Source organism: Dermacentor albipictus, chromosome 4, assembly GCF_038994185.2.
Source record: "Dermacentor albipictus isolate Rhodes 1998 colony chromosome 4, USDA_Dalb.pri_finalv2, whole genome shotgun sequence".
Lineage (NCBI taxonomy): Eukaryota > Metazoa > Arthropoda > Arachnida > Ixodida > Ixodidae > Dermacentor > Dermacentor albipictus.
The window spans coordinates 76031729-76319312 of record NC_091824.1 but is presented as its reverse complement, the minus strand read 5'-3'; the positions used below and the strand labels follow the sequence as shown (position 1 = coordinate 76319312).

Below are 287584 nucleotides of genomic sequence, written 5' to 3'. Positions count from 1 at the left end.
TACTGCTTTACAGATAGCCCCCAACACCTTAATTACGTTATCGAGCCTCAATTCCCCGAGAGTGCAGCAAACAACCAATTACGTTAACTTTCAATGTGGACATTTCAATATGCGCGCCAGGAGCAGCACAGCTTCGATAGTGAAAAAGGAAACTCAACGTGTCAACGAAACTGGTTGTGGTTGTCTCGTGGCACTAGAGAACACTGGTGTGTGTGTGTGTGCACACCCTATGCTCATGCGGCAGAAAGCATAGTCCATTCAGCGCTCAACGGCACAAGAAGGCAGAGCATGTCCCCCTGTGTTGTCAAGACAAGTGCACAACTGGAAGGGCTCATCTGACAGCTTTTGGCAAAGTGGTTCTTGTATGGCCTTCGAACACCACACTGGACTGGCTGGCAGGCTCTCAAGCTGTTTTCGATACTATGTGACCGCCACTTTGGCTTTAGGCAATGTGCCGAGTCTCCCCTTTTCACGTCCAAGGGCATGATGCGCTTGATGTGCATTCTCAATGAGTTATTTAAAAGGTGCAATTATGAAATATTTCAAGTGATCTCAGGAAATTGAGGCTTCGGGTCTGTTCGACTCGCCTGCACCACTAGGAACCAGTTCACGGCGGTTCACGAGAAGTTAAGAAATTGTGCAGCTCGATTCCTGAGGTGCAGGCCCAGTGCAGGCGTTATGTCGGAGTGTGTAAGCTTGAGAAGTCCTGAACTGCAAGCATGATCGGCTTCTGGCACGTAAATACACACCACACTTGCGCACACATCAGATGTGCATAAGAAGGGTTTAAACGGTGCGCGCGTCCATGTGCTGCGTCGTCTGCTGTGCCGCTGCTTCGCACCTGTACACCTGCACCAAGTCGGCACTGACAGTGGAGTGGGTGCAGCAAAATCGTGAACCAATGCTGCACTGCTGAAACGAATGGCAAGGTGCAGCACCACGTGAACTGGTTCAGGTGGCGAATCGAATGTACCCTTCGTAGTGTAATCATAGTTATCGACAACTACCTAAGAATGCGGAAGTAAAAAACAAAACTTTTTTGTCAGTACTCCTTTAACGATAACCTGAATGCTGCGAACAATAACATATGCTGGCACATTGTGTTACAGTTGCTGCACCAGTGGTTTCTCAACCCACATTCAACTTCATTCTCTCCACAAGCCAGTCACAACCTGCCAATTTATACAAGCGAGTGCTGTTTAACATCCCAAGCTAAGCATAAGCCATGAAAGATGAGATGGTTGGAAGCGGCTAATACTGCAGACCAGACCACCTGCCATGTCAGAAGCGATACATAAACCCAACGGGAAGGAAAAAAATGTTTAAGCTTGCATTAAATTTGCCTTAAAACTGCATCACATATTAACGTATGCCTACTATAGAGCTGCTTGAAATATGTTTCATGCAGCCAGTCAAATTGAAGCAAGCACAATAAGAGGGCTCTACCTGCACACACAGAACAAATACTGCTAGTATCCACAATGTAGATGAGCACCATTGTGCATCTTTTATTCCTCAAATAGTAGTCATAAATAATTGATTACACTTACTTAACTACCATTGAACTGCTTGGGAAGAACAATGAAACAGCCATAAAATGTCCTTTCAAATTCAGGCATATGGCAATGCTCTTTAAAGGAGAACTAACACAAAACAGTTATCTAAATTATTATTTTTTTCTCTGTTAGACAGCTGCTGACTTTGCAATCACGGTATGATGCCTCAATTCCCGCATGTGCAACAAATTTATTAAAGTTATAGGCACTATTCTGAGGTCCTACATACCAAAAACACTAATTATGAGGCGCACTTGAGGTTCTCTTTGGCACTACACCCCCCCCCCCCAGCTTGCATGGCGCGCTGCAAGACTCCACCACTGCATGCGACTCTGTTGGTGCGTGACATTATTGTGACATTATCTGGTTGGCTGCGCGTGCCCGCGCTGATCGGAGTTTCAACTCCTAAATATTCTCGCTCCGTGTTGACAAGTCATCTGTGGTGGTGTGTGTGCGCGCGGGGACGTGAGAGTTGATGCAGCAGTCCGACACACTGTTGTTGAGATCTTTATCCGACGAGCTAACAGGGAAGAGAAGGCAAGAAGGACACGAAGGGCACTGTACATTCTAACAGAAGCCCCAGCCATGGGTACAGGGGACAACAGCAGCAGCAGTAGGGGACTTTATTATTATCCCATGTGGAATGTAGAGAAGTGCAAAGTGAATAAGGCAAGAATGGGTTATGCAGCATGTGTCCAGCTTTTGGTGAGACATGACCATTGCGTGTCTTTCGACCACTGGACCAGGCTGACCAGTGCATGCATCAGCAGTTTGTGACCACTACTTTTTTCCCCGACAACCAGAAATAACCAGGCAGCAAAACCTAGGCCAAGAAGCTGCACTCAATTAGGTGCGTATTCTGGAATGGTATCTTAAAGGAAGGCATAATTCGCAATTTTCTGCCCATTAAAGAAATTCTGGCACATCACTGTAGATATGATGCCATAAGTTATTTGACAAAAAAAAAAAAAGTCTGCACTTTTTCAAGTAGAAATATCCTCTTTCCAAAACTTCATTTTTATTTAATTTTTTTTTTGTGTGTCACTCTTCCTCAGTATGCACAGATGAGATATTTTAGACCAGCCACATGCTACTGAAGGAAGCGTTACAAGTCTCTGAAGTGTGTTCTGGCTGCTCTGATTTGTCGATGTAAAAGCAGTTGCTGTAACAGAGCGAGCCGCTGTGTTGTGATGTCATGACTGTCCAATTGGTACTGAAACTGACTTGTAGATACAAATATTATAATACAAGATAAGTTAATCTAGATGCAAGATACAACATAATAAAAGTAACAATCTAGGGCACTCTGGTGCTTGCCAGGAAGGTTTAGAGCATTTGGACCTTCATCCCAGAATAGTCGAAAACATGTCGGTATTTCTTTGGACACACTAACGGTAAAGACAATCAACTTTCATAGGATAGTCTTTCAAAGCCCTGTTCTAGTTGTTTAAGTGACACTAGGTTGAACATTAGATGAGAATACGAAGGTCAAAGTTGTATTTCAATTTCCCACCGAAGCCCCCGCGCCGAGACACCGGTTCAAAACCGCGAATTTCGAAGCATTATCTTGAGTTCTGGCCATTATAGCCCAGCAAACCACCTCGAAACTTTTGCACACATAAGTGCACCGATCACCGGGGAAAAAAAAAAAAAAAAACACGGCGGGGCTACCGGGCAAGCCCCCGAAACTGCTACCGGCGTCTTATCCGAGCGTTCTTGTGTGCATCGTCAGACTACTGTGCGCAAGTCGAATGTTTTTGCCAGCTTACTCAGAGAAGTCTTTCCACTTGAGGAAATATTCCACGCGCCCGTTCCGGACCCTCTTGTCGAGAATCTTCTCCACAACGAACTCTTCCGAGCCGGAGGAGTTGCCCTCGGGGCTCTTGCGCTTCCCAGACATTTTCCTGCAAGGCCAGGAAAAACGCAGCGTGCCACACAAAAAAAATCAACGAAACAGATTAATCCACAACTGCTAACGAACGCACGCAGAAGTCAACTGCATGCCGCACTCACGGATACTGTATACATCCGCGCGCGCGCTCGTCTATTTAATGCGACTGTTTAAATTTCCAGGAAATGCAGGCAGACTGTTGAGGTGAGCTGGTGGTGCTATCGTTAGATTAGCTTCGTATGCAAAATGTAGAATTACCTCCGGGGAGTGAGAGAAATGTAGATAGGCTCCACGAATGTTGATAGAGAGCGCGCTAACCATGATGCTACGCGGAGACAAGCTTCACGCAGTGTTTTAAAAGCGCGCTATTTATTCGTTATCATAGCGCTCGAGCAACTCGGGTTTTCCGCCCGGTGAACACGAACCAACGGTTCACGTTTAGAGATGCCGTACAACGTTAGGCTTAGCATAACAGACGCACGCTCAAACCCAACTGCGAACCACAGCGAGCCAAAGAGAATAGCGCTGAAGCGGCTCAAACGACCTCGAATAATCGAGACTGAGCCGTGTCGAAGCGCACGTAACTAACAGTGAAAGCGAGAGCGGCGCACCACAAAACGAGATAACGTGAGCGCCATGTTAAACTTTGTTTAGCACAACCTGTCACCATCACCAATGAAACGGAGAAAACTTCACCAAACGATCGATGAGCTAATCATGTAGTTTCATAAACAAAATATGGATGAACAAGTTCGCGTCTAGAAATTTTCGTCACTCGCATTTACCTGGACACAAGGCGAATATCAACTCTATGGCTTAACAGATAACTACTACAGGCGGGAAAACGTTCGATTACATACAAACAACGCAAAGCATGGGATATAAGCACCGCGGTTAATGCGGCAAATAATCGGAGCATTTGCTTCAAAAAAGGCAATTTAAAAATATAAAGTTAATATACAAAATAATAAAATATTTTTCACCAATCAGTATCAATATTTTTTGTGAGCAAAATGTATTGTGCAGTTGCCAATAATTGTGATGACGTCTACTGAAGTGCGTGCATTCGTGGCATTCTGTGCAGGCGCTGGCGTTGAGCGGCAGCGTTTTTTCGTAGCTCCTAGAACTTGCAATCCATCGAGCGGAAATGGGTGCCCAAGATGTGAGTGCTAACAATTTTCGTGTCGTCCGTGTAGTAGTTAGTGCTGTTCGTTCGTAGTGTTAGCCGTAATAATGCATCCGTCGTATATTCAGTGGCAACTGAAATGCGTCGCACTTGGCTTTCATCCCCCCCCTTCCTCCATACCGGCTTATGTTCGGCATAGGGCGTAGTTACTCCCATGGATTTCGTATGGAATATCGCACTACTGCTTCTAAGTGCTTGTATCACGTAGGTGAAATGTCCGGCGTCGAATATTCAGCTTTGGTTTAATAATTGGTGCATTGACTCGTCGGGATTGAGCGCGCACGCCGGTCACCTAAGCCTAGTTCTATACCGTTCAACATGGCGGGTGTTCCATTTCCTTGGAAATAAACACGGCGTCGGATTTTTTTGAAATGTTTATTATAAATTAATGCGAGGGTTCTTCCAGGAAATTACGCAGTGCGTGACTAACAAAACGTTAGCGCGGTTCGACGTTTGAGTTACCAATTGTCACGTAAACGGAAGCTGCTTCCTTTGTTCGAGGTAGGCTTAGGATAACCGGCACCGTTCGCAGGCAGGTCCTGTAAGTTTTCCTCTGCCACTAGACAAGTGCGCCTCGTCAGCCATTCTTCGCGCTTTGTCACTAGTTTTTCCCGCCCACTTTGTCGCTTGCGCCGGGTGCTTCGGTAATTGTTAGTGAAGTTCATTCATGAAGGGAAAAAATCGGAACGTGCCGGGCCCGTTGATGTCTCGGGTAAAATTAACCAAGGCCTACGTTCTAATGTAATCAATCTTTGCGCGGTCTTCGTAGGTTTGTAAAGTTGGGCGTTGCTTCTTTTCCAGAATGAGAGTGAGCCTGAGCAGTTCAGGAAGCTGTTCATCGGCGGCTTGGACTACAAGACCACGGAGGAGAGCCTGAAAGGCCACTTCGAGCAATGGGGCGAAGTCGTGGACTGCGTCGTCATGCGAGATCCCAGCACCAAAAAGAGCCGTGGCTTCGGCTTTATCACCTTCCGTCGCGCGCACATGGTCGACGACGCGCAAGCGGCACGACCGCACAAGGTGCGCCATAATTTTCTCGCATCCTTTCCGTTGGCCGGTGAAATTTCCTGGCCTTCTGTTTCATACCCGTCATTAATTCGCAATTTTATTGCGCTAGCCGCCAGTTCGATAATTTTGATGCTGTGGTTAAATTCGTCATAGCGCTATGTCAGTGGTCGAAGCGGTGCTTCGCCTGCGTCATCAGCCGGTCGGGAGCAATAGATACGTGTTACAAGCTCGAGCGGAATGAACGGCTACATTAGGCAGGCGTTGTATTCTCGACAGCCACGTGCCGTTCCCATTACCGCGTAGCCCCTTAGTTTTTAGTTCGCGTTATAGCAGCCATAAGATAGCACTCGCTCCTCCCGAGATTGGCGCCTTTCTATCACCTAAGCAGACAGGCGCTCAATGGCATGTTAGAGCGGGCTGGACGCATCGTACGACTTCGCTGGATCCTGCGTCTGCGCAGGTCGATGGCCGTGAGGTGGAACCAAAGCGGGCCGTACCACGTGAGGAGGCTGGCAGACCCGAGGCGCAAGCCACTGTGAAGAAAGTCTTCGTTGGCGGTCTCAAAGACGACGTCGACGAGTCCGATCTCCGGGACTACTTCTCGCAGTTTGGAAACATCCTCTCCGTCAACTTGGTCACCGAGAAGGACACCGGCCGCAAGCGTGGCTTTGCCTTTGTCGAGTACGACGACTACGACCCAGTGGACAAGATTGTCCGTAAGCACCTCTGCTTGTATAAAATTGCAACCATTCTGATTAGAAAGGGATGCGCTTTGATTCGGTGTACAACCTTCGATCGTTGAAGTGCGAACTCGCCCGTCGTCTTTTTTCAGTGAAGCGCCACCACATGCTGAAGGGAAAAAGGACCGAAGTGAAGAAGGCCCTTTCTAAACAAGAAATGGAAAACCTCAAGAAGGACAAGCGGCCCGCATTCAGGGGTGGTCGCGGTGGCCGTGGCGACGGCTGGGAAGGCGGCTACGGCGGTGGTGGATATGGCGGTGGCGGCTACGGCGGAGGTGGTTACGGCTCCGGCGGAGGTGGCTACGGAAGTGGTGGCGGCGCCTACGGCGGTGGCGGCTGGAGCCAAGGCGGCGGAGGCGGCTACGGAGACAGCTTCAGCCAGGGCGGCTGGGGAGGTGGCGGCGGCGGAGACTTTGGCTCCGGCTACGGCAACAGCTATGGTGGTGGACCCATGCGCGGAGGCCCAGGTGGCTACTCCCAGCGTGGGTCCGGCCCATACGGTGAGTCTTCATATGGTGAGTCTTGACCTGCATTAACGTTCGTGTTTCTTATTGGGGTTTTGAAGTGGCTTGGGCGTGTTGTGTAGACTTCGCGGGCTTCACCAATGCTTTCTTCCGTTGCAGGCAACGGCAGTGCGGGAGGCGGCGGCTACCGGAGATAAACAAGTCGTCGTGGTTTTAACTGGGGGGTGAGTATTCATAACGGCCGGGAGTTGTGGGCCTGGGAGTGACTTGGTGTGTTTCCGACCCGCAGGGCGGCAGGAAAGCTTTGAGAGGGCAGAGCAGCCAGGGCTAGGCAGTGCAGCTTGGTCCGAGCTAGCTAGGCAACCGGCTAGCCCAGGTCTGGAGCTGTGCCAGCAGCAGCTCAGGCAGTGCGTGTCCTCCGAGGAAGAGCCAGCCGCAGCACATCACATACAACCCCGTCCTCATCACATATGCGCCTTTGTGTCTATACCATTTGTCTCTTCTTTCTCACGTGTCTGTGGTCCCCCAAATGCAAGAGCGCTCTCCCTAGCCAGAGAGGCACCCGTTGCTCCTGTAGATGTTGTCTTGTGGTTCACGTCTGGGTCAATAAAGACTAGTGTTGTAACACACAGCATCTAGTGTACAGAGAGAGTCTTGTTGTTTCTGTCTACCGTGAGCCTTAGTCGTCTATCCCGTAAAAAGGCAGAGCTAGGCATGGCTGCCGGAGCTGGCCAAGGACTGGAGCTCGCTTCGCTGTCTAGGTGGTAGACAGGCGTGGATAGCGTAGCTGAGAGGAAGTCAGCTGCAGGAAGGCCATTTTGTAGGTAAGCACAGGTTTCTTTTATCCTTGGGCTGCTGCATGCCAAGGGCAGGGTAACCCTTTCCGGTCGCAAACTGTCCACTGTCTGGCCAGCCCAGACTGCGCCCATATTTTAGGCCGCATGTCTATTCTGGTGCTGGTGGCTTTGGCCAAAGCAGTGTTGCTCAGTCTCCCATAATTATGCTTCATTCTCAGTTGTGCAGTATTGCAGTCGTGTGCATTAGTGTATGTGCAGTGCTTGTGTAGGCCTTGAAATCTGGTCCTGTTCAGTCTCAAGTGGACCGGAAATGGTTAAGGACTGGTGTCCACTGTTAAAGCTAGCCATTTGTTTGCCTTTGGCAAATGCAAGTTGGAAAGCAAAACGCAGCAGCTTTGGTGTGGGTAGCTCTCAATCTAAAAGGACTTTTGCTTTGCCTCCAGAGTTCGAACAGGCTGCTGGCCTTGCCATAAGGACGTGGCGTTCCAAGGAGCCAGGCAAAAGGTATGTGTGCTGGTGTTGTCTGGTTTGGCGTCTTCATTTAGCTCATGTTTGGTCTTGGAAACTGCATAGAGCTATTGCTTTGTTATACAGGCTTTCAGAATGCCCCTCCTGTAGAGATGTGCCCACAGGTGCAGTGAATGTTGTACATGTTAGCCTGATAGCCTAGGTAAAAGCACTTTGTATGCATTGCTGAACAAATTGTGTGTTCAGTTCTAATAACTTGCCTTCCTCTCCCATTCACAGGGACATTTTAAGATCTAAAGTCTGCAGGAGCTGGAACCTCCTGCAGCAGTCCTGCTGGCCCACTTGCTTGGTCCTGCACCAGGCATTGCCGTTGGCTCATCGAATGCACTGCGGCCCTGCCCTTGTACAATCTCGTGGACACATTGAAATAAAAAGTTTCACGGTTCTAATGGTTTTCCATAACTCGCAGTGAGAGGCCAATGGCAACCTCAAACGCCTACGGGCACTAGTATGTGCATAAGCGACGCACAGCTGCATTTATCCTGTTAGGTAGCAGTTTCAAAGTAGTTATTGAGAACTTGCTAGGAGGCTGTGTTAAAGCTTCCAGAAAGTGGTGCTTTTAAAAAGCAAGTGCAGCATTCACTGTATATGGGAACTGGTTTTTGAGGTTGGTAAAATTTTTGTGTGCAATTGACAGTAGGAATGCTGTACACAAGTTGAGCACAATTTCATTAGAATGGGCAGTACTCCATGCATCCTGCAATTCATGCCAGGCGTGGATGCACCTTGGCCAGGCCGAAAATGCAACTAGCTCGATGTGCTTTACACAACTACCACTCTACTACCAGATAGTGCTCGGGGAAATTGGGAGCTTTTCTGGCAAGTTTTGTGATCTCTCACCATCAATGGAGTTTTGTGAAAGGTTTGCAGCTTAACTGCTGCCTCTGACAAACAGTATGTTGGAGTAGCTAATAACAGTGGTATTGTGGCATGTGGTGAAAAAGTTTGTCTAGCTGAATAGAAATTTGCACATAGTCAAACTCCTTTATGTATTCAGTTGATTTTTTTCTTTGTCATCGTTGGATAGCTTTCAATCCCTCTGGTTGGAGAGTTGTCATTACACTGAGCAACTACTACACAAAGCTAATCCCATTCCTCTTTACCAGACTATATTCTACCTTGAAGCCTTGCAAAAGAGGCACATCTTGAGTTTACACACACCTGTGCTGTATGCCTACCTCCTCAAATGTGGAAAAAGTTCGAAATACCTTGTGGCCTGAGCATGCCATCTGCAACTTGTAGTTGCATTGTACTTGAAGGAAGGGCATGAATATGTGCACCTCTTCATTCCTGCACCTGCAATGTGTGAGGTGTTGTGGCTTATCCATAGCTTCTGCATTTCAGAAATGTACACCACAAGATCTTTCAACCTGCCTCATCCAGGCAATGTTGCATCCTATGCCATTTTCGAAATAGGACATGGCTCCGAGTTCCCATATGCTTCAGCATCAGCTGAAACCACTAAATGCCAGTTTTACTCAACCAAGCAATGTTGCATCCTATGCCGTTTTGGAACTAGAACACTGTTCTGAGTTGTTCCCACATGCTTCAGCGTTACTGATGTCGGTTTCACTCGATGCCAGTTCAGAAGTAGGACACAGCTCTGTACTGGCCCTGTCAGCAGCATCAGCCGAGATCAGTCCAAACGAAAGCAGCTCGGAGAGGGCCAGTGCATGCCAGCCCCGGTTGGCCTTGGGGCTGGCTGGGCTTGGGTGGGTCAGGCAGAGCACTCTAGGTGGTTTGAAGGAACCGTCGCTTGTGGCGAGGGCTGCCAGTGCCCTGTCCCTTGCATAGCATCCTATGCCAACGACAATCTCTGGCCTCAGTAGGTTCAGCACAGACAGCAAGGCTGCATCACAGATGGCCTGCAAAAGGCACCACAGGTAAAAATGTTTGTCCCCTTGATAAAAATTTAGACAACACTTAGCTGCAACTATATGAGCCAAAGTTGTAGTGTATCCTGTATTGCACACCCTGTGGTACAGGTATTTTTTATGGCCATGCAGAAGACTGACAAGAAGGACTACAATTAAATTTGGACTAACTAATGCGAGCATGCGGCGGAGCAGTGAGAATCAAAATAAAGCACAGAGCTAAATATACAAGGTTATGAGGCGCTCAAGAAGGCCAATTTCTTGTTAATACTACAGATTGTTCACTTATGCACACAACATGCTTTTTGATATGGAAGGTCTCAGTTATTTCGCATGTTGGCTTGTTTTTATGAGCAAACAAACTCTTAGTGTCGCAAAGGATGGGATCACAATGATAGCTTGTGCAGTGGTTGGCCAAGTGTGAGTGGTTATCTTTGTCAACTGATTGTCGATGCTCTTTTAGGCGGGTATTAGCACACCGGCCGGTCTGTCCCTATGTAAGAATGGCCACAAGTTAATGGCAACATGTACACAGCACCTATTTTACATCTTACGAACTTGGCGTCTTCTTTTAAAGCACAGATACACTTTTTCTTATTCGTTCTGCGAAACTCTTTGGCCACCACTTCGCACATTCGTTACAGCTTGTCATTAGTGCTGAAAACAAGGTCAATGGCAAACGGGATGGCAACCTTCTTTAATCCGTGGGAAAAACAATTAACACAGGGCACAACAGCAATGTGTTTACATTGTGTATCATCTCTGATTCTAGACTTCTCTGGTTCAACAAGCTGAACTATTTTGGCAATTGTTTCAGCCACTCTGCCAAGCGGTGGCCAATCAAAAAGTGTGCCAAAACGATGAATGTGCTTTAAAAGAAGACACAAAGTTTGTAAGATGTCAAATAGGGGTACCGTACATGTTGCCACTCGCCGTGGTTGCTTAGTGGCTATGGTGTTGGGCTGCTGAGCACGAGGTTGAGAGATTGAATGCTGGTCACGGTGCCTGCATTTCGATGAGTACCAAATGCGAAAAAACTCGTGTACTTACATTTAGGTGCTCATTACAAGAATCCCAGGGGGTCCAAATTGTTCTGGAGTGCCCCACTACAGCATACCTCATAATCAGTTTGTGGTTTTAGCACGTAATACCTCGTAATTTAATTTTTTTTACATGTTGCCAGTAACTTGCGGCCATGTTTACAACATGCCAAAGTGGGTGAATTAGGCTAAGAATGCTAGCTGCATTAAAAGGTAAGGAGCGATTTTTTATAATGAACAGCTATCAACTCTCCCAACTTTCAGTATTTTTACAATTTAGTCATTGCTTTGTTCATGGCACAAGTGATGTGATCCCATCGTAGACCATAACTAATATACAAACCAAGGTACTTAAACTGATCAACACGGAGAATTGCATTTCTGTTAACTTTATAAGTAAAATTTCTGGCAGAACCCATCTTGCGATTCTGATGCGATAAGCATTCAAGTAACGTTGCAACACACTGTATTGCTATAGACACACCAGTATTACAATCTGTGGGGTAAAAATGCTACTCGCATTAATACGACCATATACAACAGCGCCACCACAGATTACAGTGTCTACACGTTCGAACACCACAAAGGAAGCTTCACCAAGTCCTTTCAGTAAAAGGTATTGAACGACCATGAGCTCACTAAATGGGGGCCTCCCAACCGCAGCTTTTGTTCTACTGGCACTGAAGAATTGGGGTTCAGGTAGCTGACTTCGAATACACTAGAGCACGATTACACACGCACCTTATTTAAGCATAAACTTTATTTTCATTGTGAGCTAGAAGAGCATGCAATCTCAATTTTATCTGTTGGACATGCATTTTCCTTTCTTGTTTTGTGCACAAGCGAAACATTCCAAAGGCTATAATAGCTGACGGCAGCAGCATGACAAAGTAGGTGAATGAGGCTAGGAATGCTAACTGCATTAAAAGGTAGGGAGTGATTTTTATTTGTAATGGACATAATGGCACACTTTTTATGATTTATAGACATCTGCCATTTCTCACACCACTGTGCAAAGCTATCTACTTGTGCTTGCAGGTTTCATTTATCAGAGCGAGAAGTAATCACAGAACAGACAATGCAATTATTTCCATAGCATCTTGTGTTTACATTCAAATCAATAATGCTATTAATGTAGAGAAGAAACAGTAAGGGCCCTAGAATAGAGCCTTATTGTGGTGCTTCCAAAACCATAAGTAACATTTTAGGATGGTCTTTGTCCAACTTTTCCTGTACCTGACCCCCTTCAATTATACCAAACCCACCATGATGCTCTACTTTTATAAGCATTAGAATTTACTTTTTTCAATGATACAGATACATTTACATTTTAATTTATTTAAAATACATTAACGACAGCAGAGAAAGCTATGAAAATGCATGTTCTTTAACAAGGATTGATTTAGTCATGTATTTTAATAAGAATGTATTAGCTGTCTTGATAAAACCATATCTGCTTAACCCCAATTCCATAATTTTGGTGGAACAAATCACAATGCAATTTGGAGGCCATGTTTGGTGAAGTTTTCTATGTGGCGACCGAAGGTTTACATCGCCATTTGCCTTTCCGTTTCGCTGTCCCTCCTGTGGCCAAAACTAACATTACACTCGGCATAAAAAAAAATTATTTCAAGTGTGATATGCGTGCTCATATTACTTTTAAAGAAAATGGTGTTAAAAGGGTATGGGTACCTCTGTTTCGGCAAGGAGAATGAACATATAGTTGGAGCTTACATGACCTGAAAAAGGCTCAAGCCCCTTTGGGGGTCATGGCCTGCAGTTTCAGAGACATTGTTTTAAAAGGTGTGTTACCAAAGAGAACATGTTGCTGCCAGGAAATCAGGTAAAATTGAATCTGCTTACAAATCAGAATTTTCCAAAGTGTGTGACAGCTCTTGAAGTAATTTAAGATGAAAGATCGTGTCAAAAGACCTTCTAAAAAAAGAGTTCTTTGCAGATGTATGCCCACTTGACCAACTGATACATCGAAGACAGCGAAGCTGTATAAGTGAGTTCTAAGTACTAAAGGTCTGTTCGCTGGCTGTTTCCACTGCCGTAGTCCTACAAAAAATGCCACAGCCAGTGAGTTACCATGGTGGGCCAAAAAAGACTATGGAGGACAGCACCGCACAACATGCCTGAAGATGCTGCCGGGCTTCAAGTGGCAGCCGGTTGGGTGTCAGGTTGGCACCAGATGGGAGCAGGAATGAAAGGGGACAGTAGTTGTGCACGAACCAGGGACCTCGAAGCAGCTTCCCACCAGCAGTGAGCTCGCGAAGTAGGCCCCAGAAGCGATGGCCACTCACCTGCACAATGCATGCAAAACACACATGCAGCTGTCTTTAACATTACGCTGTTGCGTGGTTCTTCTTTAGCGTGTTACATTATTGCGCTAACCAAGACCAGCTCGTGCAATGCATCTACCAGTGTTTCTCAGTCAACACTACAGGGTCATATACAGAACATTTCTTCCAAAGGTATCATCTTATTCAAGCTGGGACTAGCTGCTTTCTGCTGTTTGTTTGTACATGAATTCACTAAATTAGAGTCTTTCATTTTACACACTCGAGCTTGTCTTAATCACATGAAAGCTCAATCCAGACAAGGTGTCTACACAACTACAGTCGGCCCATGCACGCACAAAGTAGCCTTTTGGAATTATAAAGAGCAACAATTCTCTTATTACACACAGATGAAGTCAGTACTTCAAAATGCTGCATAATGCCCAGCTGATGTCCAATTAACTTGCTTACCCTCAGTTTAACTTTATTTGAAATCATTTTTATGAACAGCATTTAGAGGAAATGTAACATGGACCAAGAAGGTCCAGAGCACTTCATGCCTCGCCATTATCTTTAAAAAAAAAGCTATTTCAGCAAGATAAAGAAAAGACAAACAGAATGGAGATGAATGTGCCCAGTCCAGTCAGCTGTTGCTCCTGCGATACAGAGGCCAAGCCAGGTAATCAAGCATCTCTTGTGGTCCTGTCCAGCTCTTGGAAGGACTGCAATGGAGGCACAAATACACCTGCCAACATGCCTGAATTCCCAGGCCATTACTGGCTACCTCTAGGAGTTCATCAAGGTGTGGACCTTCAAAACAGATATGGTACTAATCCTCTTCCCCATGTAGTCCCATGTGCCAGCTTTTGTAACAAAATTTTCACATCCTGAAAGCTATGCCTGCTTCTATCAGTCACCAAACAATCCCATTACAGTGAGCCATTTCTTGCAGTTCTGGCAGCTGAAATGCTTGGCCCAATTTCATAAATGGTCTCTGCATCGGCCCTGCTATGTTGGGAGGTATTTCAATGTCACTAGTTCTGAATAGGCTCTTTGTAAAAACACTCGAGTCAACTTCCTTTCTGTTGTTCCATACCCTGTAACACTCAACTGTGCTGCCAAGACATGACAACACTTATTCACACACAAGCAGTGCCACAGCGCTGCCATTTCTGATGGTGCCCTTAGTATAATAGTTGCTTACTTCTGTTAAAGAAAGATGAGCGGTTTTCTACATTCATTGAGGGAACCAGCTCTTAACATTCATTTGCTTTGCTTCTGTTTTCCCACGAGTAAAGGTCAAGCTGCTCTCGACTCTGCAAGCCCTTGTCCAAGTTTAGGTAGCTGCCACCCTCGCAGAACCTCATGCTCGAAAGGAACTGTTGCCTGCCTCACTCCTGGTACAGCCAAGGCCCAACACAGGCCTTCGAGGATGCTCGTGAGCTGGCTTTGTCACTTGGCCTTGGATCCCAAGCCAGCCAACAACGTGTGCTGTGTCTCCAAATGGCACCTGCAGGAAGAAACTGAATTTTTGATGTCTATTAATTGTATATGGCTGTTACCTAACCAACGCTCCTGTACTCTCATTTTTAAGAATGTTGCACCTCTTCGAGTGTTACTGCACAATAATAGTTACCATTATACTTGTGACCATTTCCATTCTGTTGTTTAAGTGATCTGTGCCCCTTTCCACCACTGATTCAGATTGTGACTCTAACAACCGGCAAGGCCTCAATAGATGTAATCGTACATGCCTGCATCCCACTGAGCTCAGTGTTGCTTTCAACTACCATTTGATATTCAAGTCCAGTGTATCAATATTATTCCACACAAGCAGCATTGTGGAGAATTTGGCTCGTGCAATATGTAGTGTTTAACAGCCTCAAAGTCTTCCTTAAAGTAATATTTAAACCTCCGTTTATGCATGCCATGAACTGCACAATATCCTTGAACTTCGGTGGGAGCACTTCCTTTAATTGCTGCAAGGATACCTTTGACTCAGTCTGGTTTTACAAATACGGTTTGTTAGCATATCCATTATGAGTGTTTTTTGTTTTTTTTTGCTGAATGTGTGTATGTGTAAGTTTCCTAACAATAAAATTAACATTTTGTTATGTTTTTCAGTCTATGCCATCAGGAGTAACACCTCAGGAATTTGGTTACGCTAACCTCTTTAGCTCTCAACAGTGTTGCTCCTTGTTTTCAGTGCGGTTGATGAGAATGTATTTTTGGTTGGGTGTTCTTGTGCAAAGTTGCATATATTATTGGCATATTATAAAAAGTGAAATTTTCATCTAAATGTGAAGCTTTGGATTTTATGTATGACTTACTGGTGAGATGTGTGTGAATTGTCACCAGTGGGCTGAAGGAAAATCTCTGCAAAACGTCCATTAAGAATGAAACTCCGAGTGCTTGCTTTAAATTAATTGTTTTTGCAATACAGCAAACTGAAATTATCATCAACATTATTAAATATCACATTTGCCATAACAAGTCTGCATAAAATACCACGTTAACCATAAAAAAGACATGCAAGAAAGCATGCCACATGATAACAATGACCCTAAACTCACCCCTTCGTATGGTGGCTGCATTAAATAATTTGCAAAGCAGAGCATTAGGCACCTGGTAATAGGAAAGTAGCACACAGGCATGATTGATAATCAAATGCTTATGCAGCTATCACAAACATGCACTCTGAACTCGTATCATGACATGAAATAAATGAACATGAGCTATACTGCAAAATGAAGAAACACAGCTTTCTGCTTTGGTCACATTTCAACCATTGGCAAGCATATGTACACAGCCAAACAGCTTCGTATTTATAGTGGTATATGCTGCCATGTTTATTAGTACTATGTCTTGGTGTAGGTGCAATCCTTGAATCTGTAAACCATCAAACTTAATTACCTTAATTACAGAAAGCGTTGGCTTGAGTGTCTAGCTTATTTACCACCAGTAGCAATGTGTACTGCTGCATGTCATCTGATACATCGGGGTATTCAACTTCCATCATGAGTTTTATTGGCTAGCAATTCAACAAAACTGCAGCTGCCAGTGGAGACAGGTCAGAAGTTGTTCTCTTTTAATGTGCAAATTTCTTATCTTGTGATGCGCACACTCAATTTTACCAGTTGAATGCCCACGACTGAACCAGCAAGCGAACAAAATGATAAGAACCACACATTTGCACCTCGCTTATCACAGTCCTCAGTAAAGTGGTGACAGATTCTTATGATTATTATATATGCCAGCTAGGGGTCACTAGGTATATGCCACTCTACAATGAACCTCTTTGGCACCAACTTGGATAACTGTATATATGCCACTGGGCCTCTCCATAATAATCATAATGAGAAACATATAATAAATCACACGCCCATCATAAAATAGATGGCTAATTGCATTAGCCTTGCCAATCACCTCCAAATCACCACTGCCGTCAATTTGTACAATTATATGATCTACAGCACATGCAGGCGAAATGCGACAGTGTATAAAGTCGGGCGGAAAAGACAATCCCTCTTATTTAAATAACTAATGCTAAATCTAACCCAGGGTTCACCAGATCCCTACACTCACTATGAAACAGGAAAAAATGCCGCTACGGTAGTTCTAAGTGCTTGTACACGCAAGCAGCTTGGGACACACACATGCAACGAAAGCTTAAAAATTTACTGTTCTGCCCAGTCTTCAACTACAGATAAATACTTCACTCATGAATTGCCCTCTCTCTTAAATTCTACTCCCTGAAAATTCTGACAGATAATAAGCCCGTATCAGGACCACTTCCCTTTCAGATATTCACTGTGCTTCTACTTTCAATACTTATTTTCTCTTCTATAGTCCCCACAGAAGATCAGTCTGATCTGCCGGATGTACTGGAATTCAACTACCAATATATGTCACCTACAGCAATAGTTGAAGGTGTCGCATGCCTGCTAGATAACCTCAAGCTAATCACATCCTGTGCCATCAACGACATTAATGTAATTCTCTAAAAGACTGTTATAGTGTCTAGTAAAATTCTGTCTCACATCTTCAGGCAATCATTAAAGGGTGGCATATGCTGCCCTCAGACTGGAAATAGCAAAGATTATATCCGTATTTAAGTCAAGTAGTAAATATGCACAAAAATACTACCATCCAATATCATTAACATCTCTGTGCTGCAAAACGTTACAACATGTACATATTTGCATCAAATTACAGCCACCTGGAAGCCAACAAATTTTTTTTAATAATCAAGACAGATTTTTGAGAAATTTCTCATGTCAAATGCAATTATTCAAATTAACAATTGATTTACATGCTAACATGGAAGAGGATCTACAATGTGATTGTGCTTTTCTAGACTTCTTGAAAGCGTTTGACCTCGTAGCACATTGCCATTTGATTTTGAAATGATCTTCTCTTACACTAACATGGATTTGAAATTTTCTATCTAATCGTCAGCAATTCACAACAGTTAATAATTTTTTCTCCTCTCTTTTACGCATTACTTCAAGTGTACTACAAGGAATGGACCGTTACTATTTCTAAGATACATTAATGACTTACAGAATAACATTTCCTCACACGCACACATTTTTGTGGGCGACTGCATTCTTTATCTTTCTATCAAGGGTGCCAACGATCATACAATCCTCCAAGAAGATGTAGAACTTATTTCTATTTGGTGTAACGCTTGATTAATGAAGCTAAGCATTTCTAAATGTAAAATTCTCTTTGAGCCAAAAGCATACTAACACTATGTTTTTTTATGACAGAAATTTAACATCACTATTTTGCACAATACCCAATATAAATATCTTGTTGTTAACCTAACTTCGACTCTTTCGTGATCAATGCACAAATATATGCACCAATTCTTTGAGATAATTAGGGTACATGCGCTGCAAGTTACATAATTCAAATAAAGCTATTCGTAAACTAGCTTACCTAACATTTGTTCAACCTCAACTTGAAATGCTGCATCCATCTGGTCTCCCCAGCAGAAATATTTGATCGAAAAACTCGAAGCCTGTTCAGAATAGGGCTGGGCGTTTTATTTCACATTGTTATGACTACAATGAAAGCATAACACAAATTTAACTCGACTTCCCACTCAGCTCTTGCATGATCGGCGTGATATAGCCCTGCTATCATTTCATAAATACATCCACAACACAGCGCCATCAGTTCTGCATCTTGAACCTCCTTATTACAGCTCACAATGGTTGTACCAATCGGTTCAATTTCATGCATATTTACAGTAAGACTAATTAATTTTTAACTGCTCCAATTTTCCCAGAGACATTCGCCTTTGGAACGACCTTGCTTACACCATAGCTACTGAGAGTGACCAAGAAAATTTTCGGCTTCTTCTAATAACGCATTTTTCAAAAAACTCTACATAACCCAACATTCTACATAGTGTTTTTGTTTCTTTCCCGTTATTGATGTGCAACTATGCGTCAAATACTGTTTTGTAATAGCCTAAATATGTCCTGCTCACTCTGCAATTCTATTGTTTATATTTTCCAGTGCGAAATTTTTTGTTGTTGAATGAGCTGTAGCGTTCAAAAGCGTTCGGTTTGTTTGTTGTACATTATGTGACACATATATTACTGCATATTAGAGCCTCTCTCGCCGAGTATTTTTTTTTTGTATGTGTATTCACATATGTATTCTGATTATGTCCATGTTATAATCTTTGATTGTACTTTCCCCCTTACACAATGCCGGGCCCTGTAAGGTATCTTTAAATAAATAAATAATATACAAACTGCACCCCGTTTTGAGCCATGCCGAAGGGGCCAGGGTTCATGCCAAGAAATAGCACTGCCTTCCTAGTCTTGCAGTATTTACGCACATAGCATTCGTGCGTTTCGCGGGCGTATTCCAGGGGATTGTAGATGTGGGAAACTTTGGAGCCGTACGGAATCCGGCAAAGCAGTTCGCTCTGCTTCCGTTCGATGGCAAGAAAAGCGTCCGCAATTTCACTGCCGGCGGCATCATTGCAAGTCATGCGCACCGCCAGCTCTTCACGCTCTCCTGACGTCTCGCGTCTCCCTTGTGAGCAGATGCGGAACTCGATAACTCGACAATTCGTAGCGTACCCCCGAACCACAGCTCAGCCACCACTGCAAAACAAAAACCGTAACAAAAACTATGCCGTAGCCACCGATAGTCAGACGAAGCAAGAAAAAAAGCCAATTAGAGCCTTCTGTCCCGGCGAAAAATTGATTTTAATGATTTTAATAGCGGTGCCACACACGGCCACTTTTGATCACGGAATTTTCGACCGCGATTGGCTCTCTTACGCTGATTGAGCAAAGAAACCAATCGCGGCCGAGAAATTCGATCCGGATCGGGTTCGATTGCGATCAAAAGAGCGCCGTGTGACCCCTGTAAAATCGAATTTTAAAATTTAATCGAAGCTGTACTGTTTTTAAGCCAGTTATAAGCACGTTCCAATAAAAACATTTGTTGGTCAAAATATTTTGTTCATTGAATGGCTGCCACTGCGTACCTTTGGCGCTGCCGACCACACCGAAACAAGCGGTTCAGCCGACTTTGTAATATTGGAGTCCCACCTTGCTGAGCCAGCAAGCAGGTAAACAAACATACGAAGTTGCGACGTGCTGCTAGTGGCCAGTGCTTCGCCTGCTGCTGTTTCCAAAACCGTTCGTCGGCCCGATTCTCACCGAGTCTCCTCGTAACGTCGCGGTCCGTATCAGCGCGGGATGGTGCTTGTGTGATGTGTCGCTCGTAGAATCGCCGCCGCCCGCACGTAAACCCGCGGGGCTGGGCGGGTGCCGTGTACTACGCATACACGATGATCGCCCCGCCCGCCTCATCGGCGGCTGCAGCCGCACGCTGAACAGCTGACCGCCCAGCGCGTAGCGGCAGCGACGAGATGGCAGCGAAGGACGTGGCCCGCTCGCCGTTCGAGTTCCTCAGCCTGGTGCCGCAGGGCCATGAGAAGGCGCTCAAGCTGGCCGTCTACAACACGGCCACGCTCGTGTTCGCCGCCTTCGTCAGCGCCGCCGGTGTGGCCGTGTATTTCATACTGCAGCCCTTCCTCGGGCCGCTCCTGTGGGCGCTCCTCTTCGGGTCGGTGCTGCACCCGTTCAAGCGGTCGCTCTGCGTGCTCCTGGGCGGCTGGCTGGACGCGCTGCGCGAGGCGGGCACGCCTCTCGCCGTGGGCGTCTTCTGCCTGCCCTTCCAGGTGGTGGACAGCGTGGCCGAGCGCGCCTGCAACACGGTGCTGCAGTACTTCAAGTGGTTCCTCGCCGCCTCCATACTCGTGCCCATCGTCTACTTCGCGCACCACTTCCTGCCCGTCACGGTCGCCTGGAAAGTGTTCGCCGTGCTGCGTGTATTCTACCACATCGTGTCGGCGACGTTGGAGATCTTCTCCTCGGGATGGATGGTAGGTGCACTGTGCCGTCCGCCTTCTTGTGGCCCAATGTTCGTCCGGCCAGCCTTCTATGAGAAGCGAGAGAGTGTCGCAGTGCATCAGCGGTAGCGTCGTTAGGGACGTCTGCTGGCTGTTCTTGCTGCGATCGCGGTCTCACGATAACACCGTGGCGATCTGAACCTACTTTTTTTTTTTTTTCGGGCGCATCGCAATGCTGCGATGTGGGAACAGCGAGCAAAATTAAGCATCATTGCAGCTCTGATTGCATCATGCACCTCTGACTAGCCTTCTTTGCGAAAACGCTCGCGATTTCCTCGTCACCCGTAGCCTTTCTTGAGCAAACGACAATATAGTTGGTTTCAGTTTGAATGAGCCGTGAAGGTTGTCCTCAAACAACTTCTCGCCCACCTACCTGGGTGGCTCTGTGGCTTCGGCATTCTGCTGTGCAGCAAGAAGCAACGGGTTCGAATCCCGGCCGCGGCTGCCGCACTCGTACGAGAGCAGAATACGAATATACAGAAAGCCTCGTATGCCGAGCCTTGAGCGCACGTCATAATTACTGCGAAGTACGCTAGCGCGGTTTCTCGTAGCCGCCCCGAGTTTCTTTGGGGCATTTAAGCCCATACATAAATCACTCAATCTTTCTACTATGGTGGAATGAAAAATGGTTTTGGCACGTACTAGTTAGATTGTGTCACATGCCCCTGTGTTGCGGATGCTATTTGATGTAGTTCCATGGGGAATGCGTTGACCCATGGCCAGTCAAGATGACGTCTTTCTGTTATTTTCGTTTAACTATTTTGCGCCTATGCACTGCGTTGTAAGCTAACCATCTCGGCACAAAGTCGAAGCAGGTGTTGTGTCACAAAACCTGATGCTCGATGGGGAAATGTTGTTTGTGTGCAAGAATGCTTAACCACTCTTGTTGGCTTCAGCTCAGTAGAGCAGAACAGAGATTTTCTTTTGGCCCTGCAGCAATCTGCGTCTGTCGCTCGCTCTGGTGCAGGACCCCATTAGAGACCTCTTGGGGATGAGACGCAAACACATTCAGCTTTGAACTTTGTTTGCTTCCTGTGCTCGTTGCCAGCTCTAATTTCTCATGGGGCGGTGTGGGGAGGGAGGGTGATCCTGCGGCTTTTTTTGAAGCCTGCTACTTTGCCTTGGGTTGAGACTTGGCTCCAACCCAGCTGCTTGCAAAACAACTGCCTCGGACGTTTGTGCTCAGTCAGAGATACATACAGTTGTTGGTGCCCTCGTGTGCCATGTATTGCTTGTGCGGTGACTGCTGGTACATCAAACGACTGTTTACTCCTGCACAGTGAACGGTGCCATTAGTTTGCCGACTGGGCTCGCAGTTGTCATGATGAGAGCGATAACACAAGCTGGTTCGGCTGTTCACCTTCTTGAAGTGGGCTGGTGCAATGTTTCGAAACAGCACACCGATTGAAGATACCATTGTTGTTGGGTGCGGAGAGCTGACAAGAAAGGGCTTATCCAGTGTTTCTACTCTGGGAGTTGGGGGATTGTTGCAAGCAGTTAGGTTGTCTCCTTTGTTTTTTCTTGTTTTCTAAAGTAGAAAGAGCTAGCCTTCACTGTTCGCTACTACATCTAATAGGTTCCAATATGTGATAAAATCAAATACCAGAATCATCCCTGGAAATTTTTCGGCAAATGAATACCTGCAGCACGCAGCTATAGTCTGTACTGAATTGTATTCATGCGGGGTAGGCTTCTATCAAGTCACTTTTTTTGCGGTGACAACTGACTTTCCAACTTGTTTTGTGTGTGCGGGCTAACTTGCACAACAACTGGATACTTTTGGTCATGAGGATAGCACTCTGACTAAAACAGCGGCGTCGAATCAGATCTGCTGCTTTTCATGCTTCTGACCATAACTGTTTGCGTCACTGGCAGGCTCCAATCATATAATCAGCAAGATAATCTCGAAGACTTGGACAATAGCCCGCAAAGTGGTGAAACCTTGCGGGATTCCGCAGAATGGATATGCCATAATTTAATGTCCCTCTGCCTTGAGGTGCAGACTAATATGGCCTCGCTCTGTGATCATCAAGCCTCTTCGTTAGCTCAGGTGGCCAAGTGACCGCCCAAGAAATCCCGGCTTTCAACTTTTCTTTTTCCAGAAAATTTTTATTCGTTTGTAAAGCCATCTTTCTGAGAAACCTGTTTCAGGTTTTCTTTGTAGCTACGTGCTACAGTAGGGAATATTACAATTTTCCTCTCTGAACATCATTCAGTTCATGATGTGCTTAGGCTGCCACCACAGTTCATCTGAAAGGTTCAACAAAATTTAACCTTTCCTGCTGTTCCAGAAGGCTGGGTAGAAAATCTAGGTTGGAGGAGTGTATAAATCGCTGCTGACAAGAGAAAGGCGCACCTTTGTTGCCAGCCCCCTCCTACCTCTTTATTTGTGTGTCTATAAATTTATTTTCAAGTGCTTCTACTGTTATGCAGTCTATTTGAGGAGCTGCTTGTAGATTTAATTTAGGGTGTCCCCCTCACAGTTGTGAACTTTGGGACACTCTATCGTGCAACCTAGTTTATAATTGCTCAAATGTGCAACATTACTGTAATGAAACATAAATCTGGAAGCCATTGCACAAAACATTAAGCTTAGCTATGCAACTGAAAGGACTTTTCAAAGACTTGTCCTATTATTGTCCCAACCTACCGCTTACTAGGTTCAGATATATAATAGGTACAATAAATAAATAAATAAATAAAAAGCCTGAACATTGCCAACAATTTGTGGCAGCTTTATTGAAAAGGTCAACAACAAAAATTTTATCACATCTAGCTTTTGCTTAAGAATATGGTATACTGTCAAGAAATGCAATTGTCAGTCTATAAATGAAACCCCATTTAGTGTGCTTTCACCTAGTAATAATGTTTTGTGTAAAAGATATGCCACTGCTGCAGAAGATATATATATTCCTATAAAAAAAGGTTAATTAACGGTGAGGCAGCAATTTACATTTATGCAAATGTGTACTTAATTCATGAACTGTTCATAAATTAGCTTATAAGTCACTCTGCATAGGTAATAATTATTGATAGATTCAGGGTCACAGCTTCGCAAAGTGAAAGCTATGCTCCAAGTCAGCTGGGAAACATGTTGGTATTAAACATTTTGTGAATTATATTTGCTAAAATTTGCAATCTTTTTTTTTTAATGCTAACATAAGCTTTACAATGTGAGGCCTCAAATTGCTATTTCTTTTATTATTTTTTTAAAGAATAAATTTCATAATGTTAGTTTTTTATTGTTTCTGGGGGCACAGTGTATATATAATGACAAGTGATAATGAAGTAGTTCCCACAATCGTCTGATGCGTGGTAAGTACAAGCTGTGACGAGTTTATTTTTATAAGGTGATTGTGACTTCCACGATAAGCACGCTTGGACATTAATCACCAAGACATGTAGACCTTATATGCAAGGTGCTGCTATGATGTGTTCATGTCTATCTTTTCGCTAGCATTCACTTGTGGGATGCTGCAGGAAAAGAAAACAGGTTGCTCAACAGCAGAAATTACTTTTTAAAAATTTTTCGAAAGCCTGCCTTTAGGCATAATCAATAAGTGGTTAAAGAATGCCTTAAAAAGTGATTCATTGTAATTGCCGTTTCGATGGCACCACCACTTGGCATGGATAGGGAGCTACCTACAGACAAAACACGTCCTGTCTATAGGATAGTCGTCAACGATGTGCAGTTGCAAGTGCGCATGCCACTAGTTGCAAGTGTGCATGCCACTTGATGCCACACTTGAGAGCTCAAAGTTTGGCATAATGAAGCACGTCGTGGAAAATCCAAGAGGCCTACAGCAGCTGTATGACTATGGCTTACATTTGACCATGCAAGAAGTAGGTTTATAGTTGCATGTGTGGCTGTCATGGTACATAACATTACATACCTGAATCATGGTCACTGGATGGATCAATAGGTAGCCGAGTTAACTAACTTAACTTTCAGTGCAATACTGAGGGAAAAGGTGGTGCATAATGAATGAGACTCTGGTGCATAGAATAAGAAAGGAAAATGCGACGCTATATGAGAAGTGAACTGGAACACTGTATTGGAAGTTATGACTCTTAGGCAAATAAGATGCAAGACCAACTCACTCTGTGGCTTGTTTGTGCGACTTAGTTCATCAGCCTGTGTTATATCACCGAAATTCGGAGCATAGCCTCATATTACATGTGCGAATCTTACAGTTCTGTGCAGTGCATGTTAAGCATAAAAGTAGAAACTGAGAAAATTGCAAGACACCACGAAAGACAATGTCCAGAGTCACTGTAGGACAAAAGGAAAGATAAAAAAGGCACATTGTAATAGCGCGTGGCTATCTCGTTGCCATTATTTATCGGCTGGGTATCGGGAACATTGTTCATGCTGCTCTAGACCTGTTGCTGTGCAACAAAAGAGGGAAGGACAGAAATATAAAGAAATGGCAGCTTTAGAGGAGCACTGTGAGACATTTTTAATGTGGCAGATAAAGCTGTCTAGCCACTAGATAATGCTGTCACATACACACGAGCAAATTATTCCTGTACACCTAATATGGGAGCATGCAATTTTGCTCAACAATGCCTGCTCATTCCTGTAATATAACTTTTTAGGCAAGCTATGAGATTTACTGAAAATTATTTTTCGGTGCTAGAAGAGACATACGAAGAGAAGGACATTCACACACAAAACGCCACACACTCTGGTGCTGTGTGTATGTCCTTCCCTTTGTATGTCTCAGCTAGCACCTGAAAAATAATGTTTAGTAAACCTTTCCTTCAAATTCCTGAAATCTCAACCACTTTTTCTGTTTGCTACACGATGTAGCAATAGATATAATGGCTATTGGCCAGATTTTTGTTTTATGTCTGGGAGAGGTGCGCTACATTCCCTCCCGATTCTCCCTCGGCTCTTGCAACACGGGAAAGAGAAAGGTATTCAACGCACAAAGAGGACATTCCTCCCGTGAAGGTAAAAAGGTATTAAAGAGGTGTAAAAGGTGATGCTTTCTCACGGGTGCCCTGACCTCGAATGTAACCAATGACTTAACAGATTCCTGCTGCAACCCATGAGTGGCCTTGTTGCCTGACTGTCACGTGCAATGAGGCAAGCTTATTTATTACCTATTAAAGAGTGGACTTTCCCTACGCAAGTGTTACTTATTGCTCACAGCAATAAACATTGTTAGAGCTGACACTGCTGGTTGCCATATTAGTTCAAACCCAATTTAGCTGCGATTACACGCACTACAAGTTGGGGAGTACTACAGAACGACTGTGTGTGGCTAGATCCAGAGCGAGCCTTCAGCCGCAACCCATAAGTGACCTTGTTGCCATCACATGCAGAGCATAGCCTCACGATGTAGAGAAGACGGGACAGGTGCTATGATAATGCTGTGCTAACATGTAAACTATAAATAACTAGCTCGGTAATAAGTCAATAAGTTTTAGTGAAGTTTCATGCAAGGTGCATTCTGGAAGATCTTAAAAGTTGTTGCAGGACCATTTTCGCTGCTGAAGAATTTAGTGAACACATTGTTGATTGATTGAACACACACTTCACTTGATTAAAGTGTGTGAGAAAAAACTTAATGTGTTGCACTTTGCAGCGTGGCTATGCTCGAACAAGGTTCACCTGTGGCAGCGTCTTACTGTGCTAATGTGTGCAGGTCTGGGGCATGTTGGTGGGCTACATAGGCGCGCTGGTGTTCTGGTGGACACCGCAGACGGAGGGGCCCCTACGTGCTATGTCGCCCGCTGTTTGGCTAGCTGTCATCTGCCATCTGGCCACTGTGGCAGGCATGTGGCGAGTGCCAATCCTGGCCGCGTTCCTGGCCCTGCTTGCCACAGGGTTCCTGGCTGAGCTGCGCGGTGCTACGGTTGAGTGTGGGGAGCATGGTGAGTCACACTGAACTGTTTGCACAAGCTTATGCACATTGTGGTCAAGAACAAAAGAAAACGCACGATCGATATTCAAGCAAGAACTTCTGTAAAAAGCATACGCTAGTACATTGTGTGCTGATACTTGTTATCTAGCCATCCTTTCGACACATCTGCCCCATTGTATCTTCCCCGGTTTCAAAGCTGAAGCAAATAAATTTACAGTCTTGAATGCAAGCCAGTTGTTCTCCTTCCTGTTGATCACGCCATTGATTTGATAGAAGCAGAGTCAGTGAACAGGCAGATTAGATAACAAATGTGTGTTGAGAATATTACGCCTTAGTAGGTGTGGAGTGCAGTAGGACACATGGTATGTGTATGACAGAAAACCCGTGGTCTAATACATCGACCAAACAGAGGCCAAGGGAAGGGAAACCTGCACTGGGCAGTGGATTATTACATGGAGTGCTGGTAATCTTACAGGCATGGTGTGGGTGTTACTGGTGCAGTACAGTGGTGATTGCAGACAGTTAATTTCAGGTCGCCTGTGCACTAACACTTCTTTCTTCAGTGTTACCTGAATGAAGAAAGATAATTTGTGATATAAAGCAGCGAGATTGATCTGTGGTGCTGTTCTGCACTGAATGAAATGGGAAAGAGAAAATGAGGAAGGGTACAGATGAGTGACAAAGAGGATTATAAGTGTATGCAAGTTCATGTCTGGAGGACTGAACATTGAGTTGCACAGTCACAATGCAGACTTTGTTGCTCTAAAATTCAAGTAGCACACATATGGCCCACCTATTTATGATAAATCTGATGTTTAAGCTAGCCGTGAGAACAATGAAGGATTGTACGCTTGTGAGTACAGAACCTATCTATTTTATCCCATGAGGAGGCAGAATACTATATGTACCGGACTGTCAGTTCATCTTTCTTATTTGCCTTTCTGTGGCGACAGTAGAGGCAGTTGTATTTTAGGTTTTTACAGCCGCTGTTCTTTTCTACTGATGTTTTTTCGTATTGCTTATTCCTATCTTGTATTCTCAATCCTTTCCATCTTGCAGTTGCATGCTGGCTTCGCCATTGTAACTTTTCGGACTCAAGCAACCCAAAAGCCATGCGACACAAATTAAGCATTTAAGCATTTAAGCAAAAGCATTTAAGCAAAAGCACACAAATTAAGCATTTTAGAAGATGGTTACAGAATGCAGTCTGCACTGCAAAAAGAAATTTCACCAGCATAGGTTTGGGCGCAGAAGAAAGCTTCAGTTTCCGTGTGTGCTGTATCGGCATAAAATGCAGCTCGAGTTACTTTTTTTTTTTCCCCTGCTGATAACAGTAGTCACCTGCATTATTACCAGTGGTTCTTCCTATAACTGTATGACTGTTAAAACCCAGACAATGGCGTGCCGACTGAGTGGTTTCTCTTGATGCAGGAGCAACAGAGCCCGGTTCACCTTGCGTGAGCACGCTGTACGCAGGTTGGGCTTGGATCACGGGATCACCTGTGGCAGGATCTACTCAGGTGAGACACGCCTGCCCAGCCTTTTGACATCCTACACCACTGGCCTGGTGGATCTGAATGTCAGGCAGCAGCAAAAGCATGCAATTCATTGCTGTTAACTCGTGCTGCAGAGGACAAGCAAAACAACTTTGACTCAAGCAAGTGTAATATCTTTAAACAGGTTTTGAATTGATGACTAAAACTGCACATCAACAATGCGACAGACTGAATGTTAAACACAAAGAACAGCTCTCATCTTATGCCTTAGCAAACTGCTTCGAATATGTGCTTTTTATTGTCTCTGCTCGCTTGCCTGCATTTTTTCATTCTGTGAGACAGGTATGCATTTGCACGTTTAACTTGTATACAACAAAGGGGAGAAAGTGGGTAATCAGGTGTGATCTAGTGAGTGCGCAAGGGCAAATGGATGGCGGGCAGAAAGCCATGTTGATAGTGGCAGAATGACTTCATTGGCTGTGGGTACCTTTAGAGTTCATACATTTTTGACTTGTGCCATTTGTGTTGATGGAGCAGACATGCACAAGAGAACAGTGTCTTGCTGAGCTCTACTCCATCTAACAAACTCTGTGCAGTGTGGTCAAAGTTGCAGGCCAAATCATCCAATCAGGAGATAGAAGCAAAAAAAAAGTTATGCATTGTCTGTTACTAATCTTCCTGCACTCAGTACATGGTTGGACAGCAGAATCACCAAAGAATTAGTCATGTATCCTGGGTAAATCTTTGTTCTGTCTTTGAGACTGCATGCAACCTCTTCCCATTCCTGATTGGCTGGCGTGATCTGAAGCTCTATCTGCACTGTGCAAAGCACTGCAGACATTGAAGTACTGGTATGTGAAAATATTTCTGTGTGTCATAATGTAGCTAGTCTGTAGCACTGGCACTGTACATTACAACTATGTTATGACACGTGGCCCCCTATCCCTGTTGTCACTGTGGGGTTTGGAGATGAGCCAAAGTGTTTGGACCTAGGACCACCTGGGCCCTCCGAAGCCGATCACCAAGAAGCGGGTGTCATTCAGCCTTGAGCCAGACACTGTGTTTCTGCCAGGCATGGCCCCACCAGAGTCTACACACAAGACCTCCCTGTCGTCTCAAGTCAGTGGGCACAGCTGTAAAAGTCTGAAAAGTCACTTGCCTGTTGCATTCCTCGCTAATTGGTGTGGTGTGCTGTGCCCCTGTCTGGTCCCTGCACGTATTCCTCGACTAGGTTTGTTTCCGATGAGTCACTCCTCCTGTACCTCACCTCACACTGGTGGTTGTAAAACTGTAAAACTGTAGTTTAGCAGGTTCGTGAATGTTAGACTGTTCATTCTGGCACTTTAGCCCATTTGCAGGAACGTGGAAGTGGTTGTGTGATGCTTATGGTCAGCGAATTTTGAAGGCTAGAATTAAGGACTCATACAATGTGGGAAATTGGGTGCAGATGTTAGCAGAACAGCATGATGAAGTGGATGAATTCTGGTGCTGTTAAGAATGTTTATAGCTCATCTGTATGGTATGCCCTCATCCATTTACGGCTCATGTATTTTGCATATGAATGTGAGGCATAGTTAGTAAGAATATGAGTTTCCAAATGCTACCATAAACTAAAACAGTCACATAAGAATAAGTAGGTGTAAACAAAAAATCTCTGCTTTCTTGTTTTGCATATTTAGTTCCTTGTTCTTTACTATGTGATGTCCTTCACTCTAGCGTGCACATTAGTGCAGTTCTATGCTGGTGCTAGGCATTCCATCAGCCTATTGTACTGTCGTAGGGTCATTTGTCATTGGCCTATCTTTTATCCAGTAGTAGATGGATACAACCAGTGTACACAGTATTTCATTTACCATGACTTGCTACGCAGTGGCTTCCCCACTGCTGGTACAGCCAAGGCTGCAGCTTCATTTATTTTCCAGGATTATTGTCGCAGATAATAGTGTCAGTGACATTTTCACTCGTAAAACGTCATCGCCATTTAGCTCATGACATTTCAGGAGGCATAAATGTACTTGTCATTTACTTGAATGCAGGTTATCACTCATGTTTGTGCCTTACTCTGCTTTCATTGTTTCTGTCTTGTAATAGTAGCTACTACTACCAGAATTCCAGCCACATAAGTGAATTTCCACTGTTGGGATTTCCAGTTTTCCGTGTTGAGAAATCTCGTGAAGAAAATATGTGGCTACTTCTTGTGGCCAGTGAGTTAAGATGTGGTGCTGTATTGATGGCAGCTGTAAACTTCCTGTAGGAATACACGGCATCCTAGATTTTTTGGTGGGCTGCTCGCTTATTGTACATAGTTTCTTAGCATTACTCCAGAACACTAACAAGTGCAAGTCATGCTTGTGCCTGCGCTGTGTTTTGAATTGTGTGCATGCTACAAGCAAAGTGTTTGAGGTAGTGTTTGGCCACAGTAAGAAAGTGCCGCAGTAAGGAGGAATGCTTATCAGTGGACCCCATTACATGTAGTATGTTGATGTGGGATGTTACGCTGGTGAGCATAGTCAGCACTTGACTGTCTGTGGTCACAGAGCTGGCGAAATTTAGTGGAATTAACTGCCTGTTGTGAGAGAGAGAAACAACTTCATGTAGTCGCCTGCAGAACGACACCATGACTAAATGGCGCCGTGACGCGGGCCTTGACGTCTTCTCAGCAGGTGATGCCTGTTGTGAGCGAATGTCCATATAGATGGACATGTGTAAAGAGGGGAACACGCAAGATGTGATCTTCTACGTTGCATTTCATACTTGGCAGGCAACGCTGCGGAAGCTACGTAAAGTGGTGCAGTCATTCATGGGTCACTGCGTGTTTTGCCATGCAGTTTTTGATGTGCTGATATGTAGTGCTTTTTACGAACTAGTACACATTTTAAAACAACTTATGTTCATACAGTTATGTCAAATCACACATTATGTGTGCAGCTTTGGGCTGCCAGTATACGACACATCATGCTTTTGTCGCGAGTGCAAGCAGTGCGCTGTGGCCACAGGTCACAGAAACATTACTCCACTTACTCAGAGGTACAGTAGACTTCCACTAATTGACTATAGTTAATTCGATCCCGACCGATAGTCCCAGCCTGTGCCCATATGTTTTTATGGGCCTAAATTCAAAATTGGCCTTCACCATATAATTTTAACTTTGCTAGTCAGCATGCATGCACCTGACTTCTCTGGTGACCCCTTTAGTGGTAGCGTCTGTCTGGGCAGAGCTTAGAGAACAGTGAAAGTGTTGCACACATGTAATCTCCCATCGAAAACTCCTGTTTTCGGCCTATGTTAGGAGGATTTTCAAGCAATAACCATAGATCACAATGTTTGATTATGGTTAGGAAGATTTTCAAGTGATAACTGTAGATCACAATGTCTGATTACGACTTACGCCATTCAAACGCGAATTTTTTTTTATTCCAAGAAAATTGGGCTGATATATTGCCTGCGCGGTGTAATCGAACTGAAAACCAAAACTGTCTTCGTAACGTTTGTATGCTTTACCGCATAACAGAGATGTATTGCGGCGAAGCTGACTTTAGAAAACCAGCGGTTAACGTGCAACGCTTATTGGGCCTTGCCCGTTTTACAGCGAAGCTGTCTATGGCTAGGATCTGGTGGATCGCATCCATGCGTATATCAACAATTTTTCATACGTGGGCCGATCCCGAAGATGATGCAATACTGGGATGACCCGCCGACGGAGGTGCAGTTCGCCATTAAGGGGCCCACATGCACAGCTCCGCTGGTCATCCATCTTCACTTGAGTTTTTTCTTGCTAAAAATCAGGTGTGCGTTAGATTTCTACTTTATTTAGGAGCTTTAATTTCATTGTTGCGTTTGTTTTTTACTTTGGACACATAGAAAGTGGGCACGGGATTGATCCAGGGGCATGTTAGAATAGGACCAATACTGCCAAAGGAATCGGCAGTGTGGTTTGACGTTTTTTTCTGCTTGTTGTTTAATTCGACTTACCGGATTACTTGATCAATTTCGACGGTCCCTTCAGGGTCTAATTAATGGAAGTCAACTGTAAATAGGTCCAGATCTGTGACACCTTATGTTTAATAATTATGTCACATTTTGTGACAAATGGATTAGTCTCAATGCACCATCAAATTACACGATGGATACTTATGCCTTTCGTTAATATGCGACAAACTATTTTTGGTTGCAAATACGAGCTGTGAGAGAAGTTTCTCTAGACTCCGTAGCGTTGTCCGCTTTGTGTGAAGCGGAATATAGTGCTTTGCTAAGTTGTTTCAGCAGTTAATGTGCTGGAACAGATGTTTTTTGAGCAATCATGCTACCTTCCTCAGTGGGTCAGTGGCTGCAATGTTCTCATGCCATGTGCATTTGGTTGGGGTAGAATGCAAAAAAATGCTGTTTAAAGTGCCTGACATGGTGTTTTAAGAGGTAAAAAGCTATATACATTGTATTTGCAACCAAATGACACTGGTATGTAAGGAGTCATGTACATGGGTTCTTCCATGTTATCTGGTGAAGTTCCAGTTTCACGAGTTTTCTTGCTGTATGGACTTTATGCTGTAACCATAGGATTTTGGGCTCTAGGAAGAGCAGATGTAGCCAATGAATGCAGCTGCGAGTAAGGCTGGAAGAGCACTTACTACTTCACACCTCAGTTTTCTTTCTTTTTTTTTTCATTACTTATTGCTACTTATTACTTGCTAAAAGCAGCTTGTTTCTTGTGCATTTCAGAAGCAACATAAATTAAGCTGAAGCACAATAAGATGCATCTTAACAAGGGGCCAGTCAATGAAAAGGTGGACTAAGTCAATGGTCTATTTAAGTACGTATCAAGGCCTCCAGAAAATGCTCGTCAACATGTATTTCAACAAGGTCTTCCACGCTAAAGAAACTCCTAAAAAAACATGTGCATGCTAATCCTGCAAGCAATGCCTTTTGTGTGGTATGCATGCCATATTGAGAAACAGACAGAACACTGCATGATAGCTGCTTGACGTTACCGGAAGCCATATTTTCACAAACTTCATTTTTGCGAGTTTTGATGCATAAATTTCACACATTGCCTTGGATAGCGGCACAGCTTGCTAGGTGCTAAAATACTTCAAGGAAACCGCCTGCTGAATATTATGTGAGAAAATTTGTTTATCACAATATTTATTTAAATAGTAAGAACCTGAAACATTCTTTTTACTGGTCCTATGTATCTACCGTGTCGATCACCATATGAAAGTTGGCGTAACAAATTGCCAGAATAATCAGTATTCCGACTCATTTATTCGAAAGTCAACATAGTCAAGACTGAAACCACCTTCCTACTGCAGTCATCTCCATTGCGGACCAAGAAGATCTTAAGTCCGAAATTTATGTTCATTTTTTTGTAAAAATTTTTTCTGTGTACGTCTGTTTCGCATTTGTATTTCATTTTCGCCGCCATTCTCTGTAAAGCCTAATGGCCATGAGAATAAACAAACAGTCAAACATACAAATATACACATAAAATGGGATTAGCAAAGGCATCCACATCTGTGGTGCAAAAGAAACGCAATGGTTACGGCTATGAAACTGTTTTTTTGTGTAGGATAAAGGCACCAGCCAAGAGGCCGACAGTGCCAGCACCATTGCAACATCGGACGAAGCGAAGATAGCACCCCTGCACCCTGTTCTGCACCGGCAACCCTCTCCTGCACCTGGATCGAGCGAGGGTGACATGGTGCTGCCAGCCATCACAGTGCAGGACAGTGACCAGGGAAGCAAAAGCAAAGAGGAAGACTCTGGTGAGTCACTAACCTGATTCCGTGCAGGTTGCAGCGGTGGAAGAGCGTATAGCAAAGCTGCGACTTGGGGTGGTATTCTTGAACAGTTGCTTGGAGGATAGAACCACTTTTGCGAGATTTTGCATGACTTGGCATCAAATGTGTAAGGATTTACAGCCGACAGCGTTCCTCTCACAATGCCCAGTGTGCTGTCAAGGCGCAGTGGCAAAAGTGCTGTCACCCATAGATGTGGATGCATCAGGTGCTAAGTCCCACGAGATCTTGTGAAAGTGGCTGTATCCCCAAAAGTGATCGCTCGGGAATACTGCCGTTGGGCTAAATGGCATAGATAGTATAGTGCAGTGGATTCTCCTTAAGTGGAACCTCAAGGGACCAGGGAAATTGGTTCTGTTTATCAGGAGTTCCATTCACTGAGAGACAAAGCTGAATGCAATTGCATGAATACAAAACCAGCCAGCCATGAGGATGGTGTTCTGTTTAAGAGGCAGTTCCATTTAAAAGTGATTTCCGTGTATTGAGATTCCACTGTAGTACATTTATGTAACTTGTCTCCCCAAGACATATTTGTTTTTCAACAATGCATTGCCAGCATCTTATATTCCTCTGTATTGTTAAGCCTTCTTTGGTAATCAACTCGACCTTGCAATATCTTGGCAAAACCATTTAATAAAGGTGGCCATAGATCACATAATTGTTGCACTCATATAATCTATAATATACTACCACATATTTCTCTGTTCATTCTATATTTTTCAATAATTTCTGTGCTTACTAGCTCACTTGCACATAATTTCACGCTGTGTGCCATGCTTGAAGTACTAAGCTGTGCATGGTGACATGCGCCAATAACGGAATAATTTCTTGGAGAACAAGCAATACTGTGCTAGACAGCAGAGTATGAGGGACAGCAAACACATGCAAGTATCACATGATACATATATGCATGACTGGCTACTACCAGTGGTGTTTGCGCCCCCCTTACCATTGTCATTAAGTAAGCTATTGCATTATTTAGTGGCATCTAAAACACCAAAAGAGAATACCAAATCAGCTTAGTCTGTCAAAGTATTCATTTAAAACAAAACTTCATTTACATTGCAGTTGACAGCAAAAGTATTATTATTACTGGAGAGAATGGACGCCAGACTTTGCTTTCTTGAATTTTGTACCAGTACACCAGAGTGACACTACGGATTTCGAAGTATTCTCTCATATTCAAGCCGTTTTGGCACAAGCCAATTTCTTCAAGCTTGCTTGGCTGTGTCTTTGGTTCTCTTAAAATGTCATAAAATTCTTTTTTTACTGATAAACCATTAAGTAAACCCGAGTAGACACTGTCAAAATCCGTGTAGTCACCGCAAGCTGCTGCGAGAACTTCTGGATGGTGTTGCCACCTGTCTTTTAGTTCGGCCTCCTTGCTGGCCCACAAAACTTGCTGTCAGGGTAAGAGTGACCGTTGAACCGCAATTTGGAAATGCAGCTTAACTTAATTATTCCTTTTTAGAGTTTGTTATTCTTAAAGTTGTTTTTTATTTTCTGCTGATGCTTTGAGCATTCCAGACAGTGACCGTCGTGATTTTATTATGTTCTTGGCAACGGCCTCACTTGTGACCAACTACTCTGCAGAGGCAAAAAGTGGCAAGGATGCTGGGAGGAGCAGACTTTACCTGTCCACGCTGGTCTGGGCTTGCCTGCTGGCTCAACTGTGGCGCTACATCTGGCTCCTGCACCTCACCTACGTGCCCCTGCTGTACACTGTCATCAAGCGAGTGGGCAAGTCACTTTGTGGAGGCTCTTATCTTTTGCATTGCACTTGCGGGGAGTCGAAATTAACTAGTTAACGCACCAAGTTTTACACTTTAAGATAAGCTGGCATTCTGATGGGTGCTGAGCACAAGATCACACGTTCAATTCCTGGCCAGGGCGAGGGTGGAATGCAAATAACGTTTGTGTGATCTGCCATGGGTGTACAATAAAGGAGTTCAAGTTTGCAGGGTAGCAAACCGGAGGCTTTAACTCTGGTTAACCTCCCTGCCTTTCTCTCCTTTGCATCTCTCTTTCTCTCTCTCACTCGAGTGGTCATAATTAATCCGAAGTTCTTCACTACGCTGTCCCACATAACCTACTTTAGTTTCAGGGCATAAAATTATAAAGCATCGTGGTGGGTCGTAGGACAGTCAAACCTCGATATAGCGAAGCTGTACTTGCAGCGCAAAACTTTGTTAAATGGCGAGTTTCATTAATTCGAAGTTTTAAAGTTGCAGCATTAAAAACAACTTCACAAATTTCGAGAGCATTCCAGGTGGCTAATATTTTCTTAGTAAGCGTTTATAAACAAACCGCAAGAAGTTCAGGCCATAATATTGCGGTGCAGACCGCACCGAGCGCAATGCATCGACATGGTCCACGGCGTCAGAGATTTGCGTGTGTTGCGTTGTGTGGCGCCGCAAATCTTGCATGCCATAGCTAACCTCGCTCAGTGCCCACAAATTAAAAACAAAAGTGTAAAAAGATACAGATATTGGTCCTGAGGGAAAAAAAAAAAGTCAGTTCTGCCAGAAAGGTGGTGATTAATAATGATAGCAAAGGCACTACATGAAGTAAGGTTCATAGTTTTATCGGTGTCATACGTGCTCAGGCAAACATTAACAGATCTTACTTGATGACCATGAGCAAGCACTTCATACCGCGTCTTGGAAATTTGAGATTACGCGGCTGTCAACACTAGAAGCGTGGGAACAACGAAATGCACGTGAAGGCACCATCCATTTCGGCTTGCTACGGAGAGATCACCTCCAAAATCGATACGGCGCTTAGCCCCCGCATGAACGTGCGTGTGGAGGAGAATGCAGATAGGCATGCGCTCGCTCCCTCCCCGACCCTTTTGCCGAAAAAAATTTGTTTATCAGAGTTTTTTGCTAGATTTACTAGCCATACAAGCTGCGACTACATGACTGAAATGGCCAAAAACTTCATTAAATCAAAACTGTGTCATGGTTATTTTTGTTAAATAAAAAAAAAATGATAGACATGGTTTTCACTCACACTAAGATAGGGAAATGAAAATGGTTCGTTATATTGCGAATTTCATTTAAACGAGGTTAGTTGTTATATCGAGGTTTGACTGTATGAGGACTAAAGAGTAGGTAAATTCCAACCGAAATTTTTATTTTGAAAAGCTGACGTTTCAGAGCCCGACCGGCTCCTTGTTCAGGGTAGAGATGGCCTGAGGCGTAGCAGTGCTTATATGTTTTTGGCGCTTTGACAGGCGCTTTGACACTTTTCCTAGACCTTGACTGTAAGCAGCGGAAAGTATTCCTGGCGAATGATTGGTGTTACCTAGCATCTTCTGGATGTGCCAGGAATCCAAAAGGAGCCGCCGCCAGTGGTTTTTAAATCTTTGTCCATCTGTCTTCAAGTGACCTTCTTAAAGCTAATTTGTCATTGCACACCATTTGTGTGACAATGATTAATTAGCCTTATTAGCCCTTGAATTTCACTGAACTAAACATTTTTCGAATTTTACCAGCAATACAAATTGCCCATGATATCAAAAATAATTGCCAGTGGTGAGCGTTGCCACCTAAATGTAACATTAATTACAGGCATACTTGCAAGTGTAGATTCATTGACGGTGCCAAAAATTATGTGATTATGTGAATTGGTTGAGAATGTAAAAATACTTACCTGCTCTGAAAAGTTGTTACGAGGTTTAACAGAATTTAGCCACATGCCAAATTGCATAAAAAGCCAATGTACTGTACTTCCAATGATTTCCACAGTGGTTGAATAACTGCAGTAAAAAGTTTCCCTCAAGCAACTTGTCATCAGCTGCTAATATTGTCTATCATTCTTAACAAACACATCATTGGCTATAGGTTGCATTTCCTCTATCTTTGTACAGTGCCATCTTCAGGACATGTTATTGGTCTGAAATGAAACACAAGTGCAGGGGTGAAATACAAACACACTGCATGTATTGTTTTACGAGTCTGCGATATGATGTTTATGGACAACTGGTCATTAGGCAAAAAATTTATGCCTACCAGTTGCTTACTTGGAAACTTTCAAAATGTGGAAATGTGTGCATTGCATCTCGCAAGAATGAGATGCTTGCATCTTTCTTTATGAGCAATAGCATCTTTGATTATATTATAGGAGTTTTCACTGACATCAAATCATTACAAGCAGGTTGGTACCTGGTTCAGCTCTAAATAAATTACAGCGGCGCATCAGCAGTTCTTTGCACTTTCGTTGTCAGTGGTTTGCTTCTTGTGAATTAATATATACCACTTTTAAATTCATGAATCTATGCAGGGCAGTTAAGTGAGAAAGAGCTGGATTCTGACATAATCTGTATTCATTAGGAAGCGAGATATAAACAGCACCATCTCTTGCGTGGCAAACAAACCTCTAAATGAGGCATTTTGAACAGTGCTATAGACTTGGAAACTGTCGCAGCAGAAACAATTCAAGTGAATAAAGCAAAAGGTTCACCTCTGTACTGGAGACATTTAAACAAGCTTCCATGAGCTGTGAGGCATTGCGCCATCTAAGTCGAAGAAAACAAGAATGTATTAAACAAATTTAGTTCACTTGGCGCATGTTGTTGCTCTTTCACAATAAGCCTGCACGTTTTGCACTGACTCAGCTGGTGCCTTGGAAGTATTTCTAAGTATGTACCACGATATGTGCAGTCTCTTTCAAGTGCAGCAAATTCGTTTCCTTGCTTAAGATTGATTCCGGTCATATAAGGGTAGTGCATACCTGCCAACTCTCCCAAGTTTTTCAGGAAGTTTATGAATTTGAAATCGTTTTACAATTTCACGGATGTTGCGTGACGTTTCACGAAAAATGATCTTCACAAAAAAGTTTAGTTCGTCGGTCTGCGAACTCCCTGTTAGAAGTTTTCTTACGGTGGTGAAAGCACGCAAAGGGGGCGCTTACTTTGTGCAGGTTGGTGCAGACAAGTTCCTGAAGCAGGTAAAATAGCAAAGTCACTGAAAAACTTACTGCGATATAAAAAAACAATGCGCTGTTTGACATTCTCGACTGTTTCAACCCTGCTTTTTTTTTCTTCTTCTTCTTGAGTGCTACATCCGAACCTAAATCAGCATTAATAAAGTGTATACGTATCCCACAAAAGGTGCATGCTCCAGGTAAGATTTAATTTAAAATGTGAACGCCGCCTCTCGCTAGCCTCATGTCTGAAGGCTTTTTACAATTTTAATTGTTTGCAGGTTGACAGGTATGGTAGTGCTTAACATGGTGGAGCTAGTTCAATTTCTGCGATTTGCTGAATTGTCAGCATGCTTCATGATGTAATCTTCAGCAAGTGTGAGGGCATTTTCAACACTGTGCGGCATGTGATCAATAATCTGTGTTGCAGGAAGCCACTTGAACCTGTGGAGCTGTCTTCGGGATCAGTCACGTACTGCGTGTTGGACGTTGCGTAACTGGTACGAAGAACGCAGCCAGGCGCTTTTCCCAGCCCCCGTTCACGGTCTGTGGCGACTGCTGCGGGAGGGAGACAAGCGTGTGCGTGCCGATTCTTTCTCTTTCCACCTTCAACACCTTCTTGACAGATTCTGTCGTCTGTATTTGCAACATATTTTTCTTTATTCATCATGTTTTTGGGGAAGTTTTGCATTGGGAGCTATCTAAACACGTGGTGACTAGGTAAGGGTGTTCAAATGCCACTAATTTCTAATCGAAGTGGATACACATATTAAAAAGAAACTGCATTCGAATATTGTGTCAACTATAAATTATTTTCCGGCGTCTTAGAGGAAAGGAACACCACTTTTAAATCAATTGCATCAAGTCGAAAGTGCCTCCCCCCTCCCCTCTTTGTGATAGGCTTTAGTACTTGCCCCACCCCCCGTGGTTGCTCAGTGGCTATGGTGTTGGGCTGCTGAGCACGAGGTCGCGGGATCGAATCCCGACCACGGCGGCCGCATTTCGATGGGGGCGAAATGCGAAAACACCCGTGTGCTTAGATTTAGGTGCACGTTAAAGAACCCCAGGTGGTCAAAATTTCCGGAGTCCTCCACTACGGCATGCCTCATAATCAGAAAGTGGTTTTGGCACGTAAAACCCCAAATATTATATTATTATTTAGTACTTGCCCTGTACAATAACAATAATGCCAGATCTACTTGGCTTTGACAGGGCTTGATGCTTTGATGTGAATCAGTGCGACTTCTAGACAATAGAGTGTGTCATACAAATATCACTAGGGAAATTTGCTGTGATGATTGCTCAAACAGTACAAATCCACAAATGCACTTGTGGATTTTACTCGACTCGGCTATGGGCTTTGTTGAGGATTCGCTTATGGCTGCAGTCATTACTTTGTTTTTTAGGCTCAGTTTTACTATTCTCTCTCTGCATTGCAATTGTTGTTTACTAGAAATTGAAACTAATTACATTTATCTTAAAATTCTCAGTGCATTAAATTAGAGAACTGCACGTATGTTGCTATCGCCAGGTGATGCTTATTTGAACAGCAGTGTACCCCCTAAGCCGGTTGTCTGGGGCATCTAAATCTGTGTCCACTGTGAACAGCAGAAGAAACAGTAAAATGGCCGCAGTTATAAACGCTACATTACACCAAACATTGAATATTGTAGTGATTACTTTGTATTAGAAGTAGACAGTGCTGCAGGCTTGGTGCTGTGATGTAAATTGTTGCAACTCTTAGTTCGTTTTTAAATGAATTTGCTTCTTTGACCTTGTTGAGTTGCACTGTTCCAGCTTACATTGAAGGTGATCTAATTAGCTCTCAGTGATGTGATGTTGGACAGCATTGGTACGCTCATAGTAACAACACACACCTGATGTCTGAAAAATATGTGTAATAAGTACAAGGCAGTTATGTTTGTGTGTGCCAACTTCTTAGCCCTGATTTAATTTCAGATGGTGTCTGTGCTGAAAACGTCCATAGACTCTCTCACCACCATTGGCATTCTGCTGCTAGTGTCTCTCCTGGCCACTGTGGGCACCATCTTCCTTGCTTTGCAGGTTTGTTTACATTGCGGCCTATGCTTTGTGTAACAAACTGTAATCTCATTACCCTGTTTGTAGTTTTGAGACAGGCAATGGGCGTTTCACGAGAATTGGAAAAACTTAGTTCTTTTTTCTGTTTTAGAGGAGCTTCAGTGCAGTCTAAAGCAACAATTGCTACTCTCCCGAACTAAGATTGAGCTTGTGTCACAGAGCGATGTGGATCAAATGGTGCCATTTTTCATCTAGTACTCATATGTTACTACTACTGTGACGAAGAAGATCGGCAGGCTGAAAAGCCTCATTGCCATCGCGTGGCTCGTGCCCTGTTCGCTCGCTGGCTGCGCCCTATCTGCTGTTGTCGCGTTGGTCGTTGCTTCTCTACGACCCGAATAAACCCCCTTTACAATTGGTGGAGCTGCGGGGTACAACGGGAATTCTGGAACTTCGCAACCGGACACTGCAGCCTGTCTTCATTATGCCGGAAGAAGGACCACCGCAACCACAACCCGCTGCCCCGGTGACTACCGTGGTCTGCCCCGGCCCCCTGCGTCAACGCGACCCACCCATCTTCAGCGGTACCAAAGACCATGACGTAGAAGACTGGCTCGCTGACTACGACCGGGCGAGCATCCCCAACCACTGGGGCGACACCAAAAAACTGAATTACGTATCGTTTTATTTGAGCGGTGTCGCCAGCGTGTGGCACCGCAACCATGAACGTGATCTCACGACGTCGCCAGCCTTCAAAACTAACGTGACGGAGGTATTCGGGTGCCCCGCCGTTCGCAAGCTTCGCGCCGAGCAACGTTTGCGCAGTCGTGCGCAACAGTGCGGGGAGACATTTACAAGTTATATAGAAGATGTTGTCGACCTCTGCAACCGCGTTGACGTCACAATGGCTGATGCCGAGAAGATCCGCCATATCTTAAAAGGCATTGAAGACGACGCCTTCCAGATGCTGTTGGCGAAAAATCCGGCGACAGTCTCTGAACTCGTCAGTCTCTGCCAAAGCTTCGACGAACTCCGCAAACAACGCCTAGCCACCCGCCAATCTTCTCCTCAGGCGACTTCAATGTCGAGCTTGGCTGTTTCCTCGGATAATACGTCGCTACTGCTACAGATCAAGGAGTTCGTCCGTGAAGAGGTGGCTCGTCAGCTTTCTCTGATTCCCCTCACACACGGCCAGTCGAATTCTCTGTTGGCGCCCGCTCTCCAATCTGTCATCAAGGAGCAGGTAGCCGACCACATTCCACCTTCTCTCCAGCAGGCTCCGGTTGCCGCTCCCCTGTCGTACGCCGAAGTCGCTTCGAGGCCTGCACCACAGACCTACGGTCCCCTACGCCCACCTTTACGCCCGCCCGTATCCGCTCCGGTCCGGCCACTGGTGCAGTATGCACGACCTCAAGATCATTGGCGCACGGAAGATAATCGGCCGATTTGTTTTTATTGTGGCCGTGCTGGACAGGTAGCACGTCACTGTCGCCTCCTTACCGCCAACGTCCCCAACAATGTGCGTCCATATGCGCCACGTTTCCACCAACGCCGCAACTATTCGGACACCTTTGACTCTCCTCCTGTTGTCGACACCGCATTCTCCGCTGCTCGCCGTTCACCTTCTCCTCGCCGCCGCTCGCTTTCACTCGTGCACCGGCGTCGGAGCCCATTGCGCCAGGAAAACTAAATATCGCAGTTCAGGAGGCGAGAACTGCGGTGCCAGCGAAACGTATAAGGCCTCACACTTCCCCGAAGAACGTTATTGAAGTCGCCATAGAAGGAACATTGACGCTAGCACTTGTCGACACCGGCGCTGCACTTTCAGCGATAGATGCCCGTATTTGCCGCAAGATCGGAAAAGTGACGACACCGCTTTCTGGACTGTCTCTTCGAACTGCCAACGCGCAGCACGTCGAGCCATCCGGCGCCTGCACTGCTCGTGTCGTCATTCAGGACGTCCTCTATATCATAGAATTCGTCGTGTTGCCATCATGTTCACACGACGTCATATTAGGTTGGGACTTTCTCTCCACACATCATGCGATCATTGACTGCGCCCGCGCCGAAATCGAGCTGTTTCAGTTTTCGACTGATATTATCACTGACCATGAGGACCATTGCCGCAAAATCTCTGTATTAGAAGACACCATTATACCGGCCTGGTCTTCCACCCTTGTCAGTATCTCTTGTGACTATGTATATGACGGCACAGTACTCTTCGCTCTGTCTGAACTCTTAGTTCGCCGCCGTTCACTACCACTGCCGTTCGCCGTCCTCGAGTTCAAAGCTGGCGCCTCTCTCATGTGCGTCTCCAACCCATTGGCTGAACCAATTACTTTACGCCGCCGTGAAAGCCTTGGCAGAGCAGAGCCACTGACTTCATCTTCAATATTTGACACGATGGACGACTCCGCTTATATTGCTGCTCTCGAGGAATCGCGTCCGCAGTCCCTACCGGGTTCTTTTATGCCAACTATTGCCAGTGACCTTACGACGACGCAGCGCAACGAACTTCTTCGCTTGCTCCAAGGCTTCTCTTCCTCCTTTGATTGCCAAGCAACATCACTCGGCCGCACAACGACTGTTTCGCACACTATCGACACTGGGAGCCACGCACCAATTCGACAGCGTCCCTACCGAGTATCGGCGACTGAAAGACAAGTTATCAATGACCAGGTGAACGATATGCTCAATCGCGGTGTCATCCAGCCTTCTAGTAGTCCTTGGGCATCCCCAGTCGTCCTAGTTAAAAAGAAAGACGGCTCTATACGATTTTGCGTCGACTATCGAAGGCTTAACAAGATTACCCGAAAGGATGTATACCCGTTGCCACGTATTGACGACGCACTTGACTGTTTGCAAGGAGCGGAGTTCTTTTTCTCCTTAGATCTCCGCTCTGGCTACTGGCAGGTGCCCATGGCGGACGCTGACTGTTCTAAAACCGCATTTGTAACACCAGATGGCTTGTATGAATTCACTGTGATGCCGTTCGGTCTGTGCAATGCACCCGCCACCTTCGAACGCATGATGGACGGCATCCTACGTGGCCTAAAGTGGCATACTTGCCTCTGCTACCTCGACGACGTTGTCGTCTTTTCCCCTGATTTTCCGACCCATCTTCGGCGTTTACATCAAGTTTTGACCTGCCTCCGGAATGCTGGTCTTCAGCTTAACTTAAGAAAGTGCCGATTTGCAGCTCGAAAACTGACTATATTAGGCCACGTTGTCTCCAAAGAAGGCATTCTTCCTGATCCTGATAAACTTCGCGTCGTATCCGAATTTCCGAAGCCCACTAATTTGAAAGCACTGCGCAGCTTCATTGGCCTATGCTCCTATTTTCGACGTTTCGTTCGCAATTTCGCTACAGTGATTGCACCACTTAACCAACTTCTTCAAGGCGACAATGAACTTTCTGGTTGGTCGGAAGCCTCTGATGATGCCTTTACGACTCTTCGTCACCTCCTCACGTCTCCGCCAGTCTTGCGCCATTTTGATCCGAGCGCACCTACAGAACTTCACACTGATGCCAGTGGTGTCGGCCTTGGTGCCGTGCTCGCACAACGCAAGAACACTAATGCCAAATACGTCGTCGCTTATGCTAGTCGTGCCCTCACGAAACCTGAGGCCAATTACTCAGTCACAGAAAAAGAGTGCCTAGCTATCGTATGGGCTCTTCAAAAATTTCGTCCATATCTCTACGGCCGACGCTTTGACGTGGTGACGGATCAGCACGCTCTTTGCTGGTTGTCCAACCTAAAAGACCCGTCGGGCCGCCTCGCTCGGTGGGCCCTCCGAATCCAGGAATACGATATCCGAGTCGTCTATCGTTCTGGATGCAAACACTCTGACGCCGATGCCCTCTCGCGCTCCCCAGTTACTTTAGACAGCAGCACTTCTACTTATAGACATGACATCTCACCATTTGACATCCTGGACATGGCATCGGAGCAACGAAAAGACCCATGGATCGTCATGATATTCGACTTTTTATCAAATCCTCCGGCAACTTCGGCACCTCGAGCGTTACGCCGACAGGCGCTGCATTTCACAATCCGCGACGGACTTTTATACCGCCGCAACTACCAAAATGACGGCCGCAAATGGCTCTTAGTAGTGCCTCGCCACCTACGACGAGATTTATGCTCCGCTTTTCATTCTGACCCGCAGTGTGGTCACGGCGGAGTGTCGAAAACTTACACCCGGCTTCGCCTACGATATTATTGGCGAGGGATGTACAGCTTCGTCCACAAATACGTGCGCTCCTGCATTGCCTGCCAGCGACGCAAATGTGTCCCGCATCTCTCCACCGCACCTCTCCAACCACTTCCCTGCCCAGCTCAACCATTCGACCGCGTTGGCATTGATATATACGGGCCTCTTTCATCTACTGGCGCTGGCAACCGATGGATTGTTGTGGACGTAGATAATCTGACACGGTATGCCGAAACCGCCGCCTTGCCTGCTGCATCAGCAAAAGACATCGCCTCGTTCATACTAAACAACTTCGTTCTCCGCCATGGCGCCCCTCGCGAACTGTTGAGCGATCGGGGCCGCATATTCCTCTCAGACGTCCTGCAGTCACTCCTATCTGAATGCCAAATTATTCACCGCACTACTACTGCTTATCATCCACAGACCAATGGCTTAACAGAACGATTCAACAGAACTCTTGGTGACATGCTATCAATGTATGTTGCATCTGACCACTCCAACTGGGATCTTGTACTTCCATTCGTCACTTACGCATATAACACTGCCTCTTAAGCCACTACTGGATTCTCGCCATTCTTCCTGCTTTACGGCCGCCATCCCTCCAGCACCATTGATACTGTTCTCCCGTACCGGCCGGACCCTGCAGAATGCTCCCCTGTTTCTGCGATTGCTCAGCACGCCGAGAAATGCCGACAACTGGCCCGTTCTTTGACGTCTGCTCAACAGTGCCGCCAAAAAGAGCGCCATGACCTCAATCCTCCCCCTCACCCCTTCCCCGTCGACTCACTCGTGTGGCTTTGGGTCCCACCTGTTGCTGCTCCTGGCCTTTCGTCCAAGCTCCTCCCGAAGTACCATGGGCCCTACCGCGTGGTTGCACAAACATCACCAGTGAACTACGTGGTCGAAGCCATATCGCCATCTCCCGATCTCCGTCGACGAGGGCGAGAGACTGTACACATTGATCGGCTGAAGCAGTACTACGATCCGCCCACCTCTTCCTAGGTCGCCAGGATGGCTACTCTTCAATCCCGGGGGTGATTGTGACGAAGAAGATCGGCAGGCTGAAAAGCCTCATTGCCATCGCGTGGCTCATGCCCTGTTCGCTCGCTGGCTGCGCCCTACCTGCTGTTGTCGCGTTGGTCGTTGCTTCTCTACGACCTGAATAAACCCCCTTTACACTACTAAGGCTATTCCAAGCATTGGATATGAGTTTTTCACAGATATAGAATGTGGCTGATTAATATTGATTAAACTTTCCTTTCTTTTGACATAGTTGCCAAGCATTTTCATGCGAATTTCCATGTTTGGTCCAGTTTTGCCAACCCCTCCAGAAAATTATCTAGCCATCAATTTTTGCCATCACACCACTAATTAAGAGTCAATTTGACTACATTGTCCGCTGAAGAATGCCTTCATTTCAAGGCTTTTCCTCATAAATGGGAACAGAGGAATCGGTATTATGAGATTGGGTAACTAAGGTAGATGTCTTGATAGTTGGAAGCCACAATTGTTGATTGCTTCCATGAAGCTGCCCTCTGTGGATAGGATCCATTGATCTGGAGGGAATAATGGCACCACACTCAAGCTTTTCAGCAACACTCTTCTGCAGTTGTTGGTTTTAACTTTTCCTGAAGGCTCGAGTAGTAAACAGCATTTATTGTCTGGCCTTTCTGGAGGTAGTCTGTGAGCAGAATTCCCTGGGCATCGCAGGAGATGGATGCTACGGCTTTTTATGGAGGTGTTTGCACTCATGTTTTTGGAGGTAGAGAGCTGATCTGTTTCCACTGTTTGAAGGGGTATTTGGTTTCTGTGTCAAAATGACACACCTCAGTGATCCACTTTATCACCATTGCATGATGTGGGGCAGCGTCTCGCAGTATTTTTCTAATGTCTCTTTGACAGTCACTAGGCTTTATATCTTTCAAGAGCAGGTAGTGATTCACAATTCAATCAGCGACCGTCATTGCTGGTTGCCATCTTGACAAACATTTATGACCAGCATTGGGGATAAGCACATCACTGCAGTAGACACTTCATGGAAAGTATGGAAGCAACTTGCTCTCCAATTTATGGTGATTTGTTCATGTATAGGTGCAAAACCTAACGCAGCCCTCGTACTTCTCCGTACTAGTATAACTCATCTGCATGCAGTGCTCTGGCATCTTAAGTACATATTGCCATTGTCCTGGGTCAAAGCAGTTCAAATAAGATGTTGATGAAAGTTCACATGAGCGTAGCTATTTAACAAATAATTTATGTTGCAGAGCCTTAGTCTTGTATGTTCATGCAAACATAGGCATCCATGAAGGGGGGCCAAGTGGGGCAGTAGCTCACTAAGCCTGCTGGAGGCCTCCTGTGGAATTCGCAGGAGACTATGAAACACAGGTGCTGGTGATGTTGAGCATTCAAGATAATGCAGCACAGAAGTGCTGTGTTTCTTTGTAAACGTAGTAAACACTGATAAATGTATCCTTTTGAAAATTGTGAGGTCTTCGCGGGTCTCACAGGAGTACCGACCACCGCGGGTTCGAGCTTAGCGAGCCACAGGGCCGCGTCAGCCGTCAGCCTCTAGCGCCGCTGCGCGCGAGCTCAGGCCACAAGGGGCTACCGAGCGATGCACGCAAAAACACAGTATTGCCCTACAATGAAGGAAACCATTTATTGTCTCCAACGGCACCCAACACTGCACAAACGCTCGGTCCCGGGACGGCGGGGAACCAAAGGGGTCCTGCACCAAGGGCGAAAAATACAGCTAGGGGCGCCTGTAGCACGTCGCTGCGAGAGCACAGGCTCAAGCTGGGACGCGCCGCTAGGAAAGGTCCCGGCGGCTATGCTGCTTGCTCTCGCGATAACCAATGGGCCAACTCGCGAGAGCTCGGGCAATCTCCTTCGGCTTGGGCCTCCGATGAGTGCGGCTCGGCGTGGTACGACCTTGCGCGAGCACTAGGCACCCGTTCTTCGGCTTAGCGTCGGGATAGGAAACAACACGAGGTACGCGCTCCCCGCACGGGCAAAGGCGCCGTGCGTGAGCTCAGTCCCAGTCACAAAGGTGTCGGCGGACGGGAGGAAGCATGTACATACCGGGCGCTGTCCCAAGGAGAAAGAGAGCCGGTACCGTCACGGCAGTAGCCACCAGGGGCCGCTGCGTGACGTCACTAGCTCCGCCCTCACTGCGAACCATGGCGAGTGGAGCGCCACCGCTAAAACTGGTTTGGAGCAAGAACGGCATGGATTTTTGGATTGCAGACATGGGTGAAATGTGCCCGCGCAATGGCTCGTCGAATTCCCCAAATGCACATGTAAATGTGCGAGTAAGAGTGCTATATTCCTATGCTTTCTAATAAAATCATTTTGGATGAATCCATTTGAGGCACATGGCTACCCAGCAGTTAACATGAGCTGGTAAAGATTCCAAAAGGCAAATGATTGCTGGCAAGGTGTTAGGCCTCCCCTATTGCCCTGTGCAAATGCTCCTCTTGTTTCTAATGGCAGCTGTGTGGCTTAACAAATATCCCAGCAGCTGAAACATTAGCCTTTTGAAACCACATACAAACAATATGTTGTGCTCTGAACTGTTTTGAAGTTGGTTACTGTAGTCTTAATACACATCCTCCTCTCTAATAGAGCTGGTTTACTTGGTGTTGGGTGTTGCATGCAACTGAGACCAATTCAGCTTTGTCGTAGTGCAGCCAGAGACTGCCAGGAGATATCACAAGGTGTGTGTGCATATGCCCAGGTATATGGCGAGAGCATGCACTTGGTGGAGGTGACAAGCAGCCTCATCAACCACACTGTTGTCAACAGCCCAGAGCTCCAGCAACTGCTGCCCGAATCACTGCGGAATGCCCAAGGGGCATTTGACTCAATGCTGGGAGATGCCTATCTCTATGGGCGTCAGTGGATCAGTGGCGCGGTGAGAAAACGCTGCTCTCTCTTCCTCTGAACTTGCGTGAACTTTATTTGTGTATCACTTTCTTTTATAGAACAATTTGGTGTCGTTATTGTTAAGATCCAGGTAGTTGAAGCGTTGTAAAGCTTTTTTGGCATGTAACTCCAGCTACTGTGTGTTCTCCTTCTGTTCCTCTTACCACTTGCTGAGAAGGTCAGTGCCCTCTATATGCTCTAAATGTGCAGGAGCCAATTTTAATGTCTTTGTAGAAATATCGCACAATGTGCCTGTTAACAAATCATGAGAAAGTTGTACACACTTGACAGCATTCATGGGTGTGCGGCACTTTCATAAACCCTGCACGAAAACTTGCTGCTTGCCATTCAACGGTAGGGCTACCTTGTCCTCAAGCAAATTGGTACAGTGTATTTTTGAATCTTGTGAAGCGGTGCCAATGCATCCAGAGTTTATGTGCAAATTACGCTGGAGGGTGGCTCTTTTCTTTAGGCGCAAAATTTAGGCCCAATATGAATGGTAATGACAAATTAAAGCTGGAGAGCTATAGCTGTGCGTTGCCCTCTTGGACTGTTTAACAGCACTACTTTCATTAAATTGGTTTTGAAATAAAAGCTATGCTGTCATTTTGAAACACAGGTGTTGCTACCATCTCCAGTTTCTGGCTGCAAATCTGTCATGTACGAGAGGTTTGAGCTATAATATTGGTGCAAAATGTCAGTTGATCTTCAACAGAGAGCAGGAAACAATTCACTTAAGAATATGAATTCCAGCTTTAGTGCGAGTACATGGGAGTAGGTGTAACAGGAGGTGAAACGTTTCGTTCCAGTTGAAAATATGAACTGCTGGGGTTAATCCAGCTCTCAATAGTATGATTGCAAATCTTCTCCTGTTCACGTATCGGCAGTATCAATAATGGCAATAAAAAGGCAAGTATAAGCATGTGTTCCAGCTAACCCTTCCCCTCCACTGCTTCTGGTGTATCATAGTACCAAACAATTTTCAAAGCAGGCACTTTGCTCATAATGTTCTCACTTGGTTTGCTCAATGTTACACATGGCACCGCAACCAGACGTGTTGTAGCCACTGACTAGCTGCTGGTAGTCCCATCCTGCCACAGTGACGCATGTGTTCGATTCCAGACCATGGTGGCTTCACCGAGATGGAGCTGGAAAACAATCTTTTATGGACACTAAAGACAAAAAAATTATTTCACTTGTATACTAGTAAATTACCCTTCCACAATGCCTAAAACACACTCTTGCCACTAGAAGACACATGGTAAGCCAAAAAAAAGTGCATTAACATTAGACGGGTGGGAATGCCACCTTGAAGTTCCCGCACCAACTTACCTCGTTGTCATGGATTTTGATGGCATCTGTTAGGTCCCAGTAAACTTTTTTAACGGTAGAAATGGACTACATTGTGTTCTAAAGGACCCAGGGGCTTAACATGGCAAATATTGGGAACATTTACTTGTGCCAATGGTATTCCAAATGCGCAAAAATACTTTGAAATCCGCAACGTCACATTGACGTACCAGCATTGAGGCTTTGGTGTGAAATTAAAAACATTGAACTTTGTCCCCCGTTTTCATTTATGATAACCAACACCTGTTATAGTGAAATTAATGACAATAAGTTTTCAAACAACACTTTATCAGTTTAGACTGATTTATTGTTTTGCCTTTAGTGTCCCTGTAAAGAACCCCAGGTAGTCAAAATTAATCGAGTACCCCCACTACAGTATCTCTCATAAAGAGAGAGGGATAAAACTTCAGTTTCTTAAGCCCCTTTTCCGGAGCTTGATTGCCTTGTGCTCTGCATGAGGCATTGGATGGGGCCGAATGAGAAGACTCGACGTCATCACCGTCTGCTGTTGCGTTGTCCTTGCTGTGCTCTGCTCCCTTGTCATCTTCTTCTGTGTGGCCAAAGGCTGTGGTCAGCCTGGCTAGCACAGCAATGCTGACTGGTGAGGGATCGGTCAACCGTTCCTCCAATGTCTGCGTTTTTTATGTTAGTGAGCTGAGTATTGGTGTTTGTATTTTGTGTGTCAGGGCAGACCCAGAGTGTGTGTGCTGTATTGGGGAAGCCCCTACACTTGCTTCACTGAGGTAGGGGCCCGTAATGTAGTACATGGGGAATGGGTCTCGGCCTAAGGCCATATGAGCGTTTTCCTCCTTCCCGCAGTTCGTGGAGGTACTGAGAATGGGGTGCATTGGTCACGCCAATTGTTGAGCTTTAGTTGTCATTCTAGTCTGTGCAGTTGTTATAGGTCTTTTGTTGTGGGTGGCTGTGTCTACATTGTGGGGCACCCTGGAATTCTGACTTGGGAGATAGTACGCGCCCTGTGTTGGTGCTTTGGGATGTTGAACCCCATAATTTCATTTGATTTCAGTCTTGGTGAGCGTCCGCTGAGTGTTTTCCCATTCTCGTGTGCAGGTGCGACGAGCCCTGGATGATGCAGACGAGTCGCACAAGTTGGAAGTTGAGCGGCAGACACTGGAGCTTTGGGATCGTGCCTACCACCTGTGGGTGGCGCGCAATGCCAGTGATGATCCCACCCTGCACCATGGGCCCTCTTGGGATGCTCTTACTGATTCCTTGCGCAACCTCGATTTTTCCCTCTTTACCAGCTTTGTCCGGGACAACATCGGCACTCTTATGTCGGTGGGTGCTGTACAGAAAATGTTCTTCCAGATTGTAACTTGTTGTTTGTCTGCCCAATGACTCTGCATTATACAGTGGCATGATTGTTGTGTTAGACTGATGCTTTCCTAAACGGTAACTTGCTTATTGTAAACAACATTCGTCTAACAGCAGATTATTACACATGGCCTGTTGAGTAGAAAGTATGTATGACATTTGAATTCTATGTGTTTGTGAGCTTCTGCAAAGGGTCAGGTACCTTAGTTTTTGTAGAAAGAAAGTAGACAGTGACATGGACAGTGCGCAGATATATACGGCAGAAGAAAAATTAAGGGAAAACTCGTAGAAGGTAATGATTTGGAATGAATTAATGGTGGCAATGAAAAGGCAGAAGCTGCTGAAATAAGAGACAAGGAAGGAAGCAGTGAAAAAAGGACTGCAGAAGTGAGGAAGCGAGTGGTATTAAGCGAGGTAATGAGAAGAAAATAGAAGTGAATTAAGAATTTTAATGTTATAAGCCCTTAAAGCAATCATTATGGTTCCATAAAAAAAAGGCCAGAAACAAGATACCAGATTTACGCAATCCTTAGTAAGCATAAACCAAAGATGGAAGCAGCTACTAAGTGGCACTTTACACCTGCGAGGTGCAAACTACACAGCAAGCACGAGCCTTTGCAGCTATATTCCGGTTTTCAGGCATGACTGTCTTCTCAGGAGCCATGACGAGGAAAGGCGCCCAATAAAGAACACGCCACCTTTTACACCCAGAGCATTATGTAACGTGCTGCAGTGCTCCAATGGCATGCTGTCAGATAAGCTCAGCCCACCAGCTGTGGCTTCATTCTCTGGCATGCTGCTCAGATCACTGCAGGCTCTAGCGTACTACCTCAGGTTAATTTGTAACTGCTGCCACATACGTCCTACTTACCTTAAAGTATTTTTGAAACTACCATGAGTGTCTAGAAGGCCTACCTTATCTACCTGCAATGTTTTGTGCACCTAGGTGCTGTGGTTTTTCTACAGTGACCGTTCGTACATTGTAGATGCGAGGTTGCAGTTTTGTGATTTATTGGTCTGTAGCAACTCGTAGGATTTACCCATAAAGCTTCTATGGTTCCTCTCAGTATCTACAGATACATTTCTCAACATCCTGCAATTTTCAACCAGATATCTTGTTTCGTTCTCTTCTAGTAATCACACATACATTTGGTGAGAGGTGCTCACATAAAATGTGGATAAAATGACCTGGAATGGAACTATACCTTCTTAACCACCCTAACGTAGTACTTAAGATAACGAGAAGCAAATCTGGCTGCTAACAAATGCCATACGCGGCTGGCTTGCCTGATCAAACGTTAGACCTGCAAAATTTCAAAAGCTGGAGCAAGCATGCACTTAAGCTCAATCAGCTTCTCACCCTTTGAGCCTTGTGGATACACGACACCCCCTATGTATCTAGCAACATTGCAAATGAAGACACAGTGCACTGCATTGAAGCATCTAGCAGGCTTTTGCCCATGTGCTCAACAGCTTATGGTATTTATGTGGCTCTTATCCTCAGGTATTTGAATCTATATGGAGCCTGCTAAAGGGCAACATCAGTGTCGTTCTCAGCCTGCTGACAACAACAATCTCAATCCTGTTTGGCGGTGGTACTGCGGTTCTCAACTTTGTGCTGAATTTTGTGAGTACAGAAGTTTTCTTTTCATTATGCTGTGTGTTCACGCCAGTCTTGTCAAACTCTATTAATGCAAAGCATGATTGACAAGTTTAACCCAGTTTTTTGTAACAGTACCCTGAAAAGCAAGAAGCCATGAACCACACCTCGAGCTTGGTGAACTAAGTGTTGTTGAAGCTTCTGCAGGACACCAAGCTCGATGAGCGGCTCTAGCAAGGCAACTGTCTCATATACATAAGCACTCACCACTTCTCTTATCATCATCATCTACCCCAGTACTTTCACTCCCCTTCCCTCTTCCCCAGTGCAGAGTAGCAGCCTACAGCGCACTAGCTCAGGTCAACCTTTCTGTCTTTCCTGTCACTAAGTTTTATTCTATTCTAATAACATAGTCCGCGGGTAGCACACGCTGCTGTGAACATCTCAGCCAAGTTTTGTTGTCGTGCGTGGAGCTCGCAAGCGGATTGCGAAGTAACCATTCTCTCAAACCCTCCTTCCAACAAAAGCCTGCCTCCTTACTCTCTTGTGGGTGCTTTGTTTCGTATTAAAGCGGATTCCCATGCGTGGCTAGTATTGGTAGCTGTGGTCGGCTACATGGCGTAGATATTATGGCCGCCGTGGGGTTTCGCCACGAGTCCACTGGCTAAGCGCACTGTGGCTCGCTGAAGACAACAACATTTGGCTTATGTTTAGCACGTTGTAGGCACCAAAATCGGAAGTCAAGGCGTCTACGTTATAATCAAAAATGAAAATTGCACTGCTCTCCACTGTGACATTTAGAAGGCAGAGCGTTGTGGGCATGCCCCATTCCGCCACAGCCTTCGCAGTGCAAGGCATTGAAGAAGAAACGGGAGCACAGCAGATGCCATGTTTGATTGCCAATAACTCCGCTTCTGCTGAATGCATTGAAGTACTTTTTACGGCAAAGTATTTCTGAAACAGCCTATTTTCACTATTTTCAAGTGGTGAACAGCCTATAAAAAGATATATTAGTGTAAGCCTACAGCCAAACGAAAGGTTTCATAAACCTATACATTACAACTAAATAAACCTAGCTTACATAAATATGGGGAGTCTGAGAGTACTAAATTTTGTTCATGTATGTATATTGAACTCCAGGGCATTCACTACTACTTACTTTAGATTAATACATTTTTTATACGACTGCATGCCTCTCCACAGTCAACTACATTGTAAACACTGGCTTTTTGTCCAGTTCCCTGTAGTGAGTGAACACAATAATTTGTGGAATAAGCGGGCAAGCAAAAATAAGATGGTGATCTTCACAGTGGGAGAAATGAGTTCACCAGAAATGAGTTCACCCCCCACAGAATTAAGTCTGCTGCCATATTTAAAGCACCTTGTAGTAGATATTTTGTTGTTAATACTGATTTTATCTAAAATTCGTGCATCTTAAACCATAGCGGGCCGGCTATGTAAAGGCTATGAAAGCCGTATGCATTCATTATTAATCTTGCACATTTGTAAAAGTATAAAGTTTTGCTTCTTACGTACAGACTAGCACTTGTCAGGAATAATTTAATGGGTACGCTTTGCTGCGCTGTGCATGAGTTTGAGCACAACTGCTTTTCACTGTCACATGAAATGGTCAGCTTGTCGCTTTCTCCACCAGATTCTTTCACGCTGCTGTTTCACTGTTTTTTTTTTCTTCTTACGAGCCCCTGCTTGTGTTTTGTTGTCTGCAGGTCGTGTTCTTGACTGCCCTCTTCTACCTTCTGCGTGCAAGCACAGACCGCTACAAGCCACTTGATCTCTTTGCCAGCATGTTGCCAGGCTCGGCTAGCCGCCTGGGCGAAGCTGTTGAGGAAGCTGTCGCAGGTGTCTTTGCAGCCTCTTTCAAGATGGCCGCCTTCTACGGTCTCTACACGTGGCTAATACACACGCTTTTCGATGTCAAGATGGTGTACATTCCCACTGGTGAGCATTGCAGTCGCCGCACTTGCTCCTTGAAGGCTGTGTATCTGCAGCTGTCAGCGTGCATGAAACTCGTCATAGGAGAGCAGTGCAAAGCTGCTCTTCTGTCACAAAATTCTGAAATTAGTAACTGAACAGCGACATTAGCAACTAAGATTTATAGTACAAGGAAAGTTTTTTTCAAATGTTTCAAATGTTTTTTTAAACAAATCGCACCGCCTTGCCCAAAGAAATTTCAGTTGGTTGGCAGCACTTGTGTCTGTATTTCTTTCATTTCATTGTATGCCATTGCTTTTTGTGCTGCTTTTTCAGTCATGAACATAAAATAACTTGCTTTTTTGATATTCTGGTTCAATACTCCCATGGAATATTGTCAATGCAAAGCTGTACTTGGAAAGCTTGCTGTTATGATAGATCTTTTTGTAGACAGGATCACTGCTTTGAACATGTCTAGTGGAATGCCCCTGGCGCTACACTTGTATGCTATTAACTTATGCACAAAGTGCAGTTGAAATGAGGAACTTAGTTGCTTTTGACATTGAATCTTTATTTAGTTTGTGGCAGGTGGCTTAAGTAAAGTTGCATCACAGTTTTGACGAATTATTATGCAAGGCCCGAGAATGTTTCCTTAACATAGCCACGTATGGAAAGACACACAAATTTACCAGTGCAAGTTTTCAGCAATTCACTGCAGTTAGTTGGAATGTTCTGCTGATTTGGCTTACAAAATTATTAGTTGAATGAGGGGCTAGCAATGAGGGGGGGGGGAGGAAAGGAAGGCCGATTGTGCTAACATAATTTTTTGGTCATGCATTGTGCAATCCACTCATATATATATATATATATATATATATATATATATATATATATTTGCAAAGCCAGAAAATTCAGTTCCATGATATCTTATTTTTTGTATCATCATTTACCCTAACACTGCCATTCAGCACTACCCATGCATTTGCCAAAGTTAAAAAGGACGTGAAATGACACAAGATGGCATGTCTCGTCTTCATTAATATTCTGCTTTTGTGTTTTTCAATCATAATCCACTTAACCAAGCAACATTTATGAATGAAAGTATTAAAGACATAAGTTTGTTTTTGAAGACAATTTCTTCATTGGTAAGTATTGGCGAGTTACCACCACTTTGTCTGTTTCTAACTTCTAGGCTCTTTATAGCTCGATCCTTGACATGGTGCAGTCTAAAAATGTGGGCAGATTCCGAAGGTAGTGCAAGTTCAAAGCCCTTCCTGCTGTCCCCGCACGAGTGATGATGTGATAGAGTGCCATGCACAGTGGCTCTGCCTTCAGTACGTGGAGAAGCGCTACATCGTGCTTGTACCAAAAAAATTTCTGTACATCGGGGTAGCGGCATGGAACTATACCAACGATCGCTACTCATCTTCGCATCGCCATTCCGCACCCAAAGAAATTACTGACCCAAGCAGAATTTAAAGGGCGGACAAAGAAATGCACAGAGGGTGCCAGATGTTGGCTATACATGCACTAAAAAAAATTGGAAAGTGATTCAACCTCTACTTGATGTCGGTCAAACGGGGTCATTCTCAGAGAGAGAGAGAGAAGAAATAATCTACTCAGAAAACAATAGTTTACTCTATAGACTATTCTAGATGGCACTGCAAGTCCGTAAGAGTGCCGAGAGTCTTGCAATCAGGTGCAGCACTTGTGGTTGGCTCGTGACCCACATTTATAGGCCGTGATAAAGAAAGTAACAGTTTTTGCACCTGCCTCAACACATACTTAACACATAAGCAATGTGGATGTAGTTTGGTCCAGTTCAGTTATCTGTAAAGTTGTATTCAAGTTGCTTTAAACTAACAGCCACAGTATACAATATGCTAACCTAAGCATTTTTTGGCAATAAACATATACATCAATGCATGCCCTAAAATATTCCAACACTTGCTCTCACTGTGTGGGATGTGCTGTTAGCCACTAAAACAGCTCATTTTCATTTGTTCATTAAAGAAATGTTCATCTGCCCCCCTTTTCCCCGAGATTGCATTAAGCCAAGTAGCCTTTCATGCTATCTTGTGTTTTATTTCTTACCTCTCAATGTCTCCTTATTCGCCACCCTTGACCCACCCTAAATCTTTCCTTTCCCCTCTTTCTAAGAGGCCTGAAGCATCGGCAAGACATCGCTTGTTAATTTATATTTTTAACAAGAACAATGTTACATGTTAACTGCAGTGGACAAAGTTGTCATGGTGGTTATAATTTGCAGTGTAGCTTTGTCTAAAGCACAAAGGAGGAGCAGTTGGCCAGTGGCAATGGCCTGCCATTTGCTACAAGCAGCTGTTACGATTTAGTGCAGCTCTACCTTTGGCTGTTTCATGCAACTTGTCGTGCTTCCTTTTTCCCACAGCACTGGCAGCCCTGTTTGGGGCGGTGCCTTTCATTGGTGCATACTGGGCCTGCCTACCAGCTGTGCTGGAGCTGTGGCTGGTGCAATCGCAGCGCCTCAAGGCGCTTCTCATGCTTATCTGCCAGCTGGCACCCGCCTACTTTGTTGACTGTGCCATCTATGCCGAGATTAAGGGGCAAGTATCTCTCTCGCATGCGATACCTGTTCTCAGATTGCTGGTGACACAGCAGTTCGCTAAACCAGATGACAAGAAAAACAAACCAGTCTACGAAACATGAAATATCAGGCAGGAAGAACGAAACAGGGCAGAGCTGTGCTAACGATCTAATGATTGTTTGTGATTAGTCATCAGTTTGAACTGATTTTGATTAACAGATTGTGCCTAGGCTTACAAACTGAGTATTAAACGATCTCGCAGCCTGATTGTTAAAGGCACACTGAAGTGTAACACTTATGCAATTCATACCCGTAAAGTATTCTTCCAGAATTTTATCTGCACTAGCCCATGTTGAATGTCACGCCCGAACTACAGCAATAGTGTGTCATTGTGATGCCACAGATTTCAATGCCTTGACTCCAGTTTGGGACCTTTCCATGCAGGAAAATTTCTCTGAACTTTTGGGGCCGAGTCAGATTCCTTCAGATTACAATGAAAGTTGAATTGGCTAAGTGCCAAGCACATACTGTCCCAAGTGCACACTGTCAAAACCTATGACATAAAGAATGCCTGGTGTAAAAACTTGCAAGGTGGCATCACCTCTCGTCTTGGCATTCTTGTGCATCTTCTCTGTCTTAGCAGGCCTCCGTTCTTGGTAAGCTAGACGGTAGCAGCACAGTTCTTCATATGTTTACCTGTATTTTGTTAATATGTTTCATCATTCCTTTCTATAGGCCTCTGTTGCATCTTGATTGAATCGGTTGTTCTCCTGAAATCTGATGAACACATTATTGCGTATATTGTACCCTAAACACTATGTGCCCCTGCCACATGACGGCTGCCTGAGCCTCCGTCAAGCTGTTTAATTGCAGCTGTTAACCTAGGCAGCCATCCAGACCATTTCTGGTGAAATAAAATGAATTTGAATTTGAATTTTTGGAGTCGGAGAAGTGATTCATCAATCAAGCTTAACTCAACTTTTTTCTTTAGTGTCTCTTTAAGATGCACTGTGACATACATAACTGTTGTAAATAAGGACATTTTCTGCTTGGTTGAAACCTACAGACTACGTTCAAAACCGGCGCTGCAGCTTTTCCGTGAACACACATGGCTGCCTTGTTCGCGGTGGTCATGCCAATCTCCTCGCTATGCAGGGGTGGTCATCCCTTCCTGACTGGGCTGGCGATAGCAGGCGGTGTGTTCTGCCTGGGCTTCCAGGGTGCACTGTTTGGGCCCATGCTCCTCTGTGTTCTCATTGTAGCCATGAAAGTGTACCGCTCTGTGATGCAATCCATGCCCGCTGGCACGGCGGGCCGACGCTTCAGCTTCAAGAGGTGAGGCCCCGATGCAGGGACGACTCCGCACCTTTGCCACTCGCAAAGCTCGGCTTCTGGAGCGTGACCCTTTCTTGGGGCACTTTTTCTACGCCTGTAGTTGACTGCGGTTACAGCTTTCAAGATGTTTGCTTGCTTGTTGCCCTAAACAAAATGTGATATAGGTGCACCAGTAGCCTAGACTACCATCAACATGGACTGTGTGAAGGTGAAATCCCCTGTAAGCTGAGCAGTCTGGAAGCCTTCTTTTACTTTACCATAGACTCAGTGTACTCCTGTTAAACCAAATTTTTCGTAAGATAGATTGCCAATGTCCTTTCATGTTCATGTTAAAGGAAGTCTGTATTATGTCTTATACGTGGCCTAGACTATAATGCACATAGTTTAGGCCAAAAACAAAGGGACCAAGCAGAGTCTAAACATTTATCTAACTAGGTTCATCAGAAAGCCTCAGAATAGACATGTGCTGGTGAGCAGCTCACTTTAGTTTTAATTATACGTTGGGTAGCTGCATTTTAATGCACTATGTACGTAAAAACATTGTTTTTAAAAATTTTTGGTTCCATTTACATAAGCGGCGGTTTTTTAACGAAACCAACGCATCAAGGAGTTAAAGAATGGGCCTCTTCCTGCTAAAATAAGTGGTGAATGAATTAGGATTAATGCAGATTAGAAAAGTATGCTGGCACCAAACTAGCAAAAGTGGTTTGATTGCATCACCGATCGGGTATCTTGGTTTGGTAAACATTCTGAATATCCATGTACATGGCTCTAGGGGAATTCTGCGGCATGTTTTGACACAGGCCTTTAGATACACACTTCACCATAGTGTAGGTTGCTGGCTCACTTTGTTAGGTTTTGTATTTTGCATACTTTACAGTCGCAGTCGAATTGGCCTGTGATATAGATAGTGGATAGTCTACAATTTGAGCACACTGTAAGAGATTGGCTGCTTTTGGTATTATCAAACTGTATACACGTCCAAGCTCTTCTGCTCATTGCGGCATGTGAGGGCACCAGATGTTGCAATGAAAGTGCCCTTTGACAGGACATTGCAGATTGCACTGATGGCAAATACCATTCCCCCCAAAATTTTCTATATACATGAGCAACGACTAAAACAAATCGCCATGCTATCTAATGTTGTACACCTTCTATTGAGACTCACACTTCATGTATGCACATCTTTTCTTGCTGATCTGTCTCTTTGCTCGAACCATAAAATGCAAGAGGGCTGCTTTGTAGACTGTTAAGACGCACGTTTGAACAAGATGTTTAGGATGAAGCTTTCTCTGGTGGCTGACTGTTCATTGCAAAGCAAATGAAGTTAATATTTTGAGTTGGACCTCTGCGTTGAATGCGTGTCATGGCAGCCTTAAGGTAGCACAGTGTTACCAAGCACATTTTCAAGATGTCTTCTATGCCACTGCCAAAACAAATAAAATTTGTACTTACATGCTCATTTACATATTGTTATGAAGAGGAAGCATAAGACAAATGAAATAATATGGAGTGGTGAGCTAAATGGTTCACATAAATCTTGATAAAATAATTCAGTGCGCTAGATGGATACCTTGAACAAGATGTAGCATCACATAATGGCACCCACAACTTTCCTCTTACATTATTTTCTTAATTAGGTTAACATGAGCAAAATCACAGCCATAACTTCTCAGGCTAACATTCATGAAAAGCAATCGGTACCGTAAAGTGTTATCAAAGGCTGGCTTACAAATTAATACTATGAAACACCTCAGCAGGTCCATGGGCATAGTGATGCCCTCTGCCTAATCAGTACAGCAGTACTATTCAACTCAAGTCTATATCGACACATTACAATGCACATGCAAATGATAAGATCACAAACTCCTCAACGACATGTTAGGCTACACATTTAGACAGACTGTCACTGCAAGCATGCCCAACAGCAGCAAGCAGAAAGCATGTCTTCAACATGTATGTTTGTGAGGTGTGGGTCTTGACAGCAAATGCACAGTATTAGGCAGCGCAGCGATGTGGCGCGATTTCCCTGATCTTTTGTTGCCAGTGAAATAATCCTGTGTGCATACAACAAAACAATAAACGGTTAACGTGCTTAACGGCCACCAAGATGTAATGCATAGTGCAAATTGTGGTGCGGGTTAACGCATTTGGCAAGAGGAATAACTGTGTTCTGCCCATTGTAGGTTTTATTTGCCACGGCGAAACCAGGCGGTCGGGCTCCTTACATCATCAGTCCTAATTTGAGAAATTGACATCAGCGGCAACATCAATGCTTGACCTCTTCACCCTCTGTGCAGGGGGCTTAAACTGCTTGCTTGATCGATCTGGTGCGTTTATTAGGGTGAAATAGTGTTGCTCTCTTTTATATTTTTGGCAGACAACTTGTCAGTAATTACATAGGCATCTAATGTTGGATTTTCATGTATACTTTATCTGGTGCAGAACGTACATCAGCCTCACTGAATTCTTAAGAAGACAAGCTCTTCATTTCTTCATATAGAGAATCAAATGCAATAATGTAACGTTTTGAAAACAGTGACAGCAGCTTCAAGGGGAGTATGGTAGCACGATGCAAAGACGGAACAAAAGACACAAAGGGACACACACAGCGCTACATAGCGCTGTGTGTGTCCCTTTGTGTCTTCTCTTGTCCCGTCTTTGAATCGCGCTACCATACTCCCCTTGAAGATGCATTACCAACAAGCCCACATTGCAACCCTAGTGACAGCAGCTCTCTGTTATAGCTGGATGATACCACTACTGTACAACTGCAGCAGACAATGCCAGTGCTTTATTGGTTGCTAGCAGCTGAACATAATACAGTCGATTAAGTTTACCTACAAAGAGGTTAGGTTAAAGTAGGTGCGCTGTGGCCATACCTCTATAAATTATATTTAACCTGTCAAAACTTATCCATGCTAACATTCTTAGTATGGGATTATTCAGAAAATCTTGTAAACAATCTTGAATTTCCTTTTTATTTGCAGTTATTCTGTGTACACCTCTTACAGGCATATGCATTCGTAAAGCTTTATGCTGAAGCGCTTTGCTTAGCCTGTGTCTTAGGTGAAATATCTGAGTTCAGGATTCTTGGTGAAATTCCATTTGCTGGGTCATTCACGAGTACACCTTCTTGAGGGAACATAAATTTCTCTGCCGCTTTAAAGTGAAGTCCAATGCTTAAACAAAAAGAAATACAGCAGTTCTGGTGCACTGATATCTGCATAATTCACTCTAGATGTGCTAGCTCTTGGTACAATGCTTGTACAGCATTTCCTGGAACTCAGAATATTCTGCATACAACTAATTAGACATCTACTCCTAATTCATTTCTCACTACACTAAAATTTTTTAGGATGCTCTCTTTATTGCAATTCAAAAGAGACACTACTACGTATATGCCAGAGGAGTATGCCGTTTCTAAAAAGCAGTGAAGCCAGGGCAAACAAAACATAATGAGGTATTGTTCAAGTACCATGGACACCATGTGCCATCTTATGTATGTTTCAGTGAATATATAGCATTTTTAATGAGAAACATGCCTTTGATTCAGGACAAGATGGACTCAGCATCAGGGAAAGAGCTGGGCTTGCTGTCTGTATAGAAAGTGTTAAAGGAGTACTGACATGACATTTTTTACTTGTATCAGTTTTCTTTTTTTGCAAATAAATGAAGGTCGCGGCACCCTCTAAAGTTCAGAAGAAAGTACTGGCTAGTGCCAGAGTGCCCCAGCTAATTTGCAATGCTATACACTCGTTTCTACAAACCAGTGCTGATTTCAGTACCAAGGAAGTACACTGTCACAATACACTGGCTTGCTCTGTGGCTGCCACATATGAGTGGAGTACTCTAGCTAATGTTTTTATAACTCGCACAACCATGCCTTGTCATATTGCTACATGATGTCAGCAGATTTTGCTATGTCACGATAGTGTCGATGATGCGAAGTTGGGCTTTTGAGACCAACTTTACTATCAAATTAAAATAATTCAGACCTCAATATAATGAATACGGATTTATAATTATTGGATATAACAAATTAAATATAAGATTTGGTAGGTCATGCTTCATTTCAACAGAGTATTTTGCACTAACGAAAGCAAAAACACTGGATGCATCATGAGATCTGTTATATCAAAGCAAATTTGTTTGCATGTGGCTATAAATATGTCAAAATCTAAAAATAGTTGGCTCAAAAATGTCAAATACAGTTGCCAATAACATTTTCAGATGCCTGATTGCTCGAACTCGCATGTTTCCTCGCACCTGTGGCACTACCATCGAAATTTCGGACGACACATGGTGTGCCACTAAATTTTTTAGATGTAATCGATTGGCGACTGTACTTAGCAAGCGCAGCTTCAAATGTGTGGAGGAATCCTCCATGGTGAAATGGCACATTCAGGACGTGTGTGCCTCTTTTGGCTAGCAGCTTGGCTTGGGCCACAACTGACAAGCCAACCTGGCGATTCTGTGTGATCACACTGAACGCATGGTTGTGTGGACAAACTAATTAATTTATTGTTGCTCTCGTGCAGCGTACTGGCACGACAAGCTGCCAACAAGCTGTCAAAATCCACAGGTGACTCCTTGCAGGCTTATTGGAAGCATCAGGCTTGCGTTTCTTTCACCTAGACATGATCACACATTTATTTTACATCAATATTAATGCGTACGCTCATAACAAATGTTGGATCCAACGAACAATTTGTGTTGCTGGATGCAACTTCATTAGTCTCGTTTCCCAACCTGCATATTTGCCCGGTGTGATCGTGTTGCGTGAGGAGCACATAGTAATTTCAACAACTTCAAAAATATTTGTCAGTACTCCTTTAACAACATTTCAACAAGCCATACTCGCATATTAGATGCTTCAGAATAAGTTGCTGTGCTTTCTGTTGGGAAAAATAGAGCTTGCGAAAGCCTGCAGTGGTGTGCGTACATGGTTTGGTGCTGGCCATTTAACTTTTATCACATGTGCAGTGAGGCTAGAACTTTTGCAGCAAGGAGGCTTTGGTCATGGCATTGCGCATCACTGTTCACCAAGAAAAGTGTACTGCACGCTGTAATCTTTTATTTTTGCTTCTTGCTGTTTACTTTTGGTTGTGGTGCCAATGGGTGTCGCTTCTGTTTAGGATGTTCACAATAGACTAGCGTGGCATGGTGCACATCACCCCTGTGGATCCAAGGTGAGAGGCTCATTAGCTTCGTGAAATTGGCCTGCTTTTTCTCTATTTTGCGAACCTTTTTTTTCAACACTACGTAAGCTAAGCTCCTGCTTTTCCCATTTTCCTGGCTGCCCTTGTCACTAATCGCATGTGTACTTGTATGGGTGACAGCTGGTGACACCTTTTAACTGTTTCCTTACTGTTGATTGACTAGTGAGGTCTCAACCTTTTTTTTTTTTATTTGACAAGTAGTATTGGTCTAGTCAATGACAGTAAAGAAGTAATCAGGCAAGATGTTTTACACAGTGGAAGTTGGCACTGAAAAAAAGAAAAGGATTGTTTTTTACTTTTATTGTACTGAATTGCAGTGTGATTAACAAGGATTAACGAAAATCTGAAGCATATGAAATTCACATGTAGTGAAGCGTCAATTAGAGCAGCTTCTTTCTGACAAGCTTGTCTAGCATTGGAGCTACCAGCTGAGGTATGCACATGCCTAATAAAACATGGCTGTTCATGTAGGTGAGAGGTGTATCACTACAGGCAGTCAACTTCACGCACACATTGTGCATAATTCCCTTTTGCTTATGCAGTTGAAGATTAATAGCGAAGCACTGGGAACACACCTGCAATGTGTTCTCAGTGCTAAGTATAGCATGGGAAAGTTGATGTCTGCTGACAAGGCATAGCAGTATGAGCTGGTAATCTGAAGGCCCAACACAGTCTACAAAGTCCTTGTTGCTGCTGTCATTTATATAACCTGCAACTGAAGGTCTGAAGAGCGTGGTTTGTGTGAGGAGGAAAAAAAAATGGAGAAGCACCAGGTGCATTGCAAAAAGTGTTGTAGAAGTTGTGGGACATTTTAGGCTTCATTGTCCACATCTATAGGGCAAATATAGCGAAAGTTGCCTAGCAAGTTGGCTACTCTCTGTGGCTGATTTCTTCTTGGTCAATGTTATGCAAAGAGTGAAAAACATACTTGAGTCGGAGATGGGAGAAGGCAAATAATAAGAGAAGGATATGCCTCATAAGTCGAAGGTGCCATTCTGGGGCGAGATCTTGTAACACTTCACTTTGTGATGGTTTAGAAAGCAAACTGCTTGGCTGCTCTAGCATGATCAGTCAGAATCGCTCTTTCATTAGCAAAGACCCCACTCTGACTAGCCACATGAGGACAAGTGAATGGTTCACCTTCTGAACTATTATAATATCGCACCCCAGGATGGCTTTGTGGAGAGTGGAGCGGCCCTCTCCCGAGTTTTTTTTTTTTTCTTCCTTCCTCCATGTTTGTGCCACTAGTTTCACAATGTGCTGTGCATGCTGGCAGCTATGTTTGACAATAGAGGGTTTCATCTTGTTGGTAAACATCTTTTCCTTTACTGGGTTACCAGAGCCATGAAAGGCAACAACAAAGCTGATAATAACACAAATTAAATTAAATAAAAAATTAAATTATCGGGTTTTACATGCCAAACCCACTAATCTGATTATGAAGCACGCCGTAGTGGGGGACTGTGGATTAATTTTGACCACCCGGGGTTCTTTACGTCCATCTAAATTTAAGTACATGGGTGTCTTTGCATTTCGCCCTCATCGACATGCAGCTGCTATGGCCAGTATTTGATCCCGCAGCCTCGTGCTTAGCGGCACAACACCAAAGCCCCTAAGCAACCATGGCAGATCAACATCTTGTGATGCTTTATCCAACTACGATGTGTTCTATACACTCTTATGTAGCTTGAATGTTCTCATAAAAAAAAAAAGTTATGACTGCACATTAATGATTGTGTCGGTACCAATGCTTTACACCAGAAGTTAAAGTGGAATATAGCAGGTCACGGCAGTTTTAGCTTTGGTGCGTTCTCTGGTTAAACTCTGCATCACAAGAAGTCGCTACCAGTATTGTTGCTGCCATACACCTCTGCGCTAACCCATCATTCTGCAAATGGCAATATGTTTATGAACAAGCTAAAAACTCTCTTATACCACTGGTCAAGGTTGCCCTTTTAAAGACTCCAAAAGCGAAAAAAAAAAAGAAGACAAATGCAAAACTGAATGTGCTGTCTTCAAACCACTTGGCACAAAGCATGTTTTGCTAAAAAATTCTGAAGTCATTCTTGAGCAGTTCTACAAGAAAGCCATTTGTCACTTTCTCGTGGTACAGTAAGGAAAGAGTTATGACTTGCTCTCCCAATGTTGTTTGTATGCAACTCAGTTTAGTACGGCACAAGGGCACTACTGCTATTTATGACCATATTTTCATGCATCAACGCAGGACCCATGCAAATTTTTGCTAGGATTTGTCTAAGCCCGCATGCATAGGCATGATAAGTGAGAGCTAAGTAAGCACACTGATATGTGTCATTTGCATGGGAACATCCAGGGACCACAGATATTTGTGCTAGTTATGAAAAATTTAAATTACGTTTAAATAAGATATGATCTAAAACAAAGCTGTTTTATTGTACAAATGGATGTAGTGCATACTTTGTTTCGTTTGAGCAGTTACATATGACCAGGACAGGGATACAAACACACATACTATCCAGTCGGGCTGAAGGTTACCAGGTCAATGTCACTATTTTATATTAGCACCCATCAATGTAAACAGGAGCCTGAATATCAAACATGGGCCATTTTAACTATACATGCCTTATGAGTGACCTCCGGTCTACTGTTCTTGGCTGAACCCTTCTGGCTCTGAAAAGCTAAAGCATTAATAAATATGCACTCAAAACGTGGAAAACCAAGCAAGGTTACATGTCTTTTAATGTTAACTGCAATTTTAAAGTATGTTTGAGTTCGAGTCAACACCTAGCTGTCAACGGTATATTGATATGCACATGCAACATCTTTGTCTGCCAAGTTGGTCACTTTAACCTGAAGTGAATTTGGGCCTGTTGTATCACCTAATTTTTGTTGTGGTGGTACTTAGACGAGCTTGTTAATGCTTTTCTTCTTCTAAATGTCCTATGTATTCTAAATTTTAATTTATACTCCTGGATTTTACCAGTCTTATGCCTGGTAGAATTTCAAATTGGTCTCGAATGGCACAAACTTAGATCCATAACTCTCGCTACACGTAATAGTAAACACTTAAAAAATACCTCCATGACTGCTTAGCAGAATTGCGATCAATGTTAGCATTCTTATGCCAATTCTTCATTTGTGTTTTTGAACAGCCTCATTCACATGTGGAAACTTAAGTAAGATATATGTATGATTAACATGAGCCAGGTTTCTGAGGTTGTCTGAGTGACACTCCACTTGTTTCAAGATATTTTTGGATAGGCATTGCCATTTATTTGGGCTTCTTTTGAGACAGCTGTCGGCTTATCTTCATCAGGACACCTTTCTGCCATTCACATTAAAGCATGAGAACTTTTTTTTTAAACTGTTGCAATATACTATGCTAATGCTCACAAATGGGTGCAAAATTCAGTGCAGAATACAGAAGCCGGAGAGTACTTGCTGGGATGTATAGGCCCTTGGTTGCTTAAATTTCCCATCCAAAAGCTCATGCTGGTAGTGGTGGGTCTCCTCGATTTGTTGTCCCGGACTGACCTGGACTGCACGAGATGCTGCATGTGCCTACATTCATCGGCTGAAAGCAGCACCTGAGACAGTGAAGGACAAGTCAGAGAGACCCAGTATCTTGGATCTTGCCAGTGTACATTCACAACAGTCAACATTCACTGCTGACATGTAGTCTGCAGATGCTATCACTAAAGCACAGGCTTTCACAAAGGCGTTGTTTCTACAAAGTGAACACTGTAAAGAAGGTGTAAGCTCTTACTCCCACTCTTCTAAAGCATGTGAAATGCAGAAATGCTCTTGTTGGGGAAACTGCTGAACCAACATAAATTTTGCACATAAAACGAAGTTAAACGCCACTAACTGCATTGTTGTTGTCGTGTGTAAATGCAGAAAATACTAATAGTTAACCGTGCATTATTTAAAAGATTTATTTATCCTCACTTTTTCTTTTATAATTGTAAAAGATGAGTAAATACTGCTTGCATGAATATAAAATGAACTTCAACATAATGCCAGTAACTTGAAATTTCTGGCAACTTGAACGACAGAGAGAAACAGGATTCTGTACATAATGCAAACTAAGAGGGCATAATATACGTAGCAACGGGTGCCACCACAGGTGTTTCATAAATGTGCTGCTAGCCCATCTTAGACCAGCTACACATGCGTCGGAGTATGTCTGGAGTGCATGACAGGAGATAATTAATCGTCATCGGCCAAAACCAAAAAGCTCTGGTAATTTGCTGCATTATTGAACATGTTAGTGTGTCTGAGCACTAACTTATTTTAATAGTTTGCTTACTTAAAATAATTGTCCACTTGAGTTTTACAATTCTTAACAAGTCATATTCTGTAGAATGACATGCAGTAAATACAGCGCCTGGCAGCTGCTGTTTACTGAATACTGGTATCTGTTTTTGTAGTGTTGCAGGCACAGCAATTCAGTATCTTCTATATTTTCCCATTTTTGTAGCTATGTAGCTAAATCACAGATACCTGCTCCCACCTGTCACGAGATTCGTTTCTTTCAAATTTAACAAATTTCATACAAATCGGTTCAGCGGTTGGCCACAGTTAAGATCACTTATGCATTTTTCATGTATTTGGAACAAATTGAGAAAAAGCTAAACCTAACATTAGTGTGAAGGGCACAGTTCCATGGAGCCCAGAGGCCTTCAGTCAATGCATGGGACCTGAAAGCATGTGCTCTTAGAGCAATTATAGTAAACCAGCATGTGCACCTTGCTTACATGTCCTTGTCCATAAAGCTGTACACCACCCATGCCCCACCTTTACTTTAATAATTTTTAAGCCCAATTAATTGCTTCATAACATAGACCTGTCACCTTACCTTTCTATTCTAGCTTGGCAACAATTCCCTAATGAACCAAACTAGTATGTATGACACAAAGCATAGCAAATAAGCATGCTATTTGCACAGGGAGCGCATGGCATATGCTTTTAAACTTTGCTATTTTGATGTGTGATAACGTCGATCAGCCTTTTTCTTTGTCTCTTTGTTAGCACGAGGCCCAGGCAGGTGCCCAGCCTATATATTTCTCTACAATTTTTCCAGAGCTAAGCTAAAAAAAAAAAAAAACGCTACTAGAAATCTTTATTTTGCACTTTTTTTTTACACTTGGTTAATTGTTCTTGGCAGTGTTCTTCCTGCGTATCTTTCCTGCGCGAGTCCATTTGATGTGACTCCTTGTTTGTCAAGAAAAGGAGAGGTGTATCTCACAGGCGGCGTACCATGAGATACACCTTATTTAATTTCTTTTTTGCGGGTTTACATGTCTTTATGGTGAATGGTGGGCATTATTCACAATTGTACTAGTAAAGGTACCCCCCTTTCCGGAAAAAATCCTGGGTACTTGCCTGACGAGGCCTATGCTGGCATCGTGGTGAACAAAGACTATGAAAAGCAATGCGTGTGCTCAAACTGGTGGAAAACAAAACACTTATTTGTTTGAGAATGTTATGTGCCATTTCACATCATTTTGCAGTGCTCGCCTTTACCAACTGTTGCTGTCTTAAAGTGCCAAAAACGACCACACCTCCTTGGACACATGTGTGCATGGAGAAAAGACATTACCATCGTGATGAATCCACATAGTATTGTTCTCTGCCACTTCTCATGAAGGGTGCCTTATTTCAATAGTTAAACATGCACTTTTGCTTTATCTGTCTTGTATGTGAAAACATTGTAGATGGAGAAGCGCACCAGTGTATTGAAACGAGTGTAAGCATCATGTCATTGTACAAACTTGTGAATTAGATAACGCAATGCACAATCAACCTTTCTTAAACATAAAAATTCTTTACAGAGCAAAACCAAATTCTGTACATGAATTTAACACATTTGAACGAATTTGATCGGAGTGGTGTGCAGAAATTCCACACATATTGAAACTTTTTCACACATTAAGTGACTCCATGCAAACGAAATTACTCTTTAACACTCTCCTGTAATACTCCTGAATGTGCACAGACTATATCTTTTGACAGCATCAGAACAAAGATGATTAAGTGCCAGTTTTGGACTATGCCTCTGCAGTCCAGTGAAGAATGTGGCAATGGCTATCAAGCTTTTTGTGAAAGGTTTATAGCGTTTGTGTGTGGACACACATAAAGTAATAAATTAAAGAGAAAGAACTCCGAGTTTTTTTATGCAAATGCAGCTTGTAACTTGCATCACAACTGCTAGAAGACTACTTAGTGCACTGAATGTGTTGTGGCCCTGCATTTGCTCAATGAGCCCCGCATTACATTCAACTAGTAGCGAGTACTATGACCATAATGCTGTCATTGTGCTCGCAACAGCGTTATGTCGAGACTGCACAAGTACTTATGAGTCGGCAAGTGTACTGCACAGCAGGGCAAATTACAGTGATCCCTTGCACGTTCACTTTCTCTTCCAGGTACAACAGCAGATGAAGCATCCTGGCGTCCACTGACAACCTGCCTTGTTACCAGCTGCTAGTCATTTTGTGCCTTGCTCAGCCGATTTCAGATTGCCAATGTATGCCTTCCATCTGCAGCGCACAACAGCCTCTGCAGCCTACATCCTTTGGCTTGTGCAAGCGCCTTCTTATGTTTACACAATGTTTCCTTATCATATGTATTCTATGCCAATTGGTGCAGCACAGCAGAATATAACACGTTGTTGTCGCTTCGTGTAAATGTTTTGAAAATATTTCGAAGCAATAATACTCGCAATGTCACAAATTCTCCTCGTGCTTGCATTTCTACATGGCCTAAGTACTACTAACACCAAAGAACATTTTGTACTTTTACTGGTCACATCATTTGTTGAAGCTTGCGTTGTGGTCATCGAAGCCACGTGACCAGGAATGGCAACTTTTTGTGTGCGAGTTGTATACGTCCAGAAAGTATTGTTATGGGCAAAACCTTGCATTTGACTTGCGCAGTTAGAAATTTTCACCAAGCACAATAATTTCAGTGATGGATCTGTCTCTGCTGGTTCCTCTAATACTGTGTGATTCAAGGACGAATGTTGAATAGATCAGTGGCAGGTAACTTGGTTCCTCAATATTGCCTCCTATCATGTTGCTTGTTGCCTAATCCTTGTTGGTACAGAAGCTGCTTGCTATTCAGACTATCGACAATATACATCAGATCTGGAGGATACAACTATTGATGTTATTTAAGCTATTGATGTTATTTACAAAATAAAGGTTGTGTTTAATGGAAATGTGTGTGTGTGTACAAATTTCTGAATTGAAGTGAATGGAAATTATTTGGAATTGTCTATTGCTGGGTATTTTCAACAAGTAGCAAATGAAAGATGGAGGGAAAAAACTACTTGTTAGCATATTTATGAACACACTTAGCTGAGGGCATACATTGAAATAATGGGTGGAGAGCAAACCCCCCAAAGGTCAGCAATGATTTTCAAAAGCAGTCTTGAGCTGATGTACTTTTCACAGAGATTACTCAAGCTGGCAGAAGTTTGCATGAAGAACATGAAAAACTTTGCAAAGGCCCTGCGCTGGCTGTTCCCTACTTTCCCTACTATTTTCCCTACTTTACTAACCTTTCTTGCAATTTTCATGAATGAATTTCACCACACACACTATGGTTTTTCTCACCAGTATATGCAAGGTCTTTCCAGAAAGTTCACCTTTATAAATTACTGTCCAGAAGATAATTTCAATGCAACTTGTACTGCCCTCTAGTGGCACATTTAGTATACCAGCTGGCAAAAGCAGCTTTGTTACACAATTCTGTGTGAACTGATGTTGACTGCTTTTGGATATTTTTCCTATGCACATTGAAATGGCCAAGTCAGGTGAGCAGCCATTTTTCATGATGTTCTGTGTAAAACTTCAGGTCAGATTTGGTGCTAAGGTGGGAACCATCACTTTTATGGATGCCGCCACGTCTGTTTACGCAGAGCTTAGGGGCAACACACCCCATATTTGAAAATTCGCATGTGAAACTGGAAAATCTTTTAAGGAGACATATGAGACGTGACAAACAGTTGTTGGGAATTCAACTTTAGGAAAGACTGTGGTGCACAAGTGGTGGAAACGCTTTAAAGAAGGCTGCACTTCTGTTGAAGATGACCATTCGGGAAGACCGGCTACTTCAAGTACTGATTCCACTGTGGAGGAAGTGAATTAAAACGTTCGTTCCAACCGTTGCCTGACAGTTCGGGAAGTAGCTGAAGAGGTTGGCATCTCAAAAACTGTGTGCCATGACATTCTGACTGACATGTTGGGAATGTGCCACCTTGCAGCAAAATTTTTTCACGGCTTTTGTCAGGTGAACAAAAACACACACAACTGAAAATGAGTGTAGAGCTTCCAGGAAAAATTTATAAGAAACATCATGACTGGGGAAGGGACATAGGTTTATGGTTACGATGTGGAAACTAAGATTCAGTCATCACAGTGGATGGGGCAATTTTTCACTGATACCCAAGGAAGTGCAACAAGTTCGGTCCAATCTGAAGGTCTTACTCTCAATATTTTTTGTATTCCAAAGGTGTCGTTAACCATTAATTTGCTCCATAAGGGAAAGCTGGCAATAAGGAATACTATCTAGAAGTTTTGAAATGTCCTTGTGAAGGAGGAAAAGACCAAATGCTAGCAAATAACAGTGCTGGATGGTCCATTACGATAATGCACCCGGCCACACATAACTGCTCATTACAGTGTTTTTGGCTAAGAACTTGATGCCACTTGTCTCCCAACCTCTGTATTCACCAGACTTCACTCAGTAGGTAAGCGCACACAATTTATTTTTACAAAGTTGCGGACAGACCTCGTACATATGACGTGTGCTATTCCTGGTAAGTGTGGCCTTAATATGTCTTCTCGTTTTAGCAATAAGCTGGATTTATAGATTTATAGCTTCAGGGGTTGCAAATGAATCGCTCTTAATGTGAGCAGAGGCTTGATATTCCAGGCGCACAACAATGAAAAAAAGAGGGCGACACCCACAAAGTCTTTTGCAAAGATCATGATAAGGAAATCTGGTGCTGCAGTCAATCAATCACTGCAGGAATTATGGGTATAGAACATGGATTTATTTACGATTTACATGGCTTCGCTGTGAATACATGTAGCCATTTTTCTTTTATGTCGTTTGAGATTAGGTTGTGTCGCAACGTTACTTCACAGCACTAGGTGTTTTGCATTCAAAGGTCATTCATTTTGTCATAGCAATATCAAGTGAATTAAAGAAACTGTGTCACTAAATATAGATACTTGTACAGCACTAGCAATGGGTGCATTTCTGGCATTTCAAAAGATTAGTTTTCTCTGCATACTGAAAACAGTTGCATTGTTCAAATTTTGATGCCACATTTACATGAGATATGGCTTATATGAGGCAACATTTCAAGTGCATGCCTGCCAGCCTGTCTGTAAAAATCCCCCCAAAATATGACATATCGAAAGGTGGTGAGCAGAGTGATAGTATAAAAGACTTAATAAGCTTGCACTGACCTTTCGTAGGATACATAAACTTTGATTAATGATTTATCTTTAGATGCAGCACTGAAAGAGTTGCAAACTTGGAACAGCAGATACCGACAAGCAACACACTGTCTTTAGATCAAAGTAACTTCCTTGGCAACATTACCATTGCTGATTTTGCCTGCGTATGGAGCTTGTCTGGATGAACTTGCCCGAAGCAAGTTCCTTTCACCATAAGAAGAGTTCCTAGGGTATATGGTTGGAGCCTAATTCTATTTGAGCCTTGCTTGAAGTACCAAATATCCCTTGGCATTCAGCATTACAGTGAGCAGTTGACAGGGTCTCCAGCATTACCATTAATTGTGGAACCTGGGCAATCCTTCCACACCTCAAATATTTCCTACTTGTGCCCACTGTATACATCACATTTTTGTTAAGCCCGAAGAAAATTCACAAGTTTGCAAGTGGTAATTGGTTGGAGTTCAGCCACCAAAGTTTCATAAACATGGAAACAATAGAAAAAATTGGAGGACGCTTAAGCTTCGCCTTCAAGAGTGGGACGCGACAGCGTTCCCGTCGACCCGCCAAGGGGTATAAGACAATGCGCTACGGCACAGCGATCACTTGCGATGCGCCCCGCATCGGACTTAGCGCCCACCTATCACGCGGTGAGCGTCGAGCAACGCAGCGTTCGGCGCTGCAACGAAACGTGCGCCTGAGCGAACGGAACGAACCAAAGAACTCGGTGTCTCGGAGGGGAAACGATCTACGCCAGCCAAACGTCGTGATTGGCACGGGCGGAGAGATAGATAGTTATCTAAACCGGGAGCACGGCGAAGCGTCGTCAGGGGAGAGGGAGTCCCGCGACGCGCCTGGCAGCGGTCCCAATGCGCGCGCGGCGCGCCTCCTGTCGGGGCAGCGCCGTACATTGAGAGGAGGGGGTCTTCTGCGTTTGCCGCAAGATGGCTCTGCGTGTGCGGAAAGCGCAGAAGAAATGCAGCGGAAACGCACTTCGCAACTCGTGTAATTGTGACTTCTGTACGTTACATGGTCATAATTACCGATATACACCGCAGTATAACTTTCCACGGCTCGTTTCGAAGGCAACACCGCATTCACTAGAGGCGCGTTTGCACCGCTTGGAAGCATCGAACTCGTGGCTGAGTGGTAGCGTCTCCGTCTCACACTCCGGAGACCCTGGGTCGATTCCCACCGGGCCAATCTTGGAAGTTGCTTTTTATTTATGAAGCGCCTGCCGTGATTTATCGCTCACGGTCAACGCCGCAAACGCCGACACCGACGCCGACGACACCGGCTTTTCTGCGACACGAGCTCCTTAACGCTATCGCGTTAAAATTGCAGAACCGGCCCAAATTCGTAAACTTTAAGAATTTCCCACTTCCCACGATTCTCCTCTGGCATGGTCAGAGACAAATTGCTGACTTTTGCACGTCTGGACTGTTGTACTCGAACACGCACATGGGGTGCACTCACAAACCCCGAGTGACTCGAAACATTTCCCATCTTTACCTTCAGGGCTTACTAAGCTGCATGCCATGTCGGCCAGGCGCCCACGGGCCCCAACCTAACAGTTTGGAGAGTTCGTTCTTTATTCTATGGAGCGATGCCGTAGCCATTCAGGAGTCTGGGCCCGGCAGAAGATGCGACTAAAACACGAAACCCTGGCTGACTCGCAAACGTTCTTTGGACCTAGATAAATTTTCATAATTCCGGCTGTTCATTTGCAAGTTCTGAATCGATAAAGCGAGTGGTGCGCACAATAATGCAAATATGGGACAAAATGACCACACTCTTCTTGCCTGGTTTTGGTCGTCATATATATAGAACATCGTATATGCTGGATTTAATAAAAAAGTTGCACACGTTGGCCTAGCGCTGCCATATACAGCCAACCGACACACGCATACGCATCATACCTTTCGCGAACACTAGAAACGCATTGCACAAATACACGCGTGCAGCCACGTCATGCACTTTCATTTCTCTTCTTGTTTTGTTCCTAGTTTACAGCAGGCCAAACAGGCTCGCAGTCACTTTGTACGTACGTTTCCGAGCGAGAAAGGCACACCGTTGTAGACGTAATAACCACCGTCCGAAGGGGAAAACGAAAAAGGACGGCATAGTTTCGAAATGGAGCTGTAACATAGCAACATATCGTCGTATTGCTCACACAGTAACAACACCTACGCTACTTACTCTTGCGGACTTGCTGGGTTTGAAGTGTCATTGTGGGCGCCGGTGCATACATGGCATTATTCCGGCGCTGCAGTGAACTTGAGCAAATACGAATAGTGCAAGCACCGATGCTGCGATGAGCTTCAGATTTCCTCCATTAAAAAACTTCCTATTGAGCTGGTTGTTGACGCGCCACGAAGCAATGTTATCCCGTAAGTTGTTTTTTGTACAGTTATTGCTGAGTAGAGGCCCTCGAGCAACAAAATAATAACGTAATACACCGACTGATACCATGCATCACTGCCACTCGCACACCGAGTCGTCTGCTTCTCGTGATGGCGATGGCGCAACGGGAGGGAAAGATGAAACGAACCAAACTTTCTATTTTGAATAATAGTAATAATGTAGCTTATTATAAATAGGTAACTAATTACTAAGATAGACCAGGCAAGTAAAGATTCCGCTTGGTGGTAGATGCGCATGTCAGAACGTAATGTTAAACTGCCACATCCGTCGTAACGCCGTAGCCTCTTCGAAAACGAAACCGAAACTGACAAATTTTTATGGCGCTTAAAGGTTACCATTTGTAACAGGGTTTAGAGGTCTACACTATATAGGTTTACGACCTCCCTTTAACGCAAGAAGTCTTTATCGTTTTGCCACCCTTCCGAGTTCAATTGTAAGCCAGGTATGTTCAAAAACAAAAACCAATGTATTCTGGCAGTCTTATTGCCATGTTTGTTACTATTAGCAGGTTGAAAAAAAAAGCTAACAATGCCACCATAACTAATTTTCTGACAAACCCACTAAATTATTTGAACTTCACCACTGTCAGACATGTCAGATGCCTCAAGGTGTTCAAATACCACGGACTCGCACCAAGTTGCGAAAACAGAACTGTGTGAACACTACTGTCTGGAGGCTCCAGCCTGAATTCACACAACACAGCCTAAACTGCCAGCATTACGTGACACCTGCACTTTGAGGCATCCGAACAACTCACAATGCATGATGTTCACTGCGCAACAGGTGACTGCGAAATACTCCCCTGGCCTCGACCATCAGGAAATGTATAGATTTTTCACTGAAGCACAACACTAAGAAAACAAATTGTGAATGAATTTCTCGCACTGCTGACGTAAAGTCATTGGTTTGTTTCAATTGAAATTCCTTTTTTTTTTCATTTCTTTCTTTTGACTGACCAATGATTTGGACATTGATGCTGCAGGCCCTTCAGCCTGAAAATTCGGATGGTAATTGCATAAATAAAGATTTTATTAGAAATCTGAAATGTGTGCAGTGTTAATAAAGATGAAACTTATTTGGAGGAACCTGTGAGCCAGTCACAGTTCATCTGGGTTCTTTATTACATGGCAGTATGCATGTGCTCTTAAGGTCAATTAAATTAGGCATAGTTGCTGTCTGGTGTCTGGATGTCATCAATTTTCAGGATCATCTTGACAAGCTGGGTAGCCAAGCTGATCTGTTGTTTCTTGCTCGTCAAGGTCTCAATCACATGCTGCTCCTTCATGTCTGTAAAGGAACAAAGTCGTGCATTGTCCAGCATGGCTCGATTTCAGCATTGCAGTGCAAAATACAGAATTCAGCAAATTAATGAATTAATTTAATGATATTTCATGACATTTGGCAACAAATTGTCTGGAAGAGCAGCACAAAAAAGAGAATAAAAATGAGCAAAGCAACACCTAAGTGCTGAGTCTCATTTTTTAAAATTGCTGGCCCTTGCAGACAAGTACAGCCAACTCTCCCAAGTGCGCACGTTAGACGATCTTGAATGCTACAAGGAATTTACACATAGACAAGGTACCTACACTGTAAAACTGCACAATGTTACACTTGTGAGAGAAAAGAACGAAGCAGTAAAGTGCACTTCAGACGATCTTGAATGCTACAAGGAATTTGCACACAGACAAGGTACCTACACCATAGAACAACACGTTACACTTGTAAGAGAAAAGAGCAAAGCAGTAGCACTGACCATTGGTGCCCTTGCTCAGGCAGTCAATGCCAAGGCAGGGGTTGTTCTCTTGGGCTTGGCGGGCCTTCACCTCAGTCAGAGTCTCAATGGGAGGGAAGCCAGAGTTCTCAGCCAGGGCCAGTGGCACACTCTCCAGGGCGTCCGCAAAGGCACGGAAGGGGTACTGCTCCAGTGTCGATATCTGAGTGGCATATGCACAGTTACCTTTCGCACCTGTGCAACCTCGAAAACTTCATGCAATAATCAAATAAAATTAAATTACAAGGTTTAATGCCTCAAAACTGTACAGTGGTTTATACAAGGAATGCTGCAATCTTAATCAAACTTAACATCTTAATCAAACTTGAGCTGCGCCACAAAAAGTGACTATCACGTGCGAGGACTGGAAGTGTGTTACAGAAGAGTGTAAATACAGCGAGTGGTTGCTGTTGGCAGCACTACATGATCATGTGGCAGCTCCTCTTTTGTCATTCTTGCTAGTGATAATTTATAATGTATCAGGCAATTTTGCCTATGTATTAAATGCATTTAAAACGTAATTTTAATTAGAAGCTTTATCACCTAGTTTTTTCTTTTATAGAGTCAACGACCGATAACTCCACGGGGAACGTGAAGTCCGAACTATCAGATGTCTGAAAAAATGTGTCCAAAAAAATATAATTTTATTTACGTTTTAAGGCCCCTGTGCAAGGAATAAGTGGTCAATCCGTTATTGCACGCAATTCCGCTTATGTGCAACCAAGTACGTCTGTATTTCAGCCAGCTTTTAGCTCCCGCTGTACACTGATACAAGGACTGCAAAGGTTCGAGTCGGATCCGCGCGTGACGGCTCCGGAGCACGTGGCACATCATCATCATCCGAGTTAGTTGCTGTTTGGCGGTGGGAGAATTTGCTCAATTATTTTGTCATCGTTCGGTTCAGCAGATGACAACACTGTGCTGTCGATGTCTGCGAAGTAATTTAGCAAGCTAGTTAAATATGTTGAAATGCAAGGAAGGGTTTCCTTTCATACAACACGAGCATTTGTGGGTCAGTGGCCAGTATCATTCAAAGGTGGCCAAGGCGTGGCTGCCCACTCAGAGGACCTGGATGGGCTTCCTTGCCTGGCGGCACACCTCCTAGAATGGATTAGGCTGTCATCATTCCACACCGCGAGGCCAGTTGTACGCTGCGGGGGTGAAAGAGCCATAACACTCATTTTGTCCGCCTGTGCTCCAACAGCCAGGGAACAAGAGATCTTGGCAGCCTCACCACCATAGACAATGCAGTTGTGACAGGAGCCAATTGAGAGTGGCATTTCATAATTTTTTTGCTGCATTTTTCTACTGTTACCGGTGGCTGGAGAGAAGCGCAGGCGCGCGTAAATTGAAGACGAAAAGCTGCTGTTTCAAGTGAGACCAACATGACCGCGAGCGGAGCTATAGCGTGGAAGCCGTGTGTAATTGAAATTGCACCGTTTTAAGTTCTACACCTACACAAATTGAGCTACCTTTAATGCAAAAAAAATGATATTGCGGGTGAAATAGATATGTCTCACATATGAAACTTTGCAGATTAGTAGAATAACGAACGTAGATTCCCAATATAACATTTTCCAAAATTCAATTTTTTTTCGTGATTTTTCAGTGCCAAAGACCCATGTCCCTCAAGTCCATGGGGCTGTTGGTGGTTTTACGAAGTTGACTGACACCATTTTTCACCATCAGAGCAGCGCAACGCGAGATGCCATAACATCAATCAGACAGCATCTTGTTGGTGACGGTCCAACATCGTTGGTAAATTAGGTTCATGTCAAGATAACATGAACATCATCATCACGTTTCGTCACGCTCCCTGAGCAACCAATAGTGACTGGCATTTCATCATTTCTTCGCGGCGTTTCTCTACTGTTACCAATGACTGAAGAGAAGTGCTGGCGCGTGAAAATTGAAGACAAAAAGCTGCCATTTCAAATGAGACCAATTGACTGCGAGCGGAGTTATAGTGCGGAAGCTGCGCGTAGTTGAAATTGCACCGTTTTCGGTTCTACATCTACACAAATTGAGCCACCTTTAATGCAAAAAAAGAAATGATATAGCGGTTGAAATAGATATGTTTCAGATATGAAACTTTGCAGATAAGTATAATAATGAACGTAGATTTTGAAGATAGCATTTTCCAAAATTCGATTTTTTCGAGATTTTTGCGTGCCTAGGACTCGTGTGCCCCCTTAAGTCTATGGGGCTGTTGGTGGTTCTATGAAGTTGACTGGATTATCTAGCATGTCCAGATTATCAGTGTCCAATTTATCGGTCTGTGACTGTATTGACTGCTGATGACTAAACATCTGCTCAATGTAACAAAGCAGCAATTTAGCAAGCTAGTTTCGCTAAATATTTTGAAATGCAAGGCAGAGTTTCCCTTCATAAAACACAAGCATTTGTGGGTCAGTGGCCAATATCATTCAAAGGTGGCCAAGGCGTGGCTGCCCAATCAGAGGACCTGGATGGGCTTCCTTGCCTGGCGGCATACCTCCTAGAATGGATTAGGCTGTCATCATTCCACATCACGAGGCCAGTTGTACGCTGTGGGAGTGAAAGCGCCATAACACTTACTTTGTCCGCCTGCGCCCCAACAGCCAGGGAGCAAGAGATCTCGGCAGCCCCACCACCATAGACAATGCGGTTGTCCTTCACGAGGTTCCGGATCACACACAGTGCATCATGCAGGCTCCGCTTGGCTTCCTCGACAATCTGTAAACAACACAAAAGCAAATTGCTCAAAACAAAAGCAGTTTCCCAAACAGGCACCATGCGAGTTTTTTTCCAACTACGTAGCCCTAAAACTCAGCTAAAATCTGTTGGGAAAACCTCCAATTCTCAGAAAGAGTACACGGCAATAAACAGTGCATGTGCATATCGTAACGACGCGAGATCGATGAGAATGAGGAGCAGCACCACCAAGAAATACGCTTTATCAGCCATCAAAGAAAAACCAATGTCTCCATCTCCATGCTTAACCTAAAAACCCGCACTACTTCAACCTCATCCCCACTGGCACATACCCACAGCAATATAGTTGCACTAATGCGTAAAACCTTTTTTTTCGCTTCCCTAAGCTCTTGTAGGTTCAAATCTGGATGATCAGCCATAGGTGTGAGAATGCAGCTTCAAATGAACTTTAACCAAATCACCAACCAATTACCTTCAAAGCTACAAAAAGCCTATATGTTTTTTCCAACTTCCATTGCTTGCGAGAACATTTCCAGCATTTCAGTGTGGTTCGTGAAAGCACTTGTGAGCAACTGCTGCCACAACTTTTCAACTTAACTGACTGACTTCTATGTTGTAGAGGTCATCTACCTCCAAGCAGTTCAAGGTGATCTAAAGAATGCAAATGATCCAACTGTTTGATGGGGACTGCGCTGACCAGTCTAGGCTTGAGAAAACTGCACAGTGCAACGTGATGGTGACAGCAACGCAGCTGCATCCTTTACACAGAGGCAGACAGAGCTAAGGCTCTTTTTTGGGAAGATTACAGAGCGTGTTCGGACAAAGGTGCTTTCATATTCCACCACCACTGAAATGCAGCTGCTATGGCTGGCAGTTGAACCCACGACCTTGTGCTTAGCCGTGGAGCACCATAGCCACTGAGAAACCATGCCAGCTACACCCACAAAGCTAGGATGCAGAGCAGCGCAATGCGAGATGCCATAACATCAGACAGCATCTTGTTGGCGACGGTCCAACATTGTTGGTAAATTAGGCTCATGCCAAGATAACATGAACAAACAGCTCACAAACACCTGTTCTACAGGTATTTGTGCATTTCTGCTTGGCTTGGAAAAGCACAGTCACATGCAGCATTTTCCCCCTCAGCTTTAAATTTGGCAAGTGGCACTACACTTAAGCAAGCACGTGTCCCATCCGCATCAGTGTGCACGGCTCAAAAGTGAAGCCGGACCATGGTTCGGGATGGAAGTTTATATTGCACCCATTGTGTATTGCGCAACAGTGTTATAGAAAAGCTGCTGTGCAGTCTCATAGGTGCGTCAGCCCAAAAGAACTCTGTGGCAAAAAGTACCACGCATTTTCCACTCTTTCCTCTTGGATCCCTTCTGCATTTTCTTTAAACGCAAAAATATGCATTTCACACGATGCAAGCAGAACAACGCACAGCGTTAAAGAGATGCAGAATTCTGACAGCTCTATGAAGCCTCAATGCACATTTATAAACCCACAGTGGGTTATGAGGGAGCTCGAATGGAGGGTTCCGGATTAATTTTGATCAACAGGGGCTCTTGCAGAGAACACACAGGTGTTTCTGCATTTCGTTTCTATCAGAATGCGGTCACTGCGGCCAAAAATGGAACACGAGTCCTTGTGCTTGGCAGCACAACGCCATAGCGACTGAGCCATTATGGTGGCTCTCCCCGAATTGACAAACTGCAACACTCTCCCATGGTTACCATCTTTTAGTATCTTTGCCTGCGATGCCTTTCCTACATGCACATTTTACAGGCTCATGACAACGATATCACAAGGGACATCGAAGTCACAAGAAGCCATCTTGCTATCAGGACTGCATCACTATCAGGACCATATGGCATGCCCAAATAAACACATGTGACTCAAGTAGCTCACCATCTTGTTGCCTCCTCGTATAAAGATTGTAACAGCCCGGGAGTTGGGGCACTCCTCAATGACCAGCATGCGGTCCTTTGTCGTACCAAAGGACAGCTCTCGGACCACTCCAGCAGATCCCAATTTGTCAGCAGTCAGTTCGCAGAAGCGTGGCACAATGCGACCACCTGTCGCAATGGCAATCAGCTAAAAAAAAAAAAAAAAGAGGAACAGAAAGAAGGAGAGAGAGAAAACCATCACAATTAGGTAATAGTAAAGGGCTCCACAATCTTTTCTACTATGTTTCGAGATTCAAGAGCATCCACTCATATTTCACAGCTTTGAACTGACCCCTTTGAGCATACCACTTCTTGTTTTTAGTGCTTGCTTTATTAATTGGGACTGGACCTCATAGAAGTAACGTTTGCACTTTGCGCAGTGCAACTGCTGGGCACATATATGGGATGCATAGTAGAATAGTTGCAATGTAAACAAAAACACATCACTGCAGAGTGAAAACAGCAGATCCTACGCTAAGCAAGACAAGTGTCCAAAGATGGAAGACAGCACCTGGTGACATCACGTGTTGCAGGCTGCGCTCTCCATTTTCCAACACAAAATTAAAAAGAAAGCAAAATTTTAAAATGAGAAGATTAGGAGAAACACCAAACCAGTTTTGCTTGATAAGTATTCCTTCACAAACCACAATCTTCGATAATCTTGTGGTGAGAGGTTGACAACTAGAAGAGAAAATGAAAGCGAAACTTCCATTTCCTAAATTTCATGCCACAACCCCAAAGTTGCTATGTCATTGTGACACCACAGTGTAATGTCGGTGAGCCATTGGGGCAAAGTAAATGTTCTCAAACCTTGTCATGTTCAGTCTTTCGCTCACTGAAGATACAATACAGTCCATCTTTACTGATAAAAAGTTATAGGCCAGAGCAGACTCAGTCAAAATCCACAACATCATGGCTAGTTGGTGCGGGAACTACAAGGAAGTGTCATGAATGTCTTACACCCTTCTTTAGATTGAAAAGACACCTCTCAAGGCAATAGCGGCTTTTTTGATATGCTAGAACTGATACACCTAAACTTATCTTTCTCTACACTGTCCATGAGAACCAACCTCAATCTCGGGCCCTCCGACCCAGCGCACAGCTGGCAGTTTCTTCTGCAGCAGCAGGTGGTTGGCCTCATCATCAAAGCCCCACTGGCAGATGACCAGGTTGGCGCCAGCAGCCTTCACCTGATCCACCATCTGCTCAAACTGTTGTCGCTCGTAGTTCCTCAGGGCCTCAAACTCCTCAGCTGAGGACACGTCCAACTTGTGCTTGGTCTTGGGCTTGGGTGGCTCAAACGGGCATGTCAGGATGGCCAGCTTAGCATTGCGTACTTCCTGCAGCATACCAATGCACGAACCGTCGACTTCCAGTCTATCCAACTTACATGGCACGTTACCAGCAAAGAATATGGCATAACACTGTGTAAGACACGATTATGCCTCATTATGTGCACATAGCACTGGCATAACGCTGCACAGTAAAAATGAAGCAGTGTGCCTAAAGACATAATAAATTAAGCACATTAATACTCTAGGTTAAGTGAATAGTAAGGACAAAAACGTATGTTTAGGCAAACACGCATTGGTCAACTACAGCAACAAATGCTGTACTATTCACATTAAAAGAGCCTCACTTTATATTACCATTCAACTTGTACAAAACAGCACTGAGACAGATGCAAAACAATATGAAGCACAAACAGAACGGCAAAGAGCGTCAGAATGGCGGAAGGAACACTTTTTTTCCTATCCTGTTCTTTATACTGTTTTGTGTCCTATTGCCATAACATGTTTATGAATAGAGCTGGGTGCATATGTAAATGTCTGCATGTGCAAGCCTGTGTATACGCTCCGATTCATCTGCCTCATTCTGTCACCGTCAAGGCATTGGCATTCATCAGGAGAGAGCATTTCCTCATCAGTTCCTTCTAAAAAAAAATGGGACACGGACATTTTCCAATTCTCTAGTCGCTCGTGTCCCATTTTTACAGAGAGGAAACTACATCTCTGGATGCCAATGCCGTGACATTGACGAGACGGTTGGTAGCCTATTTGTACTCTTGCTATTTTAAATCTATTATGTTGTTTTCTGTATGAGACGGCCAAGCCCATTCAGCTAGGCTGTTTATTCAGATATTTTCATGGCCTCCCACAATACCTTTTTACAGAACAGTAACGAAGGGAAGGAAATGCAGTACAGGATTAGATGGGACAATGAGTGCCGGAAGCTCACAAGAATGAGGAACTAGTTCGCACATGACAGAGGCGACACATGTCAGCAGAAGCTTTTGCTCAGCGGTGGACTAACGTAGCCAATGGCAAGACACTTACCTTGGGCATCTGGGGGTGGCTGAAGTCCTTGTCGACGAGTACACCTCGGACCAGCAGCGAGTCTTCCAGTTTGCCACCTTCCTTGCCTTCCACTTTTATCAGCTCGAAATTGACATCGCCGCGGTCGAGCTGGGCCACCGAGAGCACAGCGTCCACAGCAATCTCGGCAAACTGCCGGTGACACTTGTTCACAATCTTCGAGCCCAACGTGGTCATGGCAGTCTGAATCAGGAATTCCTTGTCAGCCCTCGAAACAGAAAAACTTTCGGCAACCTTGTCCAAGTGGGTGAGCGCGCAGCGGGCAGCCATCTCAAAGCCGTCCGCAATGCGGATTGGATGGATGCCTCGGTCCAGAAGCTGCTCTGCCTGTTCTAGCAAAGCTCCCGCCAGCACTGCAAGAGCCCAGACACAGGGAACCTCTTATTAGTTGATGGTTCAACACTTTCACACTACTTTTGCTGAGTGACAAGTGGGGGATGTAAGAATGCCACATTAGCCTTGATCATTTTTGCAAAAGCCAATAGCACTCTTATTCATTTCATTCATTCTTATTTCATTCACTTTCAATGAGAAAACAAAGTGGTCTCCCCCACAATGTGATAGACCCAAGATGCAGAAACAGGATGAACGAGAATGATGCAGCTATGAACACTTGTAAAGGCTTTCATTTTCTCAAGGCTAGGCCCCTCAGCCTTGGTGGTATAAACCCTTCAGGTGCCAATTCTGTCCATTGAAAATTCATTTCACCACACTTCTTGCATATTCAGAATCACGAAAAGCTTACAGCTGCACAACGCTTGAGCCATTTTCAATTCTTTAGCAAGTTTTTAAAGTTTATAAAATGTGGACTTTACGCGAAAACTCATTACTGGAAAACAAGATATCAGGACATCAACTATTTCAACCTCCCTCCACCTTCCGGGGTTTCTGCAGAACAGATTTGCCATATTCAATGTCCCTTTGCTTGAAGTTGTCAATTAATTTGACCTCGCTCTGCTAGCCTCCCAGTTAGCTCAGATGGTAGAGCATCCACCAAGGAAAAGTGTTGGTGATGGGTTCAATCCCCTTGACTGGGACGCATCTTTCTCAATCTGCAAAGCATTCTTCTAAACAACGTGCATGAGGTTTCCTCTGTAGCTTTGAGCTACAGTCAGGTGGATGACAATTTTCCGTTTCATATTTCATGTGTAGCGTGCTTCGAAAGAACCTCTACATCCGTCATCACTTAATATATCAGATATGAAACATTGCGAAGAACAATGAAAGAAGTGGACCCGCTACATGACAACATACTGACACCAAAAGCGCACACACAGACGTCTACAGGCCAACTTGCTTTACTAAAACTTGCAGCACAGGTCCAATTGGAAGTGTTTCAAGATGCATATGACACACTTTAAATATCATTAGTTTCATCATTGAATCTGCTTTTGGTGTACTATCTTGGTATGCACAAATGTGCAAGCAGTACCTCAAGGAGACAGGCAAACTTCCTTGCTGGTAAAATACTAAACACTGCCTCATGATTGCTCAAACACAGCTACCAGTGGTGAACAGCTGGAAAACTGTAGAGAGGCAGTAGCGATTGCGCCGAATCCCCTTGGCAGCTTGGGTTTGTACGTGCCTTGTACATACCGGTAAATGAGTATGAAAACATTCACCAGCACGGTTCTACACTTTGATTTCACACAAAGTACGCCTCTGACTGGCATTACAGAATACCAACATGGACAAACTTGTGTGACACGAATGCAGCAACACTAGGGTATCGCTGTTTGCACAATACTGTGGTGCACGAGGCCTGATTGATATGACCGTTATCTGTACCACAATGCTACTGAACAAGGGAAAAAAAAAGTACGCATGAGACAAGGCCGAGCAGGCAAAGGCCGGCCAGCAGCACATTTTGCTACAGTGCTAACAATTCATTAGCTAGGCTAAAATTAAACTGAATTATTTTAATACCCATACCCACAATACACACCCAATAATATTTTGTGCTGCAAAGTGCACTTTGTATTATAAAGGAACACTAAAGAGACACTAGATTAGTTTACACTGATAAAGTACTCTTTTAAAAGTATAACTCATCATTTACATAAAAGTTAAAGTTCCATTATTTTAATTTTCTTGCACTGAAACTAGAGTGGCAGTACGTCACAGTGACATCACAGATATCAAAGTACTTCTTATTTAAGCATTTGTGGCTCAGCGAAAGTACTTCTATGTTGCTAGCTCAGTTGTTTTTTTCCGGTATCGTAGAAGAATTTACTTGTGAAGCTCAAATTATACTTCTCTTTAGTGTCCTTGAAAGGCATACTTGCACGTGAGAAAAAAAGATTACTCAAGGTGACACATTTAGACAAAGTTGTCCGAGTACACAAGGACGCTCAATAGTGCTAAATTTTGAAATATTGGTGCTTGATGAAGCACACCTTGATCACACTGTTCACAAATGTACAGCAGTGAACTCCAGTGCCAATAAACTATTTCCCCTGATAGTAAGAAGCACCACTGTAGTGACAGGACGGGACAAATAAGAGCCGTCAGAATTTGCACTAAGAAAACATTGTCCACCCTGAAACACCGAACAGTGGCACGAAAATATTGTGAGCACTTGTCTGAAAGGAAGTGGATATCACTTACCAACAACACCAGTGGTGCCGTCACCGATCTCATCATCTTGGGATTGAGACAGCTGCACCAGCAGCTTGGCTATCTGGTGCTCTACATCCATCAACTTCAAAATGGTTGCGCCATCATTGGTCACAGTAACATCCCCATCTGATGAAACCATCATTTTGTCGAGCCCTGCAATTGAATAATAGGTTAGGGTCATGCCTTGCATTTAAGCGAAATAATAAGGAGGGGGGAGGGGGGATAACCAAGCTCGTCACCAGTCCTGGATAATTACCTTTTGGGCCCAATGATGTCTTGAGGATGTTGGCCACAGCCTTGGCGGCCAGGATGTGCGACTGGAAGACACAAGGCCCAAAGGAGACATTAATTGCTTGCCGTAGGGATGACAAACATTCCAGAATGAGTGGGCGGCAACTTCTAGCTTTGACATGTAATGCTGGAGTTGCACATTAAAACACTCTCAGCCTGGACACAGCAGTGACAACACACAACAAAGATATGAAGCACAGCTACTGAAGTGCCAGTGCAGTTTGCTGGGCAGAGTGGGTGGTTTTATGCTACCAAAAGGTTATGAACACGTACACCAGAGAGATGTCTTATGCTTTTAAGTCTAACATAACAGCAACAAACATTCAAAACAGATTAGGCAGCTTCAAAAGTTATTTTAGCCACTGGTGTACAACTTTAGTAACCTGAACTCTATAAACAATGACGTGTGTGGCAGCCTGAAATATTTCATGAGAACATCAGTTTCTTTTAAGTGTGAAAGGATGTGCAATAACAAGGCCTGCCTGCTGTCGCTGGCCTAAACAGCAAGAATGGCACATAGGGAAGGTTCTGACAGGTGTAGCAGAAGTCGTGGGGTGCAGTAGTGCTGAACACAGCGTAACAAGTTAGCGGCTCAGCATAATTACATTTCTTTACTCATACTTTTGACTAGTAACAACCTGTCATTATTTCGTGTTATTGGTAGCACCTCCAGGGCACCCAAGGGGTAGCGGGGAGATCAAAGCTGGAAGCAGGGTGGTTTGTGGGTTGGGGCCCAACCCACGGACCGCCCCGTTTCCAGCTTTGATCCCCCCGCTGCCCCATACGTGACCTAGAGATCCTGCACTGCCTACTTTAGTGTAACCTCAGGTGTTCTCCCGTGGCCTCCGTTTGACGGTTACACGTGCCCTCCTGGTGCAGTACTTGCAAAAAATATATCGTCGTCACGAAAAAGGCCCCCAGCAAAGAAAAATTGAGCCCCGCGACTTCTACAACACCAGTGAGAACTTTGCCTGCCATCTGACTACATTAGTGCTTCATATTAGCACGTGCTACAACAGCACAAAGCCAGACAGAATACAATGGCTTCAGCACCAAATGCAGCAAGCCAGGTGTGACTGGCGTTGCTTATGCACAGCTGTGTCACGATTTCAACTTTCTGAAATCCGTTGTATCCGAACTACAGCCCTATTTTGCTGCTACGTCTTTAATTCGAAAACGGTCCCTTACTTAAACGAAATTTTTGCACTATACTGTTGCGAACAATGTTTATTAAATCATTTTACAAAACGGCTCTTTCCTTCAGATGTTTTGAGCTACGTTATTATAGTAACGCCGGTTCTGACAATGCACGCTTTAAGTAGGCGTTCGTTTTTCCTTCGACCTCGGCAGACCGCGTTCGGCATTTTCTTTAAACGCTAACAGTGTGCTCACTGCAGGAACAAGCCACTGTGTAGGCGGCAGACCGGTGGCAACGCCTGCTCGTTGCCTTTTATGGGCAATTCTGATGTACAACGTGTGAATGGACAGCAAGAACAACATCGAAGACCACCGTACACACAAGTAGTGAAAGGTTAACAGGGAAATTTATTAATCATATACAATGGAGCCATGCTCGAGTTCGTTGCTCTCAAATTAGGAAGGCGTGGGCACGAGCCTTTGGACAATGAATGGCAGCCATTCAACAAACAGTGGTAATAAGATGCCAAACAGAGGACATGGGACAAGACAAGAAGCACAACATCACTTCAAGTTTACAGGCCCCGTTTTAAGCGAATTATCGAAGCAGAAATTAACGAATGCTTTTAAAACAGAATAATACTGAAAGCGCGAGAATGCCTACCTTGAGCGCATCGACACCGGTGAGTCGCTTCTTTTTATCTTGATCCTTAAGAATAATAAACGGTCTTCCAAACTCGTCGAATGTCAACGTCCCTAAAGAATTCATTGCGATTTCCTCAAGTAAGAAAATTCGCAACGATTACGCCGGATTACACCGGATTATACGCTTAACACAGGTTCATTCACAAGCAATGGCAGAAGCACCCACTGTATTTTTTCTCGATGCACCGGTCAGTGTTGCCAAGCTCCAATGCCAAATTGTCTCCAAACTCGAAGTAATACTTAAAATTCCTCAGTTTTCCCTAAATATCCCTAGTTTTGTTCTACAGCATGCATTAATAAAAGTACAACGATGTTACAGAACTTTGCTTGAACGAAAGTTACTTTATTTGCAGTGCCGTTACATGTCAGTCAACTCTCCGCCGAGACTTGCCGTGATGTCTTCGTGACGTCATATATTGCGCCAATTTTAACGCTCTCCGATTTGAGCGATTTGAGCGCATTGCCAGTACTAAATCAAATCAATGCTCTTGATGAGGCTTCGCAGAGGGGGCTAGTTTCGCGACGTCATCAAATAATTTAAACATAGCTTACAACTTGTTTAAGTCTTGGAGCAGGGACTACACATAACGCATGGCGGTGTATGCCGCACATCAACATAGCTTACAACTTGTTTAAGTCTTGGAGCAGGGACTACACATAACGCATGGTGGTATGGTATGGTATGCAGAACTTTATTTAGGTCCTGAGGGATCAGTCTGGGACTGATGCGGGCCACTCCCACGTCGGTACAGAGAGGCTTACTTTTCAGTTAATTTCGACATTCCGGAAGATGTGCGGCATACATGGTGGTGTATGCCGCACATCTTCCGGAATGTCGAAATTAACTGAAAAGTAAGCACGTGTGCCATCAGTGCAGATACACGCAACGCGTGCCTATCATACGTGGTTGTATGATGTAGATAGGCGCGTGATGTCATGCAAGAAACGCTCAGGTGGAACGACTTCATGACAGCGCTTCGAAATTATCAGGCTGACATATACATCACTGACGCATCCAACTCAAACTTGTTCAAGCTCCCTTTATTTAGGCCAGCTGCAGAGCCAACGTCACAAATGAAGTTTGTGGGAATCGAGGTGCCAGCGGTCTTTGTGAACCTTTGATGGCAAGCCGTGACCGTCGCACTGTAGGGCATCTCCACAAGTTTTGTAGATGGGAGCCGCAAGCTTTCGCTCCCATCTACAACAGGACGCGATGTCATCGCACTTGGCCTTTATGTGAACATCACGGCGACGGCGACGCCGACGATGATAGCGGCAAAAATTCGCCTGGGTTGCCGATATAATTGCTATCGCAATAAATTCAAGCTTTCAGCGTGTGTGCCGCGTCCGCACGGCACCTAATTTAGCCATTGTTGACTTGGGACAACAATTCGAATTTTAATCACCTTCAACATTTGGGTTTCGGATACCGAGCTTGACGGGAAGACAAGCCACCGACGACCGCTTCCGGTAGAAAGTCGCTCGCCACGGTTTTCTATTTGACATCTTTTAATTTGTCGTAGCTCAGGCATAACGACAGAAACAAGACAGAAACAACGCTTGGGGTGGATGGACGGATGGATGGATGGATGAATAACTTTATTGAAGTCCCTGGTGCGCGCGATTAGCGCGCAGCGGGCCCCTCTCACGTCGGGACAGAGAGGTCATGCCCCTGCGCCGCGTCGCGGGCTCGATGGACAGCCCAGAGCTGAGCTTCAAGGTCCGAGCTCCGAAGAGCTAGGTCCCACTCTTCCTTGGTGGTCCAGCCCCCGGCGTCAGGCGGCAACCCCAGAGCATGTGAGCAAGGCAAGGCTAGGAACGCTTGGTACAGCGAATTGCGGTAAAACATTGTTCGTATTCCGGTAACACGTATACAATACCGAGCTCGAGATGATGACAAGCTGCGGACGAGCCAGTTTTATGTCCGTATCGTTGCGCCTGAGCTACAACAAATTAGAACAAGCTCACATAGCCGCTCTCATCTTTTGACAGCCACACAATGGTGCAGAAAGAACCAAAAGGGTGCTTCTCCCCGTGATGTTACGTATCGTGAAAAAAAAAATTAAAAAAAAATAAAACAAGCTTCAAAACTGTTCAGTGGGAGGCACTACAAAGTCGGCTTCTCCCGATAGAGGCTGCTATTGCGGAGAATCCAGCTTTCGGGTAGATTTTCTTTTTTGCAAGTGACGCGCACACACGCAAGGACAGCAAGCAGGCAAGAACCATTGCCAGTAGCAGATATCAATAGTCGCCTGAAAAGCTGAAAAATGGAATCACGGCGATACAAAGCGTCGAGCTGACTCGGGCGGAGAAGAGGAAGAAGAAGCGCACAATGGCGGCTGCGCCCGGTCGCATCGACGAGGCGACCCTGCGCGACCTGATCGAGCCCGTGGGCGACCTGGACGAACTGGACCAGGCGTGCTTCCACAAGGGCGACGACCGCTGGAGGCCGGTGTCCGGCGACGAGAGCTGGGACCACGTGTTCGAGCGCACGCTGGTCTACCTGCGCACGCAGCTGGGCTACTTCTTCGACTTCAACATCGCCGAGGGCAGCTTCGGCCGCCTGGTGCGCATGTACGACCCCGAGAACCGCGCCGACGTCACCGTCTGGTTCAGCGCCGTCGTCAACGCACGTCGCGAGAACCTCTGGCGCACGCTCTCCCACCCGAACCTCATGGAGCTGCTGCGCAGGATCAGGCACGATTATACCGGCTCTTTGCAGCTCGTGGTTGAATTCCCGCTGCGGCCCTATTCGGATGACGCAGCGCGTTCGGATGTTGCGCGTCGGTTCCACCAATTGTTTGAGCAGGGCTTGGGGACAGTAAAGAAAATGATAGAGTAGTGTGTGGCAGTGGCAGAATAAGTCACCTATAGAAGGAGGAAGGTTAAGTTGCAGTAGAATCGACGCAATTGAGACTGGTGGCGAGGCCACCTTTCAGTTCCTGCTCAATGTCCCTCCTGACGTCGTAGAATGTGGCAACGTTCGGCCGAGGCTGCCCAGGTGTTCCTTAACTGCTTATTTGGAAAAGGTGGCAGTGCTTGTTGACTTTCCTTGCACATTATTTTAAAGCGAAAATGCAACGAAATCCGCGTTGCTGCGCTTTCGTCATGGGCGCTATAGTTTGGCGCGATATTCAAGACGTGGGCTTCGCGGCTCTCAAGCGCTAAGATTTTTTTTTTTTCGCCTAGTAAACGAGGGACAGTTCTGAAAGAGTAGGTCATTCCTTAGAGATTCCTTAGAGTAGGTCATTCCTTAGGTCATCCCATTTTCTTAGAGTGCGACTTTGAAGTCGTGCACCGCAATTCTATGTTCCTTCCAGTGAAATCTGTAGGTCATATATTATATATGCAGTTAGCGGAATCCGCTATTTTCGGCTGCAATAATAAAGCTTCGATGCAAAGACAAGGTCTACGTATACGTAGATGGTGGTTCAAATGATTCGGTGATTAAATGTTGATAAATATGTCTCTCTATTCTGTTTGTTTTCTATGTTCATTATTCACTCATTTCGTATCGTATTTCGCGCGCAATGACGTCACCCTTGTCTTGCTTAGCACGTCACTCTTGGCTTGCTTAGCCCTTTTTTTTCAGCATTTGACATTTTGGAATGCGTTCCTCGTCTGGGGTTTCTTGTTGCTCTTTCACGCTACCGTGAGGCATAGGGCCTATTAGCTTCGAGTGTTTACGACTCCAACAAAACACACGCCCAAGGCTCGGACAACGCACTCGTGGCGCCGACGGCTTTCTGCTCCCCCTGCTTCTCCGTCCCGCACTCGGGCACTTCTCGCCAGTTAATTTAGATGGAACTCGGCGGAGGCGAGGCAGAAGGTGACAGCGACACAGGCACTCACATGTCTCACCCTGTTTAAGGCTAATTAAACTAATTTTTGATTATATCATTAGTTGACTATTTCTACGTGTTCGTGGCATGTGGGGGAATCATTTGATACAATTTTCCTGTTCATACGGCATCTACAAGTCACCTAACCGACCATTCAATTTCAGGAAGCGGTTACAAGATAACGAGATCCCAGATACACCAATCCTGTGTGAAAGTCAGCTAATGAGACCCTGACTTCAAAACGTCGTACTTACGGACATGAAGACGGGAATTTGACACGCTCACAAAACACCGAACGCGCGTATTTTTGTACTTAAAGATCGGCAGCAATACCGTGTTCTGTTCACCAAGAGCACACAGACGTATTCCAGGATGGAGGCACATAAGCGCATCAGCGAAATTTTTCGTAGGGATTGACACCTCTGCATGTTCGCTTGGGCAGGGTGGACATCTGCACGCCGTACCTGCAGACGTGCGTGGCGTACGTGATGCCGGCCTTCCGGTGCACGCTACACCAGAAGGTCTCACTCAAGGCTTTTCTCTGCTCCGAGGGTTCCTACGCGACCGTCAAGTTCTGGCTCTCCCAGGTGAAGCCAGCGGCTTGCTAGTCCTAAAGTGACTCGACTAATATACTGTGCTGCTAAGAAGCACCCTATGCTCACAATATTCACAAAATTAAGAGGCGCCCGGCCGTAATCGCGGCGCCATCACATTTCAAAATGGTAAACTGGACCGGTAACATAAAAGATTGAGACTCCGACTCCATTTGAAATCTACGTAATGCGAAGCATGCTTGAGAATATTTATGAATCATGAGTGTTTTGCAGCGAGTGGTTACTACTCCTGCGACGTATGTATGTATGTATGTATGTATGTATGTATGTATGTATGTATGTATGTATGTATGTATGTATGTATGTATGTATGTATGTATGTATGTATGTATGTATGTATGTGTAAGGCCGTGCCACGGCCGGAACGTTAGTAGAGATGCCCCCCCCCCTTTTTTTCGTATGTGTGCCAATTATTTCCGTCTGCAATCCACAGTAATTTTCCCTTGGATTTTGTGTGTGTGTGTGTGTGTGCGCGTGCGTGCGTGCGTGTGCATGTGTTTAGAAATCCTCAAGTATCCAGGGCGGCGCGAGCAGAACGTATCAAGCAAAACGAAACCAATCGCGAGCGGACCCTCGCACAACTAAATGTGCGACCTCAAATGCAACGCAAAGAGAGCGTCTACCATTTGATGCGAAGCATCTTCTCAAGAGGCGCATTGATGTCATGGCTAATTATGCAGTACTACGCACTTTCTTTAGGGGCATAATGCTATTAACTTCAGTTGGGCAGAATACATTTATTGTCTAAACCGTGGTTCTTAAATTTCTACCGGCTGCTTCGTGAAAGAGGCCAGATAGTTGATGTACGACAAAAACTGGTTCGAGGGGGACAAGAATGGTTCACATTAAAACTGCATTATAGTTCACTAGAATTCTAACGTAACTGTTCAGAGACAGAAACAGGGCGATGTGGATCAGTGAGCAAACGGCCAACCTCTCTGTCGCTTAGCGTGCCCCGTTTCAGCTACACATCGCTTTACTAAAGTTTGTACTCTCCTTGGACGAGAAAGAACTTGGGTTCCATTTACCAAGAACATTTGGCAGTCCACCAGTGACTTGCGCGTTTAATGCGTATCGTTCACTTTTGCTGTGCACACAAAATGCATGATTCTTCAGATTTTAAATTTCACGAAATTTTCTCACTAAGAGGCAAATTATTACCCCGCATATAGTTCAATTGACAGCTCACAAACCTCAAATTATTTATTGTTTACACAGACAATACAGTTTCCACCGTTTCACTCGATGACACTGGAGAAAGCAGGCGGAGTGCATGGCAAGTAACTGCTGCCGTTCGTCCTCCCGTTGCTCTCTTTCCAACCAGGGACTAAACTCTCCGAAATTTGCACACGGCACGCACACTCTTGCAGTCACTCTCTTGAGGGACGAAAGCGCCCTTTTTAGGAGTAACTGCCTAGTTACTCCCGTTTACCCCGGCATAAGAGGAAGAAAATGGAGCGAGCTGGGCCGGCCATGTAATATGTAGGTCATATGACCGGTGGTCTGTTGGAGTTACGAAATGGTTGGCAAGAGATTGTAAGCGCATTGAGGATACCAGATAACTATGGCGGCGAGACAAAATCAGGAAATTTGTAGGCATAACATGGGGGTCAGCTGGCTGGCGCCAGACAGGGATCAGTACAGATCACTGCGTGGGAGAGGCATTCGTCCTGCAGTGGGCATACATGGGCTCATGATTTGACGCTGATGTCAGATGACTCTAAATGTATAACAGAAAAAGCGAAAGACAGGTGCACGCTGCAGGTGAACGGCGACGCCGCTCTGAAGTTTCTACACCAGCTTGGAGTGACGTCACCAATTCTACCAGCATGTGCTCAGCTTTACTTAATTATTTCTGGCTACAAGGCTGGATTGCTTTCTGAAGAGCTAGAGTATAGTAAATGCCCAAAGTAGGAAGTTTTCGAATGTTTTCTTGCAAGCCCAAAAACGAGATCGCAGTTTGAGATCAATTACACACTGACGTCACACTGACGTAGTCACACTGACATAGAAGCGCTGAGGTTTCGGCGGGAAATCAAAACGAGGGAATTTCGGCCGTCACTTGGCTCCAGTATTAGGCGACCTTTCTTTAAGTGAAAATGGTGTTCTGAAAGAATAATTCATCCGTCCAAACTGATTAATTGTCGATCCCTAAGTGTTCCTTTAACATTTCCATCCTGAGTATTTCCAGCGTCGGCGGCCCTTCTGTATAGCTTGTGAGCGACCCTAGTAAAGTATACCGGGCGCCGCGGATCTGTGTCTTCTAAAGAACATAATGTTACCCAATCTCGGCGAATCGTGGCCTAGAAAAACCGCGTTATCATTCTCTTACAGGTGGGCGACGCACTAGAGTACTTGCATCAGCGGGAGCTCTTCCACTTGGACGTCAGCCTCAGAAATGTCTTCATATTGGAGGTGCGGGTGTGTGCGCATACATATATCTAGCTTGATGTGGTTTTGGTCATGTATGTAACGGCGTTATATAAGAGGGAAGTCCCAGCGTCCAGCGAGACTTGGCGATAAAAGATAGCGCCCGAAAGAAAATAACAAATGCCTCACAGTAACAGCAACTGTTCCAAGAAAACTCTGTCCTTTCCCGTCGCATCCGCGCGTTCACCTCTTTCGAAGTCACGTGGCCCACGCGGGCACGCGACAGTACTATAGTCTCATGAATACTATATCAAATGCTCACAACGTCTTCGGTGTTTGTTGGCCTAAATGCGTCCGTTGTCAAAAAAACATTATCAATGGTCATCATCAATGCATCATTTACCGATCGGAAATATCAAGAGCCGAGCCCCCCTGGAACTTGTTGCGTGCAGGCGGACCGCGCGGTGCTGGGAGGTCTGGCGAGCCTGCAGCCCAGCCGACTGGTGTCGGCCGGCGACGTGCGGCTAGACAGCGTGTTCGCGCCGCCCGACGTGATCGCGGCACGCATTGGCCTCGCCGCCCCCGTGCCTGCGACGACGGGCGGCGACCTGCAGGCGGACCGCGTCGACGCTTGGGGCTTCTGCACGCTGGTCGCCGAGGCGCTCACCTGCCACTGGCGGTGGAAGGTGCGCGACATTGCTCGAACGAAGAAAGCGAGCTCGCGACAAAGTCGTGTTTTCCAACACGACTATATTCAAGGAAGGAGACAGAACGCTAGATAGTTCAAGCGTACGTCTTACATAAAGAAAGCGGGTGATGAGTGCGTTCGCTGTCCAGACCTCCTGTGGGGCTGCATAAGAGTTGTCGTTTCTCAGGAGGTGTATCTGTATGTATATATATATATATATATATATATATATATATATATATATATATGTGTGTGTGTGTGTGTGTGTGTGTGTGTGTGTGTGTGTGTGTGTGTGTGTGTGTGTGTGTGTGTGAATAGATTTAATAGTGCAATTTTTAGACGATTATGTGTGCCCTGTGTTACGGGTGGGTAGTATATATACAAGTAGAAATAGCCGGTCGTTTGGAATAAATACTAGTCGCAAATTCAGCGTTCGCCCTTTAGTTGTGTTTTGCCTTCCGCCTTCGTCCTTCCCACTGTCATCAAGATAAAACAATTCGCCCACATCAAACGGAGAATGGAGTGTGACTTTCGCCATGGCTGGCAGCGACAGGCGGATATTGCAGTTAGGTGGATAACAGCAATGAAAACTCAGTTGCTAGAGGTCATCTTCCCGCAAACTATCGTTAGGTGGTAGTAGTGCATACAAAGGAAGACCATGGAAAGACTGTGATTGTGCGAGTGAGCGGCATACACTAAAGCTAACTGTTGCTCGCGGAACGGTATATGTACAGCGGACCTCAATCGAAATTCCACAAATGGGCTTCGTTACATGTTTCGGTAAACCAAAGCCACATGAACGACCACGCGCTCGCCGTGGTGTCGAAACGGAGGGTCAAATGTGATGCCAGAATAGGGCAAGTAAGGAAGATCTGGAGCACTTCGATACCAAGGTCGGCGGCGCTGCTATCCAGGCACCATGTAGGTAGTACGGTACTAGCACATGTGTACTAGCACATGTGCACATAACGCATGTGTACGGCACTACCACAAGTAGCACATTTGTTTTCGCTTGTAGCGCGAGGTTTGCCCACGTGGTCCACGTCAAACTAAACATACGTAGAATCCCGCCTAAGGTTTTTTTTAAGCAGGATCGAAGTGCTTAGAGGGTCAACACGCGTCATTGCATCACGAGAGACCTGTATAGGCCGCGCCATGAACGAACCCGGGACCGAGAATTTGTAATCATTATTTACTTCGTCCACACTTTACGCCTTTCGTCACTAGATCAATGGTCCGCACGAGGTTTTTCTATTACCAAGCCAGGCCTCTCGGCTCAGTGCAGTGGAAGGAAAATAGACTTTACAAAATAATACAGCTCTTTCAGGTTGCATTCCGTTGACAAAATGCAAAAGCGCCCGCGTACTTAAGCGTATACGCTAAAACTCCAACTGGGTGATTTCTTTAGCCATTCGCAACTTAAAGCGAATAGCTTGCTTTCGCTCTTTCAGCCGTTTTCGTAGTCGGACATGGGCGAGGGAAGACAAGGAAACGTGTCGATAAGAAAGGGCGCCTGCTCTCGAGCAATCGAGTAGCGAAGAGGGGCGAAAGGGAGGAGGGTGTGTGGGGAGGGGGGTGCGTCGAGTGAGCTCTCATGCAACCATGTTGCGGGGAGGCTACCGTCGCACGAGCTCTCGTGCAAACGCGTTGCGGGGAGGGGCGGGAAAGAGCAGGAGGGAGGGAGGGAGGCTGTCGCTCGTTCGTAGCTGGAAGGCGAGGGAAAGTGCCGACGAAAAAAGCGCGTGCTCTCGGGCAACCGAGCTGCTAGGGGGGGGGGGGGGGAGGAGCTGTCGCTCGCTGGCTCGTTCGGGCTATTCGCTTACATTAACAGTCATCGTCGATAGTTTCTACATTTCTTTTTTCCGGTCCAACTTCTGGAGAACACCTGGAAAGTTTCATCAACAATTCGCTCTATACAAACCACTAAAGGGCTCCTCAGGACTGGTCGGTTTCAGCTGACAAGCGCAGAGCACACATGCACGCCAACGATCGTGTTTGCAAATAATCACATCGCTACGCGCAGCGGAGAGGCCTGAAATTTCAATCCGAACGCTGTTTTCCCTTCTCGCGGACGCTGCACTTCAAGCGGGACGGTGACGCACTCCGGTCCGCACTGTGACGCCGCGCGTAGTGACTCGTGACTTCGAGAATTATTCAAGGCACCATCTGTTATTTGTGCGATCTGTTGCTTGAACTGACGAATTGAAGTTTAGAGAAATAAAACACACACACGGAACGGTTGCGTGTTTTTTGTTTTACTTCGCACCGAAGCAAGAGATGTATTTCCGCTTCGTCTGCTTGTTCGCATGGTCGTGTAGTCACGCGCGCAGGTACCTAAACTATGCCATTTTCTGCCGCGCTCCAGCGCGTGATCATGCTCTGTGACACGCTTGTTCCGCCTCGGTATTCGTGCAGCAATGAATTATACCGCTAGTTATGTGTCCTTGTGCACGGCGCGCAAAATCGTGCGCTGCGCGAAATCAGACAATCAGAACAGCTCGTGCGCAGCGACGCAAAAAAAGAAAGAAAAAAATAGAGAGGAGAAAGAAATGAAGGCGGGGCCCCTGACGTACGCGTCGCGCGATCCTCGAGGTCCGTCATGGTAGAACTATGGCAGAACGCAGGGAAGGAATTTAGCTTGCGGAGGCTAGACGGGGCGAATAGAGACTGTCTTGCTATGCGGTGGAGCTCAACTCCTGAAATCATGGGTTCGCGGCACTGAAATATTTCTATCTCTGCTATTAACGAGCCGATTTGATATTTTTTTTTTTGCGGCAGAACGCTTCCTAGAGGAGACGTAACAACTTACAGCGTATAACCACAATTTGCAATGGGGCCTGGTGAGGGGCCCTTTAAGCCCAGGCGACGAAGAAACGCGATCACAGCGGCTGCACCGCCGACCACAGGCATCTCAGCCTTGGGATGCCACGAAGCTCTTGCGCGAGAACACTGGCGCCTCAAAAAGCGAGTTGGCGTTCGGCGACCAGCAGCTCGGATATCTCTAGCGCGAGGGTACCTGCATCTTCTTCGGGGCTAGAAAGCCGTCCGACCCTGAAAGTCCTTGAACGGTAGCCAAAGACAGTTCGCTTTCAAAAGGGGCAGCCATGTTGCGTGCCACGTCTATATAAGCGGCGTACAATTCCGCTCCACGGTGGCTACTTGCAGGTGCGCAAGTTTCTGGTGCTGAGCAAGAGCCGCGACAGGAGCACGGCCGAGAGGCTGTCTCTGCTTGCCGACTACGTGACGAGCCGCTTCACGAGCACCGCCTGCCTGCGCCGCTACGTGCACCAGCACTTCCGCGGCGCGCACGTGGACGACGACGAGGTCTCGGCACTGGCGGCGCTGCTTGCGCTGGGGCTGCGGGTGGACGCGACCGCACGGAGGTCCGTGGCCGCCATGCGTGCCCACAAGTACTGGCACGCCCCGCAGGCCAGGTCACCCACTTGTGAGTTGCCGCTAGCATCTGTAACTGCGAGAAAATCGCGATAGCACGCGTGAAGCTATTGAAGATTCAAATAGCCCCTGCAACCATCGTCGCGGTGACGCAGTGACCACGTGGCCGTCCCCGCGAACGTGCGTCTGCACGTCCGTGCACGTGAACGTCGCTGAAGGCAGCTGGCTGTTCAGACGCGCCTTGGCTGAATGTTCTGTCCGGCAGGAAAGGCGGTGAAATAATTCGCATGGCATTTTGTCAGGAACAGAATCGATTCGCCTATGTGTCCATGCCATGGTGCGCGCACTAGATCCTCGAACACTGGAGAACCTGACGTAAAACCAGGTTGTTGAACAGTGTCTGGAAGGCTTGTAAAAGTAAGTACAGGGGTGTCAAATTTTGCTATATTAATAACAAAACAGGACGACGTGACAAGTTTAGCAAACAAAAGTGACCTCTGCTCTATCGCGATCGTCAGCGGTTTCTCAAAGCTCGAGCCAAGAAGCGGTCACGTTTTGATGCTGAAACAGTGCAAATGGGTCAAATCAATAATTGGAAGTCTCATCTGGTCTGAAAGCAAGCTTCTCTTAAAACGTAGTTTTTAATATGAGTGTGAATTGGATTGTGGGACGAAAAGGTTGCCTTTTAAGTTACCTTCAAGCGCTACATTAAGGAGTCCACCATAATTCAGTTAAGGATCTGATGCACCGCCATCTTGAAAATGCTGTGCATTGTGTTGAATAGAATGTGTTCCGAGTGGCATACACGAAGGCATCGAGTGAACTTTTGCACAAGTGGTGACGCTATTTTAGTGCCGTTTACAAACGCACAGGGCCGGTCTGAGCTCACTCCAATGCGCGAGCCGTAGTACAGCATAGCCACATATAGGCAAGCTTCAACCGCAGACGTTGTGCAGCGCAGTTTGACAACGACCTGCTTTCTTTCCCACACCTTTCTCGCGTGCACAGAGGAAGTCTCCCTCCGGACACTTAGATCCGGAGCGGCCCTTAGTAGTAATTCATTGTCCAAAGTGCTCCGCTCATGCGTCTGCAGCGGATGCCCGTCCCCTACTTTAACTGCACCCTGGGGCGAAGACGCACAGTCCATGAAAATGTACTTGGGGATAAGACAAGACGCACGGTGAGCGTCATGGATAATACATTTAACGAGTCGCTATAGCGGTTATATGCGCATGAAACGAGCCTTCATGCTAACGTGTCGCGTGGCAAAACCTCCAGGCGAAGAAAGAAAGAAAACAACCATGTGGGACGCGCATTTTCCCAGCCTGCACTTATCACTCACGTGCGTGCAGCACCTGTGGAGAATGCGGTTGAGTCATCGCTGGACAACACGACCACCTGCACGTGGGAGGCGTCCAGCGCCGAACTGCCCTACCGTCAGGCGTCTGGAGACGAGGAGGATGACTCGGACGATGACGAGGAAGAGGAGGAGGAGGAAGGCGGCGGAGAGCCGCAACACTCGGACACCGGCAGTTCGGCCGCCATGGTGCTGCTTCCGCACGGCTCGTCGCCGTTACAGCTGGCGGGGGGCCAGACGCCCGGATCTCTGGCTTCCCGCACGCGAAGGTGGCTCGCTGTCCTGACGGGCAGACAGCAGCCTTGAATTCACTATGCCAAGTCGAGTTGTTCACGTCAGCCCGAATGCATGGCGATCCGACATTACACGGCGACGAACTTGCTGCGGCATACTGCGGCGGATTTCGCAAAAACTTCGCTAAATGTTTTTTCTGGAATGCTCCCTTAAAGTGGAAGGCCCCCCAAAAATATTTTAGAAAATCAGAAGCCAAGATTGAAATAACTTTTTTCCCGAGTAAGCATGTCTTATTCAACTTACACAACTATTTAAAGTGAAAGAAATGGTTAATATTATTTTTTGTCAGGTAATTTTTGTCATAACATGTGTTAAAAGTGCACCAGCAATGATAGGTAACTAATGAAATGATAAACTGGGTAAAGCTTTGGCATATATGTAGCTATGCAATAAACTAGGATAAATGTAATATGACATATATTAAGATAGTATTGTTTCAAAAACGACGGAAATTGAAAAATACAGCCAATCTGAACCAAAGTTATTTTCAAAATGAGCTGTAAACTAAATTTTGCATCAATTTCTATTGTCCTAGTCTGTTGCACACATCTCTATGTGGGGAATGAGTGTGTGAAATTCAATTTCGATATATTCATTCAGACAAAAGTTACCAAAGATTGCATAAAATGAGGTGCATCAAAATCTTGTTTATAGGAAAACGTAAACAAATGTTTCAAACCATGTGAAAGATGCCAAAAACAACACAAACAGGCTTAACATGCACCAAGTTCATAGCTGGTGCCCCCATGAGATGCACTAGAGTGTCCTTTAGTTCGTGTGACTGCTCGCGGTCAATACAAAATCTAAAATAAATTTTTATAATATCCATATAAAAGAAATAGCGCTAATTTTCGAAACCAATGCAATGTAGTTTCAGTTTTTCAATGCGAGGGTAGGGTTTGGAAATCTCGCTGTAACTTCCAAACTAATGATGATAGGAATATAATTTCGCTTTCAACATGCTTCTGAATGTTTGAGAATACATAAAATGTAGCAAACAAAAACAAAAATAAATGAGCACGAAAATTGTCTTGAATGTGTTCTCCCACCTTAAATGCTTACACCTTTAGAACCAACCGTTTATTGGATGGCAGCTGAATTAAATATTGCATACTAAACTGTGCCAGCAGTCGAGGTGAGTGACAGCTATGCTGAATACTCGAGAGAAAAAAAACATCAACTGCATAAAATTGTAGGTAGGGCATAACCAAAAGGAATTTGGACTTTAGCATAGGCTTTTCATATTAGTTGCTAATTTAATTGGACTTTATACTTTCAGTTGATCAGTTGACTAATACAGTGACACACATGAGGTTCTCCCCTTCTTTGATATAGATGGCACCACAATAGCGAGTTTTACGTGTCTGGTATACCACTATACGCAGTTGGATTGGGCACTTCCTTAATACATTGCGTACTAAACTGCACCAGCAGATGAGGTGAGTGACAGCTATGCTGGATACTCGGGAGAAGAAAACATCAACTATATAAAATTGTAGGTAGGGCATATACTAAGGGAACTTCCACTCTCGGATAGGCTTCCCATATTAGTTGCTCATTTAAGTTGACAGTTGACTAACATTGACACACACCACGTTGTTCACATTCACCTTGGATGTACAAATGTAGAATACCGCCACTTACTGAAACAATGGCTAACTTTATAATTAAATATAAAACTTTGCCACATAGTTTGCACACGGAACTGTGTGCCAACAACTACAGCACATCACAACAGGTGTGCACCCACGCAGTTACTCTGTGACAGGATGCCAGAAGATTACTTCCACCACCACAAAGGTGGCCTAGAACAAAAAACTTTGAAGTTGTGCCCTCATGCTTTTCTGACTAATTGGGTGTTCTATTGGGCCAGTATGAAGCCATCCTGTGGCATACTGAAAACAGAAAGCGCAATACAGGAGCATGACATAAACTGTGCCTAGCCCGAAGGTAGAATAAGGGATGCCGGTTATATACAGGGGGCAAGTTATGTGATAGCAATCTGGCATACTATCACAACTCTCATGCCCTATAATCTAGAGCTTCTAGCTACAACATTGCCCCAACATTCACCGAGGCCGCACTGTGGCCATGGTGGCTTTTGTCTTTTACAAGCAAGGTCAGGAAAAATAAGTGTTGGTGATTGACTGGTTACACTGACTGGTCAACGCATGTATAAGATGAGATTCTTTTTATTTCCAGATCCCGTGACATCACTGGATCACTGGGTCTGCTGGTGTATAAACAACACACACACACATATATACATATACACAGACACTTCCTAAGGTTGTGTCTGGCCTGGACGGATTTGAACAATACTGCGTATTTTTTGCAGCTACACAGATATTTCAAGACACTCCTCAGCTAAAACAGCTCACTCTTTGCACTAATGCTGCACCTCTATTAATCATATTCTGCAATCACATCAAATGGCAATTTGTTTGCTCTGCCCAAAATAATTATATAGCTGTCATGGTGGTTTACCGGTATTCATGGTGACATGGTTGTTTTGAGTAATGACCAACATAAGTGATTTATATTTGCGATTTACCCAAAGACCTCAAACAAACACAGCAACACAAAAACATTCTAAGGTAAAATATGATCAATGCAACAATAGATGCCATCAGTTCAGAAATGATGTCCCACTGTTTATGAAAAGTTTGAGGCTTGCAATGCCTTTTCTTTTCCTCCAGCACAACATCCAAAATGTCTGGCTTGAACTAACGCTTGAAGGAATGGCAAATTTGCTCAAGCAAACACGTTCACAACTCTAACAACACACTGCGGAGAAGGTGAAGTTGTGCATGGTATATACCAATATGAAAGGAAATTGTGTTTCAGATCATTTGATGTCTTCACTCAACATAATGTGACACCTTCACAAACACAACAGCTGCCTAGCAGACTCCAGCAAATGGTGGTACACTGTGTGCTTCTGCAGTAACCATTGTTTAGGTACAAATTAGGTATATACTTTGACAATGGCGCTCATTGCATGCTAGATTCCATTTTTTTCATGACTGGCCAATCCACCAGGGAGGAAAAACAAAGTTCATCACCGCTGAGTCACACTGGTCATTTGTAAGGTGAACACCAGTTAAGGCCCTACACAAGCTGACTCATGGCTACACTGGTAGCAGCTTCTAGATTAAATTGCTTGTGAACTTGCCACAAACACTAAAGCAATAACAATCTAGACAATTTTCAAGCTAAAAAGTATGTTTTATATGTCAACCCTAAAGAGGCAGTAATAACTTAAGCAGGAAAATAGTGCACACATAATCTGGCCTTACTCCGCTATCGTCAAATGAAATTAAACATTCTTATATGTATAAAAACAAAGATAACTATGCGTGTCATTTGAGATATCAGCTCTTTGCTCTCTAGTTAGGTACTTAGTTGAAATGTTGGTCACTCGCTACCAAAAGGCAAGAAGTGGGCGCTAACGACACCCGATACAGACTACACACTACATTTAATTCTAGCCACAAACAAGCACTATCACGGGCAAATGAAATGCGAATGGGAAGGTATAAGGCAGAACACGTCACGTCAGTAACAGCTTGAGACTGCCCATTTTGCACTGCCATTCATCCAGCCACCAAACTCGCGCTGCCATCACAATGAGTGAAAGCAAAAATGAAAGGATGCATTCTAGTGGTCCCTAACCTGCTCGCATTTACTTAATCCACGACAGTATACTTTGTTGCTATTGTCACAGTTCCGAGCAGCGAGATGTGCACTATATACAGTTGAGATGCAGCTCTGGTCGTTCAAACCAGACGGGCAACAGTGCAGCGATAAGAGTCAGCCAGCTTGAGCAAACAATGCCTTCTTCAACGCAGGCAGACCCCTGGCTGCAGGGTCTCCTCTCTCTGGCAGTGATAGTTAAACAATAGTTAAAGCGAAACGCATGCCTTTCACTAGCTAAGCTAGGAGCAGGCCTTTATGAAAATTAATGAGAAGCAAGAAGCAGAAAACAAAGAGCAGCCCTCTGAAGGCATGTTAAACTACGCCTTTTAAGTCAATTGCTAAATAAAAAGAGCATGGAAGGAAAATAGAGGGGGGGGAGGGTGTTTTTAATGCAGGGTATGGTACTTTTACAAAAGAGACGTCTTCCAGTAGCATCCATTCTTAGGGAACAAAAAGTTGTGAGGAAAGGAAGGAGTAAAATAAACGGGCAATGACGTCACACTTGCTTATTTCAGTAAAAAATACAAACTAGGACGGTCAATACCAATGTACAAGTGAAAAAAAAAAAGAATGTGACAGGTGTTGGAAATTCAATTCCTGATATGTACAAGTTTGTGTCGGTAATACATAGCAGACAACTATACTGTGCTTTGTAGAGACGGGCACAAGTTCTTGGAACATCGAACCCATTAATATGTCGAATAATCTAGCAGCATAACCACAAGGCAGGATTAAGGGGGCACCTTCTTTTGTTGCTTTTGTGTCCCAAATATTTCTGTGCCTGCATGTCTTCACTGGTAAGACAAGAATGATGCTCTAACTCAAGAGAAAGATGTACCAAAGGAGAGAGAACAAAATGTCAGAGGCTAGCTTGATGCAGTCACAACCCTAAGAGTTGTCACTCGATAAACGGACACTTTGTGTGTCCCCACCCATTGATAGCATCAATCAGCACTCAACAAGGCTGCAACCCATTATCACAGAGCTCTGAGATTCAGAAAAAATTCACATTAAACGAGCAAACTAAAATTTTCAGTGTTTAGTTGTAAAAATAACTAAAAGTGCTTCAATGCATCCGTCAAAAATTAAAAACGGTATAAAGGTTACGGGCTGTCAGTTTGTTGATACCACAGTCGCTCAAAAAGCGTGATTTGCTTTGAGTAGCATGCTCTAGCGAGTTCACTGACAATAACTTAATACTAAGCAGAAAAAAAGTGCTGCGGCATGCACCAAATCACATTAGATAAGAATGGGTACTTTCGTAGCACTGAGGTATGCATAAAAATGTGGAATGTTTAACTGTCACGAACCTTTGCTTGACTCTGCAGGTATAGTGGGACCTGGTCCATGAGAAAAATAAGCTTGATGACAAAACTCTTTCCAAAGAATAAGCTGCAGGGAAAGTTTAGGCCTCCTGAGGAATGTGTTTGAAGATGTATGGGAGACAAGCCACAACAACATAATTTAACGCCATGTTCAGAACGGCTCTGCATCGAACCAATCATTTGTTTACATTTATTTTGTCAAATAACAGCTTGGTCCTCGGTGCACATTCATTGACTCAGCATGGTTGAACACATACTGAGGTAACCTGTGTTCTCGTAGTGCATATCTTGCATTTGCCTTCATGGACGAAAGGCTGGTTTAAATATAACGTGTGCATAGACTTAAAAATCAAAACTTTTTGTTCTTCTGAACAAGACATTCTATCAAGAAGTAGGTTGTAGTACAAAACCTGTTAACAACCTTTTTTAACATTGCAGTGAAAACCATGCCGAAGCAACCACAACAGTTCCTGTAAATTTCCAACACAGCTTGGTGGTCTCTAAATGCATCCAACAAGAAAACATGGCACTTTTCATCAGGCACACTGGCAAAGAGTTCGTGCTTGTGAATTGCAGTGCGTAGTGTCTTTTTTTTTTGTCATTTACCACACTTCTCTACTGCCATCATCATGCGTTACAGTCACAACAATGGCAGGAAAATGTGCCCAGAAGTTCCAGATAAAAAGTGCCAATAACAACATTCATGCAACAACGCACAGACTGGCTGCAGGTTGAAGTCAATCAACAATGGAGATGCGTTAACGCGAACAATTATCAAGGTGCACAGGTGTTTGAGCATATCACCTCCACTGAAATGCAGCTGCAATGGCCAGGAGCTGAAGTCATGATCTTGCGGGCAGCAGGGCCTTGTTCTCGTGCAAGCTCGATCCCGAGAGAGAGTTCTGGAAACAACACAATGTGGGATTGTGCTGTGCCACGATGCTGCATGACACCAGAGGGTGCCATTGCCTGCTAGAGGAGGTGATGAGGCAAGTTAACATGACAACCCGTCATATAAACCATTCTCGCTTCTTGGTGACGTCGTGACCTCTGACACCATGAACCACAGCAGTGTCTGCGTCAGGTGCGTCCTTAGCACCAGAGTCTTCATACGTGAGGTACTCGCCCTTGTGCCGCGACACATAGCGGCCCAAGATGATAGCCATGATCACAATTGCTGCCAGGATCACTGCCAGCACACCTGCGTAAAGGATTAAAGCAACAGTCAATCAAGTGCAATTAAGTGCCACAGTGTGCATGCTGTTATAGGGAGGAGTGCATGGCTTGTGAGGTTGCTGTCATTGGCTTCCTAGCCTAAAAGCCGCAATTAACTAGGCATAGTAGCTCTCAGCCACTCGTAGATCTTTCACACAATCAAGAAAACATAAAAGGTCCCACAAGTAGAAATGCTGGTGAGGCATGCTATAGCTTTAGGTCCTTACCGCCCAGGATTGCCGAGTCAACATAGCTGGTTACAGCCCAGGGTTCTCGGTAGACCCCTGGTGGCAGCGTAGGCGGTGGCCGTGTCTCATCCTCTGGAGGTGCATACGTGACTGGCTCAATACCGCACGTGTCTTCTCGCACGGTTCCTTCAGGATAGGCATGCACATTGCTTCGCCGGCTCTCCTGAAAGTAGCGTCTTAGTGGCATGTGGTCGTCAAACTGCACCCGTGAAATGCAGCCCACAAAGCCTTCACCAGTGCCCATGGACTCTGGAGGGGATAGGGAATGGGGTGGGAGAGAGAGAACGAAGTTGCTCAGTGAGAAAATCTGTTTGGACAAATTCTGCTATCAAATCAGTGGGCGCACAGCTCAACAAGCTATATACAGTAAAAGCTCACTCATACGAGTTCCTCGGAGATGGTACGAAAATTCGAATTATACAACATTCGAACTAATGAAAGTCGGAGAAAAAAAAATCACTAGGTTAAGGCATGTATATAATAATAATATTTGGGGTTTTACGTGCCAAAACCACTTTCTGATTATGAGGCACGCCGTAGTGGAGGACTCCGGAAATTTTGACCACCTGGGGTTCTTTAACGTGCACCTAAATCTAAGCACACGGGTGTTTTCGCATTTCGCCCCCATCGAAATGCGGCCGCCGTGGCCGGGATTCGATCCCGCGACCTCGTGCTCAGCAGCCCAACACCATAGCCACTGAGCTACCACGGCGGGTAAGGCATGTATATAGTACGAGCTAGCATGAGCGTGTGAAAAAACACGCTACGTCACGTTGGTGAGAACAATGTCTATAGCTCAAAGCACTGGCGCTGCCAATGTAATCCTATGCAGCCAACGCGGTCCAACGTTGAGATGGCTCTTGCTCCATCTGCGCGTTCGTCATGCTGACGTTGCCGACCCACTAAGCATGGTGCGGAGAAAAAGGTACCTATGCTACTTCACTGATGGTTGCTGACAGCCGTGTCCAAAGCAGCGCGCGAGTTGGGGATTGTTCTGCACATGCTCCGAAGAGAGCAGCTGACGGCGCGCATGTCAAAGTCTAGAGGGGGTGGCATTTCGGCTGGCGCAGCACAAGCGATGCACAATGGATGATAAACATGCCTTTGCGCTGCCGATGCTTGCCGCAGGAACAAGAGCTATGCTCTAAACTGCACTCGCGAAACGCACCACAACCTGCTGTGATGTTGGTCTCTGTTGTACTTTCGTAGCTGTGCCAGCTGTGCGCTGCCGAGTTCCACTATACGTATAGGTGGCATCCAAACACAAATCCCAGGGATGCTTTCCTTTGAGTATAGTCACAAATCTCAAAAGCTATGCTTTTCTGTACTGCGAGCGCCGATAAATGTCACGGCCACCATGCTTCAGACATTAGCAGCTGCTGCTTCTTGGCAGAACACCTCACAGAGAAAGAGCATAGCCTCCAAGATGTAGCATGCAAAAAGGAGAGAGAGAGAGAAATGACCTGCAAATGAGGAGCTGGCCATGCCTGGCCAGGCGCAAATGCGTCCCTCCATTCAGGCCTAAACAAAGGGCTGCAGATAGAAAGAGCAAAGCTTCGCAACCTGTGCGGCAATGCCAGCGTCACCAATGGGCTCCCGCACACTAGCATTCTCCTCATCCCCGATGGTGCGGAGTTCGAATTATTGGTGGCGGTAGGGATTTCAGTGTGAATTAGCGGGATGTGTTACATATTGCTTCCAATACATTGTTGGACGGACTGCGGCGGCAACTTCGAATTATCTGAAATTTCGAATTATCGAGTTGTGAACTAATGAACTTTTACTGTACAGTCAAAACCACTTATAACGATACCAGTTTTAACAGTATATCGGTTATAACAATGAGAAGCTGTTGCATTATTGACTTTTGTGTTTTCCGTGGTAAGATAACCCACTTACTACAATGCCCCAATGCCGCATTATCGGTTATAACGATGAAGTCTGGCTGCTGGGTGTCCGAGCCGAAAAATAGTGAAATGCGAAATCCTTTAAAAGAAAAAAAGAAAACAAGAAATTCGAGTTGCTGCATGATGGACTGCTGCTCTACAGCTGCCGTGCACTCATTTTCCAGCCATCTCCGGGCGGCTCTCTACCATTGCCCTCCCGCACCTCTGAACACGAATGGACCGCACTCATAGCTGTACACCGCCCCAACCTCCGAAACACGATTGGACTGCGCCAACTGTGCCGCAAGCAGATTGCTCGCAGGCTCCTCATTCAGCATAGTTCTGAGAACAACTTAATTGCTCGCGTTCGTCTTTGTTGGTTACGTTGAAGTGGTTCCTGGCCATGCAGTTTCTCAATTTCGCTTAACTTGCCGCCGAAACGGAAGATCGGTGATCCGCCTGCTGATCATCGGCAATGCATGACGTTGCCAGTGAAAAGAAAGTGCACGGCTATAGATTGGAAACTAGGTGCTTCTGACTGATGAGACGATTGTCGTGAACGTGCTTGCATCAGATAGCAACGCCAACGATGGCAGCGACGACGCGGTAGGGCAGGCTGCCTCAACGCTGTTCTCACAGGAGGCCCGGCAGATGATTTAATCCATCCAGAGCTTCATTTTCGCAAGGAAGCTTCCACTGCACTGCGTGGACCACTTGGATGCTTTGGAGAAGGAAGTCGGCAAGCTTTGCATAAAGCATGCATGGCTAACAGACATAGGCTTTTCTCATGCAAGCAAGTGAGAAATATGTGGCGAGATGCTTGCGGCTATCTCTCCTCAGCGTTTTTTCTGGATTTCTAAAGCTGACAGGCTGCAACGGCAGCCGTCTCACAATTTTTGAAAGGCTCCTTTTGGGGGGCCACCAAAGCGATGCTTCGGTAGTGCTCACATATCGGTTGCCACCTGTGACACCTCTTTGCAGTTGTTATAGCAGTGCCATTTTTTAACACCGACAGCCGCGGCTTGCTACACACGATCGGAGCGCCGAGGAAGCTGTCAAACGAGGGAACACAATCAGCAGCCAGGCGGAGGAAGATGGTAGAGAGGGGCACTGCCCTCGCCGCCTATGTAGTTTTCTCACATCAACTCTGCCATCCCACTATTTTGATTTTTTTTCACGCAACCCGGTTATAATAATTATCAGTTATAACAATGGCATTTTTGTGGCACTTGAATATTGTTATAAGTGGGTTCGACTGTATAGGGTGTTTTCTTTTTTTAACTGCACCAAATTGTTAAAAATTGCCTCTGGCAAATAGCACAATTCTAACCCTTGGGCTAAATTACTTGATAGAGGCGGCCACCACAGCTACGAGAAATCAAAATGCTTAATTGAATAACAAACACACTTGCACTAATTATTTACTCGTGTTTGGCGCAGCATAGCCTTAGCTGCTTTCGCACCACTAAACCACATTTAACTAATTATTTATTTACCTAATTACATTACGGAATATATTTCAATCTACGAATTGTAGATAGTCAGTTTGCAAGGCACATCGACTTGGCACCAACTTGGCAACACACTTTGTGCACAAGCCTGAAAGAGCTATGCTTTAAATACAGGGTGGCTACCAAGTTGACATTTCTAAATTCCTCGAGTTCTCCAGGTTTCCCCCAAGTGACACAGAACTATGTTTTATGTCAAGACAGGCTGAAACCATGTCGCCCGATGCTTTCATTCTCTAGTAAGCATGTGAAAAAATTAACAGAGAAAAGACCTAATCCAGTTTGAATAATAAGGAGTAGTGTTCATTTTATTCAAGAATGAGAATAGAAGGGAGGGGTTAGTAAAATGCACAGCAACTAAAATGTCTTCGAAAAAAAAAAATTGCAAATCGGGCCGGACATTCTCAAAAACGAATAAAAAGGAGATGCATCCAGAAGCAAATATTTTCGAATATGAGCTATTTCTATCAACTGATAGCAAGCTCAGTGGTGTGAGGCCCGAACTTTGTCACAATTGAGATTCTCTCTCAATAGCTTGTAGGTCAACCACAACTGTCCTGACATACTCTCACACTGCGCACAACGCCTCAGTGTTGTGCCTCACTGCTTTAAATAGTTTATTTTGGTTTGGATGAGGGACACTTGCATCTCAGCGTCAGCCAACACTTTGTTTTTTGAGCTCAAGCTCCTTCAAAGCGGTGGCAGCATGCCTCCTTTCCCATTCATTCCTCAATGCTAGGTCTTTTCTGTTCTCATCCTCCTTCAGCCGCGCATTCGTCCCACGGACCATTTGAAGCATCTTCTTGGTCAGTTGTACGGTGAACGTCCGATTTTTCGAACTCCCTAGAGGCTGCGAAAAAACATCTGCCAGTTGGAAAAAATGAATGCATGTCTTTTACTGCCCTTAAGGGCTCAAATCGCTACAGGTATTCTGAAAAAGCCCTGATGGCCTGCCAGTACACGTATTAGGCATATCGGTGCTCATACTGTGACAGGAGATACCGGGTGCATGCGTGTATAATTAAAGAATACACACTGTGTCCCCTGGCCACTGCCCTTCATACGCTTGTTATATTTCACCAAGTAACTTTTGTGTACAGAAGTGAAGCTGACTTTCGGGAACCGGCATTATGCAACACATTTGTGCTTTCCGAGCACTGAAGCCAATTGCGAGGACCACAAAGGCGGAGTCGGTGCCATTGCTGACAATGGTGAATTCGTTCAATGAAAAACATGGCACCCAACGGCAAGAAGCTTATTAGCGAGCGTCGAAGCAGCTGGGCCTAGCATTGCCGCAGTGGTGGCTACGGCTGCAAGCGCGCTATCTGCGGGCGAGAGCGCTGGTTCGAGGCGGCGAGGCAATCAAAACTGCAGCGGTAGTGGCTTTGATTAATGCTGTTTCGCACCTGTGGTTACGGCAAAAGGCCTGGAAAATCGGACAGCGAAGGATTCTTGCGTCTGAAATTTCAGACGTGGTTGTGCCGCGAAGCCGTCCGAATTATCTTGCATCCGGAAATTTGATTGTTGACTGTACACTGGCAACTCCTCCAACCGACAACAGGGCATCAAAGACAATTCGTTATGATTCCTGTCTGTTACTCGAGCCAGCATTACCGTGACTTTCGTTACCTTTCAATGAAATTACAGCTAATTTTCCCTGATAGAAGCATCAATTCCCTGATTTTTCCCCGAGTTTTTCCAAACTACTCAATATCCCTGAGAATTCCCGGTCTTCCCGGCTTTCTCGGTTGGCAAACACCCTGAAATAGGAACAGGGACACAGTGCTTACAAAGTCTAATCAGCTCCTCACCATTTCGCCCAACATAGATGCTGAGCAAGTCGTTGAACTGAGCGTCAGCCTTGCCTCGAATGTTGAATGTGTGCACCTGAGGTTCATAGTTGTCCACCTGAAAGAAGGAAGAAAATAATGTTTACAATACCTGCTCTGCAGGACAACAGGAATGCATTTTTTTCCGAAATATATGAAATTTACTTTTCATAAGAACAGTTATGGCCACACTGCTTTCACAACATGAACGGTGCAGTTTACACCTCGTACCTTGAAGCCATATTTTGCAAACTTACTTGGCACATCCACATACTCCTGTGGGAACAATCAGGGTTACAGTTCTGCAAATCTACATTGCAACATGCTAGGAACTGATACGAAGAACTATGACACTTGGCACTTCAAGCTAATGTAAACTAGAGTTATGGCTTCACTATGTTTTGAATGCAACAAAGATGTACATTCAACAAGTTTATCGCTTTAATTACATTTCTTGCTTCTCTGCGCAACACTTCTATAGGAAGGCAGCCAGCACCTGGATGCTATAGAAATTGAACAATAACATTTTGAAAGCTCTACATAGGCAAAATATACAGAACTCAAGTGCTTAGTTACAAAGAGCAAACAACTTGCAGCAGCCTTTGGTGCTATCCTGGGGATGCCTGATGAACAGTCGACTGCAAAAGTTAGGAGACTGTGGGATCTGACAAAAGCTGCATGGATTTGACAAATGCTGCATATCTCCACAGCCTTCCTTGGAACACAGCCTTGTACAACGAAATCTTGATAATTGAAAATCTCTGAATTCAAATTGACAGATAATTTGAACTGCTCTGTTGGGTCCGGCAAAGTCCTCTATATTTGAACAGAGAAAAACTCCAGCAAATTCGCACTCCAAGAACCACACAGAAGTTATCTTGAACAAAATCTCTCACTCCCGCGCACCACTTTTTGGACAAACGCGAGCCAAAGGCAAAGGTTCGATGCATTGTGCATTCCTTGAGGAAGGGCACAAGGTGAGCAGAGATCAAAATAGAGCAAGACGAACAGCATGCACCCTCTTTTTCTACCATCCAGTTTGAAAAGAGCAGGAAGGAGCCCCTAGCACGCACTTGATCACATCGCCAATGATGCAAAAATATGCCACACGTCAAGCCACCATCCTTCTTGGCTCCTACTCGCAAGTGCCTTACACTTACAGCAAACTGCACGCAAGGCCTGATATTGACTCAGGGCCTGAATAGTTCTGCAGTAACCCGCATCATGGAGAGAAGTAATTATTAAGGGAAAATGAGACATCCACCCAAACGTAGCTAACTGCTACAAAGGAAACCCATACGGGTTCCTCGAAAGAAAAGCCTCTCAGTTGATGAAAAATTAATCCTGGTCTGGGGCTCGAACCCGGAACCACCGCCTTTCCGGGGCAGCCGCTCTACAATCTGAGCTAACCAGGTGGCTAGCAGATGGCAGGGCGAAGTCGAATTTGTCGACAACGCGAAGCAAAGGCAAGTGTTTGACGTAGTAGTTCTGCGGAAACCCGCGTTGAAGAGCTGTCTGCTACCTTGCGTCTGCTATATTCACACTACGCACAACCTTGAGGTAGTGCACTGGTCACAGAACACAAATGCGTTCATGTTCATGGCATTAAAACGGCATGTGAGCATGTACTCTCGAGGTCAATGGACTGCTCCGGAAAAGGCGAGGTTAAAGAAACATGCACTACCAAACGCCATACAACTACTGCGCACATTTCTTGTATTATCACGTGACAATCCCTTGGAGTCGACATGCATGACCAACGAAGTTGGCTTACTCACTAGCAGCACAGCCTATACACAACACTTGGATGTTTTTCCTCAAGGCTGTAAAGATTGGTCCACAACTTGTTTTCAATGTAGAAATGTGCCGACCTGGGTGGGACTGAGAGAGCCACGGTTAAGCTCTCTTGTCCAGTTTAAAAGTGTTGAATACTCAGATTTAGGCACTCCCACTAGTGGAAAGTTGTTACAAAGTGTGAAGAAAACAAAGAAGAACAAATTGCGGTTTTAATCCGCTTCACAGGATCCCTTTGAGTGCCTAATCTAAAGCATGCTACATTTTAAAGCCAACAAAAAGAAGCAGTCAAATCTAGTCGGTTTTAACAGCCACTACGGCACAGTTGTGCACTGTATCGGAGACCACACAACAAGGTCAATGCACCAGCATGGAAAGCCACAACTTACGAATATCGTCAGCCTCTCTCCATTGTGGGTACGCTTGATCTGGACATCATGAATTTGACCCAAGGCGAAGTTCTCATTCTTGATGATGATCTCCTGACGTTCAAAGCCAAAGTCAAAGACCAGTCTCAAGTGACCTGGGCAAGAAGAGCACAGCAGTGAGGAAATAACTGAAAATAATCACTGTGTGAGCCAAATTACAAATAACGGTACAGGTGAACCTCGATACTGTCACATTACACTACGGCAAGAACTACAAAAATTAATCTAAAGGAAGGCCCAAGTTTCAAGCCGACAACTTCGCTGACAGGGTGTTGCTGTCGAAACTGTCCTTATCTTATCTATATAAGCTCTCCTCATCTTACACAGCAGTGTCAGAGACTACATGCCGGCCAGCAACAATACTGCATGACGCAAATTGTGCTGTCAATGCACATGACATTACAATAAACACGAATGTAATAAAATTTTTGGATATAATTTAGGAAACTTTGCTGCAAGAGAAGGTACAACCATGCTCTGCATAAAAAAGACATGCGTCTTCAGACTGCGTCCAGGTTGCGAAGGATGAAAGTACAGTTAAACCTTAATACAGTTAAACCTCGATATAATAAACCTCAATATAACGAAATTTCAATATCATGAAGTATTTAACATTTTATAGCTTCTTGTGCCTAGAACACCATGTATTAGAACCTCAATACAGTTAAACCTCGATATAACGAAGTAGGTAAAATCGGCAATTTGCTTCGTTATATCGAAATTTCCCTGTATTGAAATTCGACCTTTTATGGAAATAAGTAGAGTTGCCGATCGGTTCTTGTTACACAGAAAAGGGCTGCAGAATTTTTGGATTATCGGGCAATAGAAAAAAAGTGAATTTAAATGTCAGAACAATCCATTCTGATTAACTTAGGCGTCGGCGACAAATGATACGGTTTCATGCCACGTTGACGATATCTTCACACAGGCGGTATGAATTAACCAAAGCCAGCCATGCTCCACATGCACTCTGCCCCCGCAACTGATAGCGTCGCCTGCAGTGGGGAGCGAATATTTCGTCTGCCTCTCACTCCAACGAGTCACCAAAACTCGAGATTACGCACCCTTTAATACTAAACGCGTGGGAAGACAGCTTACATGATGCCACGCCGTCTCGGCACGGCCACTCTTTACAAACGCTGCAGATTACCTCTAAAGCAGGGTGCGCGACTGCATATGCACTCAGCCGAGCTTACAGCCATGTGCAGCCACGACCGAGAGGCGCACCATCTGTTTTAGAGTGAATCTGCCGGATGTGCAAAGAGTGGGAGTGCAGAGATGGTGTGGCATCATATGCGCTGTCTTCCTGCACGTTTAGTAGTGGAAGTTGTGTTATCTCAAGAGTTTCAGAGACCAACTTTCATTACTTCTTGCCCATTGACCAGCACGTATATCGAACCTTAATATAATGAACTGTGTTTATACACGATTTCTATGTAACGAAATTTCACTGCCACTGCAAAGGTATACCAAGGCAATAACTGGAAATTGCCGTGGAAGCAGATGGTCTTGCAAACGCACCTCAAAAATCGCATGCCGTGTGACAGAGAGTGGCAGCCGAAGCGGAGCAGTGTAGCAACAAGAATCTATTGCTTAAATGATATTGTGCGACAAAAAAAACGACACGGACGTGAGAGAAGACGACACACCAAGCGCAAACTTTCAACTAAGTTTATTGTGCCACTGCGTCGATATTATACATGGCAGGCAGTGTAGACCGCGCATGCGCTTACAAGAAAGTGAAGTGCGAATTCATGTAACATAGTTACGAGTCATGTGATGCTGCGTCCAAGAAACTTAATTCTTTTTCTGTGAGAGTCAGAGTTGGGAAGCTAACACATGTATCACCCAATTTCGCGATCATCTGCGCTTCAGATATTTCACGGATGAGCTGCGTGCTGCCACGGGAAACAATCGTGCATTGATCCTCAAGAGGTTTGCATCCATGATCGCGACAGTGGATGGCCAAGAAACCACCAGAGCCGTTTTTTGCATTGTTGCTGTGTTCGCGGAGTCGATCATTGAGGCAACACCCAGTTTGTCCAATATATTTCTTCCCACATGAAAGCGGGAGGTTGTACATCACCCGGTGGACACACTCGACAAACTTTTTGCGGTGATGCTTTCTGCACTTATCAGAAGGGATGGCATTTGGATCCGTCAGCCTGCAAAGCCTGCCGAGCTTGTTGGGAGCAGAAAAAACAACTCCTACATTCGCCCTTTGGGCTAGTTAGCTTAGCGTGTTAGCTTCCCGACTCTGACTCTCACAGAAAAAGAATTAAGTTTCTTGGACGCGGCATCACATGACTCGTAACTATGTTACATGAATTCGCACTTCACTTTCTTGTAAGCGCATGCGCGGTCTACGCTGCCTGCCATGTATAAAATCGACACAGTGGCACAATAAACTTAGTTGAAAGTTTGCACTTGGTGTGTCGTCTTCTCTCACGTCCGTGTTGTTTTTTTGTCGTGCAATATCATTTAAGTAATGGATTACCAACTTGCCCGGAATGCTGCTCTCAACAAGAATCTCTTGCCATCATGTTCCGTATAAACTCAAAGCGGGATAAGATCCTATCGCTTCCGAGATTTGATGCTGTAAGTGCATGGAAAGTGTGTGAAGGCAAGCCAAAAAGGATGGTGGCTTCATGCACGCTGTCTTCCTATGTCGCCAAAGATGGGGAGGCGAGCAGGCGGTAATGTGATTAAGTGCATGCTAGGGGAGATGGGGGGGGGGAGGAGGGGGGAGGGTAAGGCAGGTAAGTGTGCATCTCTTCCTCTAACACAGTTGTGCAGTGTTGTGCATGGCTGTCAATATGCCTTATTATCGAAGTAATCTGCCGCGGGTGCAACTGCAGGGCGAGCCAAGATGGCCGTGGCTTTAAGTGCTCTGTCTTCCCGTGCATTTATTGCTGGAGGTCATGTAACCTGGAGTTTCGGAGATATGGTGAAGTGAGAGACAGCCGATTCACTTTCCTCTGCATGCGCTCTTCATGATCGTGTCGTCCCACTGCAGGCAACACTATCAGCCGCTGCCGCAAAGTGGATGCAAAAGCTTCCTAGGCTTCACTTTGAATCGCCATGTGAAGGTATTGTCAACATGGCACCTTTGGTTGCAGACACACGAGCTTAACACAACTAAATTAAAAAATATTGAAATTAGCTTTTTTGGACTGCTTGATAATTCGGAAAATTTCACAGTCCCTTCCGTGAAGAAAAATTCCATCGGCGACTGTACTTATCAGCACAAAAGGTTGAATTTCAGTAAAACAAAAGTTCGACATAACGAAGCAAAGTGCCAATTTTACCAACTTCATTATATTAAGGTCTAACTGTAATGGTTTTCGTGTCGACAACATGTTGTCACCCGACTACAGCCTTTGGTCTTAACGGAAAGCTTTGCGCAGAGAAGTAGAAGAAAAGCTTGGCAGTCCTTGAGAATCGTACCGCTGGTTGACATCATGAGGTTCAGGTACTCTCCAGTGCGTGATGACATTCCGAAGATCATGCCGTGGTGCTCCGTAGTGGTGAAGCCCACACGTATGTATTCCTCCAAGGTGGACAGCGTTGTCTCAAAGTCGTAGCGTACGAAGTTGTCCGAACGCAGATTGACGCCAATCTCTGCACATAAAGGGCAATAAAATTTGGGTGTTGAGAAATGCAATACATGCTCCAGTTTCTGGTCACATGACACTAGTGCAGTTTTCAGAAGCTACAGCAAGCTGAGAAATTTTAACGGAACCAACATTTAGGTGCATTGGTGTATTGTTTCCTCAAGGTATGCGATACTGAGTTTACCATTCTGTATAAAGTAGTTTTGTCATGCTTGTTTATTCTTGAACTAGATCTAGCAGATTTTGCCTTATTTAGCATAGAAAATGCAGTTTTAGTCGATCATGAACTTTATAATGATTCTTGCATGAAATATTAACTAATTTCTTGCAGATAAAGGAGAATGTTTAGCCAATTGAAGCAGGTTTTCAAAGTTGTGATACCAGCAAAATGCCAACATTGATTTGGAGTGCCTACATTAAGTTGTACAGACTTTGAGAATACAATTCATAGCACCTGTATTTAACGATTAAGTTATTGAGGTAACCATGCACAAAAATACAGAACATTTCTTACTATAGAAAATTGAGTACTTCTTCTAAAGGCACTTAATAAGCCCTTTGCCATCATTGCGAACAGGTGCATTAAATTTGCCTTTCTTGTATAAGCGGTGTGACTACTATAACCCATACTTTCAGGGCTTAAAAATTTATCTTCAGTATAGACATTTTCATTAGGGAAAGTGACAAATCCCTCTCTGGACTGTGGCATGGCACATGCAGGCACATGCCGCAGCTTTGGCAATGCTTTTACAATGGTTTTGCGCCACAATGCCCAGAGGGCATTATGGCAATGCCCAGGGCATCCTTCTTGAAAAGAGCTATATTTGGTGTTAATTCCCAATAAAATTCCTAAAAACATTTTTAGTGGAGTCTTACAAACTTCAGGCTGAGTCTGTCAGATTTCTAATGCTATTTTAGTGTAATCCTTGCAGAAAATTGTACAAATTTTTATAGCTGCCCTGCATGTGTATGCATCGCCAAATGAATTAGACAAACGAAAGCTGCAACGATAGAAAAACGAATTCCACTGTACACAGCCATAAAAAATCAAGTCGCAACACAAACACTAAGCTGTGTTTTGCACTGAACTCGTTTGAGAGAAAGACGAAAGGGAAAAAGCAGCCCCACCGTCAGCACAGATAGGTCCCTTGAAAGGCGTCCACTGACAGTCGCACGTGTAGCCCGAGTAACCCTCGAGACAGGTTCCGCCGTTGAGGCACGGGTTGGAGGCACACTTGCCCACACAGCCCATAGACACTCCATACAGGCCTGTGGGCGCACGTGCCCTCAGGTTCAGGGGCTGCCCATTGACCAAGAAGGCCCGCAGGCAGCCCACATATCCCTCCTTGTAGTCCACGGTTGCACCTGCAAGCACAAGCCCGTGTCAGGGACGCATGAGAATGAATTCACCGACAGGGTCTCCCATCGTACAACAGCTCTGCAGTAGGGTACCAGGGTTGTTGGAGTGCAGGGTTCCTCATTATACTTCAACCAGCTAGGGCTCTTTCAATGTGCACGTAAATTGAAGCACAGAAGTGTTTCTTGCTTTCTGTTCTCATCAAATGCAACTTCCGGAGCCAGGATTAGAACCTGTCACTTCACGCTCCACAGGACAATGCCATGCCCACTAAGCCAGCACGCCAAGTGCCGCATGAAAATGCCAGCCTTGCTTGTGCATTCTCAAATGCTGGTATCACGTGGTACTCTGTGTGCATTCAAGATTATTGCAGTGGAAATGATTTAGGTTAAATTTAATTGGTAAATCCTCCCAATGCTCTGCATGAGTCATGTTACCATGCGTCGCTGTCTTACTTTTCATTGTAGTTCATCCTCACCGGATTATTACTACCATCAAGTTGTTGCTCAACCCAAGATGTGCCTGCAGTAGTAACTTTTTTTTTCTTTTAACGTTGTCGCCAACTCTATAGCAGAGCAGGCATGTCTTATCACATCATGCATGTGTTGAAAGTAATGTTGTACCTTCTCGAACAGATGTAAACACCAGCAATTCCTCTGGAATGCATAATGAGACATGAGCACAAGTTCGAACGTTCGATTATTAGCTCACCGTTTTGGTAGTACAGTTAACCTTGATATAATGAAGTTTTCGATAGAACAAAGTATTTAACATTTTGTAACTTCTTGTCCACAGTACACCCGCCATGCATTTCAAACCTCAATACAACGAAGTGTGTTTATATATGATTTCAATACAACAACATTTCCCTGCCGCTGCGAAGAAATACCGAAGCAGTAAATGGAAACTGCAACGGGTGCAGATACAGCTGAACCTCGCAATAACAAAATCAGCGGGGAACGCGAAAAAATTTGCTTTTGCGAGAATTCGTTGTTCAGAAATGAGACACCACAGACAAGTGATGTGTAGCAGAACGAAACTTTACTGTCGAAATTGCATCAAAACTTTACTGCCAAATTCCAAAACTCAACTGTCAAAGAACCGCATTAATGACAGTACAAAGCACGCCATATGCGTCGATCAGCAATGGCAGCAGTGCTGTGGAGCAGTATTTCCGGTCAATTTCTTCCCGAAATGCAATCATTTTTGTGAGATTTTGCTAACTCTGCACTGGACGCATGCAGCAGCATTTCTCCAGTGCACGCTGTCGCCTGTGAGCGCCAAAGTGATCGTATCTGATACAGTCAAAACTTGCGATAACAAAATCCCAAGACTACAAAATTCTCGCGACAACGAAATATTTTCGGATTACCAGCGAATCTAAAAACAATGCATTTCATACCTCTCGACAACGAAATGTCGCTGTACTACAATCCCGCATCAATGAAATTTCCTGGAATGCAGCCCCGCATATTACCTACTTGCGCAAGGCTAGCAGGCCCCAAAATGTGCTCAGATGTGATTGCTTTCTAGTAAAATTGTGTAAAATACAACCACACGACAACTTGAGTAATTAAGTAACTGATTAATTAATTTATTACTAATTAATTATTTGATTAATTTGAATAGCCTCAGGGCCCAAAAAGGCATTACAGAGGGGGTGGGTACACTGTGATGATACAATTGTAATACTAACAGAAACAACACTGTTATATATGAAATAAGATAGAAAACTAATAATTAACTGAGCAGGTTATTCTAACAGAGGCCAATAATAAAGTCCTTCAATGACAATCCAGTAAGCATCACTATCGTAGATGTATAACAGAAAACTGAATTAACAAATAGCAACACAGGTGAATCTGAGAAGTGTTCAACGACGGCGGCCTTGAATAACTGTGCATCTTCAATGCTGGTGATGGTGCTGGGAAGGTGGTTTCATTCTGAACTAGTCTTGGGTATAAATTAGTCCTGAAACAGCACCAAATTGTGGGCAGCACCATTTTTGTTTACAAAAACAACCAAATGCCTGAACCTATCGCGCCGGAGACCCGTCATGGCTGCCATGTTTGTTGATCACCTGTTTGAAGCGGCAGCACGTTGCTACCGACATGTGATGCCAGTTTTTGCTCACCTAGTGCTGTGCGTAAAGTGTGCCTTGGTGCGAAAACTAAACTGCAGAAAAAACAAGGAAATCCACGTCACACCGACATAGAATTGTTTATGGCGCTTGAGATGGTGCTCGCAGCATGGAGTGCCACGCATCGCACCGTGACTGAGCGATCGTCCGGGAATACGCATTCCTTGCTTCAAGAACGCTGGTTTTGGTGCCACTCGACAGGCATCGATGCATTTAATCCTTACGGGTGTTCGCCGGGGATACGAAAATATTTTGTTGTCGTGAGAATTTCATTGTTGTGGGATTTCATTATTGTGAGTTTCGACTGTAGACTGCGGGTGAATTACATGTGGCTGCTCGCAAATGCACTTTACAAATCATGCGCCGCACGACAGAGAACAGCCGCCCAAGGATACCAACAATACCCTCTCATCGCAATGTTCTGCACAAAGCCCACATGCAGTAAGATGCTATTGCACCCCTCAAGCCGTATGCCATGGGTGCGAGGGAAGGCATGCGAGAGTGAACAGAAAAGGATTGCTGGTCAATGTGCGCCGTCTTCCTATACGTGCTACGGGGGAGGGAAGCACGTGTCTCCTCTTCAAACCCAACTGTAGCTATGCATGGCTATCAGCCCGGCTGAGTGCATATACAACCCGTGCAATTTATCTTGAAGGTAATCTGTGACGAGTGCAAAGCAAAGATCCCCATGGCTTCATGTGCACTGTCCTGAAGGCTCTGTGACAAAGGTTGTGTAATCCGTAGCTTTGGAGACATGTAGAAGTGAGAGGCAAACAAAGTGTTTGCTCCCTTCTGCCTGCTCTCTTCATGATTCATCCCCCTGTGGGCTACACTATGAGCCGCGGTGGTGGAGTGGACGCAAAAGCTTCACAGGCTTCACCTTGTACCGCCGATGTGAAGATAATGTCGACATGGCACGAAATCGTATTTTTGGTTGCTGGCTCTCCAATTCAACAAAATTAAATTTTTTTTCTCGGTGAAATTTTTTTTTTTATGATTGCGTAATGATTGCACAACTTTGTGTTGCGGTGCACATCTGACTGGAGAGAGTCGAGAACGTACCAGTAGGTCAATGTTGCTGAAAGTTTTAATGCTGCACATGTGGCCATCTCTGGACATTGACCTCTTTGATATGGTCACAAAGAACATCAAAATGAGATAGATTCAAGCAAACACTTTTGCAATGCGATCACTGCCTTTTCGAAAGAAGACTTGCCTATTTCTTCCACTGTATTGGTCAAAGAGCACCTTACACAGACACTGAGAAATAAGATTGCGTGCCTTACATTCCTGAAGCAATACACAGGCTATGAGGGTCATCAAAATGGTTTGGACACCTAAGGTTCTTTAAAAAAATTAAATTATGGGGTTTTACGTGCCAAAAGCACTTTCTGATTATGAGGCATGTCATAGTGGAGGACTCCGGAAATTTCACACACCTGGAGTTCTTTAATGTGCACCTAAATCTAAGTACACGGGTGTTTTCGCATTTCGCCCCCATCGAAATGCGGCCGCTGTGGCCGGGATTCGATCCCACGACCTCGTGCTCAGCTGCCCAACACCATAGCCACTAAGCAACCAGGGCGGGTGCCTAAGGTTCTTTAACATACACCTAAATCTAAGTAAAGGAGTGCTTACATTTCACCTCCATCCCAATGTGGTGGCGGCGAAGGTCTGAGAATGAACTAGCAATCCTGTACTAGGTGACAGAATGCGGTACCCACTGAGCCACCATGGTGTTTTATGCACAAACTGCACCCCTGAGAATGGGTGGTGAATGTACAAGTGGCCAAAAATGAAATGTGACAATGCTGCTGCGCAGAAGTTTGCAGAGCATCAATCAGTACACAACCCTAGAACAATGTGTTTGTACACACAATATTGAGTAACAGCTGAACAATGCAAGGCCTACATATCACACCTATTTCCTCCAATTTCTTGCTACATCTGTGGCTATCTATGCGTGGCAGCACACTCACCGATGACAAGTTGGCCTGGAAGATGGAGGGCATGCGACCGGTCGGGCTTCTCGCGCACCTCGGCGCTCTGGCTGCCGTCGATGACGATGCGAGCTTCCTTGCGGTTGCGCTCAACGTGCACTGAGTGCCACTCATTGTTACTCAGTTTGTAGGATGTCTCCACGCTGACCCCCTGCGGTCCTCCACCAGCAGTCTCATACAGCAGTTGAATCTGGTCACCCCCTGCACAAATCAGCCATTGATTCAATGCAAATGGTTTATATGCCCAGCTCGGATGAAAAGTCTTAACAGTGTACATTAGGGGTTTGCGAATACTGGAAACTTTCAAATAATGAATCGAGTAGTGTTACAGTTGATTTCGCCTTTGCAATGAATAGTCACTATTCGTAAATATAAATGTTTTTCGAATAGTTATTGAATATTTCGAAGTGTCAACTGTGCGCAATCAAACATAAAAGTGAAACAAAAGTATGATAAACTGCATCCTCACAGGCACAGTCTAAGCATAAAACATAACTTCCACAGTGGAGCAAGCTACACCACTTGGGGAAATTACCTGCTACGGTGCAGTCCACTTCTAACCTTATTGCACATAATGACACATTGGTTATAACAATGGGCTTAGTGAAAAAAATGCAGTGTGCAGATAGTATACACTGCTGTGAACATCTCAGCCAAATTTTGCAGTCATGTGCAGCGTGTGAAGCTCACAAGCAGAGCGCAAAGTCACCTCTTTCTCAAACCCTCTCTTTTCAACAAAAGCCTTCTACTTAGTCTTTTCAGATGCCAAATTTCATCATATCGCATATTTCTATACGTGGCTGCCATTGGCCAATAGCTGACATGAATCAAGAAAGGTGTTTGTATCAGGGCACTTGTTCCTATTGTTACTGTGTATATTTATTGATGTAGTTTAATAAAGATGCTGAAGTAAACGAAAATCTGCTTTCGAATTTCTATAAAAATTACATACTTTTGGAAGAAACTGACTATTGTCGGCTCATGCTCGGTTTCCACTGCCCGCGTGGGAATTGAACTTTAGCCAGACTACTTATTGGGGCTGTCGGGTCACACTAATTTCGATTAGTTTTGCATAAGGTGTCATGCACGGTCACGCAAAGATCTCACTCAAAGACCGAGGACACTCGCTGTTGCAACACGAGTGACTGCTTCACACATTGCCTCGGACACTTGAGATAATGTGACCGCCAACACTAGATGCGTGGGAACAGCAAAATGTGCATCAAGGCGCCAACCGTCTCGGCTCGACTTTTGCACTTGCCGAAGATTACCTCTAAGATATGGCACGTGGCCTGCATATGGACACCCATGTGCCACACGCAGCTACGACAAGGGTAGAGAAAAGGGGACGCGGGCGCTAGGCGGAGAGGGCGAATAGGCGCGCGTCTCCTGCCTTTAGTAGCATGCTTGGTCACGTCACCATGTGCTCACCTCTTCCCCACCCACTTTGCACCAAAGGAATCATCAGCTCATGCATTTCTTTTGAGTGCCCCGTGGCCTCCACAAATTGTTACACGACAAATGGCGCAGTGGTGTTTCCTGCATGCTGCGTCCCAGCAAATGCGCTTTGACAGCTTTTTGCTATTCAAACTTTTCATGCAGAAGCATGCGTGCAAGTAACGTTTTCCTTGGACAATATTTTTACAGTTCTTTAGCTAGATTTACCAGCCATACAAGCTTCCAGTACATGTTTAAAATGGCTGAAAACTTCGTTAAATTGCTGAAAAAGAAATAAAGATACATGGTTTTCTATAGAACTAAGGTTGGGAAATTAAAATAGTTTATTACATTGCGAATTTTATTATATCGAGGTTCGTTACATTGAGGTTTTACTGTATCATATCCTCATATAAGGATCATATCCTTATAGTGGCAGGCCTTTTACGTCCCACGGAAACAAAAATGTAAACAGCACGAGAGACTTCTGCATCACCATTAAGGGTGAAAAACAGTGCTAGTCGTACCAATGAGTACAAGCTTGACATAGTCGGTCGGTCCCTTGCTGTGCATGATGACCCCGTTCTCCGCAGTCGTCTTGAAGTGGAAGTACACATCCCAAGAGTGGCGAAGGTTCAGATGTGGCACCTCAATGGTTGAGTCCGTGAAACGGAACGTCACCACATCATCGAACAGGGCTGTGGGAAAAGTGCCATACAGTGCATCAAGTCAGCAGTATGCAACGGGCACTGAAGCTTCAAAATCGCAGTTTTCTAATGGGGCAGTCTCAACACAAAGTTATCAACCATAAAGTTAAAAGGTTGCTCCAATCACAAAGTGCAAATGCAATTATTTAAGTAATAGCGTTGTGGACACATTTAGCAAAGTGAATGGTTACAAAAGTAAGCTGTGGTGAAGAGCAGGCTTTAAAAAACAAAAACAAAAAAAACTTTTAATTGAGTAATGTGACACTTCCAGTTCTAGCTTCAGCTGCGTGAATTTTCAAAGAATGCATCTGGGATTCCCTTCAGCCCTTCTTTGGTAATTAAGCATTATGTTAATTAAGCAATTAAATAAAACTTAAGGGCCTTAAAGAAGAGCATCAGCTACAAACATTGTTAAAGCCGCTTGAACGGCGTTTAATAAGGCATTGAAACATTCCAAAATGACATTATTTTCAACATACCCTATCAAATTTTTTAAAAGAATCACCAAGAAATCCTGGGACTTTTTGAATCGGAAGAAAAAGTCTGTTTACAAGATACAACTCAATGATGTTCGAATTGTTGATAAGGAGGCCATTGCAGAACATTTTAATTTATGTTTTCACAGCGTGTTTTCCATGCCTTCTGAAACTGTCAGTCACACCCCTGTATCGTGCTGTGATCTCGAAGATATTTTATCACTACAAGGTGTTGTGGCTATGCTTCTTAACGTGAAGACTAAAGCATCACCTGGCCTTGATGGTCTTCCAAATGTGTTCCTTCGTCACTATGTGGAAATGCTCGCCCCATTCCTTGCATGCATTTTTTTTCGCATCCATATCATCTGTGGATCTACCGGCTGACTGGTGAATGGCACGTGTGATGCCCATAGAGAAGAAAGGTGACGCATCGCTGATTTCAAATTATCGTCCTATATCTCCAACTTCTTCGAGCTGTGAGATGCTTGAACATGTTGTCACTAATTACATAATCAAGTTTTTAACAGATAACATTATCTCCTCTTTTCAACATGGTTTTAGGGAGGACTTTTCTACGGTCACACAACTAACCACAGCAATTCACAATTTTGCAACTGTTATCGACGAGTCTGGTTAAACTGACAACATTTTTTTTTTTACTTTTGAAAAGCGTTCAACCTTGTTTCACATCAAAGGTTAATCTTCAAGCTAAAATACATTGGCCTCCTCGCTTTCATAATAAACTGGATTTCTGCCTACTTAGCAAACCGCACGCAATTGGTTTACGTTAATGGTCACCACTCGTGTCGTTTGCCAGTTACTTCCGTGGTACCACAAGGTAGCGTACTAGGACCACACCTATTTTTAATTTTTATTAATGATATTGTTAGCGCTATTACTGACCCAGTACAAATATGTTTGTTTGCAGACAACTGCATTTTGTTTCACAAGATTGATTGCAAAGAGGATCAGAAACTTTTGAATACTAACCTTCGTAACATTCATTCATGGTGTAAAGAATTGGATATGAAGCTCTTTCCCATTGCTCGTGCAGGAAGGCAGCACTCGTGAAGCCACCATATCTCTTGTCTCACCCTTGCACACTTTCACTCGTCCCTAAAGCACAAAGTGCGCAGGCCACGATAGGATCTTATCGCACTTCGAATATATAAGGAACATGATGCGGCTCCACTGTGGCGGTCACTCTTGTTGCACCGCGCGAGATTTGAGAGGTCCGTTTGCAAGCAGACGCTAGTAATTCAATCATTTGACTATCAGCATCCGCGGATGTTTCGATTTATTGTCTTGGCATTCCTTTGCGGTGGAAGCGAGATTTCGTTATATTGAGATGGCATACAAACATACGTTGTTATATTGAGGTTCTAAATACATGGTGTTCGATAGACAAGAGGTTATGAAAAGTTAAATACCTCGTTATATTGAGAATTTCTTTATATTCAAGTTCATATCGAGGTTTAACTGTATAAGTGACCATTAATAAATGACCATTAAGGCCTCTGCTTCCTTAAACAAGCTTTTTTGGCGTACAGTCAGCATTTACAGACCCTGAAGTTTTTTACGGACCCTGGAATCTGAGAAAATAAAGAATTTCAGAACAGTTTGCAATGGTTGCCAATAAGAACATATCACACTACGTTGCTCCAGATAGCAGGCTCCATGCTCAGGATGCGAATATATATTCAGCTTTTTCCCCCCGAGATCCTGTGGCCCACAAACATTTTACTCCGACTATACATGTGCTCGAAACTTGGCAGAAGGCACCTCAGTCACAAGATATTGCACCCAATAACTTGTTGCATTAGTGTGACAGAATATTTACAGTGAGCACTTGAACCCTCTTGCTCAAATCTTTTCTGATTACAGCAGATACTTGTGTGTGCATAGCCTCATTCGCTCTTAATGACGCTGTGCTTACCAACTGCTAAAGAATATGCTTGGCAATAATAAAAGAAAAACGACTGCCAAGCTGATGATGATATTTAACTGACAGTGACAACATAAACCTGTTTATCAAACAACCTAAAGTGAATACAGAGCTCACAGCTCATTTAAAGCATTGTTCCCATGCTGCCAGCTGGCTGTGCAAGAGATGTTGTGACAAAATATCAGACATGTGGTGTCAACAGTGTCACGGCAGACAGCTGTAACACCGCATGCTTCATATTTTGTCGCAACGTTTCTTACTAGCTCACTCATGCTTCATACCAGTAGGAAGTGTTACAGCTATAGTTCTGTGCTCTGTACACCACATACAACACAGCTTCAAAGCTGTCTGCACACTCACAATCTCCCTGGCACTCCAGTGGTCCAAGGGTGTAGCGGCCGCGCTTTCTGTCCTCCTGCATGGAGGCGGACCCAGTGTCACCAAAACGCAGCTGCCGCACAGGAAGGTAGTCCCGGTCGGTGAGCTCGCCGCCATCCGAAAGCCACTCCTCGATGCCCGCATCACAGTTGCACCAGCGCTGGGGGTCCCGGCAGGACCCGTAGAGGCCGCAGCGGCACTTGCGTGAGCCAGGGATGGAGCCCCCCCAGTAGTCCATGCGCTGGTTGCTCCGGCTCACCCACCAGCCGTAAGGCGCGAATGTGTCGGGGGTCGTGTCTTGCACTGCATCCAGTAAAATGGTGGCATCTCCTTGAGACTGTTACTCAGGACCAGTGTATACAGTACAAACTTGAGATGTTACAAAAAAATTATGAGAGAATGAAGATATTACTGTACCTGAAAAAAAAAATAATAATGAAGACAGGAGCATGTGTTTCAATTGAGATGTTTTCAATGCTACCCTCTGTAAGTAACATAAACAGCAGATATTCGAACCTTAGTATATGAAAAATACTGCTATCAGAGCAACAAAATAATAAGAATCTGATGAAGTCGCAGCTCTGCGAGCCAGGTGGCCATGGGCCACGAGTGTCACTATGGGCTGACTGGTATTGTGGCCTGGCACCGGGTACGCTGACACCGTCTAGGATGGTAGACGCCGTCAACTCGGACGCTGTCGCCGTCAACTCTGACGCTGTGTGCACCAAGCAAGGCAAGACCACCTCACAGAGCTGACCCCTCTTCACGGCTGCCTGTGTTGTGCCCATTTTAGGTGTTGTTTTTTGGATGGCAGTTGTTGTCAGGGTAGCGACGCATTAAGCCTAAGGCTTTACGAAGCTGCCGGTCGCACGAGGAGAGACACAACCTGGTGGACCATGGCATTGAGGTGTTGCACTTTGCGTCCCTCATTCTATTTAGCTTCGCACGAATTGAAATTACTTGTTCAACTCAAGAAAGCAAGCTTTGTTCACACGAACTTCGCATCTGAATAGCCACCTGAAATTTTGCTAGCCAATTTGAACGTTGTACCACGTGGGCGATACGCACGCAGAATTCCTCTCCCTTGCACTACTTTATTGTTTGCCGAGTGCATTAAGTGTACGCTGCATGAGTAGAGTTATCCCTGGTTTGCTATCACCTGCACATTGTCTGCACTGCTGCCCCAGACTATGATCGAGCCACCCAGGGCAATGGAGATGGTGTGGCCAGTTCGGCACAGCGACTTGGCAACCGCTTGTGTCCGGCTCGCAACCCTCGATGGCAGGGAAAAGAGCTGGCAGTCACCCACAGCTACTGTGGCTCTCGCCATCAGGGTGCTTTGGCACAAGCAATGCTTGCATGTGCCGAATACTGCACACCGTTTCCGGAGTTCTGGCCTGGAGTCGTGCCATCGAGTTTGCAGAGCTGCTGCTGTGACCAGTGGGCGCCAGCGGTGTACCCCCAAGGACAATGTCGGCTCGCATGTTATGGACAGCGCATGGACATTTCCTCGGCGCGGCCACTGCTGCATGCACTACCACTTGTTCATGAAGCATGCGTTGATGTTAGACCATGTAACATTTAAGTGTACGCTGCATGAGTAGAGTTATCCCTGGTTTGCTATCACCTGCACATTGTCTGCACTGCTGCCCCAGACTATGATCGAGCCACCCAGGGCAATGGAGATGGTGTGGCCAGTTCGGCACAGCGACTTGGCAACCGCTTGTGTCCGGCTCGCAACCCTCGATGGCAGGGAAAAGAGCTGGCAGTCACCCACAGCTACTGTGGCTCTCGCCATCAGGGTGCTTTGGCACAAGCAATGCTTGCATGTGCCGAATACTGCACACCGTTTCCGGAGTTCTGGCCTGGAGTCGTGCCATCGAGTTTGCAGAGCTGCTGCTGTGACCAGTGGGCGCCAGCGGTGTACCCCCAAGGACAATGTCGGCTCGCATGTTATGGACAGCGCATGGACATTTCCTCGGCGCGGCCACTGCTGCATGCACTACCACTTGTTCATGAAGCATGCGTTGATGTTAGACCATGTAACATGTTTCGCCGGAATATGTAGTGATTTAAGGTTGGGGGATGTGGGGATGCGCGATTCTCACGCAGCCCTTGCTATGTTATTTCCCCCGCGTATCTCGCGTCTCCTGTAATCCGGCTTCTCTGCGTTGCTTAGTGCCGACGGCGGTAGGTCTAGTTACAGCGCATTACGAAATATGGCACGAGTGTGGCGCTGGTAGCGCCACCTAACGGCGGGGTTGGTCAGGCGCAACAGAGAGTAGGCTCTTTCTCTCTGGCTCGGGGTTGGCAAGCGGCGCGGACGTTCCACGTGTGTGCTGATCCATGCTTCTGCGAGACTGTCTCGCATAGCATAGGAGCAGGACATTGGAATGGATGAACATGATCATTCGAACACGTCACCACTCGCATGATTATACACACGAATGATCAGGCGTCGGTGTCCAGCATAGGGCGAACATATTCTCTCGCGATCCAATAGCGGCGAGCCTGACTTCCTCGATTTGTTGTCGTCACGTTCTGTGTGTTGTGACTCGGCTAGCAGGCATTAGTCTATGAAAGGCGCAATAAATGCCCTTGTGATTGTCTGCACTACTGTGTTCTCATTCTTTTGTAACAAGAGCATGGGTGAGGCCCCCACAGCTCATTCGGTAAAGTGCCCAGTCTGTTTGCGCTTACTGGATTACTGAACACACTAACTAAACCTCTCCATTGTGTGACCCGCCGTGGTTGCTCAGTGGCTATGGTGTTGGGCTGCTGAGCACGAGGTCGCGGGATCGAATCCCGGCCACGGCGGCCGCATTTCGATGGGGGCGAGATGCGAAAACACCCGTGTGCTTAGATTTAGGTGCACGTTAAAGAACCCCAGGTGGTCAAAATTTCCGGAGTCCTCCACTACGGCGTGCCTCATAATCAGAAAGTGGTTTTGGCACGTAAAACCCCAAATATTAAATTATCTCCATTGTGTGTGATGGCTGACCAATATGTCGCAGTTGACGACAATGTGATGACCAGCCTGAAAATTATGACCAATGAAATCGTCGAAATCGTCAAGGATGGGAAGGAGGCAAAGGTTCACAAAGGCAGCAGTAATGGAGACCCTGCTGACACACTCAAAATTTTGACAGGGGAGGCAATAGCGGCATTTGATGCTCTGCAGCTGTAACTTATTTTTGCTTCACTCTAGGGTTTTGCCATGGAGTATACCATAAACCTCAATTCATGATTGGGAACAGCGCAATGAACGAAGGTTCAGGGGCCTTGATGCCACAAAGTCTACTGCAGTCCCACATCCCATAATATGCCATTGAAGTGCGCAGAAGAAAATTACCAACCTCAGCTACTGAGTATTACTTGAATTCATGTTAAATAATGGTTTTATTCTGTGAACACAATTGGCCTGCTTTACTGGGAACGGTTCAGCGTGCAGTCTTTACAACGAATTGACCTGTCAAGCAACAAGGAGCTGAAGAGTAGGTCGAGCTTTAAGACTATATGAGCAGGCCTTCAACATTTCTCAGAAGTGGTGTCGCTCCACTGCAGTTACCTTTGCTTTTATTTATTTGTGCTACTCACCACTTGTGTCAAACAGGCGTGCATTGAAGCACTCGTAGGTGAGGCGCTGCCGGCAAAGTGCTGACCGATTTACGAGCTGGACCATCTGCTCCATGGGGGCGTCATACACGATGTCCTGGATGAAGCTCCCCGGTTCTCGATAGCCCTTAACATCTGTTGTCATCTCGTTCTTGTGGTGCACTAGGGTATCACTGCGGTTGTCCGCTGTGTCAAGAAAAAGGGGGGAAAAGAAAACACGAAATTGACACAGCAGCCAGAAATGTCGTTTCAAAGCAGCAAATAAAGACTATTTTGATACAGTGGAACCACTCTAATATGCTTTCAATGCCACCACGAGAAAAAAACATAACTGGGAAATGCATAGCACAGACATATTACTAAATTCATGCAAACAAGCTGTTAAATATTAAAACAGACACTATGCATGGTTAAGCCTCCAAAGGGTTTGTAGTCACCAGCTGATAATGCGGACTCGACAGGGGCCAACTAAAAGTCCAAAATCTCGAATTCTCCAAAGAATAAGTAACTTATGTCAAAAGTGGCCGAGAAAGGCGTGTCGTATTCTTGGATCACCACTTTTGGGGTGCCTTGTCTTTCACAAGATTTCGCATGACTACTAGTGCTAGACGCATTGGCGTCTACGAGCAAAAGGTTTTCTTGGCACTAAGCCAAGCACCGTGTCCTATCATGGTGTCAGGATCGCTGTTGCCCGTCGACGCGTCTGGTGCTACAAAATTGATAGAACTCGGCATCTTCAAAAGTGATTGTCCGAGAATACGGTCCAAGTTTGTCAATGCATTCTTGTGTGTACATACGCTTTCCAGTGATCTGGTCAATACGTATTTGACCATTGTTATGCTGCCACTACAGATAGACAAAAGTACAGTCAACGCACGCACCGAATCTTAATCCCCTGGGAGCACAAATGAAGCCAAATGAATCGCGATAGCGGAATGATCGTGGGTTTCTTGCAACAATCATTGTTCATTGCTTCTCTCATGTAAGCGCAGCCCTTGTTGGTGCTGACATTGAGGATGGAGTTGGTGCCACTTGAAACTACTTGAAGAAGTCACCCAGGATCGTTTTGCTATTTAACACACAAATAAAAAGTGCTGGAAGTTTAGCAAATGCAGCCTTTCAACACTTAGCAGCTTGGCTTGGCTTGTCCTGCAGTTTGAGTGCATTTGGCTACTACAGCACCGACTAGGCTCTGGTAGTTTTGGTTTCGAGAAGAAGCCGGCGACATGGCCAAGGAAATATTAAAATCAAAATATAGCAGTTTTTGTTTCTGTGGCCAGATCATCATGTGGTCCTGCATGAGGAGTCCTAATATCGAGTGGTTCACTGTAAGGCGTCCGAAATTTCTGGAATTTCTGTCAAGACTATGCCCGCCAAGATTGCGTCGAGTCAAAAACACACATTAGTGGTGGTCGAAAGTGCGCAGGTATAGGGTGTCTAGTGTGGCTGATTGACAATTTTCTCTCAGACTTTTTACATCATAAACAGTACAATTGATACTTTTTTTGTAATTATACACCAAAGTAGCAATGTATTACTATATGGGAATGTTGCAGGAATGACAACGTATCAAAGAAGATTCTAATACATAGATGCCTATGAGCCTTTTGCTGGGATTGGCCTCTAGCGATGTTATACCCATGAAAATGTATGAATGAGGAACGTATAAGCAGAGTTCTGCTGTAATGGCAATTATCTGGACACTCAAGGCACTTTTTTTGCTGACGACACCGTTGCACTGCCCTGGTGTCGATGGCACAAGTGCGGCCCAAACAACAAAGCCAAGTGGATGTCTCGTCACACTGAGCCAGGCCAGCGTTACTGGTTTCCGCTGCTGGCATGAGCGTTGTGCGAACACACATTATTCCTGATTAGGTGTGTACCTACACAAGTCTGGGCAGAGCCGATTGTAAACATTAAACTAAACCTATCTATTCTTTTGATAGGGCAGTGACAGATTTAGACAATTTTCCATACATTTCGTTTTGTGCACCATTAAGATATGATGCCTGTAGCTCCACTGACAGCATTTCTCGTCGCTAGCATTGCGAGACACACCGTTATCCGCTAGGTTGTCTCATGTGCTGTGTAACACCATGTCACCTCAGTGTTTTGTTAAAACACCATGGGAGGAGCTCAAGTGCAACGCTAAACCTTGCTATCACTTTCAATGTTTTCAATGCTTATTTTCTTTTTATCGGATCACTGATAAGAACAAAATAAAGTGTTACTCAAAGCAGCACAATGCAGGCATAGCTTTAAACAATCAAATTAATATCAAGTCACATTATGGGGCTTAACATTCCAAAGAAATACATAGGCTATAAGGGGTGCTGTAACGGAGGCTCCACATTAATTTGGACCACTTTGGGTTCTTTAACGTCCACCTCGGCACATGAGCGTCTTTGCATTCCACCCCCATTAGATTGTGGCCATTGCTGCTGGGAATGCTACCTAATGCTGAACAGCCAAACGCCGTAGTCATTCAGAGGTCTAAACAATCAAAGCGACCAATGTGTCACAACACTAGTTAGCTGATATCATTCAAACATAGTCATATTATCAGCACCATGGCACTAAAGAAACAATTACTTATAATAAAGCAGAGGAGCAAAACCATAAGGATAAAAGAACTAAAGCACATTGGCATGCACAACATTTCAGTAGCATTAACTAAGAATGCTTTGGGAAGAGGAACAGTTTTTGAGGAAAGAAGAAGGCTACTCACGATGGAAGATGCACTCAACAGGGAACGGAGTGAGGGGTCCACTGCCATCCACATCGATGAGGATGTTTGCCATTGTTTCATCAGACTTCTTCTTCATCTGGTAGGCCTCGCATGAGAGCGGATGCAGTGCTAAGGTTGTACAGCAAACAAGCAAGAAAACAAAGTGGCGAAGCTATCATCCAGGTCTTGCAGCAGGACAGCTATACAATGTACAATCTGGTCCATACCTAATGAGAACAGTGCCCCGAATTCACATGATGCTTAGTGAGCTAACTTTTCATCAGTATACTTCTGCCTAACACGTCATGGTGGCCACATTTCCCCAGATAAATTAAAGAAATGTTGAAGCTGTAGCAGCTTATGCACCATCGGGTGTGCCCCTTTAGTGTGACATGTAGTGTATTCACACCAATATGCGTGGGAACTTTGTCAAATGCATATACAAATTGTACGCTAATGAAAAAAAAAAAAAATCGCCTCTATTGTTTCTGAAACACTAATATAAAGAAATCCTGTATTAAATGTTCCTAATCTGAACTAACATAAAAAGACTCGGAATGTGCGAATATCAACATTTTCGAATGCAAACACTTAGCATCAAATATCATATCGAATATTGAATAATGATATGCACATGGATTTATTAGCAAGTTGGTTTACTGTATTTTAACATGCTGGAACAATGTAATTATATTGTCATTGGTACAAAAAAAACTAAGCTAGTAAGCCATTATACTAAAAGATTGTGTATTTAGCTCATGTTAGCTTTGGAACATTGAGTAATCTCCGCTAGTTGTCAGTTCTCGCCAACCTGTGCCCTATTGTACAGCAATAATTTCCCATAAACTCAAAGGCATTTGACTCTGTACCAGCCGTCCCTAATCGCATTTGCTGTCAAGCAGGATTGGGAGTGGAATCTGTAAAAGGATGCACCCTCTCTCTTCGCAAACCCATGCCTCTGGCTACAAAGAGGCTGGCTTTCCTGCACCACTTAGCCGTATAGTGGACAAGCATGTTTTACAGGTGAAATTTCGCCAGCAGCATGAAATTATAGCAAAATTTAGGACGAAATCAAACACACTTACTGAGATTATATAGAAATAAACGCTAAGAACAATGTTTACTCCCATACAGCCAGCAATATATTCGATTTGTTTTTAATAATCTTATTCAATAGGATGCTCGAAAATTTTTGAATACCTAGTTTTTCGAATTCAATATGAATATTAAAAACATAATATTCGATATTTAAAATTTTCAAATATTCTCACACCCATGAAAAATACCCATTAAACAGGTCATTTTGGCTTGTTAGTATGTTTTTGGTTGGAAAAGAAAGCAGAGAGAATCTGCAATATATACTTCTACCGTTTATCCGCTGAATAGAATGTATGTGTGTAGCTGAAGGAAATAATCTACACAAACATTATTTTACCTAGAAAAACCCTTTACTATATGGATAAAAATGTAGGCAAAGGAAATCTTAAAAGATACAGGGTATGAATTTCCAGTATGATTATAAGAGAAAAGTAAAACATTGAATTACCTTACAACATATATATAGGAAAGACAACCAAATCATAATGCAGAAGCAGAATCTTTCGTATGCAATTACGTGACGCTGGTAATGGTAATACACAGACATGCTTAACTTTTTCCTTATGTGAAAAAAAATTGTGTAATTTTTGAAGGTGTTAGTAAAGGTTTTTATTGTTAATGTTATCATGGTTATCATGTTATCATTTGAACTGTACTATCTAAAGATTTCAATTCCAACTTTTTTTTTAAAAAAGAATGTTAAGGTGCAATATGTAATATTATTTGTGAAAGACAAAATTTTTAAGGAATGGATAAAACATCTGCATTGTTGCATTGAAAACATAATAAAAGAAGGAACAAAGAAAGAAATCTGAAATATACACAATATTTCCACATCAAGTGCCTATAAAGTGAAAGTTTCAACGTTCCAGGTCCTAAGGAACATGACTTACAAAAAAATGTTTTTTGCCAAGTGGAAACTGCCTAACGGTTCTGAGGGTCTCCTCTGTTGTCCGAACTAATGTACGATGAACTCTATTCATCTTCAGTCACTGCTGCTAGATGCAGACAAGCAATCATGTGAGGATGCAACAGAATAGTGAGAATGACGTCATTCACACGAAGGTCCGGCGACCAATGCATCAGCCATCTTTGTGATCAAATGATATGACCAACACTTTTTGTACTGCCGTAAAAGTTTGCCATTGCTCGAAAAGAAAAATAGACTATTCAGGAAACAAAAATTTACTGCTGGTAGATTTATATTTTCACACAGCGTGTATGGGACATATACTACCTATGCTGTCTGGGCGTGGTAAGGAAAGGGTTAACGCCACGGCTGATTCAAATGAGAAAAATCCAGGTATAGGTACAAACTCGTAGAAAATTGACATCAAATTTCATTGCTGATAAAGATATACTCACAGACATGGCAGACAGCTCCGGAATAACCGGTGTCTGTGCAATTGCAGACAAACTCGATAGAGTCCTGCTTGCAGAAACCGCCATGCTCACATGGGTTGGGATGGCAGCTGCAAAACCAAACAGTGCACAGATGTGAGCTTTTGTGCAGAAAGCTGTTGTTTTGAAGCAAACATCGCATACCACAGAGGTGGTGATGACCAAGAGTGTTTTGTAGCAGATTTTGTAACAGCAGAATTGACCATTTGAAGCCCATTTTGTAGCAGTCAACAATGATGATTCTGAATGATTATGAGCTGGACATTATTTCTGTGTGTCAAAAATGGTTCCGGAGTACCAGTGCACATCGTGGCTAATATCCTCGAGGAAGATAATCCACGTGCACGACCGCTTACGAACAAATTGCAATCACTACACAGCCACACTGAGTTAACCAGCACACACAAAAAAGAAAATGAATGAATGAATGCTTTATTCAGACAACACATTGTCTGGGATGTAGGGGCTAAAGGCAGATGTAACTGCCTGACAAAGGCCCCCCTACCCATACATTGCTCATGGAGTGGAACATCATGAAAATACAGCGCGCCCCCAGCAGTAAAGCGAGCCACACAAAGGCACACAAAACTCACAACATCACAGTGACGTGGTATGCAGAATGGCCATTTGAGCAATTTTATTTTCCTCCTAGAGGTATTCAGCTAGTGACATGGCAGAGCTACAAATTCGGTGTGTTACGAGCAAACAGAGATAAATATGACACAGCAAAGCAACTAATAACGAGCAAGGAGGTAAAAGATGGTAAGTTTCAGTATGCTGAATGCACCATGACACAGCTGCCGTGTCCAATGTGTGAAGTGCACATCATCAATTGAGCTACTCCTTTTCCACCAAGGCCACATTGCAAGTACAAATTACAAATGGGGGACATGCCAAAAATGCGTAATAGGCCAAGCACGTACTGTTAGGCCCAACAGAACTTCATCCTCAACTATTTACAACCTACGAATATGGCTGAAATGTCAGGTTCTTGTGAGAATATCGTGCACGCAAGGGCAACCTTAGTGCGAATAATAGACAGTCGTTTGCACAGGAAATGCAATCTTTGCACATTACGCTCTCATAAGATCGAATAAGCTATATTTACAGCCCATGCAAGAGCACCGAGAACAAAATGTCGTTATAGCTGGCAGCAACAAATAAGCAGGGCACGATCAAAGCTACTGAGTTGCTCTACACGTTTCACTACTCCGCCCATTAACGATGCGACAAGTGATAGATGCACAGTGATGGTATAAACACGGCATATCATATTGACCACAAATAAAGACGGGGACAGCGGCAGAAAACACACAGACAACACGAGCGGGTGTACCGCCCGTGTTGTTTATGTGTTCTCTCCCGCTGTCCCCGTCTTTATTTGCGGTCAATATGATATGCAGCAAACACCAACTAGGTCAAACTGAAGTTTTTCTGAAGTATAAACGAGGGTTCCCTGGGAAAAAATTGCATCGGTCCAGACGACAGGGCAGTTATCGAGGGTGCGGCAGTAGATGAACTGCAGGATCCCCTCTGTACTCCTTGATTACGTAATGCCTCTGACTGCTGGTATCTCTACTGAATTAAATGCCTTTTCGTAATCTATGAAAGCCATATAGAGAGGCTGATTGTACTCTGCGGATTTCTCGATTACCTGATTGATGACATGGATGTGATCCATTGTAATGTATCCCTTCCTGAAACCTGCCTGATCCCTTGGTTGACTAAAGTCCAGTGTTGCCCTTATTCTATTGGAGATAACCTTGGTGAATATTTTATATACCTAAAGAAAACAAAAGTACATCACAGTGCATGACAACAAGAATGAGACACCGATTAGGTTACAGTCGTCAGAATTCAGTCAGTCAGCGCTGGTGTGCGTTCCCCTTTGTCTTTTCGCAATGTTTTCCTGCAGCCTATGTACCGACTAGCCCAAGCCACCATGGTGTTGCCCTTTAGCTCATTTAGCTTTATGAATGACAGGAGATGCAATGGAACTCTTTGCATAAGGCAGCGCCGACTACCACCTGGCATTCACCCCAACTCCTAGTTCCTGTGGTGGTCCAAACTTACGGAGTCTTCCACTATGCCGTGCCTCAGTCAGATTGTGTTTTTGGCACATAAAACCCCGTAATTCTTCTTTTTAGTTTCTGGGCTCACATAATGCAATCAAAAAGAGATTGTAATTGAAGAAACATAGAGGAGAATAAGGGGCGCAGGGAAGTATTGATGTACTATAGCATAGTTTTTGTGTGGGAATCATGGGAGAATGATGCTCAGGAACCACTTCCAGTTAGCAACCCATTTATAAACATGCCTCCATTTAATAGCTTGCCTCCTGGCTGCCATGAATCAAGGAGGCAAGCTTCACTGCCAATGCAGACACTCACTCCATCCGCCTCGACCAGCATTCCCAAGCGGCATTTTTTCCTTGTCTTCTCGCATACTGAAGTCAAGACATTTATGTACCTAATGAACCTCGCGCCCTAATTTTTTTCTTCTGTTAATCTTTTTTCCTGTGTGGCCCACCTTCAGTGGCAGTATTGTGAGTTCTAAATTGGGTGATTTACCAGTCCGGGTGCCATAATTGGTGCTGTTGCAAACAGCGCATCCTATGTAGAGGCACTGGTGTGTGTGACCTCGACCCTCTGTCTGGAATTGGGGCTCCCTCAAGAGGAAAGGCGCGTGAGCATCTCTTTTAAAATTTCTGCGTTTTCGTGCCATGCAGCTGTTTGATACTTCACACGCTATCACCACCACATAATTTATGTGGCATGCTTGTCTGTCTGCCCTGTTCAAAACTGGTTGAGAGTCCTGTAATGATGTCACCAATCTGAGCAGCAGGCTCCTCCCACAGGTATAAAATTCACCACAGCTTGAATACTAATGCAGCCCCACGCGTAAGCCTGTGCAGTCATGCCCCTTTCATAAGTGATGTGTGTTCTTCAGAAACACACAAAGCCTGCTTACTCCTCTTAAAGGGGCCCTAAACCAGCCCTCGGGCTTGGTGAAATAATATAGTCCGCAGGTAGCATACGCTGCTGTGGACATCTTGGCAAAGTTTTGGTGTTGTACGCAGTGCATGGAGCCTGTAAGTGGATTGTGAAGTCACCTTTCTCTCAGACAGAAGGCCCTATCCTTACTCTCTTTTAGAGGTATCATTTCGTCATTCCCTTAGACGGCTGCTATTGGCTGATAGCTGACATCAAGTTGTGAATGGCTACATGGTGTAGATACTGTGGTCCCCCCCCCCACCGCGGGGTACCGCCACAAGTCCAGTGGCTAAGAGCACTGCAGCTCGCTGATGACAATCGCAGTTGGCTTACATTTAGTGCGTTGTATGCACCAAAGGCGGAAGTCATGGCATCTAAGTTAGCATGCAAAATGAAATTTTAACTGCGGACCACGGTGACATCTGCAAGGCGGAGTGTTGTGGGCATGCCCCACTGTGGCCTAGCCTTCGCAGTGCAAGTCATTGAAGAAACAGGAGCACTGTAGAGGCAGTGTTTGATTGCAAATAACCCTGCTTGTGCTGAACGCATTGAAGTGCTTTTTGTGGCAATGTTTTTCTGAAATAGCCAATTTTCACTTCAAATGCCTTTCTCCACGTCTATAAAAAGTGTTTCAGGGCCCCTTTAAGACGATATATTCAACTGATTGTTTCAGAGTGCTGTCAGAGCACTCCGACAGTGGTGTAAAGCAATAACGAAGCTGTATCACACGGACAGCTTTAGTAGCGTTACTTTAGTAGCGTTAACAGTGTAAAGCATGGTTACTGCCACGATAAAGTTTAGTTGTCTTGTTAAACGACCTGTGACAGAGGCGACCTGTGACAGAAGCGTTGCCCATGCCTGGCAAGGTGCAAACGTGTCTCTCACCAGTCAGGCCTAAACAAAGGGCCGCAGATGGAAAAAGCAAAGCCACGCAGCCCGCATGGCGACTCCAGCATCCTAAAAGTGCTCCCATGCACTAGCACTCTCCTCATACACGATGGAGTGGAGTCCGAATTATCAGTAACGGTGTGGATATCAGGGTGAATTAGCGGGATGTGTAACATATTGCTTTCAATACATTGCTGGACGGACTGTGGCAACTACTCCAAATTACTGTATTTACTCGCATAATGATCGCACTTTTTTTGTCAGAAAAATTGACGCAAATTCAGGGGTGCGATCATTACGTGAGTTAAATTCCCCGCGAAAAAAACAAAAAATTTTTTTCATCCCGCGTTTGCTGTGGGATGCGGGTGCGGGACACCAAAACAAATATGTCGGCTGGCAGAGCAAGCCGAACGTGCTGAACGCGATTCTTTTTTTCTTCTCGTGAGTATATTACATGCATTGAAACAGTTTCTTCCGTATCATTGATGAATAATATCGTTAATATCGGCAAGTTTGCGGCAATAACGTAGCCATGTCCACTTTGAGGGGACAAACAGATGGGTATGCTTAGCTGCCAGTGACAGAAACGCACGGCCGGCGTGCTGCGGCATGTCTTCACTGCCATCCTAACATGGCACGTTTCCGCTAAGGGTGGGCGAATATCTTAGCTACAGTATTCTAGTTCACTATATCTTAGCCGTGTTACAAGCGTCGGCGCATGAATAGGGTACACTTTTAACGTATCAGTGCAAACGTGGCTACTATCATTGCCGCGCGCGATTTGTTGTGTGCTCACGAGTGCAGCTGAAAAGAATCGAAAGGCGCCCTTTTTGTTTTTGTCGACCACAGCCATTATAAAGCCTACTCATAATAAAGGCAAGTTTGGTTGTACCTCTTTTTGTCATGGAAGTGCGGAAAATGATGAAAGTAATGAAATGAGGCATCTACTAAAGAATGTTTGGTGCGTGCAGACCGCTTGGCTTGTCTTGAAGAGTCGTTCGCGTAGCATTCGACAGATGGTAAGCGCGATCATTATTAGCTAGACTTGGCACACGACATGTCGCTGCGGCAAGTTTGGGGTGCGATCATTACATAGTAAATTTTTAAAAATCGAATTTTGAAGAGAAAATTAAGGGGTGCGATCATTACGCGAGTGCTATCATTATGCGAGTAAATACGGTATCCGAAATTTCGAATTAACAAGCTTTTATGATACCTCTACCACCCAGTGCATTTGTTTTGTCCGTGGGAAAAAATATGGGCTAATTCCGGAGATATTTCAACACCGGAATGACCTGTGGCAGAGGTGAAGCAGGCTTCAAGCACTCCGCCCCTGATAATAATGAATAACAATAAATGAAATAAATCAAGATGCATTTTTTCAAATTGAGGGATACAGTCACCGACTGATTTTTCGGACTCCAAAAATTCGGACATGCTAGATTATTCAGTCTGCTTCGCGGCACCACCATTCGCCCCATAGACCATAATGTATAACAAGTGCCAAAAGTTCGGACACCTTGCAGCCTCTCTGATTTTTCGGACACTCCTTGAACCAACTCGATAGACAGCACCATGCACCAACTCTGACCGATGCATGGTTCGACTTGCTGAACGCCATTTTTGTTTTGAACGGAGCCTCCTTGCTGCCCCACGACGTGGCGCTACTGCAAATCCCCGCTCATCATCATTGTTTCTGCCTGGTTCGTGGCTACAGCAGTTCCGGTCTCAGCTTAGTAAGCCATGTCAGGACAATCCAGCAGCTTATTTGTTTCTTACTTCGTGCACGTTTTTCGTTTGTGTGACTGGTGTCGGCGTGACGGCGTGGTGATGTTTGCTTTGTGTGCTGTGTCGAGGTTGTGGTGATCCAACGTGGCATACGGAAACATTGCGTCAAGTGTCTAATGGTGCCGACAGTGCCCGCGCAGACTGCGCTGGGGAATGTCGGCAGGTGGGTGCCGGGAGGCCTGGGATTTGTCGCCTTCCGATGCGCTCCCCACTGACACCGAAAATGTTCTGCCGACACCTGTGCAGTGGTTGTACTGCGATTCCGGACACCATCTCGTTTGACAGTTTCACAGGTGCTGACACTGCTATACTGACATGCGCAGAACTCGATAACGTCAAGATCATTCGTCAGGTTTCTGCTGCACCGCCGGACGATGACTCAAAGTCGGACGATGACGCACCATGTGCTACGCTGCCGTCGCATGCGGAGCGTGTACAAGCAGTGACTGTGCTTTCAGCCGTCCATAGTGACCGTACGACCCTCTTCGAGATTCGGGCTTATCTTACTGCGCGTAAACCAAACAGAGTGCAACGGCGCATTCACGTTTTCTTCAAGCCTACTGCCGAGCGCGAATAAGTGCGTGGAAATACAACATTTCTTTCTTTCTTTTTCTTAAACTGATTTTTCGGACACAGTTTATTTGGACATTTCCGTAGTCCCCGTGAGGTCCGAATAAATGGTCGGCAACTGTATACTGTAATCATTTGTGAACAGCACATGGACTCGCAAGCAGGACTCATTGCCCCATGCGCAAAGGACAACCACATACACTTGATGGAAGATGGAATTGCGATATCCACTGTGTATATACTTCCACACACACCCAAGTATGATATCAAAGAACTTCATGACCATGCACTTTGCATGGGTAAGCTGTGATGACACTACCCCTGTAATCACCTGTAATCATTGTTGGAGACTTCAATGTGGACATTTCAAAACACGACAAGAAATGGTACATTCAGTTTATGCTAGAAGAGTTTGTTTGAAGTGCCAAACCAATCCAAGTCACTTAACTACTTCACTATGATCGTGTATAGATTTAACTTTGGTCCAAGATCCTGCCTAAGGTTGTAACTGAACCAGTCAGTGTATATCACAGTAATCACAAAGCCATTACCAAATGATGAAAATAAATACCTGTATCCTTGTTTAACCCTGTGTGATGTGTTACAGCTTTGCTGGTCATCCACCTTCACATGTGGAAAGTGGAATGGCTGCTCAATTATCTTCAGTTCTCTCTTCCACTCTTGTGTGGCAATAGTACACACTGAAGTTGTCATACTACAGCTGATGCCAAGTAAACAAGATTTTATGAATTAAACTAGACATTCTGGTTTCCCCCTAAATTTTGCACAACCAAGAGTACACTAGAACTCCCTTGAACTGCCTTCTACCTCATTGTAGAACGCATTCCATATAAAGGAGAGAGGGGCATACCGGTCCACCATCTGGCAGGCATCACGCAGTAGCTGCCCGTCCACCTGGTTGGGTGGAACGGTGAGCACGTTGATGTACCGCCCCTCAACGTACAGGTAGCGCATGCAGCCGATGAAGCCCGGCATCCCGTACACACCGCCTGCACACATAGGCAGAATAGTCCCCTCAGTGCCTAAGTACTGATCTCTTGTCGAGGCCATTAAGTACTCCCGCGCTATACTTCGAGGCTGACAATTGAGAAGCAGAATAGACAGAAAAGCATGACACGGGTCTACTTTGTTTCTTCCTATTTGCACTTTTCTGGCCTGAAAGTAACCACAGACAAAGGCTGTTATAACGAAGTGAGCGGTACTTGGAATATCCTTGGTCAGACAGGCCACTTTATTGTAATGACTGCGTCACTTAGGGTACTGAATAGGGCAAAATAGGCGTGCTAAAACAAATCAATCTTTGTTCTGACTATACTGAGCTGGTGACTTTAACAATAACAACAAAAAAAGAATTCACGATGGGCACCGCTTACAGAAGCTAGTACATTTGTCTTTCGGTTTATGTTCGCTTTAAGGCATAAGTACGGAGATGGTTTTAGCCTGCTGCTTGGACACTGACTGGACTTGCATGCTACCAATGCAAAGCTACAACAAGGAGTCACCAAAGGTGTATTGGCGTAACTCCATCCTAAACTACCAAAATGTGACCTGAAACATGTAGGTTCTTTTGTTAAACAGGCAAATTTATTGTAAATTTCTTCGTTATTGTGGCACTCCCAATATACAGTAGTGAACAAAAAGATAAGATATCTTGCATTTTGGGTCCACTGAGCTAAACTGCTCAGAAAGTTGGTGCTGCATTATGCCAGGCAGCTAGCCTAGGGCCTTTTGAACACTCATTGGCATGCAATGTTACGTAGACTACCTAGCCCGTTTACCATGCACACAACTTGCATATTCCAAGGTAGCACAAAGAAACTACATATATAAACTAGTTTGTGAAAACACATGCACGCTGGTGAGAGAGAAATTTGAATGATAAATGAAGAGATTAGCCAAATGATAGGCTTGGCATGCTATTGCAGGTCACAACAGAACAAAAGAGAAGAGCAAAGTTTTACGACTGTCAATAAACCAGAGGTTATCCATCTCTCTCCCTTTGGCTGCAGCAGTGCACACACCCTGTTTGACATTACTGAAAAAGCAACAGCATCTAATAGCTTACAAATATGAATTTTCCACAGGAGTCAACAATATCATATCTTCTTGGTCATTGCTGTTAGAAAATCGTGACGGTAAACAATCACAGTGGCACAATGCAAGTCACAAAACTAACTGTTTTTTGGGCAAACCTGTGCACGGCAAAACAAAAACCACTCGGCACACTCATCGATTGTCGAAATCTGATCTGCGGGTCAGATATGTCAGCTATTTATACTCGACTCATTGAATGTTCCAGCATAATTGCTGATGCATGCACAAGTTCTAAAATGTACAACACTATACGCGTCGTGCATGCAATCCGATTGCAAAAGGTTTGGCAACAACAGAGATAACAGATTTAATTGGCTACAAGAATCGAGAATGCGATACCTGCAGGTGCGTCTTGCGCAAAGCGATAAGGTTTAGGATTTGTTAGCCGGTGAAAAGCGGGCACCAGAAAAAGATAAACAAGTACAGACGTCCCTACATACTGTATGCATCAGCTAGATAGCTGACCAAGTCATGTTGTCCCCTTTGTCACACGTGTTACTTCATAGTAAAAGTTTTCATTGCAGAAGTGTTCAAGTGTATTCACTTAGAAAACGTTGTGCCAGAATTACAAAGAGCTAAAGCGACGAATGGTAGTGTACTTGGAGTACAAAAAGCATTCCAAAGAGCTCGAGACTAGCTGCAGAGTCATACCTCCAACTAGGTACTCGCTGCCCGTCTCTAGGGAGAAGAGACGTGTGGTGATGCTGGGCACTCCATCCAAGTGCAGCTCAATGCGGTTGGTCTGCAAGGCCAGTATCAGGCGATGCCACCGGCCGTCATTTAGGAGGTCTGTGGAACAGAGATTGGGTGCGAGCTCCTTGGTGAATATGAACAAGTTCAGGCTTGTACAACAGTGCTGCTGCTTCGCAAGTGTGATCATAGTGAGTTGCCATGTAAAGATATCAATGAAAAATCGGTGACCAACTCCTTAATGACATCAGCCAGATAACACTCTTAGAGAACTTAAGAGATAAACACTCTTAGAGAAAGTGATGCAGGTGTGAGCTGTGCCACAGGAAAGTCAGCGACTGCATCACAAGCGCTTTTCCACTGTAATAAGTACCCCACGCGTAGGGTAGTCTACTGTGCATGACCTTGGTTAACCTTCCTGCCTTTTCTTCTTTCTTTCTTCCTTCCTCTCTCTATCTCCTCTTAAATCCTCCTACACACTATTCTTGCTGTTGAGTGGAACAGCAGAGGGAGTGGAATCGGTGGAACTTACAATCAGTTTTCTGCTGGTTGCTCTGGCTTTGTACCGTGCATGAAAAAGTTGTCTCCATATAAACTGCTAAACTGCCCATGACAGTGTAGTTGCTGAGACGCTTCCACAGCGAAAGGTTACAGACACATAACTGCAAAGAATTGTGCCAGCATCAGGGCAAGGGGGAAATCGGCAACACTTACGATCAAATGGCTTGAGGAGAACCACAGGTGTCTTCTTGCCCTGAAGCTCTACCCGAATGCGTCCTGCATCCAGGAATAGCTGCAAGCAAACAATATCAGTGAGCTCTTATAAGCCCGTGTTGACAAACATGGAGAAATATGGCTACATTCTCTTTCCTCGAGGGGTATGTATGGATTTGCCCTGCAGCCAGGTGTACTACAGCAACTTCCCCTTTCATGAATCCAACGGCACATTGCAAAGTTCTACAGAATTCAACTGAGCCTGTTTGGGTAGTTAAAGGGACAATAAAGGGAAATTTTTTTTTAGCGGTATCAGTAAGTTACCCTTCTATAACACCACAAACACAACTTTTACCCTAAGAGGTGGCCTAAAAGCCAGAAAAGCTGCAAAAACTAAAGACAAGTAGCAATGCTGCCTTTTAAGTTCCCGCACCTGCCTCCACAAGCTCTGAAATTTTGATGTATGCTGGGGTCTAGTTCATTTTCTTATCGGTAAAGATTGACTACGCTGTTTTCTGAAAGAGCCAAAGGCTGAGCTTAGCAAGGGTCAAGAACTTTCACTGAGTAACAACAGCCCAAATATGCAAAATTATTTCAAACTCTGCGACATCACATAGATGATATTCGAAATTGATCAATTCGCAGGGCTTAACATCATAAAGCAACACTAGGGCCAAGCAAACATTATAGTAGAGGGCTCCGATCTTACGGATTAATTTTGACAGCCTGGGATTCTTTAACATGCTCATAAATCTCAGCACCTAAGCATTTTCGCATTTCAATGAAAGCAAAATGTGGTCGCTGCAGCCAGCGATGCAAAATTAAGATAACGAAACTTTGAAGTTAATTTTATTTTCAAATAATCAACCTATTATCTCAATGTTAACGAACACATGATTTTGAAATCATACTTTATCAGTCTAAATTGAATGAGTCTTTTCTTGTTCCCTTTAAGAAGAGCACAAGCCCGTATACGATTTACGAGCCATGGTAGAGATTCCATATATTTTCCTATGCACTCTAAACACAAAACAGGAGCGACCTTCTGTAATAATATCAGGCAAGTTAGTGCATCCAAACCTATTTGGAGTGTCCTTACTCTTTGGAAGCAAGTCATAGTGTTGAAGAAATGTATTCAGGGGGACTTTGTACTCTGTATGACATTAGAGTCACTATAGTATCTTGTCAGGAGAAAGCGCAATCAGTTTTCATCTTCCCACATGCTGTTGCAGGTCTTCCCTTTTTTATCCATCCCACACTCTTTCCCCCATTTTCGCTCCATCTTTTCACTTTTCTTTAGTTTATGTGTCCTTTGTGGGGATGCGCGACTCTCGCGCGTCCCCTAATGTTTTTCCCGCATAGCGCGTCTCCTGTAATCCGGCTTCGCCGCGTGGCCTGCGTAATGCCCGCGGCGGTCGATGTGGTTGGGGCGCAGTGCGAGAGATGGCACGAGTGTTGCGCTGCTAACGCCGCCTCACGGCAGGGTTACTTGGGGCGCAGGGGAGAACAGGCTGTCTCTTTTACGGCGGGTCGGCAAACAGCGTGGACATCCCGCGCGCGCGGCGACCCATGCTTCTGCGAGACCGCCTCGCGTGGCAGCCTTGGAACGCGCCACCGTTCACGTGACCGTACACGCGAACGACCAGGCGTTGGGATCCAGCATGGGACGAACATATTCGCTCGCTATCCAGTCACGGTGAGTCGGACTTCTAGATTTGTCGCGCGCCCATCGCAGTGGTGGTCCAGCCAGTTTAGGATTTGGAGCAATTTTTGGAGCAGGAAATGTCATTCTGGAGCAGTTATGGAGCAGAAAAATTTGTCTTTTTGGAGCATTTGGAGTAGTACGGCAGTAATTTCTGTAGCCATTTGGCAAAGCTTGTTATTACTGTGCAATCAGTAAGTGAAGAGTGGAGCAAGACACAAAGCCAACGGCAGCACAAAATTACGAATGCGCGAGAACGATTTGCGCCGTTATATGCATGCACAAGACAAGAAGTGATGGCCAATGTCCTATGTGCATTCCAAATGACCGATGTGCTTTGATTGACTTTACCGCACCGGAAAAAAATGTGTATTAGTAAGCCTAAAACAATGCTAGAAGCTTGACAAGACTATGCGTCTATAAACAGTGCAAAAATGAGTACCGTTGTGCGCTATGTCGCAAAGATGGTACACTCGCTTTCGTTGCGAGGCAGATTAATCGCCTTCCCATGTGTCGTGTGGCATCCGCGAATAGGTAGTCGATTCGGCGCAAAACCGTAATTTTTCTCGACCATTCGTAGCGCTACCGATTAGGCCTAACTAGGCCGAGGCAGTGTGCCAAGGCGAAAATTGGCTGTTAGCCGATTTGACCGGCAAGCTTTCCACAAGTCATCACGGAAAGCTTGCCGCTAATATGTTCGTATGAGTGGCTATTATAACCGGCGATCGGTTCCGAGATCACGTGTTTTTGACAACTGTCGAAAGCTACTGCCATCGCGCATAGAAGCTTGCAGATTGGCAGGTTCCGAACTGCATGTGCAAACGCATGAATCCGCGTGCATGAACACGTATATGATACGATCTCCGTGCCTTCCAGTGGCTAATTGGCCCTATACCTTCGCACATGAGCGCTGCTTTCGTCGCCGTTCCCTTTGTCGGCATCGGGTAGAAGAATTGTTTCGATTAGAGTCGCGGGACGACCCTTTTACCAATACAGGCGTGCCTCATAATCAGATTGTGGTTCAGCCACGTTGTTTCTGTACCGGACGTTCCTGTCCCGAAACCATCTGAGTGCCCCGGTTAGGCTACGTGCAATTGCATCGGCCTCAGCCGAATATTTCATTTAATATGCAAAAACAGAGTAGCAAATAATTGAGTCGCGAAATGAATTATTTGAATGTTAAATTTATTCGTATAGTTGATTCGTAACATCCGATTTTCGCACTCCCTAGAGTCCGTGAAAACGTCCGAAAAAACGAATCTGCCTTTACTGCCCCCAAGGGCTCAAATCACCGCATAAACGTTCGAAATAGCTCTGAAGGCCTGCAAGTACACTTACTAGGCTTATCGGTGCTCGCACTGTGACAGGGAAGCGAGTGCACGGATGTGTAATTAAGGAATACAGTACATACTGTGTGCCGTGATAATTGCCCCTTCCACTTTTGCAATGCTTCACCGCAACAATACTTCGCGTACGCTTCACCGCATAACACTGCTGTATTAAGGAGAAGCTGACTTTCAGAAGCCGGCATTATTTAAACGCGTTGTGCTTTCCGAGCTTAGAAGCCATGGGGGAGGATTACAAAGACGGAGTCGGCGCGATTGCTAACAGGGACGAATTGCTTTGATGAAAAACAAGGCACCGAACAGCAAGAAGCTTGGTTGCGGACGTCGAAGTAGCTGTAGGCCTATAGCTGCGGTGGCCTAGCGCAGCGTTGCCGCGGCAGGGGGCGGCGGCCAGTGGATCTGCGTGCGAGAGCGCCTGTTCTAAACGGCGAGATAATAAAAATGGCTGTTGCTTAGCTAAGGTTAAGCCCAGGATGGAAGCATATTTTAGTTGTTGAACCACTGTTTAGCCTGGCGAACTGCTGTTGCATGGCTATATTTGGTTCGGCTAGACGAAGAAACAACTCATGCGTTAGCGGGAGGAACGGGAGTTGGGCCGCAGCACCATCTGTGCGACCGCAGGCGAGCGCACGAGCTGAGACCCGGCTATGTAGCTACGCGGCCGCAAGCGAGCGCACGAGTTGAGCCTCCGCTTTTGCAGCTGTTATGACGTCATATGGTAGCTACGCGGCCGCGCGCGGCGCAGCAAGGAAGAGCGTGGTTGTGCGGTTAGTATGCTTCGCATAAAAATGGCGGCGGAGGTGGCTTCGATAAATGCCGTTTCGGATCTACGATCATGGAAAAAGGTCCGGAAAATGGGACGGCGAAGAGTTTTTGCATCAGAAATTTCAGACATTGTTATACATTGACTATGCGGTATCATGGCAGTGGCGCGAAGGCGTCCGATCATTGGGCATGTCCGAAAAGTCGGGCGCGTCCGGAAAATCGTTCGTTGACTGTAGTTGCAAACCCCACTGAAAAGATTGCATCGCCGCAAAAATGAGAAAATACCGCGCTTTTGCGCAGTTGGCGCAAATGGCACTTGAGTGGGCGCAGCCAGGAGCAGGCAAGTCGAATTGTAGCAGAATGGCGCAAATGGCGCAGTTGGACCACCACTGCCATCGGCATGTTTTGGGGATAGCAACTCAGCTAGCAGGCATTGATCTATGAAAGGTGCAATAAATGCCCTTGTGACTGTTTGCACCACTGTGTTGTCGTTTCTTTGTCCCAAGAGTACGGAGGAGAACCCCACACCTTGTATAAGTAGATGCCTATGTGTACAGTCAATTGCATTGGGCTTGTGCCATTAAAGCTCTGTCATTACCTTTCTTTGTTTTGCTCCACACATTGATCATGCTTTTGTGTGTGTGTTTCTTGTGTTTGTTATCAGGCGGGCGCTCGCAAACCAGTGATACTGACGTGCGTGCGTCTCTTTTTGGCGATGTTAGAAATTTCGACGAACATTTAATTACGACCACAATTTGGCCACTACGGTTAACTAAATGTAAGCCTTTAGATCCTTGGCTTGCATTCTGCGGTGACAAGAAATCTAGATCTTCTACACCCCACAAATTCCACACCACAACGCCCGATTTTGTGCGCTGTGGCAGGGCGGAAAGTTGTGTAGCCTGAGTACACATTTGAGTGACAATTGTGTTTGCCATTGGACATTTGTGGCCAAGTTTAATGAAAGCAAGCAGGTCTTTTGTCGGTGTGCCACACTATCATCCCAGTAACCGGACGTGGTGCACGTGTGAAATCAATTTAAGAACATCATATGCACGGCGCTCGCCCATTAACCGATGCAGATGTACTAATAGGGTGCGAAATCCAGTGCTAGAATGTATAACGAAAGTGATGAGTTACACGCTGAGCAGACTGTGCGACTTTATTCATTCAGCACGGCCTTTCTTCCCGACCGCCCACGAAATGAGTGCCAGTTCAACTCATCCTCAGCTGGTTCGCATATACTCAAACGCGTAACATTTTTATAAAACATTCGTAATGGATTGTACAGCACAAAACGATTTTGATTTTCTTGTGGCCTAGTTACAATTATGTCAACAAGTACACTACACTCCAAAGACGCCAACAATGAAACGGATTGCTTAGGCTTGGATTGCAGGGCTAAGCGCTAGCCAATGTATGCCTGTGGCTGCGCATTTGCCACTGAATACGTACATCCTGCTAAATTTGGCAACTTGATTCGACTTTAGTGTTTTGGCACAGGTTAACGCAGCTTGAGGGTTTGGAGCAAGATGGCGCAATCGGTGCAGCACCTTTAGCAAAAAAAACACAAGTAAAACTGCAAACATTTAAAAATTTGTCGCATTATGATTCCTAAAAAACGTTGTTCCTTGTTTTTTTTCTCTAATAAGTCACTCTGAAGGGTTGAAATTTGGACTACAAAAATGCAACTCTGGAGAGACCCTTTTCCAAAAAATTGTAACCCTCAAAGGGTTGATGCAAACACGTCCATAGGCGACACCGCCATGCTTACCTTGACATAGCCTTCGATGGAGAACTTGTTGTACAGCAACAGGCCTCGCTCGTTGAAAGTTCGGAAATCGAAACTGCAGTTCATGCTTGGTTGCATGTAGCCATTCACCCGCAGCACCGAATCCGAGGTGACAAATGTAACTGGGATGACTTGTTCGTACTGCAACCATGATAAAGCTATCATTAGGCTCGAAAAAATGCATTGTTTCTCTTCTTTTTTTTTCCAGCTTGCTGCTCATTCAGGAATTAACAGACCCTTAGGGGCACCAAACAAAAGGTGAACAAATTACTCTCAGAAATTGCAGTGTTTGCAGCACTGCTTTGAATTACACAAGACTAAAAAAATTCACACGTGAATACAGGACAAAAAGCACAGACTGCGATCAGGATAAGGTCGTCATCAAGCTAAAAAAGTGCATTGATGCTTTCCTTTTCTTGTGTGGATTAGGGAAGGCAAGGGGGTGGTATAATTTAGAAGATGTGACTATGGGTGACACTGCAATGAACATTCATTTGACAACAGCTCGGCAAGGAATCTCTGTATCGATAGAGAAATTAGCTTCCAATTTGATGCCATTATTGATTGAAGTTCTAACAAAGCAGAGTAACAAATATGTATAAATACTGCAAAAATAGCAATAATTTACGAAATTTTTTACACAAGTGTCCAGCAGTTGCAACCTCTTTTTAGCAGTTCAGTTTCTACTTTACAGGGAAGCCAAAGGTTTGCTCGACACAGATTCCTTGCCAAAATGTTGCCGTGTGGAAGGCTTTATTTACATCCCTGTTCATCATGTTACCAATAGCCACGACAGAAGGATATTGCTGACTCTCTGCCTTTTCCTCACTCATCCAAAGCTTGAGGTACTTCTCTAGCCAGATTGAACGTCCTTTAAAGGGCCCCTCACCAGGTCTGGTCATTTTGAGCTGATAAGCGCAGCGCATACAATGAGCGCTAACGATCGTGTCTGCCAAGTATAACATTGCTACTCGCCGCAGAAAGAGCTGAAATTTCAAACTAAACACCGTTTGGCCTTCTCCTCGCGGGTGCCGCACTCCTAGCCAGAAGGGTGATGCATACGCACAAGTGTGCCTATGTATGTGGTAATGCTGTGACGCCGCTAATGACATGCGACTTGGAGAATTATTCGAGGCAACATCTGTTATTTGGGTAATCTCCCTCACTTGCTTTTATTCTCGCACTGTGCACTCCCAGTGGCAGTGTTATGTGTTCGGTACTCGATGATTTACTGAGCTAAGGTGCCATAATTTGTGTTGTTGTAGGCAGTGCAATTTACGTAGAGGCGTTTGTGCGTGTGACCTTGACTCTGGCTGCAAGCGACACTTCGAGAGGGAGGCTGCACGGCTTTGTTCGGAATTTCAGTTTTTTGTATGCCACGCAGCCGCTTGATACACTGTAGACGCAATGACCACAGCGTGAACTAAGCGCCGCACTTGTCCATTTTTAATTCCCAAACCTGGTGAGGGGGGGGGGGGGGGGGGCGGCTTTTAAAAACATGCAAAGCAGGCTTTCTTAGTACAAGAAACTTCACTACTTACCCTACAGTTGTACAGCACTTGGCCGACCTTGGTGTATGTATAGCTCTCCTGATCCCGCTTCACTTCGTACGCAACATTAGTGTCATTTATCATCAAGTTCTCCAAACAACCGGAGAAATTGGCAGCCACTTTGATGCCTTCTTGGTTGAAGTTTGCCATACCACCAATATAAAGCTGAAGAAAGAAAAGAAATAAAGAACAAATAAAGATAGAGAACTTTTATGGAAACTTGCAACAGACTTTATGCAACAGTGCTGCCATCTGCCGGCAGCACAGTGCAACCAGCTGTCGGACACCACGTTCAAGGGCTGCCCCGGCTTTCAAAGTATAAGATTTGTCTTGTGGATTCCCCACAAGTGCAGATTTTGTGAGTGAGCATCGGATTTTGATAAAGTCATTCTGTTTTTCTGTTGAAGCAACATTTTACACTACTTTTAAGAACAAGATTTGAGTAATATCTACAGTTATAATTAGGCCATGCAGTAATCTTGCAAAAAACATAAAACAGAGAGCTACACAGCATTCACTGCAGTAAAAGTTAGGAAAGCTTCGTTTCCACATATTCTACGATAGCCTTGGCTTGACAACAAAATTTAAGGCAGACTGCTCTTGGCTCTTTAGGTTAACGTATGCAAATGATCATCGTTAATAAATATTGACACGTGTATTTATATTTATCGGGCGACCAGGTTTCACCGCCTAACAAATCTTATCGCACAGCGCGGGACGCGCTTGCATGTATCCGAAGTTTCTGGAAAGTTATCGATGCTTCTATCCGCAGTCTGTTGTTGCCGAACCTTGTGTTATCTGATTTATTCGCCTGACGCGAAAGATGTAGAACTTTATGGAAGGCACGCGGGTCCCAACGATTAGTCTGGAACATTCGACGATTGTGTATAAAAGCCGACGCGCTTGAACCGCTGATCAGATTTTTCGACGATCGCCGACCGTGTTCGCCGCTATCGTTGTGCTGTAAGTGTAGCCTGTTTTGTGGGCACAGGTTCGCCCAATAAAAGTTAGTTTTGTCTATCACAGTATTGCTACTGTGTTCTTCACGTCACCACCACGTGACAATATGTTCCAGTTAATCTTCAAATGCAAACTTTTGGCTCATCGTGACCTATAATCAGAAAAAAATTCTTATGGAGCCTGAGTAGGAGCCTGACGATGGTAAAATTTTTGAAGTGGTTTTTGGACAACAGCTTGAAAGCACAGCAAGCAAGTTGACCTTCTCCATTACAAAATTTTTTAGAGCCACCACAGGTATTACACATTACTACTACACACCCACTACTACGCATTGTAAATGCTGACACAAGTGACATCCTTGAAAGCTAGAGCTTCAGAGCAGAAGGATAAGGGGATTCAAGGGGCTTTCTTTATTTGCAGCCATGTGACTAAATTATGCAGTGAAGCCATAGAAAGCATAGAGAAATCAATCGTTACATTTAATTAACAGTAGAAAAAATGAGTAAAGGAGTAAAGGGACACTAACCTGCCAAAATTTAACTGCTTGTTCAGAAGTATATTATACTAGGTAGCTGGGCTATTTGAACTTTACACATCTCAGACATTCCCAGCAGAACACTAACAAATTGTCCCGGTTTTGGAGTTAGTCCTCATGCGTCTATATATAAGCTTCTGCATGCAAGCCATAGCATCTTCTAAACCTATGAAAGTTTAGGTAAGGACACCCTGGTTGGCACCTTGCTTGCCGCTTTTAAAAGATTTTGCTACTCGTCCAGACAAGGCCATCATCCAGCCAAGGATTTCACCAGAATGCGAATTCTTTCAACATTTGACTTCAGATCTTTTAAGGAGAGGCGAAAAATGACACTTGCCTCTTTATTCAAATCCAGTTGGAAGGAATCGCCTTTCAGCCGCTGACGGATGACCACGCGGTCGACTGTGAAAACCAGCTCTCGGCGAAAACGAGAGATCTGTACATCATGCCACAGGTTATCGTCCAGCAGGCTGCCGCACCAAACCTCGGTCACCACCCCTTCACCACCTGTGATGTTCCACAAATGCATATGCAACACTGCTGCTTACCCCATTATTGGTATCACGATTAAGGTACAAACACTATGAAGCGCCAAGCCCCTCATGGGGGTCTACAAAACCGTGATCCTGACATCTCACAATATGGGCCCATCACGCTCATACTTGTGGCTCCTAAGTTCTGCCCTTTTTTTCCAGCCTGAGGTGCCATATTATTTGCTAAACAGTTTTTGCATTGCCTGAAGTTTTGCGAAAGTCTGAAATCGGCTAAGTTCCTGCAAATAAAGAGGCCGCAGTACACTGAATGTTGTGGCACATGCAGATCGGAACAGGCCACAATTGTACGTAACGAATTGCATGTAATATCTCATTTGTAATCAATTACATTTTGGTTTTGTAGCTGATCGATTAGTTTTTTTGCTTGGTAACAGTCACCGTAATCAAATTACTTTTTTCAGTAATCACTAACGAGACAAGCGATAGCAGGCAATGCAGCTTTAAGCACTAGAGTTTGGTGGGAACTACAGCAGAACGCCAAGGTGGTCGTGCCATGCAGCAGCTATGTGGATGTGTGTGTCCCGACGGGCAAACCCGGGGGCCCAGTATTTGTATCCTCATCTTAACGTTGGCTGGTGAATTGAACTGGCACTGCTACGGCTTGACAACGATGGCCCAATTGGATGCCCATTGGCAGAAAATCGTTTACAGACGACTTTGTCATTTTTTCTTTGGCCCTACAAGAACACCTTCTCCAAGCCCCAACGACAATGAGGCACTGTGCCTCATAAAGAGCCAGGTTATGAGCATCGCGGTGTTCAATAACCACAATATTGTGCACCAGGTGTTCAAAAAGAATGTGTGAAGGGCTGCAGAGCATGCATTGAAAGGGACAGGCCAGCTCATTATATATTTATTTATTGCAGTATTAACAAAGGGTGGGAGGAAAGTAACATAAAAGTGATCAATTACATTTTACTAACTGTTCACTTATTTTCGTGAGGCAGTAAATGATCACTGCAATCAATTACATTATTGAATGAAGTATTTTTCAATTGCTTACTTTTGTTCTATATTATATGCACATATGAAATAGTCACACAACAATTATAGACAAAACCTGCAAATACCTAGGTGCAATATAAGCAGGCTCCGCAGTAGGGAGTGTGTTGCGAGGACCTGCCACTTGCGTCAAGCCAGATATTGACTACAACCTTCCCAAAGTTTCTGACAAGAGCTATGACTTCCCATCGTCATGTTGTCGTGAGACACCGATGAAGTTAATGGCTGTATCTTTATGAGATTACCAAATCTTTACATAACTGTGCCATTAAAAAAAACACCACAGTAGGAAGAATCAAACAGCATTGGGAGGTCCAGGTGTATGATAAGTACATTTCGTAATTCCCTGAGGTCAGCATCAGTGTTCTTGATGACACTATAACTTCAAGCAACCGCTATTTTACTCAGCCAAAACATTTCTTAGTTTTCCAGGGAATGCATAGATCTACTAGGAATGACACAGATTAAGCCAAAATGTTTGCATAGTCGTGATCCTTCCCACTGTTTCAGTGAAGAACAGAAGCTTTCTTAAGTATCATGCGGACTTTTCATGGCTGCGGTGCGTTCATCGGAGGTTACGACTTCCAAGGGATCATGAGACCACTCACCAAGGTCGACCATGAAGAGCAGCTGGTTGTGCACGAGTTGAAGAGTGAAGAGATCGCGCTGCGATCCATAGCTGTAGAGAAGGAGACCATCTGCATGGTTGGTTCGAAAGCGCAGGCGCAGAACGTCCTCTGTTGAAGTCACTGGTCGGCGGCTCAGATCCATCACTACGTAACTTTGGCCGTCCAGCTGCAGTGCCTCTGCCTCTGTACAGTGCCAACCAAAAGAGTGGTGACATCATTAGTGTGTCACTTGTCATCACTTCACGAGTTCACTCTACTGCAGGAGAGAGGGATCTCTCAGCATTTTGCAAACACATATCAATTATAAGTTGCACTGCCATGTACGTTTAATTACAGTCAATTTTCAATTTTTCCAAAAGACGTGTGAGTGCCGATTAGAATCTGCAAGATAATCAACATGGCAGCGGTGGTCGCTTCAGTTAGTGTCGCCTCAGACCTACTGGCACGGCAAAAAATTCTAAAAACGCGGACAGCAAAGGGTTTCAGCTTCTAAAATTTTGGATGTCCTTATACATTGGCTCTATAAGGTACATGGTGGTGCCACAGAGGCATCTGAATTATCAGACATGTCCGAAAAATCAGTTGTTGACTGCAAATCTAACAGCATCACGCTTGCATAGATAACAAGAGGGTATCTGTCTCTCCTCGAAACAATCACACAGCAAAAAAAAAAAAAGAGAGAGAAAAGTTTAGTTCCCTGTGAGGAATTGAACCTAGGTTTATAGCATGGTAAGTAACCAACCTCGGCGCCATGCTTACAGCTGACAAGGGACACGTAATATGTGACATTACAACGCTTGCATAGATAAGATGAAGAACGTACGTCTCTGGCCTCGAAACAATTGCTGCATAAAAAGGAATTGAGAAAATTGAGTCCTCTGTAAGGAATCGAACCCGGCTCTGCAGCATGCTAAGTAACTATCCTTGGTGCCATGCTAACAGTTGATAAGGGACGCAGAATATGCGAGACAGTAGGACGCTTGCATAGTTAAGAAGAGGGCATTTGTGTGGCTTCGAAAAGATTACCACATAAAAAAGAAATTAAGAAAAAGTTAGCCTCCAGCGAGGAATTAAACCTGGGCCTACAGCATGGTCAGTTAGTAACTATTTTCGACACCATGCTAACTTTTCTTATGCGCACGTGTAGATGCCCTGTCAGTGAAATCGGCGAAATTATGTCTGTCGCCACGATGGAAGCAAGCGGCGGAGGAGGAAAGCACCTGGAGGTGGAGAAGAGAATTGCTGCATTTGAATCTTTTCTGTTTGTGCTTCAATGCTGCGGTGCTCGCTATGCATGTTCGCGGCATCCTTTCTTTACATCTGTAGCAATTTGCACTTTTCCTGTGGCACATCAGGCATCGCATTGTTGAGATCAATGTAGCGTCAGCGACCATGTTCGCGCCCTTTTCATTTGTGCTTTGGCGCCTCACTGCTCACTGTGCATGTTCACGGTGTCTATACACTTGCACGTAATTCGCATTCAAGAAGTGAAATGTCACTGTAACTTTTTCCTTTAGTTCATGGAAAACAATACTGAAAATATATTACAAAGAGGATATTGCTACACACTCAAGGCTTGGGTAAACACATTGCATCTAACACTAACAGTTGACAAGGGGCGTGGAATTGTATGCATCACACTTCAGCACGCGCCATCCCATGATAGCTGTCGTGGGCACAAGTGAATGATGATGTAATGGAGGCTGAAGATTGTGTATGTGCGTGGCATGCAAATGATCTCGAGTAACTTATACAATCATTGTAGATGGGTACTGTTGTAATTTTTTCAAACCTTCTTTTTCTTTCATCCCACAGCCACTAACAACAAGTCTTATCCCACACTGTTTGAGCAAAGACAAAAAAATTTGGACATCAAGTTGTCAAATTGAATACAACTCAAATAACAAGTACTACAGTAGACTCCGCTTAAATGGAACTCTAAGGGACAAAAAGCTGTGTTCTGTTTACCCAATGCTTTATTTAAGCGAAGTATGAGAAATCCCTAAGAATCGTTTGATCATGAATAGCGTCTGAGTGTTTTGATTTTATTTAGGGGAAAGAACAGACTTTACTACACGTTGCTCTAAATATTGCAGCTTCTTTTGAACAAGGATGTGTACATGCACGAATAAGAAAATAATTATGCGCAGTCCTTGGGTTCGAAGCAACGCTACTGACTTTCAACTGCATGATTTTGTCATAAGGCTCTAGACAGTGGTGCACAGTGGAACAGTAAAAGCAATACCTTCAATAGAATCGTAGTCTTTGCCATACCCTTCACTAAATATTACCAGGTGTCCTTAGCGATCGCCTAAGAGACGCGAAGGCAAAAGCCCTGTAAAGCCTACAGTCATTCACCTTAATCCTCCTTAACTCATCCTAATCTCCCTTAATCCACCCTAATACTCCTTAATCCACCATAAACCTCCTCAATCCACCATAATCATCCTTAATCCACCTTAACCGACCTTAATCCAATCATTGATCAATCATGAATTGACTTTGCTAATCATTAATCACCTCTTATACACGGCTGGACATGCTTTGGTTCCCTTCTGGCCGTTCTTGGGTCATGCGATATTTTCTGTACCTCACAATGCGACCTTGAAACATAGATTTAAGGTTTTCGCCTTAAAGGGCCCCTCAAGCACCCAGACGTCGAAATTTAGTTGTGGTGTTGCAGTTGTGCACAAGTCCGCAACGACCATGTAGCCGCGAGAATTTTTCGAAACGGTGCCATAATAGCAGAGTTACACGTGTTCGATGATCGAAACACGGCACTCGCTTGTTTCACTCTTTCCTTCACTACTCTCCGTTCGTCGGCTGATCTCCTCCTCTCCGAGTGCTCCTCCAAATGTCATGTGGCAAACATCATCGCCAACGCACTTTTCAAAACACTGTACACTCCTCAGCTACTCGCTGCTGTGCTGTGCTCTTACAAAGCATGCCGCTATGGACCCTGCGTTGCGCGCACGTCTAGAAAGGCTCGCCAATGTAATGGATTCGTACAGTGTCACGCGGTGCCGAAGTACCTCCACTGGAGATGAACAGCTGCCATCGCTGTCTTCCCCAGGTCGCGGCGACTGCAGGGATTTGACAGAAGTAGTTGCTAAGGGCAACAATGACTGCAGGCAGCCAGTGTCGTGTGGTTCTGTTTTTTCCAATTGGTGCTTTTGCAGCTAAGCACCACATGGAGATGCCTTCTAGCCATCGCAAAACACTGTCGGATTCTGTTCGCGCAGCTAATCAGACTGCTAAGCCCGGCTGTGTTGGAACACGAGCGATTTGGGTCCTGTGTTGTGGGCCGTAGTTACCGATTTGCAAGTGCGTACAAGCGAGCAACACGACGGGGAAAAGCAGGAAGCTTGCTAGCAGCCTAACCGGAAGTCGCAGGTTCTTGTTCGATCAATCGACACGGTCTACTCTTGGTGACATCCCCAGACGAACCCTGGTGACATCACGATGAGGGCTAGAGACACCAGAAAGGCCCGGAGAGGAGCATGGGATTGCTTTTTTTTTTATTTTGTGGAGAATCCGCAGTGCATAGCGCTGCCACATTTGACATCGTTGATTGTGACAGCATTCTGAACTGAATACTGTCACTGATGCTCATGTTTACTTGAAATGTTAAAAAAATATCAGAGGTGGTTTAGGGGCACTTTAATAATATTTTCAACTGTCTCCTTAGATCAGATAACAAGGGCATTACCTGAGGTCTCTTATTCCTGGCGATGCAAACGAAGCAGTAGTGGTAGCCTGACTGCAACACCGTTGCAAGTTCGATATTTTTTATTTGCACGAACTTCCCTGCAACTGCTTGATGGATTCAATTTTCTACCATTATTTATAGCATTGCCATACGACATTTTTGTTGGAATTTTCCTGTTCCATACGCCGGCGAGGGAGGTGGTGATTTTCATTAAAGTTCCATTTAAATGGAGTTCACAAAAAGTTTGGTTCCATTTAACCGAAGTTTGCTAACATTCTGGTTATGGTCGGCCAACCAATGTTGATGCCATTGTTTCGTTTATTTGGCATTTTCGTTTCAGCAAGTTTTGTTCATCCAGAGTCCACTGTATTTTGTACACGCCTCTACACAGCCAAAGGGCTGATACACAAGCACTGCCTAGCTTGCATGCGTACGTGCGCTTTCTTGTTTTCCATTGGTTATAACTGCCCTATCATCAATTCCAACCCCCTCACCTAGATATTCATTTAGCTGAATTCTCTCTGCCTGTAGAAAATGAGAGCCAATGCATGCCCACCCACAGCCCAAACTGCTGGATGTTTTGCAGACTTTAGCCCGATGTTCTCACAGTGCACAAACAGAGGCGATGTATTCTTGAGCAATCACTTTCGGAGATACGATCACTTTCGCAAGATTTCACGTGACTCGACACACCAGCCTACATGGCCAACAAGGTTGACCATGTTCCTTGCACTGTGCCAAGCTTGCTATCCACAGCAGAGCACCAGGCGGCTGCCGACTGTATACTTCGATGCATCCGATGCTCACTCCCACGACATCTTGTGAAGCTGATCATGTCCTCAAAAGCGATGGTTCAAGAATACCATCCCAGGCCATTAATGTGAACTTAGGAGAGGGCATGCTCACCATACTCGCAACCATAAAGCTCCACCCTGAGTGAAATTCGGTCTCTCCACCGGGTCGGGTTGATGCGGATGTATTGTGCAATAATTGGATAATCAAAAACGTTGCGCACCTCCGAGTCACCATCGCTGTTTCCTCTGAAGAGCTGCCATACAAAATTAGAGAAATCACTGTTAATGTTTGCTCAAGATTATTTAAAGATCCATGGCAACTGTTTATTTTAAATGCCCAGTGCTTTATGGACCCTTTCTGGAAAGTTCAGTAAGTTGAAGAATGCAAACTTTGCAGCTGCCAGCCACTCCACTACAAAGCACTGGAACAAGGAAGTGATGCCTTGCAATAGGTATGAACGCCGAGTCATGTACCTATAGTTAAAGCACATAAGCAAGGACACAAAGGGCACAAGTACAAACCTAGATGCAGAAAAAGGGTTGTTCTTAGTGTATGTAGAAGGTAATTTAAAGGTAAGTAAAATTTAATCATTAGAAAAGTATAGAACTGTGGTGAGCTGCAGTTTTCACAGAAATGCACAGAAAAACATGAGAATTTCTTTTAATAAAGAAATCTTATGGCCAAACACATTACATTTGTCACTGAGAGGTGGCACTTTTGCGGCCCAACTGACAGGATGTATATTCTGACAGTTGGCATCATGCTCATACGAAAGCTACTTCCATACGAGCATCTGCTTTTTTTTTTTCTGTCTCATGTTCATCTCAGGTAAACTTGTACCATGATAGAATGCTTCTCAATATGTTCAATCACATTCAACAGCTATTATCTGGCACCAAACATTTATGTTACAGCAGAATGCATAACCAAAAGTTACATAATGTCCAGGCATATATGTTATTCAATCTTCCCATGCTGCGATGCGTTCCATGTACAAGTCATCTCTAAGTACAGTCAACTTCCATTCCAACTTCCAAATATACTACCTCAATCCTTTCCTGAAAGAAAATCTCTTCGCCAGACCCAGTTACATCTCATCTCGCATCGATCATCAATACAAAGTTGAAGTGCCAACTTGCCGCACTAATTTATACCATTCTTCATTCTTACCAAGAACCGCCACTGCATGGAACCGCCTTCCCGCCTCCTTAGTCACCATTTGTGACAGCACCAATTTCAAGCTTGCTGTTCAAAGTGCCTTATAGTTCCCTCATTATTTTTTATTTTCGTTCTGCAAATAATGTACTCCACCACTCCTTTCTGTTGTGCCTGCCGGCCTTGAAAGTATGTACAATAAATAAATAAATAAAATTCGACTCCAGTTAATTCGATCCAGACCGAAGGCCCAGGCAGGCAGGCGCGCCCATATATGTATTTCCACGAACACAAACTTTTGTTATTTCGTCCCTAAAATTGCACTTTGCTGGCTAACTTGAACTTGACCAGTCAGCCCACACATGTCTGACCCCTGTGGTGACCCCAATAGCGACCCCTTTAGTGGCAACATTTGTCTCAGCAGAGCTTAAAGGACAGTGAATGCATTGAACACACATCATCTCCCATTGAAAAAGCCTATTTTAGGCCTGCCCTAAGAGGATTTTCAGGTAATAAACATAGCTCTTAATGTCTAATTAAAGTATTTACCAGATTCTAATGCATGCCTATTTTTTCTATAGAAAATTGGGCAGGAAGTATCCTGCACAATGCAATCGGACACAAAACTAAAACCGCCTTCGCAGTGTTTGTATGCTTTGCCCCATAACACACGTGCATTGCGGCGAAGCTGACTTTAGAAAGCGGGCCGCCAATACGCAATACGCTTCCCATTGCCCATTTTTCTTGCTATAAACTCGGGTGTGCATTACATTTCTATTTTTTTAGGTGCTTTAATGTCATTTCTACGCTAGTTTTCTACTTCGGACGCATAGTAAGTGGGCGTGCGTTTGATTCTGGGGCATGTTAGAATAGGGTAAATATAATGCCAAATTAATCAGCTGTATGTGTGGATGTGTGTGTATGTCTGTGTTTGCATATTGTTTAATGTGACCCGCCAGATAATTTGATTGATTTCCTCAGTCCCATCAAAGTCGAATTATGAATTCGAATGTAGTACTATTGCATTCAATATAAGCTGCAATGTGTGAGTCGGAACAACGGTCTTGAGAAAAAATTGAGAGGATTTTACCATTCCAGTAGTGTGCATACCTCATGCTTTCCGTGGTCGGCTTTCTTTGCAGAGCAATGATACACTGGCCTGACGAATAGCTATCACTCCATCACACAAATAAAAAAAAAAGACAACAGTTACGAAGCTAGGGCAGCGGTGTGCCATGATGAAGCACGCTGCGCTGAGGGATAGGGACATCTGCGCTGTTTGGAATACCAGTGCATTCTCGCTCCACAAAGAAAGCAGATGACGGAAAGAGTATGTGCAGTGCTAGTATGTAAAACACTCGTTTTTTTTTTTTTCCAAGGGCATCACTACGTCTACGGCAGATGCATTGCAGCTCATACTGAACATGATAGCACATGGCATATGCATAAGGAGTTCATTAACTCAGAAATGTGTCGATTTAGGCTAATCAGTCAAGGAAATAGTATGAAAAAGTAGAACAAAATAATGCACACTTTTTTGTCTCGTGTCTTACACTGAAATACTACGAGATCAAGACCGTTACTTCTTGAAGAAGCTTCTCACACTAAGTCTTCACATGTTTATGGCACTGCGTTAACTAAGCAAAATAATGTGTATAGGTACCAGTTCAGCAATCTGTCAGAGCACAAAAGGCTTGAAAAGACCAAAGCGACAGGGGTGACGCCCAACCCACAATCAATCTCTATAAAGTCATTCACAGTTAATGATCTCAGAACTGTGATTTCGGCAACAAGACACACACAAAAAGACAGACTGCTAGAATAATCTGGCTGTTACTGTAGCGAAAAATTTGTGGAGCCTGTGAACTAAACTTTCAGCAGCTGTAAACCTCACAAGCAGCAATGAGATTTAGGCGATTAAATTACGCGTGTACTTCATGGTGTGACAGAAAGCTGGTGCGTCATGACAATGTGTGGGGTGAGAGAAAAGGGCCAGTGGTGTGAAGGGCTTTTTGTTGCTGGCAGCCAGAGTTGGAGCTGAATGTGCCATTAAAACACTTGTTCGCCGAAAAAAATTTTGCAACGGCAGCGGGTTGCTTACATGACCTTCAACTTATGGCAATCATTGTGCATTCATGGCCATTGCACCAGCGTTCTCCAATTATTCCACCCCTGCCTTTACTTCCCCTCCTCCTGTGCTGCCAGAGGTTCAAAGCAATACACTTCACCCCCTTCCTACAACGAGGCATTACTGCATTCTTTGTGCCGCAGCGCTAGGTACCCTTCAGGGGTCAAGCACACACTCACTCGAACTTGGCTCAAATCTAAACCTAGTCTTGCTGAGGTCTGTGCTTCTTTCAGTAGAGCAGAAAAGTCACAAATTAATGTTTGCAGTAGATAAAAGATAGTCAGGGCCAAGAAGGAAATGCCAGGAGCTTACCTTTGGATTGCCTTCCCTGTCCTTATACTCAGTAAAGTCCCCTCCATGGTCACCATAGTAAATCTTGAACTCCTGAACAAACTCGGGACTGTACTGCTTACCCATGGTGACAATGGATGTAATGGTCTTCTTGGACTTGAGCGAGATCAGTAAGTATTGATCAAAATCCGAGTTCTTTGCCGTCCATGCAGAGCCACCTGTGAAGCGACGGCACGATGTCACGCAATGCAGGACAGTATCAAAAATCACCACCTGGTTGTGTCTTAACGAGCCATACCTCTCCCAACAAGCAAAGGAAAGAGTACTGTAACAATCTTATTCCAATTATACTATTCCTTTTTTTCACGACGACGCTGGCACAAACAATGCTCCACCTACATTACCACAAGGATCAACTGACTCGGAGTGGTGGGCGGTAAGAATTCAATAGAATTGGGCAAAAACAATTGTTACGTTTAACAAGGTCAGGAGCTCCTGAGTGGTAATATAGATGGGATTTAATGAAGCCCAGAGTTCGAAATTAGTATCATATTTCGACAAACACAAGAATCAGCGCACACTTGTTAATTTCCACACTGTTTAACATCTATCCCATAAATATTAAATAAAGAAAGATTAAATCAGAACTGCAGCTTCAATATCCCCCTCCCCCCTTTTTTTTTCAATGACAGAAACACCACTATCTAGTAATCGCAAGGTACAGTGGTGGTTTAGGTTTGTTTCCCAAGTTTTTCTGCTATGTGGAGTCAGAAATGGTGGCTAGTGTGGCATTTATCATAGGTTCAAAAAGCGCAAGAGAGATTTGCCTTCATATGTATTCATTATTGCTTCCTCAGCTACAGTGCATAAACGTTTGTGCTCCGGACATGGTGTAGCAGCTGCCCTTGCCTGTCACAAAGAACTTGAGATATAGTTCTGCTCTTCATGCACTAGGTTCAACAGTTAGAGAACCGAAAACAATAGTTGGATAATGGAAGCATCTATTGTGAGTTAGCAAATTTTGTGTTTCAATTTATAATCGATGATAGCGTCTGCAGTTTTTTAAAGAAGGAAGTGCAATCAACAATTTAGCAGTTCTATATAGGTACAGTAGTGTCAGTACAAAAAACACTTACTGTCGAGAAGTGCTTTATCTGCACCTCTGTCTATAGATAACTCAGAGGACGCTGATAACTTCGCATTCCCAAGAAGAGCATCATCGCATCCTGCAAGCGAGGAAAAAGATAAGCGCATTACAGAGATAGAATACCCACGTGATGCCTATTTAGATAATCTTGGTGCATAAAAGAGTTACTCCTTGAGGGAACCCGCGGCTCTGGTTGGCTATTCTGCCGTGCAGGTAAACGGTGTCTTTTCAAGCTGTTAAGCGCAAGTCGACGCTGCTGTAACAGGCAGGTGCTTTGAACTCGGGAGTTTCTTTAGATGAGTGGGAAATATACGAAACGAAATTCCACAGTTCGAAGTAGGACAGAACAGTTTGTGAACTAAGTTAGTGTTCATTACACATAGCAGGTTGCGTTGCTTTTCACAATAGCCAAATGCTTTCATCCTCGGCGTAAAATGTAACTACCGATACTACAAATGATCACACTGCACTTGCAGCCGATGACGAAGAATTTGCGAGAGAAGAGAAGAGATAAAGAAGGCAGAGAGGTCGGCCTAAGCTAAGGTGCTCTAGCCTGCTACTCTGCACAGGGGGAGGGGGAGCGGGGACATAAAGATGTGATGAGGGATGATGATGACATAGCAAGAGGGATGCGCAAAGTTGAAAGCAAGTTCAACACTCTGATGATAAACATTCACAAATGTCGTCCATGAAACCACAATCAGGTTTCGCATCAAGTCTGTAGCTACCAATTTGAGTGTACTTAAATATAGAGGCGCTAGGACGAAGCTGGTGTGGGCCTCCCCTGCGTGAACAGCACAAGCGCTTTATATCTTTATCTATATCTTTATCTTTATAGCATATAAAGAGCTGCGATAAGCGGCTCTAGCACGGCGAGCACTTGTAAGGCACTTTTAGCGGCCGGAGTCTCGAGACCACCGAGAATCACGCGCATTGATTCTACCAGGTGCTTCAGCATTTTTTGTACACTCTCCTTCTCATTGTGTTCATCTCCTTGCTTGCCCGTAGTGTCACCGGTTTCATTGGCCCTATAGTTCTTGGCTTCATGGCGCAGAGGACCGCCAATGCCCGCTGGCATGGCCGTGGGCCTAGAGGGCAGCAAAGGCCATTCCATATTTGTATCAGCCAGTGGAAGTGAATGTTTGCCGCGTGCTCTTGTTGACCTTGAATGATCAGTAGACGCCGTTACCGTCCTCGATGCACGCACAGGCAGAGGTGGTCGTGGTACCTGTGCCACGCTAGGTAGTTCTGAAATGGTTTTGTGATGCTTCTGTCGCGAGCGTTGGTCACTTTCTAACAGATTGAGCAGCCTCTTTACGTGAAGATTGGTCTCTTGCCATTTTTCGAAGAATACGAACCTCCTGTTTCATCTTCAGGCAGTCCTTCGAAGTCGCTTTGTGAGAGCCAGTACAGTTGGGACATTTAAATGAGGACGCCTCACAGTCCGTGGTATCACGCTCTCCGCCGCAACGCGAGCAGGTGGCTTTGCTTCTACAAATAGCGCTCACGTGTCCCATCTTGTGACGTTTCCGGCAGTGAATAGGCCTCGGAACGAATGGTCGCACTCGGTGTATAACGCAGCCCACTTTGACAGACGCTGGTAATGTCGAAGAAGCAAACGTTAACTTGATACATCGAGAGTGCCCCAAGCGGTGAATTTCAAGAATGTGCACCGATGACCTCAAAAGACTCTTGAGGTCCGCATGCTTGATTTCAAGCTCCATGTCGGAAATCACTCCAGTTGTTGTCTCCTTCCCGTAAGTAATAAAGGAGCGGACGGGGACTGCGCTTAACTGTGGAATGGTCTTTAACTTCTCAAGTATTGCGGAATTTTTCGCATCTATTGTCAGGATGTTCTTGTGCACGCGTTGATCCTGATCTCGTTAATTTGCCCAGGGGCCACACTTTCAAAATATTCGTTTAGAAACTGCCTGCTGAGGGAGTTCATGCTGTGTGACGTCGAGAGCGGCACGTAAGAAACCATGAAGGATTCTTGCTCACTCTGATGCGATGAAGCCGCCTCAATCGACATACGGCGCATCTTCTTCATGCGGCGGCCCATGACTACGGTGTACTCGCTGTCAGAGTCCATGGCTTCTGGCGTTGAGCTCTCCCAGGAATTGAGCTCGTCGGAGCTTTCAAAGGCACGTCGTCCAAAAATGAGCGATGAAGTAAACGACTGACCTTGTTCAGGTAGTCGTCTTTGCGAAATAACTACAGTACGGGACAGTGCGCTTACATCTGGCATCGCGAACATAACCTAAGTAGATAAATAGCCCGATCGTGACTGCGCAGGTTCGTGCCGTTGGACGTTTCACATAAGCGTGAAAACTGGTACAGCGCCGGCAGTAGTTTACATCGGTGAACTCAAGAATGCTACGCCCTTCCGTTGAGGTGACGCACCGCACTTAGCGCAGGTACCGTACATTTAAAATTCACGCATGAAATTGTCAAACCAGCTAGTCAAAACAGGTGGATGCTTCACGATCGATTGTATGTGTTCAGTCATCCTACATTTGACTCAACTAAATTTTCAAGGTGTACTTTTACAACGCTCTCACGAGCAGACAGGTGGGTCAGCTAGTCGAAACAGGTGTTAGCCCTAAAAGGTAGCAGCGTCAAGGAGCGGAAAATGCGAAAAAACGTTTACCTGAGCATGCTCCGATCACTTGGAAAACGAGCAACACGAGATGGGAATGAAGCAAGCGAGCCATTGTCACTTGTTCGGAATCGCACTACGAGTAGAACATTTTTAGTGCGGAATGTAAACACAGACTTTTGAACTCTCACGAGCTCACGCCCAACTTTTCGCTGGACGTGCTGGTTGAATGAAACACACGAATGGAATGTCAGGTGCTGCCACCCGTCTACCACGTGCACAAGATGGCTGCGCCCAGCCAGTGTTATGGTGTCAACGTTACTCACGACGTTGCTAAATTAGTGACGTTGGTGTTTGTGAAACTGCTTTGTGATGGCGGTGCTAAAGGAAGCAACGAGATGGGCGAGCCCGTTGTGACGTGTCCTCTGACATCTCTCATCTTAATGTGATGATTGGGCCTTTTCGCGCTGTGAATCTGTCCTGCGCTGCCGCGGAGGCATGCAATGTCAACCCCGGGAATCTCGTACGCTACTTACGTGTCTTTGACATTACAGTGGTTCCGCAGTTCATTTTATTGCGACCTTCGCTCGATCGTGAGAGCTATGGCATCGCACACCGTTGCACGGAAGGAATGGGACCCTGAAGCTGTTCTGTTCAGGAAAAGAGGCGAGTTAATTTTCACAATCTTTTTTTCGTAGACCATTCAGTTATGTGCGGAACACTGTGGGGAAAAAAAAAGTTGGGTATACCGCACTAATCTGCCGCTTTGAATGTGTCGCTTTTGCAAAAGTTCCGAACTGTTTTCTCAAACTGCACTCTCATTAATCTTGTCTCCATGTCCTTTAGGTGTCAAGAATGCTCTTGTTGTCCTGAACCAGCCCCTAGGTGTCCAGAATACTGCGTTCTTAAAAAAAGTCTGGAGTAGAGGTAAGGATTTGTATTTTCGCGTGTCACTCTCTGCTCGACACTACATCACATAGCTCTTGCAAGTTGATTGACGCTTGCCAGCTACAAATACCTGTCTTTGAAGTAAAACACGATGAATAAGTTTTGACAGTTGGAGATTGAATACACTGGAGCGGGTCACGGTAGGTTCTGTTTAACGTGCAGGTTGTGTTCACCTCAGGCCACGTTAAATAGTGTAAATCAGTGAGCGTAGCAGGCTGTTTCATAAGTACAAGAGAAAAAAAAAACAAAAGAATAAAGATGTGCCAAAATGTATCTTTTTTCAGCATCAGTGAAAATTTGTGTTGATGGAGGAGCCGACCGCCTCCGCACTGCAATGGCCACTTGCACTGAAGAGCTGACTCCAGACTATGTCACTGGAGACTTTGACTCTGTAACAAAGGAGACACTCGAGTACTACAAATCAAAAGTAAGTGCACCAGCTGTTGTCTCTGACTTCCTTCCTTTTTTTTTTCATTCACCAGGTTGTAGCAGCACGTTCTTTACACATGAGGGGGGTGCGAACTAGGGAACCAAATTGTCCACGACTCAGCATATGGAAGTCACTTCAAGACTTATGAAAATAACAGCACTGTTATCCTCTACATCGAACTCGCAATGTATGTGGCATGGGAATAACAAAAGCAAGTCATGCAGTAGTTAATGCACAGGGCTTGTTTCGTGTAAGTCTGCCAGTGCTTTCGTTTTCAGTTGCAAAAGCCTTTTTGCGTGTTTATGTCTATATATATTAGCATAGAGATTACTGGGGCCGCCATATCGGAGTACTAGCATGTCAAGAGGCTGCATATACAAGAAACGAGACAGCATCACTGGCACGTCTTGCATCGAGTCTCAAACTGATAACAAATAACCTGGTGATGAACGATTACGGTCAGAAAGTAAGCCAATGTACACATAATAATATGGTGCATGGGGGGTAGGGAGGGGGGGTATTCTGCAAGAGTCCACCTAGTGGTCTGTCCGTTTCGATTGCTGTTGATTGGCTAGGGCTGCTCATCTCCTCCTCGCTCGTACAGCTACATCCAATCAGCAGCGGCAGAAATGGACAGTTCACTAAGTGGACTCTTACAGAATACCCCTCCAGGGCCGCCATGTTTCAGTGAGAAGCTGCGTCCAGACGTTGCATGAAAAGTATCTATTCTATTTATTTGCAAATACTACATGTCCCTTGTGTATCCATACAGAATTGGGTTAGACAATTAGTACAATAATAATAGCACAACTTCCATATCATCTAAGCTTTATAAGTGGTTGAAGATTTTTCCTTTTGATTAGAATGGTTGTGCCAAAGTGCCGAGTATACAGAACGGACTGCAAGTTTCTGAATTCTTTAACTCTTGTCAAATAAGAACTTCTGAGGTCAGTCCCGTATTATGTCTGTGCATTCTAGGATTGGTCTCACAAGTGTTTTATATGCATTTAATGCAACTGGTGCTGCGAGTGGGGGGGGGGGGTTATTATGTAGTGATATAATTTCGACTGGGTGAGGTGGGTCCTCACTGCAGGAATCAGGAAATGACGACGAAGCCGGGCATAGTGATGATGAAAAAAAAGTAGAAAAGATTGTATTCACTTCATTGGTACATGGATGTAACTCTCATTTGAGTCTTGAGCGGTTCTTATTAACATGTGGGCTAGCAATGCCTTAAATAACCACTGGCATTTCTGTCGTCGTTGTTGTCTTCCTCCGGAGCCTGTCTTTCCCTTTTGCCCATCCTTGGTGTCAGCTCGGGGAAAAGGGGTGATGTCATCTTCACCTTTGGTTTCTGCTTCTATCCTTTTGTGTCGGCTCGGCTAAAATTGGGACGTCGTCTTGACATTCGGTTTCTGCTTTTATCCTTTTGTGTCAGCTCGGGTTAAAGCGCGACGTCGTCTTGACCTCCGGTTTCTTCTTATATCCCTTTGTGTCAGCTCATGGAGCACAAGGTGGAGTCGATTTGGAGAAGAGGGCAATGATGTTGACGTGGGGAAGCCCGTTTGAATGCTTCTCACACCTGACATGTCGATCATAACAGTTAGTGTCCATCTAGAGGACATGTCCATTTCGTCTGCTGCTGAGGTTGTGATTGGCTGGGCTGGGGTATGCATCAGAAGGAGACAGGTGCCCCCAGCCAATCAGCATTTCAGTAGCAGATGAAATGGACATGTCCACTAGGTAGACACTTACGGAATACTCCCCCACTGGAGCTTCGCACAGCCTCCCTTGAGAAAGGACAGTTTACCAAGCATTGCACGTTATTAGTGTGTGCCTAAATACTGGACCTTGTCATAAACGGCCATTTTGGTTCTTTCGAGCCTGTATTAGAGGTTGTTAAGCTAGTTGGTTCGTTACATCAATTGAAGCTGTGGTGCTGGATTGACACGGACAAGAAAGTCAATAGCACATGCGCTGACAGGATGTGCACCAACAGGATGCGAGTTCATAGCGCACATCCTGTCGTCTCTCTTGTCCGTGTCAATCCAGCGCTATGCCTTCAATTGATGTTAGGGTTTGACCCACACATAGTTTAGAACCTTCTGATGAACTGTGCATGAAAAAAAATTCCAAAAACATCTATCAGGTATATGGAAGCACGTTTTAATAGACAAGTTGGAGGGAATGAAAATGAAATTTGACAAAATTTCGCTCATGACTTTTCTTGCATTGCAGTACTGGCATTGCTGTGCACATTGCATGTTCAGCTTGCAGTGTCCATGCCATGTTTTCAAAAAAGTATGGAAATAAAATTTTTTTTTTCTTTTGTAAGAGCGTAGAGAAGCCTCTGAATCAACATAAATGCCAACATTACTATACACATAACCTGTATGCTACATTGTTTTGTGGTCACTACCACTACAAGCATGAATTTTAAGTCAGGGTGTGGAAATAGTAGAAAATGTCGAATATTCTCAAATATATTTTTAATATTGGTATTCGATTTGGAAACTAGGTATATGAAAATTAAGGTATATTCGATTAGATGCGAATCTTAAAAACAAATTAAATATATTACTCGCCGTGCACGAGCAAACACGGTTCTTAGGGTTTGCTTCTGTCTAATCTATGTGTCTGATATTGCGCTGAATTTCGTGATATTTCGTGCAGCTGGCGAAATGTCCCCTGTAATGCACGCTTAGCCTCTGGACATCTAAGCTGTGCAGAAAAATTCAGCTTCTCAGTAGCAAGGGGAACGGGTTTGCGGATATTGAGGGTGCTCTGTTTTCCAGTGTCACCCCCAGGCTGAGCTTGTTGCTGGCACGGAGTCGAATGCCTCTGAGTTTACGAGTATTCAATGTTGTATAATAAGGCATGGGTTGACGAGAACAAAGAGAGCTAGTGCGAGTTACTCAATTTTCCAAGTTAACATGAACCATGTGCACAATCTTATAGTATAACGGCTTACTAGTCTAGTTCTTTTACCACTGACAATGTAACTGCGATGCTCTAACATGTCAAAATAGCCAAACATGCTAATAAATGCAGGTGCATATCATTATTCGACATTAAAAATTTTTTACATTTGCGCACCCCCAATTTAAAGTATTAATATTTGCAACACACATTTGGCTGCCATGAGCATGCTTAGCTCTCTTTGTTAACCTTTGTTGTGAGTTGCGTAAAACTGATTTTGCACCCCCTCCTCTTTTTCTTCTTCTTCTTCCTTTCTTTTGTTGTCGCAAGGTTCGGCAAAGAAAATGTTGTGTTCAAGTATATTCGACATAACTTTCAGTCCATGAATTTGCAAGAAATTAAGGGCTGGGGAAATCCCTTGTACACTTAGCTACGACAATTAGTTTGCACTGCACTGCAAATTTTGAGCAACCTGTGCTGCATGGTTAGGTTGCTTACAGAGTGTGCATACTAACTGTTCACGTGCCATGACCAACTACATTTTTGCAGGGTAGCAAAGTGATGCACACGCCAGATCAAGACCAGACCGACTTCACCAAAGCACTGGCAATACTTGGAGAGAACACTTGTTTGAAAGTTCCACCCGTCAAGGTGTGTACCTTTTGTTTGTTTCACAACAGTAGAACATAGTACTAGTGACCTGCACTCTCGCATGCTGAAGCTACGTCACAGCAGTGTTCCAGTCAGCAGAAAGCAGTGTTCACTGTACTGCATCATGTCGATTTATTATGCTTACAGCAATATGCTACCTATACATCTATACAGGAGGAGGTCCCAAATTCAAAGCTTGAAGGGGGGGACCTCCTTATGATCTAATCACAAGATTTATTCAATGCAGTATCAGTGGTCAAGCAATTACTTCAAGCAGTAATACAGCTGAAAATTGACACCAGTGCATTCGTGAAGGTTAATGGTGCCAGATGTCAATTTTGGTAACAATGGCAGCTAACTGAAAGCTCAGTAGAAACTGACATACTATACCTTGGAGTTCATTAGTAGTGGATGTGGTACTACAGTTTTAAACTTGGTCAGTGATGGCGCCTAAACGAAGTTTGTGCCAAAAGACTGCTCCACATGTTGAAGTGCATCGGTAGCCAATGTGCAATGCTTATTCTTCAGGCTTGCCGTCACTACAGGAGGGTGTTTCTATGGCTAATAACGCTACCACAAGAACCACCGGTGTTTACTGCGATAGGTTGGTTGGGATAAAACGTTTACTACATAGAAGTACTGCTGAAAAAATAAAGTATTCATTTGCCGCATAGGAATGAGAAACACCCTTTTAATTTACTATTTTTCTTTCCTGCATGCCTTCACTAATGAACCTGAGGTTCCACACAGTTAAATTTGTGAAGCTTGATGCAACTGTTATTAGGTGGTCTAGATGTAATTCAATTTATGCTCAGAGATTCCTAATCGCAACACTGCTTCTGCTCTGCTATTCATGGCTCAATTAGAAAACCTTTCCAGACAAGCAATGGAAATTGGTCAGAGATTTATTCTCTCTGCAAAAGTTGGATCCTCTCTTTAAATATCATCTCATATTACAGTGCACAGTAATGTCCAATCAACCGACAGTTCTCCTTTTCCAGAAATTGTCCATTGGTATGGAATTCGGCAGTAGTCTTTCCCAGCTGCTGTTCATTAGTCTTGAGCTTGGCTGCAATCTTTCTCAGTTGTTCGTTGGTTACGGTCTTGACAGCAATCTCTCCCACGGCATGACCGGAACAATCATTGCTTCTGGTAGGTCACCGATCGTTCCCGTCTTTGTCCACCCATGCCTACATAGATGAGCGTGAGAACAACTCTTGACATAAATGCTGTTACTTCAAAGTGGTGACCCCCACAGAAGTATGTCTTGCAAACCACTGGATGGTGAATGCCTTTCACACGGCCAGGCACACTCTGCCCCTTTGAATCCATGCATCATGCTGAAGGAATACACAAGTACAATGCGTGACAAATAGCTTTGCTGTTCTGAAAGTTGAGCTGCCGACTCCCGTTGCAGTAGCCCCGCCATTTCCAGCCCGCCCGCCCGCTTGATCTCCCGTCCTTCAAGCGCTGTTTACGCCTGCCCCCTTGGTGCCAGCTCATTCCACATGTTGCGTCGGGCTTAACCTACTCGTTGGCAGTTCATTCAGCGAGCAGTACATGTATATTTCATTAATTGCAAAACTACATTTTTAACATTGCTACATTGCCTTCTGTTGAGGAAAAGCCCCATTATATTTGGTCCTGCACCATAAGCAGTGATGTATGCTAAGAAGCAGTAGCAAGGGCTCTGAAACATAATGTTAAGGACCACTACAGTGGGATACTTACTGAACGATAGTTATGAAATTATACTGCCCAGTAATTCTGCCCATGGGCATTGATACATTGCCTATGTGTTGCTCATCCTAAAGTCTTTAATGTAGGACAGAAGCCTCAGAAATATCTCGAATGTTTCCAAGCATCAGAGTACTTTATTCACGTTAAATTCATCTCCAGCTACCTGTTGCAATCTATCTTGTAGCTCACAGTTGAAGATATTGAACTTCAGGCGTTTGTATTGATTGTGTTTTGGAATAATTTACAGCTGGACTGGGTGCTGGCCATCTGTGGAAGTTTTGATCGGGTGGACCACATGATGTCTGCCTTTGACACTCTATACGAGAGCGACAAGTTGTTGGATGGGACACCCGTCTGCCTTCTCTTGGAAAACTCGCTCACTTGGCTGCTCAGGAAGGTATGCTTGGCCCTTTACATTCAGCTCGCCAGCTTAGTTAGCGCAGCAGTTCTAAATTTTGCAGATTTCCAATCCTGAAGAAAAAGGGGAGTAGTACAAACACATTGATGTCGAATGCTCAACTGCATTTCAGTTTCCAAAATGTGACCTACTCGCAGGCTCATCAGTGGTGAGGTGAACAGAACCAACCATCATGGCAAAATGAAATGTGAACAAGAAATGCCGAAGTAGAGCACCTTTCACAAGTAATAACTCAAAAGCATGATCTCGCAGCACTATTTACCTGTTCACCACAGATGGCGTAGGCCTCACTATAAATGTACAGGCTAAGGCTACACTGATACTACACAAACTCAAATTCAGAAACTGTAGAACGCTCTCTAGTTATTCCTAACTTGTTCGCATTTCAATTCTACTTAATAGTGCTTCTGTGCATCATTTTCTAGATATATAAAGCCAGTGCCTCCTATGGCAGCATTGAGTTTCCAGAAAATGGTAGTGCCACTGCAAAAGCAGCTGGAAGTTTCCTAATAACAGGCATTGCTGTACTAATAAGAGCAAAGCAGCTTGCATAAATTACCCTAAATGGGGAGCAAAAGCCGTGACAGCTACCATGGAAGTATACAAGTGCTTAATGTAATAAATTACTCAAGAGCACGGTGTCTGCTCCTGCTGCTCCTGCTCCTGCTGTCTGCCGGCTGACCGTCTGCTCCTGCTGGCTACTGTTTTATACCATTTCCTTGCAAATTAAACCTGTCTTCTTATGTTGTTAATTTTTTTAATTATGGGCCTTTACTCGATCTAATGTTTACACAAGGTACATAGACTGCAAAGAATGTTTTATTAGCTTGCATGTAAATGTATAACTCTTTGTGGAATACGAGCTTACTGGGGACATAGGCAGCAGTAGCAGTGACAGTATATACTGCCATGGCAGACAGTTTAATCAGGATTCATAGCTCTTGGTAGTATAGTGACCAACCATATTCAACTTAGCTGCTGGTGTAAAGTGTTGGCAGTGACATAATCCGCCTTTTGCGATGCATTGTGGCGCCACTGTGCGGTGGCCACGAGAAACGATTTGGCAGGCGCCGCTCTCGCCGCGACAGACAGCCGCCGCACGCGAGACACGTGTGCAAGCAAGCAGCGTGCGAGTGAAAACCGCAACAACGTGTGCGCACAGTTTGTCGCCGTCCGCTAGCCATGGAGCCCGCTGGTGACTGCTTTGTACCTGGAGGTTTCTTCAGCGTGACGAACGGCTGGAAAAAGCGCTTCGGCAACGTCAAAATCCCCACGGAAGCGCAGCTCGAAGAACACATGGTGTCGAGCGGAGCGCGCTTCGCGCGACAGCAAATGAAAGGAACGATGTTCCAAGAAGAAGGATACGTGCGCAACGTCATGTACAACGACGTGTCAGCAGAATCCACGTGCGGACTTTTGCGTAGTATCTGCCTACCGTCAATGAAAGGCGGCTATTACATCGTGCACGCCGCGATTTCCAAGGCGTCGGGCTCGATCCTGGCTGGTCATTGCCTCTGCCCCGCAGGGTGAGCAAGCTTTCTATTCTACATCTGGAGCGCGACCTGCATGAACCGCGTGCAGGACATTTAAGTCTGATGGGTTAAATTTTGGAATTCATAACTATACCGGCCCTGCCGTTTTGGGCTAGCTGTTTGCTTATATAAAGGTACGGTTGCTTAAATGTTGAACAAATACACATACTGTAAATGAAGAAAGCGGGGAGTTCTTGTTTTTGCGCATTTGCATGTATACCGATCAACACGGTCGTGCAGCATACTTGTCTGCGACCGCACACAGCCTTGGATTGCCGGTATCACACAGTACACTATTTAGAGGCATATAACGAGAATGACTTCCAAGTTTGGCTGTTTACTATAAAACCGCTAGTTGTACCTAACTTCGTGCCGGCATAGCTGTCTGACAAGCCGCATCGCATCGTTCAATGGTGCTGTTAAAGTGTGTACATGGTGTTACAAGGCCAACGCGCGAGTGGTGGTGTGCGGCTCATGTCTGAGATTGGCGCATGTATTTCACGTTGAGTGACGTGAACTTAAACCCGTTCTTTCGAATTCATAAACACTTGATCCCATCTTTTCCTTGATGAATACCTGTTGAGCATGAAAACTCATCTCCTCTTCCATTTTATTCTTGCAGCCTGAGCGGCACATGCCAACATTTTGTTGGGTTAATCCTTCATGCCATTCACTTGGCGCAAAAGGATGCGGCAACGTGCACGGAAGTTCCATGTGCTTGGATTGTTCCTGCCCAAGGTAAGAATGCTACTACTTAGCAAGCATTAGTTAACATAGGAGGCGGCAAAAGTGCCTAAAAAATCTGTGATCACACTTCCGGCCCCTTTCTGCAAACGGTTCTTTGTGGCACCGTGTTGACCATTTAACGTGTTGTAAAATTGTTTGCATTCGTGGTAGCAGCTGTTGAATATCAACTCATTCACACAGCTACATTGTTTACAGCGTACATGAGTATTGGTATGTGGACAAATATAGGCTACTGGTTTTAATTAAGAACACATATTGGTGTCGCTTCAAAAATTCTTAACTACAAGACCTGCATAGAGAAAAAATAATCCCAAACTGCAACATTTAATTTTCTTACAATGGATGTGGTCGTTGGCTAAACATCACAGGAAGCACTTAAAATTTCGTTATTGTACTTGTACAAACAAAACTTTTTTTTTCAGTCAAAAAGCATGAGCCACCTCTGCCTCTGCAAGACATCACTTTTCACACAAGGAAACATGAAGGTGCGAAAAGGCGGCGGTTTGATCCACTGCCAGGGCTCTCACCGAGTGACCCATCTCTGCTTGCTGCCGATCTCGAAAAGGTGGCAGCAAACTGCCTGCTTCTCCGTTATATGAGCAAAGAAAACTCAGGTGAATCACTTGTAAGTGCTACACTTAACTCTGCATGCTTGTGATCTGTTAAAATAAGAGTTAGCAGTGTTCCATCAGCATGTGACGACAGACAGGAACAGTTTGAGAGCCCCTTTTACTGTGCTTTTATGCGAAGTACAGTTTGCATCAGTATAACACTAATGTCAGTAGTGTTTATATATGGTGACTTTCTTTTATGCGAAGCATATTACGAGAGCTCAACCCAGCTCCTCAGGCGCGGCGGTGTCGCCTTCAATACCACGTGACACCGTGACGTCACGACAGAGGTGAAACGGGGCTCCAACTCGCGCCGTCGCTCGCGGCGGTATATAAGCAGCTGCGCTTGCCTGTGCTAGACACTCACGAGGTGAGATGCTTCCTGGGGGCAGAGCTGCTCGTTGGAATGAGAAGCGAAGGTTGCGGCGTGCTGCAGAAACTGATTTTCTAGGTGGATTTGCTCAACTCTTGCAAGGTGGGCTGGGTGGGAATCGAACCAGGGTCTCCGGAGTGTGAGACGGAGACGCTGCCACTGAGCCACGAGTACGATGCTTGAAAGGGGTACAAAAGTGCCTCTAGTGAATGCGGTGTTGCCTTAGAAACGAGCTGTTTCTAAGGCTCAGGCGTGCGTCGCTTGCTCAGGCGCACATTTCGTTGCCGCGCCGAACGCTGCGTTGCTCGACGCTCACCGCGTTCAATGCGGGGCGCGTAGTCGCTGCTCCGTAGCCCATTGTCTTACATCCCTTGGCGGGTCGACGGGAACGCTGTCGCGTTCCACTCTTGAAGGCGAAGCAGAGTAACGCATGAGTTGTTTCTTCGTCTAGCCGAACCAAATATAGCCAAGCAACAGCAGTTCACCAGGCTAAACAGTGGTTCAACAACTAAAATAAAGGCTAGTATGCTTCGCATCCTGGGCTTAACCTTAGCTAAGCCACAGCCATTTTTTTATCTCACTAAACAATCTGCAAGCTTAGCAATGAGATGATGCAGCAAACCTGTGATGTAAGTCTTGGTTAATTGAGGCAACTAAACCTCTTTAAAGCCAAAGTTATTTTAAAAATTCTGGCAGAACCTATCTCGTGATGACTGAAATAATGCGAGAGCATTCATGCACATACACACTGTTAAACTGACACAAACATCTGTTCAACTTCCATTCTATAGCTTGTCTTGTCCATGACAGCAGTAAGGGACTGAATTCCAAAGTGTGATACATTTAAGGGCTTTCAAATGCTGTGTGCCTTTACAAAAGACAAGACCTTTGACGCCTCCTGTAATACTGTAGGTATCAAGTCGGTGATGAACTCCCCAGTGCCTGCTTCATAACTTCTTATAGCCACATGTGATTCACATAATTATCATGCGAGACTGTCCAATCACCTGCAACTTATGCAGCAAAGCATGTGAGTATAGCATGCTGGGCAAGTCTTATTAAATTATCTGTACATAGTTTCCTTAGTTACGTGTATTAAGTGTCCCTTGATTTCTCATACCATGCTTTATAGCTGAATGGAATAACTTCTCTACACAGAGCTGCTGAACCTAATTTTAAAGAATTTTAAATCTTGCGTTGGCATATCTGATTACTGTTTACCTCTACGTATGGCTTGAGTTTTTTCTATCCCCTTCTGCAACATGCACATTATTGCACTTTCATATTTACATTTGCTCTTGATTTACAGCACATGTTAGCACGAGTTCATGTCACTGCATCTGAATGTTTTTTTTTTTTAATTTTCTAATGCTAGTAAGCTTGTAGTTTGCTTACTTTCAAAACTGTTCTTTGCTCACCCTGAAAGAAGGCATTTAGAGTACGAATAAATAAAATGTGAAAAATGATTCAGAAGTACAATACTGAGTTTGCTTGTTTAACAACCATGCGCAATAAGGCATGCCAGGTATGAGACCACAATCTGAACCTATTTTGTTGCGCTTCTCACCACTGGCGCAATATGATGCTGTCAAAGACCTGTTTATAAAATCCTCAAATCTTTACTATGCTGCTTCGTATATTTCAAGCTGCACTACTATTCAAGGTAGTCACTAAGCTAACATTTGCATGTTATCTGCGCTGTCTAATGTAAAGCACTATATTCCAGGATGAACACAGTCCCAGTGAAGTGGCACCAGAAGCTTCAGACACTCCACTGGTCCCAGACATTGAAGACATCCACAGTGAGACCTGTCAAAGACTCATACAAGAGAGGTTTGATGGTAAGAAAGTCCACTTCCTTGTTTATTACTTTTTTCGCAACTTTTTGTCTTGGCACGTGTCATTCTGAGGCTGTCTCATTTATATAAGAATGCCCACCTATGTCTCTGGGCATCACCTTCACAAGTATCCCACTGAGCAGCAGATAATGCAGCAGTCAGTTTTAGACTTAGTGTCTTGTCATTTCTTAACTTTTACAGGGCTGTCGCATAACTCGATGTGTGTGAGCACCCACAGGGTCCTCAAACATATCTGCTTCATCTATGGCATGTTTGTGAAGCACTGTGTGAATGTATAATGGATGTTCCTTTAGCATGAGTCCATCACCTGGATTCATGCACGGCATTTGTCATATATATATGTTGACTGTGTTTTGGCAGAGCATGGAATTGAAAGCATGCACATTTGTCTTGCTCTTCTTGTTTTTAGGCATGTTTAAATACTTGCAATACTGAACCAACTCTACGATTTAGCTATGTTGACCAGCATAATTAGCGAAAAAAAAATAAAACATAATGAGCACATGCAAGTTACAAGCTGCAGAAAAATTCTTATGTCACTGTGAAAGTAAGCTGTACAATTTTGTAGGAGATTAGTATCTACCTACATTTTAATCGTTGCAATATGCAGTTGTGTCATTTGACACAACCTAAGTACTTTAGCCTCTTTGAGTAGGCCTGTAGGGGTTTCTTTGTAGGAGTAAATAAAAGCTAACCTAATGGTATTAAGTTTCTGACAAGTGATTCAACATAAAAGAAAGTAAGGCGTGCAAACACCAACAAGAGAACTAGACAACATGGCATTTACTTAGTTTGGTTCTCTTGTATCCATGTTTGCATGCGTTACTTTCTTTTAGAGCGATTCGCTACCAACTAGCTGAACTTTCTCTCATTTTAAGCTTCATTTCTAGTACACTTAGCTCCTATCTGCAGCGTTTGTGTTGTCTGGTTCTCTTGTGTCCATGTTTGCACCCCTTACTTCCTTCCACGATGAATCCCCACCAAATAGCTCAACATTGCCATGACAAGTGATGCTTTGTTGACGTCATGCTACTTCTCATTGCTTTAATACAATGTAATGCTTGCTGTACGACTTGTAAAACGGATTCTAAACCTATAAATTAACAATACTGTTTTTTTTTTTGCAGCTATACAGGCCCTCTCGGTGGACAGCAGAGCAGTTGTTCTCGAGTCGACGATTGGACAGGCCGCAAATCCAACCTGGCACATGGAGCGGATTGGTCGGCTAACTGCCTCAATGTTTAAAAGAATTGTGCGGTGCCGGAAACCTGACAGTATTGTTAAAGAGATACTTTACCCGCGGAGCTATAAAACTGAAGCCATGCACTATGGAAATGTGCACGAGCCAGATGCCGTTCAGGCATATGAACAGCTAATGGCCTGCATGGATAAGTCCATAACTGTGGGATATACAGGCCTGCACGTGCATGCTGAGCATCCGTTTATTGCTGCATCCCCAGATAGACTGGTATTTGAGGGCAGTGACATGGGGCTGCTAGAAGTTAAATGCCTGTTTTCTTTCAAAGGAAAAAGTATCGAAGAAGCTGCAGCTTCTCCAAAGTTTTGTTGTAGGGCAACAGGTAATGAAATTACATTGAAAAGGGAGCACGAATACTATTACCAGTTGCAGGGCCAAATGGCAGTGACAGGACTTAGCTGGTGCGACTTCGTTGTGTGGACTAATGCAGCATCCATTGCATCCTCCTTACACGTCGAAAGGATTTTCTTTGATGAGGCCATGTGGTCTCAGGAAATATTGCCAGCACTACTGAATTTCTATAGGAATGCTGTGCTAGCTGAGGAGCTGACCCAGCGAATTAGAAGAGGGCTTCCCCTGTATAGTTCTGCCAGGTATGTTGGCACTGCCAAAAGGAATCTGAAAACCTGCAGAAAGCAGGAGCCCCCTACTGCAAAAATAATGCTACGGGGTAGTATTCCCACTGACGAAGAGCCGCGCAGGAAGAAGACGAAGACGACGATTGGAAGCTAGCGCGGGCTGTTGCCTCTTGGTCAACTGCGGCGTATTGCCTTGTAAATATACTTGTAAATAGCTTTTCGTCGGTGTCTTCCTACGTAACATATTTGGTGGAGGTGGACGTTCCCTGTACCTCGTCACGGAGCTTCGCAGTGGACGGTCCGTCGAGCCTACCTTCATGGCTCCCGGCGACGCCAACCCGACTCCACCGGCTCCGACACCTGCTGCCACTTCGACGACCTACATCACCCTCTCCGCTCCCTGTGATCCTGGCGTATTCTCGGCAAAAGATGGGGAAGACGTCGAGGACTGGATCAGCCTTTACGAGCACGTCAGCCGCAATAACCGGTGGGACCCAACTATCATGCTCGCCAACGTCGTCTTTTACCTCGGTGGCACACCTCGAGTTTGGTATCGGACGCACGAAGATGAGCTGACCAGTTGGGATTCGCTTAAGCAAAAGCTTCGAGACTTGTTCGGCAACCCCTACGGTCACCAACTTGCCGCGCAGAAGGTGCTTTCCGGTCGTGTGCAGACGTCAACGGAGCCCTACGTCACGTACATTCAGGACGTCTTGGCTCTATGCCGCAAAGTTGACGCACACATGACTGAGTCCGACAAGGTCTCCCACATCCTCAAAGGCATTGCCGATGACGCCTTCAACTTGCTCGTGTTTAACAACGTCGCGACGGTGGATGCAGTTATAAAAGAGTGCCGCCGCCTGGAATTCGCTAAAAGCCGCCGTATCGACCAACAGTTTGCCCGTCTGCCCAACACCCCAGCGACATCTTCCTGTGCCGACGCTCCTCGTCCCAACAACACTGGCGATGTTACCAGGATTGTCCGGCGTGAGATCGAGGCCGCCTATCCGGCTGCGTTCGACTCCAGCCCCTCCAATGCACCTGCAGTCACTGTTTCCCTGATCCAGGCAGTGTTCCGCCAGGAGTTCGCCAACATGGGTATTCACACAATCTGCTCGGCCCATCGCCCTGATCCCCACCCGGCATCTTCGATTCCACCCCGTCCCGCACCTTCTTACCCTCCACGTTTCCGCAACCCCTCTGAATGGCACACTGCAGACGACAAGCCAATTTGTTTTCACTGCCATCGAATTGGGCACATTTCTCGGCACTGCCGCAGTCGCTGGAGTTCCCTGAACCAGTCTACATATAAATCGAGGGTTCGACGGAAGCCCGTCTGGTCGGGATGAAGCATTGAAGAAGTAAAACGAAGGACACCGACCAACATAGAAGTGCTAAAAAATGAAAAAATCTAAAAGACGTTTCGGCTTTGCTACGGAAGCCTTGTTCACAATGGTATGACGGAAGGTTCATGGAAGCTTATGTATGCTTTAGAACGTGACGTAAGCAGCGCGTGTATGACGGGGGGAGGGTCCCCTCATTTCGATTAAGCGTGTGACGTGTTTTTTGTATCTCCAGTGACTCCAGATACAGACGCGATTTGTGGTTTCTTTCTTGGCCGATAATTCTCGAGCGATCCCAGTCGATATTGTGGCCCGTTGCCAAAAAACACGTCACACGCTTAATCGAAATGAGGGGACCCTCCCCCCGTCATACACGCGCTGCTTACGTCACGTTCTAAAGCATACATAAGCTTCCATGAACCTTCCGTCATACCATTGTGAACAAGGCTTCCGTAGCGAAGCCGAAACGTCTTTTAGATTTTTTCATTTTTTAGCACTTCTATGTTGGTCGGTGTCCTTCGTTTTACTTCTTCAGTCTACATATACTGCCTACTCTCGCCCCTCAGGTGGCCTTTCTCGTCCCTATGCTGCCCGCTCAGATAATGCCGCCACCGATTCTCCTGCGCCGAACCGACCCTATTCTCGTTCGCCTTCGCCCCAACGACGACAATCTCGCTCTCCCCAGCGCCGTCGTTCCTATTCGCCGACTCTCTTCAGACGCCGCTCCCAGCCGGAAAACTAGACGATGCAGCGGCCTCGAGGTGACGCTGCATTGCTCCCTACGCCGCCAAATCCTCTCCTGACGTTGCCCACCCATCTGAACCTTCTTGACGTGCAAGTCGACGGTGTTCCTGTATCAGCTCTCATAGACACTGGGGCGCATTTGTCGGTAATGAGCGTGGATCTTCGTAACCGGCTGAGGAAAATAATCACGCCCGCCACGACGCCTGTTGTCCGTGTCGCCGATGGCGGAACAGCCCCCGTAATTGGTATGTGTGCCGCCCGCGTCTCCTTCGCCGATCGCTCCACTACCGTGCTATTCACAGTCATCGCTCACTGTCCCCACGACATCATCCTCGGCCTCGACTTCCTCTCCGCACATTCTGCTCTCATCGATTGCTCCGCCAGTACTCTCCGCCTCCGAGACATATCGAGACATATCGCTGCGAGTACTCATCGAGCGTCTGCGCTCTGCACCTACCGACGCATCCGTTGGCCGATATGTCCTCCAGGGCGGCATTCTGTACCGAAGGAGCTTCCTCCCTGACGGCCCTGATCTTCTTCTTGTCGTGCCACAACATCTACGACAGACTGTGCTCTTTCAGATGCATGACGCACCCACTGCAGGACATCTTGGCGTAACCCGCACGTACGACCGCGTACGCCGCCGCTTCTATTGGCCTGGTCTTGCTCGCTCCGTCCGACGCTATGTTGCTGCCTGTGATCCCTGCCAGCGTCGGAAAACGCCTCAGGTGCTACCTTCCGGTCATCTCCAGCCGATCGCCGTCCCTGTGGAACCGTTTTTTCGTGTTGGATTAGACCTCCTCGGTCCCTTTCCCACGTCATCCTCTGAGAACAAATGGGTAGCCGTCGCAACTGATTACGCCACCCGATACGCTATCACGCGGGCTCTACCTACCAGTTGCGCCACTGACGTCGCGGACTTTCTCTTGCCTGACATTATCTTAGTGCATGGCGCCCCGCGACAGCTGCTTACTGACCGCGGTCGTAACTTCCTCTCGAAAGTTGTCGCCGACATTGTGCGTTCCTGCTCTATTCAACACAAGCTGACTACCTCATACCATCCTCAAACCAATGGCCTGACAGAGCGCTTAAACCGTACCCTTACCGACATGCTGTCCAAGTACGTTTCGAAGGACCACCACGACTGGGACGTTGCCCTTCCTTACGTCACCTTTGCTTACAATTCTTCCCGGCACGACACCGCCGGATTTTCTCCATTTTATCTACTCTACGGTCGCGAACCGACCTTGCCCCTTGACACGGTACTTCCTCCTGCTGCGACCTCAACAACCGAGTATGCGCGCGACGCCATCGCCCTCGCCGATCATGCACGCCAGCTTGCCCGTGCTCGACTGACGGACTCGCAAACCACGCAGCAGCGTCAGTACAACGCCCGCCACCGTGACGTACAGTTTTCGCCTGGTGCACTCGTGCTCCTGTGGTCGCCCTGTTGTCACGTTGGACTTTCCGAAAAGCTCCTTTCGCGATACACAGGGCCCTACCGCGTGCTTCGCCAGGTGACGCCTGTGACTTATGAAATTGCTCCTCTGAGCTCAACCTCGTGATCTACTCTGGCGTCCAGTGATGTCGTGCACGTCAGTAGGCTCAAGAGCTACTACACTGCTTCCGAGTCCAGCCTTTAGTCGCTCCGGGACGGCGCTTTTGCCGCCGGGGGTAATGCTACGGGGTAGTATTCCCACTGACGAAGAGCCGCGCAGGAAGAAGACGAAGACGACGATTGGAAGCTAGCGCGGGCTGTTGCCTCTTGGTCAACTGCGGCGTATTGCCTTGTAAATATACTTGTAAATAGCTTTTCGTCGGTGTCTTCCTACGTAACAATATGTACACCACAAAGAGAATGAAGTCATTGTCAAGGAGGTGGGACAAAACAATGGCCTGATACGGAAGGGCGTATGTGAGTCGGCTAATTACGAATGCGTGAACCAGGCTGATGGTCTCTCCCTTAGTTAGGCCGTCTCTGCTTCTTGCCACTCTCCTTATCATTCTGGCCACGTTTCCTGTGACCGCCTTTAGTTTTTGTAGGGTGTGAGATGTTCCAGCATTCTGCTGTATCCATATCCCCAATATTCTGAGTGTCTCCACTTCACGAATAGGCACCCCGTCGAGAGTCAAAGTGAGCGGCACCCAGTCCTTCTTTCTTGCGTACTTCGCACGCACCCGAATGAATTCCGATTTTTCGGGTGCGCATGCCATGTCCGCCGCCCTCGCGTATTCCACGACTGCGTCTATGGCCTTTTGAAGGGTTTCTTGCTTGTCCCCGTAGGACCCCTGGTGAGCCCAGAACGTGATATCATCGGCATATATCGCACAACCGAGATTCGGGTGCTTATCTAGCTCCAGGGCTAGCTTTCTCATCCCTACATTGAATAGCAGTGGAGAGAGTATAGCTCCCTGGGGGGACCTCTGTCGGGACAGTTGAAGGTGTCGGACCTCGTGGAGCCTAATCCGATTGTGGCCGTGCGGTGGCTGAGGAACGAGCGCACGTAGTTATAAATTCGCGATCCACAGTTCACCGCGAATAGCGTGGTGGGAGATGCTGTCGAAGGCCTTTTTGATGTCCAATGCCAGTACAAATTTATCTTCCGACCCTCTGTTGGGGTGCAGGACCTCGTGCTTTAGTAGTAGAAAAATGTCCTGTGCTGACACGTGGGCTCGGAAACCGAACATGTTGGAGGGGAACATGTTGTTTAGCTCTATGTGGTTCGAGAGCCGGATCTGCACAACCTTTTCAAAGAGTTTCCCCGCGCACGACGTTAGGGAGATGGGTCGAAGGTTGTTGATGTTACGAGGCTTACCTGGTTTTGGAATAAGAATAATTTTTGCTTCCTTCCATTCTTTTGGAAGGACGCCGTCCTCTGTCCAGACCGTGTCGTTAAAGAATTTGGTCAAGCTCTTTAGCGTGTCATCACTTAGATTGCGAATCATTGCGTTCGTGACCTGATCTACCCCTGGGGTTGTGTTTTTCTTGAAGGAGTGTGCCGCTGCGTAAACCTTCAAAGGTTACGGGGGCGTCCAGTTCCGGTTGGTCCTGACCTTCGTAAACGGGTTTGGTGGATTGCCCGGTCGGTACAGTACCTACGTATATCTCTTTAATTTTGTCTATGATGTCAGCTTCCCGACCTTCAAACTCGTTTTCAAGCAGCTTAAGTGTGCGATTCGCGACTGTTTTTGTTCCTCCCGGGTCAATCATACTTCGAAGAATGCGCCATGTTTTCTTTGTAGTCAACGTGCCCCGAAGCGAGTCGCTGAACTGACACCAATTGCTGTCGCTTAGCTTTTGTGCGTATTCGTTAGCTTCCTGCGCTAGCTGAGCTATCCGTATCCTGAGTTTACGATTAAGCTTCTGCCTTTTCCACCTTTTTGTGAGGCCTCTCCGGGCTTCCCAGAGATGCAACAGGTGATGATCCACGGCTGGAGCCTCCGTTGTCGTTTCAATTGTTTTGGTGACCCTAGAGTGAATAACTCGGATCTGCTCGGCCCATTCTCCTACGTCTGTTATGCTGCCGATTGTTTTCTGTTTTTCACGAAATTTGGTCCAGTCAAATAGCCTTGCCTTGCCAATAGCTCTTCGAATCCTGGCTGCATTAACCGATATGCTTAAGACATAGTGATCACTTCCTAGGTTTTCACCTAGGTTCGTCCATCGCGTCTCACTTTCGTTGTTGGTGAACGTGAGGTCGGGGGAAGTGTCCTGGGACACGCTGTTCCCGATTCGCGTTGGGAGATCCGGTTGAGTTAGCTGAAAAAGTCCGTAGCGCGTTAAAGTCGCCTAACAATATTAATTTGTCCCTACCTTGAGCGAGTCGCACCGCGGTGGCCACCACGTTTCCAAAATCCGCCTGTTGTTCTCTGGGAGAACTATAAACGCTGACAATAATTGTTTTAGGTTTGCCCCTTTTCTGCGGCCAAATCGTGATTATCTGGTGCTGAATAGGTTCCCGGAAAAAATAATTTACGCTAGTCGCGACATCCTTCTTGGCAAAGGTGGCTACTTGAGGGTAGTCAGGGTGAGCATAAAGCTCGTAGCCTTTGAGTTTTTGATTTTGTTTCCCTATTTCCTGAATACAGATAACGTCGGGAGGGATTGGCGCCGATTCTATGTAGTGCGTGAAATTAGCCAATTTAGTGCGTAGCGTGCAGCAATTCCATTGCCAGATTTCAATGTGTCCGCTCTTTGTGTTGCTTGCCATATTATCCATGGATATTACTGTCGCTATCAGTGTGCTCTATAGCTTTTGGAGTCCTGGTAGGAGCTCCCGGACTTTGACTGACCCTCTTTCGGGGGGACGGCTGCGGCTTTTGTTTGCACATCTTCTACCATTCGTTTGAGTTTGTGTAGCTCTGCGAACATTAGTTGCATGTTTTGTGCTAACTGTTGCAGCGTTAACGAATGAGTGCTGGAGGCGGTACTTTGTTGCAGTGATGTTTATGGTGGTGATTTGGAAGTGTGGTCCGCAATTTGTGTGATGTTTGTGGTGGTGATTTGGAAGTGTGGTCCGCAATTTGTATGGGTTGCTGTGATGTGCTGTTGTTTGCCGTGCGCTTAAAAGCTTCAAACTCGGCTCGTAGCTCGGCTGAACTGTTTCGAAGTATTTTGTTTTCTATGGCAAAATGAAAAGAAATAGCATGGCCTAAGCAAATTGTGTAGCATTGGTGATTACTATAGCCGTTACGTCTATAGACATAACAAAATAAATGTGCAGTGTACATGGAAGATAACTGAAAAAGCAGTATCATTTATTCAGGGATGGAAAATACAAATTTCCTCAGAAGGTAGCACAGTAGACAGCGTCGTCGTAATTACACGTGATATAGTATGAGAGTACACTGTTGTTACGCAGTCTGGTCTCTTCTGGTCATAAGCATGGTAAAGGAGGCTCATTTGAAGTAGAGATGTGCGAGCTGGCTACTTGTTCTCATTATTGATTGAAATGATTGGCTGTAGAAAATTGCACAAAAAGGCGCAAGTCCTAAAAATGCTGTCAATAATGTCGAGCATGTTGATTGGCAGTGGTTTGTCTAAAAAATGAAATTCTTTGATACGTCTTATGACTCGCTCAACATGGATCCTAGCGCCAGCTATTTTTCGGGTGGCAATCACGTCACTAGCTGACAATTGGTTCCCCATTTTAAATGGTGGCATGTGGATTTGAATAGATGGTGGAAAAACGCCCTCCAACCTAAAGCCTTTGTCGACCATCACACCGTCCCCCGCATCTAATAAACCCAGTAGGCCCGATTTTTCGACAACTTCGCTATCACTAACATGCCCACCCCACAAATCTGGCACAAATGAAACGTAGCCATCTGGTGTTACCCCAACAAGTGCTTTGAACGTGTTATAATGCTTGTACGAGGAGAAAGTATGCCTCTGTGCCTGTAGTTTTGAAGGTCTTTGGATTCTCACCTCTGTGCAATCAAGGATGACTCTAGTGTTTGAGAAGTCACTGAATGCCATTGGCATGTGCCTTTTGATCTCTGCTAATGTGGGAAACCTTGTCAATGCTGAGAGCTCTTTATCAAGAAAAATTACCCATGTACAAAAGATGCGACTAAGGCATGACTGAGAAATTCCAAAGATTCGAGCCACTTCCTTGGCACAAACACCAGTCCTGAGCCTATACAGCACCATGAAAAGTTCTTCGCGCTTGGAGAGCTGTCTTTCCTTTGCTTGTGTTTTTCCTCCATCCCAATAAACCATGCGTTCTGCATTTTTTTCAATGTGCTTAAAGAGTGCTTCAAACTGTTCCTTACTTTGCAGTCCTGTATAAAACTTAAAAGACGATTTGTGAATAGTATCCACAGAAAACGTGCAGCGTTTTAGCTTTCTGCATTGCAGTTCTAGGTCCCTGACTTTCCGTTGTAATGCCACATTTTCAGTTAATAGGTGGTCAGTGTTCTCCTCTCTGCTTAAGGGCATTGGCCCTAGGACCTCCTGTGGCTCAGTGAGCATTGGGGATGTTGCAAGCAGCAAGAGTGCATCAGGTGCTCCTTCCTCGTCGAATGAAGAGTCTGCACCTGCATTTGCATCAACAAATGCAATAAAGTGACGCTATTGCTTTAGACACAATTCATTGAACACTGACATTTACTCTGAGCATTCGCACTTTGTGCGGAGTGCACTACTCTAATGACCTGGTCACCTGAAAGCAAATTATGGATAATTCATATGTCGCAAACGTGCAAGACTCGCAATGAGCAACATAAGGTGAGCCTCAGAAAACATTTCCAGCTGCATAATGTGACAGTGTGCTTGCCATTAGTTCAAAAGCCACTGCTCACCCTGAACACAGGACGTGTCTGGTTCCCCATCACTGTGACCTTTACAAGTTCCTCCTTGACCTGAAACCTCTGTACCTGTGACGTAAAGTGAGTAATAAAATAGTATGAGTACACACAAAAACGCATGACTCGGATAGGGCATGAAGTGTAGTTCTTAGGGCAAATATCACGTTTCACTACTGCATATATTCCTTTATAGTGTGCCATAGTGCTTGGCGTACATACACAGGTAATGGGGAGGCCAACAGAATGTCAGTTTGCATACGTGTTTTACCCACATAAAGTATATGTACACCTACAAAAATGCCAGAAAATGGCCAGTATGCCCAGAACCGGTGATACCTGCTGTTGGTGGAGCGCCTGTTTTCCTCTTGGAACGCGCCGCGGTACGAACATGGCGGTCGACCGCGTCCTTCTTTCTGAACTGGTCTGTATACACGAACAGCGTTGGTATGAAGTCCGGATGTCTGGGTGACAGTGAAGGTGCCCCTGGAATGTGTCCGTTACACAATAAGACGCGCCACTCGACTCCAGAAAGCGCAGCACGGGAAAATGAGCCATAGTACAAACCGTACTACATCGCTATTCGCTAAACGAACATAAGCTTTCTTCAAGAAATATTACTATACTCGGTGTCGACAAGAATGATGAAATGACAAATAGCAGCGATTGCTAACTAGCACCATCAGCTACTTAAACAGTGCACGCCGTTTCCAAATCTGCCCGGCAGTGCAGGCGCGCTTGGCTCCAACGGATAACTACGCCGACATCACGAGCACTCGCTGAACGCTTATGAAGTAGTAAAAGTGTGCACGGTGTAAAGTTGCTGAAGACTGCGTTCTAGCGGCGGCCGCACAGAGGTGACAGCAAAAAAAAAACAAAGTAAAGCACAACGCGGCGGCCGCACAGAGATGACGACAAAAAAGAATTAAAAAAAATAAAGCACCGCGTTTCACTCGGCCGGCTCGCGCGAGCAAGAGATCATTTGTTTCGCTAGCTCAAACACATTTGCGTCTTTCTCGAGATTATTCGTATGAGTCAGTAACGACAAAAACAGAGAACTACGTATGTGGATGCATACCTGTCACAAAGTGCTTCCCGCAGAGTCGAGATGCTGCTGACGGCTGCCATGGACGCCCTTGCGCATATTGCCGCTTCACAGCCCTAATCCAGGCTTCACGGCGCTGTCGATCTCGTTTTACCGACGGAAATCGGAAAAACCGCACTGTCCTGCTGGGACTGTCACGTGAACTGCAGCCGTACGCGACACACGACATTGGCATCGCGCCAAATTTCGATGTCAATATGTTAGGAAGGCCTGCCGTGCGCGCGGCAGCGAGAATAGCGCAGCTGAGAATGCCCCGGCCGTCCGCCGTCTGCTCTAGCGCCTGCCAAATCGCTTCGCTCCTCAGCCGCTAGGGCACTGCGCATGCGCAGTTCGGCGTCGCAAAAGGCGGATTGTTGGCATGCAACATTTAAAAAATATTGTAACATAGGTTGGAGACGGAGTGTTACAAAAGAGCTGTTGCTCTTTAATGGCGGGCCAGAAGAAGAGCGTGCAGCTTACGCACTTCGTCTTTCATGGCGCCGACCTTTGCGCGCGCCGTTCTGCGGTGCGGGAGCCCCCACATCTTTGTGTCAATTGCCCCCATGCGAAAAGCGACCGTCTCAGTCGCGTCACAAAGTTCTTTCAGCGACATAAGTGGAGCGCCTCAGGTGCATGTCGGCGTTCACGTACGCGCATAGTATGGTTTCATGCGCACTACATGAACAACTTCAGCACGAGGACGACGACGGAGCGAACCGGGGTCAGACACAATTGGCACAATGATGTGGGGCTTCCGCAAGGTGTCGGTATTGTTCAAGGGCATAGCGAGAGGGTCATGCGATAGGGTTGACACGTCGCAGTTGTACTGCCGTGTTCGCTGCTGCAGTGCCTTTTCCATAGATATGGCTTCTGCAAGAAACTCTGCAACGGTCTTTGGTGGATTGCGTATTAGGCCACCGAATAACTCTTGCTTGACACCTGCATCAAGTTCCTGAGCTTTTTTTCTTCCAGCATGGAGGGATCTGCGCGTCGGAAAAGTCGGCACATATCTTCAACAAACATTGCGACGCTTTCGTTCGGCCGCTGTACTCTCGACTGAATAGTAGATTCAATTCGCTCCTTGCGATCGAGGCTGGCGTATGTGCCGATTAGCTGCCGTCGGAATTCGTCCCATGTCGATAGGGCCGCCTCACGGTTCTCGAACCATGTCCGCGTATAGTCCTCGAGGGCAAAGTAGGCGTTGCGTAGCTTGCACTCTGGAGTCCAGCCGTTGTATACTGCGACACGCTCAAAGTGATCAAGCCAGTCCTCTACATCCTCGAAGGTGTCCCCGTGGAAGGACGTGGGGATTCGCGGCTGGTAGAGGACAAGCTCGGTCAACACGGTCGAGGAAGATGATGGAACCGACGTATTCATTCTTCTGACTTGGTTGGGTAGCGGCTCGTGCTCAGGTGGCAGTCCTTGAAGTCGGCGGCTTGTTCGTACGTGCACAGGAGTCAGCGCGACCGGACTTCGTACTGGGCTTGTAGACGGTGTTCGATCTGGGAGTGGTAGCATGTACCCAGCACCTCCACCAGAAAAAATGTTACGTAGGTTGGAGACGGAGTGTTACAAAAGAGACGTTTCTCTTTAATGGCAGGCCAGAAGAAGAGCGTGCAGCTTACGCCCTTTGCGCGCACCGTTCTGCGGTGCGAGAGCCCCACATCTTTGTGTCAATATTCTTTTAGGAGAACACCCACCTACCACATAAGCATGTCTAACAGGTTGTGGTCGGACAGGGTGTTACAAGATGCCACTAACAGTGTTTATACTGCCATCCATGGCTATAGTAACCCAGTATTGTGGACGTGCTCGCTGGAGACAAGTCAGTGTGGGAGTATGGCATAGGCGCTAGGAATAGCAGGGGAGAGTTATTAGTAGAGTTTGCAGAACAGAATAATATGCGGGTAATGAAAACCTTTTTCCGCAGGCGGGCTAGCCGAAAGTGGACGCGGAGGAGCCCGAATGGCGAGACCTGAAATGAAATAGACTTTATACTCTATGCTAACCCTGGCACCATACAAGCTGTAGATGTGCTCGGCAAGGTGCGCTGCAGTGACCATAGGATGGTAAGAACTTGAGTTAGCCTAGACCTGAGGAGGGAATGGGAGAAACTGGTACGTAAGAAGCCGATCAATGAGTTAGCGGTAAGAGGGAAAATAGAGGAATTCCAGATCAAGCTACAGAACAGGTATTCTGCCTTAACTCAGGAAGAGGACGTTAGTGTTGAAGCAATGAATGACACTCTTGTGGGCATCATTAAGGAGTGTGCAATGGAAGTCGGTGGTAACTACGTTAGGCAGGATACCAGTAAACTATCGCAGGAGACGAAAGATCTGATCAAGAAACGCCAATGTATGAAAGCCACTAACCCTACAGCTAGAATAGAACTGGCAGAACTTTCGAAGTTAATCAACGAGCGTAAGACAGCTGACATAAGGAAGTATAATATGGATAGAATTGAACATGCTCTCAGGAACGGAGGATGCCTAAAGGCAGTGAAGAAGAAACTAGGAATTGGCAAGAATCAGATGTATGCGTTAAGAGACAAAGCCGGAAATATCATTACTAATATGGATGAGATAGTTCAAGTGGCTGAGGAGTTCTATAGATATTTATACAGTACAAGCAGCACCCACGACGATAATGTGAGAAAGAATAGTCTAGAGCAATTTCAAATCCCGCAAGTAACGCCGGAAGAAGTAAAGAAAGCCTTGGGAGATATGCAAAGGGGGAAGGCATCTGGGGAGGATCAGGTAACAGCAGATTTGTTGAAGGATGGTGGGCAGATTGTTCTAGAGAAACTGGCCACCCTGTATATGCAATGCCTCATGACCTCGAGCGTACCAGAATCTTGGAAGAACGCTAACATATTCCTAATCAATAAGAATGGGGACGCCAAAGACTTGAAAAATTATAGACCGATCAGCTTACTGTCAGTTGCCTACAAACTATTTACTAAGGTAATCGCAAATAGAATCGGGAACACCTTAGACTTCTGTCAAGCAAATGCAGACGTATACGGAGGAGTTAAAATATTTTGGTGTTAGATAGTCCCACGGAAGTGGCAATAATGGGCAGCTTGTCGTGCAAGGAGCAATAATGAATGATGTGGTGTGACTTGGCTGTGACCATTCAGGCAAACTTCATGCAGTTGTGCCGATGTGCTTTAAATGCATAGCAGAATGTATGGTGTGCCACTTATGATGCGTATTTAATCACCGTGATGAATTCATTGATATGCAGGGCCAGCATCGCATCCTCACACCACCACACCTGACTGGATCATGGTGTGGTCTGATTCCGCTAGGAGCTCCTTGCACCAGTGTCACCACCACTGGGCTCAAATGGAACCTAGGTAGGTTCTACTTGATCCTCCAGTGTGCTTAAGTTTTACTGTCCTGTGAAGCGCCGAAATCTTCACATTTGGTGCAGAACTCTTCTGTCATGCCAATTTCTATCTGCCTAAGCTTGATGTTTCAAAACCTGAACATGCAGATTGGGCAAAACCTTGAGGGAGTATTCTCATTGCTGCAGTAGCATTTTTTTTCCCTAAAATTACATGAACAGCACTTCCCATCAACACCCTCTTTTGAGCAGTTTTGCCATTCTGAGTGGGCATTTTGGTGGGCAATGGCACAGATGTGCAGTTGCAAGTTTATCATTCAGTGGTGGTACTTGTCAGTCAGCCAATCAGTGACCACTGAAGGTTACATCTGCAAAAGCGAGCAATCAAAAACGCAGTCTGCTAAACACTCGGCCTTCCTGTGATGCGAGTGCCTACTTAGCGTAGGTCTGGCTGAGTGTATTCCACCAGCTTTTGCAACAAACGATTTGTTGCAGCACGCTCGTTTCCATTGGCATCTTGTCGTGGCCTCTAATGACAGTGACGACAGCCTCTGGAGCCCAAGGCGCAGTGCTTATACAGAGATATATATCATAGGAAAATGATCTTTCATGCTCAAGTTTTGTAGCAAGATTGCATTTTATGGTCCAGATCATTCACTTTAACATTTAGCACTATTACTTGCCTGGTGCATCAGAAAAAAATTTCCAAATTTGCCTTTGTCTGTACTCTTTGTGCTGAGTGATGTTCACAAGATGGCGACTATGTAACTTTTGGCATCTGCATTAGGGCAAAGCATGGTCTTCTAAAGATTGATTTCTATCGATCATTTAGGGGTTCATCCGAGAGGTGCAAACAAAGGAAAGTTTGCAGTTTTTTTTCTTGAAAAACCAGACAAGTAAGAGGGCTGTTTATTGGACGATTCAAACCACAAAATGAGCGCTTGCTGCAAATTTCAAGCAGAAACAGAGCATCAGCAAGTACAAAATCTGTTTTCTACAATTCTGTTTTCCAAGTGCATTGTTACCCCTTGCACATGCCTGTTCAATTAAACAATGCATGCTGGTCGTTGTTTTCTTTGGAGCGCTAATTCAGAACAGCACTGCAAAGCCATGACGTGGAGGCTGCATGTAGGGCGCCTACCTCCAACTCTCACAGCAAAAAGCAGCTAGATTGCATGCTTGAATTATTTTCAGCCGAAAGTCCATCATTGCTGCAAAAAGTTCAGTTTGTCTCATGATTTTTATATAGTCTTTACTAACCATACAAGAATCAAGGCAAGAGTGTAAGAGTAGTGAAAATGTTTTTCTACGGCCCATCTTCAAAGCGTTTTTTTTTTAAAATTATTTGAATATACTGCAGGCCCTTGACGGCTCGTGCAGGTGTGGTGCAGAAATGTAACTACATAGTAAAAAAAATATTCGCGGTGAAAAGTGTTTTCACTGAAATTAGGTTCATAAAAGAGTCGATGTTATTGCAACATACAATATCATTAGTTAACTTGTTCTGCTGAGAAATGGCCGACGGGAAAAGGGAGCGCTTGCGAAAGTTAACACGACTTGTGGGTAGATGGATTGTTTTAGAATGATTTAGTCTGGTTGAACATTAAGGAGGATCATGCAGGCAATGAGAACATGTTATGTGGAAATGACCATGGTATAATTGATAAATGAATTTTAGTCAAGAAATTATTCTCTGCGAGAGGGATTTTAGGTTTGCTCTTGCAATCAGACCCGAGGCACTTGATTGGCTTTTGTAGTCTGAATATACAAACCTGACTGCTAATTTTTGTATGCATTCTATTTTATTGATAAGGTATTTTTGATGAGGACTGCAGATTATATCAGCACATTCTAGGCATGGCCATATTAGTGTTTTGTGCGCATTTAGCTTGAGGTGTGGTGGTGCAGTGCGTAGTTTCTTATTTAAAAAGGATAGTTTTCCTTTGGCTTTTTGAAACACGGTCAAGATATGTGGCTCCCAGCAAAGATTAGACACAAGTTTAACATCTAGGTATTTTATCTGGTCGCATATATAAAGTTAAACAGGAGTATCTTATTTGTGAAAGAAAAGTCATGTGTTTTTGTAGCGTTCACTTTCATGCCCCAAGTGTTGCACCGGGAGTGAATTGTTTGCAGTGAATTGTTGAATTCTATTTGGTTGTTCGAGTTGTGTACGACTGTGTACACGACACAGTCGTCTGCGAACAGGCGCATATAAATGGAGTTCTTAACGAAAAACTGGATGTCGTTAATACACATCAAGAACGAGAGTGGCACAAGAACTGATCCTTGAGGTACTCCGGAGTAGACATCAAGTGGTTGTGAAAGACAATTATCAGTTGTCACGCCCCGTTTACGATTGGTTAGAAAACTGTTGACCCAGGATGTTATTTTATTACTAATACCCAAAGCCAATAGTTTTGCGAGTAAATCCTGGTGCGGGACTACATCAAATGCCTTTGAAAAGTCTAAAAACATTGCATTTAATTGGCCATTATTGTTAAGTACATTAGCTATGTAGCGAGTTAACTCAGCTAATTGGGTTATAGTTGACAGGCCTAATCTAGAAGTTTGTTTGTTTCTAGGCAAGTTATTATGGCCTTAAATATCACGTGTTTCATTATTTTGCAGCATTAGCTCATTAGTGACACTGGGCGGTAGTTATTTAACTCTAATTTCAAGCCCGGTTTATGTATTGGAGTTATAGCAGCCTTGCGCCAGTCATCTGGTAGCACTGATGTTTGAATAGAAAGAGTGAGTATTTTAAATAGACACTTTGATGTCCAGCTTGCGTATCGACTTAAGAATGAGTTAGTAGTCTGATTGGAACCAGTAGATTGGGACCAATAGGGAAAGTGTGCCCTATTACAGTTAATTTTTCCATGGGTATTTTGACAGCGTAAGGTGTTAAAACTGCATTGGTAGCATGTGTTGTAAAAACTGACTGAGTGTAGTGCAAGCCACATCATCTGCGTGGGAAGCCAATGGGATCACGCACCCATGTGATGTCGCTCATCCCGTGGTAGTCATACAGGCACCATTGGCCAATAATGCATGCTCTGTTGTCGCTTTTTCACATTTGTTTTAACCAGTGGATAAGTATTTTATTATTTTCACCAGAAGTGACCTTATGAGGCCTATTTTCAAACTTCACTCCTTCGAAAACCCTTCTAAGGCTTTTTCAACCAATTTACTTCGTGTTTTAAGCCTGAAAACCTCATTTTACCTCTACACTATGCCATATATATGTACTTGTCATTGCCACAAACGGTACAGACACCATCATTCCAAATCTGCCAAAAGGCACAGAAAGCGCTCTGTTCCAAAAACATGGTCTTCAGCGCCTACTAAGTGCTGCCTTTATGTAGTAGACAACAAAGACTGCAATAAATGTGCTCCTCCAGCTCTGTCAAAATGGCTGCCATTTATGTTATAGAACACGAAGACAACACAGCCTTCGAGGTGCTGAAAAAGTTCTGACATCTATGTAGTAATACAAAAAAAGAGTGAAATAACCATGGATTCCAAATGCTGGCACTGCAGCCGTCTATGTAGTAGAAAAAAAATTAAGTGGATGTGCTTCGTCCAAATTGTTTTGAAAACTGGATTATTGCCATTGACGAGCTGAGCTGCTTGAATTAAGGGGTTATAAAACAGGATCTACGCAAAGCTTATAAATTTGTCTCAAATGCCGAGGAGGGAGAAAGAAAGAAAAAAGACCTCTCTCGCTGTTTTATAGCAGATGACTACTGCAAAATTTATTTAAGGATCTCCTTAATTTAAAAGGTAGTCCTATGGCTTATTACGTAATATTGCTATAGTTTGTGTTGAGTAATACCAGAGAAATATGGCAGTGTAATTTACAAAGTCCATTACTCCATTACTGTAGTAGCCTGGAGTGGAATGGCACCTTGTTTGCCAACCGTTCAAGTTGGCATGGCACTCCGCAGAACAGGATCCTGGAAAAGCACACAGAAGATGAAGAAAGCTTGCCACAGTGGCCACATGAAATTAGCATGGACAAGTAGAGGTTAAGAATGGTTGATGTTTTGGGGGGCCACAAGTGTGATACTCAGTGTGTGCGTAGCTTCTGTGTGGGTCTTTGGAGTGCAGCTTCTTTACAGGAGAGGCCTGTTGGGAAGCTAGATTTACGCAGAGTTATCCGTGAACAAGTGCAGTACATCAAGACACTTCATGTTGAATGCAACATCGGCTCCGAATGTTACAGGAAAAGCGGTAGAGGATAGAAAGATGTGGAAGTAGAACAGATGTGCTATCATCAAGAGTGGCACAAAGTAGTATGAAAATGCATAACGAGAAAGGGCTGGTTAACCAGTATCAAGAATAGCAACTCCAGGCAACGCAATCAAAGATGGCCGACATTCTCTGTCAGCAGAGATGAATATGCTTCCACAATTTCCCTCACAGGTTGATATGTTCACCGATATCTGATTATCTTAGGTACAGTCTGTTGCCATTCAGACAGGCACAGTCTGTTGTGCCATCAGCTCCCCTCCCCCCCCCCCCCAGCTGTTCAGCATTGATACAGTTTTTGTATTGATGCCTCTAATCAAGCCAGGCAAAACATGCACGCATTGTCCATTGTCTGAAAAATGCCTATGGTTGGATGTTGTCTCTTTTACAGACCACTCAGAGATGAGCTTTGGCAAGCTGATCAGCACATCCAATGCCTTTGATGGGTCAGAAGTGGTGACTGTGGAAACCAATGGGCCTCTCATCTGGACTATGGAGTTGCAGAGCCGCTGCATCACAGACTGATATGTCACGTCACATGCAGTTGCATTCTCCTGGAGCAGCTGTGCACTTTGGCATTTTTTTTTAACAGGTTTTAACTGTATATACAACTGTTAGGAAACTACCGGTGTTGCGAAGAATTTATATGTATGGATAGTTATTGGCAAAGGTCATCTTTTTATAACTTTGTTTATAGCCATGTTACAAAATAAAAATAGTACAGCTTTTCATTTTTTCTGGTGCACCTTATGAAACATAACACAAAGCGATGTTCAAATTGGTTTGGATTCTTTAAGAAACAGCTTTCTGTTTTTACAGATAGTGATGCCTTGGTGCACTCAGCTGGTGAAGTGAATTTCTTTGTAAATTCTGTGTGCCACCTGTGCAAGTACAAACAGTGCCTTATAAACAGGTGCATGACAAGAGAACAGCTGGCTTCAGTGATTCCTGCAGCTCTTAACTAATTTACAAGTGCGCCAGCAGTTACCTGCAGATCCCCCAACTTTGTACAAAACTCCTGCAATCTCGTGCGAACTCTTTGAACTGTACACACTGATGACAACAAAGATGATGGCAACGTGACAGCATGACAACTGCATGATGGTGATGGTGGAGCAAACTATTTTTCAAGTTTATGAGTGCTGTCGCAGTGGGTGTTGCTTATGGTATCTTTGTCTTATAATTATGCGTGGATCAGGACATAGTGGACAGATGGAGCAAGCTTTGTTTTAAGCTCTTAACTACTGTTGCAGGAAGACTTAAATGTTATTCCCTCTTGATGGAGTGGGTTCCTGCGCCTGTTATGCAAAGCATCTGTTAGGGCAAGTATGTGGCCACCAAGTCAACATAGCAGACTTGAGACTGTGCGGTGCTGCAATTCAGTTTAAAAAACAAGAGCACTCAAACCAGCTCGAAGAATCAAGCCTGAAAATCTTGCGTCATCCTCAGTTGTGTCACTTGTTATGAGAGTAATCACGGGAACACTTCCAAGTGGTTTTGTTTAGAAACTTGAAAGCTTAGCCATAGTCGCAAGTCAATTGGAGTAGCTAACAAAACAGTTGCAAAGGTGCATGTTTCAAAACCTGTTTCAAACAAAGGCTGCCAGAAAGTGCAGCGATAGCTACTTCTGTTACACGTTAAAGCTGTACGTACAGAATAAAGTGGTAAAAGGTGCTTTGTTTTTATTACGACACAAAGTTTGTTATCTCACAAGAGAGCTATGGGGCTGCAAGTCACGGAGAAGAAAATGTGTAGAGAAGCCAGATGGGCAGTAAATTGTGGTAAACTTGGAGTGGAACTACAAACTCCTCGAGTACCTCTTTAGAAAATTGTCGAATGTTCATATAGGCATTAAATTTATCACCACAAGTTGCTATGCCAATTACACAGTCACAACCAGAAGTATACCATCCCCATCTACCCTTGTTTTATGTCAGTGGACTCCTCTCAGGCTTGCACAAATTTTCTAGCCTCATCACACCACCTTTCCCTAGGCTGCTCCTGAATGCATTTTCTTTTCCTTGTCACCCATTCTGCTATTCTAACAGAGTCACCATCATAACAGACTCAGCCCGTTCTATGTCCACTGCAGGACGAAGGCCTTTCTCTGCAACCGCCAATTACCTCCGTCTAGCGCCAATCGATTTCAACTAGTGCCCGCAAATTTCCTAATTTCATCACTCCACCTAGTCTTCTGCTGTCCTCAACTACGTTTCCCTTCTCGTGGTATCCATTCTGTAACCCTAATGGTCCAACGGTTATCTATCCGGCGCATTACACGACCTGCCCAGCTCCATTTTTTTTTCTCTTGATGTCAATTAGAATATTGTCTATACGCGTTTGCTCTCTGATCCAAACCATTCTTTCCGTCTCAACGTTATGCCTAGCAATCTTCATTCCATCGCTCTTAGCGCGGTCCTTAACTCGTTCTCAAGCGTCTTTGTCAGTGTGTCTGATAGACTACAGGTCTCTTATTGCATGATCTAGCCAACTCCCTGTTACTAAATCTGAACAAATATTTGCTACCTACATTTGGGCTCCTAACCCATGCTGGCACCTTGCCATCTCTAAGCCTGAGCAATATCTCGACACTCATTTTATTTTCTTAATGCACTAAACAATGTTACATAGGCTGCTTTGGGAGTGGTAATAACTATTTGCTGTTAAGACTATCGGTCAATTGCAATGCAGATATCCGTCTAGTCTTTTCTGTCGTCTATAGACATCTGCGCCGCAATTCACCAATAAGTTGTACCGACAAGCTCAAACAGCCACATTACTGCTGTTAAGCTATTGCTACAAGGTGAAATTCTGCCATGACAGCATGGCTTTGACGAGGTCACTAGTAAACCACAAGGGCAAGCCATTTACTTCCCACAATACACTAGCAGTGAAACGACAAGGATGCCACATTCTCAAAACCGAAGAAAATATATTTGGGAACATTCGCCGCTGTTGAAATATGTCGTTGTTTGAAGGGACACTAAAGACAAATAGTCAACGTGAACTGTTAAAATGCCATTCCAGAAACCTCGCAGTGCTTCTTTCGTGCCCAGAAAAGACTTAGTCAAAGAGAAAATCGTGTCTGAAGGGTCCACATACTTTTAGCACAATTCAAATAGTACAGCCCGCCCCTGACCGAGAGATTGGCGACGTTGAATATGCCATCACAGCTGTCGTTGAGTGAAACGGTGCACAATAGGCGGTGCTATAGTTACTTGCGCAAAACACAAATGCACGGCGATGCAGAAACCGAGCCAGTACAGTCCATTGGAATCACCACAGCAGTGGCTTTCTATTATCAACAACAATCCAGCCATCCTGCGACATCACACGGACGTGGAATTCTCTGCTACTTGTAATTTGGGCGAGTTTTGCGAGGTAGCAAAACCAGCACAGCACTGTGGTATAACGAATCTACTGAAATGCAATAACACAGGTGGTGCAGAGTCTAGCGAAAATGAAACCTTTCGACAGCCTGCATCATTGTCAAGGGCAACATCAATGAGTTTTTTCTAAACATCAAATAGAAGTTGCATTTTCTTGTCTTAAAATCCATTGCAGTGGTCTTTTTATCACGACAGGTTGAGTACTGTCAACAGAATTACAAGAAGTGCCTATGTGATCAGGCTAGTACTTGAATGTCCCAGGCAAGTCACAAATCTTGTCTTGCATTTACCTCAAGTTCTCTATTACTAAAACTTTGAGACAATAATAATGCCTTATGCGTTCTCGAGCACTAATCTATCACTTTAGGTTCACTTAATTTCCGCCAGAGCCCTACAGCGAGAACAGGCAATAAGGTCTGCAAGTCCCCATCTGTGGAGCAAAGTCACGTGGTAGTACTTGTGCCATCTAGACAAAATCAAGCGTGCCACGACCCTTGCTCATAGCCACTATACTATGCTGCATATGCCAATGCGTGTGATGTCTTCACGCCAATTCTGATGTTACTGCAGTACCATTATCGAAGTTTTGCTTAGTGCTTTGTCACGAATCCTAAAGAATGCAAGAATGTGCTTCCCTTGCATCTAGCTGCTTTTACACATTGTTTCAGAAAGAAAACATTATACTTTGAGCAAGAAAGAAATACTTTGAGATACTAAGAGGCATTTCATTCAAGTGGAACAAGGCTGGTCAGAGTTAAGAAATTTGCGAATGATACAAATGGACAGTATCGTATCAGATACAACAATTCTGAATCACATAAAACTTGTTGCCCTAGTATTTTGTATCATATCATGATACAATTGCAAAGTAGGTTCCATTATACCTGCCAATGCGCAGCAGACGACTGAGTGGTCATGTGGCTTGGCTTGGGCACACATGTGCAATAGTTTATGTTGCACAGTCTGTTACTGTTATCTGCTCGGTGGCCAGCACGTGTGGAAGGCAATGGGGTCGCACAAATTAGCAGTAGTTATGCCTCGACACAGAATCTATGTACATACCTGTCAGCCTGTGAACTTAGTCCCACGGACACATCAATGGAAATGATGTGGAAGTTGTGTAACTTACCTTTAGATGGCATCATACAAGCAGTGGCAAACTTGGAACAGCAACAACTGACATGACAGGTTGTTTTTAGGCACCAGTTCCTTCATCAGCAATGATACTCTTGCCAATTTCGCCTGCTTCAGTAGCTAGTCTGAACTCTGTGAAGGTGTCCCTCTGGCATCCCTTTAAAATAGGGAAAATTCCAAAGGGCATGGTAGGAGACTGATGGCAATACTTTTTGCACACGGTTTGTTTTTTGTAAAACTTGAACATGCGTAACATCGTAAACACAAATTCTTAAACATGATGAAAATTCAGGGGATTTGGCAAGTATGTATGTAGAACTAAAGCCCTGGATTACGAGCTTAAATCTAACTTTTCAAGTGCAAGGATCTAAGCTCAACTGCACGTCAGGCTCTGCCATATGACTTGCTAGGTAAATCATTGGGCTTTACTGTTAATTTATATTGGCAATAATTCCAACGGAAAGTGTGTTAATGGCATAAATTACACCAACATGGCACATAGAGTTCAATGAGGAATTATTCTTTTCAGGTACCATGAGGACAATTGCGCAAACCAAGATAGTGCATAGGAAGCAAAACCAGTGCAGAAAATATTTAAAAAGCATCTCGTACATCATGAAATGCTTCCAATTGGACCTGCGCTGCAATTTTAAGATGTAAAGAGATTGAGTAAAACGAATGGGAAGGTACATGGCTGGATGCCGGCTCTAGATGTCAATTTGTCTTCATGTAGCAAGTTCGCTTTTTTCATTCTTTTGGCAATGCTTTACATCAGGCATATATTTTAAGTAGCTAGATATGTGCTTTCTAAGTATGCTGGAAATCAAGTTGTTGGTTCTCATATCAGACGTTCCTGTAGTGATTTTTCGTATGGAGTTCACATTCCGTTGACTTGACAAAACCCATGGAAGAATTTAAAACTGTTAGTCCACTGTGCAGCTGTACACTTCTCAGAATTTTGAAAATGCAGGAAATGCAGTGAAAATTAATGGAGAGAACTGGCATCTGAAGGGAATGTGCACGTTTACTACAGATATTTTGAAGTTGTTGCGACAGTCGTACACCCATCAAATGATTTGGCAAAACTTTCATCACAGTGCACATAGCTAGCCAAAATTGCTTTGAAGTAAACGTCTTCATACAATTTAATAAGGGCATGTCCGACAACAGAGTCTGCAGAAATAGCTAGTAAACTACAGAATCCCATAATTCACATGCCTCTTTTTAACAAGCTATCCCAGGTACATTTCACAACTTGCAACACACCAACCTCTTCTCAAACTATCAAGCCTACTTCTGCAGAATCCAATCTCTGACATCTCTCAATGAGGTAAGAGCACAGCAACACAGTCATTAACATCCGGACACTCCATACTCAAATGAGCCAAGCGTGCAGAGCACAATTCTGGTGTTTTGTGTACCGTGGCAACAGAAATGTACAACTGCCCCCCCCCCCTCATTGAAAGCGTTTACGAAAGTCTGCAGGTAATGCTTGCAAAGGCCAATTCATCACACTGCACGAATTTCCAGATTATAATTTATTTGATACCACACTTCAAGAAGAAGTCGTTAACAACAAATATTGATCTAAAGCTACATGGAAGATTGCATATGTTAAAAGAACAGAAAATTACCACAAATGACAGCAGTGCAACTGTGCAAGCTATTCTAATGGTATATTTCTTTTCCTGACAACATCAGACTAGCATATTCTTGAGACAACGTCTAGTCTTCTGCACCAGACGTCTCCAAGATGGTGTCAAATGCAAATGGCACAAACATGTGCCCTTCTCCCTTATAGAACTTGCTCTGGAACTCCACCCTGAAAGAAAAGAATGACATTGGACAGTTTTAGTACTACAGCATTTTGGCCATTTGCATAAGATATGTGCAGTTAGGACCCACTACAATCGTATTCTTGGTGAGGCTATCAGTAAAGCTTTCTACTTGATATGGGCATCCCTCTGAAACGGGATGGTGGCACAGGCTACTTAGCTCACTCTTTTAACCTTCCTGGCATATGTGAAATATTTAAATACTTTAAGCTGCATTGTTAAAAGAAAGTTCACTTAATTGAAAACGTCAAATGTCAAAGTACAATCATTCGGACATAAATAGAAGGATTTCTGCAGCAGCAGTGGCTGCTTCTCTTATGCTTAACAGCATCAAAACAGATCGAACTTCACTAATATTTCTTCCTGGAAGAGAAATGAGACCACGTGAACACTGCTATTACCACTGATGTTTTGCTAATATAGTGAGCAGGTTAGGATTCAAGTGAGTGTTTGAGTGTGGCTTTGCCGCACTAGTCATGCAAGCCAACCAAACTCCGGATGCGCAACAGTAAACAGGTACGGTAAGCAGGTAAGCAGTAAACTGGAAACAGGCACTCAATAATACCAATGCCAAATCTAAAAAATTGCATGCATGCACAACCGATAAAGTTGTTCGTTGCATTGAGCACATGTAAAATTTGGACCAACTAGTTCGTAGTATTTGCAAGGGCTCTGCAAGTGTATTCACCAGACAGGGTAGTTAACCAGCAGATCACAATGATGCCAGGTTACAAATTCATCATACTGTGTAACACTTCCAAAGCTTGCTATCCACATACTAAAGCACAATTGCTCGTTTTACATAAAGCCTCAAACATTGCTCAGGCCTGGGTACTATTGTTTGAAAGCATTGCAACACTCCTGCCTACTCATGGCAGGAAACATCCAAGAAGACCTTCGGAGTCATGTTTCGTAACACTGAGCTAATAATCACGGAGGCCAGAATTAACGAAATATTAAATCGATCATTGCAAAATATGGCTGCAACCGAGGCATCTGCTTCAATGCGTGTGCATGCAATGCAGCTGCGCTTACCAAGTTTCCTTAATGAAGAAATAGGCTTGGCAATAAACCAAACTTTCAACTCTTCTATGAACCACAAACCAGCACTGTTATGTCCAACTGCATCAGCACAGAAAGTTCTAGCAGATACATTCACTGCACAGGCTTCAGAATTTAAAGGCGAACTGTAACAAAATATCACCTTGATTAAATTAGTTAAAGATGAGTAGTCTTGGCAAAGCTATTAACTGCCAAAATTTTTTAATAGCAGCCTTTAAACAGCACCTTTAAGCAGATGAAATGTGCACGTAATTGTTAGTAAATATGACATAAATCTCAACATGTTGCCTCCAAGATTTTCACTGCATTGCCTAATTTCCGAATTATGCTGAAAAGCTGCACTGGTCCTCAACATACTGGGTCATACATCACTTCTGCCGAGTGGCAACAGCCTTTTTTTTTCTGGTTTTGGTATCAGGAATGTACTTTTGAGAGCATTTCATGACATATTCACATTTATTCTAATGTAAACCTTCGCAGGAAGGCTGCTCTATATAACATTATCTGAATATAAGACTACTTATGCAGTCCAAAATTTTGTTGAGTTCGCCTTTCAGAAACTCAACAGAGTGCCTACACTACATGCGAGTGGCTCAAAAGGTCAAACTGGTCTCTAGGGCTCTGTTGCCTACAAGACAAGACAGGCCTGAAAACACTAAGTACAGCTCTGGGGATGCAGGTTAGATCAACGATGAACTGCAAAAGCATAGGGGTGCAGGTTACATCAATGATGAACTGTAGGAGCGTACCAGTGCAGACGCAAGGCATGCAGAAAGGCTGACAGCCCTTCCATGATCAGAAGCACGGCCACCGTGAGGAATGCCCAGGCGGCAAACGTGAAGTACATCAGAAAGCCGCCGACCACACTGATGGGCATCAGGCCATTCTTGAGCACCATGTTCCACAACACCTCCGACAGCTCTGCACAACACAAGCACGGAAGTCCTGAACAACAGCTATGGGCCGTGTGACTACTGTGTCCACATTACTGAAAGGAACCTGAGGCAGCAGCCAACCATATGCAACGAAAATTGTGAATGTGCCAAGTAATTTGCTGCACTACTGGCTAGCATCACATATTACAGTTAAGTGCATATGCTATTTTAATTGTGCCTGATAAATAATTGCATGTTTGCTCGAAAGTAGCTAGTGCAGTCACACGGAATGCGCCTTGGATCTAATTTTCCATGTAGTCTCGATCAATACTTTTGCTTGTTCGTTTCATGCTATGACCATACCAAAAAAAAAAAAAAATGCGCAATGGCAGAAACACTTTTCTTGGCAGCCACATGAACCAACAAGCATCGCACAAACAGTGCCGACGATCCCAACAGATTGCAGCCTTCTTCAAGCACCTTATGTCCCTGCATACTTATATAGATGCTGCACATTACATACACCACCTGATGTCAGCACTGCTGTGGATTTCCGTTGCAGTTTTCCCAAACCTGCCTGGTAGAGACTCTAGAGGTTTTAGTTGCATGTGTAATCAAGGCCCGATGCATTGGCAAGCAATGGCTGCTGCTGCCACTCTTCACCACACCAACGTTCTGACAGCAAGTGTCCATGGCCACCAAGTGGAATGTGTTCGCGTTTGCCTGTGCATACATGACAACGTGCTTATTAATTTATTTAGTAAGCGAATGTTTACAGTAGCTAATGCAGCTGATAAAACAACTAACCTTGATTCGTACAGCTGTCTAATAATTTGCTATTGCAATCAATGCTTTGCCTTTTGATGTGTTTGATCCCACAAACAAATCGCTCGTGTCACAAGCAAAACTCACGTGCGTGAGCCAGGCTCAGAGCCCAGAGTCGGAGGTAGGAAGCTGTGTGCGACACGGAGCCCAAGCAGTACTCGATGGTGTGAATCGTCTGGTTGATGAAAATGTCGCCGAAGTTGAATTCGCCAGACTCGTCACCATGACCGCCATGGCCACCGCCACCCACAGCTTTGGGCGGCTCAGGCATCGCATTGGCCGCTGCTCCGTCCTCGGCATCCTTCATTCCGGGATGAGCAGAGCTGGTGGCAGCGCCCTACGCAAAAACGGGCAAAAAAATCTTGAGACTGTCTGACCAACGCATGAGTTATAGAGTACTGTGAAACTTTAACGTAACATACTAAGTGATGGGGTCTAGGTCCCAAGGCTGCACAGTAGGCTATGAGGAATGCTATAATGATGGACTTCGGAAGAATTTTTACTACTTTTGGTTGTTTAATTGCGCACCTAAATTTAAAGGCATTCCTAGATTTTGATCCCGTCAGAATGTGGCCATCGCGGCCCAATGCCCAGGAGCATGTGACAACAGAGACAGAGAAAAAGAAAAACCTGCAGCAACAACATGCTGGCAAAGAATGAAGTAGCTTCAACATGGCACAGTTGATGTTTACCCATAACGGCAACCAAATTTAAATTTTTAAAAATTTCAGGGAGCCTCAACTGCCTTTAGTGCCACACAACAGATTAGCTGGCCAGAACAAGTCTTCTCACTTCGACACTTATCATTTGTTTGCGTAGAGTAAATAACAAAAGTTAATAAATCAGCAAATAACAGTATATACTTGTTTCTAATTAAACCACTTAACCTCATGAAAATCAAAGAGCATGAAAAGAGCTAAGTACAATGGAATCCGACAACATGGGTGCTCTCTTGTGCGATTCTATCTTCCTTTATCACCTTAGCACTGTTTTATTTCAAAAATGTTATCCATCAACTCACGCAACGTGCCATTTTGACCTACTTGCCTTGATCTTAACGTTTTTCTTCTCACTATATATTTGCAAGTTCAAAGTGGGATATCATAAACATTGATATGATCAAAAGCTAGATTGGCCATTTGCATGGCGTCACGAAAGTCATTCTGTTTCTGAAGTAGAGTGCTTGGTCAGTACTTGAAGGCAACTTGAATTCAAATACTAAGTCTTGCAATTTTTCCAGTGTTCCATTCTTTGAAATTTATGCCAACACTAGCCAGAACAGCACAGGGAAGAAAGAGCTTGTCCGTCAGCTGTAGCTGACGGACAAGTTTTTTCTTCCACCCCTCAGTGGTACCTTGACAGCTTACCAGAGCATTTGAATGGCCACCCCCGGCTCTTAATGCCATCTTGTGCTTGTGGCGCAGATAGAAGGGCTTGGCAAGCAGAATCCATGGGATACAAATCACGGCCAGGAGCACCAGGAAGCTCTGCAGGCCTTTCTGCATAGATGTAACAAGAGCGTTGCTGCGTGCATTTCGATGCTGGCATAAGTGACCACTACAGCCTAACTAAGCTTGATGTAGTGCACACAATTCAAAGGCAGCAAGTGAGAGCACGAGACAAAATAGACAACGCACAAATGTAGCAAGTTCGGACAGTTAGCTTGTATTCAGCATTACACAGACACACGAGACAGGAGGCAGGAAACGGTGTCAGCCTGCATTCATTCTGCTTCGTCTATATCCTGCATTGTTTGTAGCAAAAGGTTCAACACAGCACACGAGCACAAGCCATAAGTTCATAAGCAAGCATTTTCCAAAGCAGATGCGTGTTCACTGTGAAATGGGAGCACTACACAAATGAAAACATAGTGCAGCAAAAGATTCACCGAAGATTACGATACTCCCCAATGCAAAATTTGCGCGCAGCTCTATACGCGTTTTCATTTCGCAATATATGCTGGCTGGCGCAGATAATCTACCACATGTGGCACATTACAAATGGAGCAAAATGTGGCATTGACTGCCTCGCTAATCTGGAGATTTCAAGAGCCAGCACGTGGCCAACGTGTGGGTGCGATTCACAGCAGCCACTACCGACAGACCTCCCAGACAGTGCATGCTTCTCTGGCGCCATCTCGTAGCCACTGTCACTGCACTATGCTTTTCTCAAACTTTTGCCATACCCTCCTCCACTTTCCACCTCATGGTTCCGCTGCACCCTCCTCTCCACTTTTTTCCTCACGTCTTTCATCCCCCACTGCACTTCGCATGCATCTTTTGCTGTGATCATTCGATCGGTTACGCCGAGGTACGATGCCGAGGCAGGCGAACGCTCACTGCAGGAATGGGCACCTAATATCTGCGCTCTAAAACGACATTCTCATGTCCCAATTTTCTTGCCTTATGTCATCATTTGTGTACGACTACCATTTTAACATGTACATTTACAAACCTGCACAGTCTTTTATTTTAACTTATACACACATTTTTCACTCATGCACGAGCCCTAACTAAAATTCATACCTAAACTGAAGAAAAAAGTACAGCCTTTGCATGGGACCATGCACTATTCAGGAGGTAAAGACTATATGATGCCCGTTGTCCTCACCTGTCCGTTGTAGAACTGTGCCTGGTAGCAGGGTTCAGTCGGGTAGGAGAAGAGGAACATGTTGATGAGCGTAATCAGGAGGCTGGGTGCGCAGTATGTGTCCTTTCCAAAGTTTATGGTCCACTTGGCAAAGATGATGATCACCAAGTAGCCGAAGATGGAGCAGAGGAACAGCAGCTGAGGCACAAACTCGCACCACACGTTGGCCATGTTGCGGAAGAACCTGGACGAGTAAAACAAATTTCTTCATACAGCTGACTGAGGACACTTACCCAGCCACATATACGGTTCTATACGTCCAGCAGGCGCAGCTAGATTACTTGCGACTATACTTCATAATGCAGGCTCTGGATCAATACAGACTACTGGGAGTTGTTCAAAAGGCACAAAACTGGCCACCTGGTCATTTCAGCTTTCTGTCCATCAACATAACTGGGAACTAAACTCTGAATTATTGCCCTCATGCCTGTACAGAAGAACATCAGCGACAAGTGTATGACGTTATGTAAAGTCTGTAAACAATACAGAATGCCAAAAATGTGAAGCGCACAAACACACAGAAAGTAGCAGCCAATGATGGCACGTGAAATCCAATAAGAGGGCACCCATGTATCTACCTTCACTGTGAATTTTGCAGCTTCCTTAAGTTTTGGTTGTGGAGGCCAATTCCCACAATTTCATTCTCCTACATTCAGCCTACATTGTGTAAGCATAGCATTCTGTAAGGAACACTAAGCACAACAGGCCCAAATCAACGATACACAGGCCTCAAAGAAACAACAAAAGCACAAAGCCGGCATTGCTCTCACCTGTGGTTCCAGAGGCTGAGGAAAACACCAAAAAGCATCTGCGACACACCCAGCACGATGGACATCTTCATTTTGTACGAGTTGGTGAAAGGAATCTTGTTGGTAGCTAGTTGCCATGCCTGCGGCCAGACAGAGATTACATGTTACGAAAACAGTCTGTTAAAGTGCTACAACAAAAGCTTACAGGGTCCACACCAAAGGGGTATGGCGATCCCATAAAGTTGTCCACTGGGTCCAGCTGTTCCTGCTCATTGTAGTCCGACCTGGAGACAGAATACAAAAAGAACAAGGCGTTCATTTAGTTGACGAGTGCTTGTGCAACAGATGGGAAGCCCTATGCCCAAATTGTTACAGTGCTTTAAGTGAAAATATTTAACACACGGAAACTTCTCCTAGACTGCTAGAAGCCAGTGCATTGTCAGTAGTTGCACTGTAGTTCCCAAATATATCCATAGTCTTAAAACACTGCACAATAGGAAAACGACAATATGCATCTTGGGCCACTCGGAGCACACCAGCTGTGGACGCATCAGTGTCTCGTGCCCCAACGATTTGCGCCGATTTGGATCACGAGCAAGATCTCTGGACTTTCAACTTCAATGTTTCAAGTAATCAATATGAGCTGTCATCTCTGACATGACTGATGCTCGTAACACTTTTGCTCTCATAATAATAATGTTTCATGCCCACAGTGCTTTTTATTGAGCAGTGAGCAAAGCAGCAATAGCACTTACTGCAAGTTCTGTGCAATGGTATCAAGCTTTTCAACTGAAGTGGCTATGCAAATCGAGTGAATACTTAACTCACATAAATGTACATTCAAACTGAAAAGTGAAAAGTCATAGCTGCCATGGCTGGCAACAAAGGAGTTATACGACATGATTGACATTCGTGCAGGCCAACACATCTGAGAGGGGAAACTCTGAAGTGTTTCATTCTCAACGAACATTTTTTTCATGATCATTGCAATTACGTTTTCTTCAACAAAGCTTTTGGTACAAGCCCTGCTTTGCAAAATGAACTTTGGGGTATTTTTTTCCATACAAAGTTGACCATAGCTAATATCAATGGCCATATCAAAATTACAGTCCCTTTTCAAGAAATGACAATACACATTGGCTCATGAATATTGCCGGTTTCGGCTTTGTGGCATCAATGTGAAGGACGGCAGACAATTTTTTTTATGAAGGATTACTCGTGTGCAGTTTTTAAAAAAGTCGTAGAAGTGAGTAAAATGGCACGAGTGCACAAATGCCTTGGCCATGCACTCCACAACTGCAAACTTATGCAATCTGTTCAGAAGTACAAATCTTGCCAGAAAAAAATAAAAAGTTTGCAAATAGAAAAAAATGGCACGCACTTCTTTGCAACAAACCAGGACGAGCCAAAGATGTTGAAGGACTTGGAGAAGGTGTCATTGTATATGAGGCCTGTGTAGACGCTGAAGATCCCCATCAGCAGGATGATGTAGCGGCCACCAAAGAAGGTGTTCCAGATCTGTTCACATATAGAAGAGGGCCAGCAAACAAAAATCAAGGTTGAAAAATGCAGCGAGGACATCGGTTAGAGAAAGGAAAAGCTTGTTATAGAAAAGGTGAAAGACCAGAAATGATCAGCAATTCAACAATCAGAAATTACAAATCAGTATATTCATAGACCAATGAGGAGAAAGCCAGCTTGCAACAATTAGCCCCATTAGAAAAAAGAAAAAAAAAGAGTACTATTGTAGTGAACAAGATGCACTGCTGTACAGCCCATCAGCAGTTGTTGGCAATGGGCAAATGGCCTTTTCTTTTAAGTGACCTAGACTATTATCTGTCCACTTGGCATGCAGTTAGTGAAACAGGCACACCTACACAGGAGACCGATGTCAAACCAAAATGCAACAGCGGAGTAGTCGGAGTTTTAGAATTGGAGACCCAAGCAGCTTGGGGACCCAAGAAAATTTCGGGCCACAAGTGAACAAACGCACAACCCAGGCCAGTAGAGTTCTTGCATTCGCGTTGACCCATGATCAAAAATAGAAGACTAGCGCGGATCCCCAAGCCGTCCTAGGTCGCCCTCACCAATGACAATTTAATGATGACAATTCATCAATCTTTTCCTTCTCAAAAGTGAACATTCTCCAAAAAATGTCGTCTTCGATGCTTGTGAAGTCGAGCCATCCTTTGCGAGACATACACTCGCCGCGTTGAAGCACATCACAAGAAAACACCATCCGAGCACTTGGGTTCGATCGGTTTTGCTTGGCCTGAAACAGCATACTTATTCGTAGTACTAACACTGATTATGTTTATTGCATGTTATTTTTGCCCTTTTTGCTCAAAAATGCAGTCTGTTCATTTTCACTTGTCAGAAAAACTGATTTTTTGCTTTCAAGCACCTTTTTACTTTCCCTAATGTGGTGTCCTGAGCGCGAGAAGTGCCGAAAGGCACTAGCACTGAGAAAAGGCATGGCTACAAAATACCGGCTCAGGTTTATCTGCGAAAATGCAGAGGGTACAAATATTACTGGACGGTCAATGAGTAGGTAGGATCGATGAGAGAATATAAAGCAGCACATGCCATCATTTGTGCATCAAATCATCACTCATCACATGCTACTTTCCAGGTTTTTGGCTCATGCGCACCCATACTAGACATCGATGCTTAGATCGTGCGGCACGAGCAAGGTATTTTTAGTGGCGAGGAATGATCAGCATGCTACGATGAAGTTAACTTAAAATAACACAATTAAAAGTGGCACGCCAACCTCATTGTCAGATTTTTCAGCCTGCAGGGCTTTCTCCTTGAGTACCATCCACAGAGCAAACAGGAACATCAGGGTACCATGGCCAGCATCTCCAAACATCACAGCGAACAGGAATGGAAATGTGATGATGGTGAACGGGGCTGCAGCAAGGCAGAGGAACAAACATCACCATCTTTGGCTAAAAAAAAAAAAAATACTTTCACAGCAAGCTTACTGCTTTTCCATAATGTAGATACAATGAGGGCGTGCTCCTTTCAATGAAGCTGTTTGTGTGCACACAGTTATTCCAAAAAATACAAATGAAGATGAAAATGAAGATGAAAATTAGGCAAGCTGCTATCCACCTTAACCCCTTATTGACGAGTATTGCCTATAGCCAACGTAACAAATCACATTTTTTTTTCAGGCCGAGTTTCGCTACTGGTTACGAAGTTTCTGGCTAAATGTATTCGGCCAACACTGAACGATGGGTATCAAGCACCATTAGTAAATTTAGAGAGGGAATAAAAGACAACTTGCTTTCTTTTGAAAGCATGGTCAGAGGAGACAGACCAATGCAAGATTTATGACTGCAGCGGTGCACATATGGGATGTAAAGCAAATGAAATGTATGCCTATGGTTCACATATCCTGAGAGCTGTCTGTAAACATTCAAAGCCATAGGTGGCTTGGGGTAAAACCAACTTTCAGTTTTCTGCCTGGTGTTTCCCCTCTATTTCAGTATTTTTCTTTAGAATTATTTTTTCTTCTCGTTGATTATGCTTATTCCCAATGTATTTTGCGCATTTAGGTAGAAAATAAGCACTTTTTTCATGCATTTATACGTGCTGTCATTGAAGGGTTGAAGCAGCCCAAAGCTATACTGCATGCCAGCACATTCCCTTTCAAGAATCAAGACTGTTAATGTCAAACTTGCTTTTGTTAAATCACGGTCACAATGTAAAAAAAAGAAAAGAAATTAGTTGAAGCAAACAAAAAGAAAAGCACACAACAAGTGGCTCTTAAAGTAGTCATAAAGGACAGTGCAAACAGGAACAAACGACCAAGAAGAGGAAACTGGAAAAGCATTAAGTAGAACTCTGTCAAATTCAACGCCTTCAAGTAAACAACATGTGGGGAATGCAAGCACAAAGAATAAAAAGAACATGCACACATATTACTAAAAGGAAAAAAAGTCAAGGGGAATAAAGATGAAGGGCATGATTCAACTGGATGTAGGAATGCTATCAATAGACAGTGATCTAACAATGCTATCAATAGACAGCATACGCACTTGTGCAAGTTCCTACTCTACATTGCCTGTTTCAAGTCTGCACTATCCATCATGAACATACTATATAACTGGCCATTTTCTAGCCTGCTGCCCTTAAAATGGGTTCCTTGCCAAGTTCACTATGATGTTAAGGTGCTCCGAAGAGGTGATCACTACAGCCCAATGTGTGATAAGTGACAAGTAGAAAGGCTCAGCAGCACACCATAAAGGAAAGTTTGTCCACTGGGCTCACCTGGGTTGACCTCTCGGTAGCTTGGCACAGCATAGGCATCAACAATGTTCTGGAACCCTACAGTGAAACGGTTGGTGCGGCTGTAGGTGGGCGGGGTCTCCTTGGTCTCCATGCGGTTCAAGATCGATGGTACTGTGTTGCCACCACGATCCTGGAGGATGCAGCAAGTTTATACGTAAAGAAAAACGAATGGCCTAACTATTTTCCAACTTCTGGCCATTACATGATCAGTTGATTTACATTAATACTTGAACAGCAAACTGGCTGTGCTCCCTTAAATTAATGTTAGCTTTGATATCCTGCTAGGATTACGTTCTATAGGTGCTTCAGGGCTCAAACTTACCATGAATGGGGAAAATGCTGAATGCCAAAGACCAATGCGGTAATGTCAGGTTCTAATCAAGGCAAGTCCCAAGTAATGTTCAACAAGAATGCAATTTCCAGTTTTCTTGTTTAGGGAATACTGGTCTAATTAATCACAACAAGCGACTAGGACTGATATTAGCTTAGTGAAACTGTTGTTGGCCAGTTCCACAAATGCATAAAAGAGGTCATTAGACATTTCACACTAATGAATACAACTCGATGAACCAAACTTATCTAAACACAAGTCTACCTTCAAATCTTTTAATGGTTGCTTGCTTTTCATAATGGCCACAATGTGACATAAAAGGGTTTCAGGTTGCAACTACAGAATGAACACACACACATGCACACATGCTATCAGAGACTTCATTAATTCAAGAAGGAGGTATTCCATGTAGAACAGTGCTTTGTGCAATGTATTTTTAAATACAGCACACAAAACATGCATCGTATAAGCTCTAAAAACAACTTCTTAATCTATAGTCCCCTTTAGGCTGACAGCTATCTGTTTATTGAGTCGTGCTCACGAATGCGCTGGAGAAAAACTACTATGGTATCAGCATGCTCGAGTTTATCTAGACCTTTAAAAATAAAAAAAAAAAATGCTAGTGCGAGACTCCTTATAAGCTTGTGCTAATTACAGCTGGCCAAAGCTTTGCAAGGAAGAAATCCAGTGTTTTTCCACAAGTTTTCGGTATACGCAGTTTTTAAAAGAAAAGGTTACAGGACAAACAGCTCCATATGGGAAAAACTGTTTCGAAGTGGCAGATTCAAGACTTTGAGAGTGCAATCTCACCTCTCACCCCAGCTGTTCAAGTTTCGTTGGCAATTTAAATCATTTGTCAGCAGCAAGTAGGCCTCACTACAAATTACTTTAGGGACACAGTGCACTGACCGTGCCTCGGTGCAGGGCCATCTGGATCTTCTCAAGGTCAGAGACGGCGCACCAGCACTCGGCAATGAGGCACTTCTGGGTCACATCCAGGTTGAACAGGTTCAGGGCATGGTAGATGGCCTTGATCTTGCGGACCTTCACAAACCAGTTTTTGATGTTCTTGGCCGCAGCCATCAGCACTCTGTGACGGTGGTCCTGTGTCTGGCCCAACACCTGCAAGACGTGAAGGCAAATACAACCCATTCAGAATGTTTGACCCACAGCGCATGACTGCAGATGCAATCTATGAATTAAAAACTGCTGCTATATTACAACATATAAATTACAGTAAAAGTAAATGGACACAAATAGACACTCCATTTTTAAGATGTGCACAAACGATGTGTAACTCTCTGGATGCCGAGTATGCACCCCGCATGGTTCTCCATACCGATTATTGCTACTGCTGTGTACACATGCTATGCAAGCTTCCACAGTTACGTTTGTTATTTAATGCTCTACAGTAAGAAACACTGAAAAATATGTGAACAAATAAGTTTCATTTAGAATATGAAGCAGTGCTTCTTAGTTCAGAACCACAAGTGCCACACAGATTCATTCTTGTGTGGAAAAGTTCTGACACTCAGACATGAGGAGAGTATCACTGCACTTTTCACTCTCACCTGATGCCACATTTAGAGCTCAGCTCTTAATGGCCCATTCCTGTGGCGAGCGTTGACCACATAACCGAGCAAATGAGCACAACAGCGAAGGATGAAAGAGAAAAGCGCAGGGCTTCCCGATGTCACGCACCGTGATGCCGCACAAGACATGTTCTGTGATTACTGCTACCAGATGGCGCCAGAGTACGGCATGTCACCTGTTCACTTCTTTGTCTTTCTTCAGCCACTGCTTTTCATCGGCAAACAAACATTAAACATCATCCTCGACACACGACGCACCTGCATGTATTAGAAGTTTCTTGAATGTTATCGATAGTTCTATTCGTTGGCTGTCGTCCCCAAAGCTTTTTGTAATCTGATTCTATGCGCGATGTAAATTGTGTAGTACTTTCTGGACGCCACACGGGCATCGGGCACCGGCGATTTTTTTGGAACCTTCGACGAGTCGCATATAAAAGCAGACGTGCTTGACCCGCAGATCAGATTTCCCACAATCGCCAACTCTGCTCTCAACTATCGTGCTCGAGTGTTACTCATTTTGCAATGCTTCACTGAATTTGCTACATGCCACACGAGGCAGATTGTCCGCGCCAGCCAATAAATTGCAAAACGGAAATAGATATAGAGCTGCACTCAAATTTCACATTAGGGAGTTTCACAATGTTCAGGTAAGTTTTTTTTTCTTTTTTCTTCTTTTTTTATTTCTTTACAATGCATACTTTGTACTTCTTGTGGTGTGGTGAAACCTGATGTGGGAAAAGCACCCACAATGCCGCTTCAAGGTGCACAGATGTCTGAATGCACATGCAAGCATTCTAGTAATATGAATCTTAAGAAAGAAAAAAAAAACTGAAGTGGACATCTAGTGCCACCCTACTGACAACATTTCTAAACTTGGCCAGCATATTTCGGCTGTTGCTATTCAAACCAACAAAACCTCCCACCCAGCAAATTGCTGGCTTAGGCAATATGGCCCATTTCTTATTACTGGCAGTTTGCTGGCTTTGGCAGCCAATAGGTTAATGCACAGGGAGTAAACCAAGTCATCATAATTAAAATCATGCAGTTCCAGTAAAGTGCTCAAACAGCCAAGCAAAGCAGATGAAACCAGCAACTTCTTGGTTTCCAGCACAACACATAGCTACTTTTTGGCCAATAAGAACCTTATCATAACATGACATATGCGCCGTGTCAGGTCACACAATGTATTTGTGGTTATTTCCATCACACATCTTTGGAAGCCATCCGATTTTTATAGCATCATGTCAAAGCTAAAGCAGTGACAACGTTCTTGGACAGGTTTATAAAGCTTTAACAAGGACCCCCCCTTAGTGATGATGAAGTCTTCGAAGTTCGCTAAACATTGTTGCTACTGTTCACATACCGTGTTGAGGTCTTCAATACGGGTCATCACACCAATGGACATCTCCCGTCTATCTCCTGGAGTCTCGGGGCATGGGTAAAGGGTTGCACGAAACCTGCAAGATTGTTGCCAATTATACATGTCATAAAAGCAAATACCGAGTCAGTGGTTGCACTTAGTTCAGTTATCACTTGACTGCTTTGACTGAATGTTTTATATATGCTGAGGAAGGTTTTTTAATGTGCACATAACCAAATGCGTTGTAGCTTTTGCATTCTGCCACCAACAGAATGTGGTTCTGACGGCAGCCACTGAGCAAAAGTAGGAAAGAGCTGATGAACAAGGCAAAAGAAATCAACAAGGAATAATGACCATAGACGCCGATTTATGTTACAGTGGTGTTGCAATGGGACCATTTTCACTTCAGTTCTATGGGCAGTCAGAAAAAAATGCACAGCCAATTAATGATGATGTGCTCGTAACACTCGGCCCAGGAAGAGTCTGGTGCCATCACACTATTAAAAAAACAGCGAACAGCATTGGCAGTTCGTCATGCCAGAGGTGTCTTCATTATCTCCAAATCACACTATTAAAAAAACAGCGAACAGCATTGGCAGTTCGTCATGCCAGAGGTGTCTTCATTATCTCCAAATGACGGACAAAAATTGGAGGACGCTTAAGCTTCGCCTTCAAGAGTGGAACACGATAGCGTTCCCGTCGTCCCGCCAAGGGGCGTAAGACAATGCACTACGGCGCAGTGATCACTTACGAGGCGCCCCGCATCGGGCTTTGCACCCACCAATCACGCGGTGAGCATCGAGCAATGTAGCGTTCGACGCGGCAACGAAATGTGCGCCTTAGCAAGCGGAACGAACCAAAAAACTTGGTGTCTCGGAGGGGGGAAACGATGTACGCCAGCCAAACGTCGTGATCGGCACGGGCAGAGAGATAGATGGTGATCTAAAGAAAGGAAGGACGCTTGATTCTGCAACCCATGAGGGAGCATGGTGAAGCATCGTCAGGGGAGAGAGAGTCCGGGCCGCAACGCGCCTCGCACCGGTCCCCGCACAGCCCCAACGCGCGTCTCTTACAATGCGCTCGTGGCTTACGCGTGTAACTTACAGAAGTCGCAGTTACATGAGTAGTGAAGTGCGCTTCGGTACTCGTGTAACTGCAACTTCTGTAAGTTACATGTTCATAATTACTGATATGCACCGCAGTATAACTTTCTACGGCTCGTTTCTAAGGCAACACCGCATTCACTAGAGGCGCTTTTGTACCGCTTTGAAGCATCGAACTCATGGCTGAGTGGTAGCGTCTCCGCCTCACACTCCGGAGACCCTGGTTCGATTCCCACCCAGCCCATCTTGCAAGTAGTTTTTTATTCATGAAGTGGCTCCCGGGATTTATCACTCACGGCCAACGCCGCCGACGCCGTCTTTTCTGTGACACGAGCTCTTTAACGCTGTCGCATTAAAACACTGCTGCAGACGACAAGAGATCAGTTGAAATCTGATTAGGCCCTTCCTGAATCTATGCACAGTATGACAGCACAAAAATATTGCAGGACCACCCCATCCCCTATGCAAGGAGCCACCCAACATTTTTGAAGCTGGTATATACTAACAGTCTACTATCAGAAGTGTTCTTTCATGGGGGGGGGGGGGGGGGGTTCTCAGTGGACAGGTTGCATCCATGTACACAGAAATTCCGGGAGGGGAGGGGGTGTGTTGCCTCCCCCTGCCCCTTGTCCATCCCTCTGTTAGACTTGTGCTCATGTACAACCTAGATCCAAGTTCAGTACTAAATTTTCTATCTGCTTTTAAAAGCTTTAATCAATATAATCCCACACCTATTGACATATGGCCTTATCACAGATATAGGAAGGTAACACGTGGTCAGCATACCCTTCACAAATCTTCTTGACTCTAGTCTTCAGCTGCTCTCCTTGGAAGAAGATGATGAAGACCGTCTTGTACACTTGGTCACCCTGAGATAAACACAAATGTATGTTTTAAAGGATTTGTTAGTAAAGGTACATACTAATATACAAACTTCACATTAGCATGTTTTGTACAACCTTAGACATGAGCATTATTCCAGTTTCTTCATTCTTCCCCGATCCTTCAATGTGCAGTTTATCCGCGAGGAAATCCAGCCACAAAATTTTTGGTGGTAATCTACAAGCTACCACCACAGAAATAAAGCTCAAGAACAAGAAATGTGCCTACTACAGTCATCTGAGACTTGAGCTATGCAATTCAAGAATTGTTAGCGATTGTACTGCAATCAATAAAACAGGCCACAAAAAAGCTATCGATCAACCCTGTCAGCACCAGGAGCGCCGGTCTGTACATGCAACACTGGAATTTTTTTTTTTAGTCCTACCATGACATGATTTACAAGAAAAGTACAGTAGTTGCCTGGCCTACACAGCAACCAATAAAGGCAGAGGCACTGATAATGGTTAGGGCCTACAACACAACTAGAGCCATGACGGAATCGGAACTACCTTTACATTTATAATGATGCAAGAGAAAAAAAAGGAATCTGCAACCAAGCTGTCAGGCATTACAAAATGGAAATTCGGTTTAGCGATTGTTATATAGTATAAAAAGCTAAAGTAGGGACATTTGGCCATCCCAACTTGGTCAAGTCATGACTGGATATTTGATCATAAGCTGGGACTGTCTTGCTAAATTGGGATGGTTGGCAACCCCTAGTGCAAACAAACAGGACATAAAGGAACACAAATGCTGTGTCAATAAAAGGCAAACTTAAAGTTGAAGAAAATTACAACAAACTCAACTTACGGTGACAGGGTCTTCCAGGGGAGTTTCGATGGCCGCCTGGCGGAGGAACACGTTCCCACGACACACGCGCCACAGCATGCGTTCGAAGGATGGCAGCCGTTCCCGCAGCACGACACCAGCCACAAACCTAGTTGGTTCAAGCATCACGACAACCAAACAGAGACATGTCAGCACAAGCAGAATACCAAAATTTCAACCGTCATATGCTCGTTATGGCAACCCTTACAACACGAAAGCTTTAGGACCTACTTTAAGAGACTATTTCCTTTAGAAATAGATTTCTATCAAACTTGCACTCTTGTTACTTGACGTGATGAATGTAAAAAAAAAAAATTGTACATCATGTTATATCTTTCTAACCACTCCAAATGTCACAACTTGTCGATTTAGGAGGATCAGACCTCTAGGATTATACTACTGACATAATTATTGACGAACTAGTGAATAGTTCTCAATAGTGAACTATGTGAGTATCATTAAAAGAGGGTTTGCTTGAATAAGCTTTTGTTCCTGAAGTATGAGTAAGGAATTGAGCTCCCAAATGTCTCATATCTCTGGTCTAGATTGGCCTAGAACATTTACTTTCATCTTATTGCACAGACTGCAAGCGCAAGACCATTCTGGTATACAGCAATATCTTCATATTTGCAGTTTGGTAAATAAACGACCTCCAGACAAAAAGCACAAAAAATTAATACCTAGATAACCACATAATGTTCAAGAAAAATGCATACCGGAATTCAGCCCTTCATTTTACTACTAAGGGGTGCAAGTTTTACAAATTTGCATTCACAAGTAAAAGATGCACGCCCTAAGTTCAGCCTGCTCGCTGAGTCGTCTTGTTGTGAAAAGGGCTATGCATTAATTTTGGGTACAAAATCTCAAGTGATTAAGATCTATAGCCACAGTAAAATGAAAGCACAGTATCTTTTAAGTTTAACTAGATGTGCCCAGTGGCAGATTGTTAGAGCCACAGTAGCAAAGTTGCGCTCACCTTGGTTTTAACTAAACTTAATATTGGTGTTCACTAAAGGTGACTGAAATTTTCACTGTCCCTACCTAGAAAATAATGTGCTCAGCACTGTGGTATATCACGGGAAAAAGATCTCTCCTGTCCGACAAGAAAAGAGATCAAAGAAAAGCTTGCAGATGCAACTCATGTTGTCTTAAATGCTGACATACCCTTTTGTAAGTACACTGGCTCATGTCTTGTAGGTATTGTAGCTCCTACAAATACTCAGAAATGATATCACAGAGGCATAACGGCACTAATTACCCTGAAAATATGGATCCAAATTTAGGTAGTGGTTGAAAATATTTTATCTCTTTTCTGGCACCATGCCCCTTAAATTTGGAGGAGAGAACAAGGATTGTGATTGGGACACATTTGTATTATGTTGAAGTACAGGTGGTTAACTGTTGGGTTGTTCTCGTATAGAGCAATGCACAATCTGCTACAAAAATATTCTGCTCTCCAAAAAACTATATATATACCTGCTTGGCTGCCGCACCACAGTCTTTCATTGTGAAGTGCTGCATTTTCATTTGTACCTTTAGCTACCTGTCATGGGCTGTTAAGGAGATTTACACTGACCTGACGCAATGGTTTGGTTAGCTGGGGTTAAATGGCGCAATGGCTGCTCAGGCCATGCTGCACCACTCGCAAGACAATAGAAAATGCAAAGTTAAAGCAGGTAAACCTGCCGTACATTATAGTTGGTGTAGATAACCAGTAGTCAATTAACCAATTAAGTAAATTCAACCAATTTAGCATATGGCACTAGCGGGTCATCTGCCAGTAATAAGGCAGGGTGTAAAGGTATATGTAAATTATATAGGTTGTGTAAAACCTGTCTCTGTTTCTAAGTGTGGGCATGTCATAAGGGGGTGTATAACTGTAAGAGGCACCACTTCCACTCGCCAATTAAGGGTTTAGTAAGATGTAGCTTGTTGCTTATACATTGGTCCCATTCTTGTTGCCATTTTGACATCAAGGGCTTCCTAATTGAAGTGATACTATCTTTATATGAAAGCGTTGTGTTCCTTTTTTGTGTGTGTACTGCTATTGATGTGCATCTATCCGCTGCTTCAATACCCGGTATACCAACATGGCTTGGTACCCAGCAAAACCTAATTGATCTGCCATATTTGTTTGACGTTACCATGTTTAAAATATCCCTCAACAGGGGTTCACATCTGGATTTCATGTGAAGAGCCTTCAGCATGCTTATTGAATCAGTGTATATTATTGTGTATTTGTGTTTTTCAGCAATGATCTTTTGAACCACAGTCCATATTGTGTAGACTTCGGCTGTGTAGACAGAGGCATGCTATGGTAATCGAATATTTCTTTCCCAGTTTTTGTCACGGCCCCTAGGGCCACGTATTTTTTTGTTTTAGAGCCATCAGTGTTATATTCCATGCAATTTTTATATTTGTCCTGAAGAGTGCGGAATTCTTGTATGATGTGTTCATGCAGGGCATCATTTTTCTTTAGAGGGACCAATGCCCAATCACATTATGAATTCGCACCATGAGGGTGGTCGTTGTGGTCCTTTAGCAACCTGAAGGCACTCACCAGGAAAGTCAATCACGACAGTATTCCTCATATCACAGCTAGAAGAGGTGTAACCATGTCCGGTTTATTTGTGTAGTGTAAATGTGAGTTGCACTGCGCGACGGTGTTGTAGCATATGTGTTGTGGTGAAGACGTAATGATAAAAGCAAGAGCACAGTATTTTCTATGATCAATGTATTACTACAGTGTGTACTATATAGAACATATACTGGCAAATCTAAATTCATATAAGAAGTGACTTTTCCAAATGGAACCCTTGTCCTTTACACAGTTTTCTTTTAATTCATGAATCACTGAGACCTGAATTTCGCACTTCAGTACTCTACACAGTCTGCTCATGCCTGCACTGAATTAAAAGATTTCATGAGCCCTATTTCATCTTTGTGTCAGTTCTTCGTTACTGAAAGTAAATGAAAGTTTGAATGTGGCTAATTCTTTACAAAAGTAACAGTCACATTGTACCAACACGGGTACCTCACCTACACGTCACATACAATGCCCAGCATATCCTACGTACAAGTACATACGAGGCAAACCTACCTTACCTGGCAACAGCGTACACAGCCACTTAAAAAAATTCAGGGCTACAAAAGCCACACATGCAGTTCTGGAGAAAATGCAGTGCTACACATGTGCCGGCAAAGTGCAGTGTGTGAGATACAGAGCATGCCACAGACATCCAGTCTGCTAGACCTCGGTGAACATAATCCCAACACAGCCTGCAGAGAACAACCAGCGGCATGCAAGCAGAATAGCATAATATAAAGAGTTCGCTCTACGATTTCTTGTGGCAAGCAAAAAAAAAAAAAAACCTAAGAAATGCGAGCTTCCAGCAAACTCTAACGTTGTGCATCCTTCCAATGTAAAGCCTGAATGTGCGCATGACAAAATTACGTTAAAGAATAACAAGCACTCGAAAACATTATACAGCTTCATACTGCAGACTGCAAACTCATCAGAATATTCTAAAGACTCATCAAAATATTCTAAATGTTTGGTGTATTCTGAATGTGCCTAAAGTATGGCTAATCAATGCACACAATTTAGACTTGAACAGAGAATTAATTGAAACCGAAATAATTATTTACATCACTTACTAGTTTTAAGTGCCATCAACTAGACCTGATTTATGAGGTAAGCTAGCCTAACTGAAGATCCTCAAAATTTGTCCTGAACTTTTCTAGCAGGTGTCACGAGTGCACTCACTGTGGTCAGGTATTTTGACTAACCTTGAAGAACTAACCTCAAGGAACTAACATTGAGCATGGCATCAGAATTCTATAACTGTTGAGACTATGGCAGGTTCCAAATAGCCATGATTTGTGTGCTAGCATTAGAACACAAAGACAGGGAATCCAAACACGAAAAAACAAGATTTAACAAGTGAAGCAAGCTTTGCACTTCGCTTGTTCAATCTTGTTTGGTTTCAAGCACTGTCTTCTAACACTTTATTTTAGGCCCCTCCAAATTTTAATATTGAGCAAAACAACATAGCCATGTTGGCCTAATTAAGAGAAGACTGATACAGACCATGCCTGGCAGTGTAATAATGGTGACTTGAGCACCATGCAGTGGATCAAATCTCAAACACTATTTTTAAATCGCAACCTCGCTGTAATGTTTGAACACTATAAATGACAGAAGCAATTGTGGCTGCCAAAAAAAAAAAAGAACACGTGTGCAATGTGCCAGTGAACAGTACACCAACAAAAGTGTGCACTGATCAGTGAGACAAAGGCCGCAATGGTATGCGAGAGTGTGCATGCCACAGCATATCCTTAACTACGTAGACAAGTGCCACCCTCAACCTACGCCTGAAGCTGGGGTTCACTAGAGTGCGGCAGGAAAGCCCTATACCTGCACCAAAGTTCAAAAGCCTAAGAGGTCTACACGGGAGGCAGAAGAGGATGTGACCTACCCAAGTTGCATGGATGAAGATGCAGTCATATCACTAGGCACCAATTGGAGATGCATGTGCTCTAACTCCACGGTCCGAGCATGCGATTGCTGCATTGGTGCCAATCCGGCAGACACAAACGTGAGATGCACTGTTTCATCACGACAACCTCCACGGGGGAGGGGAGGGGGGATCGGAAGGGTAAACGTCGCAGCAAGACACGAAAATTAACAGACCATGCCACAACACAGCAAGGAGGATTCGGGATCACAGAGGGAAGGAAAGAATGCCCAAAGGAGGTGCGAGAGACAACGATGCCGGGTGTCAGAGACAATGGTCCAACAGCAGGTCAGGGTCTGGTGCAGCAGACGACGTTAGTAAGAAGGAAGGGAAAGGAACACTGGGTAGTCTTGAATGCAAGTATGTTTTTCAGTGTGGTGAGGATCAAAATTGCTGTAGAGCCCCATTACATCATCATCACCTTAACCCTAAAGTCAGCTGGCAAGAGACTTGGCACACAAGACTGCTTGAGCACTCGCCAAGTACCACGACAATCTAACATGACAGTATCTGCAGACTGAGTCTGCAGTTCAGAGGATCCCCGTTCAGTGCTTCCTAGGTTTAAAAAGTTTCAGGTCACTACCTGTGCACGAAAACCACTCAGCTAAGTGAGTGGCCATTTCCATTATGATACTGAAATGTCTGTGACACGAGTAACATGGTACAATGCATGCAAATTGAACAAGAAAAGATGGCACATTGTTGCTGCTTAGTGGATGTCCCGTAGGCACACCGTAACTGCAACAGAGTGAAACGCAGACAACTTGAAACAACGCACTGTACCCAAGATTTCCCTAGTAAATACAAAATCAAACCCAAACAACTTCTCAGCTAAAATGGCACTACAGACGACTCTCGTCAATTCAACATTTTGCTGAATTCGAATGCACTGGAAAGTCCCAGCAAGAAGCCACATTTAGTTCGAATGTGAGGGCATGCCCCATCGGTTAATTCAGCTACCACCAGCACCCCCTCATGTGAGCAGAGGTTACAAAAAGCTTAAAAATGAAAGAAATTCAGCAAACGGCACACTACTGCTTCCCTAGGCGATGGTGACGAAGTAACCTGTCCTGCAGTGATCATGGCAACTCGAGCTGTGTCCTGGGCAATGTCTATTTCGAGAATTTTGTCAGCCAATAACAGTGTTGGGTTTGTGGGCCACTCACTAAAAATATGTATAGTTATTGTATTACAGTACCAAGTAGTTTCGACGGCAAACCCGCCACGGCAGCCTAGTGGTTATGCCATGGTGCTGCTGAGCTCAAAGTCCTGTGTTAAATCCTGCGGTTTTGGCACGTAAACCTCATATTTTTCTTAAAGGTGACAGACTAGTTGAAGCAATAGAAGACTGAATTAATTTACTGCCGTTTGTTAATTTCACCTTTCGAATTATTTGACCAAATCTTTTATGTACCTACAAGAGTCAAACTCATAGTTGTCGACTGTATAATGAAGCTGAAGTGACTAGCGCAAGAGTGGACATGGGACAATAAATAGGCGACGAGGAAAAGCGGTTAATTCGGTTAATTCAACTACCACCAGCACCCCTTCATGCGAGTAGTCGTTACAAAAAGCTTAAAAATGAAAGAAATTCAACAAACAGCACACTACTGCTTGCGCTTGTCCTTGTCACCTTTGTCACTAGCCTGGTCTCACACCCTGTATAATGAAGACAACCGAAGCAATGTTATATCTGGCATATTTCAAATCGTACCCCCTTAACACTCAACCTGCTCCACACACTAAAAATATTTTTTAAATATACTACCAATGGGACAAATGCAAACAAAGCTTGTTAAATAGTACATGCAATAATGTCAGGCTGCTTTACACATTCAGCATATCATGACTGGGTCAAGCAATCAATGGTGTTTAGATTCCGTGCCACAGGGCTGGCCATGCAACATCACTGTTGGTCCACAGGCTGGCAAGCACTATATCTCAATATCTATATATAAGCATGATATGTGTGGGCAAAGGTTTGCAGTGTAATAAAACAAAAGCAAACAGGTAAGACAACAGGCAAGTTCTATCTAGTGCTGTGCTTGAGTAATGTATGTGTACATTGGTCCCACCCATGCCACGCGTACATACAGAGTTCTAAGATGATGCGAAAGCTTTCTCAAGAACAAACAAACCAGCCATGTTCACATTAGCTATCATTTAGAGATCTGATATGGCCTTCAGCCCTTTCCATCTGTATTTGTATTACTGTGCTAGAAAACTAACCCAAGTAACCAATGACACCCAACATTGGCCTTTGTCGTGACATGCCACCTGGACGAAACATTATGGCACACCTTTTGTAGCAGACTGATTTCAAACATTCTTTTTCCCCCATCACTGTCGCAACAAGAACTGCCTGTAGGCTTTTTCAGAACAGATATGAATGGCTAACGTGACTGGAGTGGCCAGTCTGCTGAGTGACAAATTCAATATATTTGTCAACATAGTTTTTATCAAAGCACAAGTAAATTTGGAATCGTTACCCAGTGCATGTGCCACTTGCACTACGAAAATAAAATCAGTACACAGCAAAACCTACACTGTGCTCATAGCCTCAGACCTTAACTCAATCTTGCCTCAAACTGAACTGCAGTAATAAATCAATAAAGACTAGTCGCATCTTGATGGCAAGAAGGGCCTCCAATTGACTGTGGAGAGATCAGTCTATTGACAAATCAATGTTTCTGCTAATTAAAACACTTTGCTAGCAGTTTAGCAAGCATCCATCCTGGACAGACAATGCTTTTAGCCTGCACAAGCAAGTGTAGTCACTAAGATTGACACAAATGCTAAGCCAGCTTGGGCAAGTTAATTATTTGCAAGCATAAACTAGGCCATGCCTAACCGGCAAGCTTTGGAAATCGTGAATAGCGCAACATGTTATGGCAGCGAAATTAACATGGAAAGAAACATTCTTGTATACACAGTTACGTAAGCTAAGGTGTTTACCTAAGAAAGCATAACAATGCAATTAGTACTTTCCAACAAGAACGTTATTGACAGCTATACACAAATGCTGGCCAAGCTGATGCATGGCTGGTATATTGACTTGCGCTAATAACCACATACACTTAGCTTGCACCCAAAGCTTTTGCAAATATAATCCCAAACACAGATTTAATGTAGTTTTTGTTGTCCATTCACAATGAAATGCACCAACATAAATGTTTCTGCTGTCTGCTAGTAACTATGGTTCACTTCAATTTGCTTGTACTTGCTTCTTTAGCTATAGTTTTACTGTACAGCCTGCATTTCTCAAACAGTGTCTTGGTGTTATGTAAGGTGCAGCCTACACTTCAAATAAGCTTTGTTACTCATGCCCTTGTCATAGGGTAACTATTTTTGTTATTCAATCTAATGACATTCGACAAAGACATGTTCCAGCATGTAAGAAAATTGAAGAGGTGCAGAGATGAAAGTATGACAGAAAAGGTAGAGTGCTCTACCTTTTCTGTCGTCCTTTTGTCTCTGCACCTCTCTAATTTTCGTACGCACTGGAACATGTCTGCCTAAATTAAAGCTAATCAAACTCTCTGCCGTGCTGCACTTTCTAGTATATTCAGCCCTTTCTTGCTTCCCTTTCCTCCAGTTTATTCGAGTGCTATACCTTTTCTGTCATGCTTTTGTCTCTGCGCCTCCTTTCAATTATGTTACACACAGGGACATGTCTGTCTAAATTCCACCTAGCCCAACTCTCTGCCTTTAGTGACATTCAATTCATGACACAGCATCAGGTTTCACCTGGTACTACAGAACGAAGGCAGGGGGACATTTCTGTACAATGTGTCAAAGAAGCACAAAAGCAATTGCAGTATATGTTAAATTAGAGGTACACTAAAATTTTAGAGTACAAATCTGCCATGTTAATAAACCTCGTGGAGCACAATCCAGTACAAAAATCTGGCACTGACAAGTGCACCGCTAATAAGATTTGTATTAAAAGAATAAACAAGAACTTAACTGAGTATAAATGTTATCCCGTTTTCTTATTATTCTTGCATTTTCTCTTGCGACTGTGGTGGCAAGTATACTTCCTTTTACTCATTTGATTTAAAACATCTTTTTTGGTACAGGTGGGCAAATATTTTTTCTAATACAAATTGAATACTAATAGTGAGTATTGAATATCGAATTGTCAAACGTAGGTGCATATATGTATTCACAGGTGGAATAATAGGTAAGACGCCTGTACCGACTAGTCTAAAACATACAGCTAACTACCAGGGACAAAGAATTGGTTTAAAGCACAAGAGCTAATTGTCATTAAAAATAGGCTTGAAAAGCCATTTAAAGCTTTAGAGCTGGTTTGCAAAGAAGTTTTCCAAGAATGAATGGCTGCTGTATGGAATTATTGCTAAAAAAATCAGTAGTATGAAAAAAAAAAAAGAACTGTTGAAGGACTTCTGTGCTGTATACACATGTAAAAATCCCCTTGCAAGAAAATCACTGTTCATAGCATAAAAGAAAAATTTATGACTGGACTGCCAGCAACCCTGAATGACAGACAAGCAAAACCCATAGCTTTTCATGTAGGTTTCTGCCATGCAATCGAAAACAATACTGGCATTATCCACTTTGTATCTGCATTCCTTCTAAAACCTGCATTGTCATTTTACTTCTCATAATTTGTGATACTTTGTTTAGCGGACGGAGAAAGGTAACAAGACTTCAACAATTGTTTGTTGCAAAATATCTGGCTGGTTTCAAATATATGAAAATACCAAACAGTTCCTTTTCAAATGCAAATATTTAGTGTCATATTCGATTCTACTTGAAATTGAATATTCGTTCACCCTGACTTTTTGTCCATCAACATTAAATATACCAATGTAGAAGCCAATCAATGACACTAAATGGGGGCGTCATTTGATGCAGATGATTCACCTTCTCGACCAACAGGAGTATTAGTGACACAGACGGTAGCAAAACTTCCTACGGAGTGGTTATTATTACTCTAGCCTTTTAGCATGCTAGAACCAGTACCTTTAAGGGGGCACTGTGGTGTTCAAGGTGAGCAATTATCAACATAAAGTGTGCTGTTAAACGTAACAAGAGGTGAGAAGTTTGAATGCGACACATCTGACGAACATCGGCACTCGGTGCACAGCATTGGAAGAGATTTAACATAAGAGTAAGCACTACAACAAGCATGCATGCAAGAGTATGTGAACACATTCAAGTTACAAAACTGGCTTTCATAAATGCAGTTTGGCACAGCTGGGAGGAAGGCCACAGGCAAAACAACACATTTATTTGTTAAAGCTGAATGTCCTAAACTCTTCCAGGCAGTGCAGCTAGCTCGACTGTGGTTGGTGCAAGTGTGGGCTCAGTTGCAAACCATCCATGTTGTACTTATGCTTGACTTGCTTGCAAAAGCGTGCGATGATGATGTGAAGGAGTATGCTCGAGGAATGCCCTAAATTATTACGTATAGTTGGGCTGCCACTTAACACATAGCACTGCTGCAACAATAATCAGCACAATACAGCTACTTGCACTAGAAGTTCATACACTTGGCAGGCTACTCAGACGTAATAATTAAATCATGGAATTTAACATACCAAAACAGCTCAGTTGGTCACGAGAAACATTGAAGCAGAACGCTCCGGATTAATTTTGACCACCCGGAACTCTAACACGCATGTAGCAATACTAACAATGCATAGTATTCTTAACAGTGCTAACCCTGCACTCTGCGGTACGGTGGGAATGAGAACCCCCATATAGCAACAGTACAGATGTGATGAAAAAAAAAAAAGCACAAAAATGGGAGAAAAGCACACCACTTCAAAGATTGCAGTGCCTCGTCATATTTGCTCACTCTTGTCAGAACTTTCTGACAAGAGTGAGCAGCTTCCCGGCTGTTTCTCGGTTATGAAGCCATATCAATGAGCTCAAGTCCGGGCACTTCCACAGAAGAGGCAAGTAATCTAGACACCACCACTTGAGTGCTCGCAAGCAATGCCAGGATGAAACAAAAGCACCGTAATCAGAGTGCCATACTTTTAAACGCCGTGGGCTTGTCAAATGCTGCGAGAGTGTGTTGCTGTGCCCTGCCTTTTCTCAGCTGTGCAACCCCTGGCATTTTGTGGCCCAAACCTCGACGTTAGCTCACCCGAGCCTGAGGGCCTGTCCGCCAGCCCTGAGGCCCTCGTCTCCCAGCAGCATGACGTGCTCTTCCTGGGCACTCGGGTCGTGCATCTGTGCACGGTGATGAAATTCCGCCTGGTGTGACAAACGCACTCGCATTGTACACACAAGCCTGCTCTTCTGTCCCATCGGCCCATTGAAGGAAAAGGGTGGGGGGAAAGGAGTGTCGAGGGAAAGGGTACTAACAGGGCAAGAGAAGGCTTGCCCATTCTTCTTCATCCCACCATTACCCAGAAGACGAGTGGTAACAGACAAGTTTAAAGAGCTGTGCATTTGAAGCCAGCTTTACAAACCACATTAATTGGGACCACCAAATTTCACTATGCGAGCATTTTGGCTTCTAGCCACTGTCCTGAATGCAGCCGCAGTGGGCAAATACTTTGTGCTTGGCTCGCTGCATAATTAAATGCTTCGTGCCACAATGCAAATAGCCCTTCTGAACTAACAAGATTTTAGATATGTAGCGATTTTGAAGCTTCAGTTCCAATAGAGCATGCCTGCTGCTGTCAAAAATCAAACCCTGCAGCATAATGAATTGCCCAGCCACTGTACCACTGTAGGAAATAAACATCTTAAAATGGCAGCTAGCTGCAACAGTTTGGCATGTTTCACCTTGCAGACATCCTCAAAGAACTAAATTACATTTGAAATGGACCAGCCAGCCAAGAATACAAATTGTTTTGCAAGCTACATACCTACACATGCCTTTTTTAAAATACATCGTAAGCTATTGTTGCATTTCATGCTGAGTGGCTATGTTTATGGTGCACTTGAATTATGAAAGTTTGCCCATATTTAGGGAAACCAGCACTCAACTTAGACATAGCCAGCTAGACACTGAACATCAAAGGGACTGACAACCAATTTTCATGGTACCCATTTTTTCTTTTAGTGCAATGGAAAGCTTACCGGTCAGTGTCTAATCAGGAAGTGGTAACGCAGAAAACACCGCGGGACATTTTTTGTCTGAATTTTTTAATCTGCAGTGAGGATCTAGTCATTCACTGAAAGCATGCCGAAAACTGCGATAAATGAGCGCAATAGTGATTATATGCCAGCATAAGCGGGAGGCAGACAACAAGTGCAGTCATAGCTGTAAGAAAGTATTATTTCGTTTATCAAGTCGACACTCCTGCGACTCTTGCCTTCCGAAGTGTTAAAGTATTTCTGCCATAATAGAGACTTTTAGCCTGTTCGCTATTCCGGTAAACGGGAGTGGTTTGTGCGGATTGCCGGATTTGCGGGGGCATAAGCATGAGCAGCCAGAGCAGTGCAGCCACCCGGTAGCGTAGAGTTCAACCAGACAAACACAGCGGTAAATTGCAGTAACCCACTATATCCTGCTTCGCTACTGATGCAAATTTTTGGCAGCAGCGCAATTGTGAACACGATTACGCCACTTTCAAAAATTTACACCAGCAGCTAAGCAGAATATAGCAATTAGCTTTCTGTTTGTGTGGTTGAGCTTTGCACCACCAGCTGGCGCCACCAATCTGGCCGCAACACGTTTACGCCCCCGCTAAACCTGCAAACCGCCCACACTTGCCAGAATACTGGAAATGCTAAAAGTCTAATAGCTACGTGTTTTCATGGTTTCCTGTCCAACTGTTTTGTTATTTAACCAGCCAAACGAAGCCAATCGGATCGAAAACAAAACAATGCCTTTTTCTGCGATACGCAGTTCAGCATGTTGCCGTATCCATGTGTGCGCGCTTTTGGTTTATGAAGCATAGAATGAAGAGAGAGTATCTAATAATATATCAACTGCAATTTTAAACAATAATTATGCTGTACTTAACAGTCAACTTGCGTACAGTAATCTCATAGAATACATCCGAAGTAACAAGATTTCACCGCCAGGTCTCACCACTTACTGGATTTTGAGACTTTCTTTGCCAATTTAAATTTATAATTCCTACTTAAATTGTGAACAGCTTGCTGGATTGTATCCCTTTAAATCATGGTCATTTAATTTACATCAATATCTCATAACACATTCTGGCCAGTTGTCAGTCCCTTTATCATTTTATGGTTCACTATATAAATAGTAAAGGAAATGCACAGACAAACAAGCAAGTATTTAACAGTACTAGTACTAATCATGATCTTTTCAGAGCAAAGAGACTGCATTATCATGCATATGTAGCATATCCCTTAACTTTCCATGTATAAGGCTTCTTCAGTGTCTTTAGATTGCTTTGATAATGTAGCCACCCTTACATTACTAATTTCATCACATCTGCCTAAACAATCACCAAAAATTATACTTCATCATATTTTTATGTAGAAATATCAGTGCAGCCATGAACAAATGTGTAAGCCAATAGCCTCGTATAGTAAGAGTGCAGGAGCATTCAATTACATCATTAACAGAGTGCTGAACAATGCAAACACAATAGCCCCCATCTCCTAGGGTCACAAAACTGGTGCCAATTAATGCGAAGTGTTCAACCCGAATTACAAGTGCTTATGTTTTGCAAGTAGCACAAACTACAATAGAATACCTACTGGCGAAAACTGAGTGAGAAAAGAAAGCAGCCTTTTGCTGGTCTGGCCCCACAAATGCATAAGCGCCAAATTTTATAGCATTACAAGGACCACAAGTCTGAAACACTCCCCACCTAGCATACTAAATGTGAAATGGTAGAACAAAACTTTGAAAAAAAAAATATATTGCCAAGCCTATAGGCTACAACTCGCAGGACTGGTGAAGTCGCAGTGACCCCTTGGCAATAACATGAAAGTGCTGGCACTTGCTAGCGTAAACTACACTTCCCAAATTTAGCCCTCGCTAAAGAAGAATGGGCAAGCCTAAGTAGACAGAAGGAAGGAATAAAAGGAAGAAAGAAAGAATAATGCAAGCCATGCATGTGTAGGCATAGAAGCATCACGCCTTACGACACGTGATATGCAAACGTGAAATATCCAGTGGAAATACATGCAAGCATGCGGCAATAAGCACTACGTGCACCCTGCATGCAATCGCAAAGAATAAAAGAGCACACAAAAACAATAATACTCTAGAAAAAGTGTGCTTAGACTAGTGCATCTTTCTTGCCTTCTGCATCAAGTTACAGCTTGTGAAGAGTAAATAACCTAGCTGTGTTGTAAATTTGGTGCTAGACTTGGACAGGCCCCCGAAACGCACTAAACACTTTTAAGCCATCAACCTCCCGAGCATGATTTAAGTAATGTTTAAATACACATTAAAGGAGAAGTCAATTTAGCTTGCAAGAAACAAAATTACTGCACAGAGTTGTAATAGCTGTGCCTACCTTTTTCAGAAGAGTGAAATGTTAGCGTGAATATTACAAGGATCGAAGTTTGTTTTTAAGTAGTGTTTTTTCCCAAAAGTTATCCCGTTTGTCAGCACAGAAGACCTGTTAATTCGACTCTGGTAAACTTGTTCATGACTGAAGGTACCGGCCGGCATCCATGCATATCTATGGGCCAAAACTGTGGTTTTATATTAAAACTGTCGTTTTCCAGCTAATTTGAACTTGACTAGTCGGCACGTGTGCACCTGACCCTTACGTTGACCCCAAAAGAGACCCCTTCAGTGACAGCATATCTCAGCGGAGCTTAAGGGACAGTTAACACCCACCATCTCGGGTCTAAAACGCCTGCTTTCAGCTTGCCCTAGGAAGATTTTGAAGAAATAATGTTAACACAATATGTCCAATTACGGTATTTACCCAATTTTAACATTTTAATACAGATTTCTTTTCCAGCAAAATTAGGCTAGAAATTGCCTGCACGGTGCAATCAAATACGAAATCAAAATCGCATTTGCAGCGTTTGTATGCTTTACCACATACACAGCTGTACTGTGGCGAAGGTGACCTCCTGTAACTAGCCATGCATATTAGACTTTTGCGCATTTTTCTTGATAAAATATCTGGTAAATGTGAGATTTTTACTTTGTTTAGGAGCTTTAATGTCATTTCTACGTGAGCTTTTTTACTTTGGGCACATAAAAAGAATGCACGCATTTGACTGAGGCCCATGTGAGAAACAGGCAAATGCTACCAATAGACACCGAAGTGGTGTTTTGACATTTTTTGCATCTCGCTAGGTAATTCGATCAATTTTGCAGTCAACAGCAAAAGTTAGCAGACCACCAGATCCGAGAAAATGTTGACTTTCCAAGAAGTTTATGGCGGCAGCTAATGAAACCATACAACAGTACATTTTTTACGTATACTAATACATGCTGAACATCCAAACATACCAGACTCCGAAAATATTCCCCAGTTCTCGAACCCCGTGGTCCATAAGCTTTTGCGGTTGACTGCATTCTAAAATGTGCACAAAGCGCAACATTATAGAAGGACCCTGCACCAGTAAGTTATGCTGAAAGTGCAAGTGTGAAGCCAAAATGCAGAGAGAGCAACAGGAATGTGCAATGACACACACAGTGTCAACTACAGAGTTGGTGTGGTAATAAAATGTTAGGCTCTTAGAATGGCAGAGAAAGGCACTCTTGGTCAGAACAGTAGGGCAAACCAAGAAGGTAACGGGGTCAACGGGATTCGACAAGGAAAGGGGAGGAGGCAGGTGAGGGCCCATGTTTGGCTAGTTTCCAGCCATGTTGTGGCCTACCATAGTCATGCAAAGATGCCTAGTCATCACTTTGTCACAGCAACAGTAGATCTTGCAAAATGGTGCAAGCCACAAAGTTAAAATAAAGATGCACCCAGACAGTCTATCCAGCTCTTCAACAATGAAAAGGCCGCACCTAAGGATGCCGCTTGATTCTAATACACTACTGGGTGTTTCAGCAAATGCATCCACCAATGATAAAGACTGTGACGTACATATAGAGACATTCACTTTATTTTTGACAACAGGTATTGCCGGTGAGATCTAATAATTTGAAAGTCAGACTTTAGAGCATGTGTTGTAACTGTGTAATTGGATATGATGACTGCTCAAGGTGTGTATCCATTTATAATAGGAATCCCGAGACTAGCACCAGTTCAAAAAGATTCCTACTGAAAGGGCATGCCTCGAGTAGCCAGTCAATTAACTTCTGCAATTGCAACATGCACACTCGATAATTTCAATTAGGAAATTTTGGTTGCTTAAGAATCATATCTACTGTTATGACAATGCTTATGGCCCCTGCCATGAATAATGTGTAGCCAAAAAGAACCTTTCTGCGGCACATAATTATTTAAAGCATTTGCTAAAACACTGGAGAGGGCGGTGATCCTATAAGCGTCTCCCATAAGCACAGGGCAGGTGCATGCAACCCGCAGATGCTGCCGCTTATCAGACATCCACGGTCACAGCACTTGGCTCCACAAAGCAAGCTCGGTGCTTTCTCCGGAATGTGCCACAGCGGACAACTCCTCTGCTCTGCTTTGAAAACAGCCACTTGAGATGAGAGCACATCGCACGTGCATGCATTGCACTGAATTAAGAAAGAAGTCGCACTAAGTGGGTCCTAGATGGTGGTAGGTCAAACTGACTAAAACGTGTGCTTTTCGTCAGCGAGTATGTGCAGGGTTTTGCATCTCTGCTTGCAAAGGTACAATGTGCATTTCAGAACTGCGCAGCGGATGGCATTCCAATCTTGTGCACCACAGACACTGAGCAGTGATGGGAAACCACATGTAGCATTGGGCAACAATGCTGAGAGCCTCAATTCATTGTAATACAAACAGGGTGTGCGAAGACTGGCCAAAAAGAAATTTTTTTTTTCTCTCTAGAAACATTCATTAGATGCCGAAAGAATTCCAGCAAGCCAAAACCAGGACAATTGACACACCAACGGGGATGACCTACAGCAGCCTGTATTCATGTGCACATGCATGAGCATGCATGTGTTTACACCTGAACTGTTTATGTGTGCATAGAGTTCTGGTTCTGCCACCACTGAAATTCTCCACACAAATAAGAAACACCGTACTGATGTCAAGGTGTTCCTCAGTCTATAAGTTCTTTAAAGCCAATCCAATGTCAACCACAGGTATACCAATAGATTTCATTAATGTGCCATACATTTTACTCCCCGACACACCTGCTCAGGGAGGCAGTCAGACAATCGCTCAGAGAGAAATAGGCAGGCAAGTGCTTCTATAGCAATTATACTTCCATTGTAAATTTCTTTTTAAACCAAGGAGCAGGGTTAAAGAAACAAAGATAAAAACTCTGCACATAATCACACTCGCAGAGCGCAAATACATCCACAATGCACCTCACTGGCTTCGAGACTCCTCAACAGCGATTTGCACTGGCATGCAACCCAGGCTGTTGATATCCGAACAAGGGTGCAACACGCCAATCCACAATTGCAATCTTCGCCTTTGTGCAGTGTGCATGCCAAACACCTGTCCCCCACCCAATTCGCTCAACTCTTGGCCACCAAGTGTACGTTGCTCCCCATGTCTTTTTTTTCGAAGAGTGTGAAAGGGACTCCCACATTATAGCAGAGGACAGAGCCAGAGACAGAAAAGCAGGTTAGTTGCATACAGGTACACGAGCAAGGCAAGAAAGAGAGAAGACAGGGGAATCATCACAAAGCACCATAAGATCACTGAAGGGAAGTTGGGGGGGAGAAATTTCAGCACACCAGTTTCACAATGTTTCGAACACAATTGCGTGAGCAGGCAGCAACTTTCAATAAGTCTGCAAAACTGACTTCCAGTGCCACAAATGTGACATTCCTTTACGTACTCTGTTCTCTTAATGTTCTTTTTCTCTCTCCAGGTACTTTGAGGAGGAGCTTGCTAGCAAATCAATGCCCCTGTCTTCCCTACTAAAACAGACTGCAAATAAGGCTGCACCAAACGCTCTGCTTTGACCAAAAAATAAGTTGTCAACCAGTGACAAAAAAAAAGTAATAGTAATGACAATAAGAAAACATGCAAACACAGCACTTTCTCTTGTAATGGCCAAAGCAAAACACACTATCATAATAAGATGAAAGATTTACCTCCGCGTCCCCTCCAGCAAATGACTAAAATATGATGCAGCAGCTGTATATGCAATTAAAATTCACCTAAATTTGCCACTTGTTTAAAGTTGCCGTATGCTCACTACAAGAAATGAAAGAAAGGTTCAGAAGGCAGATGGAAATTAGTGTAATTCGTCAAGTCCTGGCTACCGAAGCAGTCAACTTCCTGCTTCAAGCTGTGAATTTTGCATGTGGCTTGGCTCAAAACAGGCAAACATATCAGAAGCCAATAGGTGTTGAATGTGTCAGATAAAGGCCTTGTCTTGCAGTACAAGAATGCTCTTGCGAGTGTATGGGAACGCCGATCACAAGGTTAGGCAAGGACAGCAAGCCCCAATGGTTTTTGCTTTGGCCATTAGCAGTCAGCTAGAGAACAGAATGCTTTAATGCAGATGAAACATGCAGTGCTGTTTTCTTCTGCTCCGTTAACAATCAACCTCGCAACGCCAATAGTAAGCTTCTACTAAGGGGGACATAGGTGTAGCGCAATCTTCACTGTTCTTAACCTAACCACTCAGACTGAATTCAATGCATCAATCTCGCATATGCAATCACTGTTACAGCAAGTCAATTAGGTCACGAGATCTTCGTTGTGGAAATGACAAAAGCCTTTTATCGTGACCGCTGCCCCAAGTATTACATGAGACACACTCATATTCTTTGTATATATGTATGTGAGCTCCTTCTCTGTGTCTTTTTGATGCTTAGTGCAGTTTTCCGATTTAGCAACAAGCACTGTTTTTCGATCTGCTAACTTTTATAATGTTTTTCTTGTGTCTGGCTATATGCAACACCAAATCCCGAACAAAACAATGTTGGCATCGCTTTTCAGTACAAACTCATATACAGTTTAAGATTAAACTCTTTTCACCGGTCATCATTATGCCTTTTTTTTTTACCCTCAGAAGCAACCTAGTGCTATGTCTACCAGGAGCATAAAATCAATGCTGCCCCAACTTTGCACTACAATGCTATTAAATTATGTTAAAACAAGAACAGTGATCCCCAGTAAGGCTGACCTCACAAAATGAATAAAATGTCAGTAAATTTCATGACTGCATGTTCTATAAAAACTTCATGGTTGTTCAGTCTTGAAGATCCTATGTCCCCCTTTAAAAGTTTTGCCACAACAATGTCACACGACCAAATTTAGTCAGTGCATGCAAGAACCTAAGTTTCATCATGTTAATTCGGTATTCTACTTCATTGGCTATCACAAACCTGTAAACTGCAGTGATAGACTAATCTACTGGTTAAGCAACAAAGTTCTTAGGCCAAGCAACGTAACGAGAATACAGCTTCGAGAGAAATTGTTGGCATGACTAACGTGTAGCAACAAGTGAATGGCCACAGCAGTGAAAAACTTTAGACTTGGGCTTGGTTCAGTTATTCAGAAAACTGCTTTCTCGCCCAAGGAAGCATGCATGTGGCAATCAAGACGGCACCAGGACAAGACTGAATTAGAAAAAATTTCCAGCTACCTGTACCGAAGATATCTTTAAAAAAACAAGAGAAAGAAACACCACAATCAGTCCTGCAGAAATGCACTAAACATTCAACTAGAAAAGACTCACATTTGTGCAGTGCACAAAGATGCAAAATAAAAATAAAAGAGCACAAGGTTGCTAACATCACAGTGGCCTGTTCCCTCTGTTTTGATACACTACGATAGACTGAACGTTATCCCTGTGTTTTATCTCATCTTTGTTTATATCTCGTTGATAAATGGGCCGTAGACATGACCTCCGGGTATGGCCTAGAATGAAGAATGCCTTCTCTCAATGGATAACTGCATTTTACAAAGATGTAAGAAGCTGTGAATAGACCAATCTCATGACAAGTTCCATCCTGCTGCAAAGAATTCCATTAGTTGTTCTTAGAGGTCTTAAAGGCAACAATGATAAGACAATTTTTAAGAAAATAAATTTGTGACAAACTGGTTTCGCACATGGTGAGGAGACAGAAAAGCAAGGACAAAAACATTCTAAGAGAACAGCAAGGCTGAGGTGACCATTTTCTTTTTTTTATGTGTTCTCTTTATGGTGTATTACAAAATATATAGCACTTCTTCAATTTTTTTTCTGCTCCACTTACCTTTTACTTAATTTAGCTATTAGTATTTGTTATAATTACTGCAACTGGTTTACAAGCTAACAATACTTGTGTTTCAGATATTTAATAACAAATTCCATTTCAGTATTACACTATGGTATTTCTGCCTGTTTACTGTTCTACAATGTCAATAGGTACAAAAGGCTAATTAAATACTTATGCTACTGCCCACCCACATACCCACAGTTCGCGTTGAGCCCAAGTTTTGAAGGAAAGCACCAAGGGCTACTGGCAGTGCCACCATGACGACAGGGAAAATGCGCATGCACTTTTAACATAGAGAGATTGGTCTATCGGAAAGGCCTGCCAGGAAATCTAGGTATTAAACTTACTCTCCAAAGTACCAGAATAAAAAAGAAACTGAGCAGGAGCCAGTCAAACAAAGCATTTTGCCCACAGTAAAAAACTTCACTAAGTGACCGCAACTTGCCACAAGGCAAGTTGTCGCTTGACATCTTAGTGTGCTGCTGCAACTTGTCATTTGAGCGTTCCTTACCTGCGGGTAAAATGCTTCGATAAAAGTGAGAGGAACAGACCACTGCTCAACATCTTAAACATGCTTATCCTTCCACCACAAAAACGGTTTATTTGGCATTTTCATGTTACACAGCCTTGCAGTGGTGCTTACTTGTCAACTAGAAAGTATAGCGTATAGACTCATGTAAAGGGCGCACTTTTTTCCCCAGAATTTTGATGAGGTTTGGCTTTTACATGGGACCGAAACATTTGGTTCTGTCCCATCTAAGGGCCACTACTAGATGGTGAGAATTCAGTCATGGCACGCGAAGTACAGAGTGCGTGAAAATTCGCAAACGCGCGAGCGGCATCACGGCACTAAACACAATTGCTTCTCCATTGGAAATATTCTTTCCCTAAATTTTGGGCTACCAAGTTGGGGGCGTGGCTCTTATGCAAGTCTACATGGTATATACAAATGCCTCCAGCACTTGTACACGGCTAGTGCGCCTATCAAATTTTGGTCTTCCATTAAACGATTTTTTTTTCTGCAATTCACAGCTTAATATGTTCTGACCGTAACAATAACTGGTCAATGAATTTGCATACTGTGCACATGACAGCATGCAGCAGTACTGTTAGAAAGAAAAAGCACCACTGCAATATGCCATGCGACATGGCTTGGGCCAGGGACTATTACCTCACCTTGTTTTCCTTCTTTGAATAACACGAGGTCACACTAGCGCAATAAACCAAACAATATTGTGCTCTAAGCTTAATTGAGCCCTTTTATTACGCCTCACTGCACTTTTATTTTTTTTATCTTTCCACGAAACTTATCCTTTAAGTTACGTAATCTCATTTTCTAATTGGCTGAAAGCTCCTAAGATGGTATTCATAATACTATAAGAGGCAGCTATGCTAGTAGTAAGCTTCTTTTCCCAAAGGAACAATTCCTGTAGTAGCTGGTCAACAGGGGACACTTAAGTAAGCAAGCAATTTTGAAGATGCTAGTACAACAATTAGTCATTCTAATCTGAGGTTAAGAAATTGCACAGAAAAAGCCCAAGTTTCAAAACACACCCACCCCACTATGCAGTAAGCACACTGCGTTTTTCAATTTTGTGGTGCACAAAGCTCTCTCTGGAGAACAGAGCAAAAACCATTTACAGTTTCCAAACAATTCAACAACCTCAATGCAGAGATTTAAGGACATGCGTTATGGCTTTTTCTGTACAAGCTCATCACAAATGCATGCAAGGTCTTATTGAAGTCATCTGCAGGCACTACCCCAGCTGAAGAACACTGTCTAGCTGGTACACAGTGAAAAAATAAACAGAACGAAACTATACTTTGTTTCATACTTAAAGGGCAACACTGGAAACTATGCAAGTAGTCCGGTCATAGAAGTCACACTGTGCACGTTTCGCAGTGCAGTTACTTCTCACCTGCAACAGTTTATGAAATAACCACTACTATCACATACGTTACAGCTACAACTTGTTAACTTGAGGTTACGTCGAATCGTGCGCTATTTGTGCTTTTCCAGCATGTAATGTACTACGTTTTGGTTGCGAGGGCAAGCATTGCACTATGGCCGCTGGCCGCAGAAAAAGTTCACTCCGCTTATTCCATGGTAGGTCCCCAAGTATTAGAGTTTCTTCAAATTACATGACATATACCTATATCTTTTATATGCAACAATACTTTTTGGTTACAAAATTAATGCAGGCAGTGAGAAAAGTCTCTAGCCTTCATAGTGTTGCCCATTATTGCCTTCTATAGACCATAACATTATAATAGTAGAATGCAACTACCAGAATACTAGGTATGCTGGGAGATCATGCTAGGGAAGCAACATACCTCATCAAAGAAAGCCTGTGTTTTACGAAGAATGTGCTTGAGCTCAGTCAGCTCAAGGTAGGTCCTCTTCAGTGCTTCAGCATTGGTGTTCACCTCTTTCAGTTCGTTCTCAAGCTTCTCAAATGTGGCCTGCACAGTCGCAGCAATGAAAAACGTCAATTCAAGAAGTGAGAAAATTAAAAGCTTGGAATTTTTGCTGTGCATCCACTTTTGGGTGCAAGCGCAGGCATGTGTGAAAGCTGATCCTAGCTGTAGAAGCTAGTGGAACTGAATGTAGAAAGTACCATTGCTTGCTCAAACCGAGCAACTTATTGAAATCAACAGCAGCATGATGTTGCTTAGTGGCTTTCACGAACATTCTGATGCATGCAAAATGACTCACGGGGTGTGAAAATGCACGTATGCACATGGCCTCATGCAATAAGGCATCATAGTTTTCATAGGTCTGGTAGTTAACACTGCACCTGCCATTGCAAGATTGAGTGCACATAGCTGCACAAACTGTCTCTAGAAATTATTATTGACAACACCCCACACAAGAGCTCTGAAAATTGAACAGATTTGTGGACTATGCTGAACAGGCAAATTCTTTTTCATTAGTTATTATTAGCTGCTGTTTATTGGCACAACATCTATGGCTAAACAGCCCAAAAGCAATGATGATAAACTTCACTATAGGAAGAAATATCAAATAGTGCATTAGTGCAAAAAACAAATTTGAAGTAGGGGCATGATAAACACATTCATGAATTGGCACATACGGCTATGCCATACAGGTTGGTGTATCATGCCACAATAAGATGTGAATAAAGAAGTCAGACTGTGCTATAGAAACAGGACAGGAATTCTTGTTTACTTCTTTGTGTTGATACAAACACCTCACATGATGGTTGGTGCATTGGTATATTAACCAGCGTATGCCCACCAGTTGAAAAGCAGCTGCAAACTGATACTGAATGTACACTCCTGCATATCAAAAACTAGTGGATTAACGAGTTAGAAACGGACAAAAAATATTGCTGCAGCTTTTAATCTGCCATAAATTATTTCTTTCTTTCTTGATTTATTTAAGACAAATAACAGATTGTCTTAGGGGACACAGCTAAAGGCAAACATTAGTCTGACTAGGCCGTGCCACCCGTACATTGGCAGCAACATGGCAGTGGCAGGCTTGCAGAAGGTCACACATGAAATTAAAGTAGTACACATTTTCAACACTTGAGTACACAATTTGCGTAAGAAGAAAGAAAAAAAGTTGAAGTTTATACAGTTTTCAAATCAATTGAAGCGCAACAACGACGGGAAGAAAAAAAAAAGCATGTACGAAATATTCCATACCTGTAGCTGAAAGGTTAAAGTTTACAAAGTTTTCTAAAAACAACAACAAGAAACGTGTACGAAATGTTCTATACCTGTAGTTGAACATTTCTATTAGACTTCGGATAGTAACAATTCTTTGACCGTTTTCTTAAAGCTTTGCTTTGAAATTCCAGAATTTAGCAGGTCCCATACCAAGGGGTAGTCGTTTAGAAGGTTAGGAAGTTGAACTGCTAGTTTTTATCTCCGTATTTCATTCTGCAACGTGGTTTTCCTATCAGAGTTTTTCTGAGGTTATAGCTTGTCGTACTGCCATGGTATTTACTTTGGAAGGAACATTTGTCTTCCCAGAATTGCCGTGAAATTTCGAGGAATAATTTGTAAGTGTGAAGTTTTGATGCTGTTAATATTTTATATTTGTTATAGTATGGTTTAGTGGTATCGGTACGTTCTAAGTTACCTATCGCACGCAGTGCGCGGTTTTGGAGTGTTTGAATTGATATTAAGTTAGTTTGTGTAGTGGTTGACCAAACTAGAAAACAATAGGTTAATCGAGAATGTATAAGCGCGTTGTAAATATAGCGCTTCACATTTATTGGTAGCAAATATCGCAACCTATTTAGCACACCGACAGCACGAGCAATATTTTTTCTAAGAACATCTACGTGCGGTGCCCAGGACATATTTTCATGGAATATAATTCCTAAAAATCTGGCTGTTGGTGCCTGTTCGAGGTTGACCTTCTGAAATTAAAGTGTTATCTGAGGGTTGATTATTGTTCCTTTTGATTTAAACACTAGATACTGAGTTTTAGTTATGTTTAATTGGAGTTTATTCGCATTTAGCCACAAGCTTAGTTGCTGTAACCAGATGTTAGCTTGCTCAAAAAGATTTCCTATTTCCCTTCCTGAGAAGAACACGTTAGTATCATCCGCGTATAATATAATGTTGGAACAGCCTTGAGTATTGACAATATCATTAATATAGAGTAAAAATAAAACAGGCCCCAAGACGGATCCTTGCGGCACGCCGTACTTAATGTGCTGAATTTCGGAACTAACTCCATTTATTGTTGTGTACTGTGTTCTAGAGGTGAGATAGCTTTTTATTAAGGATAATGCGACACCACGAATTCCGTAAAGAGGTAGCTTTTTCAAAAGGACATCATGTTGCACGCAATCGAAGGCCTTCCTAAAATCTAGAAAGATACCTAGAGTTAATATTCGGTTTTCTATGTTGTCAAAGGTTTGTTTCTTTATTTCAAGTAAAGCAGTTTCTGAAGATTTAGCCTTACAGAAACCATATTGCTCCTGATCTATTATTTTATACGTGTTTAGAAACTCATAAAGTCTTCTATTAATTACATGCTCAGCAATTTTCGCGAAGACAGAAAGAACGGATATTGGCCTGTAGTTATTCATGTCGTTAACTGGGCCACTTTTCTGAATGACAGTCACTCGGGCTAGCTTCATCTTATCTGGAAACACACCATTAGAAAGAATTAAGTTACAGATATGTGCAAGAGGCGTGCTTACAATTTCACTGACGGCTTTCAATGGCTTCACTTTTATATCATCTTCACCTGAAGCACAACTGTCCTTCAACTATAAAATTATTGTCTGTATCTCGTGCTGCTCAGTAGGCGCCAAGAACAGCGTAGAAGAACATCGATTTAATATATATTCCGTGCAAGAGACCGGTGTATCATTTTGTGAGGATGCACCAGCATCAATAAAATGAGAATCAGCAAGCTAATGAATTCAGCAAGTTTGTCGCCATTAAAACCAATGTAAACATGCAGAAACAGTTTGCTGCAAGTTTTTAAAATCATGCAACATCTTTCTTGCATGCATTTTTAGACATACAACATATGTAGGCACATTGAGAGCAGTGTACCCGAGCTTTGTGCTTCACTCATAGAGGAAATATGGATACAATCTTACATTACAACAATCTCTTGTTTTCACATCTGCACATGCACGCCGAGATCCATTGCAAGATTGAAGCCTCTCTATGATATCTGCAACTAATTGTAATGCATCAGCCAGACCAACCTATGCAATCAAGTTTTGAAATGCGATAACCCAGTCTAAACATACGCCACCATTAAACTACGCTCGACTTCACTTGATGCCCGCTCCCTTGTTCTAAAAATGAACGCTAAACTTAATTTCCAAATGTCAGCAACATCTACCAACATCTGTGCTCCAATTCATACTGCCGTCTTTCTCTTAGTGTTAAATCTTATTTTATATTCCATTAAAAGGTTCTTTAGCCTCTTTTCAAATGTGTTACCTTCAAGTTTTGGTCCCATGAGACCAAGCGAAGCTGAGTCACACAACAGTAGATGATCGCTCACCTCCAAGTCGATCATCTCTCGAGGTTGTGGTGCCTCTGGGTTGTCGCCAATGTCCAGCATGGGGATGCCATCTTTCTTGATCTCCTTCTCCAGGAATCCTGGATCCGATACGGCAAAAATTATCGAAGGCAAAGTTGACCGCACACAATGTCGTGGCCACAAAGATATATGCAAGGCACGAAGCACTATTCACTGCGCCTCTCGTGAAAAGAGAGAAGAAAAAAAGTTACATGTGGCTCGTCGGTAATAAGTCATCAATATAGGTGCATTCTGCTAGCATAGTACAGCACGGCATGTTTGCATCCTGCTGAAGTTTACATAAGTTGCAAGAAACAAAGATTCAAAATTAGCCTGTACAAGGGAAGTTACTGCTTCCTCCGATCTCGTCAGACTAGCAGGTTCTATATGAATATTTTCACTTGTGATGAGACTCGAGAGCTACACTTCAAACTGAACTCAGTAGCTGCCAGATTTCGATTTGTGCAATGCAGTAGACCGCTCGAGGGCAGTAAATATGACTGACGTACACTTTCACAGTGACTCTGAACAGCGAAACAATTTCACGTGAACGAGACAGCCGACGGTTTGAAGGGCGGCGCGTGAACACGAAGGTAATCGAGTCACATGACGAGCTCAACACAGCAAGGCGCCCAGCAAACATGCACATGAAAATTGTGATGGGAGGTCGAGAGGGCAACTGTGGATTATTACTCACGTAGCTTTCGCTCCATTTCATCGCAGCGACGTACTTCATTGACGAACTTTCGTTGAAAAGCGTTAACGTCAGGGTTGAGCTAGAAAGCGGCACAGCAAAATAAATATTATGGATTACATAGAGCGAATAAGATGAATTACCGCTATGTCAAGAGGCGTTAGCGGTAATCGGAGAGTGTACTGCGAGGTGAAAGCAAACTTACATCTCGGAACTGGACCAAGCCCAATTCGCCTAGCTCCGACACACAGCCGTAGGCTGCTTCGGACTGAAGGAACAGCTGGCAAAGCGTCATTTCCTCGCTACGGAAAAGGCCCCCCATCTTCCCGGCCTCTGAAAGAACTTCGCTGTTGAAACAGTACGTAAAAATTTAACAGGCGCCCAACCTAGCTCGTGCTACTCGCGGACACCTTCGAATGACCGAAAACAGCGACAACCACCGCACTTCACTGGGCTAGGCCCGAGCGGACCACTGCAACTGCTGCAGCACGCATCCTCCCCGCGCATGCCAACGCCTCCACGAGCCGGCTGGTCACGTGACTGACGTACCGACGGCCAATGCGACAGCGGCCGGGTTGGCCGAGGCGTTGAAATGGAAAAAGCAGCCTTATCTCAGTTTCCACAATCCTACCATTTCTTACAGCACTGCATACAGTGAAGGTGGAGATATGTACTAGCGCTATGCGATTCAAAGGCTGGTCGAAATTTCCGGAATCCTCCACTACGGCGTACCTCATAATCAGAAAGTGGTTTTGGCACGTAAAACCTCATAATTTAATTTTTACTCAAAGCCTGCAGCGGAATCATGCATACCATTTATCCATCCCTATTAAGGCGAGAAAGATAAATTTTATTTACAACATGATTTACAAGCGGTGCTCGATTTGCATTTGGACCTGTTGCTGGTTTGGGGTAAATTTCTCTAGTTGTTGACTTGGTGGAAATTCCTTATTCCCTGGTGACTGTCCTTCCCGCCTCCTAGCCGCTCTCACGATGAATGAGGGCTTGCTAGGGCATGCGTGCGTACGTCATCATCACCAGCCTGGTTACACCTACTGCAGGGCAAAGGCCTCTCCCATACTTCGATCTCCAACTACCCCGGACCTTGGTCATGTACTTATTGTGGCCATGTTGTCCCTGCAAACTTCTTAAATCTCATCCGCCCACCTAACTTTCTGCCGCCCCCTGCTACGCTTCCCTTCCCTTGGAATGCAGTCCGTAACCCTTAATTATACTATCGGTTATCTTCCCTCCTCATTACATGTCCTGCCCATGCCCATTTCTTTTTCTTGATTTCAACTATGTCATTAACTCGCGTTTGTTCCCTCACCCAATCTGCTCTTTTCTTATCCCTTAACGTTACACCCGTCATTCTTCTTTCCATAGCTCGTTGCGTCGTCCTCAATTTAAAACCCTTTTCGTAAGCCTCCAGGTTTCTGCCCCATACGCGAGTACTGGTAAGACACAGCTGTTATATACTTTTCCCTAATACTAACTCTGCGCAAGTCAGAGTTAATTCATCCTGCGGCAACCCTTACTTGAAACGGTTCGCCGTAGAGTACGCCGCTGAAAATACGAAATTTGCGGTCTAATTTGCATGTTTTTCGCGAGAAACAGTGCCGACTCTCCCATTTAATTAGCATTTTCTTCCGTGGGAGGTGACGCGTATCCAACGTGATCACAGTATAACCGGTCGTCTGTCGTTGGTACCGACAAATACCGGGAAAAGAGCAAAGTAATGCACCGCCACTACCGCTTGCTACCATCGTTTTCCAACACGTCTTGTGCGAACCTGCAGTGCGGTTTGCTCTCAAATGAAGCCACAATGTGAGACCTCATGCAGCGTTCGTACATGCCGTGCCACACTTCCACGGTCGGCGTTACGCTATGACCACGGAACTGGACAGATACCATAAGCGGTCTGAACCCGTGTTCTCCATCGTTACACATCTCGGGCACGCCAAAAGGAAGGTCACGCAGCTGCGATTGCACGACGTTATAGTGGAACCATAGAGAAAGGGACAGAACTATGGTGGAACCACGGCTGTGTTGCTTGGAACACGCTCGGCACCCAAGAAAAGCGCCATATAAAACCCGAGTACTCCCATTGCGTGAGAAGACGTTCATGCATTGAAAGAGGGCGGGTCGGGGCCGACCTGCAACCAACTTCCTTTTGTTCAGATGTCACTTCGGATCGTCAGGCTAAACCCCATTACGAAGCCGCTCTCGAATGTCTATTCAGTTAGCACGTTTTTTTTAACAAATGGAGATATGTCGGTGCCGTAGAATCCGGCCCACCGAGCGCATTATATGGGCCTTATTGATTGGTAACTTGCGGAAATCTAGGGCCTGGCAAACTAGTGTTGTCATGGCACTGCAGCCTCCCTACTTTGATATCCCTGCTATCCACAGCCATCAGAGCATCTAAGGCGGCGGCACCCGGCCTCCGAGGAGGAAAAAACTTTAATTTGCGAAGGAATTTGGCCCCTCTCAGGCAGAACCACCTAGACTAGGAGGCCCCCTGGATCCCCGCACGACCCTACTGCACTCAGATGTTCACGTTTAACATGTTCATGACGCTGGCAGCCCGGCTGGCGGCGATCTTCTGCCTTGCCGGGTCCGTGGAGCGTAGCCCGACCCGCATGTCGGGGGGTGAGTAGATCACCTTGTACGTTGGACAAGTTTATTGTATCTATCGCGATAAATATCGCAGCTCGCGCAATGTGAAACCCACATTGGAGCTTCCTCAGAGACCGAAGCGCAGGAGGGTGACGTGACAGGCAGTGCGGGACTGTCGAGGTCGGATAATCGAAGTGCACTGTTCATAAGTGTGTTACCCTCCTACCCTTCGGTCTCTGCACGAGGCAAATTTAAGTGGGCCTCTCCTCAATGTGGGTTCTACATTGAGCGAGCTGCGATGTTTATCGAGAGAATTTGATGGGCATGAACAGCAGGGATATCGTTGAAATAGGGGAGACTGCAATGTCGTGGCAAGATATTTCCGCAGGCTACGAAAGGGTCATAATGCGGTCGATGGGGTGGATTCCAAGGCACTGTCTCGCTTCCCCAATGTTCATTCCATTCACTTGCGAATCTTCACTTACCATTTCCACTAGAGCAAACGTGCAGTACTGCGTGCACCATTTATTCCAGACCACCGGGACAAGCATTTATAAAAGATATAAATTTTTATTTTGGCAGGTCACGGGTTATTCTGATCACATATTCTTAATGGATATGGTCTTCACTTGAGCCAATAAACGAATTAGGCCAATCGCACATCTTACAGCCGTATTGCATATATAAACCTCAAGTAAGAGGGACGAAGAAAAACTGCCGCTAGGAAAATTAATTACCAGAACTGTTATCAAAACGTATCGTCGACGGAAAAACAAAGCATTGGCCAATTTCGATTATCACCAAACAACAATCAAACAAATCCCTCCACTTGGCACAAGAAAAAAAATCTGAAAAATTTGTTTTGGCCTAGTGTTCCAAATCTCGTACAAGTGTGCCCAGCAAGGAAGCGTGGAGCTTGGCAGTGGGCGACCCCGGGAGGCCAAATGACCCGAGGTTCGAGGAAATTTGGGCACCCACAGGTTCCGAGCGGTGGGCAAAGCAATGGAGGAAGTTTCTGGTCACTTGCTGCAATTAAATGACACCGACTATGCCGATCAGTCGTGGGGGGTTCCTCCAAAACTTGCACAGCACCCAGCGTCCACACTTCCTGCAGGCTACGGCACTTTGCAAGCACGCCTATGGCGAGCTTGTAAGAGGAAAAGTAGGGAAAGGTCGAAGAAATTGTGCAAGGAAGCACGAGCATAGCAAGGAAAAGTGACATGGAAGGGAAGAGGGGGGTGGGGGTGGCAGGCAAGATGTTTTTACACCTGCACAAACAAAAACTGAGGGAAGGGGGATATGGATGGGGGCAGTGATTGGAAGTGTCAAAGCAGTCGCAAACAGGCAGGTCAACTCTTGATGCCCACCATCACAGCAGCAAGCATACAGGAGGGCATCTTAGCGACTGTGCGCAGTAGGAGAGCCACACAGCATTTGTGTGTGTGTGAGCAACGTGGTTGCATGCGTGTCTGGGCCGGCAGACCTCGTCTGCCCCAAGTGTCTAGTCCAAAAATCTTGTTCCGACAGACAAGGCGACACACTGGTTGAGAACATATAATACAAATATACACTTTGTACAAGGCCTAAAGGGGGGGCCCTGCAGCTGCAATGGTACGACACATTGAGTTGTCTGCAAAACAATCATCGGGCCTGTTTGCCTGCCTGGCTGCGCATGCTTTGACCGAGGTGGCTTTCTTGTTAGCTCGAAACAAACCGGTGGTCTCTCGACACATTTGAGAGCTTCAACCATTTACAATTTGTGGGCTGTCGAAACATGCTTCATGCAAAGGCACCTCTACAGAGCCAACACGAATGGAAGTGAAAAACGTCTGAAGGGAAAAAAAAGCTGGCAAGTACACCAACGCAAAAAGTATGTCCGACAAGTTCTTGCTATTCCAGATAGCTCTGTTATATCAATATGTCAGTATAGTCCAAAGTGCACTACCGATCACAGCACACCAAAATTTTGTCATTAGAGCAAGAAATTTTTGCTGCCAACAGGTGCCAATTCTATGGGGAAAACTAAAGTTCTTGCTTTCAACTAATAGCGAGTCTAGCACTTGTTAATAAATGAAACATAAAAAAAAAAGTCAGGCTAAATGCATGGCCATTCACAAAAACCTCAGTCCGCTCATCAAGAGTGCGTGGGCCCTGCCTTATTCTTTCACTTGAAATAAAGTCCACACAGGTGTATAAAAGTCCAGAACACACACTGCACATCACGATGCAGAACGAGGACTTGTTGCACACACTGTCCTCATCTTGGGTCTTGCCACGTTGGAGCAGAAGCGGGAGGGGACAGAGGCAGTCTTGACTGTTGCAAGGTCAGTTCTGGCCAGCATCCAATTAATAAGTGAAGAGTGGTGACCGTCTCTTCGGTGTGGCGGTAATCATGCCATTGTAATGCGCTCACAAGCCACAATATTGTCCTGTACAATGTCACGGGCAAAGCAGCACCACATGGCAGGTGAAAAAAAAAAAAAACTTGTTCTTGCAGATATTAATTTACATAATTGGAAAAAAAGAAAAGAAGAACTTGTTCCTAAAGATAAGTTCCCGCTGTCTTCACATTTACAGGCTGAATTAGCTTCCCAGCAACTCTCGCACACGACAAAAAAGTATAAGTTATGGCATGAGGCGACACTTCCAGGAGAAATAAATACTTGTTCACTTCAGGCATCCCACGAACTTCATTTGCAGTAGTCCATGTTTTTTTTAGTTTTTCTTGCAGGACACAACCGCACACGCACACACACAGGCACATCCATGCACATTTTCCCTTCTGTACAGTATACAACAGAATCTTCTGGAAGTGACGTACAAAATCTGGAAAAGAAAAGAAGAAACAACTTAGTGTGCTGCTTGCTCGGTATTCCTTTGCGACGGCAGTGAAGTTTCATTATATTGAAATCGTATATAAACACTTCATTGTATTGATGCTCTAAATACATGTATTCTATAGACAAGTTATAAAAAGTTAAATACTTTGTTATATTGAGAATCATTATATTGAAGTTCCTTATAATGAGATTGAACTGCATTATTCACGCATGCACACATCTGTGCTTGTACTGTGAAAGACATGTCCAATAAATGTACGGGCAGTCCTTTAGAGCTACTTCAGACGTGCGTGAGGCGATTTTGGCCCTTGGGGGCAGTAAAAGACCTGCATCCATTTCTCTCGAACGTTTCTGTGGCCCCTAAGGAGCCTGCAAAATTGAATGTTGACAAATCTGCTTGAATGCACTGCAAACCTTTGATGTCAAACACTTGGCACACAGTGAATGCAAGTGTAAGGCAACTTTTTGCTTGATGCATGCATTTGTCTAGTGAAGATTGTTGCAGGATATCAGGCTCGCTTGCAGTGCTCTGCCTGCTCGTTTACCAAATGCCAAACGCTGTTGTGGCAGTACTGCACAGATGGCAATGTGAACACACAATGGCTTTGACAGTTGCTTTAGAGAAAGCAACCATGCAGACAAGCATGTGGAAAAAGAGAATCAGTGCAGCGGTGCGCTTCAGGCCTTTGCATCAGGAGATTTAGCTTGCACAGTGATAATGAAATAACAACCCCGCACCCAGACAGCAATCCAGGCTGCAAGGGCAGAATTATAAGTAGTAATGGCTATAACTTCAGCTCCATTGTGATTACACTATACTTCAGATTGGATAAGAAAACGACTTACCATGAGTTATGCTAATGAAAAAATACATGATGATTGGCTCCTATTTGCTGGCATTTGCTTCTGCATCTTCTAGCTGCAGCTCTGGCACGTAGAGGTTCTTGTCAATGACCTAAGCATTTGAGAACGAAATCTACATTACTAGCTGCATATGTGAGGATAGTCGAAGCTACGAACAAAACATTGGCATCAGAAACAATGCATCTTCAGACTACTTTCAGTAGCAGAACTGACTTTTTTGCATTCATCATTCAGCAAAATCTACGCGGCTCAAATGGAAAACAAAAATGCAGTGAACGCATCAGTAGGGCACAAGATGTACTAGTCATGTTCCAGAAAATTTTCAAATCCTGCATTTCGATTTCCCAGAGATACAAGCAGCTTTCTAACGGTGGAAAAAAAGGCAGTTTTAAGCATCAAGGTTAAATTGCGATGTTCAGGTTAAGAAAGTGACCTTTGTATTTGGTTCATCCAATCAAATGTCAACATTAAGGGGAGACGCTGAAAACCTTAATAATAATACTCGTACAAAAGGTTAGAAAATTAGTTTAATTACATTTTTCAAGCTGACACAGTTCTTGAGTTATGTCTTGCACAATGGCAAAATGGCGATTCTGCAAGCATATTAAATTTGCAGTTTATAAGGCTGGAGTAAGCCACAGCGCAAGGCTTGTGCAAAGTGCCAATATCTATCCAAATATAAAACAAACTTAAACCAATTCCTTTCACAGTCCCACGAAAATAACCCTTGTACACATAATTGTGCTATACTAAAGAAGAGGTTAGTACGCAACTTGTAGAGCATATATTCTATGCCGATGCCTACATGAAATTGCAATACAGAGTAGTCTACTTGCAGCGATTATTAGTTATAACGGATTTTTTTTCTTGATATTGTTATCTGGACTGGCGTAAAAAAGAAAGCTGCTGAACATATCTTTGTAGCACCAAAACTGAATGTGCGACCCGAGCTAAAAAATAGACGTATAATGTAGACTGAAAAATAGAATGTTTATACCTCCAACCAGCTTATCAAGTGTTAGGCATGCTGAAATAGAAATCCAGACTTCCTTTTGCGGGAGTTTCAAGTTCACAACTTCAGTGCCCACCTGCTGCGCCAACACTAGAGGCAATAATTTAGTGTGCATGAAATTAGTGTCAATGACTGGTCATTCTCAACCTCGTTTCCCACGTTGCATAACACCGCCTGTCCCGACAAGGACCGCCACGTGGGAGATCTCTTCGCATGAGGCAGCACTAGGTTAACAGGCCAAAAGCACTGATAGCCAGAAAATGAGCTATCACACAAAATCAAACAGTTCAGTCACTTAAAACAATGATGTTCACAACAGCAAGTGTGAACTTTAAGAATTAGAGTTAGCTTCTGTACATCACAGCCGCATTGCTTCCAATTGTCCCCAGCCGTCCCTTGTCTGTATAGTCAGATAATTATGTAAATTTACAATTTCTTTGGCCATGCTTATTTCAAAAATTATTCTGCTGGTACAATGATGCTACTACAAGATCCGAGGCAGTGAAGGTTACAGTGAATACCTCCATTTGCAGTTCAACATGTGCATTCTGGGAGCACAAATGTTGAATCTCAACATCTTCAAATGGCACGCTCTGGACGTGCATGCATGTTTTGGCTAAGGGCTTAGAACATCCCAATCCCATAAGATTGCACCATCCACAGTATATGATTGACTATGCAAATCAAATTTGTAATTTCATGTTCTCATTCCACGTACTAGCACAACAAGGCACCAACGGGCCACTCAAACCAACAGGAGATGCTTTGCTGACCAATCTGATGCATTAACCATGCGTTTTGTTTGCATAGGTCCTATAGCAAGGTTTTTGACGGTATGAGTTATAAACAGAAAGAGGCATAAACAGTTTAACAAAGCCACTTCCGTGTATGGTTCGACTGAATTATAACAAAGTTCAACCATTTTAAAACAGTGCAACAAACCTTGGGAATAGGCTTGATTTCCGTCCCCAGTTCCTGCTCTATGCGGTGCAGCGAGAAGCGGTCATCATAGGTGATCAGGTTGATGGCGATGCCAAGGTGGCCGAAGCGGCCGGATCTGCCGATGCGGTGCAGATATGTCTCTGCCATCTTTGGGAAGTCGAAGTTGATCACCACATTCACAGCCTGGATGTCTATACCTCTCGTGAAGAGGTCTGCACCCAAGGGAGGGGGAAGGGGGGGGGGGGGGACAAGAACCACCAATGGGTTTCAGGAGTCTAGCAAGGCACAGACATGCAAACAACTGCCCAGAAATTCACGAGCTGGCTGCCAAGGTAAATCAAAACGATGGTGCGAATGGCCATGGAAGATGCCATCGCAAAACTCGTATGAGCAGAGAGTGACAATGGAGAGTTAGCTTGTCCGTATACGTTATTCATGGAATGCTGGTTTACCAGGATCAAACTTTTGCAGCTGGGGTTGGTGGCATCATCTTTGGGCGCAGTTTCACCAGCGAGGACAGCTATTGCGGTAACTGACCACATGCTGCTTATCTCCTGGTGAAAGGCAGTCATGCAGTGAACAATTTGCTGTTCCTTTTATCTTGCATTGCTTTGACAAGAACACCCACGTAAGACAATCATTTGTTGCAGGACAAATGGTCACACGGCATCACTACCAGCACTGTTACTACCAATATTTATTGCAGCACAAGCTAAAACTCGTGTCCCCAACTCCCAAAAGCCTGGCACGTGAGCAATTCATGTGCCAGGAAGGCATCTAAGAAACATGACAGTGGACACCAATGCATACAAAAAAATTCGCTATTAAGCGAAAGGAATTTAATAGTTGCAAAGGGGCATTTTATAAAAGTGAGACAATTCAAATGTTTGCGGGACAGAACGGGCGTAAAGGCCATTTGAATGCACCGCAATGGACTGATTGCGCATGCTTTCACCAGGCCACCATTCCTGCGAAAGAATGCCATCATGCAGTTTCAGCTGGCTGAACAGCTTATGGCTAGAGTCAATTTCATAGCCCTTGAGATAAAGAAGGCTAGAATTGCTTCACGTCGAGTCTATCTGGAACTGTCACTGGAAAACTAACGAACTTTACTACATCCAGTGTGCGCCTACATGCGGAAGTTTTTTTTATGAAAGCACTATACTGAAAACCTTCAGCTGATCAAGCAGTGGGTGGGGTCAACTTTTTTAGGCGTACTAGACAACTCTACTGGCTGTTCATTTACAGGGCGTCTCCCCCGAGACAACTCACCGGAGCAGACAAGGTTCCTGCAGAGGCCAGCGCGGAAGTCGTGGAACACACGGTTACGATGTTGCTGGGACATCTTGGCATGGATGTAGTAGCACGAGTAGCCAAGCTCCGTTATCTTCTTGGCCAAAAGCTCCACCCGCTGAGTGGAGTTGCAGAAGATGATTGACTGGTTGATTTGCAGCTGCAGCGAGAACAGGAGGCAATGAAGCAACGTGGAAAACCCAACACTTAACAAGAGACTCCGTCCTCTTGGCACTATAGAGACCTCTCCAGAGTCAACACTTGCCCACAAACAAATATTCTTACACCAGTTTTGTGAATGCAGCTACCAACGCGTATCTTCACATCAACTCAGACGGCTGAAGCACGATTATGTGGAGCCAATGCAGCACAAATTTCAGAAGTCCGGTGTACTGCTCAATTTTCGGACACATTGTGTACATTACCCCTGAACGAAGTTGCTGCCATTGGGTTTATTGCGTGCCATTTCACAACTATAGCTCTTGGGTGCAAACACCACCTCAAGCAGCAAATATGCATATTCAATTTTATCCCTCAATGAGAGGTGAACAGCACGCCAACTTGCAAGTGATAAACTTGCATGAAGTGACGACACACAACACATTGCCTAGCATTAACCTTACCATATTTACTTGAATAATGCGCACTTTATTCCGACAAAATGGGACCAAAAACAGCCTTCGCGTTAGAGTACGACCCTAGATCTGCGTTACCATGTTGCCATCGGCATTTCAAAATGGCCGCCTTGCACGCGCTTCAAGTCTAGCGGCCGTAGCTTTCTCCCTGTGCTGTAGTACGTGTGCTTAGGCTAGTGCACTGTCCATCTTCCTGGTCTTCCCGTTTTCCGCATTTGCTCTACGAGCATGGAAGTGCCGACTGCAACGACATACCGAGTTCATCACGAGGCCGCAATTAACAGGAAAGCGATCACGTGTGCCGAGGTGGATGGAAATCGGGCGGCATCACAGGCGTTCCGAGTTCCTGAAACTACTTTCTACTCCGGCGGCTGCTATGCATGGCACTGGCCCCAGCTTGAAAGCCATCTGCGATGGGAGACGAGAGTCTAGGCACCTAGGCGCACCGCACCGCGTTCTCGTTGCTTAGTGCCCGTTGAAGCGAAAGTCTGCACAAAGGTCAATTCGCTTGCTCCTGCTATTGCACTTCCCCACTCCAGCATTTTGATACAAAGTTTCCGTGGTCATTACGAGAGACTTGTTCACGCTTGTGCGTGCTCGACACCATGCTTGTTTAGTTGGCAAGTGAATGTTTCAAAATTTCACAGCTGATAAAAGTGCTATCCTTAGTTTTTGTATGGATGTCTACTAATTTCCTACCGTAATCAATGCTTTGCCTTTCGGGTGAAACCGTTTTTTATTTATCGCAACTTTAGTGCATCGGGAGTAAATATGTAAAAGGTATTCCTGTACTAAAGAATGAGGTGTGCGGTGCCATAAAGGACTTATTTTAGGTTGTGGCAAACGAGTGCATTAAGGGGGGACGCGGGTCTTGAAATCGCGAAAAATGGTCAAAAATGGCAATTTTCAAAAATTGCGTTTTTGAAGTCTTTAATGTCCCAACTATGCCTCTACAAAATATTATGGCTCAATTCCTACTCGAAGTATTAAAAAAACGGCAATTTAGAAACGTCGGTGAGCCGAAATTGAACGCCAAGCGCGAAGATTTGCCTCATTTTCAAGCTGCCGTAGCTCCGCGCGACGCGAACCGATCGGCGCCATCTTGGTCTCGTTTGAAAGCTGGTTTCCCGCTCTCCATTCTGGCGCCCCTCGGCGCGCTGTAGACCCTCGTGCAGCGGAGCGATCGGCACCCCAAGCACCCGTTCTCAAGAGCGAAATCGTCGCGAGACAGCCGCTGATTGGGTGAAGCGGGCGCCTCCCCGAGGCGCAGCCCTCCGATTGGCCGTGACGCATGCTTCGCCTGCCGCGGCCCCGCGGCCGCGTTGTTCGACTCCTTCGCGTCGTCTGCTTTCGCCGGCGCGCACGTCATTTTTCGCATTCCTCTTGTATTTTTCGTTCTGCCTTTTTCTTTATCGTTCTTGTAGATATATTGGCTATTGAGTCGCCTCTTTTAACCACGAATTTCTTGCTTTTGCGTGCCTGGTGTCTTTGTTCCGCGTGTCACGATGGCGCGAGACGCGCGCTTGAAAGCAAGCACGCGAAAAGCAGTCAGCAAAAAGAGGCGCGCATGGAATAAGAGCGCTACATCGTCGAGAACTACAGCTTCGGTGATGCCGCAAGCTGCTGTGGCATAGAGATATGGCTGTGGCCTTGGTGGATGCGGCTGGAGTGAGCTCGCCAACAACAGCTTCGCCGGTGGACGCGGCTGGACAGTCCCGATCGGTGACAACTTCGGTGTTACCGCAAGTCTCTGCAGTGCCGGTGGATGCGCCTAGATAGCCCGTCGAAAATGCTAACTTTTGAAACGCTGCAAGTCGCTTCGGATTCCGTGTCGTCGGAAGCGGCCGAGCCGGCTGACCTAAGCCTAACGTCGACTTCGGCGTTTCCGAACGCCGCTTCGGTGCCGACGGACGCGGCTGAACCGAGCTCGCGTGCTCAACGCTTCGACGCGGTGTTTTGCGCGGAGTGCGCGGGGCGTGCAAAGTACGCAGACAACATTAAAACTTCATTGGCGAAGAAGTCCGCGACTTTCCGCAAGTTCGAGCTAATGAACGTCGGCGCAGCAAGTAAAGACGACTTTCTGAGCTTTTTTTTTTTGCCAAGTACCAATGCAATACAGAGGTTTTCACAATCTTTACATGAACAGATTTCTTTGAGTTTGGTGTTATTGTGTTCAGTAATGACTGGGCTGCATGCTAAAGCATTAAATTTTTCCCTGTGATAGGTAAACAAAAGTGGCAGAGTAAGCAAAACTTTGAATGCAATTTTCTCAGCTTTGCTTTTTCGATCAAATGCCTTTGCCTTACAGAACTTTTCATAATGTTTGCATCAACTGATTTTATTGAATTAGGTATCATTTTTTTCAGTAAAACCTCAACTACATCCTAAAGCTTTCCATTTTTCATTAAACCCATTAGACTAGCAATTAGGTCAGATGTAAGCTAATTACTCCCGCATTGTTTTTTTCTTCCTACTTTGTTATTCATTCATGACCTATATGATCACTTTTTAAAAATTTCTTTAGCTTTAGGATGTGCAGTGGGCCCTTGGAAATGACAGCCATTCTTTGAAACTAGTTTTTTTAATTAAGAAATTATCATAATGGCCCGTAAGAAAAGACCTATGTGGGATGAATTATTTTGCAATATCTTCATTTATAGATGAGATATATAAAATCTGAATATATATTTGGGATCAGCATTCAAAGATATATCTGCATGCCAATTTTCAGGAAGATATGTTACGAAATAAAAAAAAAGTTTTCAAGACCCTCATCCCCCCTTAAAATCAAGAGCGGGTCCCTCCCCCCTTTTTAGCCACGCAAAATGGGTGTGCGTTACAATGAAGGGCAGGATAGAATCTAGTAAAGACTGTACCGCATTAACTCATAATAGGCGCACCCCCAGTCCGGTCGCATAAAATTTGCTTTTATTTCCGTGCATAACAGGCGCACTCCGAACAGTACCATATTTACACGATTGCTAACCGACGTCCCCCCCCCCCTATAGTGGAAAAAGAAAAAAAAAGGGACCCACCACACGCACATTCCGCAACCCAAGCTTATGTATTTGCTGAACTTACGACTAGTCCTAACTAGTGCTGCTGTCGTAACAGCTGCTGCGGACCCACAGCACGTACATCGCGAAAAACGGTTCCGTTAACTACCGATACCCCCTCTCCCGAACTGCCGCGAAGCACGAGGATCTAATATGGCCGCTGAAACAAAAAAGAAATAAAGAAGAAATGCATGAACGAGTGAAAAATAGTTCCATGAACTATCGATACCCGAGCCCTGTCTGGAGACTCCGGTGGGGCTTGGCATGGCGGGCAAACTATTGCCGGCATCTTCCAAAGCGATGGTGCACTTTTGAAAGTTTAAAACGACCCATTTCTTCTGCTCGCCAAATTTATTACTTGTAACAAACTGAATATGACATCAATCTGTGCAGAGTTACGCAGGCCCAAGCAGACGACGTCGAAAATCTGCCAATGGCATGGCGTTATTGCAGTCACTTGCATCAATCGACGAATGGAATTGCGCATCAGGACTACCTTTTCGCGGGCTTTTTCTTCACAGCCATTCAGCACACAGGGTAGCGGCAGAGTGAACTAAACGAGAAGAGTTGCTCTTTCAAACAAGACCAAGACTGCTGCAATCAGAAGCTTGGAATGGCAACTGCGCGTCACAGAAAAAGGCCCTTTTTTGCACGTTTTCAATGTTTGCGAAGGGTACTCGTGACGAAGTTGTCACTGCCAGCCTTTGGTAAATTTAGCTAATTTTGCAGACCGCAGAGAGCGAGTGCAATGTACCCAATTGTCTGCACATTTTAAAATGCCAGGCCTAGCTAAAGAATTAAAATCTATGTTGCTGGTAACTGTGCCAGCAGAACAGCCTTCCCTTTGAAGTCTGCTTCTTGGTCTGCCCTATTCGGACATCTTTAATTGTTCCCATATGCAAAGGCTTGGCCAGCAAACTTTTAGATTCATTTTAGATTCACAGTTCAAACAAAGAACTGAACTCAACAGCACACATCTGAGCATTGTTTTTAGCCCTTGTAATGCATTGCCATGCACGCCAAGAAACAGGAAAAGGGCATGCTCACCTTAGAGAAGAGAGTGTTGAGGCAGTGAACCTTCTGCCTTTCCTGAACGAAAGCGTAGTACTGCGTCACACCTTTCAGGGTCAGCTCGTCCATCAGGTTAATCTCATACGGGCTGTGCAAGTGCTTCTTCTGTGCAAAAGGTGAAAGGCACAATTGTATCGACAGGCAACAGCAGAAGAAGCTGCACGATTTCAACAAAATCTGCAAGGTCATGCACAGCAGTGGGATTAAGTGGGGGTTGCAGTTTCTAGAATGGTAAAAGATGGCCAATAAATTGAGAAAAAGTTGTTTTAGGAATGTTTGCTTTCAAGCACCTCCCCTAAATTGTTTACGCCAATTTCGATTGGTAAATAGAAAAAGAAACCACGTTCAACATGCTACAGGAGCCATGACATGCCCTGTGCCAGGCAATAATTGTCTAACTTGCTGCGTGCACAGTGGCCAACCGCTGCCCATCTTGGGCTTGTTTTGCAGCCGTTTTCTTTGTGCACACTTTGTGCCAGCTCAAAGTGGTGCCATTTAAACAGAAAGATCACTCTCGCCGCTTTTCCAAATAGCAATTTCAGGCCTCCGAGTGGACGCGGGCACGCGAGGCATCTCGCACCTCCCATTGGCTGGCCAACCGAAGCGGCCATTTTGTTAATTTCCGTTTTGTGCACACCACCATCTCTGGCGTTCCTGCCGGTTTGCATAGAGTGTCAGTAGACGCTTACCCAAAGGTGACATGTCAAGCTTACGGGAAAAAACGAACACGTGAACGCAACGAAAAGCTGCATGTCGCGGACAACGGCACGCTGCACGTATGGAACCACCTGTCGCATCCAAAGTGCCACATTCTACCAACGCTGTTGATTCTACTGGGCATAGCTGTAGATTGATGTCGTCACACTGTCAGCCAGCACATCCAGTGGCATTCAAGACTACGTTGATACAGCATACTATTCAGTATTCAGAGGGCGAGTCACCTGAACTCTCGAGAAGTGCAGTGATCTTGCTTGAAGTGGCATCAGTGAGCAACGGGGTGGAAATTCAAGCTGCTAGTCTCAAAAGGAGCATCTAGACTGTAGTGCTACCAAGGCAAGGCTTTCAAAACAGCACAAGCCAACACAGGCCCTGCATGCAGGCCTGGCATGCTGTAAAGTAGTGTGGCATGACGATTTATGATATTCAATAAATATTCCACATGTGTTCTTGACTGGAAATTCGCGCAAGTTTATTTGCTTATGGAGAGGCTACCTTATACAATTTTCGTATTCATTTAGCTTGAAGGCCACTAATGGGCACATGAAGCAGTAAATATTTGTCGTTCTGGTTTAGGGGCAGTATATAACTTTATAAGAAGCTTTTCTCAGTGTCCTGGGAGGTCAGTCATATTAAGTATGGCCATTCTCTTGAATAGAGCTATAAAATGATGGCAGTAATATCATTGTAGCTGCATTGTAGTAAAAGTTACAGCTGTAAACTTCAAACGAGTTTTTCTCAGTTCAATGATTTTATTTAGACACTGCATTCAGTCTCGAAAGGTTTTTCGATGTAGAGTGACAATAACAAGTTTGGTATCAGTGCATTCATACCGAAATGATATAGGGAATGAAAATATAGGGAATATGTCACAAACAACATCTTGCAAATTACAATAAAAAATAATGAACTAAATGTAGGTCTGCTTTCCTATTTAGAATGCTTTTTAACAAATAAAAATAGCACCCAGCAGTTTTTCAGCGCTCGTGCTGTTATAGCATTAAAGGGCTGCCCCTCGCCAAGTTTGGTCACTCCCAATTCCTGCGTATCCACCCGAGCCAGTAGTAGTGCAGAACCTACCATAAACTGCTCCACCGTAAGTGGGAACGTGGCAGAGTAGAGAAGAATCTGCCTGTCAGGGGGCAGGTAGCTGATGACCTTGTCCAGCAAGCCCTTGAAGTCCTGGGAGAGAAGCTTGTCTGCCTGCAAAGCGCAAGCAGCAGCTCAGGTGTATACCCTACTTTATGCCAAGCTTAGCAAGAATGCAGCGCTGAAATACAGCGCTTTGCAACCATGACAAACAAGGGTATGCTGCCTATAGGCAGCCTCCTACTTCACCAGGATGAAATGAACCCCATGATCAAAATGGGAGGAATGTGCTTAGACACTTGAAAGAGGAAAACATGTTGAGCTGCATTACCAAACTGCCCTTCTACAATACCAAAACGTGGAATTTGATGTGCCTGCACAGGCCAAGTCGATTTCATTTATTGGTAAATGTGGACTACATTGTAATCTAAAGGAACCAGAAATTTAAGTTTTCAGCGTAACCATATCAAAAGGCAAGGTCATGCGACTGCAAACCGATCGGATTTTTATGCTGCTCCAACACCAATAGTGAGGCCGTGCTTCTACACTCAATTTGGAGTTGGGCAATCTGACGGGACCATAGGATAGTGCTGCTCTTTTGCCATTAAAAAAGATGGGCCTTTAGGGAGCACATTAAATGCCATTAGAGAATAGCAGAGGCACAGAATTGCCTAAATATGAGAAAATGCCTAGAAATCCATGTTGTCCCACTAAGGTCCTGGGTTTTTCGTGCAAAGATTGAAAAACAAAAATTTGGCCTTCATTTTCGTTTTAGGTGAACCTCATGGGATGAATTCAACGACAATAGGTTTTGAACGGATGCTTTATCGAACCGACTTAGTTTCACCGTAAATTTACTTGCCATTACCTGCAAACGCAAACAGTGGGCGACGTGTGCCAATGGCTCACACAAAGATGGCAACTGCATATCAGTGCTTTGGTATAATGTCGTCAACTTTTGCTCTGAAGCAGAACTGGTGCTCATAATTTATGCAGCCACCTCTAGAGTTGTTTGTGCACCACTTGCATTTGCAGTTGAAACTCTCGACAATAAAATACTACCTTAGTATCCCCAGTAAATGCACCTAGGATTCAATGCATTTCGTAGCTCTCCACAACAAAAAGTCGCGAAACTGCACTTATTCAAGACTTGTGCAAGGCTAGCAGGCTCTAAAATGTGCTCAAATGAGCTTAACGAAAATTTTGTACAATACCACAGCATTACAATTGCCAAGTGCCACCATTTTTTTCTGTACAAAAACCAAGTACTGGAAACATGCCATGGCCACCACCTTGTTTGTTTATCACCCATTTGTAGTGGCACGCATGTTGCTACCAGCATGCGACGACGGTTTTTGCATACCTAGTGCAGTGCTTAATGTGCGGCTAAGTGAGAAAAGTGCAACAAAACAAAAATCAACCTCCCACCAACGTGGACTTTTTATCGCACTCGCAATGGCTGCCGCAGCGTGGCCAGCCCACACATTGGGCTATGATCGAGCGATCGTCCAGGAATATGCATCCCTAGCATCAAGAACGCTGGTTTCAGCGACAGGCATCGCGTGTAGACTGCGGCAGACGTAGATTTGTGGGAAATGGCCGTAATCTCAACTGATCACCTTTGCGGATACAAGATACGATCATTCCCACGCCCGACACCAGACATGTCGGCATCTACTGGTGACAGCGTGCATTGAGTGCTATTGCTCAGGGTCCAGTAACGAGTTACACAAAAGTGATCGTATCTCCGAAAGCGATCAAACGAGAATAGTATTCCAGGACAGTGCTACCACTGCTGATGGATGCATGGGGTGCACTTTGCCTTCGGCAATGTGGGTTTATATCCTCGAGCAAGTGTTGCCAAGGTGGGCCAACAGAATTTTGACAGTAAAGTTTTATTCGCCAACGAATTCCCTATCCGTGCTGCCATTCGACAACGAGTCTCAGGAAAGCAAATTTTTACAGTGAAGCTGCCTACAGCTAGGACCTGGCGGATCGCGTTCGTGCATAGACCAATTTTTCACATGCGAGCTGATGTTGAACAAAGTGCAGTACCGGCCGACCCACGGTGGAGGTGAAGCAGGCGTTAAAGGCGAATAGGAAGTCAGCTTTCACTGTTTACATAACATTCCAGAAACCTCGCAATGCTTGTTTCGTGCGAAGAGAAGACTTAATTTAGAAGAAAATTGCATCTGAAGGGTCCAAATATCTTTTTCGAAATTTTAATATCCCGCCACCCAACGGGGGGAGTGGAGAGCTTGTAGAAGAGGCAGAGTGATTGCTCCCACGGGACACATCCCCAACTCACCTCATCCAAAATGAGCATGTTGCACTTGTCCATCTGCGCTACTCTTTTTTCCATGAGATCCAAAATGCGGCCAGGTGTTGCAATGATCACGTGAACTGAAATGCGTTACATGTTTGGTCACTAAAGGGGGAGAGCGACAAGTAAAGATGCGCTATGGTATGGAGTACCAAGTATATTCAATAACCTAAACTGCCGCGACGGTTACAGAGCGCAAACTTTCAATGCCAAGTAAGGGCACTTTCACACAAGCGACTAACAGAGGTCATGGGACGAACTGAAACTGGTCACTAATGAGCCACTCGAGGCAACTTGCGCACACAATCAAGTGTGACCTGCCTGTGCCCAGACTGAAATGTCTCACTATTGACGCCATTCACACTGGCTTTGATTGCTCCGCAAAAATAGTGGAAGCGTGTACGTTTTGTTCCTGTGCCACTAATTGGTTCAGAAGCTCTGCACTGCAGTCAGCCAACGTGAGCGACTAACCCAAAACAATCTTTTGAACAAAGGTGACTATGTGCCACTAATGTGGTAGGAGTGTACTAAAATGGTCCCGAAGTGGGTCCAGTGGATACCTTGGCAAATCATGGGTGATGCAAAAATATTGAAATTTCCGGCAGTGCTGCTGTCGCCTTATCCTGAAGCTGCAGCTTTTTTGGCAGCAGCTATTGGCCGAGGCAAGCTTACGGGCAGAGTAGCTGCCATCTGCTCGGCGCACTGTTCTTGCATCACTTCCGTTGCCCTTTTATTGACTGCAGGTTGGCAGGGAATAAAATCGTTTCCGCCACCGAGCATCAAAACTCGAAGCATTGAAACACCTGTCAAGTTCCATGCAGCTGCGATAGGGTTTTCAAAGCAACGAGCCAGCGTGTGGGGCGAAGGTACTGCCACCAACTTATAGGGGAAAAAAAACATCAGCGGAGAGCCTGCACTCGACTCAATTCATTTAGTACACTTATAGAGCAAGCAACATTAGTTTCTGGTTATAACCATTCTTCCAAAAGCAAGAGATTAATGGCCCACACAAAGATGGTGACTGCATATCAGTGCTTTGGTATATAATGTCGTCAACTTTTGCTCTGAAGCAGAACTGGTGCTCATCATTTATGCAGCCCCCACTGGAGTTCCTTTTCCAAGCCATTACAAGGCAATGAATCATGCAAATGCCGAGTGGTGTCACCACATTTCTACTAGTAACCTGACCAGTGGAACCAAGAAACACTGCCTGCAACACTGCTAAGATGCATAGGCAAAAATCTGTCTCCTATGGAAAATTCAGTCACCCTTTGAATCTGTACCCCCTTTGTAATCAATGCAACGAATACAGAGCCAAAGTGAGGACCTCAGCCATACCGTTTTCATAGATGCGCATGATGTCGTCCTTCAGGTTGGTGCCACCAGTTGTAACCATGACTCGGGCCTTCAGGTGCTTAGACAGCTCAATGCAGATTTGACTGGTTTGGAGGGCCAACTCGCGAGTGGGGACAATGGCCATAGCTGCAACAACAGCGCGGACAGCTACACTCAGCATCGTTTCTGCACGGCAATAACTCGCACGGACAACACTCCACACTCAGGAAGTGGTATAGCGTCGTCAAACAGGCTCTGTAGCAGAACTGATGATCATCACGATGAGACACAGTGGAGTGCGCCACATGTCAAGGGACACCGACACTGTGACACTGACCTTGGATGTGATCCTTTGCGACGTCTATCCGCTGGAGCATGGGGATGATGTATGCACCCGTCTTGCCAGTGCCGTTCTTGGCCCGAGCCAGGATGTCACGCCCTAGGAGTGCAATGGGGATGCTGGCTTCCTGGATGGGAGAGGGCTTTTCCCAGCCCTTCTCAAAGATACCCATAAGCAGCTCCCGCTTTAGGCAGAAGTCCTCAAATTCGTTGCCCTTGGTGTCTGTGACATCCTGCACAGAGGGAGCAACATGGGCACCAATGCGTCAGCAGCATATTTGCGAGATGCATGCGCTGGCCTAATCTTAAAGGTTGCACCGTCAGAGAGTGGTATAATGTCGTCACACTGAGTTCTGAAGCAGAACTGGTGATCATCACATGTGCAGCTGGAATTTTAAGTGCCAACTTATGGCTGCAAAGTGTTTCTGGTGTTGAGAACAAGTAGACATGAATGCATTTCTAGCTGCCTTTAAGATAGCAAATTGGCAACAATGTGAACACTTGCTATAAAAATGGAGGCTATTGGTGTGCAATGCCCTGAAAGTACAACTGCCCATATGCAATGAAGTTGCAAGATATGTTTGAAAATATTGACTTACAAGTAGCTGAGGGAACAGCCTGCCCACGAATAAAGTACACAATTACTTAAACTATAGCCGATTGCTACTTAAGTGCAGCAGTTTCCACAATAGGAACCACCTAATAAAAATTGCTTTGTTTGAACTATTCACATGGGAAAATAAGTCATTTTGTCTTTGGAGTGTGCGACACATCTAACCTGAACAACACTGGCTTAGAAATATGCATGGAGAAAGCGCAACTTACAGATGTTCGCTTCCTTAGATCACGGGGAGGTATGACAAGCTTCGATTTCCAGCCACCTTCATCGACATCCCTGAAAGGAAATACAACGAGAAGTAAAGCTAAAGGAAAATGCTAATTTTTCTACTAGTTAAATAGTGCCACCATTATTTTTTTAATTACTGAATGCGCAAAATGCTCGGGACTGCCAGCCTAGAACATGTCAATGGAGCCAGCATGGCTCACACAGCCGATTGAGACGAAGCAGTAAAGATACAGTTCCAGGCTGTTGAAATGGTGTGGACTATTCATAAGCACTTTTAGCACACAATGCCTTCGAAATAGCGATATGACTTATTTTAACACAAACACAGTCAGGTAAACCCGGAAATCGATGCCCACATGCGGCGTGGGCAAATCATGTTAGAAAGCATGGTACACAAGTAAAAATACAAACCTAATGTTGTTGGTGTGGTTTACAGCCTTCTCAGGGGAATGGTTCCCGGAGTTTTCTGCTACTGTAGACATTGTGGACTCCTCCAGTGCGCCGCAACTATGGTAGAAGGCCCTAAAATGCAATGTCATTGTGGCAGGCGTTAGCACAGGATGATCACAAGAACTGCTCAATGCAATAAGCTGCAGCTCGTAGGACCTTTAAAGCAACAACTAAGCAGCTGGTCTGGTAAGGTAAACGCAACCTGGTGTCACCTGCACCGAAGGTGCAGAGGGTGACGTCGCGAAAGAAAATTTCTGAACAAACCAGGTCGCTTGCTTCATGAACAGAGTTCTGCTTTCGAGTCTGCTAGCTGAAACCAGCGCGCCAAGTGAACAAGCGTGCCATGCGTAAAGGAAGGGGGTTGCACACTTACAGGCTACGTTAATTCTGCACATAATCAGCAAGCGCGGTGGCAAAGCATGTCAACAGATACAGCGCTTCTCGATATAGGAGCACTGAGGACTGCTACTGGCAGACACGCTTCACACATTATCCAAGGTTCACTGACGCCACAAGATAATGGGTAGGCAAAGCGATATCGCACCTCGGGGACTAGGCTAGGTCCAAGTAGGGCTGTTGCCTTTGTTGAACGTTGTCGGCATGTAAACGAGAGGAAACGAACCGAGAAGAAAAAAGACCGACGCGAGCACCGGGCGCCACGATACCGGCCAAACCGGAGCAGCGCTTACCCTTTCCCCTGCACTGCTCGTACGAACGGCTCCAAATGACCCGAACCTTGAGAAGCGACGGACAACGAACCTCGGTTTCCCGCACGCAGCGCAAGCGCGGGCTTCAACCTAAACGCCAACAGTGTGCTTAAACAAAAGCAACAACCAGGCTGGGCGTCACGAGACGGCCCAGAACGGCAGCAACACAATGACCCACACAGCCCTTGAAAAAAAACTGGACCGGGGTGGTTTATGCAACAGCATAACTGGTGGCCTGCAGCACGTTGCAATAGTTCGGGAAACCTAACGCAAACGCAGTATCTGATACGCCAGCACTTCAGAAAGAAAAAAATGTATATATACAGCAGCAAGGTGCCAAACACTGGTGCAAGATATTTACACTTTTTAGGCTTACACACAGGGCTTTCGAAGCCGAAACGAAGACAACTGGCAGTGTTTCCCGTTACGTAAGCGTTACACAAAATCATGCAAACAAGAATACGGTTGCTTAACAGTTGAACAGGAAATCTGCTAGATAAGCCACGGTTCATATCACGCTGCAGATATTTTTAACGGACCGCCCAACTTTATCCGCCCAGTAAATATGGCGAAAAATTCCTCACAGTTTGAAGGAGCAGGTATAAAATTCACTTACGGTATTGAAGCGCATGTACCGTAGACTCAAATGGGCAGCATTCACTGTCCTTTCAGCAGGCTCACTTCCCGATGCACAACGATTTATTCTCGGCATACACATCGACTGACGTTTCTCAAGATGGCTGACCATTTATTTAAAAAAAAAGACCGCTGCACAAAGGAATTATGGGTACAAACTAGTACAAACATCAGCAAAAAAAAAGTCAAACAACCCATTAGAACAACGCACCTTTTAAACACATATTTAGGACTAAATTTAGAAAGTAAACAGTAGGAGGTTTACCCCGTTTCACTTAACTAAAAAGCTCAAGCGTGACCACAGCATGACCTTTCGTAAGATGGCAGCGCCTCTAGCAGAGGCTATGCAATAGTTGCCAATGAAACAAGCTTGAGGCTAGTTCTGGTTTCGCTTTTTCATTCACGCGGCAGATTAGAACACATCCATTGTGTTCGATTGAACTTGTCGCTGTAAGTAATACGCTTCACCAGGGTAAAATTATGTGACTTTGCGGTACTTGTGACACACAGGACATCGTACAGCAATATTTGCGGTACATGAAAGTCATTTATATTATTTTTGCATATTTTTCGAGCGACCGAAGCAACACAGTTGGCCATATAAATATCCAGGGTACTTCTTTATTATTGCTAGGTATTTTTCTTTAACTTTTTTATGAGTGGATGGGAGAAAGGAAATGAACACGCTATTTACTCAGTGCCTTGATTCGAACTCGATACAAAATGTTATCGACGGCTGGCCAATCCAGCGATTCTATTCATATTGTTACGGAGAAGGGAAAGAAGAACGATTATAGTGATTTAATATTTCAGTTCACTGGAAACGTATAAGAAAATTGCAAGTAGTATCGCTAATCTATTGCAGTCGTAAAGGGATTGCGTCCAGTTGCGTAATCATATAGTTTATTATCGACTTTCGTTGCGAGTTGGTTTTATCATCGTTCGTTTCGTTTTATTATCGACCGCGAACTCGAAACATTTCGTGCCTAGTGCAACTGTGCGCTTTGTGGCTGACCGTACACGAGAACAACAATGCACGGAGTGTTCCACTAACCAACATGTTAAGCTAAAAATATTGAATATATATAAAAATATATAAAAAATATAAAAAAACCAAACATGGCTGAAATATTCTTGGGTAAATATTTTTTTTCCTAAAAGCTTGTACTGCCAGATACAAAACGCCGTACGTTATCTGAAGACGCCTTGGAGAACGCCGAGTAGCACAGCATTCAACCCTTCAATCAGAAGATTTCCCGTCCATGGAGACCAAGCACCGGTCCCGGTCCCGCTCCTTCTCCAGACCGAGGTCGGGCAGTTCCAGATCAAGATCCACGTCGACTCCAGGAGCCAGATATACCTCAGAAAAGGTGAGCTTCGCAGAGGCCTTGACGGGCGTCTCGCGAGAGGGTCACGTAAAATACCCCCCACTGCCTACACCCAACACAGACGAAAAAGATATCGAACACCTTAAGAAAGAAAACGCAGTTATGCGTGATTTAATCCAAAAGCTTACCCAGGAGGTTCACAGCCTCAAACAACCCAAAACCCAACCCACACCCAACACCCCAGAACCCGCTACCAACAGCCAACCCGAAGAACTCTCAAGACTAGCCCCAAAAAAGTGAGCCCTCCAAGAAGGAGCTCAGGGCCAAGTGCGCTCCGAAGTCAAGGATATGCTCGTAACACTCCAAAGCCCGGTGGAAACATTACAGAATTCCCTAATCGCCCTTATGAACAGAGTCACCACCATGGAAGCTAATATTCAAACCCTTTTCACACAAACCGCTTCCACCGCTCAAGCCGTCGCCATGGACACCATAGGAACCGTCGGCGCCACCCTGCCACCTGTGGCATCCCCTATCCTCGATCATGGCCCACACTAACACTGACACGGCATTGTGGCAGTGGAACTGCCGAGGTTACCTCCATAAACAACCCGTTCTCCGTCAACACCTCCGTACTAATGCATGTCAGCCCGACGTAATCTTACTCCAGGAAACGTACGACACTCAGGTAAACTTTCCAGGATATCAACCTTTCACCGCGAACAACGCTCCACACGAAGTCTCCACACTCGTTCGAAAAAGAATTACCACAATCGAACACGATCTCCACGATCGGCGCATCGAACGCCTCGTCATTGAGCTCATCCCGCACAGAAAACGAAAGGAAGGAATATTTATCCTCAATATCTACAATACTCCATCTCAACGCCATAGGCGATCCCGTTTATCATCGGAGGTGACTTCAATCTCCCGCACACAGGATGGCGTTACAGACACAGCTCTGCTGCAAGTCTTAACTTATGGCAAGACTCCCATAATCTCGGGCTTACACTCATTACTGACCCAGCTTTCCCCACTCGCCTCGGCACTTCTATTGAACGAGACACGTCACCAGACCTCACTTTCACCAAAAACGCAGACAACGCTCATTGTCGCAACACCCAACACGACCTCGGGAGTGATCACTCTATCATCGAAATTACTCTCCCACACCTAACAACCGTTATGAGAAGAACAAGGGACTTTACTTGGACAGACTGGGATGCGTTCCGTAAACGCCGTGTAACAGCAACGACGGACACTCCCATTACCGACATAGAATCATGGTCATGCGATCTACTGTCTGATACTAAATCGGCCACCCGCATTATCACAACAGATGCCCCGACTGAGCGCATGGACAGCAGACTCGCCCACCTTATCGAGGCCAAATCATCCATCCTCTCTAGATGGAAGGGACAACGGCTCAATAGAAGACTCGGACGGAAGGTCGCACTTCTCAACAAGGAAATTGGAGCACATTGCCGCATTCTAAGTCAACAGCAATGGACAGAGCTCTGTCACTCTCTAGACGGGCAACTCCACCCTCGGGCGACGCTTGTGGAAAATCCTCAAACATTTGACTGATAGCACCACCACCCGCTCATATCAACAAGATCGCCATACCAAGCTTTTGTTCAAAGAAAGCAAGACGCATGGCCAGGACCACGTTAGCTCATGTCAAAAATACATCCCATCTGGGCCCACTTAACCTCACGGGCCATACACAGGGACCTCCAACCCTGCCCTTGGTGAATTTTTCAGCATGGCAGAGATTCATGCTGCCCTGCACAAGCTGAACCGCCGTTCGGCGCCAGGCCCAGATGGTGTTACGAATAAAACAATAAGAAATCTAGATGACCCCTCGGTGCAACAACTCACCGAATACATCAACAACTGCTGGCGCCAAGGATACATTCCTCCGACATGGAAAACGGCCAAAGTAATTATCATCCCCAAATCCAGTAAGTCATCTAGCCTCGCCAATCTCCGGCCCATATCGCTAACTTCATGTGTAGGCAAGGTCATGGAGCACGCACTCCTATAACCAGTGTAAACACTCACCTCGAAGACACATGCGCTTACCCCCACTCGATAATTGGCTTTAGACAGCATCTTTCCACCCAAGACGCTATGCTCCAACTTCAGCATCAAATCCTATATGGCCGATCCCGTCACACGAAGGCGATCTTGGGCCTCGACCTCGAGCGCGCCTTCGATAACATAAGGCACTCCACCATCCTCGAACGCATCTCCTTGCTCAACCTTGGAGAACGCACAACTACGTAAGAGACTTGCTATCCAATCGGAAGGCCTTCCTGTCGGTCGGAGACATTCGATCGGAGGAACTCTCCCTCGGCAGCACGGGCACATCGCAAGGCTCTGTCATTTCCCGAATACTGTTTGATCGGGTTGTGCTCGGATTGGCACAAGATCTACAAAAACTTGACGGCATTGAAGACACCATATACGCCGACGACATTACAATATGGGCTGCAAAGGGCAGTGACGGCCAAATCGAAACTGCCCTACAAGACGCCATTGACGTCGCAGAAAATTATCTTGAAGGCACGAGACTCCGCTGTTCCCCTGAAAAGTCAGAGCTTCTCCTATACTGCCCCACACTCCGTGGACGCCCCCCCCCCCCCCCCACGAGGCTCCACGAATAAACGCCAATACGAGGAAATAGAACTCAACCTGAGGGATGGCAGATCCATACCCGTGGTCCCTAGCATCCGCGTTCTTGGTATGACCATAGAAGCCAACGGAGATAACTCTACGGCTATCTCTAAGATCCTTCGACAGACCGCTAATACATTCAGACTGCTGAAGCGAGTGACCAACCGACGAGCGGGTATGAAGGAAGAAAGCCTCATCCGCCTTGTCCAATCTTTTATCATCTGTCGCATTACTTACGTTGCGCCCTTTCTCAACTGGTACAAAGCTGAAAAGACTAAACTGGACATCATCATCAGAGGAGCCTATAAGCAGGCCTTAGGACTACCCAACCAAACCAGCACGGAACTTCTACTACAATTAGGTATCCACAACACGCTAGACGAGTTAATCGAAGCCCAACGTCGATCTCAACTAGAGCGGCTTACCCTCACGGAAACGGGCCGCATCATTCTAACCGAGCTTGATATCACCTACCACCGTCAACATGGAGACAAACACCCAATACCACGCGACATTCAGCAATGGATACACGCCGACCCCATTCCCAAAAACATGCACCCAGACCACAACAATCAACGCAGGAAGGCACGAGCTACCTCCCTCATCAAAGCTTATGCCAACACCGCGGGCGTCACCTTCGTCGACGCAGCTGAGTACCAAGATGGACGGCGCTTTGCGGCGGTTACCACGGCAAGCGACTTGCTCCGACAGCATCGTTACCCAAAATGCCGAGACGGCCGAGGAAGTGGCCATCGCCCTGGCCACTCTTGACCCAGCCTGTCACGCCATACTGAGCGATTATCGCGCAGCAATCAACAACTACATCAAAGGTCGTATTTCTCAGCAATCACTACGTATCTTACGACAAGCCCCGCATTCCCCTGAAAATCAGATCACCCTCGTCTGGATCCCAGGACACGCCGGCGTTGTCCACCCGCACCTCACCAACCTCAACGAGGTTACACACACGGTAGCACGAGGACTAGTCAACCGTGCCGGAGACGGTGCAGGTGCACCCGCCAAGACGCGACAGCCTTACAAGATACAACGATCTTGTGAAGTCATTTTACCTCGCAAGAAGAACCTTCCCCACCCCTCACCACAAGTTAAACAGTGCACAGGCAACCACTCTTCGCCTGTTACAGACCGATACATACCCCTCCCTCACACGCTATCACACAATCTACCCCGACATCCACCCGAGCCAGACGTGCAAGGTCTGTAAAACTCAATCAGCAACACTTTCCCACATGCTATGGGAGTGCAAACATCAATACCCAGACCTTAATCCCGTGACCCTAGCTCTCGTCGAGATGGCACGCCGCCCTGCGCAGCTCCCCATCTCGACGACCAACTCTGGGCGACCCAGCAGGCCTACAAAGCGGCGAAGAGGCAAGACCTCGACGTCCCATCGTGGGAGGCCCAGGCCCAGCCGACTAAACTGCTGGTGCTCATTAAAGTTCACACACACACACACACTCTCTCGAAAAGGTTAGCTCATCATTTAACCAAAATAATTAACTAACCTTAAAAGTAATGATTCAAGCGCAAAACTGTTAAGGCGAATTCGAAGAGCGTATTAAAAAAATATCCAGTTCAAATATTTTTATGAAGATAGCTGTCGTAGATTTTTTTCTTTTTGCGGGGCTTCAAGGAAAGCGCGTGAAATGTGAAAATGTATTCCATATGTGACTACAGGCTCTTGTGCGCTGTGACATTTGTTCACTAAAACATGCTTCGAACGAATGATAAGTGCTGTACACAAACAGGATGTCTGAATATGCCATAGGCAAACGGGACGGTTCTAAGCCAACGATCCTGGCTTCCACTTCTGCCAAAACAGTTTTTTTGTTCTGTTGAATCGACGGATCAAACGAAGTCATGCGATGTAGCGATAAGTAGTGCATAGCAGTTCTTGAAGTCCTGTCCCCCCCCCCCCCCCTCCAACTTATTATTATTTTTTTTTTGCTACTGACAAACTGCGTGAGCGAGGACGCTGTGGCGGCGGATGGTGACGCATCTGAGAACGTTTGCGGAACCTTGCTTCTAATAACGTTGTTTGAGCGTTGCCTCACCTCCGTATTTTTTTTTCTTTTTCCTTGAGGCCTATTCATTTCATTCCGTCTACGCGTGCAGCATTGATCATTCGTTCAAAGTGTGCTTGAGTGTGCTAAAGTTAGTAGATATGGATTAGATTTTAGAGGGTGTGCATAAAACGCCGTGAATAACCTATAAATAACTGTTAAACCTAAAGATTAAACTACATGTGCTGACAGAATGCTTGCAGATAATAGAAAGAGAAAGAAAACGAAAAGTTATGATGTTCTTACAAATCGCACGTTGTGGCGCTCTTTGGCCACTCCTGGCCCTTGCGCCATTAAACATCATATATTCGTTCATTCAAATCGCACGTTCGTGTAAAGCGAACTGCGTTATGATGCAGGTTTCCCTCTTCGAGATGTCTTGCGGCTTTGACACGGATGGCGTTCGTTAAACAACGAACGAACGGAGTTAAAAATTAAATTATGGGGTTTTACGTGCCAAAACCACTTTCTGATTATGAGGCACGCCGTAGTGTGGGACTCCGGAAATTTCTACCCCCTGGGGTTCTTTAACGTGCACCTAAATCTAAGTACACGGGTGTTTTCGCATTTCGCTCCCATCGAAATGCGGCCGCCGTGGCCGGGATTCGATCCCGCGACCTCGTGCTCAGCAGCCCAACACCACAGCCACTGAGCAACCACGGCGGGTAACGAACGGAGTTACGAGAGCGGTCGAACTTGCAACAGAGGCTACACTGTGAAAGATAACTGCAGCAAACAATGAAAAAAAAAGAAGAAACTGGAAATTTATATTCTTGTTACGGAAAATTTATTTGAACGGAAACTACAAAAATTCTGCCGTAGAAAAAGAAATAAATTTTTCTTTTCTGTTTACGCCGAAATACATCATTGTTCGCGATTTTAACGAAATTGGTCTCTATAGGGGAAAAGAGAAATGTTCAATTAATTGAGATCTGGGGTTTTACGAGCCGAAATCGCGATATGATTATGAGGCACGCCTAGGTCAAAGGGTGGATAAACCTCTGGCTTGCTGCTCGAGTACCTTCACGCCATTTTTTTTTGCACCGTGTACGTACGTATCGAACGGAGGGGGTGCATAGCCGAACAAGCGTGGAATTCCTGCGACAAATTGCACACTCGAAGGCCTTTTATAACTTCCGATGAGTACCAGTATGAGTTTGATAAGTTATGCGTGTACTATACTGCACAGCAAGCTGTCTCAAGCGCCACCATCCCTGTTCAGATGGACACACACGTATATACTGCCGAGCTATGCGCCTACCTGGACGCTGAGCGCGAGTCTAAATTAAGCCCCGATTGCATCATGCTTGACGAATGCACGATCGAGTAATGACTTCTACGCAACGATAAAAAAGTAAGACGCGTGGCTTGCACGTATAGATACGGTTGCGAAGTTTTTCTTCTTTTTTTTTTCTGTGCACTTATAGATGTCAGTAGTTTATTTTAGGGTGCACTTTTCACGGCGTGCATATATCGCGCCATGTGTCCGTCGCCGTGTGTTCATCGCCGTTACCACGGCGCATGCGCGGACCGCGCACAAATCCGAAAAACAAAACCCCTCCTTTGCAGGCCGCGGAGTTGTGGGAGTAGAAGCCAAGCCTTTCGAGAAGGAGCAATCCACTCGGCCACGAGTATTTTCTTCTTTTTTTTTTACGCAGAAATAAAGCGTGCGGCTGCAGAATATCTCACTAACGATCATTACATAAAGACAACGCACAAAACAGTGTTCGAACGAACAGAGGCTCGAGCAAACAAACGCATTGATCAAGCAGGTATATGCACACAGTCAGGGAGTGTTTCAGTTGCGGCAACTACACTGGTTATCCTGCAACATGGCAATGTGTTCTCTCCGACAGGTGTTCGTTTGATAAAGTCGTTCGGCGCAAGATCAAAGTCCACTTGGCGCGCAAGCTCTTCGTGGTGGTGCAGCGAGGCGGTATGGTTGGCCCTGTAGCCTGTCCCGTTGTGGAACCCAGATAATTCTTCACTCTTTGGAGGCACGAGAAAGACCTCTCTGGAGTGTAAGAAGTGACCGAAGTTGCCAGCGCACTTCGGAGAAGCTTAACGACCTGCACAAGTCTTGCAGCATGCCAGGTTCCGAGCGTGTGCGAGGAAACGCACATAAAGCGCTATGGGTTCAGAATCCTTATACTAGAGCCCCATATCCCACCACAACAAATACCTCCTCAGCCCGTGGTTTAGTGCTGTGTCTCTTACCGTTTCGCAAGACGTTTCACGTCAAAACACCGCCGAAGAACACAGCGGGCCACTTAAGACGAGGCGTTTATTTGAGGGATCGCCAGCCGTTTGTGCACAGGCGCGAGTAAGAGCGGACGCGAGAGAGAAGATCTCGGGGCTTTTGCTGACTCTGCCTAGGCACTACCAGAGTCCTTTGAAATGACTCTGGCACCATACGGAGGAGGTTTGTTGTAGGCGTTTGTCCCTAGGCGTGCCGGCATTGCGGAGTGGGGTCGAGTTTGTTTACGTTTGGACGCTGGCTGCCGGCGCAGTAAAATAGGCGAACCAGCGGGCACTGACGCCCGACTTGGCGACCGCTGTGTCGGACAAACTGTCTTGCACCTGCGGCGCTCGTGCTAAGTCAGTCGTGGGGGATGATAGCTATCTCGCGCCTCAAACAGCATCACATATGTTTCTGTGGGAGCCTTAGCGACCGTAGAAAGCGCGGGCCACACTTATAGACAATATAGAAGGCAGAGCGCCTTAGCAACCGCGGTTGAACGCAAGTAGCTGAAAGACTGCCGGTGACGATGAGTGACTCAGCACCAGCGCCGCAGGCGCGAGAAAGTCTGTCCGACGTACATAGGCGGAAAGTTTTCATTTTACCGGGGGGTGGGGTGAGGGGGTTGGGGCCCGATCGGCTTTGCGAATCCCATATATATGAGAATTGTTCACTGAAGTGACGGCCTTATATGAGCGTTTACAAGACCTCATAGTAGGAGACAGTTCAATTTCACAGCCTGAGTCCTCTCCCACCACCAAGAATATGGCGTCTCTCGGTGGTGTAATCTTTCGTGTAATTATCGTGTACTTCACTATCATTAATACTGCTTCGCCTTTCCGGTGGAACTGCAGCCTCTCTGTCTTTTTTTTCTTCTTTTTTTACACTTTCTGTGATTCCGAGTATAAGCGCTCCTGTGCATGACGCATGACTGCTGCTGATTCTAATTTCGAGTGAATCCGGCTTGGCCTCATTTCCGTTACTGAGTCAGTTATACGGGGTGCCCCCACTATAATGCACCAAGACTTAAAGAAAGAGCAGTTGCGTTACTCGAAGAAAACCTCGTGCATATTGTTTCCAGTACAGTGGAGTAGCCGCCAGTAATTCTTTCGTTCCTGAAATTTAATTCGACAATTAGAGAAGTACTGTCCTAATTATCAAAGTGCCTATGAGGCATATGTAAGCACCCCCAGGCGCCCTCAAATGACATCTAACTGCTGTGTTTTCAGCGACGTACTAATTGCGTGCGATTTCTTGAGACCGGCAAACAAACATCACGAAATATGAAAAATAACACGTGAGTGCGCACCCACCCGCATCATAAAGCAGCGCCCTCAAATAAACAGATTTGAGGGCGCTGCGGATGACCCAATGATAATGGCACGGAAGGAGCTCCAACAGGTTTCGCGGCTTTGTCGCCATTCCTTCCTCTCTAGGTCACACTTATTACCCGTTGCCCAGGCCGACTGATCGCATTGATAACAAAAGCCCCTTGATAACGCGGCTGAAGCGCCGCTCTGACCACGCACGAAACGCGATAAGCAATGAAATAGGCACAGCATGTTTCAAAATCCCGGCTTTGCTCGCACCGCCAACGTGACGTGGCATGAGGGATCACGTGGACACAGCGGCCGCGTCGGCTGCTTCGGAAGCGCCGAATCGAGCTGAAAACGAAAGTCCCACCTGCGCCGCGGTTCTGATTAAGTGGTGAGGCTTTGCAGCCTTGGGTGTCTGCTTGACAACATTTGAACGTGCTGTAATAGGTAGTGGCCGCCTTTGGAGGCGTGCAGCATGGTAGGCTACAGCTCGGTGCCGCAGTGCCGGACGCACGCAACGGAGCCCGGTGTCAGCCTTATTCACACGTAGCTACAGGGCAAGGAGCTGCGTGAAGCTTGGCTGGCAAAACTTAGAACCGGCAGGCAGCCATCGGCTACAACTCGGGCATGCAGCAAGCACAGACGCGAGGAACATTTCTGCTACGGCGCCGGGACTGCGCGATGTTCGGTGAGTAGCAGAAAAAGCGCACTGAGACGCTCGCCCGCGCCCGCTGCCCGGCTAATGTCATGACGGTTTGGTCCATGAACTTGTTGATGCTAGATACTGGCAAGTTCACTGGAACGGAAAGGGAGCGGTAAGACGCACATTAAAAAAAGGCACGGCATATATATGCGGTCATGTTTGCTTTATGAATTAATGCACTGGATTACGAAAAACAAGCAGAGGGAAATCGCACGCTGAGAAGACCGATAAACATACAGTGCGACGCAACTTGAGAAATAATATTGAAATGACTAATAATTTAGAAGACAAAAAAAAAAGATTGAACCGTCGCGAAGGCACATCACAGTCGCCGTAGCTAGGCGTCGAAATCTCTATAACGGAATTATTTTCGGACAGTCGGATAGCGTCCACGCAACAATGGTTGCTAGTGTGCTATCAAATGCTCATATGCTGCGGCCTAAAGCTCACGGCATGGTGCGGAAACACGCTTGCAGCGAAAGCAAAACATTGTGCGTGGACATGCATGCAGGCGCCCAGTCGGTCGCTGCGAACCCGTGCGATCGCCGGATTGAGGCTCCATTCTGTTATGCCCCATTTGGTTATACAGACAGCCCACTATAAGAACATATTTCGCATAGTTTACTCTCCGCGTTTGCCTTATACCTTTCACGCAAGAAGCCGGTTCGGGAGACTCCATCGCGGCGACCGCGCGCAGTGGCGTTCACTGTACGTATTCGGTAAAGAGATAGCGTCCGTAAACGATTCTGTGCTTTCAGTTTGATTATTACATCGACAGTCAAAAACTTCCCTCGTTTTGAGAGTACCTACATAAATGTCCAGGAGGGCTGCCGCGTGGTGTTTCTATTGAGCGCCGTAAGCGAAACCTATGGGGAGCGCACCGCGTGATCCTTACTAAGCGCTTCCGACAGATGGCGACTCCGTAACTCCTCGCCGCCAATACGTGTTGCAAGAACTGGTTCATGACATAAAGTTAAAGAGAAATAAACCGACCGGGAGCGACCCACGTGTTCAGAAAAGGCAAAACCGAGGCGTTCGAGAAGGTAAATGAGCCGAATCGCCAATCGGAACGCCTGCACACAGAAAAAAAAAGAAAGAAAAAAAAAAAAACAGATTTCAGTGTGCCTTTATGTATGAATTCGTAAGCGCCATTGAACACCAGCTGCTGCCTAGAGGACGTGTTCGATTAGGTCTTCTTCTGCAGCTACGCAGTACTGAGTCCGCTTTATCACATCTTCAGTGGCTTTCTTGATGACCGATGCCAGAATTCTACGGCAGACATCCGTTATCTTTGCTTTGAACTATTCTGACGTCCATCTCAAACACTTAAGCACGATCTTTCACATAACCTAAAGGAGAGAAATCGAGTGGAGAGGTCAGGTGACCTAGCCCGCCAATTTACCGAGCCGTGCCTTCTAATCTATTGCGCATGAAAAGTCGCATCCAGCCAGTTTCATGCTGGGCTGCTGCTGTGTGCGGGTGCCCCATCTTGCTGACACCACAGAAGTGGAAGACGTGACAGCGCGACTTCGCTGAGAACTCAACCACTTTTTCAAGGATTTAGTCCACGTTACGCTGTCCAGTCAGTGTGTGATCGAAGATGGGACTGATCATAGCACCGGCGTAAATTTCCCACTCCACATTGAACGACCACTGGTATTGGTGCCGATTGTGCTTTACCCAGTGTGGATTGTAGTCACTCCAATAGTGTTCATTGTGCACGTTTCCCTGGGCGTTTCTGTGAAAATTGGCTTCATCTGTGCGCATGATGTTGTTCAAAAAGTCCGGTGCTTCATCGGCTTTTGTGAGGACCCAATGCGAGAAATCTAAACGATTCCGCGTGTCCCTATCTTCTTTCCAAACATTGGTGCAGGCTAAAGTGGCACGGGTGAAAGGCCGAGTCGTTTAGAATCCTCCAAACGGATGACTTGGAAATTGGTACCTGGACGGCCACGTCCCAGACGCTAGCATGATGGTTCGGGGTCATAAATGCTAGAGCGCATCCGTGCGGGGGGGGGGGGGGGGGGGGGGTATGCGAACACCCCCTAGCACGCTTCGGCCTCCGCGGCCCCAACCCACTGGCCGCCATGCTTTCAGCCCCCCCCCCCCCCCCCCCCACCCCTACCGCTACTCCTTGGGCGCCCTGGAGATCCTGCGCCGCCTGCTTTATTGTAACCTCAGGTACTCTCCTGGGGCCTCTGTTTGCCGGTTACATATGCACCCTCCTAGCTGGAGCAGTGCTTGTAAAAAATCCGGTCTATCGTCGCTACGAAAAAAGCGACCCGCAACTTATACAACACCAGCCAGGAATTTGC

At 44.7% G+C, this 287584-nt stretch overlaps 12 protein-coding genes and 1 long non-coding RNA gene across 38 annotated transcripts in view; 5 read left to right on the top strand and 8 right to left on the bottom strand.

The window, feature by feature from the left end:
- Positions 1-4372, bottom strand: part of LOC135895892 (chromobox protein homolog 1-like) — a 17557-nt gene extending 13185 nt beyond the window's left edge. For 4 of the 5 annotated variants that reach the window (XM_065424115.1, XM_065424117.1, XM_065424116.1 and 1 more), the window contains exons 1-2: positions 4233-4372; positions 3326-3460 (exon numbers count right to left, since the gene is read on the bottom strand). In XM_065424115.1, the coding sequence (XP_065280187.1) occupies positions 3326-3460; positions 4233-4366 (269 nt within the window). In that variant the 5' untranslated portion in view covers positions 4367-4372. Of the gene's footprint in view, positions 1-3325; positions 3461-3705; positions 3852-4232 lie in introns of those variants that run through there. The other variant, XM_065424120.2, reaches the window with a different exon arrangement.
- Positions 4373-4458: 86 nt separating this feature from the next.
- LOC135895891 (heterogeneous nuclear ribonucleoprotein 87F-like) lies at positions 4459-8559 on the top strand. 4 transcript variants are annotated; one of them, XR_010562514.1, is made up of 7 exons: positions 4459-4609; positions 5435-5653; positions 6102-6357; positions 6474-6881; positions 7005-7069; positions 8086-8146; positions 8390-8559. XR_010562514.1 is itself a non-coding variant. In XM_065424114.1 (6 exons), exons 1-5 carry the CDS (start codon positions 4595-4597, stop codon positions 7040-7042), a joined length of 936 nt encoding a protein of 311 aa, XP_065280186.1. In that variant the 5' UTR covers positions 4459-4594; the 3' UTR covers positions 7043-7069; positions 7135-7494. The 4 variants fall into 4 exon arrangements, 2 of the variants coding, with proteins under 2 accessions (XP_065280186.1, XP_065280185.1); XR_010562513.1 differs by having other exon boundaries at positions 6474-6896; XM_065424114.1 differs by lacking the exons at positions 8086-8146; positions 8390-8559 and adding an exon at positions 7135-7494.
- Positions 8560-9600: 1041 nt separating this feature from the next.
- Positions 9601-20009, bottom strand: Smug (Single-strand-selective monofunctional uracil-DNA glycosylase). Of its 6 annotated transcripts, none has more exons than XM_070537153.1 (5): positions 19884-20009; positions 14762-14876; positions 13982-14088; positions 13223-13390; positions 9601-10035 (listed from the first exon to the last, which is right to left on the bottom strand). In XM_070537153.1, exons 1-5 carry the CDS (start codon positions 19977-19979, stop codon positions 9670-9672), a joined length of 852 nt encoding a protein of 283 aa, XP_070393254.1. In that variant the 5' UTR covers positions 19980-20009; the 3' UTR covers positions 9601-9669. The 6 variants fall into 6 exon arrangements, with proteins under 6 accessions (XP_070393254.1, XP_070393253.1, XP_070393251.1 ...); XM_070537152.1 differs by lacking the exon at positions 19884-20009 and adding an exon at positions 19224-19525; XM_070537150.1 differs by lacking the exon at positions 19884-20009 and adding an exon at positions 19143-19524.
- LOC135895885 (transmembrane protein 245) lies at positions 19982-71620 on the top strand. 6 transcript variants are annotated; one of them, XM_070537147.1, is made up of 16 exons: positions 19983-20786; positions 26468-26696; positions 28118-28206; positions 29176-29301; positions 33746-33941; positions 35568-35714; positions 39331-39479; positions 40860-40964; positions 48892-49068; positions 51501-51728; positions 53269-53391; positions 55092-55323; positions 57707-57881; positions 59018-59197; positions 64336-64389; positions 70827-71620. In XM_070537147.1, exons 1-15 carry the CDS (start codon positions 20271-20273, stop codon positions 64352-64354), a joined length of 2691 nt encoding a protein of 896 aa, XP_070393248.1. In that variant the 5' UTR covers positions 19983-20270; the 3' UTR covers positions 64355-64389; positions 70827-71620. The 6 variants fall into 6 exon arrangements, with proteins under 6 accessions (XP_070393247.1, XP_065280175.1, XP_070393248.1 ...); XM_065424104.2 differs by having other exon boundaries at positions 35568-35718; positions 39335-39479; XM_070537146.1 differs by lacking the exons at positions 64336-64389; positions 70827-71620 and adding an exon at positions 61384-61615 and having other exon boundaries at positions 19982-20786.
- LOC139059152 (uncharacterized) lies at positions 49081-76380 on the bottom strand. Its single transcript, XR_011513962.1, has 3 exons — positions 76068-76380; positions 67841-67985; positions 49081-50227 (listed from the first exon to the last, which is right to left on the bottom strand). It is a non-coding gene; the product is annotated as an uncharacterized lncRNA (long non-coding RNA).
- Positions 76381-77299: 919 nt separating this feature from the next.
- CCT5 (chaperonin containing TCP1 subunit 5) lies at positions 77300-90033 on the bottom strand. The gene is made up of 9 exons (XM_065424070.2): positions 89793-90033; positions 87957-88017; positions 87689-87853; positions 85043-85434; positions 83777-84046; positions 82669-82854; positions 80641-80778; positions 78046-78226; positions 77300-77579 (listed from the first exon to the last, which is right to left on the bottom strand). Exons 1-9 carry the CDS (start codon positions 89895-89897, stop codon positions 77452-77454), a joined length of 1626 nt encoding a protein of 541 aa, XP_065280142.1. The 5' UTR covers positions 89898-90033; the 3' UTR covers positions 77300-77451.
- Positions 90034-92098: 2065 nt separating this feature from the next.
- LOC135895868 (uncharacterized) lies at positions 92099-102614 on the top strand. 2 transcript variants are annotated; one of them, XM_065424073.2, is made up of 6 exons: positions 92105-92530; positions 94118-94262; positions 96624-96704; positions 97112-97345; positions 100513-100792; positions 102093-102614. In XM_065424073.2, exons 1-6 carry the CDS (start codon positions 92166-92168, stop codon positions 102401-102403), a joined length of 1416 nt encoding a protein of 471 aa, XP_065280145.1. In that variant the 5' UTR covers positions 92105-92165; the 3' UTR covers positions 102404-102614. The 2 variants fall into 2 exon arrangements, with proteins under 2 accessions (XP_065280146.1, XP_065280145.1); XM_065424074.2 differs by lacking the exon at positions 96624-96704 and having other exon boundaries at positions 92099-92530.
- A 1953-nt stretch (positions 102615-104567) lies between these two features.
- Positions 104568-172191, bottom strand: Nrx-IV (neurexin-4). Its single transcript, XM_065424079.2, has 23 exons — positions 171688-172191; positions 169027-169116; positions 167912-168108; positions 164428-164569; positions 159792-159995; positions 157965-158134; positions 156124-156297; positions 154565-154723; positions 148978-149056; positions 148225-148362; positions 146330-146468; positions 139184-139290; positions 136721-136849; positions 133975-134178; positions 130360-130680; positions 127399-127569; positions 125414-125635; positions 121066-121302; positions 119771-119944; positions 116285-116418; positions 114084-114180; positions 108858-109127; positions 104568-108616 (listed from the first exon to the last, which is right to left on the bottom strand). Exons 1-23 carry the CDS (start codon positions 171749-171751, stop codon positions 108426-108428), a joined length of 3813 nt encoding a protein of 1270 aa, XP_065280151.1. The 5' UTR covers positions 171752-172191; the 3' UTR covers positions 104568-108425.
- LOC135895875 (thiamine pyrophosphokinase 1) lies at positions 172191-203510 on the top strand. Its single transcript, XM_065424083.2, has 7 exons — positions 172191-172302; positions 172483-172563; positions 172869-173011; positions 176483-176584; positions 178572-178721; positions 198424-198535; positions 203171-203510. Exons 1-7 carry the CDS (start codon positions 172239-172241, stop codon positions 203302-203304), a joined length of 786 nt encoding a protein of 261 aa, XP_065280155.1. The 5' UTR covers positions 172191-172238; the 3' UTR covers positions 203305-203510.
- LOC135895873 (uncharacterized) lies at positions 178782-185856 on the top strand. Its single transcript, XM_065424080.2, has 5 exons — positions 178782-180268; positions 180897-181012; positions 181444-181646; positions 183732-183846; positions 184992-185856. Exons 1-5 carry the CDS (start codon positions 179925-179927, stop codon positions 185852-185854), a joined length of 1641 nt encoding a protein of 546 aa, XP_065280152.2. The 5' UTR covers positions 178782-179924; the 3' UTR covers positions 185855-185856.
- LOC135895874 (uncharacterized) lies at positions 192079-195481 on the bottom strand. Its single transcript, XM_065424081.2, has 4 exons — positions 195172-195481; positions 194433-194579; positions 194091-194165; positions 192079-193826 (listed from the first exon to the last, which is right to left on the bottom strand). The coding sequence occupies exons 1-4, from the start codon at positions 195371-195373 to the stop codon at positions 192715-192717; spliced, it is 1536 nt and encodes a 511-aa protein (XP_065280153.1). The 5' UTR covers positions 195374-195481; the 3' UTR covers positions 192079-192714.
- Positions 203511-208825: 5315 nt separating the features above from the next.
- Positions 208826-252665, bottom strand: Vha100-1 (V-type ATPase subunit a family protein Vha100-1). 4 transcript variants are annotated; one of them, XM_065424138.2, is made up of 20 exons: positions 252351-252665; positions 252149-252227; positions 251434-251531; positions 247758-247886; positions 244808-244822; positions 236331-236416; positions 225675-225801; positions 224769-224851; positions 222883-222976; positions 220837-221049; positions 219576-219726; positions 218071-218210; positions 216679-216815; positions 215503-215581; positions 215319-215437; positions 214510-214732; positions 213267-213398; positions 211987-212236; positions 210949-211120; positions 208826-209124 (listed from the first exon to the last, which is right to left on the bottom strand). In XM_065424138.2, exons 1-20 carry the CDS (start codon positions 252465-252467, stop codon positions 209028-209030), a joined length of 2541 nt encoding a protein of 846 aa, XP_065280210.1. In that variant the 5' UTR covers positions 252468-252665; the 3' UTR covers positions 208826-209027. The 4 variants fall into 4 exon arrangements, with proteins under 4 accessions (XP_065280210.1, XP_065280208.1, XP_065280212.1 ...); XM_065424136.2 differs by lacking the exon at positions 244808-244822 and having other exon boundaries at positions 236331-236440; XM_065424140.2 differs by lacking the exon at positions 244808-244822.
- A 2649-nt stretch (positions 252666-255314) lies between these two features.
- LOC135895899 (ATP-dependent RNA helicase me31b-like) lies at positions 255315-275056 on the bottom strand. 5 transcript variants are annotated; one of them, XM_065424130.1, is made up of 12 exons: positions 274901-275056; positions 273539-273649; positions 273106-273175; positions 272279-272513; positions 271945-272088; positions 270592-270686; positions 268275-268397; positions 266454-266582; positions 261695-261875; positions 260423-260634; positions 258451-258559; positions 255315-257590 (listed from the first exon to the last, which is right to left on the bottom strand). In XM_065424130.1, the coding sequence occupies exons 2-11, from the start codon at positions 273607-273609 to the stop codon at positions 258491-258493; spliced, it is 1329 nt and encodes a 442-aa protein (XP_065280202.1). In that variant the 5' UTR covers positions 273610-273649; positions 274901-275056; the 3' UTR covers positions 255315-257590; positions 258451-258490. The 5 variants fall into 5 exon arrangements, with proteins under 5 accessions (XP_065280202.1, XP_065280206.1, XP_065280205.1 ...); XM_065424134.1 differs by having other exon boundaries at positions 266454-266579; XM_065424133.1 differs by lacking the exon at positions 274901-275056 and adding an exon at positions 274661-274679.
- Between the last annotated feature and the right edge of the window lie 12528 nt (positions 275057-287584).

Excerpts from the sequence above, each read along its gene's own strand:
- LOC135895891 (XM_065424113.1), top strand. Across the intron at positions 6,358-6,473 it reads CCCAGTGGACAAGATTGTCC|TGAAGCGCCACCACATGCTG; the intron begins GTAAGCACCTCT and ends GTCTTTTTTCAG. Across the intron at positions 6,897-7,004 it reads ATACGGTGAGTCTTCATATG|GCAACGGCAGTGCGGGAGGC; the intron begins GTGAGTCTTGAC and ends CTTCCGTTGCAG.
- Smug (XM_070537150.1), bottom strand. The coding sequence starts at position 19,379 with ATGACTTGCAATGATGCCGCCGGCAGTGAAATTGCGGACGCTTTTCTT. Across the intron at positions 14,089-14,761 it reads GGGCCTTGGCTGTACCAGGA|TCCTTCCAAGAGCTGGACAG; the intron begins GTGAGGCAGGCA and ends CCTCCATTGCAG. Across the intron at positions 13,391-13,981 it reads GGCACATTCATCTCCATTCT|GTGAGTGGCCATCGCTTCTG; the intron begins GTTTGTCTTTTC and ends TGCATTGTGCAG.
- LOC135895885 (XM_070537146.1), top strand. The coding sequence starts at position 20,271 with ATGGCAGCGAAGGACGTGGCCCGCTCGCCGTTCGAGTTCCTCAGCCTG. Across the intron at positions 20,787-26,467 it reads TCTTCTCCTCGGGATGGATG|GTCTGGGGCATGTTGGTGGG; the intron begins GTAGGTGCACTG and ends TAATGTGTGCAG. Across the intron at positions 28,207-29,175 it reads CTGTGGCAGGATCTACTCAG|GACCACCTGGGCCCTCCGAA; the intron begins GTGAGACACGCC and ends GTTTGGACCTAG.
- CCT5 (XM_065424070.2), bottom strand. The coding sequence starts at position 89,897 with ATGAATTCTTTAGGGACGTTGACATTCGACGAGTTTGGAAGACCGTTT. Across the intron at positions 88,018-89,792 it reads CCGGTGTCGATGCGCTCAAG|TCGCACATCCTGGCCGCCAA; the intron begins GTAGGCATTCTC and ends TGTGTCTTCCAG. Across the intron at positions 78,227-80,640 it reads TTGGGGCGCAGGCGGACAAA|ATATCGACACTGGAGCAGTA; the intron begins GTAAGTGTTATG and ends TATGCCACTCAG.
- LOC135895868 (XM_065424073.2), top strand. The coding sequence starts at position 92,166 with ATGGCGGCTGCGCCCGGTCGCATCGACGAGGCGACCCTGCGCGACCTG. Across the intron at positions 96,705-97,111 it reads GAAATGTCTTCATATTGGAG|GCGGACCGCGCGGTGCTGGG; the intron begins GTGCGGGTGTGT and ends TGTTGCGTGCAG. Across the intron at positions 100,793-102,092 it reads GCAGGCCAGGTCACCCACTT|CACCTGTGGAGAATGCGGTT; the intron begins GTGAGTTGCCGC and ends ACGTGCGTGCAG.
- Nrx-IV (XM_065424079.2), bottom strand. The coding sequence starts at position 171,751 with ATGGCTCGCTTGCTTCATTCCCATCTCGTGTTGCTCGTTTTCCAAGTG. Across the intron at positions 149,057-154,564 it reads CCATCGAAGGCTATGTCAAG|CTATTCCTGGATGCAGGACG; the intron begins GTAAGCATGGCG and ends GTTTGCTTGCAG. Across the intron at positions 108,617-108,857 it reads TGACTCGGCAATCCTGGGCG|GTGTGCTGGCAGTGATCCTG; the intron begins GTAAGGACCTAA and ends TCCTTTACGCAG.
- LOC135895875 (XM_065424083.2), top strand. The coding sequence starts at position 172,239 with ATGGCATCGCACACCGTTGCACGGAAGGAATGGGACCCTGAAGCTGTT. Across the intron at positions 172,564-172,868 it reads AAAAAAAGTCTGGAGTAGAG|CATCAGTGAAAATTTGTGTT; the intron begins GTAAGGATTTGT and ends ATCTTTTTTCAG. Across the intron at positions 173,012-176,482 it reads TCGAGTACTACAAATCAAAA|GGTAGCAAAGTGATGCACAC; the intron begins GTAAGTGCACCA and ends ACATTTTTGCAG.
- LOC135895873 (XM_065424080.2), top strand. The coding sequence starts at position 179,925 with ATGGAGCCCGCTGGTGACTGCTTTGTACCTGGAGGTTTCTTCAGCGTG. Across the intron at positions 181,647-183,731 it reads AAAACTCAGGTGAATCACTT|GATGAACACAGTCCCAGTGA; the intron begins GTAAGTGCTACA and ends ACTATATTCCAG. Across the intron at positions 183,847-184,991 it reads CATACAAGAGAGGTTTGATG|CTATACAGGCCCTCTCGGTG; the intron begins GTAAGAAAGTCC and ends TTTTTTTTGCAG.
- LOC135895874 (XM_065424081.2), bottom strand. The coding sequence starts at position 195,373 with ATGCCAATGTCGTGTGTCGCGTACGGCTGCAGTTCACGTGACAGTCCC. Across the intron at positions 194,580-195,171 it reads CGGGAAGCACTTTGTGACAG|GGGCACCTTCACTGTCACCC; the intron begins GTATGCATCCAC and ends GACACATTCCAG. Across the intron at positions 193,827-194,090 it reads AGACACGTCCTGTGTTCAGG|GTGCAGACTCTTCATTCGAC; the intron begins GTGAGCAGTGGC and ends ATGCAAATGCAG.
- Vha100-1 (XM_065424136.2), bottom strand. The coding sequence starts at position 252,467 with ATGGGGGGCCTTTTCCGTAGCGAGGAAATGACGCTTTGCCAGCTGTTC. Across the intron at positions 252,228-252,350 it reads GCTTGGTCCAGTTCCGAGAT|CTCAACCCTGACGTTAACGC; the intron begins GTAAGTTTGCTT and ends GCCGCTTTCTAG. Across the intron at positions 212,237-213,266 it reads GTGGCCATTCAAATGCTCTG|GGCGCTGCCACCAGCTCTGC; the intron begins GTAAGCTGTCAA and ends GTTTTTGCGTAG.
- LOC135895899 (XM_065424130.1), bottom strand. The coding sequence starts at position 273,609 with ATGTCTACAGTAGCAGAAAACTCCGGGAACCATTCCCCTGAGAAGGCT. Across the intron at positions 273,176-273,538 it reads AACCACACCAACAACATTAG|GGATGTCGATGAAGGTGGCT; the intron begins GTTTGTATTTTT and ends ATTTCCTTTCAG. Across the intron at positions 261,876-266,453 it reads TCAACACTCTCTTCTCTAAG|CTGCAAATCAACCAGTCAAT; the intron begins GTGAGCATGCCC and ends TTCTCGCTGCAG.